Genomic DNA, 231,466 nt, shown 5'->3' with positions numbered 1-231,466 from the left:
GTGCTCTAAGGTGGTAGGCCACCATTTACTTTATGGGAGCAGTAGCATGTGACGTCACGCAGCTGCCCCTAAACTGTCCAGGCCCTTCCCCGTATGGCCTACCCCACTCACCCAATGCCGCGTCGCCACCCAGTGAATGCCCGTCGCTTTCAACCACATTGCAGCCGCATCTTTTAGGGATTTGGCTGCAATGTGTTAGTTTGCACAGCCAAGATGTGGCCCCTGCACATGCACAGTTTGCCTCCACTGGCAAACTGCGCTGTGGCCTGCATTAGTGGCCGGGTCTGAATAACTCTCTGTGTACTGTACATTTCATTGACATTTTCATGGGCAAAGGATGCAGTCAGCTCAATGCAAAAATACTTTTTTTTGTGCTGATACTTGTAGTTAAATGATCACAAGTGCCCAAGCACAAGCAGGGATGTTTCTACCCCTTGGCCAGGATGGCATTCCCCAGGGGCACTGATTGAAAGGGTGCACTGCCTGGCAGAGCCACCAGAAGCCAAGGGATAGAATAACATAGTCAGGGCCAGATTATAGGCAGGGCGGCAAGGGAGATTGGGGAGATAATGACAACTTGCGAGACTGTGCAGTGTGCCCACTGTGCAGCAGCAGCTCGTGGGACTCTGACTCAGTGCCAAACAGAGTGCCCATGGGAACATCTGATCACAGCAGCCCTAGCATGGATAACTACAAGCCTGGGGACAAGGACCTGCAGACCCTAAGGTACCTGGTCATCTGGCTTAGGATCCACTCCATCATGGCATCGTGAGCTTCAAACCCAGAATGAGTGTGAGGAGAAGCAGAGGAGAGTTGGAGCAGCATCTACCTTCTGGGGATAGAAGTAGCTGTAGCTGGTGCCCTACACATGGTGCTTCTGTGCTGAATTCCACAGCCAGCGACGTTAAGCGCTGCTCAGCCAGGGTGTTAATTAACTGCTAAAATATGCATCAAAGTTTAAGTTTCTGACCCCTTTTACTACCTTATATATATACTGTCTGTATACGTATGTATGTATGTATGTATGTATGTACTGTATGTATGTATGTATGTATGTATGTATGTATGTATGTATGTAGATACGTGTGTGTTACAGATTTCTGGCCTCTTTTTCCTGTTTAGCAGTGTAGTACATGTACATTCATGTGTGTAAACTGTATGTGTGTATGTGCTGTACATTAATGTCTGTTTATGTATATACAGTATATATACTGTATAAGAGCAATAGGGGTTTGGCTCCATAAGCGATTGTGAAAGCAAGATAAATAGTCCAAAAAATTGACAATTAAACACTCTCTTATCATTATAAGGTGTCAGCTAGCCCCCAAGTAGTCATCGTAAGATGCTGTTTAAGTAAAAATAATGGACAACTGTGTTTAATGTATATTTATCAGTATATCTGAAGAGAATGTAATCAATAAATATATGTATATATAAAAGAGGAGAATAAGGGTAAATCAGGCTCTTTGAATGAAAAGATATAACAATAAAGTTATTCCAAAATGACATTAAAAATATGACAACAATGTTTATTCTAAGATGAAAAAGAGGAGATACATCTAAAAAAAAGGAGATTTTAAGAAAACTATCTTTAAAAATTAGTAAAAAGCAGTATACAATGACTGTGGCTGAAATGACTGGTTTGTTTGGGCCCCCACCAAAAAAGAACCAATCAATCATCCAAATTGCCTTTTTTTCCTGCCAGTATACATACGGACTGTCTGACATGCCTATTTGGATGCTGTCACTCATATAATCCTCCACCATTCTTTCAATTGTGACAGAATCATATGCAGTGTCCGGACCAGATGTGGGTGAGCTAGGAAATCTATTACTTTTTCTCGCAGCACCAGTTGCAGGAGAAAATGAAGGAGGAGCTGTTGACGGGTCATGTTCCGCTGGAGATGACAATTTACTCACCAGCAGGTCTTTGAACCTCTGCAGACTTGTGTCTGCCGGAAAGAGAGATACAACGTAGGCTTTAAACCTAGGATCGAGCACGGTGGCCAAAATGTAGTTCTCTGATTTCAACAGATTGACCACCCTTGAATCCTGGCAAAGCGCATGAAGGGCTCCATCTACAAGTCCCACATACTTTGCAGAATCGCTCCGTCTTAGCTCCTCCTTCAATTTCTCCAGCTGCTTCTGCAAAAGCCTGATGAGGGGAATGACCTGACTCAACCTGGCAGTGTCTGAACTGACTTCATGTGTGGCAAGTTCGAAGGGTTGGAGAACCTTGCACAAGACGGAAATCATTCTCCACTGCGCTTGAGTCAGGTGCATTCCCCCTCCTTTGCCTATATCGTAGGTGGATGTATAGGCTTGAATGGCCTTTTGCTGCTCCTCCATCCCCTGAAGCATATTGAGTGTTAAATTCCACCTTGTTACCACCTCTTGCTTCAGATGATGGCAGGGCAGGTTCAGGAGTGTTTGCTGGCACTCCAGTCTTCAGCACGCAGTGGCTGAATGTCGAAAGTGGTCCGCAATTGTTTGGGCCACCGACAGCATCTCCTGCACGCCCCTGTCATTTAAAAAAAAATTCTGCACCACCAAATTAATTTTATGTGCAAAACATGGGATGTGTAATGCATGCACAATATTGGTGGCGTTGTCCGCTATCACAAATCCCCAGGAGAATCTAATTGGGGTAAGCCATTGTGCGATGATGTCTCTCAGTTTCCAAAAGAGGTTGTCAGTGGTGTGCCTCTTAAGGAAAGTGGTGATACATAGTGTAGCCTGACTAGGAACAAGTTTGCGTTTGCGAGATGCTGCTACTGGTGCCACTGCTGTTGTTGCTGCGGGAGGCCATACATCTACCCAGTGGGCTGTCACAGTCATATAGTCCTTAGTCTGCCCTGCTCCACTTGTCCACATGTCCGTGGTTAAGTGGACAGTGGGTACAACTGCATTTTTTAGGAAACTGAGGAAACTTATTCTGACGTCTCTGTACATTCTCGGTATCACCTGCCTAGTGAAGTGGAACCTAGATGGGATTTGGTACCGGGGGGACACTACCTCCATCAATTCTCTAAGTCCCACTGAACTAATGGCAGATACTGGATGCACGTCTAACACCAACATAGCTGTCAAGGCCTCAGTTATCCACTTTGTAAAAAGATGACTGCTGTCATATTTCATCTTCCTCACAAAGGACTGTTGGACAGTCAATTGCTTACTGGAAGTAGTACAAGTGGTCTTCCGACTCCCCCTCTGGGATGACGATTGACTCCCAGTAGCAACATCAGCAACAGCAGCAGTAGGCGTACCGCTCAAGGATCCTACGAAGGAATCCCGGTTAGGAGATGACTCCTCAGTCTTGCCAGTGACATGGCCTGCAGGACTACTGACATTCCTGACTGAGGAGGAATTTGACGTTGAGGGAGTTGGTGGTGTGGCTTGCAGGAGCTTGGGTACAAGAGATAGAAGGGATTTAGGTGTCAGTGTCAGTGGACTGCTTACGCACTTATCCAAAGTTTCAGTATTTGACACTGACTTCTGATGAATGCACAGCAGGTGACGTATAAGGGAGGATGTTCCTAGGTGGTTAACGTCCTTACCCCTACTTATTACAGATTGACAGAGGCAACAGATGGCTTGACAACTATTTGTGGAGAAATAATTTCACACCGAAGAGGTGGCTTTTTTGGTATTTGCCCAAGCATCACAATGGGCTTATTCATCCCACAGACAACAGGTGTCTCCCCAGTGCCTGATTTAAACAAACCACCTCACCATCAGAATCCTCATCGTCAACTTCCTCCTCAGCGCCAGCAACATCCATATCCTCATCCTGGTGTACTTCAACAGTGACATCTTCAATTTGAATATCAGAAACTGGACTGAGGGTGCTACTTACAGCACTTGCAGAGGGCGTGCAAATGGTGGAAGGAGCCACCTCTTCCCGTCTAGTTGGGGTCATTCCGAGTTGATCGCTCGCTAGCTAGTTTTAACAGCTGTGCAAACGCTATGCCGCCGCCCACTGGGGAATGTATTTTTGCTTAGCAGAATTGCGAACGCTTGTGCAGCCGAGTTCTGCAAAAACAGTTAGTGCAGTTTCAGAGTAGCTCTGAACTACTCAGCGCTTGCGATCACTTCAGCCTATTCATGTCCGGATTTGACATCATACACCCGCCCAGCGAACGCCCATCCATGCCTGCGTTTTTTCAGACACGCCTGCATTTTTGTAACCACTCCCTGAAAACGGTCAGTTGACACCCAGTAACGCCCCCTTCCTGTCAATCTTCTTGCGGCCGTCAGTGCGAAGACACCTGTGCACAACCACAACTGGCTTTGTACCCGTACAACGCGCATGCGCACTGCAGCCCATATGCATGCGCATAAATGCCATTTTTTCACCTGATTGCTGCGCTGCAAAAATCGGCAGTGAGCAATCAACTCGGAATGACCTCCAGTGTTGGGAAAGTCAGGCATCGAAACCACCGACACACTTGGACTCTCCTTGTGGGTTTGTGATATCATCTTAGAACGCACAGTTCTTTGCTGTGCTTTTGCCATCTTAACTCTTATCATTTTTCTAGCGGGAGGATGAGGTCTTCCATTGTCATGTGAAGCTGAACCACTAGTCATGAACATAGGCCAGGGCCTTAGCCGTTCCTTGCCACTCCATGTCGTAAATGGCATATTGGCAAGTTTACATTTCTCCTCAGACCATTTAGATTTATTTTTTGGGGTCTTTTTACTTAACTTTGGCTTTTTGGATTTTACATGCCCTCTACTATCACATTGGGCATCGGCCTTGGCAGACAACGTTGATGGCATTTCATCATCTATGTCATGACTAGTGGCAGCAGCTTCATCACTAGGAGGAAGTGGTTCTTGATCTTTCCCTATTTTATCCTCCAAATTTTTGTTCTCCATAATTTTTCTGGAGTTATATAACAGTATGTGGTACAGGAGAGGGTACCTCTACACCACACAGGGCAAACCCTGTGAAAATTATTTGGATTAAATATTAATAACCCCTTTATTTGGCGTAAATAATATACAGCACAGGACAGCACCACTGAACTATATGGCAGCACCACTGGACTGGATTTAAAAGGCAGTACCACTGGAATTATATGGCCGTATCATTGGAATTATACGGCAGTATCACTGGAATTACACGGCAGTATCACTGGATTTATACGGCAGTACCACTGGACTGGATTTATACGGCAGTATCACTGGATTTATACACCAGTACCACTGGAATTATACGCCAGTATCACTGGAATTATACGGCAGTATCAATGGGATTATACGGCAGTACCACTGGATTTATACAGCAGTACCACTGGACTGGATTTTAAGGCATTATCACTAGATTTATATGCCAGTACCACCGGATTTATAAGGCAGTATCACTGGAATTATATGGCAGTATCACTGGAACTATACAGCAGTACCACTGGACTTATACGCCAGTACCATTGGAGTGGAGTTATACGGCAGTATCAATGGATTTATAGGCCAGTACCACTGGAATTATACAGCAGTATCACTGGAATTATACGGCAGTATCACTGCAATTATACGGCAGTACCACTGGACTGGATTTATATGGAAGTATCACTGGACTTATACGCTGGTACCACTGGAATTATACAGCAGTACCACTGGGCATATATGCCAGTATCACTGGACTAGATTTATACGCCAGTACCACTGGAATTATATGGCAGCACCACTGGACATATATGGCAGTATCACTGAATTTATACGGAAGTACCACTGGACATATACGGCAGTATCACTGGACTGGATTTATACGGCAGTACCACTGGATTTATATGGCAGTACCACTGGACATATACAGCAGTATCACTGGACATATATGGCATTATCACTGGACATATATTGCAGTATCGCTGGAACTATATGGCAGAACTGCTGGACATATATGGCAGTATCACTGGACATATACTGTACGGCAGTATCACTGGACTGGATTTATATGCCAGTACGACTGGATTTATACGCCAGTACCACTGGAATTATACGGCAGTACCACTGGATATATATGGAAGTATACAAACAATTGGGAAGCTGCTCAATCATACCTGGAGGTAATTATATATCAGGTTCTGGAAGGGGGAGGGGTCACAGACAAACAACAGACAAAGAGGAAGGGGGGTGCAAATCCCCAACCCCCAAATTCCCTTCCGCACACTGAGAATTACCTGTAACAATCCCTGAACCTATCTGGTAATAAAATTCAGAGAATTCGTCACAAATGTTTGCAAACACATGTTTAGCTGCTGGCCACTTCACGGCTTCTCTGATACAGCAGTCCTAACCTACATAATAGCAGTGCCCACATAGAGCCATGTAATTTGTCACAGTACGCCTCATGATAAAGGCTTTTACTAAAACACTTCCAAACAGAGAGCTAACTTACCCGGGAGCCACCCCCAGGATCTCCCATTGGCACTACAAGGAACAGCATGCCTTCCAAATGCTGCTCCCATTCAATGCCTCATGCACGCAAGCAGACAAACAATTGGGAAGCTGCTCAATCATACCTGGAGGTAATTATATATCAGGTGCTGGAAGGGGGAGGGGTCACAGACAAACAACAGACAAAGAGGAAGGGGGGTGCAAATCCCCAACCCCCAAATTCCCTTCCGCACACTGAGAATTACCTGTAACAATCCCTGAACCTATCTGGTAATAAAATTCAGAGAATTCGTCACAAATGTTTGCAAACACATGTTTAGCTGCTGGCCACTTCACGGCTTCTCTGATACAGCAGTCCTAACCTACATAATAGCAGTGCCCACATAGAGCCATGTAATTTGTCACAGTACGCCTCATGATAAAGGCTTTTACTAAAACACTTCCAAACAGAGAGCTAACTTACCCGGGAGCCACCCCCAGGATCTCCCATTGGCACTACAAGGAACAGCATGCCTTCCAAATGCTGCTCCCATTCAATGCCTCATGCACGCAAGCAGACAAACAATTGGGAAGCTGCTCAATCATACCTGGAGGTAATTATATATCAGGTGCTGGAAGGGGGAGGGGTCACAGACAAACAACAGACAAAGAGGAAGGGGGGTGCAAATCCCCAACCCCCAAATTCCCTTCCGCACACTGAGAATTACCTGTAACAATCCCTGAACCTATCTGGTAATAAAATTCAGAGAATTCATCACAAATGTTTGCAAACACATGTTTAGCTGCTGGCCACTTCACGGCTTCTCTGATACAGCAGTCCTAACCTACATAATAGCAGTGCCCACATAGAGCCATGTGATTTGTCACAGTACGCCTCATGATAAAGGCTTTTACTAAAACACTTCCAAACAGAGAGCTAACTTACCCGGGAGCCACCCCCAGGATCTCCCATTGGCACTACAAGGAACAGCATGCCTTCCAAATGCTGCTCCCATTCAATGCCTCATGCACGCAAGCAGACAAACAATTGGGAAGCTGCTCAATCATACCTGGAGGTAATTATATATCAGGTGCTGGAAGGGGGAGGGGTCACAGACAAAAAACAGACAAAGAGGAAGGGGGGTGCAAATCCCCAACCCCCAAATTCCCTTCCGCACACTGAGAATTACCTGTAACAATCCCTGAACCTATCTGGTAATAAAATTCAGAGAATTCGTCACAAATGTTTGCAAACACATGTTTAGCTGCTGGCCACTTCACGGCTTCTCTGATACAGCAGTCCTAACCTACATAATAGCAGTGCCCACATAGAGCCATGTAATTTGTCACAGTACGCCTCATGATAAAGGCTTTTACTAAAACACTTCCAAACAGAGAGCTAACTTACCCGGGAGCCACCCCCAGGATCTCCCATTGGCACTACAAGGAACAGCATGCCTTCCAAATGCTGCTCCCATTCAATGCCTCATGCATGCAAGCAGACAAACAATTGGGAAGCTGCTCAATCATACCTGGAGGTAATTATATATCAGGTGCTGGAAGGGGGAGGGGTCACAGACAAACAACAGACAAAGAGGAAGGGGGGTGCAAATCCCCAACCCCCAAATTCCCTTCCGCACACTGAGAATTACCTGTAACAATCCCTGAACCTATCTGGTAATAAAATTCAGAGAATTCGTCACAAATGTTTGCAAACACATGTTTAGCTGCTGGCCACTTCACGGCTTCTCTGATACAGCAGTCCTAACCTACATAATAGCAGTGCCCACATAGAGCCATGTAATTTGTCACAGTACGCCTCATGATAAAGGCTTTTACTAAAACACTTCCAAACAGAGAGCTAACTTACCCGGGAGCCACCCCCAGGATCTCCCATTGGCACTACAAGGAACAGCATGCCTTCCAAATGCTGCTCCCATTCAATGCCTCATGCACGCAAGCAGACAAACAATTGGGAAGCTGCTCAATCATACCTGGAGGTAATTATATATCAGGTGCTGGAAGGGGGAGGGGTCACAGACAAACAACAGACAAAGAGGAAGGGGGGTGCAAATCCCCAACCCCCAAATTCCCTTCCGCACACTGAGAATTACCTGTAACAATCCCTGAACCTATCTGGTAATAAAATTCAGAGAATTCGTCACAAATGTTTGCAAACACATGTTTAGCTGCTGGCCACTTCACGGCTTCTCTGATACAGCAGTCCTAACCTACATAATAGCAGTGCCCACATAGAGCCATGTAATTTGTCACAGTACGCCTCATGATAAAGGCTTTTACTAAAACACTTCCAAACAGAGAGCTAACTTACCCGGGAGCCACCCCCAGGATCTCCCATTGGCACTACAAGGAACAGCATGCCTTCCAAATGCTGCTCCCATTCAATGCCTCATGCACGCAAGCAGACAAACAATTGGGAAGCTGCTCAATCATACCTGGAGGTAATTATATATCAGGTGCTGGAAGGGGGAGGGGTCACAGACAAACAACAGACAAAGAGGAAGGGGGGTGCAAATCCCCAACCCCCAAATTCCCTTCCGCACACTGAGAATTGCCTGTAACAATCCCTGAACCTATCTGGTAATAAAATTCAGAGAATTCGTCACAAATGTTTGCAAACACATGTTTAGCTGCTGGCCACTTCATGGCTTCTCTGATACAGCAGTCCTAACCTACATAATAGCAGTGCCCACATAGAGCCATGTAATTTGTCACAGTACGCCTCATGATAAAGGCTTTTACTAAAACACTTCCAAACAGAGAGCTAACTTACCCGGGAGCCACCCCCAGGATCTCCCATTGGCACTACAAGGAACAGCATGCCTTCCAAATGCTGCTCCCATTCAATGCCTCATGCACGCAAGCAGACAAACAATTGGGAAGCTGCTCAATCATACCTGGAGGTAATTATATATCAGGTGCTGGAAGGGGGAGGGGTCACAGACAAACAACAGACAAAGAGGAAGGGGGGTGCAAATCCCCAACCCCCAAATTCCCTTCCGCACACTGAGAATTACCTGTAACAATCCCTGAACCTATCTGGTAATAAAATTCAGAGAATTCGTCACAAATGTTTGCAAACACATGTTTAGCTGCTGGCCACTTCACGGCTTCTCTGATACAGCAGTCCTAACCTACATAATAGCAGTGCCCACATAGAGCCATGTAATTTGTCACAGTACGCCTCATGATAAAGGCTTTTACTAAAACACTTCCAAACAGAGAGCTAACTTACCCGGGAGCCACCCCCAGGATCTCCCATTGGCACTACAAGGAACAGCATGCCTTCCAAATGCTGCTCCCATTCAATGCCTCATGCACGCAAGCAGACAAACAATTGGGAAGCTGCTCAATCATACCTGGAGGTAATTATATATCAGGTGCTGGAAGGGGGAGGGGTCACAGACAAACAACAGACAAAGAGGAAGGGGGGTGCAAATCCCCAACCCCCAAATTCCCTTCCGCACACTGTGAATTACCTGTAACAATCCCTGAACCTATCTGGTAATAAAATTCAGAGAATTCGTCACAAATGTTTGCAAACACATGTTTAGCTGCTGGCCACTTCACGGCTTCTCTGATACAGCAGTCCTAACCTACATAATAGCAGTGCCCACATAGAGCCATGTAATTTGTCACAGTACGCCTCATGATAAAGGCTTTTACTAAAACACTTCCAAACAGAGAGCTAACTTACCCGGGAGCCACCCCCAGGATCTCCCATTGGCACTACAAGGAACAGCATGCCTTCCAAATGCTGCTCCCATTCAATGCCTCATGCACGCAAGCAGACAAACAATTGGGAAGCTGCTCAATCATACCTGGAGGTAATTATATATCAGGTGCTGGAAGGGGGAGGGGTCACAGACAAACAACAGACAAAGAGGAAGGGGGGTGCAAATCCCCAACCCCCAAATTCCCTTCCGCACACTGAGAATTACCTGTAACAATCCCTGAACCTATCTGGTAATAAAATTCAGAGAATTCGTCACAAATGTTTGCAAACACATGTTTAGCTGCTGGCCACTTCACGGCTTCTCTGATACAGCAGTCCTAACCTACATAATAGCAGTGCCCACATAGAGCCATGTAATTTGTCACAGTACGCCTCATGATAAAGGCTTTTACTAAAACACTTCCAAACAGAGAGCTAACTTACCCGGGAGCCACCCCCAGGATCTCCCATTGGCACTACAAGGAACAGCATGCCTTCCAAATGCTGCTCCCATTCAATGCCTCATGCACGCAAGCAGACAAACAATTGGGAAGCTGCTCAATCATACCTGGAGGTAATTATATATCAGGTGCTGGAAGGGGGAGGGGTCACAGACAAACAACAGACAAAGAGGAAGGGGGGTGCAAATCCCCAACCCCCAAATTCCCTTCCGCACACTGAGAATTACCTGTAACAATCCCTGAACCTATCTGGTAATAAAATTCAGAGAATTCGTCACAAATGTTTGCAAACACATGTTTAGCTGCTGGCCACTTCACGGCTTCTCTGATACAGCAGTCCTAACCTACATAATAGCAGTGCCCACATAGAGCCATGTAATTTGTCACAGTACGCCTCATGATAAAGGCTTTTACTAAAACACTTCCAAACAGAGAGCTAACTTACCCGGGAGCCACCCCCAGGATCTCCCATTGGCACTACAAGGAACAGCATGCCTTCCAAATGCTGCTCCCATTCAATGCCTCATGCACGCAAGCAGACAAACAATTGGGAAGCTGCTCAATCATACCTGGAGGTAATTATATATCAGGTGCTGGAAGGGGGAGGGGTCACAGACAAACAACAGACAAAGAGGAAGGGGGGTGCAAATCCCCAACCCCCAAATTCCCTTCCGCACACTGAGAATTACCTGTAACAATCCCTGAACCTATCTGGTAATAAAATTCAGAGAATTCGTCACAAATGTTTGCAAACACATGTTTAGCTGCTGGCCACTTCACGGCTTCTCTGATACAGCAGTCCTAACCTACATAATAGCAGTGCCCACATAGAGCCATGTAATTTGTCACAGTACGCCTCATGATAAAGGCTTTTACTAAAACACTTCCAAACAGAGAGCTAACTTACCCGGGAGCCACCCCCAGGATCTCCCATTGGCACTACAAGGAACAGCATGCCTTCCAAATGCTGCTCCCATTCAATGCCTCATGCACGCAAGCAGACAAAGAATTGGGAAGCTGCTCAATCATACCTGGAGGTAATTATAATTCTCAGTGTGCGGAAGGGAATTTGGGGGTTGGGGATTTGCACCCCCCTTCCTCTTTGTCTGTTGTTTGTCTGTGACCCCTGCCCCTTCCAGCACCTGATATATAATTACCTCCAGGTATGATTGAGCAGCTTCCCAATTGTTTGTCTGCTTGCGTGCATGAGGCATTGAATGGGAGCAGCATTTGGAAGGCATGCTGTTCCTTGTAGTGCCAATGGGAGATCCTGGGGGTGGCTCCCGGGTAAGTTAGCTCTCTGTTTGGAAGTGTTTTAGTAAAAGCCTTTATCATGAGGCGTACTGTGACAAATTACATGGCTCTATGTGGGCACTGCTATTATGTAGGTTAGGACTGCTGTATCAGAGAAGCCGTGAAGTGGCCAGCAGCTAAACATGTGTTTGCAAACATTTGTGACGAATTCTCTGAATTTTATTACCAGATAGGTTCAGGGATTGTTACAGGTAATTCTCAGTGTGCGGAAGGGAATTTGGGGGTTGGGGATTTGCACCCCCCTTCCTCTTTGTCTGTTGTTTGTCTGTGACCCCTCCCCCTTCCAGCACCTGATATATAATTACCTCCAGGTATGATTGAGCAGCTTCCCAATTGTTTGTCTGCTTGCGTGCATGAGGCATTGAATGGGAGCAGCATTTGGAAGGCATGCTGTTCCTTGTAGTGCCAATGGGAGATCCTGGGGGTGGCTCCCGGGTAAGTTAGCTCTCTGTTTGGAAGTGTTTTAGTAAAAGCCTTTATCATGAGGCGTACTGTGACAAATTACATGGCTCTATGTGGGCACTGCTATTATGTAGGTTAGGACTGCTGTATCAGAGAAGCCGTGAAGTGGCCAGCAGCTAAACATGTGTTTGCAAACATTTGTGACGAATTCTCTGAATTTTATTACCAGATAGGTTCAGGGATTGTTACAGGTAATTCTCAGTGTGCGGAAGGGAATTTGGGGGTTGGGGATTTGCACCCCCCTTCCTCTTTGTCTGTTGTTTGTCTGTGACCCCTCCCCCTTCCAGCACCTGATATATAATTACCTCCAGGTATGATTGAGCAGCTTCCCAATTGTTTGTCTGCTTGCGTGCATGAGGCATTGAATGGGAGCAGCATTTGGAAGGCATGCTGTTCCTTGTAGTGCCAATGGGAGATCCTGGGGGTGGCTCCCGGGTAAGTTAGCTCTCTGTTTGGAAGTGTTTTAGTAAAAGCCTTTATCATGAGGCGTACTGTGACAAATTACATGGCTCTATGTGGGCACTGCTATTATGTAGGTTAGGACTGCTGTATCAGAGAAGCCGTGAAGTGGCCAGCAGCTAAACATGTGTTTGCAAACATTTGTGACGAATTCTCTGAATTTTATTACCAGATAGGTTCAGGGATTGTTACAGGTAATTCTCAGTGTGCGGAAGGGAATTTGGGGGTTGGGGATTTGCACCCCCCTTCCTCTTTGTCTGTTGTTTGTCTGTGACCCCTCCCCCTTCCAGCACCTGATATATAATTACCTCCAGGTATGATTGAGCAGCTTCCCAATTGTTTGTCTGCTTGCGTGCATGAGGCATTGAATGGGAGCAGCATTTGGAAGGCATGCTGTTCCTTGTAGTGCCAATGGGAGATCCTGGGGGTGGCTCCCGGGTAAGTTAGCTCTCTGTTTGGAAGTGTTTTAGTAAAAGCCTTTATCATGAGGCGTACTGTGACAAATTACATGGCTCTATGTGGGCACTGCTATTATGTAGGTTAGGACTGCTGTATCAGAGAAGCCGTGAAGTGGCCAGCAGCTAAACATGTGTTTGCAAACATTTGTGACGAATTCTCTGAATTTTATTACCAGATAGGTTCAGGGATTGTTACAGGTAATTCTCAGTGTGCGGAAGGGAATTTGGGGGTTGGGGATTTGCACCCCCCTTCCTCTTTGTCTGTTGTTTGTCTGTGACCCCTCCCCCTTCCAGCACCTGATATATAATTACCTCCAGGTATGATTGAGCAGCTTCCCAATTGTTTGTCTGCTTGCGTGCATGAGGCATTGAATGGGAGCAGCATTTGGAAGGCATGCTGTTCCTTGTAGTGCCAATGGGAGATCCTGGGGGTGGCTCCCGGGTAAGTTAGCTCTCTGTTTGGAAGTGTTTTAGTAAAAGCCTTTATCATGAGGCGTACTGTGACAAATTACATGGCTCTATGTGGGCACTGCTATTATGTAGGTTAGGACTGCTGTATCAGAGAAGCCGTGAAGTGGCCAGCAGCTAAACATGTGTTTGCAAACATTTGTGACGAATTCTCTGAATTTTATTACCAGATAGGTTCAGGGATTGTTACAGGTAATTCTCAGTGTGCGGAAGGGAATTTGGGGGTTGGGGATTTGCACCCCCCTTCCTCTTTGTCTGTTGTTTGTCTGTGACCCCTCCCCCTTCCAGCACCTGATATATAATTACCTCCAGGTATGATTGAGCAGCTTCCCAATTGTTTGTCTGCTTGCGTGCATGAGGCATTGAATGGGAGCAGCATTTGGAAGGCATGCTGTTCCTTGTAGTGCCAATGGGAGATCCTGGGGGTGGCTCCCGGGTAAGTTAGCTCTCTGTTTGGAAGTGTTTTAGTAAAAGCCTTTATCATGAGGCGTACTGTGACAAATTACATGGCTCTATGTGGGCACTGCTATTATGTAGGTTAGGACTGCTGTATCAGAGAAGCCGTGAAGTGGCCAGCAGCTAAACATGTGTTTGCAAACATTTGTGACGAATTCTCTGAATTTTATTACCAGATAGGTTCAGGGATTGTTACAGGTAATTCTCAGTGTGCGGAAGGGAATTTGGGGGTTGGGGATTTGCACCCCCCTTCCTCTTTGTCTGTTGTTTGTCTGTGACCCCTCCCCCTTCCAGCACCTGATATATAATTACCTCCAGGTATGATTGAGCAGCTTCCCAATTGTTTGTCTGCTTGCGTGCATGAGGCATTGAATGGGAGCAGCATTTGGAAGGCATGCTGTTCCTTGTAGTGCCAATGGGAGATCCTGGGGGTGGCTCCCGGGTAAGTTAGCTCTCTGTTTGGAAGTGTTTTAGTAAAAGCCTTTATCATGAGGCGTACTGTGACAAATTACATGGCTCTATGTGGGCACTGCTATTATGTAGGTTAGGACTGCTGTATCAGAGAAGCCGTGAAGTGGCCAGCAGCTAAACATGTGTTTGCAAACATTTGTGACGAATTCTCTGAATTTTATTACCAGATAGGTTCAGGGATTGTTACAGGTAATTCTCAGTGTGCGGAAGGGAATTTGGGGGTTGGGGATTTGCACCCCCCTTCCTCTTTGTCTGTTGTATATATGGAAGTATCACTGGACTGTTATTTATACACCAGTATGACTGGATTTATATGCCAGTATCACTGGAATCATATGGCAGTACCACTGGACATATACGGCAGTTTCACTGGTCTGGATTTATACGACAGTACCACTGGATTTATACGGCAGTACCACTGGACATATATACGGCAGTATCACTGGATTTATATGGCAGTACCACTGGAGATATACGGCAGTATCATTGGACTTGATTTATACGCCAGTACCACTGAAATTATATGGCAGTACCACTGGAATTATACAGCAGTATCACTGGAATTACAGTACCAACTGAATTATATGGCAGTACCACTGGACATATACAGCATTATAACTGGATTGGATATATATGACAGTACCGCTGGAATTATACGGCAGTACCACTGGACATATACGGCAGTATCACTGGCTTGGATTTATACGCCAGTACCGCTGGAATTATACGCCAGTACAACTTGAATTGTATGGCAGTATCACTGGAATTATACGGCAGTACCACTGGACATATACAGCAGTATCACTGGACTGGATTTATATGCCAGTACCACTGAAATTATATGGCAGTACCACTGGACATATACGGCAGTTTCACTGGATTTATCCGGCAGCACCGCTGGACATATGCGGCAGTATCACTGGACATATATGGCAGTATCACTGGACATATACAGCAGCACAGGGACACCCCCACTGGACTGATGCAGGATAAAACAGCACCACTGCAATGGACTGGACTTATACAGCAGCACTGGACATATGGCAGCAGAGGACACCACCACTGTGACTGATACTACCACTGGACTGATGCAGGACACTGAGGATGGAGACACGTCCTCTCTCTGCACTCTCCAATGCCGGAGTGAAAATGGCTCCTTATATGGAATTCGTACCCCGTGAGAATACAACAGCGGGATGATGACGTTTTGCCTCGTTCTGGTTTCCAAATTAGGCAGGAAAACCCGAGCGTGACTCGGATCCCGGCTTGGGTAGTGAAATTCGGGGGGGTCCGGTTCTCAGGGATCCAAACCTGCTCATCTCTAATGTATATATGTATATATATATATATATATTCATGTCATATACTGATAAACAGAGGAAATAAAAGTGCACAGAAGCAGTAGTGCAAGTAAGGCAGTACGGGGCAGTTCAGCGTACCCTTAAGAAATTAGTAGCGAGTATGCCATACTGGCCAACTACCATACTATGAGCGGGACACAGTTTGTTCCATTTTGAAATGTAAGACAAGGAAACTGGACATCTGACATGAAAAGGGGACAAACTGCAGGAAGGAGTGAGCATCCTGGTTGTGTGCAGGCAGCTCCGGAACATTTCCCAGTGAGGAGGGGGGATGGAGCGGGTAACAATGAGCAGCAAGCAGGAGCCAGAGTAAACATCATCTGTATGCTTTATATATACCCTGCCCTCTACCACTGGGTTTGCCACTCATCGTTTTGCGTGTTGCGTGCTCTGTGCCTTTATCTCACACATGTATGCATTGGCTGCATATAGTTTATGCATTGCACTGTATTCAGATTGTTTGCCTTTATATTGTGCCTGCTGAAATGTGTGTTATGTGCTGCACACTACTGCATTTAGCTATACATGTCCACAGTGGTTTTAGTTCAGATATGCATCAATTGACTGCGCCTATTGCACTAGGGTCTGTGCAGCGTAGCATGGATTTACCTGACAAAATGGTATCTTGAAATGGACCTGCAGTGAAACCACCATATAGATAAGGTGTATTTGGGAAAAAATAGAGAGGAATGCTCCCAGAGTGACAAGAAATGGGTGGCATGTTATGCTGACATGCCCCTGTTTCATGTGACCATGGGGGGTCATTCCGAGTTGATCACTAACTGCTTTCGTTCGCTGTGCAGTGATGAGGCAAAAAAACGTCACTTCTGCACATGTGTATGCGGTGCAATGCGCACGCGCAATGTACTATTACAACGAACAATGTAGTTTCACACCGGTTCTAGCGAACCTTTTCAGTCGCACTGCTGACCGCAGAGTGATTGACAGGAAGTGGGAGTTTCTGGGTATCAACTGACCGTTTTCAGGGAGTGTTTGGAAAAATGCAGGCGTGCCAAGAAAAAAGCAGGCGTGGCTGGGCGAACGCAGGACATGTTTGTGACGTCAAAACAGGAACTGAATAGTCTGAAGTGATCGCAAGCACTGAGTAGGTTTAGAGCTACTCAGAAACTGCACAAAAAAACTTTGTAGCCGCTCTGCGATACTTTTGGCCCTCATTCCGAGTTGATCGCTCGCAAGGCGAATTTAGCAGAGTTGCTCACGCTAAGCCTACGCCTACTGGGAGTGTATCTTAGCTTCTTAAAATTGCGACCGATGTATTCGCAATATTGCGATTACAAACTACTTAGCAGTTTCAGAGTAGCTTCAGACTTACTCGGCATCTGCGTTCAGTTCAGTGCTTGTCGTTCCTGGTTTGACGTCATAAACACACCCAGCGTTCGCCCAGACACTCCCCCGTTTCTCCGGCCACTCCTGCGTTTTTTCCGGAAACGGTAGCGTTTTTATCCACACGCCCATAAAACGGCCTGTTTCCGCCCAGTAACACCCATTTCCTGTCAATCACACTACGTTCGCCAGAGCGAAGAAAAAGCCGTGAGTAAAAATACTATCTTCATTGTAAAATTACTTGGCGCAGTCGCAGTGCGAATATTGCGCATGCGTACTAAGCGGAATTTCACTGCGATGCAAAGAAAATTACCGAGCGAACGACTCGGAATGAGGGCCTTTGTTCGCATTTCTGCTAAACTAAAATACACTCCCAGTGGGCGGGAGTTTGCACAGCTGCTAATAACTCTGCTAGCGCGCGATCAACTCGGAATAACCACCCATGCCCCTTGTGACAACTTTTTTTTTGCATACAGTATCGCTGGGAAATTTTCTCTACTTGCACCACTGCCCAGAAGTCTATAACACAAACATATATACAGTGTTCTCCTCAAACTATGGGCAAATGTAATGGGGTGCGAGTTTAGTGCTAAAATCACACATTTTGCAAACTCAACCAATGTAATGGGGTGCGGGAACTTGCAAACTCGCATGTTTCCTGCAGTCCCAAAACTCGCAATAGCAAAACTCACATCCAGATGTTTTGCCATTGCAAACATACAACTCGGGTAATGTAATAGGATGCACCTAAAACATAACCAAAATCTCTCTAATAAATAGACCAGCTTCTGGCTGGTGAGATTGACAGAAGCATGCACAGGTCAGTGAGATCCATGCATGCTTCTGTCTGTAAAAGTAACAAAATAGATAATAAAAAGTAAAAAAAAAAGATGTTCAGGTACCCCCAAAAAACATAAACAGCCCCAGGCTCTTCGAGCCGGTCCTGGTTGCTAAAATACAGGTGTTCCCCATATTTTAACAACCATGTAAATGCTGATTTACTTACAGGATTAAAAGCAATACTTTAATACAGTCAATACACGTAAATTCAAGCCGCTGCGGCCGCTGTATGCAATCCTTAACCAACGTACTTATTAATCAGTTAGCGTACAAAGTCCCGTACCATGTACGTACTTTGCGTACAAACGCTGCGACAGACGTACAAAGTACACACGGTGCATACACACACAACGACACACCGTGAGCACTATGCAGCTTCACATGTGTCTGAAATACACTTACAAATCTAGCAGGGAAAGAGACACGACACAATTTGTATTTCAAAAACTATGTTGGGGTGCAACCCACCAACAGTTATTTTACTTAGCAGGGGGTTACAATAATAACACAATACGATAAAAGATAAAGGCTACAGTCAATGGTACATACGTTTGTTCGCCTGCGCTTCCCGGTCCGGTCCTCAGTCATCAAGGTAGATGACCTTCAGAGATTGTGTATGACCAGGCCTGCAGCTGGCTTTTTATACATTTATCCAAAACCTAACACATTGGAAACTGTAATCTATTCATCTATTGGTCACTGAGATGGTCGTTTACAGTACAGGAGAGGTCATAGGTCAGTTTGAATAGGTGGGCGATGTCTGGTCCAGGTGCACTTGCAGATGTTCTCCACTGGGTTCCCGCCGAATATCAGGAGTACAGTAAATACAGTTAATATTAATATTCTGCTCCTGCGCATAACTATTCGCAGGAGCGTGCAATCTTCTGCAAACCAACACTGGAATATTGCTCTAAAATTACCCTACAGCTGGATTCCAAACACCATCTTATAACCTAGTTCTGTCCCCCCCTATCCTGTAAAGGTGAATCCCTTTGTTATTATACCCTTTAAGCAAGTGTAACTCGCTGGTAGACTATGTGTACATTGTGCACTATGTGGATTAAATCTGTAATGTGTTTTTATGGCTTTTTCATGCAATTACAATCACTACGGTAATTACTCATACCACGCGCTAATACGCAGGATTGCGGGAGCAGTCATACGCAACTTGCGAATATGTGCACGCACGGCAGAAAAAGTACGCTCACGGAGGCCATCTGTGTGTAGTTTGTACGTGACGTGTGTACTGCAATATTTTCGACTTTGACAGTCCACAGTTTGGCAGTCATCAATAACTGCCACACTTTACTACTAAACAGAAAATATTATCTACACAATATATTAGTGATGTGCACCGGAAATGTTTCGGGTTTTGTGTTTTGGTTTTGGATTCGGTTCCGCGGACGTGTTTTGGATTCGGACGCGTTTTGGCAAAACCTCCCTGAAAATGTTTTGTAGGATTCAGGTGTGTTTTGGATTCGGGTGTTTTTTTACAAGAAACCCTCAAAAACAGCTTAAATCATAGAATTTGGGGGTCATTTTGATCCCATAGTATTATTAACCTATATAACCATAATTTACACTCATTTTCAGTCTATTCTGAACACCTCACACCTCACAATATTATTTTTAGTCCTAAAATTTGCACCGAGGTCACTGGATGGCTAAGCTAAGCGACACAAGTGGCCGACACAAACACCTGGCCCATATAGGAGTGGCACTGCAGTGTCAGACAGGATGGCACTTCAAAAAAATAGTCCCCAAACAGCACATGATGCAAAGAAAAAAAGAGGCGCAATGAGGTAGCTGTGTGACTAAGCTAAGCGACGCAAGTGGCCGACACAAACACCTGGCCCATCTAGGAGTGGCACTGCAGTGTCAGACAGGATGGCACTTCAAACAAATTGTCCCCAAACAGCACATGATGCAAAGAAAAATAGAGGCGCACCAAGGTCGCTGTGTGACTAAGCTAAGCGACACAAGTGGCCGACACAAACACCTGGCCCATCTAGGAGTGGCACTGCAGTGTCAGGCAGGATGGCACTTCAAAAAAATTGTCCCCAAACAGCACATGATGCAAAGAAACAAAGAGGCGCACCAAGGTCGCTGTGTGACTAAGCTAAGCGACACAAGTGGCCGACACAAACACCTGGCCCATCTAGGAGTGGCACTGCAGTGTCAGACAGGATGGCACTTCAAAAAAATTGTCCCCAAACAGCACATGATGCAAAGAAAAAAAGATGCACACCAAGGTCGCTGTGTGACTAAGCTAAGCGACACAAGTGGCCGACACAAACACCTGGCCCATCTAGGAGTGGCACTACAGTGTCAGGCAGGATGGCACTTCAAAAAAATTGTCCCCAAACAGCACATGATGCAAAGAAAAAAAGAGGCGCACCAAGGTCGCTGTGTGACTAAGCTAAGCGACACAAGTGGCTGACACAAAAACCTGGCCCATCTAGTAGTTGGCACTGCAGTGTCAGACAGGATGGCACTTCAAAAAAATTGTCCCCAAACAGTACATGATGCAAAGAAAAAAAGAGGCGCACCAAGGTCGCTGTGTGACTAAGCTAAGCGACACAAGTGGCCGACACAAACACCTGGCCCATCTAGGAGTGGCACTGCAGTGTCAGGCAGGATGGCACTTCAAAAAAATTGTCCCCAAACAGCACATGATGCAAAGAAAAAAAGAGGCGCACCAAGGTCGCTGTGTGACTAAGCTAAGCGACACAAGTGGCCGACACAAACACCTGGCCCATCTAGGAGTGGCACTGCAGTGTCAGACAGGATGGCACTTCAAAAAAATTGTCCCCAAACAGCACATGATGCAAAGAAAAAAAGAGGCACACCAAGGTCGCTGTGTAACTAAGCTAAGCGACACAAGTGGCCGACACAAACACCTGGCCCATCTAGGAGTGGCACTGCAGTGTCAGGCAGGATGGCACTTGAAAAAAATTGTCCCCAAACAGCACATGATGCAAAGAAAAAAAGAGGCGCACCAAGGTCGCTGTGTGACTAAGCTAAGCGACACAAGTGGCCGACACAAACACCTGGCCCATCTAGGAGTGGCACTGCAGTGTCAGACAGGATGGCACTTCAAAAAAATAGTCCCCAAACAGCACATGATGCAAAGAAAAAAAGAGGTGCAATGAGGTAGCTGTGTGACTAAGCTAAGCGACGCAAGTGGCCGACACAAACACCTGGCCCATCTAGGAGTGGCACTGCAGTGTCAGACAGGATGGCACTTCAAACAAATTGTCCCCAAACAGCACATGATGCAAAGAAAAATAGAGGCGCACCAAGGTCGCTGTGTGACTAAGCTAAGCGACACAAGTGGCCGACACAAACACCTGGCCCATCTAGGAGTGGCACTGCAGTGTCAGGCAGGATGGCACTTCAAAAAAATTGTCCCCAAACAGCACATGATGCAAAGAAACAAAGAGGCGCACCAAGGTCGCTGTGTGACTAAGCTAAGCGACACAAGTGGCCGACACAAACACCTGGCCCATCTAGGAGTGGCACTGCAGTGTCAGACAGGATGGCACTTCAAAAAAATTGTCCCCAAACAGCACATGATGCAAAGAAAAAAAGATGCACACCAAGGTCGCTGTGTGACTAAGCTAAGCGACACAAGTGGCCGACACAAACACCTGGCCCATCTAGGAGTGGCACTGCAGTGTCAGGCAGGATGGCACTTCAAAAAAATTGTCCCCAAACAGCACATGATGCAAAGAAAAAAAGAGGCGCACTAAGGTCGCTGTGTGACTAAGCTAAGCGACACAAGTGGCCGACACAAACACCTGGCCCATCTAGGAGTGGCACTGCAGTGTCAGGCAGGATGGCACTTCAAAAAAATTGTCCCCAAACAGCACATGATGCAAAGAAAAAAAGAGGCGCACCAAGGTCGCTGTGTGACTAAGCTAAGCGACACAAGTGGCCGACACAAACACCTGGCCCATCTAGGAGTGGCACTGCAGTGTCAGACAGGATGCACTTCAAAAAAATTGTCCCCAAACAGCACATGATGCAAAGAAAAAAGATGCGCACCAAGGTCTCTGTGTGACTAAGCTAAGCGACACAAGTGGCCGACACAAACACCTGGCCCATCTAGGAGTGGCACTGCAGTGTCAGGCAGGATGGCACTTCAAAAAAATTGTCCCCAAACAGCACATGATGCAAAGAAAAAAAGAGGCGCACCAAGGTCGCTGTGTGACTAAGCTAAGCGACACAAGTGGCCGACACAAACACCTGGCCCATCTTGGAGTGGCACTGCAGTGTCAGACAGGATGGCACTTCAAAAAAATTGTCCCCAAACAGTACATGATGCAAAGAAAAAAAGAGGTGCACCAAGGTCGCTGTGTGACTAAGCTTAGCGACACAAGTGGCCGACACAAACACCTGGCCCATCTAGGATTGGCACTGCAGTGTCAGACAGGATGGCACTTCAAAAAAATTGTCCCCAAACAGCACATGATGCAAAGAAAAAAAAGAGACGCACCAAGGTTGCTGTGTGACTAAGCTAAGCGACACAAGTGGCCGACACAAACACCTGGCCCATCTAGGAGTGGCACTGCAGTGTCAGACAGGATGGCACTTCAAAAAAATTGTCCCCAAACAGCACATGATGCAAAGAAAAATGAAAGAAAAAAGAGGTGCAAGATGGAATTGTCCTTGGGCCCTCCCACCCACCCTTATGTTGTATAAACAGGACATGCACACTTTAACGAACCCATTATTTCAGCGACAGGGTCTGCCACACGACTGTGACTGAAATGACTGGTTGGTTTGGGCCCCCACCAAAAAAGAAGCAATCAATCTCTCCTTGCACAAACTGGCTCTACAGAGGCAAGATGTCCACCTCATCATCATCCTCCGATTCCTCACCACTTTCACTGTGTACATCCCCCTCCTCACAGATTATTAATTCGTCCCCACTGGAATCCACCATCTCAGATCCCTGTGTACTTTCTGGAGGCAATTGCTTGTGAATGTCTCCACGGAGGAATTGATTATAATTCATTTTGATGAACATCATCTTCTCCACATTTTCTGGAAGTAACCTCGTAAGCCGATTGCTGACAAGGTGACCGGCTGCACTAAACACTCTTTCAGAGTACACACTGGAGGGAGGGCAACTTAGGTAGAATAAAGCCAGTTTGTGCAAGTGCCTCCAAATTGCCTCTTTTTCCTGCCAGTATACGTACGGACTGTCTGACATGCCTACTTGGATGCGGTCACTCATATAATCCTCCACCATTCTTTCAATGGTGACAGAATCATATGCAGTGACAGTAGACGACATGTCAGTAATCGTTGGCAGGTCCTTCAGTCCGGACCAGATGTCAGCACTCGCTCCAGACTGCCCTGCATCACCGCCAGCGGGTGGGCTCGGAATTCTTAGCCTTTTCCTCGCATCCCCAGTTGCGGGAGAATGTGAAGGAGGAGCTGTTGACGGGTCACGTTCCGCTTGACTTGACAATTTCCTCACCAGCAGATCTTTGAACCTCTGCAGACTTGTGTCTGCCGGAAAGAGAGATACAACGTAGGTTTTAAATCTAGGATCGAGCACGGTGGCCAAAATGTAGTGCTCTGATTTCAACAGATTGACCACCCGTGAATCCTGGTTAAGCGAATTAAGAGCTCCATCCACAAGTCCCACATGCCTAGCGGAATCGCTCTGTTTTAGCTCCTCCTTCAATGTCTTCAGCTTCTTCTGCAAAAGCCTGATGAGGGGAATGACCTGACTCAGGCTGGCAGTGTCTGAACTGACTTCACGTGTGGCAAGTTCAAAGGGTTGCAGAACCTTGCACAATGTTGAAATCATTCTCCACTGCGCTTGAATCAGGTGCATTCCCCCTCCTTTGCCTATATCGTGGGCAAATGTATTGGCTTGAATGGCCTTTTGCTGCTCCTCCATCCTCTGAAGCATATAGAGGGTTGAATTCCACCTCGTTACCACCTCTTGCTTCAGATGATGGCAGGGCAGGTTCAGGACTGTTTGCTGGTGCTCCAGTCTTCGGCACGCGGTGGCTGAATGCCGAAAGTGGCCCGCAATTCTTCGGGCAACCGACAGCATCTCTTGCACGCCCCTGTCATTTTTTAAAATAATTCTGCACCACCAAATTCAATGTATGTGCAAAACATGGGACGTGCTGGAATTTGCCCAGATGTAATGTACGCACAATATTGGTGGCGTTGTCCGATGTCACAAATCCCCAGGAGAGTCCAATTGGGGTAAGCCATTCTGCGATGATGTTCCTCAGTTTCCGTAAGAGGTTGTCAGCTGTGTGCCTCTTATGGAAAGCGGTGATACAAAGCGTAGCCTGCCCAGGAACGAGTTGGCGTTTGCGAGATGCTGCTACTGGTGCCGCCGCTGCTGTTCTTGCTGCGGGAGGCAATACATCTACCCAGTGGGCTGTCACAGTCATATAGTCCTGAGTCTGCCCTGCTCCACTTGTCCACATGTCCGTGGTTAAGTGGACATTGGGTACAACTGCATTTTTTAGGACACTGGTGACTCTTTTTCTGACGTCTGTGTACATTTTCGGTATCGCCTGCCTAGAGAAATGGAACCTAGATGGTATTTGGTACCGGGGACACAGTACCTCAAACAAGTCTCTAGTTGCCTGTGAATTAACGGTGGATACCGGAACCACGTTTCTCACCACCCAGGCTGACAAGACCTGAGTTATCCGCTTTGCAGCAGGATGACTGCTGTAATATTTCATCTTCCTCGCAAAGGACTGTTGGACAGTCAATTACTTACTGGAAGTAGTACAAGTGGTCTTCCGACTTCCCCTCTGGGATTTCGATCGACTCCCAGCAGCAACAAAAGCAGCGCCAGCAGCAGTAGGCGTTACACTCAAGGATGCATCGGAGGAATCCCAGGCAGGAGAGGACTCGTCAGACTTGCCAGTGACATGGCCTGCAGGACTATTGGCTTTCCTGTGTAAGGTGGAAATTGACACTGAGGGAGTTGTTTGTGTGGTTTGCAGGAGCTTGGTTACAAGAGGAAGGGATTTAGTGGTCAGTGGACTGCTTCCGCTGTCATCCAATGTTTTTGAACTTGTCACTGACTTCTGATGAATGCGGACCAGGTGACGTATGAGGGAGGATGTTTCTAGGTGGTTAACATCCTTACCCCTACTTATTACAGCTTGACAAAGGCAACACACGGCTTGACACCTGTTGTCCGCATTTGTGTTTAAATAATTCCACACCGAAGAGGTAATTTTTTTTGTATTTTGACCAGGCATGTCAATGGCCATATTCGTCCCACGGACAACAGGTGTCTCCCCAGGTGCCTGACTTAAACAAACCACCTCACCATCAGAATCCTCCTTGTCAATTTCCTCCCCAGCGCCAGCAACACCCATATCCTCATCCTGGTGTACTTCAACAGTGACATCTTCAATTTGACTATCAGGAACTGGACTGCGGGTGCTCCTTCCAGCACTTGCAGGGGGCGTGCAAATGGTGGAAGGCGCAAGCTCTTCCCGTCCAGTGTTGGGAAAGTCAGGCATCGCAACCAACACAATTGGACTCTCCTTGGGGATTTGTGATTTAGAAGAACGCACAGTTCTTTGCTGTGCTTTTGCCAACTTAAGTCTTTTCATTTTTCTAGCGAGAGGATGAGTGCTTCCATCCTCAAGTGAATCTGAACCACTAGCAATGAACATAGGCCAGGGCCTCAGCCGTTCCTTGCCACTCCGTGTCGTAAATGGCATATTGGCAAGTTTACGCTTCTCATCAGACGCTTTCAATTTTGATTTTTGGGTCATTTTACTGAACTTTTGTTTTTTCGATTTTACATGCTCTCTACTCTGACATTGGGCATCGGCCTTGGCAGACGACGTTGATGGCATTTCATCGTCTCGGCCATGACTAGTGGCAGTAGCTTCAGCACGAGGTGGAAGTGGATCTTGATCTTTCCCTATTTTAACCTCCACATTTTTGTTCTCCATTTTTTAATGTGTGGAATTATATGCCAGTATCAATAGCAATGGCCTACTACTATATATACTGCGCACAACTGAAATGCACCACAGGTATGGATGGATAGTATACTTGACGACACAGAGGTAGGTAGAGCAGTGGCCTTCCGTACCATACTGCTATATATACTGGTGGTCACTGTCAGCAAACTGCAAAACTAAAATGCACCACAGGTATAGAATCTAGATGGATAGTATACTTGATGACACAGAGGTAGGTAGAGCAGTGGCCTTCCGTACCGTACTGCTATATATACTGGTGGTCACTGTCAGCAAACTGCAAAACTAAAATGCACCACAGGTATAGAATCTAGATGGATAGTGTACTTGACAACACAGAGGTAGGTAGAGCAGTGGCCTTCCGTACCGTACTGCTATATATACTGGTGGTCACTGTCAGCAAACTGCAAAACTAAAATGCACCACAGGTATAGAATCTAGATGGATAGTATACTTGACGACACAGAGGTAGGTAGAGCAGTGGCCTTCCGTACCGTACTGCTATATATACTGGTGGTCACTGTCAGCAAACTGCAAAACTAAAATGCACCACAGGTATAGAATCTAGATGGATAGTATACTTGACGACACAGAGGTAGGTAGAGCAGTGGCCTTCCGTACCGTACTGCTATATATACTGGTGGTCACTGTCAGCAAAACTCTGCACTGTACTCCTCCTATATAATACTGCTGCTCCTCAGTCCCCACAATTAAGCAGTGTGAGCACAGATAAATGCAGCACACTGAGCACAGATATGGAGTGTTTTTCAGGCAGGCAACGTATACTGGTGGTCACTGTCAGCAAAACTCTGCACTGTACTCCTCCTATATAATACAGCTGCTCCCCAGTCCCCACAATAAAGCAGTGTGAGCACAGATATATGCAGCACACTGAGCACAGATATGGAGTGTTTTTCAGGCAGACAATGTATACTGGTGGTCACTGTCAGCAAAACTCTGCACTGTACTCCTCTTATATAATACAGCTGCTCCCCAGTCCCCACAATTAAGCAGTGTGAGCACAGATATATGCAGCACACTGAGCACAGATATGGAGTGTTTTTCAGGCAGACAACGTATACTGGTGGTAACTGTCAGCAAAACTCTGCACTGTACTCCTCCTATATAATACAGCTGCTCCCCAGTCCCCACAATTAAGCAATAAGCACAAATATTTGCATCAACATTAATAAACGGAGAGGACGCCAGCCATGTCCTCTCCCTAACATTTCCAATGCACGAGTGAAAATGGCGGCGACGCGCGGCTGCTTATATAGAATCCGAATCTCGCGAGAATCCGACAGCGGGATGATGACGTTCGGACGCGCTCGGGATAACCGAGCCATACGGGACAATCTGAGTATGCCTCGGAGCCGTGTAAAATGGTTGAAGTTCGGGGGGGTTCGGTTTCCGAGGAACCGAACCCGCTCATCACTAGAAAAATGGTAAATGAAACAGGCCATGAAATTCATTTACAATCCTTATCATAATACTGTCTCTATGGATGGATCAAAAATCAAATCTGCTGCTGTAACAGCGCTCTCGCTCCTTAGACTCATTAAATTTGTGCTGTGCTTGCGCCGCAATAGAATTTGAACACAAATGAATATCAGACCAATAATTATGATGACTCCCAGGATACAAAGGAGAAACTTCCCCATACTCATAATAACATTCTGTGCCCACTCTCCTAACCCTGAGAACCATTTGCGTGGGTTCAACCATGAGACCCAGCCAGTCAGTTCATTACCCACAGTCGCTAAGGTAAAGTTGTGCTTCCTCCTGAACTCCCACTTCAACTGCAAGATCTCGTCCATCTTCTGATCGATGATCTCCGTGGGGTCGTCAGTGCTGTTTGTAATATACGTACAGCACTTCACACCATATTAAGTTGCCAGGATAACACAGTACCCACCTGTCACGGCTGTAACGTAATTAAGGACCATCCTGTGCTGGATCAGTTCCTTCTTGTAGGCTTGTAACTCCCTTCCCGTATACCTGAAGGTGTCATCATACATCTCGGTGATATTGTCTATCAAGTTCACTAGCGCATGGATGTACCTATACTTTATAGTTCCTCTGGCAGTACGGGTGATATCTAATGCGAGAAGGAACTGAATCCCGGTGGATTCATGGATCAAATCAGAGGCTGCGTGCTCTTCCCTATCTATGAGGTGTCTCTTGATGATTCATAGTGGGTATGAGTATAAGGAGTCTGAGCACTGCAGTGAACGTCTTTCATTTTATCGTGGGTTATGGTCATGACCTCTGGTAGTACTCTCCCAATATAACACAATCCCTCAGAGCTCAGAGTAAGCCACTTGTACGCTTTCCTCCCACATATGAAATAGGCATCACCTAGGAGTACATAGGGACAAAATGTAACAACACTTTATTGCAAACCTTCCAGGTAAAGAAACCAATCCCTAGTTCTCTCATTTGCTCAGTACAAGTATTGGGCTGGATGATATGGGCACAATACCCTGGCGATACTTTTCCAACCCACATGGTCTTGCTCCCACGTGTATACCTATACCGAAAATAACTTCCACTGTTGGCTATCTTGCGTACCAGTTCAGAGTCAATAGGAATCCTATCAGCTCTGTGTGAAAAGGTCATTGTCTGGTTATTCCAAGTCACTTCCCAATTTCCTGGTTTTTGGAAATTGGAAATATTAAAACACAACAGGGACCTATCTACGTTGTACTGGTGGAGCTAGAGGGTCTAGATATATTGAATTTCTTGTCCACCGGTCTCCCACCCCGTAATTCGAGTACTGGATCTATTGCTAAAGGGTACGGTACTAATCCTGACTTACTCTGTCCTTGAGGTACCTGTGAGCACACCCAACATTCTGTCTGGTTTAAGACCCTACCCACTAATGAGTGGTAATCACTCAACGGATGTCGGTCCATGTCGATATTAATGTTGGACTGACACCTCTGGATGCACCCATCTTCGACTATGTTCTCACAATTTCTACAAATACAATATTCATCAGACAATAACCCTTCACATTGCCTCTGAGCTCCATGACTACTAGAGCGCTTAATGATACCAGCCTTTACTCGAGTGATGTGCTGCTCCTGAGAGCCTACAAATTCGTACTCGCCATCAGAACCCATTCCTGATCCTTGCTCGACCTCTCTGGGACCCTCACCAAAACAAATTGTCCTGAGCAAAAACAATATTACTGGCAGAACCCGAAACGCAGTCTCTTGTGATAGATCCATTTCATTAGGGGAAAGAAGGAAAATAAGGAGGAGAAAAGAAAGGAAAATGCAGGGGGGGGGTGAAAAAAGAAAATGGTGCGACAACCGTCCTTGATCTTGTTGCTCTCCACGCTCAGGTGCCGTTCAACAGTCCTGCCTCTCAGCTTTCCCGGAATAGACTCTCTAGTGATTAGAGATGTGCACCGGAAATTTTTCGGGTTTTGTGTTTTGGTTTTGGATTCGGTTCCGCAGCCATGTTTTGGATTCGGACGCGTTTTGGCAAATCCTCCCTGAAATTTTTTTGTTGGATTCAGGTGTGTTTTGGATTTGGGTGTTTTTTTTCAAAAAACCCTCAGAAACAGCTTAAATCATAGAATTTGTGGGTAATTTTGATCCTATAGTATTATTAACCTCAATAACCACAATTTCCACTCATTTCCAGTCTATTCTGAACACCTCACAACTCACAATAGCCAGTATAAGTACGGACTGTCTGACATGCCTACTTGGATGCGGTCACTCATATAATCCTCCACCTTTCTTTCAATGGTGACAGAATCATATGCAGTGACAGTAGACGACATGTCAGTAATCGTTGGCAGGTCCTTCAGTCCGTACCAGATGTCAGCACTCGCTCCAGACTGCCCTGCATCACCGCCAGCGGGTGGGCTCGGAATTCTTAGCCTTTTCCTCGCATCCCCAGTTGCGGGAGAATGTGAAGGAGGAGCTGTTGACGGGTCACGTTCCGCTTGAATTGACAATTTCCTCACCAGCAGGTCTTTGCACCTCTGCACACTTGTGTCTGCCGGAAAGAGAGATACAACGTAGGCTTTAAACCTAGAATCGAGCATGGTGGCCAAAATGTAGTGCTCTGATTTCAACAGATTGACCACCCGTGAATCCTGGTTAAGCGAATTAAGGGCTCCATCCACAAGTCCCACATGCCTAGCAGAATCGCTCCATTTCAGATCCTCCTTCAATCTCTCCAGCTGCTTCTGCAAAAGCCTAATGAGGGGAATGACCTGACTCAGGCTGGCAGTGTCTGAACTGACTTCACGTGTGGCAAGTTCAAAGGGTTGCAGAACCTTGCACAACGTTGAAATCATTCTCCACTGCGCTTGAGTCAGGTGCATTCCCCCTCCTTTGCCTGTATCGTAGGCAGATGTATAGGCTTGAATGGCCTTTTGCTGCTCCTCCATCCTCTGAAGCATATAGAGGGTTGAATTCCACCTCGTTACCACCTCTTGCTTCAGATGATGGCGGGGCAGGTTCAGGAGTGTTCGCTGGTGCTCCAGTCTTCGGCACGTGGTGGCTGAATGCCGAAAGTGGCCCGAAATTCTTCAGGCCACCGACAGCATCTCTTGCACGCCCCTGTCGTTTTTTTTTTAATTCTGTACCACCAAATTCAATGTATGTGCAAAACATGGGACGTGCTGGAATTTGCCCATATGTAATGCACGCACAATATTGGTGGCATTGTCCGATGTCACAAATCCCCAGGAGAGTCCAATTGGGGTAAGCCATTCTGCGATGATGTTCCTCAGTTTCCGTAAGAGGTTGTCAGCTGTGTGCCTCTTATGGAAAGCGGTGATACAAAGCGTAGCCTGCCTAGGAACAAGTTGGCGTTTGCGAGATGCTGCTACTGGTGCCGCCGCTGCTGTTCTTGCTGCGGGAGGCAATACATCTACCCAGTGGGCTGTCACAGTCAAATAGTCCTGAGTCTACCCTGCTCCACTTGTCCACATGTCCGTGGTTAAGTGGACATTGGGTACAACTGCATTTTTTAGGACACTGGTGACTCTTTTTCTGACGTGTGTGTACATTCTCGGTATCGCCTGCCTGGAGAAGTGGAACCTAGATGGTATTTGGTACCGGGGACACACTACCTTAAGAAATTGTCTAATTTCCCTGTGAATTAACGGTGGATACCGGACACATGTTTAACACCACCACAGCTGCCAAGGCCTGAGTTATCTGCTTTGCAGCAGGATGACTGCTGTGATATTTCATCTTCCTCGCAAAGGACTGTTGGACAGTCAATTGCTTACTGGAGGTAGTACAAGTGGTCTTCCGACTTCCCCTCTGGGATGACAATTGACTCCTAGCAGCAACAACAGCAGCGCCAGCAGCAGTAGGCGTTACACTCAAGGATCCATCAGAGGAATCCCAGTTAGGAGAGGACTCGTCAGACTTGCCAGTGACATAGCCTGCAGGACTATTGGCGTTCCTGTCTAAGGAGGAAATTGACACTGAGGGAGTTGGTGGTGTGGTTTGCACTGGGAGCTTGGGTACAAGAGGAAGGGATTAGTTGTCAGTGGACTGCTTCCGCTGCCACCCAAAGTTTTTGAACTTGTCAATGATTTCTGATGAATGCGCTCCAGGTGACGTATAAGGGAGGATGTTCCTAGGTGGTTAACGTCCTTACCCCTACTTATTACAGCTTGACAAAGGCAACACGGCTTGACACTTGTTGTCCGCATTTCTGTTAAAATAATTCCACACAGAAGAGGTGATTTTTGGGGGAATTTGACCAGGCATGTCAATGGCCATATTCATCCCACGGACAACAGGTGTCTCCCCTGGTGCCTGACTTAAACAAACCACCTCACCATCAGAATACTCCTTGTCAATTTCCTCCTCAGCGCCAGCAACACCCATATACTCTTCCTGTTGTACTTCAACAGTGACATCTTCAATTTGACTATCAGGAACTGGACTGTGGGTGCTCATTCCAGCACTTGCAGGGGGCGTACAAATGGTGGAAGGCGCCACTTCTTCCCGTCCAGTATTGGGAAGTCAGGCATCGCAACCGACACAATTGGACTCTCCTTGGGGATTTGTGATTTAGAAGAACGCACAGTTCTTTGCTGTGCTTTTGCCATCTTAACTCTTTTCAGTTTTCTAGCGGGAGGATGAGTGCTTCCATCCTCATGTGAAGCTGAACCACTAGCCATGAACATAGGCCAGGGCCTCAGCCATTCCTTGCCACTCCGTGGCCAGTATTTACTAAGAATCCGAGTTTGTCCGATTTGTGGGAATTCACTAAGCACAAATCTCGGCAGTGTTTGGACTATTCGTAATGGTTTGAATGACAACGTTCACAAATACGAATGAATAGACCATCGGTCAAACGCAGCTGTTATTACATAGAATACGGGAATTCACTATTCATTCGTATTTGGGTGTTAGTCTCTGAGTGCTCAAATGCGATCATATTTTTTTGTGATTCGTTAAAAAAAGCGGCAAAAAAATAGACCTGCTTTTTTCAGTCGTGTTTACATGTGTTGCAAATAAAAAATCACTCACACCTGAATTAGGATGCCTATAAAAGGATGTTAGGCCCATTTCAATACACCTACACTCAGAAATGGCAGCAGGACTGTGGGCCAGTGATCTTTTGTGTGCTGTGGGATTCCTCAGACTCAGACATCAGCCTGTAAGTACCCAGGGCCAAGAAACTGAACATGGTCAGCAGGTTGTACAGGTTCCGCGGAGGCTGCGCAGGCCTCGTTTTTTTAGGGGGCGTTTAAACTTGAACGCATTGTCCAATGATAAGGTCATACAGATGTTCCGTCTAAATCATAACAACATTTTCCGTCTGTATGACCTTGTCAAACTGGGCCTAGACCCTGAGACTGCACGCTCTCGCTCTGTCTCAGGCCTGCACAAACTCCTGGCTGTGTTGCACTTTCTGGCTACTGGCAGCTTTCAGGCTGTGTCTGGGGATGTCATGGGAATCTCACAGCCCTCATTTTCCAGAATCTTAACACAGGTGATGTATACCTAACTGCCTCTTCTGTTTTGTGTTTGTTTTAATCTCTTGGTGGCCAGTTCTGTCCTAAAATCTCATGTTTATTGTTCTTTAAAATATACACACATGTGTTGGCTGTTTTGCAGCCCCACATCGAGGCCTCAATCTGCTTCCCTACACAGGAGTCTCAGTGGCATGCCGTCAGGGTAGATTTCTATGAGCTGGCTGGCAAGCCCAATGTGCTTGGAGCCATAGATTGCACAAACATTCAGCTGAGACCACCTAGGGGCAGGCAGCACATATATACAAACCGCCATTTCGAACACTCCACAAATGTGCAGGTGGTTTGTGATGCAAATCTCAAAATAATGAGTGTTGTTGCTGGTTACCCTGGGGGCTGCCATGACTCCTTCATCCTCAGTCACTCATCCCTCTTTGATAAGTTTGAGGACGGACAAATGCCAGATGGATGGCTGCTGGGTATGTAATTTGATATGTGTAGGCCTGCATATACTTTGTCCAAATACAGGTGCAGATGTATTAACCTGTAGAAGGCATAATGAAGTGAGAAACCAGTGATATGTGAAAGGTGATAAAGGCACCAGCCAATCAGCTCCAATATGTAAATGAACATTTAGGAACAGATTGTCTGCTGCCTTTATTACCTTGCACATATCACTGGTTTTTCACTTCCTTATGCCTTCTACAGGTTAATACATCTGCCCCACAGTGTGTTACTTATGTGTTGCTGTATCTTAACATGAATAACGTTACTATATCTGTCTTTTAGGTGATGGAGGATATGGCTGTTTCTCTTGGCTTCTAACTCCATTGTCCCGACCTGATACCCCTGCTGAACACAATTACAATCATGCACATAAGTCCACGCGGAATGTGATAGAAAGATGTTTTGGTGTGCTGAAATCTAGGTTTTGGTGTCTGGATAAGTCTGGTGGCCTTTTGTTGTATAGTCCCTCCAAGGTGACTCAAATTGTGTTTTGCTGCTGCTTTCTTCATAACATGTGTTTGCAACAACATCTGCCACATGTTGAGGAGGAGGAGGAGGAGGAGGAGGAGGAAGAAAGCAGCCAGCAAGCAGAGGAATTAGAGACATCTGGTGATACTTGGAGTACAGATGTAGGGAGGCAGGTAAGGCAAGAGATCATCAATCACTATTTCTAAGGTAAGTTTGGTTTGCTTATTTCATTTGTTGTGTAATCATAAATAGATGTTTTTTTCCCCCCAAAACCATTGCTCAGAATATGTCTGTCTCCTTGACACATACAAACATACCCTCGCTTTATGAAAAACAAATGTTGCATGTGTATTGTGTGTATTTTTATTCTCAAAACAACAGATTATGAGTGGCATGCATTAAGTCTGGATAAGTGATCGTAAACTTGCAGTGCTAATTTCTTACAAGCCCACATAATCCATTTAGTATTTCACTTTATCATTGTGTGTAACATGCTAATGCACAGGTACACAAACTCGGCCCTCAGGACCACACACAGTGCATGTTTTTCACGTAACCCAGTAGAAGCACAGGTGTATGAATTACTCACAGACATATGTTAAAAGGTTCACAGGTGGAGCTAATTATGTCACTTGTGATTCTGTGAGGAGACCTGCAAAACATGCACTGTGTGGGTTCCTGAGGGCCGAGTTTGTGAACCTGTGTTCCCAAAAAACACTCCTCAACATATAATATGTTAGCCTTGAGGAATACATGTGTCCCTATGTGTGATGCACCATCATATTTAAGACACACAAACTTACTGTAATCAGGAATAATTTATTTCCTAATGTTTGATGCTGTAAACTTGATGATGTGTAAGTAAATACACAGTTTGCCACACATATACATTATTATACACATTCTTTGATTTTTGTAGTAAAAGTACATATTTGTTTGTTTCAGCATCATGTGTAAAAACATTCTTACTAATTTTTAACACACACAAACATGTCCCAACAATACTGACAATCATTTTGACAATGTTTTTAAAACAAAACAAAGCCAACATATTGCAAGCTTTTTACGCAACTCAATTGTGTTTTTCTTGTAATGTTATATAGAGAAGAAAGTTAAAATATGTATCAATAACATTGTAATTTGGATTGTCTGCAGGAAAAGAGAATGATTGGAATCTAGAAAGAGTAATGATTAGAAAAAAATCAAGTGGTCAGTTTACTTCCTGCTAAAGACATACTGCCTGGCTGGCAATTATTGTGTCTGCAGGAAAAGAGAATGATTGGAATCTAGAAAGAGTAATGATTAGAAAAAAATCAGGTGGTCAGTTTACTTCCATCAACATTTCCCTCCTCCAATACCAAAAAAATGTTAAAGAATAAATGTGCGTACAAATTTTATGTTTTTGTTTGTACCACTTATAATTAATGATGTTGAAAAAAGTGTCAAGGAGCTAAGTGTTATATATTTTTTGACAAAAATACACTTACTAACTATTTTGAGTTACTTATCACAAATGTCTAACTTGTATTTTTTTTCAAAATTTTTTTGGTGGCTACTTGTCCTGCCCTTTCCTTTAGCACTGTCATGTTGTCGTGCTCTGGTGGAGCGTCTTGGTGGTGATGAGACTGGCGTGATATTTGGAGTAGTCATACCAGAACTGCTGCTTGTTTGCTGTTGGTGCATGCATCTGAGTGTTTCATTCAGGTTAGCGAGGGTGGCATTGAGTTCACGTGTAGCAGCATTTTGATTGTCTACTATTCGGAATAAACTTTCATTAATCTTTTGATTGTTTTGAAAAATGCTCATATAACTTTGCTGTTGTCTGTGCTGTTCTTCCATTATGCGCTGTAAGTTGCCCATGACCTGTGTAATGTCTGTACGCATGAGTTCCATGGTATTGCCTATTCTGGTTGTTTGTTCATTTTGTCTACTCAGATTTCTTGATATTCTTCTGAGGTGAGATGGTAGGCTTGCAAACATTTGTGTCTGCTTACACAGGCAATCTTCATTAGTGGCCTGCTGTCTAGCCCAAATAGACCAAAACACCTGATCAGGGCCTTGTGTTCCTGGTGTTGTTGGGCTGTGTTGTGGTGGTGGTGGTGGTGGTGGTCGTGGTGTGCTTTGCTGTGGTGGTGTACTCACAGGTGCTGGGGGGCTCATTCCTTGCATTAATGGCTGCATTTCTAAGATGTTTGTCTCCTCCATGTCACTGTGTTGCTGTTGTTGCGGAGGGATGCTGTTCCCTGGACTCAAAGCTGAAATGTTAAACAAATCTCCGTTAGGTATCCATATGTTTGAGAAATGTAAACAAATCACTACACATGGAACACATGTCATTCACTGTTGCTTTCAACTATTCTGCCTAGCAACATCATCACTCATAGCTTAAATACATACATATGACTGTTTGTGGCAAATGTGTCTGGTTACTTAATTGTGAAAGCAAACACTTTAGTTTTATTGTAGCTCACACATACTCCACCATAAAAACACATTGGAATACATAATGTGTTACCTTATAGCTTTGTTCAAACAAACATAGTAATGTTTTTATATGTATTTTGCAATGTTACCTCAAACACACATGTGAAATTTGGAAAAACAACCTTACTTTTTGCAAAAAAACCAACATGCTTTTTTGTTGCAGCATCTTACACACAATGTCATACTGTATGGCTCAAGTGGACATACATATCTTTACTGGATGTGGACAAGGCCATTTAGCTTGGATTCCATTTCAGCTTTTACTTACTGCGGTAAGTATTTAAGTTTTTGATGTGTTTTGACTTAATGCGGTTATGAAATATTTTGATTATGTTCTGAAATTTTACACATTTATTTCAGTTTGATACTCACAATCAAGATGAGGGGAGTGTGGATGACGTCTTGGAGGTGTGTCCAAAATTTGGAGTGGGGGGACAGAACATACGCACAATAATCTTCGTGGCGGGGTAGCCTGCTGTGTTTGTGCCAGGACATACGACCTTGCTTTCTTTTCGGCCACAGGTTTTTTGTGGTGATGTCTTACAGAAGTGCCACTTCTGCTGCTCCATACTTCTTTTGATGGACCTTTTAATGAAAGTGCAATTTTGTTATGGCCATTCCTTTACAAGCATACCCTATACTACAATGGACACTTTACCTGCTTCCACAGCGTCATCATCATCAGATATGAGAGGAGTTACTGGCCGACGAGTAGTACTGCTTTTTTCTAACACTGTATAAAATTAATTTAAAAAAAAATGTCATGCTATTGTGTATACATCCACCCATTATGCTTATAAACATTTATTCTTTTAGAAATGCTTGGTTTTTATTTATAAAAAACATAAGGACCAGAAATACAAAAATAAAAAACAAAAAAATAAAAACATTGACCAAAACACATATGCACTATGGCAACATCAACACAGGAAAACATGTACAGGACATTGACATAGGCCACAAGTTAAAGAAAAACAAAACAAAAAGAAAAACACACACAACTTCATTTTGTATTGAAAGGATAAATATTACAGATGCAATATATAAATTGCTCTGTGATGTGGCACTACAAGGACACATTACCACTATATGAGCCAAAACAAAATGTAGCATTTTTAAAAAAAATTACACTGCAGTGTGGTGTCACGGTACCAATACAAGCAAAAAAATAACAACAAAATAGTGTTATTTTAATTAAATAATTAACATTATCTAATAATGACATTACACATGTAAATGGTTTCCAAACCACTTTCCAGTACTCCAGCCTCTAACATGACAACCACTGTTTTTAAAACATTGCACATGGATCACTTAAATATAAAACATAGTCACAATTTTAAATTAAAAAACGGCCTAAAGGAAAACATTATTGCAGGACAATTCAGAGACACACCAAGTCCAAACTACACATGCAAAATATCTGTCAGAAAAACACATAACATACAATAAAGTAAGATGTTACATTGGCTTTTGTATAAAACATTAAACAAAACAATGTATTTGCTGACACACACTTGAAGATGGGAGTAATATGCAACGTCACATGACACACATTTAAAAAAAACAAAAAAACATAGAATGTAAATGCAAATACACATGCTCACCATTCTTTCTGGGCCTATCTGAATCCCGGACATGGGTTGCAGAGACAACTTCTGGAGGGATTACACTCCGCATGGGCTCCTCATACTCCAGATATCTTGCAATATATGGCTGCCCACCACCGGTTTTCCGAGCCTCCTTGGCCTCCTTGGCCATTTTGGACTTGACACGTCGCTTTATGTCATAGTACCGTTTGCGGCACGTGTCCTCCGTCCGCTTGACCACCCCCTCACTATTGACAGCAGCAACAACTTTCGCCCACAACACCGTCTTCCTCCGCGTTGGCACCTTGGCGGACTCAGGGCCAAATAGCTGCCTCTGATACTTCATCAGCTCACGCACCAATGCCACATTTTCAGCAAAACTAAACTTTACATTCCGCCCAGTCTTAGTAGTGGTGTGTGGCTGCGGAGCACTCTGACTGTCACTATCACTTGAGGCTGCTGCAGCAACCTCACCCACCTCCTCCGCCTCACTAACACTCACCTCCTCCACCTGACCAACCTCCTCCCCCTCACTCACACCCTCCACCTCACCCACCTCTGAGTCACACATAATTATATGTCTAAACAGTTAACACAGGGAAAAAAAAGACAAACAACACACTCCTCCACTACCACTACACAACTCACACACACCCACACACACACACACACACACACACACACACAAACACTGACATGGGACTATAAAGAAAAATAACTTCGACTAAAAATGAGACAAAACCACAAAATACAAGACAACAAGAATGACAAGACGACTTTCAAACACAATACCACACTCAGAAATCACTACCAACATTCCTCACCAAACCACAAATTCACCTACCTCCACAGCACAACCTCCCTCCTCCTCACCACTAACTAAACCCACGAGGTGCGGACGGTTTGGGGCGTATTTATATGGTTGCGCACAGACACTCCTACCATCTGAAACACAACCAATCACGAACGGGGATGAAAATCGAAACTGAAAGTGAAAATGCTGCCGCTGGAAAAAAAAAACCCTGGCGCGTTTAACTTAGGGAAAAAAACAGCAAATACAACAAAAACACGTACGCAAACCACAATGACGGGCGTAAATGTGGCAAAAAAAAACGACTGCCATCGACATTGGAAAACACGACAACCATAAAGTCGACTGCTTCGTAACTTTGCGTATATGGATTCAAAAAGTTGCATGAAAATGCACCCGATGTAAAACGAGTTTAAACACTACACAAACCGACTCAAACACGAATATTAGTAAATATTGGCCCGTGTCGTAAATGGCATATTGGCAAGTTTACGCTTCTCCTCAGACACTTTTAATTTAGATTTTTGGGTCATTTTACTGAACTTTAGTTTTTTGGATTTTACATGCTCTCTACTATGACATTGGGTATCGGCCTTGGCAGACGACGTTGATGGCATTTCATCATCTGGGCCATGACTAGTGGCAGCAGCTTCAGCCTGGGTTGGAAGTGGATCTTGATCTTTCCCTATTTTACCCTCCACATTTGTGTTCTCCATTTTTTAATGTGTGGAATTATATGCCAGTAATAATATATCAATATGGCCTACTGTACTGTACTATATATGTATACTGTTGGTCACCAAAATGCTGCACTGTAATACTATATATACTGCTCACAAAAATGCAGCACAGATATGGAATGGATACTTGCAGTGACACAGAGCTGCAAGATACAGCAATGGCCTACTGTACACAACTATATACTGTTGGGTCACCAAAATGCTGCACTGTAATACTATATATACTGCTCACAAAAATGCAGCACAGATATGGAATAGATACTTGCAGTGACACAGAGCTGCAAGATACAGCAATGGCCTACTGTACACAACTATATACTGTTGGGTCACCAAAAAGCTGCACTGTAATACTATATATACTGCTCACAAAAATGCAGCACAGATATGGAATGGATACTTGCAGTGACACAGAGCTGCAAGATACAGCAATGGCCTACTGTACACAACTATATACTGTTGGGTCACCAAAATGCTGCACTGTAATACTATATATACTGCTCACAAAAATGCAGCACAGATATGGAATGGATACTTGCAGTGACACAGAGCTGCAAGATACAGCAATGGTCTACTGTACTGTACTACTATAAGTATAATTATATACTGGTTGTCCCCAGTCCCCACAATAAAGCACACTGAGCACAGATATTTGTAGCACACTGAGCACAGATATGGAGCGTTTTCAGGCAGAGAACGTAGATATTTTCAGCACACTGAGCACAGATATTTGCAGCAAACTGAGCACAGATATTTGCAGCACACTGAGTACAGATTACGGAGCTCTGCAGGGAGAGAACGCAGCCATGTCCTCTCCATTCAATCTCCAATGCACGAGTGAAAATGGCGGTGATGCGCAGCTCTTTATATAGAATACGAATCTCACGAGAATCCGACAGCGGGATGATGACGTTCGGGCACGTTCGGGTTAACCGAGCAAGGCGGGAAGATCCGAGGCTGCCTCGGACCCGTGTAAAATGGGTGAAGTTCGGGGGGGTTCATATCTCGGAGAACCGAACCCGCTCATCTCTTCTAGTGATATGAGGTTCTCTTCACCTTGATCTTTGTCACGAGTTTTGTCCGGGTCAGCTACCTTCTTGCAGTGGGACGAGTGGACCCAAGTCTCTCTTTCGGTGACCTTTAATGCTGTCGTGCTGGTTAACAAGACTTGATACGGTCCTTCCCACCTGTCAATGAGGCAACCTGAGCGTAGAAAATTTTGTATCATCACATAATCTTCAGGCTCAATGTTATGACAATTACTGTTCGGTAGGTCAGGAATCACCAGCTTTAGATTTCTTTGTTGATTTCTCAGCTGCCGGCTCATCCTAACCAAATATTTCACAGTTATATCATTATTGCACTTCAAATCATCCTGGGAGTCTATCATCACATGTGGTTGTCGACCAAAAAGAATTTCAAAGGGTGATAAGTTAAGCGGTGACCTGGGAGTGGTTCTGATGCTGTACAACACTAGTGGCAAAGCTTCTGGCCACAGCAATCCAGTTTCAGCCATCACTTTGCTCAGCTTATTCTTAATAGTGCTGTTCACTCTCTCTACCTTCGCACTCGCCTGTGGTCGGTACGGAGTGTGTAGCTTGCTATTAATTCCCATCAGTTTACACATTATCTGAAAGACTTCACCTGTAAAATGGGTACCCCTATCACTTTCGGTCATTCTAGGGATACCATATCTGCTCACAAATTCCTGCACATTTTTCTTTGCAGTGAACGTAGCGGTATTGTGGCAGCAGGGAATGCTTCTACCCAGTTGGAAAACACATCAGTACATACTAACACATATTTCAAATTCCTACAGGGTGGTAACTGTATGAAGTCGATTTGTATTACCTGAAAAAGTCCGTCTGTAGGAGGGATATGGGATGGCTCTTTTGGTATTGTCTTACCAATATTCTTCCTCAAGCAAGTAAGGCATGTCATTGCTCCCTTACCTGCATGGGAAGATAATCCTGGCGCACTCCAGTTGGCTCTTACCAGCTTGCACATACCCTCTTTGCCCAGATGAGTCAGACTGTGTGTCGCCTCAGCTAGACTTGGAAGATATGCTCTGGGGGCCACCGGCTTACTGTGTCCATCTGTCCAAAGTCCTGAGGACTCCTGACCATACCCCTTCGCCTTCCAGACCGCCTTTTCCTGTAGGGAACACAAATTTTGCATTTCGATTTACTGTTGTGTGTTATCAGTTGTGTGAAGTAGAACATCTGTGGAAAGCGAAAAGAGGGGAAATGTTAAAAAAAATTAAAATGTCAGGTTTGCGTTCACCATCAGGCTGTCACACCATCATGCATATCGGTGTCTGTACACAGTCTTCCTTCACCAGTATTCTCATTCTCCACCCTTTGTGCATGACCAGGCACACTGCAGTAATACTGGTGTCATTGTGCTGGTGAGATATACTGGGTTTGGGCAGCACTCTGAAGGACCGAGTAGGCATGTGGTGCTTGAACTGTAATCGGGTCCATGTATTGTACCTTCCTGTAGGTGCACATAAGAGATGAAGAGGAAACTTTGAAGAAAAATCACATAGAGGTTAGTAACAGATAAGTTTGTAGAGGCAAAGAGGATTTTATAAAATTTGACAACTGGATTGGGCACTATGGGGAATGACTTTTCTACTTGGTCTATTCCCCTTAAAAAAAATTCTATGTTTGTTGTATCTCTACTGGGACTATCCCAGCCATCAATCCAGTGTCCTGTCCATCCTAAGTTCATAGGGAACCCGGTATCTTTGAGATAATTTCCTCTACCTGTGATGGACATGAATCTAGAACAGTGAAATGCAACATTAGTCTTTGTGGGTGACTAACATACTTTGTACTTCATGAGCGGGAGCACATCATATGTATTTCATATCTAACAAAGCTCCTGTTAAGTTAATCAGGGGCCATTTATTCTAGAGAGAAGCAAAAGTTTAGAGGCCCCATCTTAACCCCAGCAAGTTTTGACAAATGGTAATGTTGCATATATTCCGTTCTTCCCATTAACCGAATCTGTTTTTTCTACATGGCTCGTTATTCCTTACTATATGTCCCTTGGTCCCGTCTATGTGTTTAATAATGTGGCTTGTGTTTTCTGTCTAGGGGTCTATATTGACTATGTGTCCTACTACTCCTACAGCTCCTTGCAAAATGTCCTTCCTTATTACAATAGGAACATACTATTGACCGTGACTTAGCATCAGGGGTCTGGGGTTTTTTGGCTGATAGGACTTTCCTGTAAGAGACTGTATACTCACTGTCAAAGTCATAAAATATTGTAATGCATGCCTAACGTACTAACCCAATGCACATGCACGGCAGACTGCGTGCACTCAGTCTGCCGTGCGTGCGCATATCCGCAATTTGCGTAACGGACCTTTTCACGGCCATGCGCCTTAGCGGTGGTATGCGCACTTACGGTAGAGTTTGTGAATGCATAGAGGGTTATTAGAACATTACATATTTAACCCAAATAGTGTACATTTTAGATATAGTTCCCCTAGACCATGTCAGCAAGTATTAACAGGTTAAACAGTTCCTGGACAGAGAGATTCGCCTTTGCATGATAGGAAGGGTCAGAAAAAGGTTGGAAGGTGATGTCTAGTATCCAGCTATAGGGTATTTTGAGGGTAACATTCCGGTGTTGGTTAGAGAAAGATCGCTTGTTCCTGCGTATAGTTATGTACAAAAGTAGAATATGAACATTAACTGTATTTACTGTATTTTATGTATGTGGCGGGAATACAGAGGATACCACCCACAAGAGCAGTTGGGGAAAGACATCGCCCACCCTTTCAAATCCACCTATGACCTTTGCTGTAATGTAGAGACACATCCCTGTGTCCAATGGACAATGAGATTACAGTGACCATTGTATTGTGTATGCTTGTTGTGTATAAAAAGACCATTGTTGCCTGGCCGGTCAGAAGACTCTGAACGCTATCTGTATGACCAGCGGAGGATCGGCCGGGTTGCGCTTGCGAACATTCTCACGTATGTACATTCTCTGTGGCCATTATTCTGTTTAGATTTACTTGTTAGCCTGTAGTGTATGATTTGTATTATTTTACATTTTGGAATTAATCCACTTAGGCCTTAGAACCCTGTGGTTGCAACTACAAATCAGTGTTGTGTTTTCACTTTCCTGCATGGGCTTTATAGTATATTAATCTGTATAAGGTGTATAAGCATTGATAAGGTGTACGCACTGCGGGTACTTTGTATCGCCAGCGCTACTTAAGGTTTAAAGGTATTACATCATTGCAGTACTTTGCTGTTAAGGGTTTAAAGTGTAAGTATATCATTACATTGTATCATTAACAAGGTTCAAAGGTTATCCATTGTGTGTGCGCACGCTGAGCGTACTCTGTACACTCAGCGCGGCGTGTGTATGCCAAGTACGTACCACGTGCGGGACTCTGTACGCAAATAGCGTACAAAGTGCGTAGCATGTGTATTCAGTCCAGCGGCCAAAACGGCTCCACGGTAAAAGTGTATTTAGAGATATAGCATTGCGGTCTAAGATAATATCAACATTCCTTCTCATACCCGCAGCCTAGCAGAGTTTTCGCAGACTTTATCTATCAGCAAAGGGCGGAAAGGTATCCCCTGTAAACCTTCTCTTGGTCGGGGGATACAATAAGTGCTGATTAGATAAGCGTCTGCCCTGCATGGTTTGAAGGGATGCTGGAGGGATCCGTAAGGTAAGAACGCAAGAGCTATTTTTCCTTTTAAAATTTGTGAATTTCTGTTTTGGCGCCAAATGCGCACGCAACAAACGCACACACCTGTATTTTGTACTTTGCATATCTGCTCGCATTATTGCCATAAACATTGATTACTAGATTCATTTTGACCTGTACTGAGAAAAAATTGTTGCTATTTAGTTAAAATATAGAGTTAATAGTTAAAGAAGTAAGTGTAAGACGCACACGCAGCCTGGCCTAGTTGTAAAGGTTCATACAGTAGAAACTGTGTGTGTGTTAAGTAAGTGATTATAGTTAAATATCGCTTACATTTATAGAAGTGTGGAATTTGTAGTACTGCGGGCATACGGCCTTGGTACACGTGTCTCGGACAACGTTCGGGACTGCAAACGCAACGTAAAGGCTTACACACGTGGCGTGTTAACGCAACGTGCGTACAGGTACGCCCACTAAATACAAATCACACAATAGCATTGTTTTAGATTAGGCGCAAAACGGTAGCCACGCGATAATAGCACAAATTGATCAGTGTCCAATATTTAGTTTAAATACCTTTTTTACTGTATCACCTCTGGAATTGGGGCTGTTTTCCTGAATGAAAGTTAATTTTCTGTACAGAAAAACCAAAGTGTATATGAGTGAACGAGCGTGAGTGTGCAAACAATAAAGGTTTTGTGGACCCAGAGAATTCGGGATCCCGTCGGAGACCACATCAGGTGAGTGGACACTTGGTGACGTGGGAGTGGCTTGCTCACGTTAACATTGATTTAGGTATAAAGGAGCAATTAGTATAACAGCAGACCAAGAAGTCAGCGAAGTCAGAAAACCGCTGACAAAGTCAAGCGAAGCTCTGAATACCTCGGCCTAAGAGGTCAGCGAGGTTTTGTGTAGAGAGCGCAGCCCAGGTGGTTGGCGTAGTACCCATATAGGCCCGTTCAGATACGCTCCGGCTGAGGTTTCGCAGCCTGAAAAACGATTCCATTGGTCGCACGGCGGATAAGTAACAGTTACCTATACGCTGTGCGATTGTAACGCGCGTTTGTGAGTGCAATACTTAGCCCACCGCGATACCCTTTTACGAGTTGTGCGTAAAAATCGCGGGCTCATTGGCGCTAAGTGTAGTACATGCAACGTGATTTGTGTAACAATTTTTTTTGTTTTAAGGGAGTTTCGCTGGTCACTCAGGAAATCTCCAACGACCAATATTTACTGGGAAGGGTAAGTCGCTCCCACACACTCTCAGTAAATAGAGGTTACACAGGTGCCCGAGGTTGGGTACGACCGGCGCTGACGACAGTGTTTAGGTGTATTGGCCAACGTGGGCGTGAGTGGGTGAAAGCGCTCGGAGAACTTTCACCGTTGCCTTACCACTGAGTATTTTGGTTTTTTGTAGGAATTTGCTGAGAAGGCAATACCTGCAAAAGATGGGGGCCAGTTGCTCAAGTAGGGGACGATCAACCAGGGTTCAGGTTGATATTCCGCGGCCCAAGGGGTCGGCGAGGTACATAATGTGTGAGAAATATGGCTCACACACAGAGGTTTTATGCAATGAATGGGAACGTATGACTGCGGAAGATAGGGAACCGTTCCCTAAGGTAGGCAGTTTTAATCCAGAGGTGTTGCAGAATTTAAGGATTAGAATATGTCTGTAAAAATCCCGAAAAGAAAGGATCAGACACTCAAACTGTTTACATTTATGGCAACAAGAGAGTGATATGCAGAGGGGATTAGCTCACACAGCTGGTTCCAAGCCTAGCAGGAAACTGATTGCAACTGCACCACCACCACCGTATATTACAGGGGAGAAAGTGGCTACAGAGAATGGCATACTAATATATGATAAGAGTGAACTTGATAAATGTATTAATGCTAACCCGTGCAAGTTGTATCCCATCTTAAACTTCCCTCAGGACTGCGACCAAGAAGATGAGCCCAGCATGATATCGGCACTCTCTCTGGCAGCCACCATACAAGACACACAAGTGGGCACGGCACAACCAGTAAGAACAGTAGCAAAGGCCCCTAGCGGAGGGACAGGTGAGGTCGTGTCCACAGGTAAGTAGGGTACAGTACATTATGCAGAGACAATTGCACCTCACATTGTAGAAGCAACCCAGAATGATATAATTGAACTAAATCCTGTCAGGGTGATCGCAGTCCCCAATGGGAAGACTGACGCTCAGGGAATCACTCCCGTCAGGAACATTGCTATGCATTGTCCCTGGTCCCGGACAGAATTGAGGACAATTATGTCTGAATTTCCCAATCCCAGAAAAGATCTAGCCGCATGTCAGAGGTTTATTAGAGAACTAGGTAACGCCACCGAACCCACAAACAAAGATTGGCGGACAGTGCTACGGGCATGTTTGCCCTCCAATATTGACCCTGTGAAATTCATTGCTGATTGTAAACTAGACGCAGAGGTACCTCTCACTGATGAATACACTCAGGAGAATGTACGACAGATCAATCTGCAATTAGGAGTATATTTCCCAACTGTTGTCAAGTGGAATAAAATCTTCTCCATTAGACAAAAAGAAGGTGAAGCTGCTTCTGAATATTTCCATCGAGCACTGCAGGAAATGGCTAGATACACTGGGGTCGAGGACATTAAGGAAAATGTACACCATAGAGAGGTAGCTGTGTCCGTATTAATGGACAGCTTCAAAGAAACGTTGAGAACAAGGGTACAGACCACTCAACCTAACTGGAGAGGTATTTCGGTGGCTGCATTAAGAGAGTCCGCTATCGCGCATGATCGGAACATCATTAAGCACAGGGAGTCACAGGGGGATAAGCTGATGACCGTAAGTATCAAAGCCCTGACAACGAAGCCACATCAGCCTAAACCCCAGACCCCTGATGGTAAGTCGTATGTAGTAAAATGTTATAATTGCCAGAGGACATTACTCACGGAACTGTAATTATAAAAGCAATGTATATCGACCCCTTAGACCAGAACATGACTCACAACATAACACACGTAATTGGGATCAGGGACCGCATAGGAGGAATTATGAGCCACATGCAGGGGAAACAAGGAGGTACCCACGTAGGAAGGACTGGCAGACCTCTGGAAATTCTCAGCTACCCCCCTCACATATTGTAGCTGCCAGCGCGCTGCGGGAGGGTCACAACATACAATAGGGGTTAGGCCACACCTGTAGTTTGCAGCCAGTGAAGTTGATTGCTAGCCTTGGAAGTGAACCCGAGGTTACAGTTGACGTAGCTGGTAGATTACTACCTTTCCTTGTAGATACAGGGGCAGCCAGGTCAGTGTTAAATTCAACGGTAGGCATGAAAACAACGGGTAAAACAATTTCAGCAATGGGGGTAACAGGAGTAGTGCAACACTATCCCTTAAGTAGACCAGCAGAGATTACGATAGGGCCTTTGCAGACCAAGCACTCCTTTTTGCTAGCTGCATCGGCTCCGACTAATCTACTTGGGAGAGATTTATTGTGCAAGATGAGGTGTGTCATATATTGTACTCCTGAGGGTGTCTTCTTAGATATACCCGAGAATCGCGTTCAGGAAGTGCAGGATATGTTAGACACCCAACAAAGGTTAATGTCACACTCTGCTGTTATAGACAGGTGTCCATCCAAGGTAGAGGAAATATCTCCCAGATACCGGAATCCCTCTGGACCAAAGATGGACAAGACACTGGATTGATGGCAAATGTAGCTCCTGTAGTGGTGCAAGTAAAAGATGGTAGGATAGCTCCAAAAATCCCACAGTATCCTCTGAAGCCAGAGGTGGAATTAGGAGTGTACCCAGTCATAGAGCGCTTGCTACAACAGGGCATCCTAGTTAGGACGTCCAGCACTGCCAATAGTCCCATCTTCCCTGTGAAAAAGAGTGGGTGGAGGGGTTACAGGCTAGTGCCGGATCTAAGGGGGATAAACAAGATAGTTGAGAGCCAATTCCCCGTAGTGCCAAATCCAGCTGTCATCCTCATGCAAATTCCCCCTACTGAGAAATTTTTCACTGTCATTGACCTCTGTTCCGCTTTCTTTTCGGTCCCTCTGCACCCTGACAGCCAATATCTGTTTGTATTTACATACAGAGGAATACAGTACACCTGGACTCGTCTTCCCCAAGGTTTCATTGACAGCCCAAGTATTTTCTCCCAGGCTTTGCATGACTGTTTACAATCCTTTCAACCTGAGAGCGGATCAGTATTAATACAGTATGTAGATGACCTACTGCTGTGTTCAATTCACTCGAAGCATCCTTGAAAGACACGAAACAGCTTCTGTTTCACCTTTCTAATACGGGACACAAGGTTTCAAAGGATAAGTTACAGTTGTGCCAGACCAAGGTGAAATATTTGGGACATTGCTTGACACAAGGACTGAGACACCTCACCGCTGATAGAATACAGGCGATTCGCGACATGACTCTGCCACAAACCCAGAAGCAGATCCGCACTTTCCTTGGAATGTGTGGGTACTGCCGAAACTGGATCCCAGGGTTCTCCATACTGGCTTTACCTTTGCAAAAGATGTTCTCGTCAAACAAACCAGATCGGATTTCGCACACAGATGAGTCCGAGCTGGCATTTGAGAGACTCAAACAGTGCCTATCACAGGCATCTGAATTAGGTATGCCAGATTATGGGAAACCTTTTGAGTTGTACGGTACGGAAAGTGCTGGGTGTGCAGCAGGTGTCCTAACCCAGAGACATGGTGATGCCAGCAGGCCGGTAGCTTACTACAGTGCACAGTTGGACACCGTAGCGCGGTCTCTCCCCACATGCTTGCGAAGTGTTGCAGCGATAGCATTGCTAGTGAGTAAAAGTGAAGATGTAGTGTTGGGACACAACCTGACCATCCATACACCTCATGCAGTATCAGCCTTACTGAACTCTGCCCAAACCAGACATGTCTCATCAGCACGGTTTACAAGGTGGGAATTAGCACTAATGGCACCTGTAAACATCACCATAAGGTGATGCAGCGCACTAAATCCTGCTACTTATCTCCCGGGTGTGCCTGGGCAGGCACAAAGGGTGGAGGATGAGAGTGATGGTGAAGGAGGATTTAGTACAGACACTGACACACATAATTGTATGGACTATCCGAACCAAACTTTCACTGCAAGACCCGACATTAGTGACAAGCCACTGGAAGGCGTAGATTTTACTTTTTACACTGACGGTAGTTGCCACAGACAGACGGACTCGGGAGACTTGTGTACTGGATACGCAGTCGTAGATGACAAAGGTATCATAGTAGCTGAACCCCTGGGCCCACCGCACTCAGCACAAGTTGCTGAGCTGGTCGCCCTAACCAGAGCGTGTGAATTGGCTAAGGGTAAGTCAGCCAATATATATACAGATTCTAGGTATGCCTTTGGAGTAGTGCATGATTTCGGGGCCCTATGGCGCCTCAGAAATTTCATGATGGCAGCTGGCACACCGGTAGCGCATGCATCCCATATAAAAAGGCTTCTAACAGCGATACAGGAACCTGACAGAGTGGCTGTTATCAAGTGCAAAGCCCACACTTACAGTCAAGACCCAGTGTCACTTGGTAACAGCCGGGCAGACGAAGCTGCTAAATCAGCAGCCAGCACCCCCATACAGACAGATATCACACAACTGATGGTATTTAATACCGTCAACACACAAAAATTAAGTGAAATGCAAAATTTGTGTTCCCCACAGGAAAAGGCAGTCTGGAGGTCAAAAGGATATGGCCAAGAGTCCTCAGGACTCTGGACAGATGGACAGGGTAAGTCAGTAGCCCCCAGAGCATATCTTCCAAGCTTAGCTGAGGCGGCACATGGTCTGACTCATCTGGGCAAAGAGGGTATGTGTAAGCTGGTGAGAGCCTACTGGTGTGCGCCCGGATTCTCTTCTCATGCGGGTAAGAGAGCAATGACATGTCTTACCTGCTTGAGGAAGAATATTGGAAAGTCAATACCAACAGAACCATCCCATATCCCGCCAACAGACGGCCCTTTTCAGGTAATACAAATTGATTTCATACAGTTGCCACCCTGCAGAAATTTAAAGTATGTGTTAGTTTGTATTGACGTGTTTTCAAATTGGGTAGAAGTGTTCCCCGCTGCCACAAATACTGCTACGTTCACTGCAAAGAAAATCGTTCAGGAATTTGTGTGCAGATATGGTATCCCTAGGATAATTGAAAGCGATAGGGGTACCCATTTTACAGGTGAAGTATTTCAGGTTATGTGCAAACTGATGGGAATTAATAGTAAGCTGCATACTCTGTACCGCCCACAGGCGAGTGCGAAAGTGGAAAGAGTAAACAGCACTATTAAGAACAAGCTGAGCAAAGTGATGGCTGAAACTGGATTGTTATGGCCAGAAGCTTTGCCACTTGTATTGTACAGCATCAGAACCACTCCCAGGTCCCCCCTTAACCTATCACCCTTTGAGATTCTATTTGGTCGACAACCCCATGTAATGATTGACCCCCAGGATGATTTGAAATGCAATAATGAGGTGACTGTAAAATATATGGTTAAGATGAGCCAACAGTTGAGGAATCAAAACAGAAATCTAAAGCTGGTGATTCCTGACCTAACAAACAGTAATTGTCATGACATTGAACCTGGGGATTATGTAATGATTCGAAATTTTCTACGCTCAAGTTGCCTTATTGACCGGCGGGAAGGACCGTACCAAGTCTTACTAACCAGCACAACAGCATTGAAGGTTGCCGAGAGAGAGACTTGGGTCCACTCGTCCCACTGTAAGAAGGTCACTGACCCAGAGAAAGCCCGTGACAAAGAGCAGAGTGTAGAGGAAATCATATCACTGGAGTGCCTGTTCCGGGAAGGTTGAGAGGCAGGACTGTTGTCTCGGCACCTGAGCACAGAGAACTACAAGACCAGAGGCGGTTGTCGCACCAAATTTCCTTTTCCTTTTTATTATTTTCTCCATCTCCCATTACCCTCCTTTCCCCCCTTCCTTGCTCCTTTTTCTCTCCCCTTAGCAAGATGGACTTACCCCAAGAGACTGCATTCCGGGTTTTCCTGTTGACCCTGTTGTTGACCAGAGCAGTCTGTTTCGGTGAGAGTACCAGAGAGGTCGAGAAAGGATATGGAATGGGTTCTGATGGCAAGGATGGATTTGTAGAACTCCAAGAGCAACACATTCACCGAGCAAAGGCGAGTATCAGAAAATGATCTGGTAGTCAAGAAACTAGGAGACACTGTGAAGGGTTATTGGCTGAGGAAAATTGTATATGTAGAAACTTTGAAAACATAGTTGAGGACGGGTGCATCCAGAGATGTCAGTCCAGCCTTAATATCAACATGGACCGTCATCCATTGAGTGATTATTACTCATTAGTGGGTAAGGTTTTAAACCAAACAGAATGCTGGGTGTGCTCACAAGTACCTCAAGGTCAGAGCAAGTCAGGACTAGTACCGTACCCTTTAACAATAGATGAGGTACTTGAATTAAGGGGTGGGAGACCGGTGGACAAGAAATTTAATATTTCTAAGCCCCCTAGTTTGAAGCTCCACCAATATCATGTGGATAGATCTTTAGTATGTTTCAACATTTCCAATTCCGGAAAGCCGGGAAATTGGAAAGTGACATGGAATAACCAAACCATGGCATTTTCACACAGAGCCAACAGAATGCCCGTAGACTCAGAACTTATACGCCAAATAGCCGACGGTGGAAGGTATTTTCGGTACAGGTATACGCTAGGAAGTAGGACCATGCGGGTTGGAGAAGTATCACCAGGGTACTGTGCGCATATCATACAGCCTGATACGTGTACTGAACAGATGAGAGAGTTAGGGATAGGATTTTTCACTGGGAAGGTTTGCAATATGGTAATGTCATATTCTGTTCCATATGTTCTCCCCGATGATGCATATTTCATATGCGGGAGGAAGGCGTATAAGTGGCTTGCCCCAAACTCAGAGTGATTGTGTTATATTGGAAGAGTGTTGCCAGAAGTTATGACCATAACCCATAATAAGATGAAAGACGTCCACCGCAATGCTCAAGCTCCTTACACTCACACTCACTATGAACACATCGTTAAGAGACACCTTATAGATAGGACAGAGCACGCAGCCTCTAATTTGATCCACGAATCCACCGGGATTCAATTCCTACTCGCGTTAGATATCACCCGTACCGCCAGAGGAATTATAAAATATAGGTATATTCATGCGCTAGCGAACCTGATAGATAATATCACCGAGATGTATGATGACACCTTCAGGTATACAGGGAGGGAATTGCAAGCTTACAAAACGGAACTGATCCAGCACAGGATGGTTCTAAATTATATCACAGCGGTGACAGGCGGGTACTGTATCACCTTAGCAACTCAGTATGGTGTAAAGTGCTGCACGTACATTACAAACAGCACTGATGACCCAACCGAGGTTATAGATCAAAAGATGGACGATATCTTGCAATTTAAGTGGGAGTTCCAGAGGAGACACAACCTTACCCTCACTGCTGTGAGTAATGAACTGACCGGCTGGGTCTCATGGTTGAACCCACGCAATTGGTTCTCAGGTTTAGGAGAATGGGCTCAAAATGTTATCGTGAGTGGAGGAAAGTTTCTCCTTTGTATCCTGGGAGTTGTCATAATGATTGGTTTGATATTTAGATGTGTTCGATTTTTAACGCGGCGCAAGCGCAGTACCAAAGTGATGAGTTTGAGGAGCGGGGGCATTGTTACAACAACTGGTTTAATTTATGACCCATCAATTGAGACAATGTTGTGATAAGACGTGATTCCACGGTCCGTTTCTTTCACCTGTTTCTCCTTTGTTTTCCCTCAAGCAAAAATACATCCATTCGGAAGAGACGTTGATGAATTATACATCCATTCAGAAAAGACTCTTTGATGGACACTCTAATGACTTTTATGGACACTCTAAAGACTTTGATGGACATTCTAAAGACTTTGATTAACACTTTCAGCAAAGATACATCCATCCGGACAAGACTTCAACCAACACCCAAGAATGATTGCACGAATGTTATGTGAATGTAGTTGTGATACATGTCTTATCTTCATCTCTACAACCTCCAGGTAGTGACACACATAGTCGACAGGTGATATAGATACATATATTAGCATTCACATGTGTTTCCCCCTCCATGTATCATCAACTAAATGTGCACCCCATTTGTTGGAACAAGAATCCGAAAAGAGCTCGGTAGTGTTTGTTGGCCCACTTACAGACCCTTAATACGGGATGAGAAGGATTTAATGTATACTTCGCAATACCTCGAAGCTTATCTAGAGCATGTACGGTATGATGATACATGCCCCACAGACATGGATTTCATACATACATGCTTTTACTATCCCACTAGGCCATACATTTCCCGCCTACTCCTCTCCTCCTACCATCCAATTATTTTATAGATATTGTATTGTATATTTTTCTGTTTAATGTTTAGATAGTGGCAGTTATTGTTGACTGCCAAAGGGTGGACTGTCAAAGTCGAAAAATATTGTAATGCATGCCTAACGTACTAACCCAATGCACATGCCCGCTGCGCGTGCACTCAGTCTGCCGTGCGTGCGCATATCCGCAATTTGCGTAACGGACCTTTTCACGGCCATGCGCCTTAGCGGTGTTATGCGCATTTACGGTAGAGTTTGTGAATGCATAGAGGGTTATTAGAACATTACATATTTAACCCAAATAGTGTACATTTTAGATATAGTTCCCCTAGACCATGTCAGTGAGTATTAATAGTTTAAACAGTTCCTGGACAGAGAGATTCGCCTTTGCATGATAGGAAGGGTCAGATAAAGGTTGGAAGGTGATGTCTAGTATCCAGCTGTAGGGTATTTTGAGGGTAACATTCCGGTGTTGGTTAGAAAAAGATCGCTTGTTCCTGCGTATAGTTATGTACAAAAGTAGAATATGAACATTAAGTGTATTTACTGTATTTTATGTATGCAGCGGGAATCCAGAGGATACCACCCACAAGAGCAGTTGGGGAAAGACATCGCCCACCCTTTTAAATCCACCTAAGACCTTTGCTGTAATGTAGAGACACATCCCTGTGTCCAATGGACAATGAGATTACAGTGACCATTGTATTGTGTATGCATGTTGTGTATAAAAAGACCATTGTTGCCTGGCCGGTCAGAAGACTCTGAACGCTATCTGTATGACCAGCGGAGGATCGGCCGGGTTGCGCTTGCGAACATTCTCACGTATGTACATTCTCTGTGGCCATTATTCTGTTTAGATTTACTTGTTAGCCTGTAGTGTATGATTTGTATTATTTTACATTTTGGAATTAATCCACTTAGGCCTTAGAACCCTGTGGTTGCAACTACAAATCAGTGTTGTGTTTTCACTTTCCTGCATGGGCTTTATAGTATATTAATCTGTATAAGGTGTATAAGCATTAATAAGGTGTACGCACTGCGGGTACTTTGTATCGCCAGCGCTACTTAAGGTTTAAAGGTATTACATCATTGCAGTACTTTGCTGTTAAGGGTTTAAAGTGTAAGTATATCATTACATTGTATCATTAATAAGGTTCAAAGGTTATCCATTGTGTGTGCGCACGCTGAGCGTACTCTGTACACTCAGCGTGGCGTGTGTATGCCAAGTACGTACCACGTGCGAGACTCTGTACGCAAATAGCGTACAAAGTGCGTAGCATGTGTATTCAGTCCAGCGGCCATAACGGCTCCACGGTAAAAGTGTATTTAGAGATATAGCATTGCGGTCTAAGATAATATCAACATTATCATCACCGTCATCAGCTTATCACTTTGCGACTCCCTGTGTTTACTGATGTTCCGATCGTGCTCGACAGCGGACTCTCTCAACGCAGCCACCGAAATACCCCTCCAGTTAGTTAGAGAGGTTTGCACCCTTGTCCTCAGTGCCTCCTTTAACCCGTCCATTAACACAGAGACAGCTACCTCCCTGTGATGTGCATTATCCTTAATATCCTCAATCCCAGTGTATCTAGTTATTTCCTGCAGTGCTCGATGGAAATATTCTGATGCCATTTCACCTTCCTTTTGTCTTATGGAAAAGATTTTATTCCATTTAACAACAGTAGGGAAATACACTCCTAATTGCAGGTTGATTTGCCGTACATTCTCCTGATTGTATTCATCAGTGAGAGGTACCTCTGCGTCTAATTTACAATCCGTGATGAATTTCGTGATGTCAATATTTGAGGGTAAACACACCCGTAGCACTGTTCGCTAATCTTTATTTGTGGGCGTTACCTAACTCTTTAATGAACCTCTGGCATCCAACTAGATCTTTTCTGGGATCAGGGAATTCGGATATAATTGACCTTAACTCTGCTCGGGACCAAGGACAATGCATGACAATGTTCCTGATGGGAGTCACTCCCTGACTGTCAGTTTTCCCAATGGGGACTGCAATCACCCTGAAAGGATTTAGTTCAACAATATCATTTTGACTTGATTCTATAATGTGTGGAGCTATTGTCTCTGCATAGTGTGTGGTACCGTACTTACCAGTGGACACAACCTCACTCACCCCTCCACTGGGGGGCATCGCTACTACTCTTGGTGGTTGGGCCGTGCCCACCCTGGTGTCCTGTGTGGTGGCTGCTAGAGAGAGTGCTGATATCGTGCTAGGCTCATCTTCCTGCTCACAATCCTGGGGAAAATTTAAAATGGGATACAGCTGGCAAGGGTTAGGGTTAGGGTTAACACATTTATCTATCACTTTGCTATCTTTTACTGATGCACCATTGCTTTTAGCCAATTTCTCCCCATCAATATATGGTGGTGGTGGTGTGCTCACAATCGCTTTCCCGCTAGATTTGGAACCTGCCGTGCAAGCCAGTTCCTTCTCCACCTCCCCCTCTTGCTGCCACAGGTTTAAACAATTTGTATGTCTGACCCTTTGTTTTCTGGATTTAATCAGACATATTTTAATCCTTATGTTCTGTAACACCTCTGATTCAAAGCTACCCACCTTTGGGAATGAGGCCCTATCTTCCGCAGTCATACATACCCACTCATTGCAAAAAGCCTCCCTGTGTGAACCATATTTCTCACACATAATAAACCTCGCTGACCCTCTTGGCCGCAATTCTGACCTTCTCGATCCCAATTCTGACCTTCTCAGTCCCAACTCTTCAGCCTGAACCCTAGCTACCAAACGCCCACTGCTTGTGCAATTGGATCCCATCGCGGACTTTTTGCCTATAAACGCAATCCCCAAATGCACAACACAAATAGATGGTGAAAGACACCTAGCGCTTTCACTCGCTCCTTCTCCGCTGACATACCACGACTCACTCCAATAGTGACCACCGCGTACCCAATGAGGCCCTAACTGGCTTCTATTCACTGGAAGTTTTAGGAGTAACTTACCTTTTCCAGTGAATATCTACCGTTGAAGATTTTCCTGAGAGAGACCAGCGAAAACTTCCCTTTTTGACTTACACAAATCACGCTTGCGTATGCTCAACACAGCGCTAATGATACCGCAATTTTACGCAAAAGCTCGTAAAGAGGTATCAAGTTGCGCTACGTATTGCACCCACAAACATGCGGTCCAATCGCACAGCGTATAGGTACTTGTTACCTATCCGCTCTACGACCACTGGAATCGAATATACAAGCTGCGATCCTCATCCGAAGCGTAATACAAAACCTTTAAACTTCAATTTACAATTTCTATACTTCTGCACAATGCACAATTCTATATCATGCTCCTCTACAAATCTCCTCACGATTTGCGTATTATCTCTATCTATATTAACGTAAGTCAGCCGCCTCACGCCACCAAGCCTCCACTTACTTGGTGTACCACGGGACCCAAATTTCCGGGGGTTCAAATCCTCTCACTCCACTTTCACTCACTCAAATACACCTTGTTTTTCTTTTCTGTACAGAAAATTTTGACTCCCTTAGGTTGGCCGCTTTACCCCAGAGTTTTTTTTTAAACTAAATTTTTAAGGTAACCTGTTTTTGAAATCGGATAGTTATGAGCTATTGTATTAAATGTATACTATCCCGCCTTTAACTGAACAAATATCGTGTGCTTTGTACTTAGCATCCGTATTCCAACGCAACCTTGCGTAAACACACGACCAGCGTGCCTTTTATGCCACTAGCGCTCTCCTGTACTTTTTCCGGACCACGTGTACAAACGTGCATCCGCAATAAAACAAATCACACAATCTCTATAAATGTGAGCAATACCAACTATAATCGCTCACAAACACAACCCACACTTGTTCTGTATAACCCTTTACGACTGGGCCAGAACTGCGTTTTGTGTTTTTATAATTACTCCCTTAAATACATTTATTTCAAATTTCTCTGTATAGCAAACAATTGTATCCGATTTCACACAGGTTTAGAAATGACTAATAACCTATGGCAACACTATGTGGGGGGAGTATGCAAAATATTGGTACGCTTTGTTATGCTTTTGGAGCCAAAGAAAATGACAGATTTTTAAATAGCTTTTTTCCTGTTTACCTACGAGTTCTTTCAGCACCTCTGCAGACCAGACAGAGCAGACGCAATCTAACAGCACAAAAAAAGAGTTTTAAAACATCCAAGCAACCAGAAAAAGGTTTAACTTAAAGATGTATTTCCACCCTTTGCTGATAGATTAAAGTCTGCTGTGATCTGCTAGCCTGTGAGCATGTGAAAACCGGATCGAGCCCCCAATTGTAAATGCTGATTTACTTACAGGATTAAAAGCAATACTTCAATACATTCAATACACGTAAATTCAAGCCGCTGCAGCAGCTGTATGCAATCCATAACCTACGTACTTTTTACTCAGTTAGCGTACAAAGTCCCGTACCGTGTACGCACTTTGCGTACAAACACTACGACGGACGTACAAAGTACACGCGGTGCATACAGACACAACGACATGCTGTGAGCACTATGCAGCTTCACGTGTGTCTGAAATACACTTACAAATCTAGCAGGGAAAGAGACACAACACCATTTGTATTTCAAAAACTATGTTGGGGTCCAACCCACCAACGGTTATTTTACTTAGCAGCGGGTTACAATAATAACACAATACAATAAAAGATAAAGGCTACAGTCAATGGTAAATACGTTTGTTTGCCTGCACTTCCCGGTCTGGTCCTCAGTCATCAAGGTAGATGGACCTTCAAAGATTGTGTATGACCGGGCCTGCAGCTGGCTTTTTATACATTTGTCCAAAACCTAACACAATGGAAACTGTAATCTATTCATCTATTGGTCACTGAGATGGTCCTTTACAGTACAGGAGAGGTCATAGGTCGGTTTGAATAGGTGGGCGATGTCTGGTCCAAGTGCACTTCCAGATGTTCTCCACTGAGTTCCTGCAGAATATCAGGATTACAGTAAATACAGTTAATATTAATATTCTGCTCCTGAGCATAACTATTCTTAGGAGCATGCGATCTTCTGCAAATCAACACCGGAATATTGCTCTAAAAATACCCTACAGCTGGATACCAAACACCACCTTATAACCTAGTTCTGTCCCCTCCTATCCTGTAAAGGTGAATCCCTTTGTTATTATACCCTGTAAGCAAGTGTAACTCGCTGGTGTGGTGCATGTAGACTATGTGTACATTGTGCACTATGTGGATTAAATCTGTAATGTGTTTTTATGGCTTTTTCATGCAATTACAATCACTACGGTAATTACTCATACCACGCGCTAATACGCAGGATTGCGGGAGCAGTCATATGCAACTTGCGAATAAGTGCACGCACGGCAGAAAAAGTACGTGCACGGAAGCCATCTGTGTGTACTTTGTAAGTGACGTGTGTACTGCAATATTTTCGACTTCGACAACCAGCACCGGGCTCTTGGACCAGTCCTGGTTCCAAAAATATGGGGGGGGGGGGAGTAGTAGGGATCCCCCTATTTTGGAACCAGCTCCAGGCTCCACTAGCCAGGGAGGTAATGCAGAAGCTGGGGGACATGTTTATACAGGTCCCTGTGGCCGAAGCATCACCCCACCGCCAACAACTAGTCACCCCCGGCCAGAGTTCCCTTGGGGAGTGAAGACCCACCCAATAAAGAGGCCCCCCCTCCAGGCATGCAAGGGCCAGGGATGAAGTTTGTAGCTAAGGCCGCCACCCCTGGGCTGTGGGTGGTGACTTCATAGCTTTTTGTGTTTAAAAAAACAAATATTGTCTTTTGTTGTCGAACTACAAGTCCCAGCAAGCCTCCATCGCATGCTGGTACTTGGAGAACCACAAGTACCAGCATGTGGGGCATTAAAGGAACCACTGGTACCTGTAGTTCCATAACAAAATAAATACTCAAATAAAGACAATACACACACACACACACACTGTAACAGTATAACTTTAATAAATCACACTTTAACAATCACATTCATACACACACTTACAGATACAGATGAAGCCGCGCTCATCTGAGGCAGCTCCATCACAGGCGTGCACTCCCAGCGTGACTAGGCAATACATCCACCTAGTCACGTCGGGAGTGCACAGAGACACTCCCATTCAGAGCATCATTCTAGTGAATGGGGCGCATCTCAGTCTCGGGCACATGCACCCGGCCGGAGATGCTCTCGGCTTTAGGCGCAACCATGCGGGCGCGCCAGGTACAGGTGGAGCCACAACTAGCACGGCTCCATCTGTACTTACCTACTGTACATCTCACTCACATACATACACACACTTACACATACAGATGGAGCTGCACTCATCTGACTCCATCGCAGGCATGCACTCCCAGCATTACTAGGTGATCCGTCCGCCTAGTCACGCTGGGAGTGCACAGAGATGCTCCTATTCGGAGCGTCTGCATCCGGGCGTGCAATGGAGAAGCTCTCCCATTCTAGTGAATGGGGCGCATCTCTGTCATGGGCGCGTGCGCCCAGCCATATGGAGACGCATTCATCTTTAGGCTCGCCTATGCGGGCACGCTCAAGCGCGGATGGAGTCATGACTAGTACATCCCACGCCACCATGCATGTCCACTTGTCCCCGTAGAATCCATTAGGGTACCTGTAAAAAATCCTATTCTCTCCTACTCCAGTGTAGACCAGTCCTCTTCAGTCCATGTAGGGATTCACATGGTTAAAAAAAAAACGCAAAAAACCCAGTCCACCGCACTAAAAGGGATCCATTTGTTCACATGAATCCCCTTTCCCTGAATACCGGGACTCCTCGTGACTACTATCACTTGGGGACACGCCAGCCAATCAGGGCATGCTGCATCATAGCACTCTCCTGATTGGCTGTGCGCTTCCAGCCTGCCAATCAAGCAGAGTGCATAGGCAATAATGGGGAAAGAAATTCCCACTGCCGTCTATGCTGGGTACCTGCGGTCTACCGCAGACCGCAAGGTTAATTGAGGTCACTCTTGTAGGTCTGCTGACCACCGGGATACCGACAGTCAGGATATCAAACTGTTTCCATGTGGTTTAACGTGTATAAGGAGCGCTACTGTGTGGCATAACATGTATAAGGAGCGCTGCTGTGTGGCGTAACATGTATAATGAGTAGAGATGTGCACTTGAAATTTTTCGGGTTTTGTGTTTTGGTTTTGGGTTCGGTTCCGCGGCCGTGTTTTGGGTTCGACCGCGTTTTGGCAAAACCTCACCGAATTTTTTTTGTCGGATTCGGGTGTGTTTTGGATTCGAGTGTTTTTTTAAAAAAACACTAAAAAACAGCTTAAATCATAGAATTTGGGGGTCATTTTGATCCCAAAGTATTATTAACCTCAAAAACCATAATTTCCACTCATTTTCAGTCTATTCTGAATACCTCACACCTCACAATATTATTTTTAGTCCTAAAATTTGCACCTAGGTCGCTGGATGACTAAGCTAAGTGACCCTAGTGGCCGACACAAACACCGTGCCCATCTAGGAGTGGCACTGCAGTGTCACGCAGGATGGCCCTTCCAAAAAACACTCCCCAAACAGCACATGACGCAAAGAAAAAAAGAGGCGCAATGAGGTAGCTGTGTGAGTAAGATAAGCGACCCTAGTGGCCGACACAAACACCGGGCCCATCTAGGAGTGGCACTGCAGTGTCACGCAGGATGTCCCTTCCAAAAAACCCTCCCCAAACAGCACATGACGCAAAGAAAAAAAGAGGCGCAATGAGGTAGCTGTGTGAGTAAGATAAGCGACCCTAGTGGCCGACACAAACACCGGGCCCATCTAGGAGTGGCACTGCAGTGTCACGCAGGATGGCCCTTCCAAAAAACCCTCCCCAAACAGCACATGACGCAAAGAAAAAAAGAGGCGCAATGAGGTAGCTGTGTGAGTAAGATAAGCGACCCTAGTGGCCGACACAAACACCGGGCCCATCTAGGAGTGGCACTGCAGTGTCACGCAGGATGGCCCTTCCAAAAAACCCTCCCCAAACAGCACATGACGCAAAGAAAAAAAGAGGCGCAATGAGGTAGCTGTGTGAGTAAGATAAGCGACCCTAGTGGCCGACACAAACACCGTGCCCATCTAGGAGTGGCACTGCAGTGTCACGCAGGATGGCCCTTCCAAAAAACCCTCCCCAAACAGCACATGACGCAAAGAAAAAAAGAGGCGCAATGAGGTAGCTGTGTGAGTAAGATAAGCGACCCTAGTGGCCGACACAAACACCGGGCCCATCTAGGAGTGGCACTGCAGTGTCACGCAGGATGGCCCTTCCAAAAAACCCTCCCCAAACAGCACATGACGCAAAGAAAAAAAGAGGCGCAATGAGGTAGCTGTGTGAGTAAGATAAGCGACCCTAGTGGCCGACACAAACACCGGGCCCATCTAGGAGTGGCACTGCAGTGTCACACAGGATGGCCCTTCCAAAAAATCCTCCACAAACAGCACATGACGCAAAGAAAAAAAGAGGCGCAATGAGGTAGCTGTGTGAGTAAGATAAGCGACCCTAGTGGCCGACACAAACACCGGGCCCATCTAGGAGTGGCACTGCAGTGTCACGCAGGATGGCCCTTCCAAAAAACCCTCCCCAAACAGCACATGACGCAAAGAAAAAAAGAGGCGCAATGAGGTAGCTGTGTGAGTAAGATAAGCGACCCTAGTCGCCGACACAAACACCGGGCCCATCTAGGAGTGGCACTGCAGTGTCACGCAGGATGGCCCTTCCAAAAAATATTCCACAAACAGCACATGACGCAAAGAAAAATTAAAGAAAAAAGAGGTGCAAGATGGAATTGTCCTTGGGCCCTCCCACCCACCCTTATGTTGTATAAACAGGACATGCACACTTTAACCAACCCATCATTTCAGTGACAGGGTCTGCCACACGACTGTGACTGAAATGACGGGTTGGTTTGGACCCCCACCAAAAAAGAAGCAATTAATCTCTCCTTGCACAAACTGGCTCTACAGAGGCAAGATGTCCACCTCATCATCATCCTCCGATATATCACCGTGTACATCCCCCTCCTCACAGATTATCAATTCGTCCCCACTGGAATCCACCATCTCAGCTCCCTGTGTACTTTGTGGAGGCAATTGCTGCTGGTCAATGTCTCCACGGAGGAATTGATTATAATTCATTTTAATGAACATCATCTTCTCCACATTTTCTGGATGTAACCTCGTACGCCGATTGCTGACAAGGTGAGCGGCGGCACTAAACACTCTTTCGGAGTACACACTTGTGGGAGGGCAACTTAGGTAGAATAAAGCCAGTTTGTGCAAGGGCCTCCAAATTGCCTCTTTTTCCTGCCAGTATAAGTACGGACTGTGTGACGTGCCTACTTGGATGCGGTCACTCATATAATCCTCCACCATTCTTTCAATGGTGAGAGAATCATATGCAGTGACAGTAGACGACATGTCCGTAATCGTTGTCAGGTCCTTCAGTCCGGACCAGATGTCAGCATCAGCAGTCGCTCCAGACTGCCCTGCATCACCGCCAGCGGGTGGGCTCGGAATTCTGAGCCTTTTCCTCGCACCCCCAGTTGCGGGAGAATGTGAAGGAGGAGATGTTGACAGGTCGCGTTCCGCTTGACTTGACAATTTTCTCACCAGCAGGTCTTTCAACCCCAGCAGACTTGTGTCTGCCGGAAAGAGAGATCCAAGGTAGGCTTTAAATCTAGGATCGAGCACGGTGGCCAAAATGTAGTGCTCTGATTTCAACAGATTGACCACCCGTGAATCCTTGTTAAGCGAATTAAGGGCTCCATCCACAAGTCCCACATGCCTAGCGGAATCGCTCCATGTTAGCTCCTCCTTCAATGTCTCCAGCTTCTTCTGCAAAAGCCTGATGAGGGGAATGACCTGACTCAGGCTGGCAGTGTCTGAACTGACTTCACGTGTGGCAAGTTCAAAGGGCATCAGAACCTTGCACAACGTTGAAATCATTCTCCACTGCGCTTGAGACAGGTGCATTCCACCTCCTATATCGTGCTCAATTGTATAGGCTTGAATGGCCTTTTGCTGCTCCTCCAACCTCTGAAGCATATAGAGGGTTGAATTCCACCTCGTTACCACTTCTTGCTTCAGATGATGGCAGGGCAGGTTCAGTAGTTTTTGGTGGTGCTCCAGTCTTCTGTACGTGGTGCCTGTACGCCGAAAGTGTCCCGCAATTCTTCTGGCCACCGACAGCATCTCTTGCACGCCCCTGTCGTTTTTTTAAAAATTCTGCACCACCAAATTCAAGGTATGTGCAAAACATGGGACGTGCTGGAATTTGCCCATATTTAATGCACACACAATATTGCTGGCGTTGTCCGATGCCACAAATCCACAGGAGAGTCCAATTGGGGTAAGCCATTCCGCGATGATCTTCCTCAGTTGCCGTAAGAGGTTTTCAGCTGTGTGCGTATTCTGGAAAGCGGTGATACAAAGCGTAGCCTGCCTAGGAAAGAGTTGGCGTTTGCGAGATGCTGCTACTGGTGCCGCCGCTGCTGTTCTTGCGGCGGGAGTCCATACATCCCAGTGGGCTGTCACAGTCATATAGTCCTGACTCTGCCCTGCTCCACTTGTCCACATGTCCGTGGTTAAGTTGACATTGGGTACAGCTGCATTTTTTAGGACACTGGTGAGTCTTTTTCTGAGGTCTGTGTACATTTTCAGTATCGCCTGCCTAGAGAAGTGGAACCTAGATGGTATTTGGTAACGGGGGCACACTACCTCAAGAAATTGTGTAGTTCCCTGTGAACTAACGGCGGATACTGGACGCACGTCTAACACCAACATAGTTGTCAAGGCCTCAGTTATCCGCTTTGCAGCAGGATGACTGCTGTGATATTTCATCTTCCTCGCAAAGGACTGTTGGACAGTCAATTGCTTACTGGAAGTAGTACAAGTGGTCTTCCGACTTCCCCTCTGGGATGACCATCGACTCCCAGCAGCAACAACAGCAGCGCCAGCAGCAGTAGGCGTTACACGCAAGGATGCATCGGAGGAATCCCAGGCAGGAGAGGAATCATCAGAATTGCCAGTGACATGGCCTGCAGGACTATTGGCATTCCTGGGGAAGGAGGAAATTGACACTGAGGGAGTTGGTGGGGTTGTTTGCGTGAGCTTGGTTACAAGAGGAAGGGATTTACTGGTCAGTGGACTGCTTCCGCTGTCACCCAAAGTTTTTGAACTTGTCACTGACTTATTATGAATGCGCTGCAGGTGACGTATAAGGGAGGATGTTCCGAGGTGGTTAACGTCCTTACCCCTACTTATTACAGCTTGACAAAGGCAACACACGGCTTGACACCTGTTGTCCGCTTTTCTGTTGAAATACCTCCACACTGAAGAGCTGATTTTTTTGGTATTTTCACCAGGCATGTCAACGGCCATATTCCTCCCACGGACAACAGGTGTCTCCCCGGGTGCCTGACTTAAACAAACCACCTCACCATCAGAATCCTCCTGGTCAATTTCCTCCCCAGCGCCAGCAACACCCATATCCTCCTCATCCTGGTGTACTTCAACACTGACATCTTCAATCTGACTATCAGGAACTGGACTGCGGGTGCTCCTTCCAGCACTTGCAGGGGGCGTGCAAATGGTGGAAGGTGCATGCTCTTCACGTCCAGTGTTGGGAAGGTCAGGCATCGCAACCGACACAATTGGACTCTCCTTGTGGATTTGGGATTTCGAAGAACGCACAGTTCTTTGCGGTGCTTTTGCCAGCTTGAGTCTTTTCAGTTTTCTAGCGAGAGGCTGAGTGCTTCCATCCTCATGTGAATCTGAACCACTAGCCATGAACATAGGCCAGGGCCTCAGCCATTCCTTGCCACTCCGTGTGGTAAATGGCATATTGGCAAGTTTACGCTTCTCCTCCGACAATTTTATTTTAGGTTTTGGAGTCCTTTTTTTACTGATATTTGGTGTTTTGGATTTGACATGCTCTGTACTATGACATTGGGCATCGGCCTTGGCAGACGACGTTGCTGGCATTTCATCGTTTCGGCCATGACTAGTGGCAGCAGCTTCAGCACGAGGTGGAAGTGGATCTTGATCTTTCCCTAATTTTGGAACCTCCACATTTTTGTTCTCCATATTTTAATAGGCACAACTAAAAGGCACCTCAGGTAAACAATGGAGATGGATGGATACTAGTATACTTATGGATGGACTGCCGAGTGCTGACACAGAGGTAGCTACAGCCGTGGACTACCGTACTGTGTCTGCTGCTAATATAGACTGGATGATAATGAGATGAAATCAATATATATATATGTATGTATATATAATATCACTAGTACTGCAGCCGGACAGGTAGATAATTTATTTATTAGGTAATGATGACTGATGACGGACCTGCTGGACACTGTCAGCTCAGCAGCACCGCAGACTGCTACAGTAAGCTACTATACTATAGTAGTATGTACAAAGAAGAAAGAAAAAAAAAAAACCACGGGTAGGTGGTATACAATTATGGATGGACTGCCGAGTGCCGACACAGAGGTAGCTACAGCCGTGGACTACCGTACTGTGTCTGCTGCTAATATAGACTGGATGATTGATAATGAGATGAAATCAATATATATATATGTATGTATATATAATATCACTAGTACTGCAGCCGGACAGGTAGATAATATATTTATTAGGTAATGATGACTGATGACGGACCTGCTGGACACTGTCAGCTCAGCAGCACCGCAGACTGCTACAGTAAGCTACTATACTATAGTAGTATGTACAAAGAAGAAAGAAAAAAAAAACCACGGGTAGGTGGTATACAATTATGGATGGACTGCCGAGTGCCGACACAGAGGTAGCTACAGCCGTGGACTACCGTACTGTGTCTGCTGCTAATATAGACTGGATGATTGATAATGAGATGAAATCAATATATATATATGTATGTATATATAATATCACTAGTACTGCAGCCGGACAGGTAGATAATATATTTATTAGGTAATGATGACTGATGACGGACCTGCTGGACACTGTCAGCTCAGCAGCACCGCAGACTGATACAGTAAGCTACTATACTATAGTAGTATGTACAAAGAAGAAAGAAAAAAAAAAACCACGGGTAGGTGGTATACAATTATGGATGGACTGCCGAGTGCCGACACAGAGGTAGCTACAGCCGTGGACTAACGTACTGTGTCTGCTGCTAATATAGACTGGATGATTGATAATGAGATGAAATCAATATATATATGTATGTATATATAATATCACTAGTACTGCAGCCGGACAGGTAGATAATATATTTATTAGGTAATGATGACTGATGACGGACCTGCTGGACACTGTCAGCTCAGCAGCACCGCAGACTGCTACAGTAAGCTACTATACTATAGTAGTATGTACAAAGAAGAAAGAAAAAAGAAAAACCACGGGTAGGTGGTATACAATTATGGATGGACTGCCGAGTGCCGACACAGAGGTAGCTACAGCCGTGGACTAACGTACTGTGTCTGCTGCTAATATAGACTGGATGATTGATAATGAGATGAAATCAATATATATATGTATGTATATATAATATCACTAGTACTGCAGCCGGACAGGTAGATAATATATTTATTAGGTAATGATGACTGATGACGGACCTGCTGGACACTGTCAGCTCAGCAGCACCGCAGACTGCTACAGTAAGCTACTATACTATAGTAGTATGTACAAAGAAGAAAGAAAAAGAAAAAACCACGGGTAGGTGGTATACAATTATGGATGGACTGCCGAGTGCCGACACAGAGGTAGCTACAGCCGTGGACTAACGTACTGTGTCTGCTGCTAATATAGAGTCTATACTGGATGATAAATTATTGATAATGAGATGAAATCAATATAATATCACTAGTACTGCAGCCGGACAGGTACTATATATATTTATTATGTAATGACTGATGACGGACCTGCTGGACACTGTCAGGTCAGCACAGCACCGCAGACTGCTACAGTAAGCTACTATAGTAGTATGTATAAAGAAGAATGAAAAAAAAAAAACCACGGGTAGGTGGTATACAATATTATATATATATATATATATATATATATATATTATATACAATTTTATATATATATATATATATATATATATATATATATATTAAACTGGTGGTGATTGATTATTAAACTGGTGGTCACTTCAGGTCACGTTGCAACTTGCAACTAGTACTCCGAGGCCTAAGCAGACAATCACAAAATATATTATTATACTTGTGGTCAGTGTGGTCACAACAATGGCAGTGTGGCACTGACTCTGGCAGCAAAAGTGTGCACTGTACGTTATATGTACTCCTGAGTCCTGCTCTCAGACTCTAACTGCTCCCCACTGTCAGTGTCTCCCCCACAAGTCAGATAATACACTTACAGTCACACTATCTAATCTATAAATATCACTTCAGCAAGTAGTATAGTAGTATACAGTATAGTAGTACTCCTCCTAATAATGCTCCCCAAAATACTGTGTCTCTCTCTTCTCTAAACGGAGAGGACGCCAGCCACGTCCTCTCCCTATGACTCTCAATGCACGTGTGAAAATGGCGGCGACGCGCGGCTCCTTATATAGAATCCGAGTCTCGCGATAGAATCCGAGCCTCGCGAGAATCCGACAGCGTGATGATGACGTTTGGGCGCGCTCGGGTTAGCCGAGCAAGGCGGGAAGATCCGAGCCTGCTCGGACCCGTGTAAAAAAACCTGAAGTTCGGGCGGGTTCGGATTCAGAGGAACCGAACCCGCTCATCTCTAATAATGAGTAGAGATGTGCGGCGCACACTTTTCGGGTTTTGTGGTTTAGTTTTGGATCTGGATCCTTGCTCGTGTTTTGGATCTGGATTGGTTTTGCCAAAAACACCCTTTCTGGTTTTAGTTTTGGTTTTGGATCAAGATGATTTTTGAAAAACACATAAAAACAGCTGAAATCACATACTTTGGGGTTAATTTTGATCCGATGGAATTATTAACCTCAATAACATTTGTTACAGGTTCAACCGGTAGGGATGTGGTTGCAGGTATAGGTGTCAGTGGTCGTACCTGGATTCTTCACTAGGGATGACTTCTTAGACCGGATCGGCTGCTGGAACCCTAGGCAGAGGAACAAGGAACCCCAACCCTAGCAGACCCAACCACAGGTCACCACACGTTTGGACGGTGACAAAGATTTTTTTATTTGTCTGGAACCAGGAGAGTGGTCACCGCTGTTACTCTAAAAACTTTGAGTAAAAAGTATTAACAACTTTCACAATTACAGTACAAGGGTTAAATTCAGCTCACAGTGGTCATTAGCTGTAGAGAACAACATTTAAAAGACATTTACTGACATTTATCACCGGTGACACTAGAATGCCCTGATACTCAGGGTTAGTTCTAACTAAGGTGGCTCTAATAGGGAAGATAATCTCCTCAGAACGGATTTTACCCTATAGAACAGAATTGGGCTTACATTGACAGTCTTTCACTTAGTCAGTTTGATAGTTACTTTAGTTCAAGCGGTAGCTACACTTAGAGTGTCTTACAAGCAAAGTAATTTGTGCGTAGCAAAGCAGTGCCGTTTCTTGCGGCGGGCGAGCCGTGCAACCGCACGGGGCGCCCGCCGCGGCACTTCTTCATACTTTGAAACCCCCTTCTCCCTCCTCCCGAGTGCCCAGCTCGGGGGGGCGGGGTTTCGCAGAATGACGCGTTTGCGTCGTGACGTCACGACGCAAACGCGTCATTCCGCGAAACCCCGCCCCCCCGAGCTGGGCACTCGGGAGGAGGGAGAAGGGGGAGCCGTGCAGACAAGGAGGGAGAGGCGGCTGAAGAGCGGCGAGAACCGCTTCAAATGTAAGTCAGCCCCTCTCACTCTCTCTCCCTTTCTCCCTCCCCACCACCTGCAGTAATATGTAAAATGGGGACCTGTCTGCCTTAATGTGTAAAATGGGGACCTGTCTGCCTTAATGTGTAAAATGGGGACCTGTCTGCCTTAATGTGTAAAATGGGGACACCTGTCTGCCGCAGTGTGTAAAATGGGGACACTTGCCTGCGTACTATGTAAAATGGGGGCACGTGTCTGCCGCAATGTGTAAAATGGGGACACCTGTCTGCCGCAATGTGTAAAATGGGGACACCTGTCTGCCGCAATGTGTAAAATGGGGACACCTGTCTGCCGCAATGTGTAAAATGGGGACACCTGTCTGCCGCAATGTGTAAAATGGGGACACCTGTCTGCCGCAATGTGTAAATTGGGGATACCTGTCTACCGCAATGTGTAAAATGGGGGCACGTGTCTGCCGCAATGTGTAAAATGGGGACACCTGTCTGCCGCAATGTGTAAAATGGGGACACTTGCCTGTCGTACTGTGTAAAATGAGGACACTTTTTCCTGCCGCAATGTGTAAAATGGGGGCACGTGTCTGCCGCAATGTGTAAAATGGGGACACCTGTCTGCCGCAATGTGTAAAATGGGGACACCTGTCTGCCGCAATGTGTAAAATGGGGACACTTGCCTGTCATACTGTGTAAAATGGGGACACTTTTTCCTGCCGCAATGTGTAAAATGGGGGCACGTGCCTGTCGTACTGTGTAAAATGGGGACACTTGCCTGCCGTGCTGTGTAAAATGGGGTAGCGTGCCTGCTGTAATGTGTAAAATGAGGACTTTTTTTTTTTAATATCCTGTGGTGGCCGTGTTGATGAGATCAGATGAGGCCACGCCCAGCTTAACAAAGCCACGCCCATTTTAATGAGGTCACGCCCCCTTACCGGGAGCGCGCGCATGCTTTTCCTCTTTATATCTATGGGGGGGGGGGGCGCATTTTTAAATCTCGCACTGGGAGCCAAATTGGCTAGAAACGGCCCTGTAGCAAAGAAAAGGTTATAGTTCAAAGCAACCGGATTAGTGAAAGTTAAAGTATAACAGGAAAGTGCAGGAATATTTAACAAGAATTCTTTGGCACGCAGGTACAGTAGCAGGCGTTAGTTACAGTGCCCACGTAGAGTTATTACAGGCAAATGTCTTTTGGCGAACCAAGCAGAGAGAATTTGAAGAATAACAGGGGAAATACAGCTCTTAATCCCTGCCAAATTAAGGTATGCTCCGTACTTGTCAGTCTGCGCTTGCTAAGAATCAGAGAAAACTGTCTACATCTATACTGTCTCTCTCTTCCTCTCTGCACAGGATGATTACTTAAGACTAGTACCAACTTTCCTTCACTCTTTACTTCGGAGCTGTCATATACCGTACTAACGGTGAGGGGGATAGGGTATCTGGAGGCTGACAGTCCCTGAGGTGACTGACTATTAAGGCTGGCAAAAAGAATAATGACTGTTCCCTGACAGACAATGTGAGGAGATTTGGGTTACTCAGGTACCTGGATGCTACTTTTCTCCACTCTCTGGCAATCAAGGTGATCCCACTTGGCTCTACTCCCCACTTGCCCTTCCGATCAGCGGGCAGCGGTAATGGAGTTACTGGCTAATGTCTAGGTGCAGCTTAGGGCTCCCCGGTGTCTACAGGTGTGGTCTCCTCACAGCGGCTCCCCTTGCAGCGGTGCTCACCTCCCCACGGTTACCTCAGCGCCAATGTGCGGCCCCTGCTCCAATTACCTGTCAGAGGCTCCCATCTCAGCGGAAGCTCCGTCCCTTCAGCGCCCGACAGCTCCCTTCTCCTCCGAAGCAGCACCCGTTCCTCCGCGCTCGCTTCTCCTCTCTCAGTGGCAGCTGGCTCACCACAGTGTCCGGCTGCTCTTTCTCTTGTCGCTCTCCGTAGCTCTCTTCCGCGGCGGCTGGCGGGTCTCAGTAGCGGCGGGTAGCGGGTCTCAGTAGCGGCTGGCGGGTCTCGGTAGCAGCGGCTGGTGGGTCTCAGTAGCGGCGGCTGGCGGGTATCAACTGTCACTCCAGGCTCCCTGCTCTGCTCAGCTGTCTCTCCTTCTCTCAGTGGCGCTTCCGGCAGCGGTGCTCATCCCGGCTTCTCTCCCCTCAGTGGTGGCCCGTGTCTCCTGGCAGCAGCAGCTCTGTCTTCTTCCAATGTTTCCTTAGTACTCCTCCAATGGCTCCCCGTGGCCCCCTTAAAACAGCTCCTTTCAAATTCCTGGATGCTTCCCGCTCTGGGCAGCGGCGATAGATCTTACCCAGGTCCTTATGACCTCCGTGTTTTGGGGCTGCAGCTGATGTCATCCAGGGACTAGGGGGAAGGGGTATAAACTAGAGATAAGCGCCTGAAATTTTTCGGGTTTTGTGTTTTGGTTTTGGGTTCGGTTCCGCGGCCGTGTTTTGGGTTCGACCGCGTTTTGGCAAAACCTCACCGAATTTTTTTTGTCGGATTCGGGTGTGTTTTGGATTCGGGTGTTTTTTTCAAAAAACCCTAAAAAACAGCTTAAATCATAGAATTTGGGGGTCATTTTGATCCCATATTATTATTAACCTCAAAAACCATAATTTCCACTCATTTTCAGTCTATTCTGAATACCTCACACCTCACAATATTATTTTTAGTCCTAAAATTTGCACCAAGGTCGCTGGATGACTAAGCTAAGCGACCCTAGTGGCCGACACAAACACCTGGCCCATCTAGGAGTGGCACTGCAGTGTCACGCAGGATGTCCCTTCCAAAAAACCCTCCCCAAACAGCACATGACGCAAAGAAAAAAAGAGGCGCAATGAGGTAGCTGACTGTGTGAGTAAGATAAGCGACCCTAGTGGCCGACACAAACACCGGGCCCATTTAGGAGTGGCACTGCAGTGTCACGCAGGATGTCCCTTCCAAAAAACCCTCCCCAAACAGCACATGACGCAAAGAAAAAAAGAGGCGCAATGAGGTAGCTGACTGTGTGAGTAAGATAAGCGACCCTAGTGGCCGACACAAACACCGGGCCCATTTAGGAGTGGCACTGCAGTGTCACGCAGGATGTCCCTTCCAAAAAACCCTCCCCAATCAGCACATGACGCAAAGAAAAAAAGAGGCGCAATGAGGTAGCTGTGTGAGTAAGATTAGCGACCCTAGTGGCCGACACAAACACCGGGCCCATTTAGGAGTGGCACTGCAGTGTCACGCAGGATGTCCCTTCCAAAAAACCCTCCCCAATCAGCACATGACGCAAAGAAAAAAAGAGGCGCAATGAGGTAGCTGTGTGAGTAAGATTAGCGACCCTAGTGGCCGACACAAACACCGGGCCCATTTAGGAGTGGCACTGCAGTGTCACGCAGGATGTCCCTTCCAAAAAACCCTCCCCAATCAGCACATGACGCAAAGAAAAAAAGAGGCGCAATGAGGTAGCTGTGTGAGTAAGATTAGCGACCCTAGTGGCCGACACAAACACCGGGCCCATTTAGGAGTGGCACTGCAGTGTCACGCAGGATGTCCCTTCCAAAAAACCCTCCCCAATCAGCACATGACGCAAAGAAAAAAAGAGGCGCAATGAGGTAGCTGTGTGAGTAAGATTAGCGACCCTAGTGGCCGACACAAACACCGGGCCCATTTAGGAGTGGCACTGCAGTGTCACGCAGGATGTCCCTTCCAAAAAACCCTCCCCAATCAGCACATATAGACATATAGCTAATATAGACTGGTTGATAAAGAGATGTCGTAGTATGTATGTATAAAGAAGAAAGAAAAAAAAACCACGGTTAGGTGGTATACAATTATGGACGGACTGCCGAGTGCCGACACAGAGGTAGCCACAGCCGTGAACTACCGTACTGTACTGTGTCTGCTGCTAATATAGACTGGTTGATAAAGAGATGTCGTAGTATGTATGTATAAAGAAGAAAGAAAAAAAAACCACGGTTAGGTGGTATACAATTATGGACGGACTGCCGAGTGCCGACACAGAGGTAGCTACAGCCGTGAACTACCGTACTGTGTCTGCTGCGACTGGATGATAAATAATGATATAAAAAATATATATATATCACTACTGCAGCCGGACAGGTATATATATTATATAATGACGGACCTGCTGGACACTGTCTGTCAGCAGAATGATTTTTTTATAGAATAAAAAAAAAACACCACACAAGTGAAGTCACACGACGAGTGTTTATCTTTTTCAGGCAATCACAATATAGTATACTACTAACTATACTGGTGGTCAGTGTGGTCAGGTCACTGGTCAGTCACACTGGCAGTGGCACTCCTGCAGCAAAAGTGTGCACTGTTTAATTAATTTTAATATAATATGTACTCCTGGCTCCTGCTATAACCTATAACTGGCACTGCAGTGCTCCCCAGTCTCCCCCACAATTATAAGCTGTGTGAGCTGAGCACAGTCAGATATATAATATATACATAGATGATGCAGCACACTGGGCTGAGCAGTGCACACAGATATGGTATGTGACTGTCTTGTACTCCTGGCTCCTGCTATAACCTATAACTGGCACTGCAGTGCTCCCCAGTCTCCCCCACAATTATAAGCTGTGTGAGCTGAGCACAGTCAGATATATAATATATACATAGATGATGCAGCACACTGGGCTGAGCAGTGCACACAGATATGGTATGTGACTGAGTCACTGTGTGTATCGTTTTTTTCAGGCAGAGAACGGATATATTAAATAAAACTGCACTGTCTGGTGGTCACTGTGGTCAGTCACTAGTAAACTCTGCACTCTCTTCTACAGTACTCCTAAGCTCCAGTAAATCAGGTCAATCTCTCTCTCTCTCTCTCTCCTAATCTAAATCACTGTACTCCCTAACAGCTGCTCGCCGTCCCCAATCCTCCCCACAATTATAACTAAGTCACTCAGTCTTTACTCTTTTCTACTATAACGGAGAGGACGCCAGCCACGTCCTCTCCCTATCAATCTCAATGCACGTGTGAAAATGGCGGCGACGCGCGGCTCCTTATATAGAATCCGAGTCTCGCGAGAATCCGACAGCGTCATGATGACGTTCGGGCGCGCTCGGGTTAACCGAGCAAGGCGGGAAGATCCGAGTCGCTCGGACCCGTGAAAAAAAACATGAAGTTCGTGCGGGTTTGGATTCAGAGAAACCGAACCCGCTCATCTCTAGTATAAACCCTTGTGTGTTGCTGGGCTGGTCCAAGGAAAAGGGCTCATTAAGGGCAAATTGAGGGGTATATATATATCAGTGTCACACATTCATTTCCACTCATTTCCAGTCTATTCTGAACACCTCACACCTCACAATATTGTTTTTAGGCCAAAAGGTTGCACCAAGGTAGCTAGATGACTAAGCTAAGCAACACAAGGGAGCAGAACAAACACCTGGCCCATCTAGAAGTGGCACTGCAGTGGCAGGCAGGATGACCGTTTTAAAAACTAGGCCCCAAAGAGCACATAATGCAAATAAAAAAAAGAGGTGCAACGAGGTAGCTGGATGACTAAGCTAAGTGGCAGAAGTGGGCAGCACAAACACCTGTCCCATGTAGGAGTGGCACTGCAGTGGAGAGACAGGATGGCATTTTTAAAAACTGGACCTCAAAGAGCACATAATGCAAAGAAAAAAAGAGGTGCAAGATAATAAACCCATTATTTCAGCGACAGGTGGTCCCCTTGGAAAAAGCTTGCCAAGTTCTCCGAATCATAGTTAGCTATAAACATACCACCTCCATATTTGAAGACTTTTCACATTATGAGAAGAGGCAAGAGGAAGAGGACAGTGTCAAGAAGGTGATTAAAAATTAGAGAGGCACATACAATCAAGAACAACACACAGGCTTTCACCTCCACTCCTATATTGGTGTAGAACAGAAAGGACTTCAACCAAGCAAATATTTAATTATTAATTACCACAGTACTGGACAAACTGAAAAACTAGGGGCGAAAGACTCCTCCATTTTCAGTGATTAAGATAATCTCAGATTTAATGCTGGGATGCAAATAAACTGGTGTATACCACAGGATCAAGATTGGATATTTTCCCACCACGGAATCTGGAGACTTATTTTGTGAAAATCTTGTCGTGTTTTTTTTTTTTCCATTTTTATATTGCATTTTCATTTACCTATTTTGTGGCAGATTTTTGTTTTTTACAGCTCCCAGTTACACACATGTGAGCATACCTGTGTGTCCCAGTTACAAGCATGTGAGCATACCTCTGTGTCTTATTTATTTTATTAATTTTATGTACTAAGCATGACTATGCAGTATTTTTTTTTATTGAGCACCTGCCCTAGTGGAACTTACCACTCTACATTCCAAACTCATTTCATACTATAAGTAGGACTGTGGGAGGAAGCAATGCTAACCTCCGTGCCCACAGCATGCCTCAGCCGGGCAAACCAGACATCTTTCTGGCTGTAAGCCACCATGAGACTCCATACTGGGCCCTATTCAGTAACTCTTAATGCCTCACAGGAGCTCCTGGCCCATCTAGTGCTGCAGTGCAATGGAAAGCTGATGCACAGCAAGATCACTTAAACTCTGTTCTTCTAACACCACGAGGTCTTGTGATAACCCTACGCAGCCCTTAGTAAAAGAAGATCCCTGTACAACAAATGCGCATCTTATAAATAAATAATCCCAAAATGTGGAACATCAATAATAAATCAAAATTAAGGTTGACTAATTGGAGCCATTCATTTGAGTGAGTCCCTAACAGAAAATAATTGAAAAGAACCTCTCTCTAATGCTCCAGCAGAAAACATCACGTTTACTTCTCTGGCAGTTCTGCTAGATTATGATTCAGTCTCTTCTGAGTCACACTGACTTTGACCACAAATATGGTGTCTCCCCACTTTATTTAAAAACACTTTGGCAATTTCCATTTCCACCTTTGCGGCTAGTTTTCACAAATCTGTTTGTGATGTTGAAGCTTGTTTCATATCTGCTCTAAGCTTTCATTAAACCTAGGATCAAGTACAGCAGCACCCCTGGATTTATACAGCATAATCAGCGCCCCTGGAGAATTACACAGCACAGCAGACAGACAACATCATCCCTGGACTTAAACGGCAGTGGGGCAGGACCCCTGGACTGTTAGGGCAGAGGGGCAGCAACCCTTATAGGCCAGCACCCCTGGAGTGATGTGGCAAAGAAAAGACATGTAAGATGGAATTGTCCTTGGGCCCTCTCACCACCCATCCGTGCGCACCTGAGCTACAGCTCTGGTGTTCCCGCTAGACTCGGATCCCAGTGCAAGGTTGAATGTCATCGTCCCGTGTCTGATTCTCGTAAATCTTGGATTTTATAAAAGGTGCCACGGCTGGGACTCTGCACCATTTCCCGGAAACACACACTACTGCACGCTGCTGTATGCTGCACTAAACTCTGCTGATCTGTGTGGCACTGTACTGTCACCTAATAACAGTGTGACTGTCACTGTATATGGGGTACACTATAGGGGATACCCCATATGCTGTGCAAACATAACTGCTGTGTCCAGAGTCTCACAAGGGTCTGTGGCACTGTGTACGGTCACTGTGTAATAAGAGTGTGACTGTCACTGTATAGGGGATACACTAAACGTTGTGTAAACATAACTGCTGTGTCTAGAGTCTCACAAGGGGCTGTTTTGTCAGTGTGGAGGCACTAATAATAGTGTGTGTAACTGTATAAAGCATGCTGCTATTTGTTGTGTGTGGCGAGGTCCCTTCTTAATGAGACGAAACCCCATTTTTTGTGTGGCACTTGCTGTCATTATTTTGAATATGATAGGGGCAGGCGGGGGGCCCAATGCATATTTTTGCACCTGTACCCACCACTCTCTAGTTCTGCCACTGGTGTAGTTACACAACAGTTGGAGGGTCACATGCTCAGCACCCTTGCTCCTTTCAATGAATGTAATTGAGTCCCCTCTTGTCTGTATAGCTCCAACACCTGGGATCCGTGTGCACCTGAGCTACAGCTCGGGTGTTCCCGCCAGACTCGGATCCCAGAGCCATCGCCCCGGTGTCTGATTCTCGTGAAACTTGGATTCTATAAAAGGTGACGCACCCGGGTCTCTGCACCATTTCCCAGAAACACATACTACTGCACGCTGCTGTATGCTGCGCTTAACTCTGCTGATCTGTGTGGCACTGTACTGTCACCTAATAACATTGTGACTGTCACTGTATAGGGGATACACTATAGGGGATACCCCATATGCTGTGCAAACATAACTGCTGTGTCCAGAGTCTCACAAGGGTCTGCGGCACTGTGTACGGTCACTGTGTAATAAGAGTGTGACTGTCACTGTATAGGGGATACACTAAACGTTGTGTAAACATAACTGCTGTGTCCAGTCTCACAAGGGTCTGTGGCACTGTGTACCATCACTGTGTAATAAGAGTGTGACTGTTACTGTATAGGGGATACACTGCACGTTGTGCAAACATAACTGCTGTGTCCAGAGTCTCACAAGGGGCTGTTTTATCAGTGTGGATGCACTAATAATAGTGTGTGTAACTGTATAAAGCATGCTGCTGTTTGCTGTGTTGACTCTGCTATATATATATATTAATATTAACTGTGCTGTGTCCAGAGCCTCACGAGGGACTACGCTGAATAGCCAGTGTGTATAGGGGGCACCGTACTGTTTGCTGCATTATACGCTGCTGTATTTAACTGTGCTGTGCCCATACTCACAAGGAGCTGTGCTCTATAGTCACAGCGTATCAACTGGTGATTTGATGACAAGGATTTAATAGCATTCCGCTCTGAAGGAGTTAAACTTGGATGGTCCTTTTTACTATTCTTCAAACTAGATGTCACATCCTGAATAAGCATCCGCAAAAAAAAGGGGGTAATTCCAAGTTGATCGCAGCAGGAATTTTGTTAGCAGTTGGGCAAAACCATGTGCACTGCAGGGGAGGCAGATTTAACATGTGCAGAGAGAGTTAGATTTGGGTGTGGTGTGTTCAATCTGCAATCTAATTTGCACTATAAAAATAAAGCAGCCAGTATTTACCCTGCACAGAAACAAAATAACCCAACAAAATCTAACTCCACAATGAATAAAACATGTCATGGTGCCCTCAAAAAGCGATCACATGTATAGATAGAGGTGCGACACTCACAGACTGTTATGAATGAAACTCACAGACGCAGTATGCTGTATATAAATGTTTCAATCCTCACTGGGATTTTCGTCAGGAAGAATAACAATCCAAAAAAACATACATTACCTATAAAGCCCGAGAACCAACATGAAAACATCAGGATTGGCTGTAGCCTCCGGCGCGGGAACGCCAGTCCAGAGGCGAGTCGCAGTAACATGACATCAACACTTACCTAAGCGCCGCACGTCACACAATGAAAAATTACCATGGCAACAATCAAAGCACAAAATCTATATACTCAATAACAAATAAACAATATAAATACTCCAAGCCCATCATGCAACTCACCACAATGAATATATTTATATAATATATTTATATATTAAATCCAAAATCTGATCAGCATAAATATAGAGTATGCGGCATAAATATAGTGACGAAAAGAGCATATAAAAGATACTATGTATTAAATACCTATTAAACCAGCATGAGTAGCAAAAATATTATGCCGCCTATAATAAATATTAAAAAATACTATATATATATATTATGGTGAAGAACAATAGTCGACCATAGAAATGGCTACACATATAACCCAAAATTCAGCTGGGAGCATCAGTAAACAAACATGACAATATTTTGCTCATATATAAAAAGGAATAATAAAGTAACAAAAAAAGTACAGTAGCAATATTTAAAAAAACAATATTTATGAAAAGCCAGAAAAGATAGTATATCATTAAGACCTTTTGGAGCAATTACATTCAATCTATGAATCCACTCAGCTTCTCTTTAAAAAAGGAGTGAATTCCGATCACCTCCCCTCCGCAGCACTGGGATATGGCCAATTATTCCATATCTCAAACTATGTAACGGGTGTCGCGTCGTCACGAAGTGACGTGCCACCAGTTGATCAGAAATACCACTGGATAGTGCTAACCGTATCGAACAACGATGGGCAGTCATCCATTCCTGGAATTTTCTCTGCGTCTTTCCCACACAGGAGAGCCCGCAGGGACAAATTAACTGGTGCACCACATGAGTGCTTTCACATGTAAGGTGGTGCCGGATTTTAAACTTAGTACCCAAATGTGGATGATAGAAAGTATCTCCTGTAAGGAGATAATTGCAAGTTGTGCATGCACACCTAAAGCACCCTTTCCTTTTATTTGCTAAAAAGTTTTTATTACTTTTTGCAGTATGAGTCGAAATGTCAGTTCTAACCAATTAATCCATGAGGTTCTTTGAACGGGAGTAGCATGACATTAACGATGTGTCAGCTAGCCCTATGTCATTATCAGACTTAATTATTGGCCATAATGATTTAGAAATCCAATTAATTTTGGGTGACTGAGGATTGAATTTGTTCAACCAATGGAGTCTATTTGTGTTGTGGCTGTGATTATGCTTCAGAAGTAACGCCTCTCTATCAAAATCCATGATAAATCAGACATAGAGTAACCCCTATGGAAGAACTTATCAATTAACCCATCAATCTGTAGCGCTGCTATTTGTCTGTCAATATTGATCCTCCTAATTCGGATCATTTGGGAAAAAGGGAGACCTTTTTTAAGACTCATAGGGTGACACCTTTGAAAATGTAAAAGTGTATTATGATGGGTATCTTTAGAGAATAAAGTGGTAGTAATAATTCCATTAGAATTCCCAACCTTGACGTCAAGGAAGTGAACTTCCTGTTGACTCAATTCAAACGTCAATTTGATGGGAGAATTTGACAAATTATGTGCTGACATCAAAGAAACAAATTTCGATTTCGAACCTGACCAAATAAGAAACAAATTGTCTATAAAACGAATATAACATTTTTTTTTTGATGCAACAACAGAATTATCAAAAAACAGTATTTTTTCAATGCCAAACATATATATATCAGCATAACTGGGGGCCACAAAAAACCCAATGGCACATCCAGTTACTTGCAATTAAATCCTGTTGTTGAACAAAAATAATTTTTTGGTTAATACCAACTCAAGCATGTGTAATTAAATAACAACATGAGACATTTAAAAATTTCCTTGAGCACATAAAGAATGACGTACAGCAGTCAGCCCGTCACAGTGCGGAATCACCATGTAGAGGCTTGCTGTTTCTGCTGTAATGAGCCAAGCATCTGCAGAGATAGGACCCAAGGTTCTTACTTTGTTCAACAATGAAGTAGTATCCAAAAGAAAATATTGCTGTTGCTGTATCAAAGGCTGCAAAATACTGTCAAGAAAAATATTGGTCGGCTGCAAAAGGGATCCCCGTGCTGACACTATGGGGCATCCGGTTGGTGGTGTCAGCCCCTTAAGGATCTTAGGTAATGTATATAATACTGGCATAATAAGGAATTTAGGAAGTAGGATGTCCATAATTGTATCATTAATGATGTTAGCATCCAACTCTTCTGTACGTACCTCCCGTAATTCCTTAGTGTACTGTCCAGTCGGTTACCCATTCAGTTTGCAATAAACAGTAGTATCTTTTAACTGTCGGTCTATTTCAGAAATGTAGTCACACAAGTCTTGTAATACAATACCGCCCCCTTGTCGGCAGGGCGGATTATCAACTGGTGATTTGATGACAAGGATTTAATAGCATTCTGCTCTGAAGGAGTTAAATTTGAATGGTCCTTTTTACTATTCTTCAAACTAGATGTCACATCCTGAATAAGCACCCGCATAAAGGTTTTTATGGAAGCATTATTAGATAGTGGATCAAAATGTGATTTCTTCTGAGGAGATTTTAATTGAGCTGGAATTTTCAAAGGATCACTCTCCACAGATGGTATTTTCTTAAAGAAATATTCTTTAATTTTTAACTGTCTATGAAGATTATGCATCTCTGTTTGCCACTGAAAATCGTTAAATCGAGAAGAAGGCACAAAAGAAAGGCCCTTGGAAAGGAGGCTTGTTTCACTTGTACTTAAATCATAGGAGGATAAGTTAAAGATTATTTCATTCTTGTTTGCACTGGTGGCTTTGTGCTTAGTGGTTTGTCGCCTGTTTTGGCGCCCTCGCCTGTTCAATCTTCTTTGTTTGGACGGCCTTTGTTCCTGGTGGCCACCGCTAAAGGAATGAATTCCTTATTTTTACGGGTGGTCTTTGGTTTTTCAATATCACTTGCCATACTGTTACCATCTTGGGAAGACTCAGTCTCCAAATTGTTTCTGGAGTATTTATGTCTCCAAAAAAATGGCTGTCTCCGTTCCAGGCCCTTTGCACCTCTACTATGATCACCTGTAAGCCACCAATATACCTGGTGGTATTCATAATCTAGTTTAACTTTATTCAACTTCTCGTGTTTTAATTTCAGAAGATCACACTTGTACTGTAGATGGCAATTTTGGTGTTAAGCTTATTGATCCAATCATTATCAGGGTCTGTTTGTAGACAAGGCAGATGTTTAGACTCAAATTCAGTAATCTTATTTTGCACATTGAGCAATTCCTTTTTACATTGTTCAACCACTAATAACATAAGATTGAAGGAGCATTTATTAAGAATACTGATCGATTTCTTGCAAAAAGCGGGATCAAAAGGTCCGATGGTAGGACAGTTCTGTATTCTAAATTCTCTGGTAATCTGTTTGGCTCTAAAGAAATCACTAAGGGATACCCCATGAAGGTGGAATTCAATCTTCTTCTTTTTGATGTTACGTAATTCACAAAAAATAATGTCTTTAGGCATAGATTCTATCTGGTCAGTCATATATTCATGATTCAAAATCCCTTAAGTCTCTGACTCAGAATAACTGAAAATTTCATGCAATGGAACTGACAAATAAATTAAAGTGCTTGTCACTGTCACCTGCATATTCTGAAATTATGGAAAAAAACTCTGCCAATTCTCTTATTATAGTGCCAAGATTATGTGCAAATATTTTAATAAAAAAAAGTGCAAGTACAAACAAATAAAAAAGATTTAAAAAATGATAAAAAAAATCCCTTCCAACACCAGATGCATTAAAAAAAAAAATGAATCCATGTGTAGATACTCAACCAGACAGTCTAAAACCTATAAAGCCCGAGAACCCACATGAAAACATCAGGATTGGATGCAGCCTCCAGCGCGATAACGCCAGTCCGGAGGTGAGTTGCAGTAACATGACATCATCGCTGTCGAAGTCGAAAATATTATAGCCACACGCATCACGTACAAACACCACACAGATGGCCTCCGTGCGGGTGCTTGTTCTTCCGTGCGTCCGCATACTCGCAAGTTACATATATTCGCTCACGCGGACCTGCGTATTAGCGCGTGGTATGAGTAAATACAGTAGCATATACATTTGCATGGAAAAGCCACAAAGACATATCTCATATTTAATTCACATAGCACATAATTTACACATAGCCTACATGCACCACACCAGCGAGTTACATTTGCTTTAAAGGTATAACAACAGAGGGATTCGACTTTACAGGATATGAGGGGACAGAATTAGGTTAGGAGGTGGTGTTTGGTATACAGCTGTAGCAGTTTGCAGAAGATAGCACCCTCCTGCACATAGATATGTGCAGGAACAGAATATTAATATTAACTGTATTTACTGTACTCTTGATATTTGGCGGGAACCCAGAGGAGAACAACTGCAAGTGCACCTGGACCAGGCATCGCCCACCGATTCAAACCAACCTATGACCCCTCCTGTACTGTAAATGACCAGCCCTTTGACCTATAGGTGAAGAGATTACAGTTTCCATTGTTTCATGATTTGGACTAATGTATAAAAGCCAAGCCTCCTGGCCGGTCAGACACATTCTCTGAAGGTCATCTATCCAGATTGACTGAGGACCGGGACCGGGAAGCGCAGGTGAAACAAACGTATGTATCCATTGATTGTAGCCTTTTCTCTTATGTGATTGTAGTTCTTGATGTACCCCTTTTCTAAGTAAATAACTGTTGCTTGGTTGGATCTGCAACATTGAACATACAATTGGTGTCGCATCCCTTTTCCTGTTAGGGGTTATAGAGTGTATTCCGCCGCACGTGTAGCTACTCTGTGCTAACAGCGTGATGGCATTGTGCATGCAACGTGTATGCATTTGATAAGGGTTACACGGTCGCAGTGGCCTGAACATCTGTGTATTAAAGTATTGCTTTTCTTCCTGAAAGCTAATCAGACTTCACAACGCTTACCTAAATGCCGCACATCACACAATGAAACAATTACCATGGCAACAATCAAAGCATAAAATCTATATACTCAATAATAAACAAACAATATGAATACTCCGAGCCGATCACGCAACTCACCACAATGAATATATTTATATATTAAATCCAAAATCTGATCAGCAGAAATACTTTATTGTTGGATACTACTTCATTGTTTAACAAATTAAGAACCTTGGGTTCTATCCCTGTAGATGCTTGGCTCATTACAGCCAGGGCCGGTGCTAGGGTGTTCGGCGCCCTCCTGCAAACTATCAATTTTGCACCTTTCTACAAATACAAATGTGACCGATCTCATCCTCAGAGCTGTAAATAGACATTTTGTTGCCCCCTTCCCCAAGATCTACAACATGGACAGTGTGTGCCGCAGGCACGACAAAAAAATAATAAAATAATAAAAATAATAAAATAATTATGACACACAGTAATCTCCATTTTTCAAAATTACGCCCCTTATATACATTACGCAAGATAGAGACCTCTTTTACATATTGCACCATGTAGAGCCAGTCACACATTATTCCAGGTAGAGCCCCCTTTGACACATTGCACAGGGTATATTCTCCTTTTGCAATGCCAGGTAGAGTCCCTTTTACATATTGTGCCAGGTAGAGCCCACTTTTACATATTGCACCAGGTAGAGCCCACTTTTACACATTGTGCCAGGAAGAGCCCCTTTTACATTGCCAGGTAGAGTCAGTCACACATTATTCCAGGTAGAGCACCCTTTTACACATTGCGCAAGGCATATTCTCCTTTTGCAATGCCAGGTAGAGTCCCTTTTACATATTGTGCCAGGTAGAGCCCACTTTTACACATTGTGCCAAGAAGAGCCCCTTTTACAATGCCAGGTAGAGTCAGTCACACATTATTCCAGGTAGAGCACCCTTTTACACACTGAGCCAGGTAGAGATCCCTTTTACACTTTGCACCAGGTAGAGCACCCTTTTACACATTGCGCCAGGTAGAGTTCCCTTTTACTTAATGTGCCAGGTAGAGAACTTTTTATAGATGCCACTTTCCCCAGCACAGATTACTATGACCCCCCCTTCCCCAGCACATATTAATATGACCTCCCTCCCCAGCAGACATTAACATGACATCTCTCTCCCAAGCACACATTAATATGACATCCACCTCCCCAGCAGATATTAATATGACCCCCTTCCCCAGCATACACTAATAAGCACTCCTCCCCACCAGCACACATTGTTAATATGAAACTCCCCAGCACATTAATATGACACAACCCCCTAGCACAGACCCCCTCCCCAGCACACATTAATGACACTCTCCAGCACACATTAATGACATCCACCCTCCCTCGCCCACATTAATTACACCCCCCACCGCAGTACACATTAATTACACCCCCCAGCACAAATAAATGACACCCTTCCACCGCAGTACACATTAATTATACTCCCCAGCACAAATAAATTACACCCACCACCGCAGTACACATTAATTACAACCCCCAGTACACATTAATTATGCCCCCCAGCACAAATAAATTACATCTCCCCACCCCAGTACACATGAATGAAACCCCCCCAGCACACATGAATGACCACCCCAGCACACATGAATGACCCCCAGCACACATTAATGACCCCCAGCACACATTAATGACACCCCCCAGCACACATGAACAACACTTCCAGCACACACGAATGACACCCCCCCACACACACATGAAAGACACCCCAGCACACATTAATGACCCCCAGCACACATTAATGACACCCCCCAGCACACATGAACAACACTCCCAGCACACACGAATGACACCCCCCCACACACACATGAATGACACCCCAGCACACATTAATGACACCCCCCTGCACACATTAATGACACCCCCCGCACACATTAATGACACCCCCAGCACACATTAACTACACCCCTCCCTCCCCAGTACACATTAATATGACACTCCCCCATCACATGTTTATCTGCAGCAGTATTTACCAGAGTCTCTGCTCCAGTCCTCCCTCAGTGTGGCTTGCTGCTCCTCTCCTCATGTCCGCTCCACTGGCTCCTCCAATGAACATAATTTCCTGTGTATTGGAGGCAGTGCCCATACCTGACTCACAGGGGAGGGAGGTGTGACAATACTGCATGTCTTCCTGCTTGACATGTGCAGCAGGTGGAGCAAGGGGGAGAGGGAAGGGGGAGGGAAGGAGGGCCCTGACACAGATAGGTCCGAAGGATATCAGCAGACGGATGTTTCAGTAACAGTTCATGTTGCCGATACTGCTGCTGCCTGACTGCTAGTAACACTGTGACTGCACATCACCAAGGTAGCAGAGTAGGGAGAGCTCCTCTCTATCCCAGTGCCTCCCTGCTTTGCAGACCTTGCTGAGCAGGTAGCGCAGTGATTCCGCACTGTGAGGGGCTGACTGCTGTACGTCATTCTTTATGTGCTCAAGGAACTTTTTGATATGTCTCATGTTGCTATTTTATTACACATGCTTGAGTTGGTATTAACCAAAAATTTATTTTTGTTCAAAAACAGGATTTACTTGCAAGTAACTAGTGTGCGATGGGGTCTTCTGTGGCCCCCAGTTATGCTGATATATATATATATGTTTGGTATTGAAAAAATGCTGTTTTTTGATAATCCTGTTGTTGCATCAAAAAAATGTATACTCGCTTTATACACATTTTGTTTCTTATTTGGTCAGGTTCAAAATCAGAATTTGTTTCTTTGATGTCAGCACATAATTTGTCAAATTCTCCCATCAGATTGACGTTTGAAATGAGTCGACAGGAAGTTCACTTCCTTGACGTCAAGGTTTGGAATTCTAATGGAATTATTACTACTACTTTCTTCTCTAAAGATACCGATCATAATACATTTTACATTTTCAAAGCTGTCACCCTATGGGGGAGATTTAATTCTTTTCACCCCTTTCCACACTCATTCTGTTTCTGCCCTCAGGGACGTTGTATCATTATTTCAGCTCGCTACCCCTGGAGTAGCGAGGCACCCAACCCTTTACACAGTAAACCTGATTACTATGGGTGCAATATGCGCGATAACGGAGATCATTTTAGAAAGGAAATTGGGCGTGATATGTCATTTGAATCTCACCCTATGAGTCTTAAAAAAGGTCTCCCTTTTTCCCAAATGATCCGAATTAGGAGGATCAATAGTGACAGACAAATAGCAGCGCTGCAGATTGATGGGTTAATTGATATGTTCTTCCATAGGGGTTACTCTATGTCTGATTTATCATGGCTTTTGATAGAGAGCAGTTACTTCTGAAGCATAATCACAGCCACAACATGAAAAGACTCCATTGGGTGAACAAATTCAATCCTCAGTCACCCAAGATTAATTGGATTTCTAAATCATTATGGCCAATAATTATGTCTAATAATGACATAGGGCTAGCTGACACATCGTTACTGTCATGCTACTCCCGTTCCAAGAACCTCATGGATTAATTGGTTAGAACTGACATTTCGACTCATACTGCAAAAAGTAATAAAAACTTTTTAGCAAATAAAAGGAACGGGTGCTTTAGGTGTGCATGCACAACTTGCAATTATCTCCTTACAGGAGATACTTTCTATCATCCACATTTGGGTACTAAGTTTAAAATCCAGCACCACCTTACATGTGAAAGCACTCATGTGGTGTACCAATTAATTTGTCCCTGCGGGCTCTCCTGTGTGGGAAAGACGCAGAGAAAATTCCAGGAATGGATGACTGCCCATCGTTGTTCGATATGGTTAGCACTTTCCAGTGGTATTTCTGATCAACCGGTGGCACGTCACTTTGTGACGGCGCAACACCCATTACATAGTTTGAGATATAGAATGAATATCCCGGTGCTGCGGAGAGGAGGTGATCGTAATTCACTCCTTTTGAAAAAAGAAGCTGAGTGGATTCATAGATTGAATGTAATTGCTCCAAAAGGTCTTAATGATATGCTATCTTTTTCTGGCTTTTCATAAATATTGTTGCTATAAATATTGCTACTAGGGAGGCCAATCCTGGGCCGTTTTTTCAATCCCGGGATTCGGGATTGAAAAACGCTCAATCCCGGGATTCCCGGGATCCCGGGATTGCAGTAGGGAGCAGGGAGAGTGGGAGTGGAGGGCAGTGGAGAAGAGTGTAGGGAGCACGGAGGCTGTAGGGAGCAGCGCTGGAGGGTGGGTGTAGTGTAGGGAGCAGCGCTGGATAGTTGGTGCAGTGTAGGGAGCAGCGCTGGATAGTGGGTGTAGTGTAGGGAGCAGCACTGGATAGTTGGTGCAGTGTAGGGAGCAGCGCTGGATAGTAGGTGTAGTGTAGGGACTAGGGAGCAGCGCTGGAGGGTGTAGGAAGCGGAGCAGGAGAGAGGCTGCATGGAGCACTGCAGTGAGGGAGGGTGGGTGTAAGTAATACTACACTTACTATTAGGCAGGCGGCAGCCATGGACAAGACCCGCTGAATACACTGGAGGCCTTTCAAATTGTAGCGCTGGCCGTCAGCCAGTCCGAACGGGCAGTCCGGCAGCCAATCAGGAGCCGCTGCGGCCGCTTCCCTGATTCACGATCCACCTGCTGTGATTGGCTGGCGGCCGGCGCTACATTTGAAATGCCGCCGCTGTGGTCTGTGTTCATGGCTGCCACCCACCTAATACTACCGCCCGCCTAATAGTAAGTGTTACTTACACCCACCCTCCCTCACTGCACATGCGCAATGCAATCCCGTGAATCCCGGGATTGGAGGCTCCAATACCGGGATTCAAATCCCGGCATTTTTGGACCAGAATCCCGGGTTCCCGCAGATTCCGCAGATCCCGATACTGAGATTGGCCTCCCTAATTGCTACTGTACTATAACATATGGTTTATGGTTGTTATCAATTTGAGTAACATTATTTATTTATTTATTTATTTATTTATTGCAACTATGTTGTGCTGCATACATTTTTTTTGTTGCTTTATTATTCCCTTGTATATATGAGCAAGATATTGTCATGTTTATTTACTGATGCTCAGAGCTGAATTTTGGGTTATATGTGTAGCCATTTCTACGATCGACTATTGTTCTTCACCATAATGTATAGCATTTTTTTATATATATTTCTGTTACATCCTAGAGGATGCTGGGGTCCATTTAGTATCATGGGGTATAGATGGGTCCACTAGGAGCCACTGGCACTTTATAAGTTTAATAGTGTGGGCTGGCACCTCCCTCTATGCCCCTCCTACCAGACTCAGTTTAGAAAATGTGCCCGGAGGAGCCGGTCACAGCTAGGGGAGCTCCTAGGAGTTTTCTTAGTTTTATTGTTTTCTAGAGTGTGTGTATTTACAGGGAGGCTGCTGGCAACAGTCTCCCTGTTTTATGGGACTTAGGGGGGAAGTAGGAATAAACTTAATGAAGAGTTAATGGCTCTCTACTCCGCTGACAGTACACTTAGCTCCTGAGGGAAATGATCGCAAGCCCACGAGGCGACTCCTCACTCCTGCAGCTCAGGAGCCACCCCCTAAAAGAGCCAAAAGATAGAAGGTGGTGAGTACAGCACCGGCGTCCCGGTTAGCGGGTTGCCTGAGGGTATGGCGGCACAAGGGTAGGAGCGCAGCTCACACAAGGCTGCACTCCATGGAGGGCTCAGCAACATCTTGTATGTAGGCGCTAGAGGGCCGTCCTGAGCCAGCGTGCAAACCCTACACTGGCACGTAGCTAACAGGGGCTAATCCCACTGTTAGCACAAATTCCTCAGCCAGTATAAAACAGAAAGTGCGGGAGAGCCGCGCGCCATTGCGGGGGGCGGGGCTTCTCCTCAGAGCAGATCCAGCACTCACCAGCGCCATTTTCTCCCTGCATATCCGCAGACAGAATGCTGACAGGGAGCGCTGTCCTGCACAAAACTACACTGCGGTACCAGGGTGTTATAGACAGGGGGGGTGTGATTAGGTACTAGTTAACCTATTAAGATTATCTGGTCAGCGCTGGGTTTTTATAATAATAAAAGCCTGAGGAGGCGTGGGGTGGCTGGCTCCTTATACTCTGTGTCTCTCTGAAGGTACTCTGGGGGAAACTGTGTCTGACATTTTCCTGTGTGTTTGTGTGAGAGTGCATATCCCACATTACCACGTCTATGGACTCGGTGTCCTGTGCTGCAGAATGTTTATCATCCCCTGAGGAGTCTATTCCATGTACACAAGAATGCAATATACTTTCTCAGACTTCTGGATCCGAACCCGCATGGGTGTATTCTTTAAGGGGGATGATGTCCCAGATTTCAACTAGAATGTCACATGATGAAAGGGAGACGCAGTTTTTGAGAAAGTCTGTGGAGGATATGATGTATTCAGCCCCCACTTCCTTGTCTAAAGACCCACCTGCATACCCACAAAAATGTACGCTTGCCCAGATAATGCAATCTGACATGGATACCGACTCTGATACAGGGAACAGTGATGGGAATATGCAGGGAGGGGATGCAACCCTTGCTAAAGGGGTACAACTAATGATTGAAGCCATTAGGGATGTTTTACATATTACTGAGATGGTACCTGAACAGGAAGAGGAGTCTTATTTTATCTTAAATAAGAAATCCTCGCTTACCTATCCTGCTTCTAAGGAGTTAAACTCCTTGTTTGAAAAGTTCTGGGAAAACACAGAGAAAAAATTCCAGATCCCTAAAAGAATTCTCATTGCTTACCCTTTTTCTGATGAGGATAGAAAGAAGTGGGAAAACCCACCTATAGTGGACACTTTTGTGTCTAGGTTGTCGAAGAAGGTTGTTTTACCTGTCCCCGGCTCGACCTCCTTAAAAGAGCCGGCCGACCGCAAGATTGAGACTACGCTCAAATCATTATACACTGCTACAGGAGTGGCTATATTGCTTGTGCATGGATTTCTAGAGCCATAGTAAAATGGTCAGGCACTTTACTGGAGGAGTTAGATTCTATGGATAGGCGTGACATTGACTTGTTTTTACGTCACATACAGGATTCTGCAGGTTTCATGATATAGGCCATGAAGGACATTGGATTGTTTAATGCAAGGGCTACATCCATAGCAGTCTCGGCACGCAGAGGACTCTGGCTACACCGATGGACTGCAGATGCAGAATCAAAGAGAAGTGTGAAGAACCTACCCTTTAATGGCCTGGTTTGGGGAAGCCCTGGATGCGTGGATATCCACGGCAACTGCGGGTAAGTCCACCTTTCTTTCCTCCGCAGCTGCATCGGCTAGGAAATCTTATCCTACATCTACACTGCAGTCCTTTCGGACCACAAAATTTTAAAAATCCAAATGTTCCCCCACCTTCTTTAGAGGAGGTCTGAGAATATCTAGAAAACCAGCACCAACAGGTTCGCAGGAACAGAAACCAGGTTCTACATCCTCAAAATCTTCAGCATGACGGTGGACCTCCCAGCCTGGAGATCGGGAAGGTGGGAACGAGACTAAAAGATTTCAGTCACATCTGGGAGTCATCATGCCTAGACCCCTGGGTAAAAGATAATGTGGCCCAGGGGTACAGACTGAAGTTTCAGGAACTCCCGCCTCACAGATTATTGAAATCAGGTTTACCAGTTTCGCTGACAGAAAGTGCAATCCTGCAGAAAGCCATTCAAAAATTGGTACAAACAAATGTCATTGTTCCAGTTCCACCTCACCTAAAAAACAAGGGTTATTACTCAAACCTGTTTGTGTTACCGAAACCGGACGGTTCGGTAAGACCAATATTAAACCTAAAGTCATTGAACCCCTATTTGAAGGTATTCAAATTCAAGATGGATTCTCTGAGAGCGGTGATCTCAGGTCTGAAGTAGGGGGAATTCCTAATATCCCTGGATATCAAGGATGCGTACCTTCACAATCCGATCTGGCCGCCTCATCAGGCCTATCTAAGGTTTGCACTACAGGACTGTCACTATTAGTTCCAGACATTGCCATTTGGCCTCTCCACAGCACCGAGGGTGTTCACCAAGGTCATGGCAGAGATGATGCTCCTCCTACGCAAGCAGGGAGTGAACATAATTCCTTATATGGATGATCTACTGATAAGGGCATCTTCCAGGGAGAGGCTGTTGCAGAGTATTGCTCTTTCAACTCAACTACTCCGGGATTATGGGTGGATCCTGAATCTTCCAAAGTCACATTTGGAGCCAACAAGGAGACTGCCCTTCCTAGGGATGATACTCGACACGGAAGTGCAGAGGGTGTTTCTGCCAGTAGAGAAAGCGTTGGTGATCCAATCAATGATCTGGTATGTCCTAAAGCCAGCCCGGGTATCGGTTCATCAGTGCATTCACCTTCTGGGAAAGATGGTAGCCTCCTACGAGGAACTGCAATATGGACGATTCCATGCAAGGCTCTTCCTGCTGGATCTCTTGGACAAGTGGTCGGGATCACATCTTCACATACACCAGCGGATACGCCTGTCGCCGAAAGCCAGAATTTCACTCCTCTGGTGGCTACAAACTTGTCACCTACTTGAGGGCCGCAGGTTTGGGATTCAGAATTAGATTCTTCTAACTACGGATGCAAGTCTCAGAGGTTGGGGAGCAGTCACCCAGAGGGAAAACTTCCAACAAAAGTGGTCAAGTCAGGAGTCTATCCTTCCAATAAACATTCTGGAACTAAGGGCCATATACAACAGCCTTCTACAAGCGGCACATCTTCTGCAAGATCAAGACATTTAGATTCAGTCGGACAATGTCACTGCGGTGTCCTACATCAACAGACAGGGCGGAACGAAGAGCAGAGCCGCAGTTTCAGAGGTAACAAGAATCCTCCTTTGTGCAGAAAGGCACGTAGCGGCGCTGCCAGCGATCTTCCTTCCGGGAGTGGACAACTGGAAAGCGGATTTCCTCAGCAGACACGATCTCCATCCAGGAGAATGGGGCCTTCCCCCGGAGGTATTTGCAGAAATAAAAAGCCGATGGGGTGTACCTCAGGTAGACATGATGGCCTCTCACCTCAACAAGAAGCTTCGGATGTCACTGTTGAAGGTCACGAGGCCCACAAGCATTGGCGGTGGATGCCCTGGTAACTCCGTGGATGTTCCATTCAATGTATGTGTTCCCTCCTCTTCCACTCATCCAAAGGATTCTCAAACTGATAAAAAGAACAAGAGTTCAGGTGATCCTCATTGCTCCGCACTGGCAAAGACGGGCTTGGTATGCAGATCTTCTGGAATTACTGCTGGAGGATCCGAGGCCTCTTCCTCTACGCAAGGACCTTCTACAACAGGGACCATTCGCCTATCAAGACTTACCACGGCTACGTTTGATGGCATGGAGGTTGAATGCCAGATCCTAGCTCGGAAGGGCATTGCAAACAAGGGCATTCCTACTCTGATCCAAGCTAGGAAGGGAGTAACATATAAGCATTACCATCGGATTTGGAAGAAGTATGTGTCTTGGTGTGAATCCAAGAAGTTTCCTATGGTGGAGTTTCAACTGGGACGTTTTCTCCTGTTTCTGCAAGCAGGTGTGGATGTGGGCCTACGTTTGGCTCCATAAAGATCCAGATTTCGGCCTTGTCCAATTTTGTCCAGAAACAATTGGCTGCTCTCCCTGAGGTTCAGACATTCTTGAAATGAATTCTGCACATCCAGCCCCCTTTAGTGCATCCTACGGCACCTTGGGATCTTAATGTGGTGCTGCAGTTCCTACAATCGGATTGGTTCGAACCTTTACAGGAGGTGGATGTAAAGTTCTTTACTTGGAAGACTGTCACACTGCTGGCATTGGCATCTGCAAGACATGTGTCAGAATTGGGGGCATTGTCGCACAAGAGCCCCTACTTAATTTTCCATGAGGATAGAGCTGAGCTCAGAACACATCAGCAACTTCTTTCAAAGGTTGTATCGGCTTTTCATATCCACCAACATATTGTGGTGCCAGTGGCTACTGACACCTCTATTGCCTCAAAGTCCTTGGATGTGGTGAGGGCTTTGAAAATGTATGTGAAGCGAACTGCTCGTCACAGGAAGTCTGACACACTATTTGTCCTTTATGACTGTGGCCGGAGACCCGTCAGCCACATGGACAATGGCAGCCATGGCACGTAAGGGGTTAACCTTTCCGTGCCCGACGCCATTTTTAAATGGACAAATTGGTGCAAATGCATGTTTAATAATGTGTTTTCACCATGTTATATTTAATGCTCTAGGCATAGTTGTAGGATTGCACATTTATAATGCATGCAAATGCCAGAACTTAGAAGGAATGTGTAAGCTGTTTTGGTTTTAAAATGCATTTATGTTTGAGGACAAATGGCCTTGGAAGATTCTCACCTAGGAATTGAGATGCTGATGACCCTGGCACCTGGAAAGGGGTCTGTGGACAAGGTATTTCTTTGAGATTGAGATGTGTCTCTGTGTAACCGTTATAGACACATGCAGGTGAAAGGATTTGTTTGCTGTCTTCTCAGAATCTCCTATTGTGTGATAAGCCAAAACTAGGTTTGCATGGAGATGTTACAGAGACAGGAACATGTTAATCAGATTGGGTTTTACGAATGCAAACTAGTGAGTTTCCTGTAACAACAGTTTGATGTAAGATTTCCTAGGCTGCATTATCTAGGATGCAGATTTAGTTAAATTACAAAAACTTTGTGTGTGACAGGAAGAAGGAAATTGCTTTATTGCACTTACTGTATAGCCTTTTAAAATATAATTTATTTATATTTTGTAAGATATCCTGATTGGATGGAAAGGACTGTGGTTTGTGATTTTACTGTATAAAAAGAGGAGGCCTGTGAGCTCCAGAGTGCATTATACCAGTTTCATTCTGCTGTAACATCTGCTATATTGCTGAGTTATTTTCAGAACTATTTGTTGGCAAATAAAGATCTTCTGCCACAAGATGATCACTTCATCTTGTGACCTGCAGGTCTAGGCAAAACCTAGCTCCATTCACCGGCTGTCCAGGGTGAACCAGTGTCTCCAAGCTCCACCTTCGTCTTGCTATCGTGCTGTGCTTGGGCAAGCGACTAGTGGGGTTTCAGCAACACCACACAGGTGTGGTAAGATGGCGTGTCGACACATACAGAACAGAACCATGGTTCCAAATGCCACGGTAGGTTAGGAGTTTGGTGGTGACAGCGTAAACCCGCCCACTGCACAGTGGGTGGAGTCAGTAATAGGCGGATACTGACGGTAAGCGGGAATCCCCATGTTGTCAGGTCCGGCGTGACCTTAACATCCATTCTGTGTACTGGGGACGAGATGCGAAAGCGGTGAAGGCTTTCGTATGGGACCGTCCGGTAACAATGACCCCAACAGGGTCAGTTCTCGCTGGATCAGGCTTACTATCCAGCATGCTTATTCTATGGCAAGATTGCCAATTCCAAAATCGGTTCAGGCCCACTCTACCAATAAAGAGAATACTTCCTGGGTGGCTGCCCGGGGTGTCTCGGCTTTTCAGCTTTGCTGAGCAGCTACTTGGTCAGGGTCGAACACATTTGCTAAGTTCTACAAGTTCGATACTTTGGCCTCTGAGTACTTAAAGTTTGGTCAATCTGTTCTGCAGGAACCTCAGCACTCTCCCTCCCATACTGGGAGCTTTGGTACATTCCCATGGTACTAAATGGACCCCAGTTTCCTCTAGGATGAAAGAGAAAATAGGATTTTATATACCTACCGGTAAATCCTTTTCTCGTAGTCCGTAGAGGATGCTGGGTGCCCGCCCAGTGCTTCGAATTCCTGCATCGTTACTTGGTTCAGTATTGTTGGTTCAGCCATTGCTGAATCGTTTCACGTTGGTTAGCTTGGCTTTCCTTTTGTTATGTGTGAGCTGGTGTGAATCTCACCACAATCTGTGTGTTTCCTTCTCTCGAAGTATGTCCGTCTCCTCGGGCACAGTTTCCAGACTGAGTCTGGTAGAAGGGGCATAGAGGGAGGGGCCAGCCCATACTATTAAAACTTTGAAGTGCCAGTGGCTCCTAGTGCCCTATCTATACCCCATGGTACTAAATGGACCCAAGCATCCTCTACGGACTATGAGAAAAGGATTTACCGATAGGTATATAAAATTCTATTTTTAGGTGGCATAATAGTTTGCTACTCATGCTGGTTTAATAAGTATTTAATACATAGTATCTTTTATAGGCTCTTTTCATCGCTATATTTATGCCCCATACTCTATATTTATGCTGATCAGATTTTGGATTTAATATATAAATATATTTATTGTGGTAAGTTGCATGATCGGCTCGGAGTATTTATATTGTTTGTTTGTTATTGAGTATATAGATTTTGTGCTTTGATTGTTGCCATGGTAATTTTTCATTGTGTGACGTGCGGCACTTAGGTAAGTGTTGACATCATGTCACTGCGACTCGCCTCCGGAATGGCATTCCCACGGCGGAAGCTGCGGAATCCTGATATTTTCATGTGGGTTCTCGGGCTTTATAGGTATGTACGTTTCTATGTATTGTTATTTTTCCTGACAAAAATCCCAGTGAGGATTGAAACGTTGATATACAGCATACTGCATCTGTGAGTTTCATTCATAACAGTCTGTGAGTGCCACACCTCTATCTATCTATCTATCTATCTATCTATATATATATATATATATATATATAGTAAGTGCTACTGTTTATTTGTTTGTACTGTTTGCTGCACTTTATCCTATTGCACTGTGTTCAAATGTATCTATAAGACCCGTGATTCCACGCAGTGATCTGTGAACTGCAAGTTAAAAAAATCACAGAAAAATAATAATATAGTTAAGTTCTATTGTTTGTACTATTTGGTGTGCTTTACTCTAGTGCACTTTCTTTGTGTGCATCTATAAATTCTGTGATTCATGCAGTTTGAAAAGGAGCTGGAAGTTATAAAAAAACTATAAATAGTCAAGTTCTATTGTTTGTACCAGAGCCGTAACTACGTGTGTGCCAGGTGTGCCTGGCACACAGCGCAGTTGCCCTGAGGGCGCAACGGCCAGTGACTTGTAATGAGTCAAATTGACTCATTACAAGCTGCCTGTGCTGTGCTGTGTGCGTCGCGGCCGGAGGAGAAGAGGAGAGCAGCAGCGCCGGACTCAGGGTAGGAGGAGGAGGGAGGGGGACTGGAGCTGCAGCAGCGCTATGTAATTGGTAGTGGCGCTGCTGCAGCTGTCCCTCTCTCCTTCCTTGGCTGCCCGGCCTGTCTGCCGTAATGTCTAAAAAGGGGGACACTGACGTAATGTGTAAAAAAAGGACGCTGTCTGCCGTAATGTGTAAAAAGGGGGACGCTGTCTGCCGTAATGTGTAAAAAGGGCACGATGTCTGCCGTAATATGTAAAAAGGAGACGCTCTCTGCCGTAATGTGTAAAAAGGGGACGCTGTCTGCCGTAATGTGTAAAAAGGATGCTGTCTGCCGTAATGTGTAAAAAGGGGGACGCTGTCTGCCGTAATGTGTAAAAAGGGGGATGCTGTCTGCCGTAATGTGTAAAAGGGCACGCTGTCTGCCGTAATGTGTAAAAAGGGGGACTGGCTGCCGTAATGTGTAAAAGTGGGGACTGGCTGCCGTAATGTGTAAAAGTGGGGACTGGCTGCCGTAATGTGTAAAAGTGGGCTCTTACTGGTGTAGTGGCGCTACTGTGCGGCGTAATTTGAGTAATGGAGACTACTGTGCACCGTAGTATGAATTGGTATTATTTTGTGGCCACACCCCTTCCCCACGAAGCCACGCCCCTATAAAAAATTTGCGCGCAGTGACCCTGTCTTGCATAGCGGGGCGCCAAAGACGTTTCTTGCACACAGCGCTAAATAACCTAGTTACTGCACTGGTTTGTACTATTTGATGCGCTGTACCCTAGTGCGCTTTCTTCACATGCATCTATAAATTATGTGATTCACACAGTTAAAATGGATAACAATCAGTTTATAGAACACCAACCTGCTGCCAGCAGTCATGATGATGATGATAGTCTAGCATCTACTAAAGCCGATTCTCAGGGGCATAGCGTATCTTAGTCAGAGCATCTAAAACCAAAAACCCAATATACAGTGGTAAATTAAAAAAACACCTCTTATAAAGGGAAGGTTTGGTGCAGAAAAACATAAAATTGCCAACATTACCTTCATCACACGCAGTGGCAAGGACTTGGCCTTTATTTCTGAGTGGTGGTTGTGCCTGTCTGTGAGGCATCTTCTTCTGCCTCTCATGATGTCTCAGACTAGGAGTCTAGAAGGGGTGTAAAAAAACCTGAAAACCACTAAGGCAGTAGAACAAACTGTACAATCAGAAACAGAAATTTTACAAATACCCGAGGATAGTCTAAGTGTGTTCTCGGTGCTATGTGTGAGTCTGAACTTTTTGATACTGTACTCGCAGAGAAGTCACCTTCCAATATTTCTGCTGCCTCTGTATATGTGGGAATGAGCAGCATAAGTATTGCTGATGACATAGAAATTGAGGATGCCACCATGGAATTGTAAGAGGATGAAGGTGAAGTTTGTGTGGCTGACGCTGGCACTAATGATGTTGCAGATGAGTGGAAGCAGCTCTTGGTCATGATAAGAAGAAGTCCATTGTCATGCCTGGGCATAGGACCAACAAATCCACCTCTTATGTGTGTAATTATTTTTACCCAAATCCTGACAAGTTTTGTCAAGCCATCTATAGCCTTTGTGGAACAACAGTAAGTAGCGGTAGGGACATTAAGCATTTCGGATCCTCCACCTTATTATATTATCTGCAGTGAGTTCATGACAAGTATTTGATAACATCAATAACTGGTGCTAAAAAAATTACAACAAGCAGTTCATCATCAGCTAGCTCCCTTCTCTCTACTCCTGCAATCTTCACAACTAACACCTTCACCTTTAGCAGCAAAAGCAGTATATAACAAACAATGCAAGCTCATTCAGAGGCAGACCACTCTGTGTATCGCTGGCTTCACTAAGAGGCATACCAATGACAACATCTTAGAAAAACTGAGGAATGTCATAGCAACATGGTTTACCCCACTTGAACTCTCCTTAGGAGTTGTAGTTTCTTATAACGCCACAAATATCATGAAAGCATTACAGCTGGGTGAATTCCAACACACATGATCCACTTGATGGTACTGAGTTCTTTAAAAAAATTTACATGGGCATGCAGGACATGCTGTCTGTGGCCCAAAAGATTTCGAGACATTTTCAGCATTCAGCAGCAGCATGAAAAGATTGCAGCACCTGCAAAAACAGTTCAATTTGCAATTTCAATTGTCATCTACTGAAGCAAGAGGTGCTAACGATCTTTTATATGCTTCAGAGGATTTAGGAACAGAAAAACCATCCATAGCCATACAACAAGCCATGACTTTGGGAGAGGAGGGGGAATGTACCTTAGCCCTGTACAGTGGAGAGTACTTTCTGTCTTGTGCAAGGTGCTCAAACCCTTTGAAGTAGCCACCTGTGAAGCAAGTTCCGACACTACTAGCTTGAGCCATGGTATAGCTCTAATTAGGCTTTTGGAAATTCAGCTGGAGAAATTGAATGAGGAGATGAAACAAAGCTGATCCGAAAAGTATGCCGGACTTGTACATCAAGTTCTTGATTTGCTTCACCAGGATCTAATGGTTGCCAATATCTTTAAATCAGATCACTAAATTTTAGCAACCATGCTTGATCCTAGGTTTAAGTCACATGATGTGTCTTTCTTTCTAACTGATCCAGATTTTAAGAGATGCAAAGAGTTCCTGGTGAGCAAGTTAGCAGCTCAAATGACATGTGGCACTACAACTTCTTCTTCAGTTTCTTCAGTAACAAACAGGAAAACACTATCCTTTCCAAAAGACCTTGTGGTGATGCAGATAATCCAACACAGCCTTTTGACATCTGGTTGGGTCTAAATGAATTGCCCAGCATTTGTGACACATCTACTGTAACTCCATCTGATACGGTCACCAGCCAAAGAATGGTTGAGGATTATTTTCATGACACCATAAAAATATGGATGTCACAGAGTCCCTTCAAGTACTAGAAGAAAAAAAAAAAGCAATTTGGAGGACCTTGTACAAACTGTCTTTGCATTGCTTAAGTTTCCCACCATCCAGTGTGTACTCGGAAATAGTTTTCAGCACAACCAGGAACCTAGCCAGCAATCGATATAGGAGGCTACTTCCTCAAAATGTGGAAAAGATGATGTTCATCAAAATGAACTGAAAATTCCATGAGGAAGACCTTTCCCAGCATTTATGTCAAAGTACAGAGACTTCTGTAATGGTGGATTTCAGCGGGGACGAGTTAATATTGTGTAAGGAAGATGTACACACTGATGAGGGTAAGGATGGCAGTTACAATGACATTTGCGATGGTAGAGTTGTTGTCTTAAGCTGACTGGTAGCTTGTTTGGTGGGGGCCCAAACAAACCTAGAACTTCAGCCACAAAAGCTGCAGTCCCTGTCGCTGTAGGGCTTAGTTTGTTAAACTGTGCATGTCCTTTTTAATATCAAACATAAGGGTGGGTGGGAGGGCCCAAGGGCAATTCCATCTTGCACCATTGTTGATTTCTCCCACTGCTGTGTGTCAGTATTTCATACGCTGGAAACTGCCGTGTGTTTGTGCTGCTGTTCTGTCGCTTAGTAAACCAGCCAGACTTTGGCCTAAAGTGGATGAAAACAACATTGTGAGCTATAAGGTGGTCAAAATTTTCTGCAAATGACTGGAAATTAATGTTATTGAGGTTAGTAATACTCTACAGCAGTGGTTCTCAAACAGTGTGCCATGGCACCCTGGGGTGTCTTGGGACACTTGCAGAGGTGCCCTTGGTTGGTGGTTCAGGAACAATTCAAATTATTTATGGTCAATGTGACAGGCAAAGCAAGTGATAGTGCCTGCCAATCATAAAATATATGGATGAAGAGAAGCATATCCTGTCCACATAACTGAACTGAAAGATGACAACACAATTTAATTAATGTCATATTTTTATTCTAAGTTTCTCAATAAGAAACTTTTGGCCTAGGGGTGCCGTGAAAAAAAATCTGATACTCTAGGGCATCGTGATTCAAAAAAGTTTGGAAACCACTGGGCTAGGGACAAAAAAACAACAGCCCAAACTATGTGGTTTAAGCTTTTTTTGTCAACTTGAGAAAAAAATCCACAGCAGCCAGTCATAGTGGTTTGGTCTATCCAAATCCAAAGCCGACCGACGAATAAGAGCCAAATCCAGCAAAACTGGCCTTGCGCACATCCCTAGTATAGTCCCATATAACTTTACATACAGGTATATTCTCTTTCTGCACTCACACAGCCCACTTACCATGGCCAACATTGGCTTGGTATTGGGCTGGCTCATATAGCCCACCAAGAACCTCTGCAATCTTGCTGGGCAATTTGCAATATGTAGCATTTATCCTCATATATGAAACTCCTATATCCCTGTAGAGTGTAAGCTTGTGAGCAGGGCCCTCTAAACTTTTAGTCTGTCTGTTATTACTCATTTTATTACTGTTTTGTTCTCAACTGTAAAGCACAATGGAATATGCTGGTACTATATAATGAAATGTTAGGAAATATTATTATATTAATGCACACCAATACACACAGTAGTTTTCTAAAATGTATTCCCCTGACTTTTTGCTTCCACAAAGATACTCATGTTCAAACAAGTGATGCTGCACAAGTGGGCATGGCTCACTTATTGTGCAATTACACTGCTCAAAAAAATAAAGGGAACACTTAAACAAAACAATGTAACTCCAAGTCAATCACACTTCTGTGAAATCAAACCGTGCACTTAGGAAGCAACACTGATTGACAATCAATTTAACATGCTGTTGTGCAAATGGAATAGACAAGAGGTGGGAATTATAGGCAATTAGCAAGACACCCCCAATAAAGGAGTTGTTCTGCAGGTGGTGACCGCAGACCACTTCTCAGCTCCTATGCTTTCTGGCTGATGTTTTGGTCACTTTTGGAAACTGGCGGTGCTTTCACTCTAGTGGTAGCATGAGACAGAGTCTACAACCCACACAAGTGGCTCAGGTAGTGTAGCTCATCCAGGATGGCACATCAATGCGAGCTGTGGCAAGAAGGTTTGCTGTGTCTGTCAGTGTAGTGTCCAGAGCATGGAGGCGCTACCAGGAGACAGGCCAGTACATCAGGAGACGTGGAGGAGGCCGTAGGAGGGCAACAACCAAGCAGCAGGGCCACTACCTCTGCCTTTGTGCAAGGAGGAACAGGAGGAGCACTGTCAGAGCCCTGCAAAATGACCTCCAGCAAGCCACAAATGTGCATGTGTCTGCTCAAACAATCAGAAACAGACTCCATGAGGGTGGTATGAGGGCCCGATGTCCACAGGTGGGGGTTGAGCTTACAGCCCAACACCGTGCAGGACATTTGGCATTTGCCAGAGAAGACCAAGATTGGCAAATTAGCCACTGGCGCCCTGTGCTCTTCACAGATGAAAGCAGGTTCTCGCTGAGCACATGTGACAGACGTGACAGCGTCTGGAGATGCCAAGGAGAACGTTTTGCTGCCTGCAACATCCTCCAGCATGACCTGTTTGGCAGTGGGTCAGTAATGGTGTGGAGTGGCATTTCTTTGGGGGGCCACACAGCCCTCCATGTGCTCGCCTGAGGTAGCCTGACTGCCATTAGGTACCGAGATGAGATCCTCAGACCCCTTGTGAGACCATATGCTGGTGCGGTTGGCCCTGGGTTCCTCCTAATGCAAGACAATGCTAGACCTCATGTGGCTGGAGTGTGTCAGCAGTTCCTGCAAGACGAAGGCATTGATGCTATGGACTGGCCCACCCGTTCCCCAGACCTGAATCCAATTGAGCACATCTGGGACATCATGTCTCGCTCCATCCACCAACGCTATGTTGCACCACAGACTGTCCAGGAGTTGGCGGATGCTTTAGTTCAGGTCTGGGAGGAGATCCCTCAGAAGACCATTCGCCACCTCATCAGGAGCATGCCCAGGCATTGTAGGGAGGTCTTACAGGCACGTGGAGGCCACACACACTACTGAGCCTCATTTTGACTTGTTTTAAGGACATTACATCAAAGTTGGATCAGCCTGTAGTGTGTTTTTCCACTTTAATTTTGAGTGTGACTCCAAATCCAGACCTCCATGGGTTAATAAATTTGATTTCCATTGATAATTTTTGTGTGATTTTGTTGTCAGCACATTCAACTATGTAAAGAACAAAGTATTTAATAAGAATATTTCATTCATTCAGATCTAGGATGTGTTATTTTAGTGTTCCCTTTATTTTTTTGAGCAGTGTATAAGTGAATAGGTCTTTAACAAATACAGGTACACCACCTATTTTCTGGCAACCGATGATCCGGAACCTCTAAAAATCCAGACAATTTTGCTCTGTCTAGATTAAAGAGGGTTAGGGAAGTCTTTTATTCCGAAACATTTTCTGCGCATGGGCATAACACGCAATACGCAAAAGTGTCAGTGGGTACAGCTTCCGCAGACACTGCAGATGACAAAGGAAGCAGCGGTGGGGCTGTTATGGCATCCAAGGCCAAAGTAAGTACCGCACGAGCGGAATACACAGAGCGCACAATTGTCAGTGAGTACAGCTTCTGAGGTCACTGCAGGTGACACAGCAAGCATCATTGGGGCTGTTATGGCGTTCAAGGTCACAGCAAGTGCCACACATGGGCGGAGCACACAACATGAGCAAGTGTATGTGAGTACAGCTTCTGCAGACACTGCAGGTGACACAGCAAGCGTCAGTGGGGCTGTCATGGTGTCCACTGTAGCATATATTTTACTATTTATTGCTTTAGATATGTTCTGAAGGTGCAAAATTAATAAAAACGTTTCCACTCTTAATCCTGCAAAATCAATAATCCGGCACGGCACTGGAACCGAGAATGCCGGAAAATCGGTGGTGTACATGTACCAAAAATGTGGAGCACAGTAAAAATAATGTTTCTTGATTTTTGGTGATTTCAGGTTCTCAATTTACAGTACCACAGTTACCTGTTTTTATGAGCTTGGAAATAGGATAGTGAGTCAAAATAGTGGCAACTGCAGAAAGGCAGCCTCTAATAAGAGATACTAGGCAGACTGTACATGGTTGGATATATCTTGCTGAATGCCGCCATGTTCTGTAATGTGTTATATACTGTACTGGTCTAGATAGCATAACCTTTAACGTGAACACTCAAGAATTCTAGTGATTACAGAGTGTTTCTTCTATAGCCTGTTTGCCATAGTTATCTTAATTTTTATCCTCTACTATGTACCAGTGCTTCTCAAACTAGGTCCTCAAGACACAATAACAATCCAGGATTTATGGATATCCATGCTTTTGCACAGGAGACTAAATTAGCACCTCAGTCCTTTTGACTTAACCATCTCTGCCAGGGGTTCTCAACCACTATCCTCAAGTACCACTAACTGGTTATGTTTTGTGGATTTCTGTATGTGAAAAAGGAATGGATAATTGATGACATAGTTAAATAGATTAACTCACTTGTGCATGATTAAAGAAAATCCTCCTAATGTAACCTCTTGGTGGTACTTCACGATTATGTTTGAGAACCCCTGATCTATACCATTAGAATTACAGATGTGTAGCTCAGTTCTCTAGAAATCCGAATCCTCACGTACTTCATGAATCTGAACTGGACCGAGTGGTGGTTCTGATCTCCTAAGGAAATCCGAATAAATCCGACTCATGTTTCTGATCTTCCCATGGTTCAGAATTCAGATTTTAATCTGAATTTTTGGTTTTGGATTAATTTTGGATTGCAAAAACTACACGATTAAAAAAAAAATCCAGATGCAAAACCAAAATACCGGAGGGTAGTTTTTCAAAGCCAAAACGAAATCAAGAGGATGAATCCAGATCTAGAACCAAGACCAACACAAGGGGGTTGACGCACATCGCTAATTATAATAGGATAATTTAATCTTTTTTTTTTCTTTTTTTTTATAAATTTAGATAACTCTTCTAGGTATACAGTAGGTGAGACAGAAGAATGGACCAAACATTACTGGATGAAATGTTTAACTCAATCTTGTTCAAACATAAAGGAGTGTACTTACAGAGAGATTTATCTACACCTGAAAATGTGGACTCAATAGAACATATGGAAATTAGAGACAGTGATGTTTTTTTGGTCACCTATCCAAAATCTGGTAAGTGTGTAATTGTTAATGAATTATATTAGGCTACTTTAGGATTTTCTTATTAAGAATTAATATGGATACAAAGAACAAACATTCAAACCATTCAAAAACATTAACATTTGTCAATACAGGTTGAGTTTCCCTTATCCAAAATTCAAAATCACACATTTTTGGTTCCCCTACTGAGATAATGACACATATATATGTATATTATATTATATATCTATTTAATATATCTATATATACACATAAAATACTGTATAATATATATGTCATTATCTCAGTAGGGGACCCAAAAATGTGGGATTTTGAATTCTGGATAACGGATACTGAACCTGTAGTTTATTAACTTTGTATGCAGTTTACTTTATATAATAACTATGCTTAGGTATTTTAAAATATAATTACCTAATACTAAATTATGTACATAACAAAATAAATTCTAACAAGTATTTATTTTATAAATTTCTCCCACATTTAAATGTTGTATCTTCTTATTTTAGTACAAAATTATTGTTTTGCTGGATAAGATATTCTAATGAACGAGGGCAGAAGGTACATTAAGGGGGTTGTTCAGAATTGTTGGTAAACCAAAAAAGTTAGCAAATTGGGCAAAACCATTTTGCACTCCAGGTGGGACAGATTTAGCAATGAGATTTAGATTTGGGTTGGTTATATTGTTTCTGTGCATGGTAAATACTGTCTGCTTTATTTTTACATTGCAATTTAGATGTCAGTTTGAACACACCACAGCCAAATCTAACTCTCTCTGCACAAGTTACATCTGCCCCACCTACAGTCCAACATGGTTTTAACCAATTTCTAACTTTTTTGGTTTGCTAACAATTCTGAATACCCCCTATGTGAAGTGTTGTCAGTAAAAGGTGTCTGGATGTGTATTGATGGGAAAGGGTTTTGAATTTGCAGATGAGAGGTAATAGTGTTTATTACAATTTTTTACAATCTTGTGAATAAAACACAAAAAAAGGACTATTGACATTCTACTGCACCCCAAAATGCTGGGAAGACTTCAATTTGATGAAAAACCACTTTCTTGCTATATTTTTATCAACCATTAGTGAAAATCATCCATTTGACACCTTTTAAAAACCTCCTGTACTTTCCATATTGCCAATAACAGACTTCTATATGGTCCTGCTATATCAGTAGTTGCTGTGGAGTCCAGGATGGTTTCCCCACTTTTTCATGCACTTCTTCCTAGTCACATTTTGTTAAAGTTGTGCATAAATATAATAGCAAAAATGTCTGAGGAAGTCGCTGTTGATGACTGTTGATGTGTTGATTATTGCTGGGGTTTTACAAAGCCTGAGCATCTGCAGATGTTGCTATTATACTAACTGGATCAAATTTCCTCCTAATTGAGATGCATAATAGGGACAACTAGCAGCCAGGAGGTAAGTACACTTCTAATAATTCTACTCAGTTGGAGCTGGACTGGCATAAATTGCATGCAATCAATAAAAAAAGATTAAGTGCATATGGAAATCAATTGGATTTACCCCAAAACCAAATACATGTTTGGCCCCTAATGTTTATTGCCAATGAACTGCTTAGTAACTGTTCAAACTTTGGACTTAATAACCAGAGCTAACACTGTGGATTCATCTAAGTTTTCAAGTTTTTAATAGTATAATAACACATAGTAATAATACATATCTGGCCATTCAAGGATTTTAGCTATTATGTGATACAAATGGATTTTTTCACAACACTGACATGCTGCTTTACTTGAGATATATATTTGAATTTAGAGATATTTTATATATCCTTGCTTGTATCTATATACTGTATATAAAAGAGAAAATATGTATGTATATATGTATGTATATGTGTTCTTTATAGGCTCCTACAGTTCATGGCTTGATGGATCTGATGGATACTTGGTACACATACCCTTCTTTATCTAACTTAAAATACCAGCAAGGTTTAAACTAAAAAAAAAATCCATACCTTTAGTGGCCAGGGCCATATATCTGATATATATAAATTAATTGGTCTGTTTGTATGTTTGTCTGTCTGCTTGTGCATTCGGACACCCCTGCACCTATTGGGATGAAACCAACACAAAGTGGTCCAGTTGGATTCTAGACAAGTTTTAAGGGGGTTAGAGTCATGGACGGACCTCATGTAATGTGTCTGGCAGAACTTTTACCAAGGAAGCCTTTTCTGGGCCTTCCACTGAATGTAATTGGAAGAAAACGTCACATAGTGGTAAAATTGGATCACAGAAGACATACTAGGAGGTTGGGTTCAGTCAGACCTCACGGTGGTATGCGCCGGGCAGAACTTTGACCAACGGAGCCTGTTATGGGCCTTCCATTGAATGTATTTTGAAGAAAAAGTCCCAAAGCGGTAACATTGGATCCCAGAAGACATACTAGGGAGTTGGGGTCCCACTCAGACCTCCCGTTGCTGTATGATGAGAAGAACTTTGACACGGGGAGACTGTTCTGGGCCTTCCACTGGATGGATTTGGATGAAAACTTTAATGAACTGTAATAACTGACTGAAATAAATCAATAAACTAAAACTTTAACTCGGACTTGCAATGGAAAAGTGATTATTAATCTGAACAGATAAAAAGCTGGGGATCAGGGCTACTGGCAACACACCAAAAACAATAACAACATTGGGCAGTCACCTCATGGGTGTGTTGGAAGAGCTACTAAGCTACCAATTATTTTTAATATGCTGACAGTTACATCCAACTCATTGATAACTTAATAAATGGAAAATTTAAATCTAGGCAATGCTGGACACTTCAGGTAGTATATATATATATATATATATATATATATATATATATAAAGCATCGTTCACTTTCCTAAAAAAAGAAAATGTAGAAACCAGCATCCATGATTCAGATGCAAGCAGTAAAAGGATTTATTATTCAACAAAAATCCATTGTCAGGACATCCAACTGTGCCCCGACAGCTGTTTCAACGCATACATGTTTTCATCAGGGGCTGAGCCCCTGATGAAAACCTGTATGCATTGAAACAGCTGTCGGGCCATCTGAATCATGAGTGCTGGTTTATGCATTTTCTTTTTTTGGGAAAGTGAGTGATATTATTAATGTTTTCTTTTTACCTGGCACCACGTAAATATTTCTTTGATTAAATGGACTGAGTGCTGTCATTTTTTGTTTATAAGCTGTATGTAAAGGATAAGCCCGGCACTCCCAATGGGTACTGTAGGTTACTTGCTGTGGTGTCACATGCATGGCCTCATTGTAGTAGCAAAGGACGGCGGCACTCCACAGTCTGTAATAATTTTAAAAATTTCCTTTATTCATCCTACATCGTTTCAGGGACTAACCCTGTCATCAGGGACAAGCGTTTTGTGAAAAACACACACACATATATATATATATATATATATATATATATATATTAGTGATGTGCACCAGACATTTTTCGGGTTTTGTGTTTTGGTTTTGGATTCGGTTCCGCGGCCATGTTTTGGATTCGGACGCGTTTTGGCAAAACCTCACCGAAAATTTTTTGTCGGATTCGGGTGTGTTTTGGATTCGGGTGTTTTTTTCAAAAAACCCTAAAAAACAGCTTAAATCATAGAAATTGGGGGTCATTTTGATCCCATTGTATTATTAACCTCAATAACCATAATTTCCACTCATTTCCAGTCTATTCTGAACACCTCACACCTCACAATATTATTTTTAGTCCTAAAATTTGCACCGAGGTCGCTGGATGGCTAAGCTAAGCGACACAAGTGGCCGACACAAACACCTGGCCCATCTAGGAGTGGCACTGCAGTGTCAGGCAGGATGGCACTTCAAAAAAATAGTCCCCAAACAGCACGAGATGCAAAGAAAAAAAGAGGCGCACCAAGGTCGCTGTGTGACTAAGATAAGCGACACAAGTGGCCGACACAAACACCTGGCCCATCTAGGAGTGGCACTGCAGTGTCAGACAGGATGGCACTTCAAAAAAATAGTCCCCAAACAGCACATGATGTAAAGAAAAAAAGAGGCGCACCAAGGTCGCTGTGTGACTAAGCTAAGCGACACAAGTGGCCGACACAAACACCTGGCCCATCTAGGAGTGGCACTGCAGTGTCAGACAGGATGGCACTTCTAAAAAATAGTCCCCAAACAGCACATGATGCAAATAAAAAAAGAGACGCACCAAGGTCGCTGGGTGACTAAGCTAAGCGACACAAGTGGCCGACACAAACACCTGGCCCATCTAGGAGTGGCACTGCAGTGTCAGGCAGGATGGCACTTCAAAAAAATTGTCCCCAAACAGCACATGATGCAAAGAAAAATGAAAGAAAAAAGAGGTGCAAGATGGAATTGTCCTTGGGCCCTCCCACCCACCCTTATGTTGTATAAACAGGACATGCACACTTTAACGAACCCATCATTTCAGCGACAGGGTCTGCCACACGACTGTGACTGAAATGACTGGTTGGTTTGGGCCCTCACCAAAAAAGAAGCAATCAATCTCTCCTTGCACAAACTGGCTCTACAGAGGCAAGATGTCCACCTCATCATCATCCTCCGATTCCTCACCCGTTTCACTGTGTACATCCCTCTCCTCACAGATTATTAATTCGTCCTCACTGGAATCCACCATCTCAGATCCCTGTGTACTTTCTGGAGGCAATTGCTGGTGAATGTCTCCACGGAGGAATTGATTATAATTCATTTTGATGAACATCATCTTCTCCACATTTTCTGGAAGTAACCTCGTACGCCGATTGCTGACAAGGTGAGCGGTTGCACTAAACACTTTTTCGGAGTATACACTGGAGGGAGGGCAACTTAGGTAGAATAAAGCCAGTTTGTGCAAGGGCCTCCAAATTGTCTCTTTTTCCTGCCAGTATACGTACGGACTGTCTGACGTGCCTACTTGGATGCGGCCACTCATATAATCCTCCACCAGTCTTTCAATGGTGAGAGAATCATATGCAGTGACAGTATACGACATGTCAGTAATCATTGGCAGGTCCTTCAGTCAAGACCAGATGTCAGCACTCGCTCCAGACTGCCCTGCATCACCGCCAGCGGGTGGGCTCGGAATTCTAAGCCTTTTCCTCGCACCCCCAGTTGCGGGAGAATGTGAAGGAGGAGATGTTGACGGGTCACGTTCCGCTTGACTTGACAATTTTCTCACCAGCAGGTCTTTGAACCTCTGCAGACTTGTGTCTGCCGGAAAGAGAGATACAACATAGGTTTTAAATCTATGATCGAGCACGGTGGCCAAAATGTAGTGCTCTGATTTCAACAGATTGACCACCCGTGAATCCTGGTTAAGCGAATTAAGGGCTCCATCCACAAGTCCCACATGCCCAGCGGAATCGCTCTGTTTTAGCTCCTCCTTCAATGTCTCCAGCTTCTTCTGCAAAAGCCTGATGAGGGGAATGACCTGACTCAGGCTGGCAGTGTCTGAACTGACTTCATGTGTGGCAAGTTCAAAGGGTTGCAGAACCTTGCACAACGTTGAAATCATTCTCCACTGCGCTTGAGTCAGGTGTATTCCCCCTCCTTTGCCTATATCATGGGCAGATGTATAGGCTTGAATGGCCTTTTGCTGCTCCTCCATCTTCTGAAGCATATAGAGGGTTGAATTCCACCTCGTTACCACCTCTTGCTTCAGATGATGGCAGGGCAGGTTCAGGATTGTTTGGTGGTGCTCCAGTCTTCTGTACGCGGTGGCTGAATGCCGAAAGTGGCCCGCAATTCTTCGGGCAACCGACAGCATCTCTTACACGCCCCTGTCGTTTTTTAAATAATTCTGCACCACCAAATTCAATGTATGTGCAAAACATGGGACGTGCTGTTATTTGCCCAGATGTAATGCACGCACAATATTGCTGGCATTGTCCGATGTCACAAATCCCCAGGTGAGTCCAATTGGGATAAGCCATTCTGCGATGATCTTCCTCAGTTTCCGTAAGAGGTTGTCAGCTGTGTGCCTCTTCTGGAAAGTGGTGATACAAATCATAGCCTGCCTAGGAACGAGTTGGCGTTTGCGAGATGCTGCTACTGGTGCCGCCGCTGCTGTTCTTGCTGCGGGAGGCAATACATCTACCCAGTGGGCTGTCACAGTCATATAGTCCTGAGTCTGCCCTGCTCCACTTGTCCACATGTCCATGGTTAAGTGGACATTGGGTACAACTGCATTTTTTAGGACACTGGTGACTTTTTTTCTGACGTCTGTGTACATTTTCGGTATCACCTGCCTAGAGAAATGGAACCTAGATGGTATTTGGTACTGGGGACACAGTACCTCAATCAAGTCTCTAGTTGCCTCTGAATTAACGGTGGATACCGGAACCATGTTTCTCACCGCCCAGGCTGCCAAGGCCTGAGTTATCTGCTTTGCAGCAGGATGACTGCTGTAATATTTAATCTTCCTCGCAAAGGACTGTTGGACAGTCAATTGCTTACTGGAAGTAGTACAAGTGGTCTTCCGACTTCCCCTCTGGGATGACGATCGACTCCCAGCAGCTACAACAGCAGCGCCAGCAGCAGTAGGCGTTACACTCAAGGATGCATCGGAGGAATCCCAGGCAGGAGAGGACTCGTCAGACTTGCCAGTGACATGGAATGCAGGACTGTTGGCTTTCCTGGGTAAGGAGGAAATTGACACTGATGGAGTTGGTGGTGTGGTTTGCAGGAGCTTGGTTACAAGAGGAAGGGATTTAGTGGTCAGTGGACTGCTTCCACTGTCATCCAAAGTTTTTGAACTTGTCACTGACTTATGATGAATGCGCTGCAGGTGACGTATAAGGGAGGATGTTCCGAGGTGGTTAACGTCCTTACCTCTACTTATTACAGCTTGACAAAAGCAACACACGGCTTGACACCTGTTGTCCGCATTTGTGTTGAAATAATTCCACACCGAAGAGCTGATTTTTTTTGTATTTTGACCAGGCATGTCAATGGCCATATTCGTCCCACGGACAACAGGTGTCTCCCCGGGTGCCTGACTTAAACAAACCACCTCACCATCAGAATCCTCCTTGTCAATTTCCTCCCCAGCGCCAGCAACACCCATATCCTCATCCTGGTGTACTTCAACAGTGACATCTTCAATTTGACTATCAGGAACTGGACTGCGGGTGCTCCTTCCAGCACTTGCAGGGGGCGTGCAAATGGTGGAAGGCGCAAGCTTTTCCCGTCCAGTGTTGACACAGATTTGGTATCTGCACACTCACTATGTATTTGTTTATTGTATTTCTTGTGAGTGTATGTGATTCATCACCATACATTCACTTGGCGAACCCCTTTCCTATATCATATATTATTAATTGTACTCAGGGGGTGCTGTCAACTGCAGGGTATTGAAACTAGAATGTAAGAGGAAAGAAACAGAAGGAAATCTGTATTGTTGACGCACTGAGGAGATATGAATTTATTCTAAAATATAACCTTTATTTGATATGCATTAAAATAGAGTTGGATATCGTCCTGAACAGCAGTGAAACACAAGAGTTAAAATGACAGTACTAACAAATATGTGAAAAGACTGGAAAAATGTGAATAAAGAGTTAAAAACGTGTCCACATGTGTTTCACGTCTAATTCTTAGGAGTTGCTGAGATGACTTATATATCAATAGTCTTTATCCAATATCAAAAAGGCTGTCACAATCTATGATGTTGGAACCCGCTATATTACATCAGTGGTCTAAATGTTTACTCTTCATGTGTGTATCTTCTTCACTCCATGAAGATTACCATCTGACGGGTACTCCCCCTTGTGCAGTAGAAATATGTGGACTATAGATTCAAATAAATGCACATATATCACCCAGTTTCAGATAAAATTATCTTTGAGTATATGTGGTTGCTTTAGTCTTAATTTCCCTATTGCTGTAGATATAATTCTCTACTGAAATATGGATCTCCAAGCATCAGGAGTCCTACACACTTACTGTCTATATACCTTCAGAGGATCTATTATATGTGTGGGTTAAGTTGCTTCGGAGGTTATAATATTCCCCACTTGTTATGGGAAACGGCCTACGTGTATATTAATACACATCGGCTCTGTTTTAATCTGTCAGGAGTATGGCTAGAAATTGCTTATATTAGGGGTATAGCAGCCCCAATTTTTCTTAGAAAGCAATCCATTCGTAGACGCAACTCATTTCCTGTGCGTCTGTAGTATATTAACACTGAGGATTATTATGTGTATCCTCAATTAATTATAGTGTATTTCTCATTTACATAATGATTTCCCATTAGTCAATGAAAATCACTGTTATGCCATTAAAGGAATAAACCTTATTTGATTGGTTAACAGTAACAGTGAGGTTAATGGTGGGGTATAACAGTCCAAGCTTTAATATAAAGTGACCCACAAATATATTGGTTGTGGTAGCTTTAAGGAATAATTCCTATTTTTTGGCTACCAATATGTATAGAATAATAACTGAGAGGTATAGTACTTTTAATCCTTGTGTCACATAATTATTCTTAAATTGTTAGGCTTCAGGTATAGGGAAATTTATTTTTGTTTGTGTTAAATTTATTACATTCATCAAAAAACCTTAGTTTATAAAGCAGCCACTATATAGGGAGACCTGTTATAATTTTAGATCAGTGATAGTCCTAAAATAAAATTAAGTATAGATATTGCGGGTATCTCAAAAAGTGTGTGTCATGATGTCATATATCCTGGCTGTCATTTATGCCACAGTCATAAAATTATAACTTTTATTAATGAGAATCACAACTTTAACATAGACTCTTTTGCTGGTAGTTGCTTCAATAATATCTTAGGACACGTAACTGTCCTCTGGCTCCTGTATGTTGCCAGTTCAATTGCTACAGCGTGTTGTGTTCTGTGTATTGAATTGAGACATGCAGCTGCTACTGGCTTCTCAATGTTGCCAGTTTGTTACAATATTCCTGTCACCATATTTAAATACATAGATTTCTGGAGATTGGGCAATCAACGTCCCTTCATCTAATCTGTATATTCAGCCCTCTATGCTAAGATGTCCCTGTCACTCACGGCTAACAGCTAGTCTCCTATAATGATTCCTGTATTAGCATCATGACATTACACATAGTTTACAGCCCTCTGCAGTGAGTATCCTTATTGCTGCAGACTGCCAGCTAACATCCTATAATAATATCTTTGCATTGTAGCATTCACACACTAAACACATGTGGACACAGCGTTGAATGCTACAATGCAAAGATAGGGCTGAATATACAGATTAGATGAAGGGACATTGATTGCCCAATCTCCAGAAATCTATGTATTTAAATATGGTGACAATTAATAGTCCTCATTAACAGTCTTTAGGAAGAGGGAGACTGTATTAAGCTGCGGCTAAGTCTATACCAGCTGCTTAAACGGACCTACTTAATGATAGCTGGTAAAGTGTTACAAATCCTTGACACTGTGCTGGTAGCTACAGACATCAGTAGTGTTGTAATAGAGCATTGTTGCAACTGTGTATAATTGTAACACATTCAGATAGCTGAGACAGGAATATTGTAACAAACTGGCAACATTGAGAAGCCAGTAGCAGCTGCATGTCTCAATTCAATACACAGAACACAACACACTGTAGCAATTGAACTGGCAACATACAGGAGCCAGAGGACAGTTACGTGTCCTAAGATATTATTGAAGCAACTACCAGCAAAAGAGTCTATGTTAAAGTTGTGATTCTCATTAATAAAAGTTATAATTTTATGACTGTGGCATAAATGTCAGCCAGGATATATGACATCATGACACACACTTTTTGAGATACCCGCAATATCTATACATAATTTTATTTTAGGACTATCACTGATCTAAAATTATAACAGGTCTCCCTATATAGTGGTTGCTTTATAAACTAAGGTTTTTTGATGAATGTAATAAATTTAACACAAACAAAAATAAATTTCCCTATACCTGAAGCCTAACAATTTAAGAATAATTATGTGACACAAGGATTAAAAGTACTATACCTCTCAGTTATTATTCTATACATATTGGTAGCCAAAAAATAGGAATTATTCCTTAAAGCTACCACAACCAATATATTTGTGGGTCACTTTATATTAAAGCTTGGACTGTTATACCCCACCATTAACCTCACTGTTACTGTTAACCAATCAAATAAGGTTTATTCCTTTAATGGCATAACAGTGATTTACATTGACTAATGGGAAATCATTATGTAAATGAGAAATACACAATAATTAATTGAGGATACACATAATAATCCTCAGTGTTAATATACTACAGACGCACAGGAAATGAGTTGCGTCTGCAGGTGGATTGCTTTCTAAGAAAAATTGGGGCTGCTATACCCCTAATATAAGCAATTTCTAGCCATACTCCTGACAGATTAAAACAGAGCCGATGTGTATTAATATACACGTAGGCCGTTTCCCATAACAAGTGGGGAATATTATAACCTCCGAAGCAACTTAACCCACACATATATTATAGATCCTCTGAAGGTATATAGACAGTAAGTGTGTAGGACTCCTGATGCTTGGAGATCCATATTTCAGTAGAGAATTATATCTACAGCAATAGGGAAATTAAGACTAAAGCAACCACATATACTCAAAGATAATTTTATCTGAAACTGGGTGATATATGTGCATTTATTTGAATCTATAGTCCACATATTTCTACTGCACAAGGGGGAGTACCCGTCAGATGGTAATCTTCATGGAGTGAAGAAGATACACACATGAAGAGTAAACATTTAGACCACTGATGTAATATAGCGGGTTCCAACATCATAGATTGTGACAGCCTTTTTGATATTGGATAAAGACTATTGATATATAAGTCATCTCAGCAACTCCTAAGAATTAGACGTGAAACACATGTGGACACGTTTTTAACTCTTTATTCACATTTTTCCAGTCTTTTCACATATTTGTTAGTACTGTCATTTTAACTCTTATGTTTCACTGCTGTTCAGGACGATATCCAACTCTATTTTAATGCATATCAAATAAAGGTTATATTTTAGAATAAATTCATATCTCCTCAGTGCGTCAACAATACAGATTTCCTTCTGTTTCTTTCCTCTTACATTCCCGTCCAGTGTTGGGAAGGTCAGGCATCGCAACCGACACAATTGGACTCTCCTTGGGGATTTGTGATTTAGAAGAATGCACAGTTCTTTGCTGTGCTTTTGCCAGCTTAAGTCTTTTCATTTTTCTAGCAAGAGGATGAGTGCTTCCATCCTCATGTGAATCTGAACCACTAGCCATGAAAATAGGCCAGGGCCTCAGCCGTTCCTTGCCACTCCGTGTTATAAATGGCATATTGGCAAGTTTACGCTTCTCATCAGACGCTTTCAATTTAGATTTTTGGGTCATTTTACTGAACTTTTGTTTTTTTGGATTTTAAATGCTCTCTACTATGACATTGGGCATCGGCCTTGGCAGACGACGTTGATGGCATTTCATCATCTCGGCCATGACTAGTGGCAGCAGCTTCAGCACGAGGTGGAAGTGGATCTTGATCTTTCCCTATTTTAACCTCCACATTTTTGTTCTCCATTTTATAATGTGTGGAATTATATGCCAGTATCAATAGCAATGGCCTTCTACTATATATACTGCGCACAACTAAAATGCACCACAGGTATAGACTGTAGATGGATAGTATACTTGACGACACAGAGGTAGGTACAGCAGTGGCCTTCCGTACCGTACTGCTATATATACTGGTGGTCACTGTGTCAGCAAACTGCAAAACTAAAATGCACCACAGGTATAGAATGTAAATGGATAGTATACTTAATGATGACACAGAGGTAGGTACAGCAGTGGCCTTCCGTACCGTACTGCTATATATACTGGTGGTCACTGTGTCAGCAAACTGCAAAACTAAAATGCACCACAGGTATAGAATGTAGATGGATGGTATACTTAATGACGACACAGAGGTAGGTACAGCAGTGGCCTTCCGTACCGTACTGCTATATATACTGGTGGTCACTGTGTCAGCAAACTGCACAACTGAAATGCACCACAGGTATAGAATGTAGATGGATAGTATACTTAATGACAACACAGAGGTAGGTACAGCAGTGGCCTTCCATACCGTACTGCTATATATACTGGTGGTCACTGTGTCAGCAAACTGCACAACTGAAATGCACCACAGGTATAGAATGTAGATGGATAGTATACTTAATGATGACACAGAGGTAGGTACAGCAGTGGCCTTCCGTACCGTACTGCTATATATACTGGTGGTCACTGTGTCAGCAAACTGCAAAACTAAAATGCACTACAGGTATAGAATTAGAATGTAGATGGATAGTATACTTAATGATGACACAGAGGTAGGTACAGCAGTGGCCTTCCGTACCGTACTGCTATATATACTGGTGGTCACTGTGTCAGCAAAACTCTGCACTGTACTCCTCCTATATAATATTATACTGGTGGTCCCGACTCCCCAGTCCCCACAATAAAGCAGCACACAGAGCACAGATATGGAGTGTTTTTCAGGCAGACAACGTATACTGGTGGTCACTGTCAGCAAAACTCTGCACTGTACTCCTGCTATATAATACAGCTGCTCCCCAGTCCCCACAATTAAGCAGTGTGAGCACAGATATATGCAGCACACTGAGCACAGATATGGAGTGTTTTTCAGGCAGACAACGTATACTAGTGGTCACTGTCAGCAAAACTCTGCACTGTACTCCTCCTATATAATACAGCTGCTCCCCAGTCACCACAATTAAGCAGTGTGAGCACAGATATATGCAGCACACTGAGCACAGATATGGAGTGTTTTTTTCAGGCAGAGAACGGATAAAACTGGTGGTCACTGATCAGCAAAACTCTGCACTGTACTCCTCCTATATTAATATAAAGCTGCTCCCCAGTCCCCACAATGATATAAGCAGCACAAATATTTGCATCAACTCAACAATGAATAAACAGAGAGGACGCCAGCCACGTCCTCTCCCTAACATTTCCAATGCACGAGTGAAAATGGCGGCGACACGCGGCTGCTTATATAGAATCCGAATCTCGCGAGAATCCGACAGCGGGATGATGACGTTCGGGCTCGCTCGGGTTAACCGAGCCATACGGGAGAATCCGAGTATGGCTCGGACCCGTGTAAAAAGGGTGAAGTTCGGGGGGGTTCGGTTCCGAGAAACCGAACCCGCTCATCACTAATATATATATATAGTGTTGTCTGCTGCTTTATTGAGAGTCCCAGCAGTCCCTTACTACAGAAGCTGTAGTTTTTCCAGTTCGATTACTAAATTGCCAGGTAAGCTAAAATGCTCAGCTGTGTTAGTTTTTGTGGTAGGTTCCTACACATTTATAATTATTATTAGTGATACAGTTGCATTTATTCTATGCTCTGTTCTTCTGATTTATACAGGACAATTGAAGGCACACTCACTATGGTCATCTCCATTAAATCATAATCAATGCAATCTGAGCGCGATATTAGTACCTGGAATTGCATTGCAGTATGAGATTATTATACCTGTATGTAACGATTTGCACCCAAAGTAACAGGGACTCCAAGAGGCATAAGCCATAAATATTTAATGATAAATGGGCCCCTCAGTCTTCTTCATTGCAATAAAATGTTCTACAAGAGTTTGCTAGTTAGAAAGGTAGAATGTAGTATAATAACACCATAAAAAAAACAACATTTTGCACTCAATTTGCTTAAATATATATATTTTTAAACTGATAGTGTCCCTTTAAACCATAAGTATTGACAAATTAAATAATTGTTATTTTGTATACACCTGTTATACTTCTAATGTACACAGCAGCTGATAATACTTTTTCTTTACAAAGGAACAATTTGGACACAAAATATCCTCTGTCAGATACTCAAAGAAAAACAAGGCAAAGTAGAAGACAATGTTGACAACATGGCCAAAGCTCCATGGATTGAATGTAATTTGTACAACATTGATTTTGGCAGCTGCCTCTCTCCTCGCCTCTTCACATCACACCTGCCTTATTATCTGATGCCGAAGGATCTGAGGAACCAGAGAGGAAAAGTAGATACATTATATAAATGAAGCCATCTGTGTGTTGAATATGCTGGTATAGTGTGTTAGCTTCAGTAGATGTTTGTAGCCAGTGTTGGACTGTGATAATAGAGAAATCCACTGACCAGGAACACCACATCTTGTCCTGCACATACATGAGTGCAATGGGGTAGTCGGACTAATTTAAGCACTTGTCACCCCATAGGAGATGAGCTACATTATTTTCCCAACATTCCTCTTACTGTATATCCCATTGGCTATTAGCAATAAGGTAAGCTGGGAAAAGTGCAGACATGGAAATGTATTAGAGTGTGTGACCCTAGTGCTCAGATCCTACTGCACTGTCGGCTACAGAGGAGGGGGCCCGGACAGAACAGTCTGCACATGGGCCTCCTCCTCTATTACTACACATCTGCTTGATGCATCTTCCACTGTTTTTCACTTTTTTGTGCCTTTGCTTCTCACTTTCACTCAATAAGGACCTAGTGAAGAGTTTAATGTAAATGCATTTTGCAAAGTTTTTCATTCTTACATGCGCAATACATCCAAGCATGCATGAAGATTGAGAGGTTATCTCCCCATTGCACCTCTCTGTACTTACAGAGGCAGAACAGAGATGGGAAAGAGACAAACTGATATAACCTGAGTAGAGCAGTGGTGCTGTAACAGGGAAACATGGGGTCCCCCGAGCATAGTGTAAACCAGCCCTAGGCCAGTCTGCAAATCACTGTGATCCCTGAGGCAGTCAGACTAGGCCTCCAGGACACCAGGGAAAATTCCTGGTGTGCCCCACAGGCTAAGAATGCAGTCCTCTCTCCAGCATGTAAACTTGGTTTGATTTTGCTTTGATGTTCGCTGGAGCCACAACATTTTTCTGGGGGGCAGAGGGGATATGGACCGGTATCATCTATACCACCTAATTTACTGCCTGTCCCAGATCTCACCAACTCTTGTCCTCTAACGGTCTGTGGCACCTGTGGATACTCCGCACCCGACCCTCGCATACAGAATAAGGACTGAAGGCAAAGTACAGTAAATATGTATACACCTACCTGTCACTTTTCTATCACTTTCATCTTTCTATGCCAGCCTCTCTAAACTTTGCCTACGCCTGCCTCTCTGACCGCTTTCTGCTTTGGCCAACATCACTGCCTTTTTCCTACCAGTGCCAGCCTCTGTCTGTGCCAGCCTTTTTACACATTTTAGCCTGTGCCAGCCTCTCTGCCCTTCTGTTGTTTGTGTTAGCCATCCAACCATCTCTTGTTTACACCAGCATCTCTGTTGTGCTCCTGTCTGTGCTAGCCATTCTGCTCTTCTTGTCTTTGCTAGCCTCACAGCCTATATTTACTTCTCTACCCTTCCTCCAGCTGTGCCCACCTCTTTGCCCTTCTCTTGTCTGTGCCAGTCTCTTGCCCTGCCTCTGTCTGTGCTAGCCAATTTTACTCCAGGCTACACTATCCTCTCTACACATTTCTTTCAGCACCAGCTATCTGAACTTTGCCTGTCTGCACCTGCTCTTTTCCCTTCCCTTGTCTTTGTCCACCCTTTTCTTCCCTTGCCTGCATCAATCTCTCTGTCCATAAATCTTTATCCAATCCATTCTGCACCAGTCTCTTTGCCTGACCCTGTCTGTGCCATTCTTCTGCTCTTCTAGTGTTTATGGTAGCTTTTCTTCCTATCCCCTGTCAGAGCTGGTTGCTCTGTCCATCCCATTTGCAATAGCCAGTACTGGCAATGTTCTGTAGGTACCAACATCTCTGCCCTTCACATTTGTTCCCTTCACCTTCCTGTGCCTTCCCGAATGCCTTTCTCCTATCTGTGCCTGTTGCTCTCCCTTTTCTATCACTGTGTGTTTGTTTGTTTGTTTGTTTGTTTGTTTCTTTCTTTCTTTCTTTCTTTCCCTCTCTGGGTGTATTTGACTCACGTCTGTGTTCCCACCAATCTTTCCTTGCCCACCCCTTTTGGATTTGTGTTTCTCTGCATTGTTTGCATTTACTTTTTTTTCTCACATTTGTGTCCGTCTCCCTCCCTTTACCCCTCTTAATATATCTACCCCAACCATTTTCTGCCCTATTCCTCCACATACAAGTTTCCACTGTGCCCCTCACACTTTTTCTTTTGCCCATCACCATCTCCTGCATCCCCTAAATCGTCCACGTCTCTTCTCTTTGCCATTTGTTTATCTACTTCTTGTCACGATCCGGGTATCTGGACGCCATTACCTGCCTTTCAGATGTCTCCTGAGGCTCGCTCAGCGTTCCAAGCCCGGATCTCATCTGTGTCCACATACTGCACACCCCTCCTGTCACGCTGAGATGCTGTCACAGCGGCGCCATGTTTGAATCCTGCATGGCGTCTCCCGTTCTCCGCGGCCTCCGCCGCCGCTCCTGTGTTATAGGTGCAGGTTGTCAGTGTGGTGTTCCATGCCTGCCGCGGCCTCCGTTGTCATCCACGAGTATCAGCATACATTTCTCAGTCTGGCGTCTCCTGTCCTCTGCGGCCGGTGCCGCCATTGCAGTTATGTTTCCACATGGTTTCCTAAACCAGTTTTCCCTCCAAGTTCTAACATGGGCGCAGCCATGTTGGATTCAATCACATGCTTCAGTTCCTCCAATCCACTGCCTCTGGAAATCTGCATAATTGCCCAGACAATACCTGCATTGCTGCAGGTATAAGTATCCTGTGCCTGGGCCAGGAAATGGTCAGTGCTTTGTTTGTCATACCTTGTTCCAGTCTCTCTCCTGTGGTTGTGTTTCCAGGTTCCAGCTCCTGTCTCCAGCATCCACTAAAGAGACCCGCACCTGCCTACCATCCTGCGGTGCAGCCTGACTCTGCAGTCCTCCGTGGCTGATCCAGTTTCCAGCTTCCAGCTATTTCATCTGCTTCCAGCAGTATCCACTACCACCGGTAATCATCCTTCAACTCCTCTGTTTCCACGCTCCCTAGCATCTTATTATATTCACTCCGTGTTTCATCACCTGGCTGGTTCCACCCAGCATTCATTCAGTGACTTTATCATCTGGCTGATTCCATTCCGCATCCACTCCGTGTCTTACCACCTTGCTGGTTCTATCCAGCAATTACAACAGCTGATTCAAGTTACCAACTTCATCTGTTCCATCTACTGGCATGTTCCTTGGATATCTTCACTACTACAGCCAGGCCTGGTAAGGTTATTCCATCTAAGGACTGTAACAGCTGTTCTTACCTACCAGTGTCCTGTGTAACCATTTCATGGTCAGAGTGCTCCAGGAATCATATTATTTATCATTGCCATTTTTATTATTTGTTGTCTGTTGTTACACGGAATTTGTCAATAAACTTTTAATTTACTTTTACCTGGTTGTCATGGTCACACCTTCGGGTTTCCTTTTAACACTTACATGTCCAGGGGTCTGATTAAACTTCCCCGGTTTAAGTTCCTCTCAGCCCCTACAACTGAGGCTTCCTCCTGTCAGCTAAAACCCTCAGTTGTGACAGTAAGCACTGACCATATGAATCCAGCCGGAGACCAGGATCAAGCGGCCAGGCCGATGCAAGAACTGGCAGCCCGACTTGAACATCAGGAGGCTGCACAAGGCCACATCATCCGCTGTCTCCAGGATCTCTCTACGCGGCTGGACGGGATTCAAACGACCCTCCGTGGACCTGGCACGTCCGGTGCGTCCACAACAGTGACACCAGCTGTAACCCCACCCACCTTACCCATTTCCATTCCACGTCTTCATCTCCCAACGCCAGCGAAATTTGACGGCTCTCCTAGGTTCTGCAGGGGATTTCTTAACCAATGCGAAATCCACTTTGAGCTTCAGCCTGGCAATTTCCCCAGTGACCGTACTAAAATTGCCTATATCATTTCCCTTCTCAGCGGCTCAGCCCTTGACTGGGCATCACCTTTATGGGAGAAGTCTGATCCCCTGCTGTCCTCCTATACGGACTTTGTGGCAACATTCAGGCGCATCTTCGACGAGCCAGGCCGGGTAACCTCTGCTTCATCTGAGATTTTTCGTTTACGCCAGGGAACACGTACTGTGGGACAGTATCTCATACAGTTCAAAATCCTGGCATCTGAACTGGCATGGAACGACGAGGCCCTGTATGCTGCATTCTGGCATGGCTTATCAGAACGCATCAAGGATGAGTTAGCTACCAGAGACTTGCCCTCTAAGTTGGATGAGCTAATTTCTCTTTGCACGAAGGTTGATCTATGTTTCAGAGAGAGAGCAACCGAGCGAGGAAGATCGTCTGCTCCAAAATCTTCTGCTCCTCCTCTTCGTTAACCGTCTCCATCCAAGGATGAGCCCATGCAAATTGGCCGTTCCCGTCTATCTCCCGCTGAGCGCCGAAGACGTCTCTCTGAGTCTCTCTGTCTCTATTGTGCAGCTCCGTCTCACATTATCAATGCCTGTCCCAAACGTCCGGGAAACTCCAAATCCTAGCTCGCCAAGGAGAGGGCCGGCTAGGAGTAATGATCTCCTCTCCATCTCCTCATGATTGTAATCTCCCAGTCTCGCTCCAAATTGCTCAACGTTACAGGAACGTCATTGCCCTCCTTGATTCCGGAGCAGCTGGGAATTTCATAACCGAAGCTTATGTTAAACGGTGGTCCCTACCCACCGAGAGACTTCCTTCGTCCATCTCCTTAACTGCAGTAGATGGCAGCAAGATTTTTGACGCAGTTATTTCTCTAAGGACTGTACCAGTTCGTCTGAGAGTGGGAGTTCTTCATGCAGAATTTATTTCCTTTCTAGTGATTCCAAGAGCCACACATCCAGTGGTTTTGGGCCTTCCATGGCTCCGTCTCCACAATCCGTCGATTGACTGGACGACTACGCAAATACTAGCATGGGGTCCCTCCTGTGCAAAGACTTGTTTGTTCAAAGTGCTTCCTGTTTGTTCTTCTTTCCCCAGGTCGTCTGATGTTCCACCTCCTCCATATCAAGACTACACGGACGTGTTCAGTAAGGCTTCTGCTGATATCCTTCCTCCTCATAGAGAATGTGACTGCCCAATTGATCTCATTCCAGGGAAGGATCCACCTCGAGGCCGAACTTACCCGTTGTCTCTGCCTGAGACGCACTCCATGGAGGAGTACATCAAAGAGAACCTGGCGAAAGGTTTTATCTGACCTTCTTCTCCAGCTGGCGCAAGCTTCTTCTTCGTTAAGAAGAAAGACGGTGGTCTGCGACTGTGCATCGATTACAGAGGTCTGAACGACATTACCGTTAAGAACCGGTATCCTTTACCTTTGATTACAGAGCTCTTCGATAGAGTCAGCGGAGCAACCATCTTTACAAAGTTGGATTTGAGGGGTGCCCACAATCTCATCCGGATCCGTGAGGGTGACGAGTGGAAGACCACCTTTAACACCTGTGATGGACATTATGAGTACCTCGTCATGCCCTTCGGATTGAGCAATGCTCCAGCTGTCTTCCAGCATTTCGTGAATGAGATCTTCAGAGACATCTTATACTGCCATGTCGTGGTTTATTTAGATGATATCCTCATCTTTGCCAATAATCTAGAGGAACATCGTTTCTGGGTAAAGGAGGTTCTGTCCCATCTCCGTGTCAATCATCTCTATTGCAAATTGGAGAAATGTGTCTTTGAAGTTAAATCCATTCCGTTTCTAGGTTACATTGTGTCCGGTTCAGGACTAGAGATGGATCCTGAGAAACTACAAGCAATCCAGAATTGGCCGATACCCTTAACCCTCAAAGGGGTCCAGAGGTTCTTAGGGTTCGCCAATTATTACAGAAAGTTCATACGAGACTTTTCCACCATTGTGGCGCCTATCACTGCATTAACCAAGAAGGGTGCTAACCCGTCCAAGTGGTCTGAAGAAGCTACGCAAGCTTTTCATCTTCTAAAACAAAGTTTCATCTCTGCACCAGTTCTGAAACAGCCCGACACCGACTCTCCTTTCATCTTAGAGGTGGATGCCTCCTCTGTTGGAGTAGGAGCGGTGTTATCTCAGAGGGCTAAAGATGGCCATCTACATCCTTGCAGTTTCTTCTCCCGGAAGTTCTCCCCAGCTGAGCGCAACTATGCCATTGGCGACCAGGAGTTGCTAGCCATCAAGCTCGCTCTAGAGGAGTGGAGATATCTGTTGGAAGGAGCTTCTCATTCAATCACGATACTTACCGACCACAAGAATCTTTTATACCTGAAAGGCGCACAATGTCTTAACCCTCGTCAGGCCAGATGGGCACTTTTCTTTTCCAGGTTCGACTTTAAGCTCCAGTTCTGTCCGGGCTCTCAGAATCGCAAGGCCGATGCCCTTTTCCGCTCTTGGGAGCAAGAAAACGAGTCAGAGTCTTCAGACAAGCATCCTATTATTAATCCGTTGGCATTCTCCACGGTAGGGATGGACTCTACGCCCCCACCAGGGAAAAGTTTTGTGAAGCCGGTGTTGAGGAAGAAGCTCATGCATTGGGCCCATGCTTCCCGTTTTGCCGGACATACAGGCATTCAGAAAACCCTCGAGTTTATCTCTAGGTCCTACTGGTGGCCAACTCTGAAGAAGGACGTCAAGGAGTTTATTGCCTCTTGCCCAAAGTGTGCCCAACACAAAGTCCCCCGCCAGTCACCTGCGGGGCAACTGGTTCCATTATCTGTTCCCAGTCGACCGTGGACCCATTTGTCGATGGACTTTGTCACAGATCTGCCTATATGCAACAAGTTTAATACCATCTGGGTGGTAGTTGACCGGTTCACCAAGATGGCACATTTCATACCCCTTACCGGTCTTCCGTCAGCTTCCAAGTTGGCTCAAGTGTTTATCCAAGAGATCTTCCGACTTCACGGTCTCCCTGAAGAGATCATCTCCGATCGTGGAGTACAATTTGTAGCCAAATTTTGGCGAAGTTTGTGTCAAGCCCTCCAAGTCAAGTTAAAATTTTCTACAGCTTACCATCCTCAGACCAATGGTCAAACCGAGAGGGTGAATCAGGACTTGGAGGCCTTCCTCCGCATTTACGTGTCTTCCTCCCAAGATGACTGGGTTCAACTCCTTCCTTGGGCCGAGTTTAGCCACAACAATCAATACCATTGCTCATCCTCCTCAACACCATTCTTCATCAACTATGGATTTCACCCTAAGGTTCCAGAATTCCAACCGCTTCCAGCAACTTCTGTTCCAGCAGTGGATGTCACCTTGCGTCAGTTTTCAAACAACTGGAAGAATGTCCGCGTAGCCCTGATTAAAGCCTCATTTAGGTACAAGAAGTTTGCCGATAGGAAGCGTAGAGCGGTTCCTGCTCTTAAGGTGGGTGATCGAGTATGGTTGTCCACGAAGAATTTGAGGTTGAGAGTTCCCAGCATGAAATTTGCTCCTCGTTACATCGGTCCTTTTAAAATTGAACAAGTCATCAATCCTGTTGCTTACAGACTCCAGTTACCTCCCTTTTTGAAAATACCCAGGACATTCCATGTTTCCCTGTTGAAACCGCTGATCCTGAATCAGTTTCATTCTGCACTTCCTCCAACTCCTAAAGTTCAGACTCAACGGGGAATCGAATATGAGGTGGCCAAGATTCTGGACTCACGTTTCCGTTACGGTCAGTTGCAGTATCTTATTGACTGGAAGGGCTATGGTCCTGAAGAACGCTCTTGGACCAATGCGTCTGATGTCCATGCTCCTGCCTTGGTCTGGAATTTCCACTCAAAGTTTCCTCTAAAGCCTAAGAAGTGTCCTGGGGCCACTCCTAAAGGGGGGGGCGCTGTCACGATCCGGGTATCTGGACGCCATTACCTGCCTTTCAGATGTCTCCTGAGGCTCGCTCAGCATTCCAAGCCTGGATCTCATCTGTGTCCACATACTGCACACCCCTCCTGTCACGCTGAGATGCTGTCACAGCGGCGCCATGTTTGAATCCTGCATGGCATCTCCCGTTCACCACGGCCTCCGCCGCCGCTCCTGTGTTATAGGTGCAGGTTGTCAGTGTGGTGTTCCATGCCTGCCGCGGCCTCCGTTGTCATCCACGAGTATCAGCATACATTTCTCAGTCTGGAGTGCCTGGGCTAGGAAATCATCAGTGCTTTGTTTGTCATACCTTGTTCCAGTCTCTCTCCTGTGGTTGTGTTTCCAGGTTCCAGCTCCTGTCTCCAGCATCCACTAAAGAGACCCGCACCTGCCTACCATCCTGCGGTGCAGCCTGACTCTGCAGTCCTCCGTGGCTGATCCAGTTTCCAGCTTCCAGCTATTTCATCTGCTTCCAGCAGTATCCACTACCACCGGTAATCATCCTTCAACTCCTCTGTTTCCACGCTCCCTAGCATCTTATTATATTCACTCCGTGTTTCATCACCTGGCTGGTTCCACCCAGCATTCATTCAGTGACTTTATCATCTGGCTGATTCCATTCCACATCCACTCCGTGTCTTACCACCTTGCTGGTTCTATCCAGCAATTACAACAGCTGATTCAAGTTACCAACTTCATCTGTTCCATCTACTGGCATGTTCCTTGGATATCTTCACTACTACAGCCAGGCCTGGTAAGGTTATTCCATCTAAGGACTGTAACAGCTGTTCTTACCTACCAGTGTCCTGTGTAACCATTTCATGGTCAGAGTGCTCCAGGAATCATATTATTTATCATTGCCATTTTTATTATTTGCTGTCTGTTGTTACACGGAGTTTGTCAATAAACTTTTAATTTACTTTTACCTGGTTGTCATGGTCACACCTTCGGGTTTCCTTTTAACACTTACATGTCCAGGGGTCTGATTAAACTTCCCCGGTTTAAGTTCCTCTCAGCCCCTACAACTGAGGCTTCCTCCTGTCAGCTAAAACCCTCAGTTGTGACACTTCTCTTCTGCTGAAGTAGCTCAAGTCCTGAGGCAAGCAGAAGCAAAGTGAAAGAACCCCACATTGTGCCTACCTGTCATCTCTCAGGCACATTAATCTTATGACTTGTAAACTACAGGAGAGCTACATGTGCCGGCATGCTCTGGAATCCAGGGTACAATGTGTACTTTATGGAGTAGGGTTTAACCACTTAACTGGAATGGTCATATCACATGCGACTGCACTGCCCCACTGTGTCCCCAGCTTTTGACAAGGAGATCCATTCTGCGGCTGTGCATAATATAATATTTAAATATTTTTTTTTTTTAAAACTTTTTAAACTATGTTAAATAAAAAAATGGAAAAAAAAACCCAAACAATTTTATGAACAGTTTTGAAGGGTAAAATTGTCAGTTAAGTGGTTTTAAAGCATTGGGAAATATATAAGTGGAGAACACCTGCAAGATAACTGTGAACAAAGGAAATAAAATAGGATGCTGTCAGAAACCAAAATAATATGAGCACAAATTCTAGAAACACAAATCACAAATGTGCATGGGATATACATAAGTGGAATGTATACTCATTCTGGAATGATGTCCGAAGGCTTAACAGGGTAGTTCCTTTAATCAGTATGACTTCTCCAGACATTAAAAATTGGCTTGTATTAGTGATTCCACTTTTCCTCAGTCTAGTGGTGCTCCTGAAATGACTAATATAGTATGTGAAAGAAGCACAACAAATTCCTAGTCTATTACCTTTCGTACAAAGAGGGATTTTCTTGTGTTAGGTCTGTTAAGCTTTTGGACATTCATTCCATATACAGTATTCCAGACTTTTCATTTTCCCATATCTAGATTGTTTTCCTGGATTTTGTATTAATCTATGTATTTTCCAGCGCTTTAAGTCCTACTTCATATATTATATAGTGTTTTGTTTCAGCAGTTTAATATTTGCAATAGTTTGACTGAAGTAGCAAGGTTTAATTGCTTCATCTACTGGAAATATACTTTTCTGGCCACACCTGTAAAAAAATAATGTTAAGAATACCACCCATTCGATAAAATACTTTAAATAAAAACTCCCTCACATGTTCCCACATTTTACAATTTATTGCTTGTGTGAGAAGGCATTGAATGGGAGCAGCATTTGGAAGGCATGCTTTTCCTTATAGTGCTAATGGGAGATCCTGGGGGTGGCTCCCAGGTAAGCTAGCCCTCTGTCTGGATGCATTTTAGTATAAGCCTTTATCATGAGGCCTTACTGTAGACAAACCAGATGGCCCTATGTGGGCACTGCCATTATGTAGTGTTAGGACTGCTGATATCGGAGAACCCTTGATGCAGCCAGCAGCTAAACATGTCTTTGCAAACGCATGTGACCAATTTCTCTGAAATTCTATTACCATAGGTGATCTACAGTATTTGTGAGAATGTGCAGTTTGTCAGGTTCTGGCAGTTCATTAACTATGTGCCAGTGGCCATCTGTCTAGAATGCACCTTTTGCTCCAGAGTTTCACAGTGGGGTTAAGATCTGGGATCTGAGATGGGCAGGCAATCTGGTTACTGCAATTTCTGCATAGCAGTCCAGCATCGCCCTACAATGTGCAACCTACAATGATCCCCTATTCAAATTTGGCTAGCTCCTTCCGGGATGCCATTTCATTAGTAAATGATCTAATCAGTGCCCATCTACCCATTTTATACCGTCACAAACACATGTCTGTTGCAATAGCACACCATTTCACTTGTGGGAGGGGGTGTCCAATCACTTTTGTCTACATAATGTGTATGAACCAGCACAACCTGCACAGATCCCACACACAGACATAAATCTCCCTGCACAGATCTGCCTAGCTCATAAAATAAAATCCTACTGTACTTAGATCTCCCTCTAGCACAGAACAACTGAGAGGTGGAACTTCCATTGGGGCAGAAGGTGCATTGCATCAGGGCCTCTGGAGACTAAAGTGCCCACTGCTGCCCAAACCAGCAATGAGAATTCCCCTGGGCCACCACACAACCATTTTGAGCAAAGTCAGATGTATGAGGAACCTGCCCTTTACCTCAGGAAGGCGGGGTTGATCTTGTGTGATGCAGCCACATCAGTTTGCTATCTGAGTCGGACTGATAGGGAAGTCCTGCTGTCTTTCAGCGCTGATGATCACAGATGTGTAATGCCTCTAATTCACAGAGCTGTGAATTCAGCTGTCTGTGAATTAAAGGCAGCTCATGGCTGGTGTAATAGGTGCTGTCAAACCCTGCTTGACTGAGTGCCAAACTTAGGAAAGCACAGGAGATGGGGCCTCTCTCACAGACAGGGCAGTGTCCACTGTTTTCCCACTGTTGGGAATGATATATGTGCAGGTGTTGATATTGCAGAGTTATATAGGCACAACACCAGTGGATGACTCAAACTATGAAAGGCCCAGTTACTTAACCAGTTGTGTTTGCTTATTGATAGACAGCAGCTACAGCTAGTGATGGAGCAGAGCTGGAGAGGATCAGGGTTTCATGCAGCTCACCACTATACAGCAAATGGGTAGTTGTGCAGGGATGCTGGAACAGCTTTAAGGCAGGTGTTAACGAAATTTCTCTTAGGAGCTAAGTGGGAGACTGCTGTTTCCCACCGTGTCACTACATAGACTTGTACACTAAAGAAATAAAAAAAAATTAGCTGGCCCCTGCACATTCCCAATAGTGATCTTGGTGAAATTCTTGGGATATAGTATTAGGCCCACCTGGAGGACAGGAAACTGGAGTCTGTCACACTTCAACACCCACCACCATGAAGGTACATCCCCCCCAGGACTGTGTGATTGCATTCCTGTCACCCTCTCCCTGTTACCCATTGCCTCTCCCTGTCACTCTGCGCCTCTCTCGGCCACCCTCTACTTCTCTCTGTCATCCTCTGCCTCTCCCTGTCACCCACTGGCATGTGGCATATTATGAAGCTGTGGTGGGTCAGAGTAAAAGGGCCCACTCACAAGTACCACTACTGGCACAAACCCCCCTCACACAGATCTCCTCCTAGCACAGAAAATCCCCCTCATACAGATCTACCACTAGCATATAAATTCACAAAAGATTTCTCCCTACATAAATCTCCCCCTAGCAGAGAAGACCCCCACCCCTTACACAGAAGGGGTCAGGCCTGGATAGTAATGAGGTGCCAGCTACTGCAGTCTGCAGGGAAACCCCCTATACTGTTACACAATGGATTAGAAGCCCCCAGACAGTGTCCTGTTGACCACAGTGGACCCTCCTTAATTTGCTATCCTTCATATGGTTCCTCTGCATATTCATAGAAACGGGTTCAGTATGATTTATCGATGGATGAGATGCCGGCAGTCAGAATACAGACAGCGGCATCCCAGCCATCAGAATCACAACAAGCCCCTCTAAAGTACCCTAACCCTTCTCTGTCCCCTACCCTAACCCTAACCCTCCCTTGGTGCATAAACCTAACCCTCCTCGGTGGTGCCTAATTCTAACCCTGCCAGGTGGTGCCTAACCCCCCCTTCCCTGCTGCCTAAACCCAAACCTTCCCGCTTGATGCCTAACCCTAACCTCCCCTTCTATGTGCCTAAACCTAACCCTCCCTCCCCGATCCCTAACCCTAACCTTCCCGGCCCTGCAGCCTAACTCTAACACCTACCTTCTCCTGTCTGATCCTAACCTCCCCTCCCCCCAAAGGCATGCCGGTATCCTGAACGGCGTATGTATGTGGACACCGGGTTTGCATCCTCCTTCGGGATCCCGACATCGGTATATCGACCGCAGGGATCCCGTCTGTCTGGAAGCTAACTACTTCCCATAGATACATAGAATTTGATGGCAGATAAGAACCACTAGGCCTATCTCGTCTGCCCCCTTTTTTTTTTTACCATATGTTGACCTCAATTTACAATTATAAATATCTTCTTTATATTATTCTTATACTTTTTATAGCCAAAACTTTGGCGTCTGTAAGGAAGTATGACAGGCGTTGATCTGCAGCCACTGCCTACCCTGTCTGCACATTAATGTACCTAAGTTTAACTACCTTTTATAACACTAGGTGTATGGTCAGATTAATGGTTTCTGGATCTGCCAGGCAAGGCAAATACCCTTTGTCCAACTGTAATGCCTGAGGATATTATGTTTACTAATATAATCTTCATTGAGAAATGACCAATAATATTCAAACAATCTATTGTAGAAGATACAGTATATAATCTCTGATAATACATCATGTTGATGAATGTTGAAAAAAGACATATACTGTGTAATGGCATCAGTAGAAGAGACTTTTACATAAATTGTATAAACAAAAATTAGCTTCACTTGTATATTATCAGTACAAATAAACAGTACAATTACAAATGGCACTTTTAGTTTATTGACACAATGCCAAATTTAGATCCCGAAGGATCTGCTGCTCATGACTCAAAGCAAAGTACCCCATTGGTCACACAGCACTGGATCACATATATATGCAGGAGGAGTTTATTTATATCAGACGCCTCATGCTGCATTACCATAGTAGTGCAACACTGTTGCTACATCCAAGTAAGAAGCAACAATGCCACCTCCAACCACATCTGAATTATGGGCCTAATTCAGACCTGATCGCTGCAGTGGCAGTGATCGTAGCCTGAAGCCATTTGAGCAGTGCGCGTGCGCATCGACCGCACTGTGCGTTTGCACACAACCTGATTGACAGACAGAGACGGTCACGGGGCGGGAAGAGGAGTGCCAATGGCATTAGAATGCCATTGGTGGGGCGCAGTCCGGACAACGCAGTCATGTCCGGACCATTGCGTGGGCAGCCCGTGGCAGCTGCATGACGTCACACACAGCAGCTGTGACCCAGAACGTGGTGGATAGCAGCCTGCCAGTGCAGCTAGGCTTCGCAGGCAGGGAGCTACTTGGCGGGTGCAAAAGCATCGCCACCATGCAATGCTTTTGCATACATGCGGGGGAGAGGGGTAGGGCCTGACATGTGGTGCGGACTAGTTCTGTGCTGGGCGTAAACCTGCATGTAAGAGAATCTGGGCCTAATTCAGGCCTGATCATAGCAGCAAATTTGTTAGCAGTTGGGCAAAACCATGTGCACTGCAGGTGTGGCAGATATTACATTTGCAGAGAGAGTTAGATTTGGGTGGGTTATATTGTTTCTGGGCAGGGTAAATACTGGCTGCTTTATTTTTACACTGCAATTTAGATTTCAGTTTTAACACACCCTACCCAAATCTAACTCTCGCTGCACATGTTATATCTGCCCCCTCCCCTCCCCCTGCAGTGTACATGGTTTTGCCCATCTCCTAAAAAATTTGCTGCTACGATCAGGTCTGAATTAGGCCCTCTGATCGTAGATGTGCTAAACTTCCTGAAAGTCCACAGAAACTTACATTTTAATTGATAGTTTGGGTGTGTAATTTAAGCATACTTATACCTAGTGTCAGACTGGGACATGAAGGGCCCACCGGGGGAAGGCAGTGGTAGGGGCCCACATATAAGGGTGTGGCCAGTATCCAGAAGGGGTGTAGCCAGCCACCATATTGGTTTGGCTAACCATTAGAGAATTCATTGGCTGGGACCCTTGATAAATATATATAGTAAATACTGCTAGTACATACATGACAATGACCAGATTAATAATATCAATGCAATGTAGAAAATAGGCCACAGTACTGTGCAGTATAAGGTTACATATGTATATGTATATAAGTGCACAGTCTGGAACCTGATCCGGGGGGGGGGGGGCAGTGGGGCCCACCGGGGGTTTATCCTGTACCCCTGTGGGTAAGTCCATCCCTGCTTATACCTATCACTTGTAAGCATACTATAATGTTATCACAGTAATAAATTTTTAAACTCCAATAAAGCAACAGGAGGGGGAAAATATTTTTCTTAAATGAACCTCTCAATATAGGGAAACAAATTTCTAGATTTGTGTGCATTTCTGTGTGTAGCATTTAATGCCACAATTTATTCTACTGTTATGCGCATGTTGCAATGATACATATTGACATATTTGTTTTAAATAAATGTCAATATAACAGTTTGTTTTCTGTTTTAGGTTATTTATGTATCCAGAAATCCAAAAGATGTAGTGGTGTCATTTTATTACTTCCACAAACTTATCGTCAAATACCATAACACAGCAATCACTTGGGAAGCATTCTTTGACCGCTATGTGGCAGGAAAAGGTATCCTATCACCGACACCTTTACAATACATTTGAAGCTTTATTCTGTCAAATGATCATTAACTAAAACCACTTTAATGAATCTTACCAGAAACAATAATAATATTAAAAAAAATAGGGAAATTACAGTACATGAGCCTAAATGAAGTGTAGTCAGAAAGATGGGAATGGTGATTTGCAACCATTTAGGAAATAATGGCACAAACATTGCCATTGCTGGTTTACTAACATTGCTGGTTTACAACATTGCTGGTTTACTAACCAATATGGACAAATAGGTTCATCTAAATGATCACAAGAATCCTCTTTGTCTGTGATAAATCTATCTACTAGCCTATTTTACAAGCCATCAAAAGTAATAATCATTGCCTCTACATATTGTGGTGAGTTGAAATGTCTTTTTGGGCCAATTTATCATTAGTCAGACGTCTGAACATATTGTGCAAAAAGAGCCACCCTAGAGAAGGCTGAAAAAATAAACTGACAGCTTATACAAGCTTTCTGCTTCCAGGTCCCAAGTGACCAATGTATGTACAAGCACTGGTTAATTAAATGGAGCCTAAGGAACCCTCTACAATAGGTGGGGTACTGTAGCCTATAGGCCAAAGTGAGTAATGCCATCTAAAGCATCATCTAGTTTTACCAAGCTCCACAAAGCTATAGGGAATTTTTATTATTTATTATTATTATCCTTTATTTATATGGCGCCACAAGGGATCCGCAGCTCCCATTACACAGTACATAATAAAATGAGCAAACATGAAAACCGCACTTACAGTACAGGACAAAATAGGACAGGTATAGAAAACCCGGGGGTTAGGTGCCATCAAAGGGAGTATGGAGTATAAGATAGTGTAAGTAAGAAAAGGAAAGGCACATGAGGAAAGAAGTCCCTGCTCTTGCGAGCTTACAATCTAAAAGGTGAGGAGCTAACAGACCAGAGTGACACAGACGGGGTAGACAGTGAGCATAGACAAGAGGGTTAGGAGGAGAGTTGACTGGGTTTGGTGAAGAAGTCGGTCTTGAGAGCCCGTTTGAAGTTTTGTAGAGAGGTGGAGAGTCGGATGGGGAGAGGTAAAGCATTCCAGAGATAGGGAGCAGCACGTGCAAAATCTTGTAGGTAGGAGTGGGAGGAGGTAATTAGTTGGCAGGAGAGATGGCGTGCATGAGCAAAGAGAAGAGGACAGGTGGGAATGTAAAGAGAGATAAGGTCAGAGATGTAAGAGGGAGAAGAGTGGGTGAGGGCTTTGTAGGTGAGTGTGAGAAGCTTGAATTGGATTCTGAATGGGAAGGGGAGCCAGTGTAGGTCCTGCAAGAGAGGGGATGTGGATGTAGTACATTTGGTGCGAAAGATGAGACGGGCATTGAGGGAGGCCAGATAGGAGGAGATTGCAGTAGTCTAATCTGGAGATGACCAGTGAGTGAATGAGAGTCTTAGTAGCATCCTGGGTGAGAAAGGGTCTGATCCTGGAGATGTTTTTGAGGTGGAAATGGCAGGTTTTTGAGAGGTACTGAATGTGTGGTTTGAAGGAGAGGGAGGAGTCAAGGATTACTCCAAGACATCACACTTGGGGGCTAGAGGAGATAGTTGTGCCATCAATGGATAATGAAATTGTGGGAGGTGAGGTTATGTGGGAGGGAGGGAAGATGATCAGCTCAGTCTGAGACATGTTAAGTTTAAGAAAGCGCTGGGACATCCAGGAGGATATAGCAGAGACAGTTGGAGATACGAGTTAGGATAGAAAGGGAGAGGTCAGGGCAGGAAAGGTAGATTTGAGTATCATCAGCGTAGAGATGATATTTCAAGTCAAAAGAGCTAATGAGCTCACCTAAAGAGAATGTATAGAGAGAGAAAATGAGAGGCCCAAGAACAGAAACTTGGGGGACACCTACTGGTAGAGGAAGTGGGGGGGAGGTGGAGTCATGAGAAGAGACAGAGAAGGAACAGTCAGAAAGGTAGGAGGACAGTCAGGAGAGAGCAGTATCACGCAAACCAAGGGAGTAAAGGATTTGCAGGAGGAGAGGGTGGTCTACAGTGTCAAAAGCAGCAGAAAGGTCCTGGAGAATAATCAGAGAGTAGTGGCCCCTGGATTTCGCAGCAAGAAGGTCATTGCAGACTTTTTTGAGGGCAGTTTCAGTGGAGTCTATAAAAAACAGGTGATCTCAACTTGCGCTTACAATAGAACAGTGACTGCCAGTGATATCGATACAGAGCCTTCACCAAAGAGCCCAAAACACATACATAAATTAGGAAATGATATCACACGGCGCTACCATTCAGGATATGCATATAAATATACAACCATTTACATAAATATGATCGTATCTTTAAGACCTCCAGTGTCTGAAATTCAGAAGGAGAACAAATAATGGTGCAGTACAATAGACAGAATGAACAAATAATGGATTTTATTGGCCCCACTCACAATTGAGCAAATGGATTATTTGCATATCATCCTCATATGGCATAATATCTTCAATCTTTAAGTCGTCTTCTTTATAACTAAAACTTTAAATGAATATATATAGTGCAATACTGTTTTTTTAAAACCACGTATTTAATAACAAAATGCACTCACATAGATAAAAACAAAGTATGCATATCACCAATACTGGATAATCTCCCTATGGAGCACCATACGATCCAAATTGACACTAGATGTTTATGGTCAGAAGAAGGTCCCTCTAGGGCTCCGGAAACCATAGAAAGAAAGTCCCTCTAAATGCTGGATACCGCCGGTACTGCCACTGGATAAGTCCAAAAAGGAATCCCTGCTGCTTAACCGCGTTTTCGGACATCAATGTCCTTCCTCAGAAGCATAAGGGACATGCTGTGTGTGTCTCTATTTATACCCTGTCTCATTACTTTCAAAATTAGCGCCTCCTGACGCTTCCATCGGCATCGCCGTCATAACCGGAAGTGCGTCACCGGAAGTGACGTCTATGCGTTCCACACGTGATCATCTTCTTCCTGTTTGCGTTCCACTGCCTGTATCTCGGCGGTTCTCAATGAGACAATAATAGAAACATATTTAAAACATTACAAACATGATTTCTTTTATAATTAATTATTAGATAACAGTACCAAAAAGGGATAATGAGAGTATAGTGGAGAGAAAAATAAGAAAATGTCATATATATACACACAAGGAAAAGTTCATAAATGATTTCATTGGAGAAATGTAGAAGAGGCTTACAACAATTTACAGGAACCATTTTAGCTCAAAGTCGCTATTTAACCCCTGCGGCATCAAGGTTCCTAGATTGTGTATCCAGCGCATCTCTGACCTGGCTAGATGGGTATCCACATCCCTATCCCGCCAGGTAGGAGTTATACACTGGATACCCCAGAACGACTTGATGCCACAAGGGTCACATCCATGAACTTTTTTTAAATGCATAGATAGAGAGTGCGATTCTAGTCCCTTTCTAATATTGTACAGATGTTCAGAGAGCCTTACTTTGAGGCACCTAGTGGTTTTACCGATATATATCAGACCACAATGACACTCTATTCCATATATTATATTTTTAGAATTACACGTTATGAATTCATTGATTTTATACTTCACGTCCTTCACTGTAAATTCTTTAATTTTACTTGCACCTTTTGTAACTCTGCACATGTTACACATGGCACATCTATAGAACCCCTGGGAGCGTATACTGCTCCTTTTGGATGGTTCTATAGCACTATGCACCAGTTTATCTTTAAGTGTGTCAGATCTTCTATATATAAAAATCGGTTTCTCAGGTAGGGTCATACCAATACTAGGATCCTTTTTGATGACCTTCCAGTGTTTCTTAAAAGTTTGTTCTATTGCCTTGTGTTGTGCATTAAACTCTGATATGAAAGCCCATTGAATATTATATTTTTTCTTAATGGCCTTATCTTTACTTTTAACAACCAGACTATCCCTATCTACAAAATCATCTTTTTGACGAGCCTCTATAAGGAGCTTTTTATTATACCCTTTATCTTTGAAACGTTTAGTCATTTCCTCAATTTCTAAGTTGTATATTTCTTTTTCTGTACAATTACGTTTTGTTCTTAAGAACTGACTATAGGGTATACTATCAAGCCAATTTCTATGATATTTACTTGTATTTTAATGAAACTTTTGAATCTGTAGGTTTACGGTATAGTCAGATATGTACCTTATTATCCTTAATATAAATGCGTAGATACAGAAAAACTATATCATTATAACTTTTGGTAATGGTAAGACTAATGTTGAAATTATTTACCCCCAGAGAGTCACAAAAAGAGTTTAATTGATCCATATCTCCACTCCAGATAAACAATAAGTCATCAATGTACCGACGCCAGAGCACCAGGCCCGCCCCCATCTCGCCATCATGCCATACTGTAAGATCCTCCCAGTACGCCATGTTTACAGCGTCGGTACATTGATGACTTATTGTTTATCTGGAGTGGAGATATGGATCAATTAAACTCTTTTTGTGACTCTCTGGGGGTAAATAATTTCAACATTAGTCTTACCATTACCAAAAGTTATAATGATATAGTTTTTCTGGATCTACGCATTTATATTAAGGATAATAAGGTACATACCTGACTATACCGTAAACCTACAGATTCAGTTTCATTGAAAATACAAGTCAACATCATAGAAATTGGCTTGATAGTATACCCTATAGTCAGTTCTTAAGAACAAAACGTAATTGTATGGAAAAAGAGATATACGATTTAGAAATTGAGGAAATGACTAACCGTTGCAAAGATAAAGGGTATAATAAAAAACTCCTTATAGAGGCTCGTCAAAAAGTTGATCTTGTAGATAGGGATAGTCTGGTTGTTAAAAGTAAAGATAAGGCCATTAAGAAAAATGATAATATTCAATAGGCTTTCATATCAGAGTTTAATGCACAACACAAGGCAATAGAACAAACTTTTAAGAAACACTGGAAGGTTATCAAAAAGGATCCTATTATTGGTATGACCCTACCTGAGAAACCGATTTTTATAAATAGAAGATCTGAAACACTTAAAGATAAATTGGTGCATAGTGCTATAGAACCATCCAAAAGGAGCAGTATACGCTCCCAGAGGTTCTATAGATGTGCCATGTGTAACATGTGCAGAGTTACAAATGGTGCAAGTAAAATTAAAGAATTTACAGTGAAGGACGTGAAGTATAAAATCAATGAATTCATAACGTGTAATTCTAAAAATATAATATATGGAATAGAGTGTCATTGTGGTCTGATATATATCGGTAAAACCACTAGGTGCCTCAAAGTAAGGCTCTCTGAACATCTGTACAATATTAGAAAGGGACTAGAATCGCACTCTCTATCTATGCATTTAAAAAAGTACATGGATGTGACCCTTGTGGCATCAAGTCGTTCTGGGGTATCCAGTGTATAAGTCCTACCAGGAGGGATAGGGATGTGGATACCCGTCTAGCCAGGTCGGAGATGCGCTGGATACACAATCTAGGAACCTTGATGCCGCAGGGGTTAAATAGCGACTTTGAGCTAAAATGGTTCCTGTAAATTGTTGTAAGCCTCTTCTACATTTCTCCAATGAAATCATTTATGAACTTTTCCTTGTGTGTATATATATGACATTTTCTTATTTTTCTCTCCACTATACTCTCATTATCCCTTTTTGGTACTGTTATCAAATAATTAATTATAAAAGAAATCATGTTTGTAATGTTTTAAATATGTTTCTATTGATGTCTCATTGAGAACCGCCGAGATACAGGCGGTGGAACGCAAACAGGAAGAAGATGATCGCGTGTGGAACGCATAGACGTCACTTCCGGTGATGCACTTCCAGTTATGACGGCGATGCCGATGGAAGCGTCAGGAGGCGCTAATTTTGAAAGTAATGAGACAGGGTATAAATAGAGACACACACAGCATGTCCCTTATGCTTCTGAGGAAGGACATTGATGTCCGAAAACGCGGTTAAGCAGCAGGGATTCCTTTTTGGACTTATCCAGTGGCAGCACCGGCGGTATCCAGCATTTAGAGGGACTTTCTTTCTATGGTTTCCGGAGCCCTAGAAGGACCTTCTTCTGACCATAAACATCTAGTGTCAATTTGGATCGTATCGTGCTCCATGGGGAGATTATCCAATATTGGTGATATGCATACTTTGTTTTTATCTATGTGAGTGCATTTTGTTATTAAATACGTAGTTTTAAAAAACAGTATTGCACTATATATATTCATTTAAAGTTTTAGTTATAAAGAAGACGACTTAAAGATTGAAGATATTATGCCACATGAGGATGATATGCAAATAATCTATTTGCTCAATTGTGAGTGGGACCAATAAAATCCATTATTTGTTCATTCTGTCTATTGTACTGCACCATTATTTGTTCTCCTTCTGAATTTCAGACACTGGAGGTCTTAAAGATACGAACATATTTATGTAAATGGTTGTATATTTATATGCATATCCTGAATGGTAGCGCCGTGTGATATCATTTCCTAATTTATGTATGAGTTTCAGTGGAGTGCAGAGGATGGAAACCAGACTGGAAAGGGTCAAGCAGTGAGTGGGAAGAAAGAAAGACAGTGAGACGGTTGTAGACAATATGCTCAAGGAGTCTGGAGGCAAAAGGGAGAAGAGAGATGGGTCAGTAGTTGGAGAGATTGGTTGGATCAAGGGTAGGTTTTTTAAGAATAGGGGAGACCAGTGCATGCTTGAAGGCAGAAAGGACAGTGCCTGACGAGAGTGAGAGATTGAGTAGATGGGCAAGCTGGGAACAGGCAGAAGAAGAGAGGAAGCGGAGAAGGCGGGAGGGAATAGGGTCAAGTGGAGAGGTGGAGGGGGGGGTGAGGATCGGATGAGCACCATGACTTCCTCTCCAGATACAGGGAAGAAAGATGTCAGAGTTGGTAGGAGGGAAAGAGAGGGGGGGTTGATAAATGGAGGAGGGAGGTTGCTCAAGTTCTGGTGGGATGTTATGTCCTGACGAATTGAGTCAATTTTGGATGTGAAGTAGGTGGCAAAGTCAAGAGCAGAAAGCAAAGAGGGGAGTTAAGGCGGGGGTGGGCAGAGGAGTGAGTTGACAGTGGCAAAGAGGCGCCTGGGTTTTAGGATTGGGAGGAGATGAGGTTTTTGAAGTAAGATTGTTTTGAGAGTGTTAGTGCAGCAAAGTAGGATGAGAGCATAAATTTGTAGTGGAGGAATCGGCCTTTTTGCGCAATTTCCTCCACTGATGTTCATTGGTACGTGAGCATTTTTGCAGATATCTGGTGCATTTGGTGTGCCAGGGTTGAGGTGTCAATCTGCGAGGGTGAATAGTGGTTGGTGGGGTGACAGAGTCAAGAGCAGAGGTAAGGGATGCATTGTAAAGGGAAGTAGCTTGTTCAGGGCAGGAAAGAGAGAATAGGAGTGAGCAGCAAGTCAAACAGGGAAGGTATGGAAGTGATGTCAATAGCCTCAATGTTACACTTAGTGATGGTAGTCTTAGGTGGTAAAGAAGGAGAAGCAGATAGAGATTGGTTAAAAGTGAGCAGGTGATGGTCAGAGAAGGAACAGGGAGTTGGAGAAATCAGAAAGATCACAATGGTGAGTGAAAACTAGATCCAGTGAGCTTCAACTCACATGGGAGGGGGGAGGAGGTCCACTGGGAGAGACCAAGAGTAGAGGTGAGGTTAAGGAGTTTAGAGGCAGGTGATTTTGTGGGGTTAGCGATAGGGATGTTGAAATCACCTAGGATAATGGAGGGAATGTCAGAAGAGAGAAAGTGAGGCAACCAGGAAGCAAAGTTGTCAAGGAATTTGGAGGGCATGCCAGGGGGGCAGTAAATGACAGCTACTCGAAGATTAACAGGTTGGAAGAGGCGTATGGCATGGACCTCCAATGTAGAGAATGTAAGGGATGGTTTTGGTGTTATGAGTTGGTATAATTAGCTAGAGGGTAGTAGGAGCTCAACACCACCACCGTGGCAACCCCCAGGTCGGGGTGTGTGTGAGAATGTGAGGCTCCCAGCAGAGAGAGCAGCGGGAGAAACTGTGCCAGAGGGAGTAATCCAGGTTTCAGTGATGGCTAGGAGATGCAAGGAATTTGAGATGAAAAGGTCATGGGTAGGGACCAGTTTATTACAGACAGATCTGGCATTCCAGAGGGCACAGGAGAGAGGGAGAGAGTCTAAGGGAGTGATGTGAATGAGATTGAGATGGATTTAGAAGACGGGAATACAGAGGGTGTAGTGAGGGTGCTGACTCCTGGGCTAGGAAGGGACGCTGCAGCAGTTGAGCATGGAGGGAGTAAAGTGTGGTACAGAGTGGTATGAGGTGAGGTAGGTAGAGAAGGAAGGGAGCAGGGCAGAGTGGTGGACGATTGGGCGCAAGGTAGTGGAAGTGAGGCAGTGGAGTGGATGAAAGACAAAGGAGGGGAGAGAGGAGGAAATGTAAGAGACTAGGGGACAAGGATAGAGGTGGGAGCAGGGGACAGAGAAAAGGATAGGGCAGACAAGGATTATTGGGGGGTGACAGTGAACGGCTAGACATGCTGTAGTGTAGAGGAGGTAAATAGTATGATAAATTTGGAAATAGAAGTGGTGGATGTAAGATGAACAGAGCAGTAGGATAGCAGAAATACAGGTGAAAGTACACTGTTGGAAGTGTTTAGTGGCAGTAATTTGGTTACAGCAGAAAGATTTTGTGGTTGCAGAAATTGAAGTAGAAGGAGGTGTTAGAAATGAGAAGACATGAGAGGGTTAGCAAGAAGCAAAGGTAATTTGGTCTGGATTTGCAGGTGTGTAAAGATAAAATTATATAGGTTCAGCATGTACATGAACATGTTTGTGAATACTGCAAATAAGCATACAAGTAACTGAAGGAGAAATTAAAAGTTGTAAGTGTGTTATAAAAAACATGGACATACAGTGCTTATTGTCCAGGTTATACAAACAGGCGTTGTTAGGTGTGATAAGAAGATGAACTCACAATTGTCCCAAAGAAGATCTTTGTGGTCCTGATTATGGATGGAAACTTGATCTTACATATGATCCTCTCTGCAAACGGGTTGCATAGTGTTCACAGAGTAAAAGCTGGACGGTGATAAATTTGCATATACAGTTGATATTGATAAGTAGTTCATCTGTTTTTGTTTGTGTTGTTTGTGGTTTTCTCTCAGTGTTTTGTCCAGTTTAAATCCAGGCTTTGATATTAAAATTATATATATTCTCCCTTTGAGCCTACTCCCTTAGAGTCATACACCCTGTATCAATCAGCCAGGCTTAATCAGCCAACTATACTCTAATATGAACTAACATTAACATGTGTAAGGTATAGGTTCACTGATTAAAACCCCACCCATTGCCCAACACCCACTGGTGGGCAATAAAAGCTAAAACAAACACATAATGATATGGGAGGAGGACATCCCAAATTCCCCAAATATCTAACAATTAAACAACCTAAATTCTGCTTATAACAATAACTCCAGATTACCTAGGCAAAACAGACAGTACAATGCAATAGTATCCTAGTTCACTGTGCAGCTGGTGAGAGTTGTAGTAATTGTTTTGATTACCTGTAGGTGAGAGAATAAGATGTTAGGGTGAGATCGCAGTCCTTTGCCTACTTTTGTGTTTATTAAGAGGAGGAGCACCGCAGCAACTACCGCCTTGGTAAATGGCCCCAAGGCTAAAATGTGCAGCAACCCTCTGAAAATGGCAGTTTTGACAGGATTGACTTTAGTATAATATATAGGCCCCTTAGTATTATACAAGTTTGTCAGCTGCCACACTACTAGATATTCACTTATGAATAGAACTATATGTATACATATATATATATATATATATATATATATGTATATATATATAGTTTACAAGTGGTGCAAGTAGCGCTACAACCTAACAATCAATGAATACTCAAAATAAGTGACAAATAATATAACTGTTGGATGCCCAAATGCCGTGGCTGTCCAATGAAAGCACTCCAAAGTTGTATGGTGTGGCAGCAACCCGATCTCAAAATGTCCAGATTCCAAAAAGACAATATAGCTAATGTTCATAAATAGTAGATCAGTCGCACCTTCAGTGCTTCACAAATAAGGTGACGAGGTGGTGGAGAACAGAGGACACCATCTAGGGCCGTAAATCTGGGGACGCTCCTGCATCCTGCAAAGCATGCGCAACAGATTTACCTGAGGGGGAAATACTTGCAACAGGATGAAACGCGTTGAGTAGATGACCTCTGGGTCTCCATCCTGCTATGCAGTATGAAGATAAGAATTTCTATTTTTAAAAATTGTACAAGTCCAATTTACTGTTTTATCAAGCGCCTAAACCTGACTAAAGTAATGGGCGCGATCGTAAAGAGATCCGTTTAATCGCCTAAACGGGTCTCGTTACATACATTTCAGCTCGCTACTCTGGGGGTAGTGAGCTGAAATTAAGTTGTCGTGCCCATTGGCAGTAACATTAGAATACCGCCGGTGGGCACGATAGCGACCAGGAGGGGGGAGCTGACCTTTGAATCCTGCCCCTTATTTGGCCATTATTACAATATTTGGTGACTCGTAGTTTGATCATGTCAGGGGCTGGTACACCCACAAGGATGAATAGAATTGTTTTTATTATATGAAGCGATGATAAAGGTAATGAACTGTGTATTAAAACTATAATATTGGCCTTTATTACAGTATTTGTTGGCTCATGGTTTGATCATGTCAGGGGCTGGTACACCCACAAGGAGGAATTTAATTGTCTGCTTTTATCATATGAGGAAATGATCAAGGTAAGGAAGGGTGTATTAAATTATAATATAAATCAAACATATGTACTGGTGCACAAAGATTACAGGGTATGGAATTATAGTGGTTGAAGTAATTTTATTAGTATCCCTAGGACAATTGTATGTTTACATGGAATGTAAATTGTTCTGATTCTGATTCTAAGGGGGAAAATTCAATTGATCACCAAAAAAATTTGCACAAAAAAAATCATGTCGTGATTTATTGCCTGGTGGTGTTAAAATGCAATTAATTGCAGCCCATATTTTCAATTCAATTTTCTCATGAAAAGCATAGGGTACTGTATAAATTCCCTGGTCCATGTGTTTATGCGCTCAATAGTGCTGGCTTTCAGGGCTAATTGAATAAGCCTCCAGGGATCAAGTAGCTGTGATACTTTACTGTGGCTAATTGAATCCCCCCAAATATCTTTGTCCTTTTGTTAATAGAACATTTGACATTTTTACTAGCAATGTGGTGTTTTTCCCAAATCTACTTGTTTCATAAAAAATAATGCACAATTATTGGAAAGCATACAAGCATCACAGAATTGTTAAAATTCAGAACAACCACATTTGAATGTGATTCTAGCATAAAAAAAGACAAGTTTAGTCTACCATGCTCAATGTACACAAACTTTGTTTAATGCAAACAATTATTTAAAAAAGTGTATAAAATTACGGGGGGCGTGGCCTGACGAGTAATGGAGTAGGACGTGCTATCCTAGCTCCCCAGCCGACAACATCCTGAAAACATCCTGGCACCCCCTGTGAGACTGCATAAGTGGCCCTGTGCGGCTCCCTGTAACTCTGCTGCCCGATCTGGACCCCATTCCAAGTGGATCCTGTGATCACTGTACCTGCTGGGAACGAAAGAGGGGCTGAGCTGATCCTGTCCTGCACGAGGCCGGCGCCATCTTGGATCCTGCTGCAGGGGAGCTGTGATACTCGTCTCCCGCCCGGCTCTCCTAGCGTGCCCTGCGGCCGGCGAGGGGATACCGCGGGGGCCCCGTCACCCGCACAACACACCGCTCTGCTCCGCTTCTCTGCCGGACGACCAGGGCGCTTGTCGCGGCCCTGCAGAGCACGGGAGACCGCCGGGCGCCATCTTGCGGTTGGCGGGCCGCGCACACGGAGCTCCGCCACCCGCCCCTGACAGCCCTGTACAAAAAATGGAGCGGCCTATGAGCCGGACAGTAGATACCCCCTCTGCCTGCTACAAAAGCCCTTGTCCCCTGTGAGATACAACACAGGCTGGGCTGACTGTGGGCTTTTCCGGGCGCCATCTTGTGGTTGGCACCAGACTCGGCTCTGCTCCAGTCCACACCTCTCCTGCCAGAAGTTCATTATATGCAGCCTGGGCAGCCAGACCTGACTAGAGGCTGGCAAAGTACACTAAAGCAGATCTGCATTGCTCTGCCTCGTTTATGCAGGTGGGAAGTTGCTTGATCCCCTGATCCTGACCATAACTTCCAAATCTATAGTGCCACACTGTCAGGAACACTGGTCCTTTTATATATATATATCCATCCTGAGTCTATTGGCCCTCACATAGTGAGCCGCTGCCTGCACCCCCTCTCTTGCCTGCACTGCTTTGATTATAATCGGTCATACACGGTGGCATTGTGTTATCCAAAATGGTGAAAGGCCGTCAACAAAACGCGGCGGCAGGCGCAATGGAAAAGTTTATCCGCAACCCCGGTCCCCAACAACAGCGGAGGGAAACTACACAAGATGGGTCTTCGCCCCCTTCTCCTGCACACAGCTCTGCCTCATCAGAACCACCCGATGCTGCGTTACAAAAAGTGTTGGACGCCGTGACAGCAAGCGAGGCCAGCTTGGCTGACAAAATTGGGCAGGTGCAGTCTGATCTCTCCATTATACATCAGGACCTACAACGGGTGAGAGAGAGGGTGGGTGAGGCCGAAACCCGTATCTCCAATGTCGAGGATACTGTCACCCCGCTGGGGCGGCGTACTGACACTTTGGAGTCTCAAATGACTGATGTGCGCAAAAAACTAACGGATATGGAGGGACGCCTACGTCGCAACAATGTCCGTTTCATCGGTCTGCCCGAGAAGGAGGAGGGCTCATCTCCTGAGGAATTTCTAGAGGCGTGGCTTCGGAAGGCATTTGGACCCGATGAATTCTCGCCACATTTCACCATAGAACGAGCTCATAGAGTTCCGATGAGCCCGCTGCCTCCGGGGGCCCCGCCTCGTACCTTCATCGCCAAGTTCCTTCACTTCCGCGACCGGGACACTGTTCTGAAACTTGCTCGCACGAAAGGCCCCCTAAAATGGAACGGGTCGCCAATATCGGTCTTCCCAGACTTTGCGGTGGAGGTGCAGAAAGATAGAGCTCAGTTTCTGCCTGTCAAGCGGAGACTCCGGGAACTTGAACTGCCATACGCCATGCTCTTTCCATCACGATTACGAGTGGTAGCTGATGGTGAGACCAAGTTTTTAGAGGCTCCTCGAGAGGCGATGATGTGGCTGGATAGACGCTTCCCGGCGAGACGGGCCCTTGCTGATTAGTGATTAATTCCTGTGACTATGTGGCAAAAGATTTTATGTACAGGATAAGATTATCTGCATATCTACTGGAGTGATACAGGATGTGGGAAAATGTTTAACTATCTATGCTGTTCCCTGAGGATATGAGGGTAGTAGGGGGGTTAATTACTTACCTGATTTTCTGTCTTGTTATCCTTCTCATACAGGCAATTACTATATTAATAATGCTGGGATATGTCGGGTGGGGGGCCGGGGGAGAGGAGGGATATATCGGCAGTCCGAATATACCTGGTTATATTTGCTCTTAAGTCCCGGGGGGTGACTTTGTATATCTCGCCCCTTTTTCTATCCTATGGGGGCGAATTGGTCTACAGGCTGGGGAAGTTTTGTTTTGTTTGTGTTTTGTTTCCTCTTTCTTAGGGCCATTGTATTTCTGGCTCCACCCAGGGTATAACAAGGTGTGTGCTCTGGGATTGAGCCGGTGTTAGGTTCAGGGATCCAAGTATGCTGCAGGTTGGGAGTAGTATACAGGGTGGGGGGAGGGGGGAAGTTGTAGGCTATGGTTGTTTCTGGTATGGATGGTCGAAATTTGAGTGTGTGTGGCTTACGAATCTACTCATTGAGCGGTGGTGCATTGTTCTTGTATGCAGAGAAGATGGATCTGGCTGGCTGCTGGCTGTAGCCTCTCTTATTATCAAAACGACCCCTCATGGTTGGACTTAGGTTGGTGTCATGGAATGTAAGGGGACTCAATGACAAGATCAAGAGATCCCTTGTGCTTAGACAAATTAAGCAGTATGCCGCTGATGTGATATGTCTTATGGAGACCCACCTGGTGGGCAGCAAGACCCTTGCCCTTAAGAGACCTTGGGTAGGGTGGGCATTCCATTCCACACACACTTCTGCCTCTCGGGGGGTCTCTATCCTTATAAAGAAGACAGTTCCCTTTGTGCTGGAGTCAGTACAAACGGACCCATGGGGAAGATATGTGTTTTTAAAGTGTAAAATCCACTGTACCCCTCTGCTTTTGCTGTCCGTATATGTGCCCCCCCCGTACTCCTCCGATGTCCTGAAAAGGGTTGCAGGATTTATGGCCTTGTCACCGGGTACACCCGTGGTTTGTGTGGGGGATTTCAACAATGTTTTAGATAAAGCGATGAATAGATTCTCCACCAATCCCTCTGGTCCACACTCTGGTAGAAATGATTTCGCTGAGGTTGTGTCGGGACTGGGCCTGGTTGATCCCTGGAGACTGAGACATCCATCTGTTAAACAATATTCATGCTTCTCACATTCTCACTCTTCGTTCTCTAGGATTGACTTGGCCCTTCTCTCGAACGATCTGATTCCTAGGGTCCAGGATAGCAAATATGAGACTAGGGGTATATCGGACCACTCCCCTTTAACATTGACCCTGGACTTTGGCTGCTCTAGAGGCCAGGCAGTGTGGAAGTTTAACCCGTTTTGGCTAGTACATATGGGAGATGGTTCCGATTTGGTGACTGCGTGGCGGGAATTTTTCGAGATAAATAAGGCTGGGCAACCTATCTCTAATTTATGGGATGCGTTCAAGGCCTTTTTGCGGGGAACCCTAATTAAACGAGTGGCTAATTTAAAAACCTTTTTCAGGCACCGGGAGTCCGAGCTAGAGACCTTGAGTGTTGCTGCAGAGGTACAATACTTACAGGATTGCTTGGATAGCTCCAAATCTGCATGGTTGACAGCTCAGGGGGAATGGAAAGAATGTCTAATGGAAAAGACTCAGCATAGACTCCTCTTCTCCTCTCACACCTTCTACGCCTCCGGGGATAGGCCGGGATCATATTTAGCCTCTTTGGCACGAGGTGAGAGATCCGCTAATACCGCGGTTGAAATAGAGGCCTCAGACGGTACCACTGTAGTGCAGACCCCACAGATTGCGTCGGAATTCGTGTCGTACTATAGACGTTTATATAGCTCTAAACTGGACTATACCCCGATGCAATTAGACAATTATTTACAGACTATACAGCTTCCCTTGCTGACTGGTGAGGCGCATGACTTCCTCGAGGCACCTATTTCGCCGGAGGAGATTGTGGATGCGATCAGTGCTGCCCCCAATGGGAAGGCTTCAGGGCCCGATGGCATACCGTCTGAGCTATATGGGCGTCATTTAGATTTTTTTGTCCCCCAATTGCTTGAGCTATATAGTCAAATATTCACACAGGAATCCCTCCCATTATCTATGGCGGAGGCATTGATTATTGTCCTTCCGAAGCCCGATAAGGACCATAGGAAGGTTGATTCTTATAGACCTATCTCCCTTCTACCGACCGATGTCAAAATTCTGGCCAAAATCCTGGCATGTAGATTAAATAAGGTAATTACACAGATCATACACCCAGATCAGACGGGATTTATGCCCAATAAATCAACATCCATTAATCTCAGACGATTATTTACCCATCTCCAGGTCCCCCGTGAGGCACCCTCATCCATAGTAGTATCACTAGACGCCGCTAAGGCCTTTGACTCCGTGGAGTGGGAGTACTTGTGGAGGGTCATGCGCAAGTTCGGTATAGGCCCTAACTTTATCAAATTTGTCCGCCTGATATATTCCTCTCCCCTGGCTAGAGTGACGGTGAATGGCTTTGTATCACATTCCTTTCCGTTGTCCAGAGGCACTCGTCAGGGATGCCCATTGTCCCCTACCCTGTTTGCTATAGCCATTGAACCCCTTGCATGTCTTCTGCGAGCGAACCCTGAGATTATTGGATACACCGTGGGCACCAGGGAGGAGAAAATAGCTCTTTATGCCGATGATATCCTGCTATTTGTGGATCGCTATGCTGAGTCTATGCCTAAGATTTTAGATATCATTAATAAGTTCGGATGTTACTCAGGGCTCCTGATCAATTGGGAGAAATCCTCCATTATTCCGCTTCAAGGTGAGGTCCCTGCCTCCCCATTGGTTGCTCTCCCGCTAAGATGGGTGAATTCCTTTAAGTATCTGGGCATTTGGGTATCCAACGACCCTCATAAATTTACTTCCCTTAATATTACACCGCAAATATCTTATCTTCGCAATAAAGTGAAGGTCTGGGGGAAATTGCCCCTGACGGCTACAGGGAGGGTTAATCTGGTAAAAATGGTTTTTCAACCCAAACTCCTATACATACTCCAACAATCCCCAATATACATCCCCCAGAAAACTTTTAAACAGATAGATGGCTTGATGTCCTCTCTGGTTTGGGCTAGTAAACGGGCACGGTTGAAACTTAATACTCTGACTAGGCCCAAAACCTCAGGGGGGCTGGCTCTTCACAACTTTCGTCTTTATTATTTTGCAGCACAATTAGCACATCTATGGGAATGGGTTAATGAATCTGACACTTCAAGTTTGCATTCTCAGCTGGTATTGCAGGAATATCCAGGTGGTTCACCACTGAGACTGCTTCTCTGTGGAGGTGTCAAAGTGTCGGCACTACCACTCATCAAACAATATATTACTGTTTGGAGACTGGCGCATCGGATATTACAAGGACAGGGCATTGACCCTGACACTCCGCTGGACAATAAATATGGATTGCCAGAGTTGTGTCAGCTTCAAGTTAGGGAGGTGTGGGAACCATGGGGAGTGACTTCACTGGGACACTTATACATTGATGGGTTTTTTAGATCCTTCCAGCAGATTCAACAGGAATTTAACGTCCCCTCAGCGTATTTTTATCGCTTCCTTCAATTGAGACATGCGGTGTCTGCCCAATTCCCCGATGGCCCGCCGGCGCTTACTGATTCCCCGGTCAAATTGCTGTTGCAGACAGTGGGACCCGGCCACTTAGTATCCAAAATATATGGCCGGTTACTTCAAATGCATCATATAGACCCCCTTAGCTCCCTTAAGACCAAGTGGGAATCTGACCTAGGTCCAGTGTCGGATGAGATATGGGAGGGTGCCCTGGGATCGTGCCGGCTTTCAACATCATCTGTCCGATATCAACAAATTCAGTTGTTCGTGCTGCACAGGGTATATTTGTCACCTCTGCGATTGTCACATATAGGGGGATCCCACAGCTCAAAATGTCCCAAATGCGGCACTATGGGAGCAGACTTTTGGCATATGATATGGATATGCCCTCTGGTGTCGAAGTTTTGGGAGGAGGTTATACGTGCCATAGTTGTTACGGGTATCCCCTCTACCGTACTTACACCTATCTCTTGCATATTGGCAACTATAGATGAGGAAACTCTAGACCCGCCCAGTCGACGATATGTTATAAACCTCAGTGCTCTGGCCAAGGTTTGCATAGCCAGATTATGGATGGCTAATGAAGCCCCGGCGCCACAATCCTGGATTGCTCTGGTTAATACTACTGTTGCACATGAAAAATTCGTATATCTGGCCAGGAATGCGGAAAAAAAGTTTATTGCTATATGGGGAAGGTGGATGAGCTCTCGCTATTTCGCTTCAAGGATGAATACTGCTGAACCCTAGATCTATTTAACTGCCTGATATGAGTGGTCTTTGTGTGAGTTCTCTGGGGTGAGTGGCCCGTGGCCGGCCGGATCCAAAGGCACGTTGATATCGTGATAAAAGATAATACAATGTGGGTCTAATATATAGGAAATCTGGGTCACCACTGCTCTATTGCTATTTTTGACTCTGAATGAGATATTTAATACCACATCACACTATGCTCTCTCTGCAATACCGTAGCATGTTGTTGTTACTTGTTTAAGTGTTATAGTCTAGTTGATGTAAGTATGTTATGCTTGCCCTAGGCAAGGTTTAAATGTTAAAACATTGTAAAAACCAATAAAAAACTATTGAATTCAAAAAAAGTGTATAAAATTACCTTCAGGCTATATGAGTAAGGTGTATATGAAACATAAATGCATTATATGTTTAGATTTGAGTACCATCCCCAAGATATCATTACGGTATGCAAATAATCCAAAGTACAGAAAAATCTGATATCCAGAATTCTTCTGGTCCCAAGCATTTTGGATATGGGAGATTCAACCTCTACCTCAAACTCAAAGTCTGTAGACTTCATGCATTAATTTATGGACAGACCTGGAATAACGGGGTATGGATCACCAGATCTACATTACCAAGCTCTACAGTCATTAGGTCGACTATTGGTTGACATGCATTAGGTTGACAGGGTCAAAAGGTCAACACATGAAAATGTTGACACAAAAAAGGTTGACCCAACATTTTTATTTTTTTTGTGTAGTTTTCGCCATCAAAGCACGTGGAACCCTAATTAGTGTAATTCGTCCCCTCACATCGCTCCCTTCGCTCGCCATGCTAAGGGCAAGATGCCTTACTCTGCTACCGCTGCCATCGGCACAAGTTACTATTTCCAATCGATGGTAAAGTATGAAAAAGATGATTAAAATTATAAACCCCCAAAAAACTCTGTGTCGGCCATATGTGTGTCAACCATAAGCACCTGTCGACCATAAGCACTGTTGACCTTTTACATGTTGACCTATTGTCCATGTTGACCTTTTGACCATGGCGACCTATGGCATGTCGACCATTGATGGTTGACCTAATGACTGTCAACCTTTTTATTGTTGACCTAGAGCCCATATATCGATTAACTGAAAGATCTCAGAGGTGACAAGGGTATTAGACTCCAAAGGTGACAAAAGCATTTTATGTTATATTTTTGTTACATTTTAAAAGAACATAAGATCTGCCAGTTAAATCTTTAAGGATTTAAGATGATTAATTTATGTTAAGGGATTTATAATAATGTAGAGGTATAATAATAGGTGCCTTTATTATTATAAGTGTAGCATTACACCTTTTCTGCCTATTGTATTAACTTTCAATTATTTTTCTCTTTTAATACTTTACATGGACACAAATAAAACAACAATTTTAAAATATTATACTATTAATTTTAGAAGAAATCTTAAATAGAAAGTGTTTGATTAAGTAATATATCACAATTTTTTTTGTACAGCTCTAGTATATTCTGCTAATAGATGTCCTAGATGTCTTCCTCTAAGTTTCCCCAACCTGTCTTTCCTTCTATTGTTTTTATGGGATGTAGTTATGTGACCAGTTCCACCCACATCCTGCCCCCTCACTATCCCGACAGACAGTCATTATGCCGACCAAGAGGTACTATTCCCACTCGTGGGTGTCCACCCATAGAGTTAGAATATTGCAGCTCACCACCGAGCCTGCACAGTGGCAAGTGCAGCAAGCACGCAAGAGTCTTGTTGCTCTCTCCCCACCCCCCACCAGCATTCTGCGACTGGGATCCCAGCGTCGGGATGCTGACCTCCGGGATCCCGGCCGCCGGTAACGCATACCACACCCGTTTTTATATGATCATAACAATGTTCATTTAAACATTTTTTTGAATGCCCTAACATATTAAGCGTGGTATCCTATTACATGCGATGATTTACTGCATGGTAATAGTGGGATTTTTAGCCCAGTAACACTATCGGTCTATCCAATTACAGCCCATTTTTACCGTGCAATAAATCACCCATTATCGGGTGATAACACATGGGATCTGTGATAAGTTCATGGACTCATGTGTTACTGTCTAAAAACGGGCCTCCTAGGGCTGGTTATTGGGGATTCTGCATTGTAAGCCTGAGTATGTGACTCAGTTTGAATTGGTATCTGAGTTGCAATGGAATGAAGAGATCTTCCATCTATATTTCGGTAAATAATAAGGTGGCTCTCCGTTACAGAGAACATCAAGCAGAGAAGAATAAGGGAGACTAGTATAAATATTGCCCTCTGCCTCGTCATAGCACTCATCCTGCCACTCCTGATGATGAGCCTTTGCAGAACAACCACTCTTCTATAACACCAGAGGAGTGTCAAAGACACTGTTGAGAGAATCTTTGTATACTGTAGAGAGGCAACCCATTTAGTGGCATCCTGTCCCTGTAATCCAGGGAATGCTCAATTCTAATCAGTCCTGCAGAAGCTGGATTAGGAGTTATGATTTATTCTCCATGTAATTTGGAGTCAGCTATTCTGGTCTGTCTTGAGTATTTTTTTCAAACCTCAGAGTATTCTTGCCCTTTTAGATTCTGGTGCTGCAGGACATTTTATTACTACCAGATTAATTCAAAGATATCAACGTCCAGTACAGCCTTTGTCGCAGTTAATTTATCTGCAGTACATGGCAGTTGAGTTCCCAGTGGTTCCATAACCCATTCTACCTTGCCTTGAAAGCTTAGAGTGGGAGCTCTTCATCTAGAGAAAATATATTTTTTGGTTATACCTAAAGCCTCTTGTTTTGGGATTTCCATGGCTACAAAAACATGATCTGCAGATTGATTGATCTTTGCTGGAAATTACTTTCTAGGGGCCATCTGTTTTTCTTTTTTGTTTACAGCAGGTAATTCCTCTTCAAACCTCAGAGTCTTCCAAGACCATAGAGATACCAACACCTTATCCACAGTTCTCCAATGTCTTCAGTAAACAGGGACCAAACATACTTCCACCTTATCAGGAGTGGAACTGTCCCATTGATTTGGCCGCTGGGAAAACGTCGCCTCATGGCAGGATTTATCCACTTTTAGTTCCAGAAATTTAGGCAATGTCTGAATATATTAAAGATAATCTAGAAAAAGGCTTTATATGACCATCTTCCTCCCCAGCTGGTGCTGAGTTTTTCTTTGTTAAAAAGAAAGATGGAGGCCTTCATCCATGCATAAAAAAATCAATATCCTTTGCCACTGATCACAGAATTATTTGACAGAATAGAGGGACCTATGGTATTCACAAAGCTTGATCTAAGAGGAGCCTACAACTTAATTTGAATCTGCATTTAACACCAAGGGTAGCCATAATGAATATTTAGTCATGCCCTTCGGTCTGAGAAACGCTCTAGCTGTTTTCCACCATTTTGTGAATTATATCTTCTGAGACTTGCTGTATAAGTCAGTTGTAGTGTACCTTCACGATATTTGAATTTTCTCTCAAGATTTGAGCATTAATATAAAGCAGGTTAAAGAAGTATTGCTAAAACTATGGGCAAATCAACTCTACTGTAAACTCAAAAAATGTGTTTTCAAGGTACCATCCTTACCCTTCTTAGGTTATAACATATCTGAGTCTGGTCTTAAGATGGATCACAAAAAGGTTAAAGCGATTCACAACTGGACACATCCAACTACTTTAAGGCGGTCCAATTCTTTATTGGATTTGCAAATGATTACTGTTAATTCATTCAAGATTAGTAGCTCCAATCACAGCACTCACCAGGAAAAGAGCTGATCCATCCCAGTGGTCTCTGGAGGCCTGTGCTGCTTTCCAGGCTTTTGTTTCTGCTCCAGTTCTTAAACAATCTGATGTGACCAACCCTTTATTTTGTAGGTTCCTTGGATTGGGCTGCTCTCTATTGTTCTTATGTTCCTCAAAGAAAGCAAAAGAATATTTTTATGGTATAGACTGTTTTTACAGGAATTTTTCACCGCAAGTGGGAAAACACTTCACTCTCAGAAAGGATGTGTATACAGGGGTGTGGTTCATAAGCGTGACCACACTTAGGTTGACCGTGTTTAGGTCTTCCACTATTGGTCGACAGCAACTAAGTTGACACCCAAAATTGGTCAACAAAAGCATTGTGTTGACATGAACAAGGTCAACATGAGGTTGTTGTTTTTGTGTCATTTTCTTTGTAGAGTGACCGGGAACCCCAATTAGTCACCGTGTCCCCTCACATGGTGAGCGCGGGCAAGGTGCCTCGCTCCACTACCGCTGCGCACGGCACAGTTTACCATTCCCGATTGTAGTCCACGTGGATCATAAAGTATGAAAAAGTTAAAAAAATTGAAAAAAAATATGAAAAACTCATGTCGCCCTTTTGTCAAGTCGACCTAGTACATGTTGACCTAGTGTCCATGTCAACCTAGAAAGCATGTCGACCTACTGCATGACGTCCAATAGTGGTTGACCTAATTGTGGTCGACCTAGAGACCAGATACTGTATACAGGATAGCCTCCTTCAAATAATAATATGATACACACCTTTCTTAACACCCTTCAAGTATAAAGGTTACCTTATAGATTACCTCAATAGAGAGAGTATATCAGCCTGAAATCCTTTCCATACAAGTCAATCAGCACAATGTATTTTCCACAAGATGTTAATCTTTATTGAATCTCCTTAGACATAAGAGAATAAAAAAATAATCATAGCATAGTACTGCTATAACAATGTATTTAAAATGCATAAAAAACCTACTCTCCCAAGGTACAAGTGTGCGAGATGACAAGATGGTCTGAGTGAGTCAGACATGCACATAGATAAGAGTCCTGGATACTCTCCTACAGGCAAACAGCTCCCCAAGAACAGGAAGTGGTGTGCAACACTCCACGTCAAGTCTCACCAGTAATGCTTTTCTGTACTCCTTTCTCAGGCTGTGAATAATAAGTCTGTCCCAAAGTCCACTTTTTATACCATAAATTAATGAGATAAACATTTTCCTTTGTGCAGTGGAACGCAAATGCGCTCCAAACTGTGGCCACAGTGTCATGTCCGCCTCCTCTTTCTCGAATCACGTTCTATAGAGCAATGGAACACAAATGTATTACAACTGATGTTCTATCACTTCCGCTTCTGGTTGTGCGCCACTGATGGAACACACAATTCGCTCCTGCTCCCTGACTCCAAAGCAGTTGGACAAGTTTTCTTCAACAGAATCACGTGATGTTCATGGAATGCATCATGTGTTCCACTCGGCCTCCAGAGACAACAATGCATCTTTAAACAATGACATATAAGCCATTTGGCATTAAAGTTTTCAGATTGTATACCCACTTCATCTCAGTCTTAGGAAACCTATTATCTAGATCCCTATTTTTCCAGTTATTGGTCACTTGTTGCATTGCCCAAAAGTCTCTTTACAGTCATGCTTTTCCTTAAAAAGACATGATACAGAGTGGGTTATAAGACCGTTCTTAATATTTAAAATATGTTCTGATAAATGTATTTTCAGGGGCGTAGCCAGAACTTTGTGTGCCCCATAGCAACTCCGTAGGAGTTGTTAATTCATGCCCCAAAATAGTGCCCTAGTTAATTTTCTGAACCATAGTAGTGCCTTAGTTACTATTATGCCCAATAGTAGTGTCCTACTTTGTTTTATGAACCATCACAGTGCCCCTAGATTATATTATGTAATATTGTAGGACTGCCAGTACACATTATGCAACACAGTACCCCCAATTCACATTATGACATGCCGTGCCCCCAGTTCATATTATGCCACATTACAGTGCCCCACTTCATATTATGTAACATTACAATGCCTTCCAGCTCATTTTATACCACATTACAAGGTGGCATAATGTCCAGGTGTATTACTAGTTATAATCTAAGCACCAATGCTAAAGTGTATCATCCTATGTATCACCCAATTCTGAAAAATGCATATAATACATGTTACTTTGGCAGGGAAGGAGGGCCCCTCTCAGCTCTGGGCCCCATAGTAGCTGAACTCCCTGCACCTATGGTAGCTACGCTCTTGTGTATTTTTAAAGGTCTTCTAGTTTTTCCAATATAAATGAAACCGCATTCGCACTTCTGGGCATACACTAATTTTTTGGAATCACAAGTTAAAAATGATTATTTTTATATGTTACATCTATTGTGTCTAGCTTGCAGTACCTCTGTGCTGCCAGAGGTGCTGCTGTTCTGTGTCTGGCCTGTGCAATGTTGTTGATAGCCTTGCTGTGCGCCTCTTGTGAGCTCCTGTGAAGTCTATCCTAATCAGTGCAATTTAACATCTCCTTCACCCACTGGCTCCATCAGTTCTAGTCCAATAACTTTGACATCAGTTCCAGAAACTGATTCACAAAACACAACATGACAACTGCAGCATAACCTTAACTGCAGTCTAATTCTAACCCTACCCTAACCGCAACCTAATCCTACCTTAACACTACCTAGAGCCTAACCCTAACCATACCATACCATAACTACAGCCTAACCCTAATCACTATCCCTACAATAACACTAAATTTATGTGTCAACATTCTGGTTGTCAACAAAATTATGAACATGTTGACATCATGAATTTCAACATTCTAAATGTTAATATGAAGACTATGTTGCCTCCAGTGCTCTACATTTCTAAGATACAGTTACTGAACATTATTAATACATCATAAGTATAACATGTATAGTAAGTGACTTACCTTTTTAGTGGAAGAATATGATCAGACTGAGGCTGTGTTGATGTCTGGATAATTGGTGGACATTTTCTGCTGGAGATGAAGCTGTGTGAGGAAGGGGGGATAGGGGGTGCTGTGTAGATTGCTAATGTTTATGGGTTTTATAGCAGTGAGGGAAGAGACAGCAAGAAAAGATAACCAGTATGTGGGGGAAGGGTTGCTCAGGGATGCCACTGATGTGGGGAATTTGGTGCTGTCAGTGGAGAGAGAACAAGAAAGGGGAACCAGTGAAGGGAGGGGTGCCATGGATAGGGGAGCAGGAAAGGGTGTCTGAGTGTGGCGAGGAAGGAAAAGAAGAGGGTGGGGAGTAATAGGAAAGAGGCCACAGTGCCCAGACTCCCTCTGCCACCAAATAAATTAAATAGGAGGAGGGACGGGGGTGGGGTCGGGGTTGCAGCATGGAAGGGGTGGTGGTGTTTGGAATAGGGCAGGTCACTCAGGATACAGTGTGCCCTAGTGCACCGATTGCCTCTGCCATTGACCAAATTGAATATGAAAGGGGGGACTGCTTTTCCAGAGTCATGAGCTTTTGCTTTCAATAGTATTTACTTTTAAGGGGGGTACACATGAGAGATCTGTGCTTAATTTCTAAGCAATCTGACTATATTGCTTAGAAATTAAGCACGGATCTCTCCGTGTGTATGTCTCATAGCGATAGCGATGCGCGGCCCCACACGCCGCTATCGTCGGTACTAGATTGGCCTAGCACATCGCTCATTTCACCGCTGTGTGAAGTGAGAGTCTCCCCCAACCCACCCCCTCGCTCCGCACACATCGCGCTGTGTGCTGAGCGGTCTGTGCTAGATGGCTCCCCGTGTGTACCCCCATTTAGTCTCCAAGCATCTAATTTTGTTTTAGTTTTTTTTTTAAGCAGAAAGCCTTTTAATCAAATATAAATAAATCATTGTTCTAGGATCTACGATCTGCTGTTCTGAAAATATGCCAATTTGTGGACGTGAAGCTTGATGACCAAGCAGTAAAAAGAATTGTGGAGAAAGCAACATTTAAGAACATGAAACAAGATCCGCTAGCTAATTATACATTTATTTCAAAGGAAATTCTAGACTACAGTAAAGGAGATTTTCTTCGTAAAGGTGAAGTATAAATGAGACCAAAGATTAATAGACAGTATTAACATATGTAGTTTATTCTATTATTGGATTTGAAGTATATATTTCAGAATGATATGTAAATATCCTTAGCCAGCATGTGTGGTATACATCTACAGGTACTGTGTTTAAGTCTTTCTTTTTGTCAGAAAATTGACAATATAAAACTGGAAAACAGAATCATCAAATCCCTCTCTCTTACATAAACATTTATTTCCTTACTAATTGTAATTTGTTATCCATTATACTGTAGCCTATTAAGAGCATAAAGAGGCAATATTGAGATTTAGTAATTAAGTAGGAATATTTAGGCATTTATAAGATGAACAAAATAATTACAGTCAGAAGAAGTGATATTTTAAAAATGAGCAATTCGCTATCCAATAAAATGCAAAATGTAGGATCTGGGTGCTATGGGTCTAATTAATGTTTGTACGCAATGCCGATGTTCATGCAGCTAAGAGACTATCGGCAGACTGCGCATGTGCCGCAATCGCACTGTTCATGCACAAACAGTGAGATTTTATACGCAGAGTATTTGACAGAGAGGCATCATTTAGAGCAGTGATGGCTAACCTTGACACTTCAGCTGTTGTTGAACTACACATCCCAGCATGCCCTGCTACAGTTTTGCTATTTGGCCATGTTAAAACTGATGCAGGGCATGCTGGGATGTGTAGTTCAACAAAAGCTGGAGTGTCAAGGTTAGCCATCACTGATTTAGAGGATGTAATGGGGAGTGGCAGTAAAAATGCAGGTGTGTCTTGGCTATTTTAGGGGCATGTATCTACCTTCAGCTGTGATCATGTATGCAGAGAAATATGTCTGCAGCATTGCAAGTGCAGCGGCCAGTCTGCGTGACCATAGACACACTCCAGGAGTCGATGTTTCTGTTGGGGCCGCGTATGTGTTTACTTGTCATCCAATGTATCCACAATCTGAGGCTTTTTAGCATGCATTCAGCCATTTTAATACTGTTTCAATCATATTATTTCTCACTGATGTAAAATAAAGATTAATGAAGGCGTGGCCAAAGCAGGCATGGAGTAGCATGCAAGTGAGCTCTCCAGCATCAACGCTCAATATCTCTATATTGCTACTTGACTTGGGATATTTTACTCACACTGAGTGCCTGAGGGACAGGCCCAGGGGCGGATTTACCACTAGGCATCCAAGGCCGCAGGTCTCAGGGGGCCCTGTGCTGAATCACATTTCCTACAGTATTCACGTACATTGTGGTTTGTTCTACCAGCAGAGACTCCGCTGTTGGGGCACAGGCCTACCTCCCAACATATAGAATTTGCTAAGAGGGACCTTTCTGTGCAGAAAAGAGGGTGTGGATTTTTGTCACAGGGGAGGCATGGCCAGAGCTGTGTGAGATACTGGCCATGCCCCTAGTCCCTCTGTCTCATGAATAAACGCTGTGCGCATGCACACAGCATCTGTTCACCGCTGCTCTGCTAAGCAGGACAGTGAGTGCAGGAGACTCCCAAACCCCCCCTCACCCCACCGTGGGACACTGCGGCCCGTAGGTGGGACAGCAGCACAGTTTAAAAAAAAACAGGACTGTCCTGCGAAAATTGGGACAGTTGGGAGTTATGCGCAGGTATGGTTGCAGCAGTGCTGCTGGGAAAGAACTGCCTGTATGCACTTTACGCATCTCCCATGTGTTTTAACTTTGCAGCCTAGGTTGTAGGGAAGTGTTCCAAGTGCAGCCCGCAGAACTGCCGCTGAGAGCCAGGTTCAGGCACTGCAGGCAGCCTGGGGACAGGGGTAGGCTGTTGGAGCTGCTCTGTTTATGTATGGATTGCCTGTTAAAGCTCAATGCATAAAGGAGTGGGTGGGTACATGCCAGATTATAGGCAGGCCGGACAGCCAGGGCTCCCCACAAACTAGGAGCCCCCCACCCCAGAACACAGCTGCAGACAGTGCCCTGACTGCCGGCTCCAGGTATCAGCGCGTAGTGAGTTTTATTTATTGACCTACAGAGTGTAGTGTGCGTGACTGACAATCATAGCCCTGCCCCCTCAATGGCATAATGGTGCAAATTTGCAGGTGTATGTTGAAGGGACGGGGTCTATTGCCATGAACTTGAAGTGTCCGTTCACCTAAGAGACCTCATGCAGGAACAGGTAGTGCCCCCTCCTCTCTCTTGCTCCCATTCTACCACTCTATCTCTCTCCTCCAGGGACGTGCAGTCAGGGGAGGCAGGGCAGGGCCGAAACTAGGATTTTTGTCACCCGGGGCAAAGTAGTCATTTGACACCCCCCCCCCCCCCCCCCCTACCCCGGAAATTTTTTTTTTTTTTACAATAAATAAATAAAAATAATAATAAAAAAAAATTAAAATAAATAAATAAATGAATACAAATATTATATATATATATATATATATATATATATATATATATATATATATATATCTCTTTCAGAACTTTTTTACCTGAAAAATTGCCTTTGCCTTTTCTAACATAAATTTCATATCCAGGAAAAAGTGTCCCCATTTTACACAGTACGACAGGCAAGTGTCCCCATTCCCCATTTTACACATTGCGGCAGACAGGTGACCCCATTTTACACATTGCGGCAGACAGGTGTCCCCATTTTACACATTGCGGCAGGAAAAAGTGTCCCCATTTTACACATTGCGGCAGACAGGTGACCCCATTTTACACATTGCGGCAGACAGGTGTCCCCATTTTACACATTGCGGCAGGAAAAAGTGTCCCCATTTTACACATTGCGGCAGGCACGTGTCCCCATTTTACACAGTACGCTGGCAAGTGTCCCCATTTTACACATTGCGGCAGGAAAAAGTGTCACCATTTTACACATTGCGGCAGGAAAAAGTGTCCCCATTTTACACATTGCGGCAGGCACAGGTCCCCATTTTACATAGTACGCTGGCAAGTGTCCCCATTTTACACATTGCGGCAGGCACAGGTCCCCATTTTACACAGTACGCTGGCAAGTGTCCCCATTTTACACATTGCGGCAGGCACAGGTCCCCATTTTACACAGTACGCTGGCAAGTGTCCCCATTTTACACATTGCGGCAGGAAAAAGTGTCCCCATTTTACACATTGCGGCAGACAGGTGACCCCATTTTACACATTGCGGCAGACAGGTGTCCCCATTTTACACATTGCGGCAGGAAAATGTGTCCCCATTTTACACATTGCGGCAGGCACGTGTCCCCATTTTACACAGTACGCTGGCAAGTGTCCCCATTTTACACATTGCGGCAGGAAAAAGTGTCCCCATTTTACACATTGCGGCAGGCACGTGTCCCCATTTTACACAGTACGCTGGCAAGTGTCCCCATTTTACACATTGCGGCAGGAAAAAGTGTCCCCATTTTACACATTGCGGCAGGAAAAAGTGTCACCATTTTACACATTGCGGCAGGAAAAAGTGTCCCCATTTTACACATTGCGGCAGGCACAGGTCCCCATTTTACACAGTACACTGGCAAGTGTCCCCATTTTACACATTGCGGCAGGCACAGGTCCCCATTTTACACAGTACGCTGGCAAGTGTCCCCATTTTACACATTGCGGCAGGCACAGGTCCCCATTTTACACAGTACGCTGGCAAGTGTCCCCATTTTACACATTGCGGCAGGAAAAAGTGTCCCCATTTTACACATTGCGGCAGGCACAGGTCCCCATTTTACACATTGCGGCAGGTGGTCGAGGGAGAGAGAGAGAGAGAGAGAGGAAGGGAGAGGGGCTGACTTACATTTGAAGCGGTTCTCGCCGCTCTTCAGCCGCCTCTCCCTCCTCGTCTGCGTGGCTCCCCCTTCTCCCTCCTCCGGCGGGGTTTCGTGGAATGACGCGTTTGCGCCGTGACGTCACGACGCAATCGCGTCATTCCGCGAAACCCCGCCCCCCGAGCTGGGCACTCGGGAGAAGGGGGTTTCAAAGTCTAAAAGTGCCGCGGCGGGTGTTAGGGGGTCTCGGCGCCCCCTCCAATCCGGCGCCCAGGTCGCCTGCCCCCCTAGCCCCCCCCCTAGTTTCGGCCCTGGGCAGGGGAGGCAGTGCCTCACCTGTCATTAATGATTAAAATAATATTCTGTGTCATAAGTATCTCCTTTATATTAATTTAATAATTTTTGCTGTTAAAATGGGTTTGGGTAGCAACCTCCCATTGTCAATGGGAAAGGAGCAGTAACTGGGGGCAGGGCCATGCCACGGTCTGTAAAAGCCCATTGAAAATCTATTGTAAAGCAGCACCTACTAAAGTCCCGCCTTGATACAGGGACATGTTTTCAACCCATGAAACCACGCCCCTGTAATAGAGGCCAGATGTGATTGGCCAGCGGATCCATCACTGGATCCGCTGCCATCACTGTGGGTACAGGCAAATGTGGCAGGGGCGTGGTGAGAATGCGGCGGAGGTGCGGGTGGTGGGATGTGGTGGAGGTGATAGCATTAGTGGCAGGCAGGGATCCGAGATCCCTGCCTGCCATTCTGCAGAGTTTGGCAGCGGAGCGGTATCAGTTTCAAAAATGGTGCCCCAGCATAATTTTTGAAATTCAATATGGCCACAGTGAGCCAACCATGGCTTGCCGCGTCATCGCCCGCCCCCTCTGGCTGACTTATATAAGTCAGCGCGAGGCAGCGGCTGTCAGTCCGACGGCGGAGGAGGAGCAGTGAAGAGCTCCTGAAGACTGAAGAGCCAATGGAAGTTCTGGATGGGCGGCAGCCATGAAAAATAGATTAAAGGCCACCGCCCACCAGGTGAAGTCACCGGAGGAATACGCCGAAAGCCCTGGGAAGGCGGTGGCCGTGAAAAAGAGCTTAAAGGCCACCGCCCACAGTTGAAGACAATGTATAATAAAACTTTTTTTTAAAAGGGTGTGGTGTTTTTATTTTAATATTTTCTTTATAGGAAGACTGCAGGTGCCAGAGGGTCCTTTATGTCTGGGCATGCTGGCACTTATTGTTCTCTAAGTGCCAGCATGCTGGGGCAGGCTTGCTTGGACCTGTAGGCCGTCTGTAAAGAACAATATTAACATACAATGAACCCCGCACCCAGGGCTGCGGGGCATAGTACTGGGCTATCAGCCCAGTGCTGGTTGTTTCTCGGGAGAGGGGAACCCATTTTACCTTTTGGGGGCCCCACTTTCTGAGGAATTCCAGCCCTGGGCTGACTGGTTTGGGGGGTGTTTAATGTTATGGCAGGGGGGCCCCACACTGAGTGTCTGCCATTGGCATTATCCCCCCTGGCTGGTTCAGCCTGGTGCTGGTTTTAGTGATGTATGGGGGACTACACTTTTTTTTCCCGGGAAGGGGGGAGGAGGAGGAGGTGGACGGAGTGTCGGTTGGTTAGCAGCTAATGCCTTCCCTGACTCTAACCTCACCGAATGTCACTGCTCTCCTCCCTGTGTATATCTCTCTTTATCTCTCTGCCCCAGGGACATGCGGTGAGCTAAATGGCTCAGGAGGCACTGGTTAGCACCAGAGCCAGATTTACATGCAATATATGAGCCAAAGGGTACATCTGGACATTATACACAGGTACAGCAGTATAAACTCCTGGAAATTTGATGAGTTTTGATCAGAGATGTGCAGAAAAGATAGGCAGGGAGGCGATGCCTCACCTGCCATAGACTTTTTACTCCACAGTTTTGGCTATTGTTTATACTTTTGGTGACATATTTTTATGATTATTTTTTCTGTGTCATCATTGACTGTATACGTTGAAATGATCAACACCATGTCTCATTGTGTATTACACCTTTCTATCATTAATAAAAAATAGATTGCAGAAAAAAATGATTAAAATAATGCAAAGAAGATAGTTCAAGCATATATTTTGTATTTCTCATATACTTTATACAGTAAAAACTCTGGCACAAGCATTAGTATGACAGGAAAAGCTCTGCCTCACCTGCTTCACCCTGCCTCACGTCGCTGCTCTGCCCCTCTCTTTACCCGACACTCTGGACTGGCCCACAGGGGTACACAGAAAACCACCGGTGGGCCCCACTGCCGGGGGGCCCACCTCCTACTCTAAGGATCAGGTTCTAGACTGTGAACTTGAATTACACATTATACATATGTTACCTTATACTGGACTATGGTGTATTTTCTACCTTTGCCTTGCTGTTATCAATATGTTATTAGTCTGGTACATTGTCATGCATGCAGCAGCTGAATTTACTGTACATATTTATGAAGGGGCCCAGACGTTGCACTCTCTAATGGTTAGTCAAACCAATGAGGTTGCAGGCCACACCCCCTCAACAGACTTGCCACACCCCTAAACATGGGCCCCTACCACTGCATTCCCCAGGTGGGCCCTACATGCCCCAGTCCGACACTGGTCCCACCTCTCTCTCTGACACTCTCTCTCTCTCTCTCTCTCTCTATCTCTCTCTGTTCTCTTCTTCTCTCTCTCTCTGACTTATCTCTCCAGTATAACACAAATAAAACAGCATAGCTTGTTTGTTCCGTATATCTGCTGCTATATCTTATCTGTCCTGCTTGCAATTCACATGTGAGTGTTATTTGTACAAAAACTGAATATGTACAATTGGTCTGTTTGGATTTATATCACCCATAAACCTACATATTTGCTTAACCTTTGTATGGTTTTTGAGAAATACTCAGATATATATATACACTGTATATTAGAGACATACGGCGGGCACTTTTCGTGTTTTGTGTTTTCGTTATGGATCTGGATCCTCGCTCGTGTTTTGGATCTGGATTGGTTTTGCCAAAACTACCCTTTCAGGTTTTGATTTTGGATCTGGATGGTTTTTTTAAAAACCCACAAAAACAGCTAAAATCACAGAATTTGGGGGTAATTTTGATCCTATGTTATTGTTAACCTCAATGCCGTTCATTTCCACTAATTTCTAGCCTATTCTGAACACCTCAAACCTCACAATGTTGTTTTTAGGCCAAAAAGTTGCACCAAGGTAGCTGGATGACTTTTCTAAGCAACACAAGTGGGCGGCACAAACACCTGGCCCATCTAGGATTGGCACTGCAGTGGCAGACAGGATGGCACTTTTAAAAACTAGGACCCAAATAGCACATAATGCAAAGAAAAAAAAGAAGTGCAAGATGGAATTGTCCTTGGGCCCTCCCACCCAACCTTATGTTGTATAAACAGGACATGTACACTTTAATAAACCAATCATTTCAGTGACAGGGTCTGCCACATGACTGTGGCTGAAATGATTGGTTTGTTTGGGCCCCCACAAAAAAAGAAGCAATTATTCCCCCCACCGAAAAAGAAGCAATTAATCTCTCCTTGCACAAACTGGCTCTACAGAGACAAGATGTTGTCTTCCTCATCCTCAACCTCTGATTCCTCACCCCTTTCAATGTGTACATCCTCCTCCTCACAGAATATTAATTCATCCCTAGTGGAATCCACCATCACAGGTCTCTGTGTACTTTCTGGAGGCAATTGCTGGTAAAGGTCTTCCTGGAGGAATTTATAATTCATTTTGATGAACATCCTCTTCTCCACATTTTGTGGAAGTAACCTCCTATGCCGATCACTGACAAGGTTACCAGCTGCACTAAACACTTTTTCGGAGTACACACTGGAGGGGGGCAACTTAGGTAAAATAAAGCCAGTTTGTGCAAGGGCATCCAAATTGCCTCTTTTTCCTACCAGCATACATACTGTCTGACATGCCTACTTGGATGATATCACCCATATAATCCTCCACCATTCTTTCAATGGTGAAAGCATCATATACAGTGACATTAGACTTGTCCGTAGCCGTTGGCAGATCTTTCAGTCTGGACCAGATGTCAGCACTTGCTCCTGACTGCCCTGCATCACCGCCAGTGGGTGGGCTCGGAAATGTTATCCTTTCCCTCGCAGCCCCAGTTGCGGGAGAAAATGAAGGAGGAGCTGTTGACAGGTCACATTCCGCTTGAGTTGACAATTGTCTTACCAGCAGGTCTTTGAACCTCTGCAGACTTGTATATGCCGGAAAGAGAGATACACCATAGGCTTTAAACCTAGGATCGAGCACGGTGGTCAAAATGTAGTGCTCTGATTTCAACAGATTGACCACTCTTGAATCTTGGCAAAGAAAATGAAGGACTCCATCCACAAGTCCCACATACTTAGCGGAATCGCTCCATCTTAGCTCCTCCTTCAATTTCTCCAGCTGCTTCTGCAAAAGCCTGATGAGGGGAATGGCCTGACTCAGGCTGGCAGTGTCTGAACTGACTTGACGTGTGGCAAGTTCAAAGGGTTGGAGAACCTTGCACAACACAGAAATCATTCTCCACTGCGCTTGAGTCAGGTGCATTCCCCCTCCTTTGCCTATATTGTAGGTGGATGTATAGGCTTGAATGACCTTTTGCTGCTCCACCATCATCTGAAGCATATTGTGTTGAATTCCACCTCATTACCACCTCTTGCTTCAGGTGATGGCAGGGCAGGTTCAGGAGTGTTTTCTGGCGCTCCAGTCTTCAGCACGCAGTGGCTGAATGTCGAAAGTGGTCCGCAATTTTTCGGCCCACCGACAGCATCTCCTGCACACCCCTGTCATTTTAAAAAAAATTCTGCACCACCAAATTAATTGTATGTGCAAAACATGGGACGTGCTGGAATTTGCCCAGATGTAATGAACAGACAATATTGGTGGCATTGTCCGATATCACAAATCCCCAGGAGAGTCTAAATGGGGTAAGCCATTGTGCGATGATATTCCTCAGTTTCCGTAAGTGGTTGTCAGCTGTGTGCCTCTTACGGAAACCGGTGATACACAGCGTAGCCTGTCTAGGAATGAGCTGACATTTGCGAGATGCTGCTACTGGTGCTGCTGTTGTTGTTGCAGGAGGCAATACATCTACCCAGTGGGCTGTCACAGTCATGTAGAACTTAGTTTACCCTGCTCTACTTGTCCACATGTCCGTGGTTAAGTGGATACTGGTTACAACCGCAGTTTTCAGGACACTGAGGACACTTTTCTTAATGTCCCTGTATAATCCGGGAATCGCTTTCCTAGTGAAGTGGAATCTTGATGGAACTTGGTACCGGTGACACACTATCTCCATCAATTGTTTAAATCCCACTGCAGCAATGGCGGATACTGGATGCACCTCTAACACAAACATAGCTGTCAAGGCCTCAGTTATCCGCTTTGCAAAAGATGACTGCTGTCATATTTCATATTCCTTTCAAAGGACTGTTGGACAGTCAGTTGCTTAATTGAAGAAGTTCAAGTGGTCTTCCAACTTCCCCTCAGGGATGACGTTCGAATCCCAGCAACAACAGCAGCAGCAGCAGTAGGCGCACCACTCAAAGATCCTACGGAGGAATCCTGGTTAGGAGAAGACTCGTCAGTCATGCCAATGACATGGCCTACTGGCAGGACTACTGATGTTCCTGACTGAGAAAGAAATTGACGTTGAGGGAGTTGGTAGTGTGGCTTGCAGGAGCTTGGGTACCAAAGGAAGAAGGGATTTAGGTGTCAGTGGACTGCGTACGCTCTTACACAAAGTTTTGAACTTAACAATGATGAATGCGCTGCAGGTAACGCATAAGGGAGGATGTTCCTAGGTGGTTAACGTCCTTACCCCTACTTATTATGGATTGACAAAGGCAACATATCGCTTGACACCTGTTGTCCAGATTTGTGGAGAAATAATTCCACACCGAAGATGTGGCTTTTTTGGTATTTTGCCCATGCATGACAATGGGCATATTCATCCCACGGACAACAACTGCATCCCCCGATGCCTGATTTAAACAAACCACATCACAATCAGAATCCTCCTCGTCAACTTCCTCATCAGTGCCAGCAACACCCATATCCTCATCCTGGTGTACTTCAACAGTGACATCTTCAATTTGAATATCAGAAACTGGACTGTGGGTGCTCCTTCCAGCACTTGCAGGGGGCATGCAAATTGTGGAAGGAGCCACGTCTTCCCGTACGACACACTTGGACTCTCCTTGGGGATTTGTGATACCATCTTAAAACACACAGTTCTTTGATGTGCTTTTGTCAGCTTAACTCTTATCATTTTTCTAGCAGGAGGATGAGGACTTCCATCGTCATGTGAAGCTGAACCACTAGTCATGAACATAGGCCAGGTCCTTAGCCATTCCTTGCCACTCCATGTCGTAAATGGCATATTGGCAAGTTTACGTTTCTCCTCAGACCATTTAAATAATTTTTTTGGGGGTAATTTTGCTGAACTTTGGCTTTATGGATTTTGCATGCCCTTTACTATGACAGTGGGCATCGGCCTTGGCAGATGACGTTGATTGCATTTTATTGTCTATGTCATGACTAATGGCAGCAGCCTCAGCACTAGGAGGAAGTTGTTCTTGAACTTTCCCCATTTTATACTCCAAATTTTTGTTCTCCATTATTTTTTGGGAGTTATATAACACAATATGCGGCACAGGAGAGTGTACCCTACACCACACAGGGCAATCCCTGTAAAAATTATTTGGATTAAACACCTATTGAAAAAGTCACCGGAAGTGACGAAACACGTTTAGGACTCTGTACCATCATTTGGAAAACCGTTACTACAGCTGTGGACCCATTGCCGACATCAGTGATCACAGACTCCTGGCACAATGTGCACATCACCCCGAGATAGCAGCAGCGGGATTAGCGGCAATCGCGGAAGCCGGGGACGCCTGGCATGCAGCAATCAAACAAGGTACCGCTTACCGCAGGGGTCATACATGTGCATTCAGACTACCAAGTATTAGTTTTGCACTGCATGTGATTTGGACTCTCCACGATCCATATTGTCCATCAGCAGGATCACGTATGTGCTTGAACTGCACCATTACACACACGTGAGTCCAGTAAAAGCAGTAAAGCGCCGTCTGTACAATGAATAGCTGGCATATCCAACGGCTTACAGCTTTCAATCACTGACATTTAATTCTTCAAAGTGATCTTTGTGGAAAGACTGCTCATAATTGCAACAAGTATCCGGTAAACTCTCCAGTGTGGAGAGTCTGTCTATAACCGATACAAAGTATTTGCTATCATCTCGGGTCACAGCTTTGTTTTTTAGATTTGTTACCTTTTCAACTAAGCTACAATTTGCGGCACTCTGGAGAGTGTTTATTTTTAGTAATAATTGTTTTTATAATTATATGGTTATTATGTTTCCTCTTTTCTGTCTTTTAAACATAATTTTGATGATACAAACATAACCTTTTTTTATAATAACCACTGGCAATTCTTATTGTTATTTTTTTTGATATATAAACATTTGCGCTATCCTCTTCATTCTTGTTCTTATACGGCAGTACCACTGAACTTATACGGCAGTACCACTGGACTGGACTTATATGAGAATACCACTGGACTTATACAGCAGTACCATTGGACTGGACTTATACGGCAGTAGCAGGGGCAAATGCAGGATTTACAAAGGGGGATTTCATATATATATAAATCCATATCAGTGACGGCACTCGGAGTCGGAATGATGATGTGTATCAGACAAATGTTTTCAGAGCATGCGCCCCACCATCAGGACAAAACAAATATCAATTGTGTAGTCCTAATTACAGGGTGCATGCCCTGAAAACACTTATCTAATACACATCTTCTTATATTGGACTATTGAGGAGTGCCTACATACTGTGGACATTTAATTACAGATATAGTATATGTATATAATATGATATATAATATAATATATATAACAGGAGGGAGCTGGTAACCTGATTTCAGCACTGTTGCTGCAAGGGTCTCTCGATCCATGCAGCTGCCCTCAACTGAGACCGAGAGCCTCCCCCTGTCAAGCAGGGAATAGAGGGTAAAGCCAGCACAGCAGTGGACAGTCCAGATTGCAGTGCTGCTAAGTACCTGCTGCTCCTGCCGCCACCGCTGCTGCTGAGTGCTTGAAGCTCCCGTCTCCTGTCCACTTCAAAGCACAGAGAGATTTGTTGAACAGCGCTCTCTATCTAAGGAGCTGCTGACAGCTCCAATCAAGTCGCTGAGGAGACAGAGAGAGAGCCATCTCCGTCTCCCCCCAAAAAATATCGGTCCATCAGGGGGATTTCTGGGTACTAATAAACCCCCCCCCCCCCACTGCGTGCGCCACTGGACTTATACGGACTGAGTACCACTGGACTTATACGGCAGTACCAATGGTTTTATACAGCAGTAGCACTGGACTTATATGGCAGTACCACTCCACTGGACTCATACGGCAGTGCCACTGGACTTATACGGCAGTACCACTGGACTGGACTTATATGACAGTACCACTGGACTAATATGACAGTACCACTGGACTGGACTTATTTGGCAGTACCACTGGACTAATATGGCAGTACCGCTGGACTGGACTTATATGGAAGTACCACTGGACTTATACGGCAGTACAACTGGACTGGACTTATACGGCAGTACCACTGGACTTATATGGCAGTACAACTGGACTTATACAGCAGTACTACTGGAATGGACTTATACAGCAGTACCACTGGACTTATATGGCAGTACCACTATACTGGACTTATATGGCAGTGCCACTGGACTTATACGGCAGTACCCTTGAACTTATACATCTGCATCATTGGACTGGACTTATACAGCAGTACCCCTGGACATATACAGCAGTACCCCTGGACTTATGATAGCACAGGACACCATCACTGGACTTATGCAGCACAACACAACACCACTGCACTGGACTGGACTTATACAGGAGTACTGGACTTTTGGCAGCACAGGACACCACCACTGTGACTGGACTAATGCAGGACAAGACACCACCAATGGACTGATGCAGCACAAGACAGCACAACTGGGCTGGACTTACACAGCAACACTGGGCTTAAGGCAGCACAGGACACCACCACTGTAACTGGGCTAATGTAGCAAAAGACACCACCACTGGACTGATGCAGAACAAGACAGCGCTGGAATGACACATAAGAGCAGGTAGCCATGCCACTTTCCTGCAGAGACACTGAGGAGACAGGTCCTCTCGCAACACTCTCCAAGACTGAAGTGAAGATGGGTGTGAAGTGCGGCTACTTATATGGAATCCAAAACCTACGAGAATCCGACAGCAGAATTATGACGTTTTGCCTTATTCTGGTTTCCGAGTTGGAGGGAAGTCCCGAGCCAGGCTCGGATCTGGGCTCGGGACGTGATGTTTGGTAGAGTTCGGTTCTCATGGAACCAAACCAGCTCATCGCTAATTCTGATCATTGGTATTTTCCCAGAGACATGCAAAGAGAAAAATGCACATACAGTATAGCATAATATCATTTAAAAAACGCACATAAAACATTTAAAAAATACATGAATTACAACAAGTAGCAGTAAGCATTCATCTTATGCATGGAAATCCTTATATGGCTAAAAATGCAGTGGATATTCCTGGCTGCAGTTCCAGGTCTTGCCACAGGCTGTTAGCTCTGTTTCAGCATGCCCTTATTCAGTCCCACAAACAAGGATTCCAGCTGGTACTTTCTCCAGGTAAGCCTTAGATGCGAATGCCTCTATCAGTCCAAAGTTCTGTTTAAATTCACCTCTTTCTACTCCGATTGGTCCCAGTATGTTGCTCTCTATACACATTGCAAACTACAAGTTCTATGATTCCTCTTGCTAGGACCTTTTCCTGTCTCTAGCATCCTGTTGTAATGGAGCCTCCAAATGCGGCCCAACACTTCCGGTCTCTATCCTCGCAATGTGTTGACTGCTACTGTCACTGGGGAATCTATTCCAAAAATTCTCGTCCACTTACTTATTTCTTCCAGCAGTTCATCTATTATTCCCCAGATTTATGATATACTACTTCATTATGCAGCAATGATATTATTGTCAGTCTGGAGTCATCAGATTAGTGAGGGAGTTTCTTGATATAAATATAAATGCCAATTCATAGGATTCCAAAACACATGTAAAATAATTAGAGATGAGCGGTTTCGGTTCCTTGAGAACTGAACACCCCCAAACTTTACGCTCCGAGCCAGTATCCGAGCCTGGCTTGGGACTTCCTGCCAGATTGGATACCAGAACGAGGCAAAACGCCATCTTCCGCTGTCGTATTCCTGCAGTTTTGGATTCCATTTAAGGAGCCACATGTCACTGCCGTTTTCACTCCAGTCTTGTAGATTGAGGGAGACAGACCTCTGTATCTCTCTGTGGTTGGTGGTGTCGGGTGAGTTTAGTGTGTGCTCTGTAGAGGTGCTGCTGCAGTCACTGTGGTGTACCTGTGCTGTATTAGGGGTGCTGTCCCGGCTGTCACTGGTGTGTCATGTGCTGTTATGGCTGGATGCTGCAGGTGTACATGGGTGTTGCTGTCACTGTGTTGTACAGGGTGCAGGGGCACTGTGCTCCTCCTGTATACTGTAAAATATAGAGGTGCTGCTGTCCCTGTATGTTGTAAAGATTTAGGGGTGCAGTTGTTAAAAAATAAAAGCACACTGCTCCAGTATGCTGTATAGGGGTGCTGCTGCTGTTAAAATAACATTACACTGGCCCTGTATGCTATAAAATTCAGGGGTGCAGTTGTTAAAAATTAAAAGCACACTGCTCTTGTATGCTGTAAAATATAGGGGTGCTGCTGTTAAAATAACATTACACTGGCCATGTGTGTTGTAAAAATTCAGGGGTGCAGTTGTTAAAAATTAAAAGCACAATGCTCCTGTATGCTGTAAAATATAGGGGTGCTACTGGTAAAATAACATTACACTGGCCCTGCATGCTGTAATAATTCTAGGGTGCAGTTGTTAAAATCAATGTACACTAGCCCTGTCATGTATGCTGTAATAATTCTAGGGTGAAGTGAAAATAAATGTACACTGGCCCTGTATGCTGTAAAAATACAGAGGTGCAGTGAAAATAAATGTACACTGGCCTTGTCTTGTATGCTGTAAATTTACAGGGGTGCTGGCACTGTCCGCTGTTGTGATGTCTAGGTCTGACCTTCACAACACTGTATGGAAAGAAGAGGCTCCTACCACCATTTGCACGCCCCCTGCAAGTGTTGGGAGGAGCACCGCCAGTCCAGTTGCTGATATTGAGATTGAGGCTGTCACTGTAGAAGTACACCAGGATGAGGAGGATATGGGTGTAGCTTGCGTTGCGGAGAAAGTTAACAATAAAGATTCTGATGGTGATGCAGTTTGTTTGAATAAGGCATCAGTGGAGACAGTTGTTGGCCATGGGATGAAGAAGCCCATTGTCATGCCTGGGCAAAATACCAAAAAAGCCACCTCTTCGGTGTGGAATTATTTCTCTACAAATCCGGACAACAGGTGTCAAGCTGTTGCCTCTGTCAATCCATAATAAGTAGGGGTAAGGAAGTTAATCACCTATGAACATCCTCCTTTATACGTCACCTGCAGTACATTCATCATAAGTCATTATCAAGTTCAGAAACTTTGGGTTATACCATAAGCAATCCACCGACACCTAAATGATGTGGTTTTGTTTGAATATGATTTCTCTCTGAGGATGAGGATGTAAACACTGAAGTATGGGGGAATCTGAGGATGAGGACAACATCTTGCCACTGTAGAGCCAGTTTGTGCAAGGAGAGATTAATTGCTTTTTTTTTGGTGGGGGCCCAAATAAACCAATCATTTCAGCCAAAGTTTTGTAACAGAACCTGTCGCTGAAATGATTGGTTTGTTAAAGTGTGCATGTCCTGTTTATACAACATAGGGTGGGTGGGAGGGCCCTAAGACAATTCAATCTTGCACATCTTTTCTTTGCCACATCATTCCAGGGGTGCTGCCCTATATGGGGTGCTGCCCTTCTGACCTATCAGTCCAGGGGTGCTGCCCCACTGCCGTTTAAGTCCAGGGGTGCTGTTGTCTGTCTGCTGTGCTGTGTTATTCTCCAGGGGTGCTGCCTATTCTGTATAAGTCCAGAGGTGCTGTTGTACTTGATCCTATGTTTAAATGAAAGCCTACAGCATATATGAAACAAGCTTCAACATCACAAACAGATTTGTGAAAACTAACCGCAAAGGTGGAAATGGAAATTGCTGAAGTGTTTTTAAATAAAGTGGGGGAAAACCACACTTGTGGCCAAAGTCAGTGTGACTCAGAAGAGACTGAATCATAATCCACCGCAACGGCTGGTAAAAGTGAGATTTTCTGCCGAAGCATTAGAGAGAGGTTCTTCTAAATTATTTCATGTTATGGACTCACTCAAATGAATGGCTCCAAAAATGCTGATCTAATTAGAGACATCACACCCTTTGAGGGTATGTGTTCCCAATCATCAGCTAAAACCCATGTTATATCAGGTACAGTATTTATAAAATCCTAATACACGGTCATTTCCCCCGACATCCCATCCTTTTTTTAAGTCTTGGGATGCATCTCTTAATCCTCGAGGGATTTATATCAATTTGGGATAAACATTTTGAGGTTACTTATGGCGCGTTGTTTTATGAGTTTAGAGGTTGTAGAAACTCCATACAAACTTCTCAGTAGGTGGTATCTTTGTCCTTCTCTTTTGCATAGGTTTTTCCCTTCGGTATCTCCGCTATGTTGGTGCTGTGGCAGGGAAAGGGGTACTTTAATCCACATCTGGTGGGACTGCCCAATAATTGCTACCTTCTGGGTTAACATCTTTAAAACCTCTACTGCAATCCTGGGAATTCAAGCACCTACTGATCTAGATTTCTGGCTGCTCTCTCATTCCACTACTCTGCTCACTATATATAAACAATCTCTCATTAAACATCTTAATAACGCAGCGAGAGCTGTGACACTGGTACATTGGCGTTCCCAAGATCCACCTACGATTTGGGAATGGTTTCAAAGAATTTAGTTTTATAGGACCATGGAAGACATATATTACTCAGCCATGCAGAAGCAATCAGACTATGGGGGTAATTCTGAGTTGATCGCAGCAGGAACTTTGTTAGCAGTTGGGCAAAACCATGTGCACTGCAGGGGAGGCAGATATAACATGTGCAGAGAGAGTTAGATCTGGGTGGGTTATTTTGTTTCTGTGCAGGGTAAATACTGGCTGCTTTATTTTTACACTGCAATTTAGATTGCAGATTGAACACACCACACCCAAATCTAACTCTCTCTGCACATGTTATATCTGCCTTCTATGCAGTACACATGGTTTTTCCCAACTGCTAACAAAGTTCCTGCTGCAATCAACTCAGAATTACCCCCTATGTTGCTACATGGTTCTCCTGGTTGGAATTCAAAACTACCTCATCTTATAAGGACTTGATACCAATAAACGGTGCATAATGTTGATTATCTTCTTTTATTAAATAATGGACACTCGGAATTGCCCGTTACTCGATATTATTGGTCCGCCAACCTCCTTCCCTAACCTCCCTTCTTATCCTGCTTTTTCCTTCCCCCATCCCCTGTCTTGTCATGAGTCTTCTTTTCTTTTGCTCATATGTTTCATTTATTATTACTATATGTTATATCTGTATTTTTACTGACTACTCAAGTGAGTTGTTCCAGTGAAGATTCACTGGAACACTATATCATGATATGTCTTTCTATATATAATTGACTGCATACTGTCAGTTTGTAGAGATATTGTCACTATGACAAGCTATACTTCCATCTATTGCTTATATATTATTGTATCCTTAATGTGTGCCTGTAATAACCATAATTCTCTTTTTTTTTTTAAACCCTTATATATAAAAATTAATGGCTCCAATTAGTCAACCTTCATTTTGATTTATTATTGATGTTCCACATTTTGGGATTATTTATTCAGAAGATGCGCATTTGTTGTACTGGGATCTTTTTTCCCTAAGGGCTGCGTAGGGTTATCACAAGACCTCGTGGTGTTAGAAAAGCAGAGTTTCAGTGATCTTACATTGCATCAGCTTTCCATTGCACTGCAGCACGAGAGGTGCCAGGAGCTCCTGTGAGGCACAAACAGTTACTGAATAAGGCCCAGTATGGAGTCTCATGGTGGCTTACAGCCAGGAAGATGTCTGGTTTGCCAGGCTGAGGCAAGCTGTGGCACAGAGGTTAGCAGTGCTTCCTCCCACAGTCCTACTTATAGTATGACATTTTGGACTGTAAAGTGGTAAGCTCCACTAGGGTAGGGACACAACAACAAAAAAATGTACTGCACAATCGTGTTTAGTACTTTACCGAACCCACCCGAATTCAACTTGCCCCATCCGGGGCTGCTGTGGGGGATCAGGAGGGGCTGCTAAAACATCTGAGGTGCTGCTAAAAAATAAGGTATGAATAAAATAAACAAGACACACAGGTACGCTCACATGCATGTAACTGGGACATAGAGGTATGCTCACATGCGTGTAACGGGGAGCTGTGAAAAACAAAAAAAGGCATCTGCCACAAAATATGTGAATAAAAATGCAATAAAAAAATTGGGGGGGGGGGGGGGGGGAAGAAACCCACGAGATTTTCACAAAATAAGTCTCCAGACTCCATGGGAGGGGAAAATATCCAATCTTGAACCTGTGGTATACGCCAATTTATTTGCACCCCAGCATTAAAGCCGAGATTATCTTAATCCTTGAAAATGGAGAAGGTGGTCCAATTTTGAAGGCTTTGGCCTCTAGTTTTTCAGTTTGTCCAGTAATGTTGTAACTATATATTTGCTTGGTTAAAGTCCTTTCTGTTTCACACCAATATAGGAGTGGAGGTGAAAGCCTGTGTGTTGTTCCTTATTGTATGTGCCTCTAATTTGTAATCACCTTCTTGACACTGTCCTCTTCCTCTTGCCTCTTCTCATAATGTGAAAAGTCATCAAATATGGAGATGGTTTGTTTGTAGCTAGCTATGATTCGGAGAACTTGGCAAGCTTTTTCCAGTGAGACTACCTGTCGCAGAAATGATGGGTTTATTAAATTTTGCATGTCTTGTTTAAACAACATAAGGGTGGATGGGAGGGCCCAAGACAATTCCATCTTGCACCTCTTTTTTTCTTTGCATTATGTGCTCTTTGGGACCTAGTTTTTAAAACTGCCATCCTGTCTGCCACTGCAGTGCCACTTCTAGATGGGCCAGGTGTTTGTGTCGCCAGTTGTGTCACTTACCTTAGTCATCCAGCTACCTCGGTGAAACCTTTTTGCCTAAAAACAATATTGTGAGGTGTTCAGAATAGCCTGGAAATGAGTGGAAATGAATGTTATTGAGGTTAATAATACCGTCTGATCAAAATTACCCCCAAATTCTGTGATTTTAGCTGTTTTTATGTGGGGGGGGTTTCAAAAATCATCCAGATCGAAAACCAAAACCAAAACCCAAAAGGGTGGTTTTGTCAAAACCAATCCAGATCCAAAACACAAGCGGGGATCCAGATCCAAAACCAAAACGCAAAACCCGAAAAGTGTCCACCACACACCTCTAAAAATAATCATAAAACAGCGCATGTTATATATAATCAACATTGTAGCAGAGTTTTATTCCACCACCATGCAATCCCCTGTGTCTCTCTTCACAGAACTGCAATTCACAAAAACCGCTTCACCTCAAATTCAAAGTTTAAACCTCCTGGTTGTAATGTCCCTAGTTAATGAATGGATCTTATTTTGGTTTTAGCTAGTTGTTTTACTAATACCCCTTTCACATCGCACAAATAACCCGGTATCGACACGGCATATTGCCGTTTCGACCCGGGTCAGTGTGCGATGTGAAAGGTCCTTGGTCGTTTTAGCGGGTCGCCTGACCCGGTAATTCAACCCGGTAAAAAAGAAGGGTTTTACCCGGGTTGATTACCGGGTCAGGTGCGGTGTGAATGGGAGCCGTGTCGATGCGACACGGTTCCCATTCACAGCATAGGGAGAGGCGGCGCAGGAGATGAGCTCATCTCCCGGCGCCGCCTCCACCCCCGCCCCTGCTGCTGCTGATCCCTCCGCTGCTATGGCAACCGACCCGGTATATTGCCGGGTCGGAAAGCCAGCAGCGGAGCGCAAATGCCGGATCCCACCCGGTAAGTACACGTTTGTATTACCGTGTAGGATCCGGCATTTGCGGTCTGAAAGAAGCATCAACTACTCTTCAACTCTCTATGGCCTTTAACCCACTGGATACCCAAAAAGCATTTGATGTACCTTCTTAAAATGATTGGATAGCGCATGGCTCTCCAGTGTTTTATGGATATTTCTGAAATGCTATCCGATTTGAACTTTTAAAGGCCTTGAGGATCTCCCTATATAACAGGCTGCATAAACATTCTACAGTGTAAATTACATTTTTTTTGTGTTGCATGTAATGAACTCTTTAACCTCAAAGGTTTGCCATTTATCTCTATCTCACTGATTTTCATCTTGCCCTTCAATTTTATCTCTTTACAACTGACACATGAGCCATATTGGTAAAAACCCTTAGACTTTATACAAGATTGTGGCTTAGTAGGAGGAAGGGCACTTCTCACTAGTGTGGAGCTTATGTTCGGTGCTCGCCTGTAAATACATGCATGATATTCCTTCCAATGTCTCTGGATGGATTTCTCTATCAACTTGTGTTGGCTATAGAACATTGTAATAAAGGTCCACTCAAAAGATTTTGACTGGTTATCTTCACTCTCACATTTTCTAGAAGTTAGTATATTATTCCTGGGGACCTTAGATGTCTCTTCTACTGCTTTTTTTTTTTTTTTTTACATTTTAACATCAATATTTTTTATTGTGAAGAAAAAGATCACTTTTATGGGGTACAAAAGAAAAAAAAGGGGTTACAAAACAGCTCAATATACAAGTAGATATGAAAGGGGTATAATAGGGTAGGAAGGGGGGGAGGGGGGTGGGGAGCATCCAGTTTGGGTGAGGGGGTTAGTACATCAGAGTCAAACAAAAATAATACAACAGTTACTATGGTTTGTAGGATACATCCATACTTTGTGGCGGGGAGTTAGGTCTCAACCAGAGGGGGTTAGGGCGTATAAGCATAGATGTGGGTAGGCTTCCAATGAGGGTTTAGGTTAGAATTACCTTGAGGTGATTGGGGGGGGGCACATTTCCCTACCCTGTTGGTGGGAATTACTCTAACAGCCTATATCCTATAGCCTCAGGTAGAGTCTGGTAGCTCAGTTAAACTAAAGGGGCCGGGGGTGAGTGCGTCTGGTTTTTTAAAGTATTGGGAGCCTTCATCCGAGGATACATAGCGGTGCCATAGGGACCAGCTTGTTTTATGGGAAGTTACGCTGGTGGTAGGGGGAATGTATTCCGTTTCCATAAGGAAATTATGATTAATCTTATGGATAACTTTTACCAGGGTAGGGGGTGAGGATTGTTTCCACAGTTGAGCTAGGTTGGCACGGGCGGCTATTAGGATATGCCCCAGGACATATCTGGCAGAAGGGGGAACAGAGGGGGGGAAAATGTGAAATAACGCCAGGGTCGGGTCTTGTGTGATACGGATGGGCAAAACCTTGTTTATTAGGTCAAATACCTTTGACCAATAATCGGCAATCACTGGGCATGTCCAGAATATATATGGTATATATGGCCTAACGAGCCGCAAAGTCTCCAACATTTATTACTCTGGGAGGGCCAAAATTTGTGGAGTCGCTCTGGGGTCAAGTACAGTCTGTTTATTAATTTTATATGCATTTCAGTGTGGTTGAGACACTTGGACATGGAATAGGAGGTCAGAAATATTAGACGCCAATCATTTGGGGTTAGGGTTCTTCCTAGGTCTTGTTCCCATTTCAATTGCGCATTGGTTTTGGGATGGGATGTAGGGGTTATCAGTAGCTTATACCAGTATGTGATGTCGCCTTTAGATTCAGTTAAGGAGAGGCGGGAGAAGAGGGTGAAAGAGGTTGAGTGTAGCGATGAATACTTAGGTGGGATAGATCTCCACCAGTGTGCAATTTGCATATAGTGGAAGATCTCTGTGGCTGGTAGATGGAACTTTGACTGGATAGTTGGGAAAGATGTCAGAGTTAATCCATCGAGTAGATCGCCCAGGCGTAAAATACCTGCACGTCTCCACTTGGACAGACTAAGGTGGGGTATCATTAATGCCAATGTCGTAATGGAGATCTGAGAGATATGAGAGATAGGGGATGGAAGGGAGGTGGATAATTTGTCCCAGGCTCGTAGTGCAGCCTGTGTGGAGGGAAGGAGAATTATAGAGGTGGGTCGGAGCGATTTTGGAATATGGAAAAGATCAGCTAGGGGGATTGGGTTTGCTCGTAATTGTTCCAGTTCCACCCAGCTCAGATGGGGGTAGGTTCCAAAATAATATTTAACAGAGGCTAAAAGAGAGGCTTCATGGTATAGGGGAATATTAGGTAGATTAAAACCTCCGAACGGTCGTGGTAGGACCATTCTGGAGAGAGCCAACGAGGGTGGTTTTGAGGCCCAAATATATTTGGACATGATAGAAGTGCAGGTTTGTAAGGTCTTTTTTGGGAAGGAGTATGGAATTGTACGGAAAAGGTACATTAGTTTGGGTAATAGTGACATTTTAAATGCTGCCATACGTCCCAGCCATGAGACCTCATAAGATGACCAAGATTTTGTAAGAGTTTCCAACGTCTCTATCAGGGGAGAGAGGTTTGCAGAGAAAGTATCGGAAGTGGAAACAGGTATATTGATGCCTAAGTATTTCAGTGTGTGCTTCCGCCAGTTGTATGGGAAGGAGGCTTGGAGTGTCTGGAGAGAATGGGATAGGTTGAAGGGGAGGGCGTCTGTTTTGTTTGTGTTAAGTTTATAATAAGATGCTTTGCTATAGGCATTTAGGGTTGAGTGCAAGACTGGTAGGGTTGTAGCGGGATTAGAGATGAAAAGAAGAACGTCGTCTGCAAAGAGGCTTAGTTTGTGGGTAGTCGGGCCAAGTTGTAACGCCGGGATATGTGGGTTATCTCGTATAGTAATAGCAAGGGGTTCGATTGATAGGACAAATATAAGAGGGGATAGTGGGCAACCTTGTCTAGTACCATTTGTGATAGGGAAAGGGTCAGACAGGAAGCCACCGCTGAACACCCGGGCCGTTGGAGAGCTATATAGCGCCAGGATAGAGGTTAGGATACGGTCTCTAAAACCGAATTTAAGAAGGGCTTCTCGCATGAAATTCCAATTTAATCTGTCAAAGGCCTTCTCCGCATCCAAGGACAGCAAGAGAAGGCCCTGGTCTCCGGATAGGGAGTCTATTAGGTTGAAGACCCTTCGCGTGTTATCAGACGCTTGTCTTCCAGGGACGAAACCAGTTTGGTCCGGGTGTATCAGCAGTGGAAGGAATTTGTTAACGCGTGTTGCAATCATTTTGGCATAGAGTTTGATGTCACAATTTAGTAATGCGATGGGTCGGTAGTTATGTACATAGGCGGGGTCCTTACCGGGTTTAGGGATGGTGATAATACGTGCTTCTAGGAGTTCTGAGGGAAGTGAGCCGTGGTCTGAAACTGTGTTGAAGAGGGCAGTCAGGAGGGGAGAGAGAGCGTCATGAAAGGTGGCATAAAACTCAGAGACAAATCCGTCTGGGCCAGGGGCTTTGTTTCTAGGGGTGGATTTAATAGCTGCGGACGTTTCCTCTGTCGACCATGGGGTATTGAGTGAAGATATTTGGTCCTGGGTGAGAGTAGGGAAAGAGAGGTTATCTAAGAAAGAAGAAATAGAAGGCGGGGTGGGTTGAGGAGTAGAGGGATCGGTCGCTAGGTTATATAGTTTGGTGTAATACTGAGCAAATTGGTCCGTTATGTCTTTGGGGTTTAATATCTTTTGTTTGGTGGGGGAGTATATACACTTAACCTTGTTCCTGGCTTGTTGGACTCTTAGTTTACGCGCTAGCATTTTGCCAGCTTTATTGCCAAGGAGGTAGAATTTGTGGCGCAGTTTATTCAGAGCCGCTTGGGTGCGGGCAAGTAATATTTTTTGGAGTTGGCCTCGAATGGTAGATATTTCATTTTTAAGGGTTCTAGAAGGGTGGGCTATATTCCGAGATTCGAGGACTGACAATTCAGTTTCTAGTTTCATTTGCAGTTGGCGGGCCTGTTTTTTGAGAGTTGCTCCTGCTTGGATGGCAGCTCCACGGGTAACGGCTTTAAAGGAACACCAGTGGTTGATAGGAGAGGTGTCCTGGGGAGAATTAGTGTCTAGATAGGAGTCAATAGAGTCAGAGATAATTTTTTTAGACACTGGATTATTTAGGAGATATGGGTATAGGCGCCATTGTTGGGGAGGGTTGCGGTGGTCGTGCAGATTCCACTTCCAGAGAACTGGGGCGTGATCCGACCAGGTAATTGGTAGAATATCTACGTCTTTTGTTCTCTGGAGGGACCATTTGTCACATAGAATCAAGTCTATTCTGGAGTAGGTATTGTGGACAAGAGAGTGGAATGTGTAACCTCGCCCCGAGGGGTTGAGGGTCCTCCATACATCGTAAAGGTCGAATTCTGCGAGGAGGATGCGGAAGGCTAAGGAGGGGCCGGCATGGGCAGAGGGAATAGGTTGGGAGAATTGACGGGATTTGTCTATTTTTGGGTCTAGGACTAGGTTATAATCACCCAGAACTACCAGGGAGCCCTTTAATGAATTACGTATGGTAAGGAATAGTTTACGTAGGAATGGGACTTGGTTAGAGTTAGGAGCATACAAGGATACTAACGTGACTGGTTTGTCATCTAATAGGCCAGTGAGTATGAGGTATCGGCCACTCTTGTCTGAAATTTGGGAGTGGAGGGTAAAGGAGACATTTTTGCTAAAGAGGATAGCCACTCCGTTTCTTTTAAACGGACCGTTAGCATAGTATCCCATAGGGAAGTTACTGTTCTTAAAGAGGGGAGGGTTAGCAGAGGAGAAGTGGGTTTCCTGCAGGGCCACGACATCCGCTTTTTGTTGGTGGAAGAATGAGAGGGCCAGTCTATGTTTGTTAGGCGAGTTCAATCCTTTGACATTGAGGGATATAAGGTTTAACATTGGGTATTTATTATAGAGACGGTAAGTAAGGATCTATAGTGAACCATGTTGATGTACTTGTATCGGGTACTAGGATGTAACCGTGGGTGGATATGTAGGTCAAGTCTGGAGCTCAGGAGGGAGGGGGGTATGCGGGGGTAACATGGGGGTGGATCAACTCGGGAGAGTAAAAGGTAAAGAACAAAAAGAAAAGGTCCGGTATATTGGACCTGCATGACTACTGCATAGGGGGGAAACGGGGTTCAGGGGTTTGCAGTAGTACAGAAAAAGGTGGAGGCGGGCCGGAGGAACGTGCACCGCCACCCAAATATAACTTCTAAGAGGGTAGATCTAATATAGGTACATATAGCATGAACCTCACTAATTAGCAGGTGAGTGTACAGGGGCAATGACATACATCAACAGGTAGGAATGACAGAGCAAACTGTAGCCCCATGTTAGATAATATCAATTAAACAGTTAGTGACAGAGTAAACCTGTAACTTGCAGACCTAGGGTAGAAGTATGTAGTTAAGCATATAATAACATTAGAAAATGAAAAACGAGGTAAAAAAGAAGAAACTTTCAAGAAAAAATCATCTCCCCTTTAAGAGGGGAGAGGAGGTCTGCAGTTCCGTAAACCGGGGATACCGGTATGGAAATATGAAAGGACCCGAAATATTATTCCGGAGGCTCAGGTGGTCGACCAGTCCTGGCGGACGGCTGTCGCTCGGGACGATGTAGGAGGCTTCTGGATGGATATGTCCCAATCTAGCAGTAACTTCACTCCCGCATCTAGGGAGGAAATTATATAGGTCGAGTCGTCGTGTGTAATTATCAATTTCACTGGAAATCCCCAGCGGTAATGAATGTCGTGGGACCTTAAGGCGAGAGTGATAGGGGTAAGGGCACGCCTCTTTGCTATTGTGACAGCCGAGAAATCCTGGAAGATTTGAAGTCCTCCCAAGATGTCGGAGTTCTTGGATTCCCTGGCGGCCCTCATGATATGCTCCTTGACTGGGAAGAAATGAACCCTAAGTAGGGTGTCTCTGGGTAGATCAGATGAGACGGTACGTGGTCTAGGGAGTCGGTGAATGCGGTCGATCAGGAGTTCTGAGGTGTCCGCAGTTGGGAGGAGTTTCTTAAATAACGCGGTGGCGTAGGACTCCAGTTCAGAGTTGGAGACTGAATCTGGAATGCCCCTGATCTTGACGTTGTTCCGTCGTGATCTGTCCTCCATATCTGCCAGTTTGGACTTAAATTGGTCCATATCTTGTTGTTGACGGTCATGGGATGTTAGTAGGTCATTGTCGGAAGCAACCAGTTCCTCCATCTTGCGTTCTAAGTGATCTGTGCGGTCTCCCAGTGCTCCCAGTTCAACCTTGACCTCACGGACGGCTGAAGTTAGGTCCTTGGAGAGTTCAGACTTAAAGGCGGATAGTATCTGGCATAGGGTTCTCACAGTCAGGGGGGCGTCTGAATCACAATCCACTCCTGATATTGAAAGAGCGGAGGTCAGGACATTTGTTCCCATGGGGTCCAACTTGGCCGGGGAGGAGGAGACACTTTGTAAGGGAGAGATTTGGAGGGGCTTCTGGGGGGGGAAGGAGACCTTAGGGGGCATTATGTCTTTGGCCTTTTTGGGGGCCATCTCTCGACACTAGAAACGTACGTAGAGGGCACGAGGAGGTTCACCTCGAGGTTGGGTCCAATCAACGGAAGTAATGAAACAGGAGAGCTCAGTCACATTTGATCTATGTATGTGTTATTCATGCAAACATGGGTGGCGGTGAACGGTTGTAAGAGCGTTTACATTTCAGAGAGTTCGTGGATATATAGCATCATGGTCATAAAGCAGGCAGTTGGGAATTTAGGGTGTGGGCGGAGGGGGGTGAATTGGTCCCCAAGTCGTAGGTTTAGGATGTAACCCCTGCGCTGCTGGAATTTGTAGGAGAGCTGTGTAGGTGGCAGGGGATCTCCACAGAGAGGGATATCTGATAGGGGAGAAGGGGGGGTAGGTAACAACTACTTTTCCTTTGCAGGCGGCACCGGTTGCCGCGTACCCCCGCTTAGGCGTCTCGGCTTCTTAGGTTTTGAAGGGTCACCTGGTGAGTAGGGTCCAAGGCACTCCCCTGGATGTCGTGACCCGCAGGGGTCAAGAGAGGTGGACGGAGCTAGAGTCCTGTAGCCGCACGACGGGTCGCCTGCCCTCGGCGTTGAGTGCTTGGTATGCGGGTCTTGGGGGACGAGAGGGCCCAGGCCTGGGTCCGGAGGAAACTGCACGGAGGTCAGGTGGAATGAGAGGTGCCGGGGGCCAGGAGCCGTACAGCTGCCCGATGTGTGGGTCCCGGATATCGGGGCGCCCAGGAATGTGTGTTGTTGCGGAGGGAGGGTAATAGGAGCAGGGTGTAGCGGGACCGCGGTCAGTGTCAGCCCTCACCTCAAGATGGCCGCCGGCACCGGGGCGGGTCGAAGGGTCTGCACGGCTCTCTCTTTCTTCGCGGCTCGGCAGCGGCGTAGTCGCGGTGATGTGGCAGCCGGCGGTCAGGTACAGGCAGTGAGAAGTGCGGGTGATTTTCAATTGGGAGAGTCGTCTTCTCGGGTCTCCTTTAACAGGAGCTCTAGCAGTGGCACAACTTCTCCCTTCTGCGTCCAGGCCACGTCCCGGAGCTGGTGTATTTTATAAAGAAAAATGCTGGTCAGAGGCAGAACTGCAGTACTGGCTATTTGCCAGTATTCAAGATGGCGCCTCTAGCTTCCAGTTACAGGCCTTTTATAGCTCAGAGCCCAGGGTGTCCTGTGAACATTGGAGGTGCCTGCATGTGTGGTCCGAGGGTACTGGGGTCCCCCTCTCCTCCTCCTCCTTCCTCTGGACTCTCAGCAGTAAACTCGGCTGTCTTCTGGGGAGGCTCACAGGGACTCAGCCCAAGACTCCCAGATTCCAAGATGGCCGCCGGCCAGTGCACAAGTGAGGTAAGTGCACTTTAAATGTATATTCCGAGGTCTGGCTGTTGAAATATGTCGTCCTGCAGACGGCCGGGGGTCTGGGGCAGGCTGGGGAGCGATGTGGGGAAAGTCAGGCGGAGTCCAGCGGTGCCACGGGTCCCGTTTCGTCCGCGAAGCGGGCCCGGAGCTCAAAATCGGGACGGCGTCAAACTCGAGGCCCCGGTCTCTGGAGCTCGAGTAGGCCGTGATCTCCAAAACGTTGCTGCGGCCTCCCGGCGGGTTCCTCTCGTTCAGGGAGACGTCCACAGCCGTGGACAAGGTCAGAGAGGGTGGACCCGAGTGCTGGGGATAATTGTTATTGCGGATTTACACCATAGAAATGCAGGAGCCCCTGCAAAACACTTCCTCTCCTAACAGCGTCCAAGCCACGCCCCTCTTCTACTGCTTTTTCAACCAAACTTGGAGCATAGCCACAAGACAGGAATTTCTTATACATCTGACCATCTGGTTCTTGATAAACAGCCTTCTCAATTGGCCATTGGGTATTGAGTTCAACCAATTTGGATGGTTAAAACTGTCCCTCCTAATATAACAATGAGAATCTGTTGGGTTTGTAAAATTCTTGTTTGGAGGATCATTTTCCACATCTAAAAAATTAACTTCTGTTTTGCTACTATGAAAAGTAAATTCAATATTCAGAGTGTCATTGAGATAAGTAAAAAATACATTTGTAAAGATTCCTCTCCCCCAATCCAAATAAAAAAACACATCATATATGTATCAGGACCAGGACACCAGGTTCACTCCATGGGGTTGTTCACCCCAAATATAGTTGTTGTCACATGCGCCTATAAAAATGTTGGTGTAACTTGGAGTGAACCTGGTCCCCATCATGATCCTGATCTTCTATAGATAAAAATCATAATTAATTAAAAATAAATGTTAGTGAGGATAAAATAGGAAACAATGCCTAGTCCAGCATTTAAAGTAAGGATAAGCTACACCTCTGAAAGAACCCCCAGTTAGTATGGGTTCCAAAAGTGAAAATGGATAAGCAGAATCTGAGAACGCTAACAGATAAAAAGTATGTTTTACCACCTGAAACACATGAACTGTATACAATGATCAACCTTAAAATTAGGTTATTTTAATTTAAAACAGGTTTACCCGATGCGGGCCATAAAAAAATGCACAATTACAAACAATCAATACATAAAATTTGGATATAAATTCCAGTTACAATAGTTTTACAAAGTATTGTCCACTTGTGGTTGGCTAAATGGCCTCCAATACATCTGGTGGCGTTCTGGACTGTGCGATGGTCTCTGGGGAGGTTTACCATTGGTGATATGCCTATTTTCATTTTTTCTATGTGAGCACCTTTTGGTATTAAAATATGTGTTTTTAAGAAAACGGTATAGCACTATATATGTTCATTTAAAGTTTTAGTGATAAAGAAGGAGACCCAAAGATTGAAGACGCCAAATCCATGTTTGGATGATATGCAAATAACCCATTTGCTTGATTGTGAGTGGGACCAATACAAAATTAACATCTGCTTTACTCTATCTATTGTACTGCACCATTATTTGTTCTCCCTCTGAATTTCTGATTTGGGAGGCCCTTTAAAATACGATCCACGTAAATGGTTGTATTAAGTATATTATAAATAGTAGCGCCGTGTGATATCATCTTTTTCATTCTGTGTTTATGTTTTGGGCGTTTTTGGTGAAGGCTCTATATTGACATCACTGGCTGTCACTATTTTATTGTAAGCGCAAGTTGAGATCACCTGTTTTTAGAATTGTGTTCTTTTCACCTTGTTCTCAGCCGCTGCTGCAATGTTTGCATTTAAAGAGAATAGAAGAGAATTTTTGGATGATATTTTCTCTGCTAAAGACAATATTTGTGTAACTAAAGATGAGGATCTTTCATCAATTCTCCATAAACTAGAAATAGCGGTATTAAAAGAAAACCGCATGTGGTGGAAGGTTAGTACTCTTGAGAGGTATCAAGCTGATAACCTAATCCCGAAAGGGTTAAAACTGGTTAAAACTCCTTCCTTTCCTTCAAATGAAGATTTCATTAAGGAATGGGATCTAATATTGTATCAGTGCTCACATCGCCTAATTGATCTCATTTTGAAGGAAAGGAAAAAAGAATTATATAAACTAGGTGAGGAAATTTCAAATTTACAGACCTTAGTTGAACCTGTGAAGGAGTTAGATGATTTTTTTGAAGCCGAAATAGAAATAGTAAGAAAATTAAACAAAGAAACAAGAGAATTAAGAGAAAAGAAGAAAAAGAAATATCAAAGAGATGTAGATAATTTAAAGAGTAATAAGAAGACAAATGAAGATAATTCTGGAGGTAAAATAAAGGATACATCAGTAATTAACCCCACAAAAAAGATAAACATATCAAGATATAGGAGGGAAAATCAGGGTCAACAAGATGAGGGTTGGCAGTTACAACAGAGAAAGCAGAACGGGGACTTCACCTTTGGACTCATCCAGCGGCAGACCTTGCAGTATCCAGTGCTTTGAAAGACTTTCTTTCCATGGTTTCCGGAGCCTTGGAGGGACTTTCTCTTTACCACAAAGACAACTGGTGGCGTTCTGGACTGTGCGATGGTCTCTGGGGAGGTTTACCATTGGTGATATGCCTATTTTCATTTTATCTATGTGAGCACCTTTTGGTATTAAAATATGTGTTTTTAAGAAAACGGTATTGCACTATATATGTTCATTTAAAGTTTTAGTGATAAAGAAGGAGACCCAAAGATTGAAGACACCAAATCCATGTTTGGATGATATGCAAATAACCCATTTGCTTGATTGTGAGTGGGACCAATAAAAATTTAACATCTGCTTTACTCTATCTATTGTACTGCACCATTATTTGTTCTCCCTCTGAATTTCAGATTTGGGAGGCCCTTTAAAATACGATCCAGGTAAATGGTTGTATTAAGTATATTATAAATAGTAGCGCCGTGTGATATCATCTTTTTCATTCTGTGTTTATGTTTTGGGCTTTTTTGTGAAGGCTCTATATTGACATCACTGGCTGTCACTATTTTATTGTAAGCGCAAGTTGAGATCACCTGTTTTTAGAATTGTGTTCTTTTCACCTTGTTCTCAGCCGCTGCTGCAATGTTTGCATTTAAAGAGAATAGAAGAGAATTTTTGGATGATATTTTCTCTGCTAAAGACAATATTTGTGTAACTAAAGATGAGGATCTTTCATCAATTCTCCATAAACTAGAAATAGCGGTATTAAAAGAAAACCGCATGTGGTGGGAGGTTAGTACTCTTGAGAGGTATCAAGCTGATAACCTAATCCCGAAAGGGTTAAAACTGGTTAAAACTCCTTCCTTTCCTTCAAATGAAGATTTCATTAAGGAATGGGATCTAATATTGGATCAGTGCTCACATCGCCTGATTGATCTCATTTTGAAGGAAAGGAAAAAAGAATTATATAAACTAGGTGAGGAAATTTCAAATTTACAGACCTTAGTTGAACCTGTGAAGGAGTTAGATGATTTTGTTGAAGCCGAAATAGAAATAGTAAGAAAATTAAACAAAGAAACAAGAGAATTAAGAGAAAAGAAGAAAAAGAAATATCCAAGAGATGTAGATAATTTAAAGAGTAATAAGAAGACAAATGAAGATAATTCTGGAGGTAAAATAAAGGATACATCAGTAATTAACCCCACAAAAAAGATAAACATACCAAGATATAGGAGGGAAAATCAGGGTCAACAAGATGAGGGTTGGCAGTTACAACAGAGAAAGCAGAACGGGGACTTCACCTTTGGACTCATCCAGCGGCAGACCTTGCAGTATCCAGTGCTTTGAAAGACTTTCTTTCCGTGGTTTCCGGAGCCTTGGAGGGACTTTCTCTTTACCACAAAGACATCTGGTGGCGTTCTGGACTGTGCGATGGTCTCTGGGGAGGTTTACCATTGGTGATATGCCTATTTTCATTTTATCTATGTGAGCACCTTTTGGTATTAAAATATGTGTTTTTAAAAAAACGGTATTGCACTATATATGTTCATTTAAAGTTTTAGTGATAAAGATGGAGACCCAAAGATTGAAGACGCCAAATCCATGTTTGGATGATATGCAAATAACCCATTTGCTTGATTGTGAGTGGGACCAATAAAAAATTAACATCTGCTTTACTCTATCTATTGTACTGCACCATTATTTGTTCTCCCTCTGAATTTCAGATTTGGGAGGCCCTTTAAAATACGATCCACGTAAATGGTTGTATTAAGTATATTATAAATAGTAGCGCCGTGTGATATCATCTTTTTCATTCTCCAATATGATGATGCAGAAAGAAAAAAAAATAGATGGTTGGAATAAAACTATAATTATGAGACCATAGTGAAAACTTATCTGAGGATCATATATATACCAATCCCCCAAAAATGGTATTTATAGAAAAAAATTAGCAGTAGAAGAATCCAAATTTAAGCTGGAACTCCTATTGATAATACACAAGGTATAGCAAGAATCCTATAGAGGTTAGAAAAAAAGGGGGTGGGGAATTGACTCTGCTAAATGTCAATTACATTTATATTAAACAAACAGGTCTGAGATGTCAGATTTAATAAGAGGTTAGGAACTGTGAAGCATAATTAGATAAAGTGAAGGCATAAAAAAAGAGACCTCAGCCCAATTAGACTGAAGGTTTGAACATCTAAAGCCTTAACAATGTTGATAAAGTAGGGAAGAAAAGCCTAGTTACATTGAAGCTTGTTAATGAACTCATGAGATCATAATATAACAAACACTAGTTGGCCGTTAACATAATCCCCAATAAAATGGTCAAATTTGAGTTCAAAGCTGAATACAATGTAAGACTAAACATCTTGGTATATGCTATTGATGTTTGGTCTTACACTGTATTCAGCTTTGCAGTTTATTTTGCTTTGATACATTACTTTTACTAATTTGACTATGTATGGAAGTGACATACTATATGGTCCTTATTCTACCCTGTTGCTTTCTCTGAATTCATTTTTTTATATTACCCATTGTATGCTTTCAACTCAAATTTGACCTAAAGCAAAACCGCCTTCTCCACCCCGGGGGACTTGTTTCAGTACAAAGTGTTGCCTTTTGGTTTATATGGAGCCCCAGAAACTTTCCAGAGGGATATGAACAAATTGCTTCTGCCCCACAGGGATTATGCGGCTGCATATTTAGATGACATTGTCATCTTTAGTTCTGACTGAGATCACACCTTCCAAGGATAGAGGCAGCATTTCAGTCTTTATGGGCACACAGGTTTACCACTAATCCTGAGAAATGAGCCATTGTAATGGTGGAGGTGAAACACTTAGGATATATTGTAGGAAGAGGACAGGTTAAACCTCAGCCCAGCAAGGTGGAGGCAGTCCTCACATGGCCTAAACCAAGTGTAAATCTCAGCTCAGAACATTCCTTGGTCTGGTGGGTTACTACCGCAGGATCATACATGATTTTGTCACTAGAGAGGCAACACTAACTGAGTGCCTTAAGAAACAATCCCCAGAGCAGATGTGGACTAGGAAGCAAAGACTGCTTGGCAGGATTTTTAGACAAGCTTTGTGTGTAGAGCCTGTGTTGCAAGCTCCTGACTTAAAGAAGCAGTTTGTGACACAAACTGATGCCTCAGGTACAGGATTGGGGGCAATCCTTTACCAGGAGGTAGATGGGGAGGAGAAACCTATTCTTTACCTTAGATGGAAAATGCTGCCCAGAGAGTGCAGGTACTCTACTGTGGAAGAAGAGTGCCTGACGAATAAATGGGCAGTAGTGTCATTAAGATATTATTTATTGGGATGTGAATTCCATCTAGTCACAGATCATGCTCCCTTACAGTGGATGCATAAAACAAAGATGTAAATGCCCAGGTGATGCACTGGTTTTTGGTTTTACAGCAGTTCAAATTTGAGGTGCAACACTGACCAGGGAAACAGAACCTCAATGATGACGTCCTTTCCAGAAGGTGTGTGGGTCCCAAACCTCAAAGCCACTGTGTTGTGAAGGGAGAATATGAGGAACACAGGGAGGAAGTAGAAATATGTAAAGTGTTAGAGGAGGGTGTTGCCGGTCGGACGGCACAAATAGAGATGGGTGAGACAGGAGTTCACCTGGGAAAAGTTTTAGCTTCACCAGAGTGGTTGAAGTTAGGGAGGAAGGCGTTTGACAGATACAGCATACTTTCACATGAGGTTAAAGTGGAGCAGCAGGTGTGTGCATAAAAAAAAGTAATAAACAGCATGGTGTAATGATATACAGTCCAGCTTTTCCTAGGACCAGTGGAAAGCCATGAACAAGGCTAATTATCAACACCTGACATCTGTCTTTAAAGTTGTGTCAATGCAGACATATGGTAAACCAATCACTTGGACAATAGGTTGGGGGTGTTGGGTTATTATAGGAAGTCATGCTGTGAAGTGTATGCTGTCTGAAGCTAACCTTATGCTGTTTACCTGCCTGAGAATAAAGGAACTTCTTGAACCTTTTAACCAAGCGTATCTACTCCCTCGCCTCTTCCCTCGCCCTAAACTGTGGTGACACACCTCCGTTTTCACAAACAGAGGCTGTTGCTGCCACCTGTCCACCCACAAAACAGCATCAGACTGTCAATCACTGAAAGTCTGATGCCTGTCTGCTTCTTACATCGCAGAACCCATTAATGCACTTCCAGTATGGTTCCTGTGCATGTGCATAGTACTGAAAATCGGAAGTTGCACATCAAGAAGCAGATAAAACAGGATCTGAATCAGGGCCATATTGAAGTCTGTTTAAGGAAGAACCAATCAATACAAAATTCAGCCATGTGCTTAAGTTTAGATCAGCACATGTGCAGTATGAACAAATGGTAAGGACCATTCACACTGCAACGTCCATCTGAATTTGCTCCATTATGGGTAAAACCAAGCACTGGCATATTTTGAATTTGTGCCACAACTTTGCTTAATATTGTTCTGGCTGATTACAGTCAAGGCTATAGAAGTCTCTTTGCTGCAGCTCACAAGCCAGCCTTTGCCTGGGATTACTGTGCTAGATTCACCAGCAAACTCGCCTGACCTGAACCCCATAGAGAATCTATGGGACAATGCCAAGAAAAAGATGAAAGACATGACACTGAAAAATGCAGAAGAGCTGAAGTCCGCTATTGAATCATCCTGGTCTTTCATAACACCTCAGCAGTGCCACAGGCTGATAGAACCCATGCCTCACCGCATTGAGGCAGTAATTCATGCAAAAGGGGCCCAAATCAAGTACTGAGTACATATGCATGATTATACTTTTCAGAGGGATGACATTTCTGTATTTAAAATCCTTTTTTTATGTAATATTCATATTTTCTGAGATTTTGGACTTGGGGTTTTATTAAGCTGTAAGCCGCACTCATCAAAATTATAACAAATAAAGGCTTGAAATATCTCACTTTGCATGTAATGAGTCTACAGATGGAGCCTCCTTTGTCTTTGCTCTGTGTGTGACTCAGGCGCGTCCGCTCGGGCACACCTAGTCACTGTGAGCGTCTCAGTCTGGAAGGATGGAGACACGCCCCATTCACTTGAATGGAGAGCGTCTCCGTCCACGCGCCTGGACAGAGACACTCTGAATGGAAGCGTCTCTGTGCACTAGGTGGACTGATCACCTAGTCACGCCGGGAATGCACTAGGCAAGCAAAGATAACGGAGAATCCATCTGTATATAATATATTAGTTTCACCTTTTAAGTTGAATTACTGAAATAAATGAACTTTTGCACGATATTCTAATTTTCTGAGTTTCACCTGTATCTGTTTATGTTGTTATGTGCCATTGAATTCAGTATCAAAAGCAATTGATATAGAAACAAAGAGTAGGATTAAAGCTGGGAGAATGGGAGAAAAAAGTAATCCCCAATATACGCTTTAAATATGTAACTATTGGGTCTATTTAATAAGCCTTGGATGGAGATAAAGTGCACAGAGATAAAGTACCAGCCAATCAGCTGCTAAATGTAATTTTTCAAACCCAGCTTGTGACATGGCGGTTAGACACTGATTAGTTGGTACTTTATCTCCGTGCACTTTATCTCCATCCAAGGCTTAGTAAATAGACCCCTAAGTGAGAAAGTGCAATTCTGCCAATTTATCCCAAGTCCAAGATTGTATCACTAATGCTACTGGGCTTTGTATTATGTATCCAGCTCCTTAGTTAATAAAGCACTGAGCTGCAACCGGCATTCGGGATCCTGACAGTCTAAATACCGACACCAGAATCCCGACTTACCCGACCCCTGTCTGTATTCTCTGCATTAGGATGTCATTATTGGTCAAATGATCACCGGCATCCTTTCTGCCAGCATATCATATGTATTCCCAGCAACCTGCCTCTGTATCCTAATTGCACATCTAAAAGTTTAATCCAACAAGTGAATATACAGTATTACTGTATGTAATAGGTATGTGTCTCGTTCTGCAGGTATTATTGGGGACTGGAAAAATATGATGACTGTGGCACAAAGTGAGAGGATGGATGAGGTACTTAAAGAGAAGTTGGGGGATCTGCCAATCACATTTATCTGGGACATGAATGAGGAAACAGAATCCTAACCAGATCCAGGATGACAAATGACAATTATGATCATGATCTAGTTCTTGTATTTTTGGATAACAAATAAATGTGAATAAATAGGCATATTTTACTAATTTTCTTTTGTTGCAATATTAAATGGAAATTAAAAACAGATTCTAAATAAATATATGGCAAACAAAAGTATGTACTTAATTTCATATTATACAGGTGATTGTACTGCACATAACACAATTCATATATAGAACTGATGGTACTTTGTTATTAAAGAAACAACCTTTAATAACTATTATTTTGTCTGATTTTTATCATCATGCTATTAACTGTGTTTCAAAAACATCTTATTAATAAAAACCATAATATTTTGGTTTGTATCATTTAAATTTGTATTTAATCAAATACTAAAAGTAGGGATGAGCAGTTCCGATTCTATGGAATCTGAACCACTCCATCGCTGGGGATCCGAGCACACCCGAGCTGCAGCTCGGTTGTTCCCACCAGACTCCGATCCCGGTGCGAGGCCGAAAGTCATTATTCTGGCGTCGGATTCTTGTGAGTCCTGCGACCAATTTGTCAACGCTAGGTGATTCCTCTTCTTTTTCCAGGATTCCTCAGAAGAATCCTTGAGTGCTAGGCCTGCTGCTGTGGTTGGATCTTCATCCCAGAAGTGGACCAAGAAAAATGCTAGTAGTTGTTTCACAAAATCATTGACTGTTAAACAATCCTTTGCCAGGGAAAGTAAGTATGACAGTTCTTACCCAGTAGCACAGCGGATCACTGACGCCATGACTGCTATGCTTGTATAAGATCTGCGTCTAATAGCCGCTATTAATGCAGTGAGTTTTACACAGTTAATTGAGGTCCTGTGTCCCCAATAGCAAATTCCATCTCAGTTCCATCTTACCCAAAAAGCCATTCCTCGGCTGTACCAGGACGTTAAATAAAATCTAATTATTGCCCTACAAGATGTCATTGTACCCACTGTCCACTTAATCACAGATATGTGGACAAGCGGTAGTGGGCAAATGAAAGATTACATGACTGTGACAGCCACTGGGTGGGTGATTTGCCTTCATCAGTAGAAGCAGTATCTAACCAACAACCCCAGCTCATTCAGAGGCAGGCTACGCTGTGTATCACTGGCTTCACTAAGAGGCATACCGCTGGCAACCTCTTAGAAAAACTGAGGGATGTCATAACAACATGGCTTACCCCACTTGGACTCTCCTCAGGATTTGTGGTTTCTGATAATGCCACATATATCATGAAAGCATTACAGCTGAGTGACTTCCAACACATCCCCTGTTTTGCTCATTTGATCAACTTGGTGGTACAGGTTTTTTTTATTAAATGACAGGCACATGCAAGAGATGTGGCCCAAAAGATTTTGGGACATTTTTAGCATTCAGCAGCAGCATGCAGGAGATTGCAGCACCTGCAAGGACAGTTCAATTTGCCCTGTCATCAACTGAAGCAAGAGGTGGTAACAAGGTGGAACTCCATCTTTTATATGCTTCAGTAGATGGAGGAACAGCAAAACTCCATCCATGTCTATACAACAAGCCAAGACTTTGGGAAAGGAGGGGGAATGTACTTTAGCTCCCAGGCCAGTGGAGAGTAATTTTTGTTTTGTGCAAGGTGCTGAAACCCTTTGGAGTAGCCACTTATGAAGAAAATGCTGACACTGCCAGGTGATCCCCCTTATTAGACTTTTGAAAAATCAGCTGGTGAAGTCCTTGATTAGTTTTGCCAGGATACACAGGTTGCCTAAAATCTTGAATCAGATCACTACATTTTTGCAACTGTACTTGATCCTAGGTTTAAGTCCTATGCTGTGTCTTTCTTTCCAACTAACCCAGATCTTAAGAGATGCAAAAAGCTCCTGGTGAGCAAGTTGGCAGCTGAAGTGACAAGTGGCAATACTGCGTCTCCTTCAGTTTCTTCGGCAGCAGCCAGGAAAAAAACTCACCTTTCTCAAAAGACCTAGTGGTGATGCAGATAAGTCAACACAATATTTTGACATCTGTTTGGGTCTAAATGACTTGGCCAGCATTTGTGACACCTCTACCGTAACTCCATCTGATACGGTCACCATCCAAAGAATGGTGGAGTATTATTTTCATGACACTGTAAAAATAGGCATGTCACAGAGTCCCTTCAATTACTGGAAGGGAAAAAAGGCAATTTAGAGGCCCTTTTACAAACTGACTTTGCATTACTTAAGCTGCTTATCCTCCAGTGTGTACTCGGAGAGAGTTTTCAGCACAGCTGGGAACCTTGTCAGCGATCAGCGTAGGAGGCTACTTACTCAAAATGTGGAAAAGATGATGTTTATCAAAATGAACTGGAAATTCCATGAGGAAGACCTTTCCCAGCAATTAAGTCAAAGTACGGAGACTTCTGTAATGGTGGATTTCAGCGAAGATGAATTTATATTGTGTGAGGATGCACACACTGATTAGGGTGAGGATGGCAATGACATCTAACCACTGTAAAGCTTTTGCCTTAAGTTGATTAGTAGCTTCTTTTCTTCAGTCCTTATCCAACATAAGGTTGAGTGTGAGGGCCCAAGGACAATTGCATCTTGCACCACAGTTCATTTCTCCCACTGCTGTGTGTCAGTGTTTCATAGATATGCTATAAACTGCTGTGCGTTTGTGCTGGTGCTCTGTCACTTAATAACAAACAGCCAGCTCGCTGCAGACTTTGGCCTAAAGTGGATGAAAAGAACTTTGTAAGCTGTACGGTGGTCAAAATTGTCTGCAAATCACTAGAAATTAATGTTATTGAGGTTAATAATACTCTAGGGACAAGAAAGGGCCCAAATTATGCGATTTTAGTTTTTTTTGGTCAATTTAAAAAAAAAAATTCCAAATTCAAAGCTAGTCACGGTGGTTTAGCAAATCCAAGTCCAAAGTCGGCCGACAAATCAGAACAAAATCCAAATCCAGCAAAAATGGCGCGGCGCACATCCCTAACTAAAAGTAGTGCTTAGTATAACTTGGCCGCAGAGGTTTGGTGCACATCCTGATGCTTCTGAAAATGAACTTCTGCTGGGGAAATGCCACAGCCATAAGATTGTGATGTCAGATCAACCCAAGACACATTGCAAGTGTTGATCATTCATTCTTTGAAACATTGTCAATAAACACTAATTGTTACTTATTTTGCAGATGCAGTGCCAGCTATTTCTTCATATATATATATATATATATATATATATATATATATACAAACAGAGAACCCAGCACTCACCAAAGTAAACTCACTTATCCTCAACAATTCAATAAATAAATGATGGGGGTTTAGTTGGTGGATTGGCCAATGCACGGAAGCCTGCACACCGATTTTCAAGGTACCCCACCTTCATGCAGGTCCTACACTATCACAGAGTCTTAAAACCTGACTACCACACTGCTGCATCATCTGCCTGCTAGATGTAATGTGTACCTGCCACAGACTTCATGGCTTTTAAAGGCACACTAGTCACCTATTGCACTGGCTCAAAGATGATTGCTAAAGAACAGCTGAGACAGGTTCAGGATAATAAAGTCCACACAGGGGTGCATGAGAAATCTAGTGGCCACGGTTAATAAGAGCTAACCATAGATTAACCCCTTCATATACACACAGAGGAAAAACCACAGCACTCACCACACCAGAAGCGGGGCACAGCTATGCACTTACCACTCACAGGGTGGGGTGCATGTAACACTGCACTCTCCACCACAGAAGCGGGGTACACAGCTGTACTTACCACTCACAGGGTGGGGTGCATGTAGCCCATGACCACATCGCTCTAATAAATACAAGCAGAGAACCCAGCACTCACCAAAGTAAACTCACTTATCCTCAACAATTCAATAAATAAATGATGGGGGTTTAGTTGGTGGATTGGCCAATGCACGGAAGCCTGCACACCGATTTTCAAGGTACCCCACCTTCATGCAGGTCCTACACTATCACAGAGTCTTAAAACCTGACTACCACACTGCTGCATCATCTGCCTGCTAGATGTAATGTGTACCTGCCACAGACTTCATGGCTTTTAAAGGCACACTAGTCACCTATTGCACTGGCTCAAAGATGATTGCTAAAGAACAGCTGAGACAGGTTCAGGATAATAAAGTCCACACAGGGGTGCATGAGAAAGCTAGTGGCCACGGTTAATAAGAGCTAACCATAGATTAACCCCTTCATATACACACAGAGGAAAAACCACAGCACTCACCACACCAGAAGCGGGGCACAGCTATGCACTTACCACTCACAGGGTGGGGTGCATGTAACACTGCACTCTCCACCACAGAAGCGGGGTACACAGCTGTACTTACCACTCACAGGGCGGGGTGCATGTAGCCCATGACCACATCGCTCTAATAAATACAAACAGAGAACCCAGCACTCACCAAAGTAAACTCACTTATCCTCAACAATTCAATAAATAAATGATGGGGGTTTAGTTGGTGGATTGGCCAATGCACGGAAGCCTGCACACCGATTTTCAAGGTACCCCACCTTCATGCAGGTCCTACACTATCACAGAGTCTTAAAACCTGACTACCACACTGCTGCATCATCTGCCTGCTAGATGTAATGTGTACCTGCCACAGACTTCATGGCTTTTAAAGGCACACTAGTCACCTATTGCACTGGCTCAAAGATGATTGCTAAAGAACAGCTGAGACAGGTTCAGGATAATAAAGTCCACACAGGGGTGCATGAGAAAGCTAGTGGCCACGGTTAATAAGAGCTAACCATAGATTAACCCCTTCATATACACACAGAGGAAAAACCACAGCACTCACCACACCAGAAGCGGGGCACAGCTATGCACTTACCACTCACAGGGTGGGGTGCATGTAACACTGCACTCTCCACCACAGAAGTGGGGTACACAGCTGTACTTACCACTCACAGGGCGGGGTGCATGTAGCCCATGACCACATCGCTCTAATAAATACAAACAGAGAACCCAGCACTCACCAAAGTAAACTCACTTATCCTCAACAATTATTATCCTGAACCTGTCTCAGCTGTTCTTTAGCAATCATATTTGAGCCAGTGCAATAGGTGACTAGTGTGCCTTTAAAAGCCATGAAGTCTGTGGCAGGTACACATTACATCTAGCAGGCAGATGATGCAGCAGTGTGGTAGTCAGGTTTTAAGACTCTGTGATAGTGTAGGACCTGCATGAAGGTGGGGTACCTTGAAAATCGGTGTGCAGGCTTCCGTGCATTGGCCAATCCACCAACTAAACCCCCATCATTTATTTATTGAATTGTTGAGGATAAGTGAGTTTACTTTGGTGAGTGCTGGGTTCTCTGTTTGTATTTATTAGAGCGATGTGGTCATCTAGCAGGCAGATGATGCAGCAGTGTGGTAGTCAGGTTTTAAGACTCTGTGATAGTGTAGGACCTGCATGAAGGTGGGGTACCTTGAAAATCGGTGTGCAGGCTTCCGTGCATTGGCCAATCCACCAACTAAACCCCCATCATTTATTTATTGAATTGTTGAGGATAAGTGAGTTTACTATGGTGAGTGCTGGGTTCTCTGTTTGTATTTATTAGAGCGATGTGGTCATGGGCTACATGCACCCCGCCCTGTGAGTGGTAAGTACAGCTGTGTACCCCGCTTCTGTGGTGGAGAGTGCAGTGTTACATGCACCCCACCCTGTGAGTGGTAAGTGCATAGCTGTGCCCCGCTTCTGGTGTGGTGAGTGCTGTGGTTTTTCCTCTGTGTGTATATGAAGGGGTTAATCTATGGTTAGCTCTTATTAACCGTGGCCACTAGCTTTCTCATGCACCCCTGTGTGGACTTTATTATCCTGAACCTGTCTCAGCTGTTCTTTAGCAATCATCTTTGAGCCAGTGCAATAGGTGACTAGTGTGCCTTTAAAAGCCATGAAGTCTGTGGCAGGTACACATTACATCTAGCAGGCAGATGATGCAGCAGTGTGGTAGTCAGGTTTTAAGACTCTGTGATAGTGTAGGACCCGCATGAAGGTGGGGTACCTTGAAAATCGGTGTGCAGGCTTCCGTGCATTGGCCAATCCACCAACTAAACCCCCATCATTTATTTATTGAATTGTTGAGGATAAGTGAGTTTACTTTGGTGAGTGCTGGGTTCTCTGTTTGTATTTATTAGAGCGATGTGGTCATGGGCTACATGCACCCCGCCCTGTGAGTGGTAAGTACAGCTGTGTACCCCGCTTCTGTGGTGGAGAGTGCAGTGTTACATGCACCCCACCCTGTGAGTGGTAAGTGCATAGCTGTGCCCCGCTTCTGGTGTGGTGAGTGCTGTGGTTTTTCCTCTGTGTGTATATGAAGGGGTTAATCTATGGTTAGCTCTTATTAACCGTGGCCACTAGCTTTCTCATGCACCCCTGTATGGACTTTATTATCCTGAACCTGTCTCAGCTGTTCTTTAGCAATCATCTTTGAGCCAGTGCAATAGGTGACTAGTGTGCCTTTAAAAGCCATGAAGTCTGTGGCAGGTACACATTACATCTAGCAGGCAGATGATGCAGCAGTGTGGTAGTCAGGTTTTAAGACTCTGTGATAGTGTAGGACCCGCATGAAGGTGGGGTACCTTGAAAATCGGTGTGCAGGCTTCCGTGCATTGGCCAATCCACCAACTAAACCCCCATCATTTATTTATTGAATTGTTGAGGATAAGTGAGTTTACTTTGGTGAGTGCTGGGTTCTCTGTTTGTATTTATTAGAGCGATGTGGTCATGGGCTACATGCACCCCGCCCTGTGAGTGGTAAGTACAGCTGTGTACCCCGCTTCTGTGGTGGAGAGTGCAGTGTTACATGCACCCCACCCTGTGAGTGGTAAGTGCATAGCTGTGCCCCGCTTCTGGTGTGGTGAGTGCTGTGGTTTTTCCTCTGTGTGTATATGAAGGGGTTAATCTATGGTTAGCTCTTATTAACCGTGGCCACTAGCTTTCTCATGCACCCCTGTATGGACTTTATTATCCTGAACCTGTCTCAGCTGTTCTTTAGCAATCATCTTTGAGCCAGTGCAATAGGTGACTAGTGTGCCTTTAAAAGCCATGAAGTCTGTGGCAGGTACACATTACATCTAGCAGGCAGATGATGCAGCAGTGTGGTAGTCAGGTTTTAAGACTCTGTGATAGTGTAGGACCTGCATGAAGGTGGGGTACCTCTAAAATCGGTGTGCAGGCTTCCGTGCATTGGCCAATCCACCAACTAAACCCCCATCATTTATTTATTGAATTGTTGAGGATAAGTGAGTTTACTTTGGTGAGTGCTGGGTTCTCTGTTTGTATTTATTAGAGCGATGTGGTCATGGGCTACATGCACCCCGCCCTGTGAGTGGTAAGTACAGCTGTGTACCCCGCTTCTGTGGTGGAGAGTGCAGTGTTACATGCACCCCACCCTGTGAGTGGTAAGTGCATAGCTGTGCCCCGCTTCTGGTGTGGTGAGTGCTGTGGTTTTTCCTCTGTGTGTATATGAAGGGGTTAATCTATGGTTAGCTCTTATTAACCGTGGCCACTAGCTTTCTCATGCACCCCTGTGTGGACTTTATTATCCTGAACCTGTCTCAGCTGTTCTTTAGCAATCATCTTTGAGCCAGTGCAATAGGTGACTAGTGTGCATTTAAAAGCCATGAAGTCTGTGGCAGGTACACATTACATCTAGCAGGCAGATGATGCAGCAGTGTGGTAGTCAGGTTTTAAGACTCTGTGATAGTGTAGGACCCGCATGAAGGTGGGGTACCTTGAAAATCGGTGTGCAGGCTTCCGTGCATTGGCCAATCCACCAACTAAACCCCCATCATTTATTTATTGAATTGTTGAGGATAAGTGAGTTTACTTTGGTGAGTGCTGGGTTCTCTGTTTGTATTTATTAGAGCGATGTGGTCATGGGCTACATGCACCCCGCCCTGTGAGTGGTAAGTACAGCTGTGTACCCCGCTTCTGTGGTGGAGAGTGCAGTGTTACATGCACCCCACCCTGTGAGTGGTAAGTGCATAGCTGTGCCCCGCTTCTGGTGTGGTGAGTGCTGTGGTTTTTCCTCTATGTGTATATGAAGGGGTTAATCTATGGTTAGCTCTTATTAACCGTGGCCACTAGCTTTCTCATGCACCCCTGTGTGGACTTTATTATCCTGAACCTGTCTCAGCTGTTCTTTAGCAATCATCTTTGAGCCAGTGCAATAGGTGACTAGTGTGCCTTTAAAAGCCATGAAGTCTGTGGCAGGTACACATTACATCTAGCAGGCAGATGATGCAGCAGTGTGGTAGTCAGGTTTTAAGACTCTGTGATAGTGTAGGACCTGCATGAAGGTGGGGTACCTTGAAAATCGGTGTGCAGGCTTCCGTGCATTGGCCAATCCACCAACTAAACCCCCATCATTTATTTATTGAATTGTTGAGGATAAGTGAGTTTACTTTGGTGAGTGCTGGGTTCTCTGTTTGTATTTATTAGAGCGATGTGGTCATGAGCTACATGCACCCCGCCCTGTGAGTGGTAAGTACAGCTGTGTACCCCGCTTCTGTGGTGGAGAGTGCAGTGTTACATGCACCCCACCCTGTGAGTGGTAAGTGCACAGCTGTGCCCCGCTTCTGGTGTGGTGAGTGCTGTGGTTTTTCCTCTGTGTGTATATGAAGGGGTTAATCTATGGTTAGCTCTTATTAACCGTGGCCACTAGCTTTCTCATGCACCCCTGTGTGGACTTTATTATCCTGAACCTGTCTCAGCTGTTCTTTAGCAATCATCTTTGAGCCAGTGCAATAGGTGACTAGTGTGCCTTTAAAAGCCATGAAGTCTGTGGCAGGTACACATTACATCTAGCAAGCAGATGATGCAGCAGTGTGGTAGTCAGGTTTTAAGACTCTGTGATAGTGTAGGACCTGCATGAAGGTGGGGTACCTGTAAAATCGGTGTGCAGGCTTCCGTGCATTGGCCAATCCACCAACTAAACCCCCATCATTTATTTATTGAATTGTTGAGGATAAGTGAGTTTACTTTGGTGAGTGCTGGGTTTTCTGTTTGTATTTATTAGAGCGATGTGGTCATGGGCTACATGCACCCCGCCCTGTGAGTGGTAAGTACAGCTGTGTACCCCGCTTCTGTGGCGGAGAGTGCAGTGTTACATGCACCCCACCCTGTGAGTGATAAGTGCATAGCTGTGCCCCGCTTCTGGTGTGGTGAGTGCTGTGGTTTTTCCTCTGTGTGTATATGAAGGGGTTAATCTATGGTTAGCTCTTATTAACCGTGGCCACTAGCTTTCTCATGCACCCCTGTGTGGACTTTATTATCCTGAACCTGTCTCAGCTGTTCTTTAGCAATCATCTTTGAGCCAGTGCAATAGGTGACTAGTGTGCCTTTAAAAGCCATGAAGTCTGTGGCAGGTACACATTACATCTAGCAGGCAGATGATGCAGCAGTGTGGTAGTCAGGTTTTAAGACTCTGTGATAGTGTAGGACCTGCATGAAGGTGGGGTACCTTGAAAATCGGTGTGCAGGCTTCCGTGCATTGGCCAATCCACCAACTAAACCCCCATCATTTATTTATTGAATTGTTGAGGATAAGTGAGTTTACTTTGGTGAGTGCTGGGTTCTCTGTTTGTATTTATTAGAGCGATGTGGTCATGGGCTACATGCACCCCGCCCTGTGAGTGGTAAGTACAGCTGTGTACCCCGCTTCTGTGGTGGAGAGTGCAGTGTTACATGCACCCCACCCTGTGAGTGGTAAGTGCATAGCTGTGCCCCGCTTCTGGTGTGGTGAGTGCTGTGGTTTTTCCTCTGTGTGTATATATATATATATATATATATATATATTAGAGATGAGCTGGTTCGGTTCCTCGAGATCTGAACCCCCCCCGAACTTCACCCATTTTACATGGTTCCGAGGCAGCCTCGGATCTTCCCGCCTTGCTTGGTTAACCAGAACGCGCCCGAACGTCATCATCCCGCTGTCGGATTCTCACGAGATTCATATTCTATATAAAGAGCCGTGCGTCGCCGCCATTTTCACTCGTGCATTGGAGATTGAACGGAGAGGACGTGGCTGCATTCTCTCCCTGAAAAGCTCCGTAATCTGTGCTCAGTGTGCTGCAAATATCTTTGCTCAGTGTGCTGAAAATATCTACGTTCTCTGCCTGAAAACGCTCCATATCTGTGCTCAGTGTGCTGCAAATATCTGTGCTCCGTGTGCTTTATTGTGGGGACTGGGGACCACCAGTAAATAATTATACTTATAGTAGTACAGTATAGTAGGCCATTGCTGTAACTTGCAGCTCTGTGTCACTGCAAATATCCATTCCATATCTGTGGAGCATTTTTGTGAGCAGTATATATAGTATTACAGTGCAGCATTTTGGTGACCCAATAGTATATAGTTGTGTACAATAGGCCATTGCTGTATCTTGCAGCTCTGTGTCACTGCAAGTATCCATTCCATATCTGTGCTGCATTTTTGTGAGCAGTATATATAGTATTACAGTGCAGCATTTTGGTGACCCAACAGTATATAGTTGTGTACAGTAGGCCATTGCTGTATCTTGCAGCTCTGTGTCACTTCTAGTATCCTGATCAGTGCTCAATATCTGCTGCATTGTTGTGACCAGTATGTATACTGTACTGTGCGACGTGTGTTATACACCTGGTGATTATACATCCTGTAATCTGTACACAGCGATGTGTGAGATACACCTGGGGATTATACACCCTATATACTGTACTGTGTGATGTGTCAGATACACCTGGGGATTATACACCCTATATTATTATTATCCTTTATTTATATGGCGCCACAAGGGTTCTGCAGCGCCCAATTACAGAGTACATAAATAATCAAACAGGAAAACAGCAACTTACAGTTGATGACAGTATAGGACAAGTACAGGGTAAATACACACAGTTACATCAGCAGATGACACTGGAATAAGTATCAGGTGGCAGAAGACTGCTGAGTGTGGTACAGTTGAAGTTTATTAAAGTAAGACAAAGGATAAGCACATGAGGGAAGAGGGCCCTGCTCGTGAGAGCTTACAATCTAAAGGGGAGGGGTAGACAGACATGGGTGACACAGATGGGGTACATAGAGAACGTGGAACAGAGGGTTAGGATGAGATTTGGCTGGGTTTGGTGAATAAGTGGACCTCCAGAAGGCACCTTACTACAAAATGGATATCCTGGAGCTAGAAAAGGTTCAAAGGCGGGCGACCAAACTAATTAAGGCTATGGAGTGTCAAAGTCGAAAAATATCATAATGCATATGCCTTGTAATAACCCCATGCACATGCCCGCTGCTCGTGCACTCAGTCCGCCGTGCGTGCACATATCCGCAATTTGCGTAGGATCGCTCTGGCAATCGTGCGCATGATATGGGTATTTACGGCGGAGTTTGTGAGCGCTTAGCGTGTTATTAGAACATTGCATATTTAACCCATATAGCGTACATTTTAGATATAGTTCCCCTAGACCATGTCAGCGAGTATTATTAGTGTAAACAGTTCCTGGACAGAGAGATTCGCCTTTGCATGATAGGAAGGGTCAGATAAAGGTTGGAAGGTGATGTCTAGTATCCAGCTGTAGGGTATTTTAAGGGAAACATACTGGTATTGGTTAGAGGAAAATCGCATGTTCCTGCGTATAGTTATATGCAGAAGTAGAATATAGATATAAATTGTATTTAAAATATATTAAGAATGTGGAGGGAATGAGAATGGAACCCAGTCACACATAAATTAAATCTCCCACAGACTGAGATACAATGGCCTTATTTACACTAAACTTTGAGATTCTATGAAGAGGGCATACACCTTTGTTTACTAAGATGGCCAGGTTTCTCTTCAGAATAATGAGTGCTGAGTTGTCATTGTCTCACCTGAAAGTAAGGGAAAAACAAGGGTGAACAATGCCCAGGAGCCGAGTATGTTTGGAAGATCAGAAACAATAGCTAACCACAACAAAACCAGACAGATAGTAATTTAGGATACTAACATTCCAAGTCCAAAATCCATGGAGATAGAGGTATTCATTTATATATATTATATATGTATATATATATATATATATATATAAATGAATAAACATATAATTCCTAACAAATTGTAATAGCAGGAGTGTGTGTATGTGTGTGTATGTGTGTGTATATATATATATATATATATATATATGTGTGTGTATGTGTGTATATGTGCGGTTACTAGGCAACGACGCAAGGGGCATGAGTTCACGCCACAGCTGCGGCTCACGTGACCGGAACTTAGTGCAGCCGCGGCTTCCGGCCTCGGGACGCCGGCCGGCGGGAGCGCACGGGGAGGACCTCGCATGTATTCAGGTATTTATACCCCTATGGAAAGTTGTTGTAGACATGTTTGATATTGCTGTTTGTCACGCTGCACTTTAGAAGCATAGCACCTTGAAAAAAACGCCGGATGGGCGTTGAAACGTCGGTGGCTTGCACTATGCTGTACTAATTTATTTGCACTGTCACTTTAATACAAAGATTTTTTGTTTGCACCAAATCCTTGGAGTGCCGCCTGGTTTCCTTTTCTATGGACAATAATTGAAGGTACCCCCTGTTGTTCTATAGCGTTCGGAGGAGGGCACCCAGGTGGATGACAGTATGAATGGGAGTGCCATAAAAATATAAGGATATTTATTGGGCTGTGCTTTGGCCCTAAAGATTATTGGCACCCCTCTACCTTTGACTGTATAAAATTGGATTGCCTTTGGATGTACCATTATTGAGAAGCAATCATCAACAGTCTGCAAGAACTTTCCGTGTTACTGAGACACTACTGGGCACCAGGAGCACTGAATTCTCCACCCAGTCACAGAATGGATATACCAGCAGCCCTTGAGAAAACGCTGGCGTACACAGAAGAACAAGCAGCGGGCATACTATTCAAAGAAGATTTCCTGTCTAATCATGATAACACCACAGCAGAGGAGATTAGCCACACACTACTGCGTTTGAGAAAAAAAGAGGTAGATTATCTCCTGCATGGGACGTCCCTTTCAGACTACTATCGGGCCAAAAGGATCCCACGTGGGTTTAGGGTCAGGAACACCCCGACAATAGGCCGAAATAGTCCAGACTTCTGCTACAAATGGATAGCCATCCTGAACAAGTGCAGCATGGACCTCATGCTCCTTGTCATAGAAGAGGCTGGAAAGGAATTAAAGAAATATAGAGAGAAAATCCAAGAGTGTACCACTGAGTACCGTACCACCTTGGAGGATAGCACACATCAGGCCAGGTGGGAGAAGTTGGAGCAACAAATAAAAAAATATAAATACGACCTGATTAACTTTAAGAAGAGTAAATTACATACAGTTAATCTGGACTATGAGGAGAATAGGGTGTACCGCTGGATGTATGGCCTGGAGAGGGACTATCAGCAACCGAGTAGAGGCAGAAGCAGCTGGAGAGATAAACGAGGAAGAAACTTTAGAAACCCCAATTCCTCTAACAGTGATAGCGACTTCAATATGGTGGAATCAGATGAGGCTACCACTACCCCAGGTCGTGGCCCTTTAGGAGTGGCGGCACGGGACCAGGCAGCAGGAAGAAACCCCACCAAACCAGGCGAGGGAGACAAGGGGAAAGGATCCGCAAAGCCACCAGCCAGGGCATCCAGAAGGAAGAACTGATCTTCAATCTCTCAAAACGTCAGCTGACGGAGGCAGAAACAAGAATTTTAAGCAAGGGTCTATCTTTTATACCCACTAATCTCCATGACCCATTCAAATGGAAGGTGGAAGAATACCGTTTTGGTAGATCTCTGCGACTAAAAGAACACTTCTCCAGACAGCCACCGACTACCAAAGATCCCTTTCTCCTCTCTGAAGCCAATAACAAATCTTCATTTGACCCCCCGTCCTCTACTGATTCAGTAAAAACCTTTACACGTCTCCTAGAAGGTTCAATAAAGAAGTATGCTGAAGCTCAACCTGTAGTTCACAGGAATATATCTAGGGAAGAGGACAAAGCAATCAAAGACCTGTCAACATATATGGACATAGTCATACGCCCCGCAGATAAGGGCGGGGCTATAGTAATCTTGGATAAGATCCAGTACATAGAGGAGATTGACAATCAGCTAAAGGACCAGGGTACATATAAAAGATTGCCCGGAGACCCGACTAACGTCTATAAAAAGAAACTAGATGCCCTCCTGAAGGAAGCGGCCATGAAGAACCTCATAGACCAGAAAGCGGTGAAGGCCCTCACGCAACCTTTTCCTATCACTCCGATATTCTATACGGTCCCCAAGGTCCACAAAGATAAAGAAAACCCACCGGGTAGGCCAATAATCTCCGCAAGAGGTTCCCTGACCCAACCAGTATCGCAATAACTGGACGCACTTCTACAACCTTTGGTAACAACCCAGCCCACGTACCTCAAGGACACGACACATCTACTAAACTGCTTGAAAGATCTGGGGTACCTACCTCCAGATATAATCCTGGCCACACTGGATGTCAAAAGCCTCTATACGATCATCCCTCATGCCAGGGGGATGGAGGCTATGGAGAGATTCTTGGTCCAAAATAAATTTGATTCCTTGGATATACAGCTGTTTCTTCAGTTGCTGCACTTTACCCTCACACATAATTATTTTATCCACAACGGTGGGTATTATCTCCAGCTGACCGGTTGTGCTATAGGATCGAATGTAGCGCCAATGTATGCCAACGTGTACATGTTTGATATAGAAAGAGACCTGTTTTTGACCCATACATCTATTAGCAGTAACATCCTGCTGTACAAACGCTACATAGATGACCTTCTATTGCTCTGGCGAGGGGAACAAGCAACCTTGGATGAGTTGGTGGATGGTAATAACAAGAGTGATTCACCAGTGAAATTGTCTTTGACCTGTAGTAGCCAGACAATTAACTTCCTGGACGTCAGCATCAGTGTCACAGGGGGTGTAATAACTACAGAGGTCTTTAACAAACCAACGGACCGGAATACCTTGCTTTTGCATAGCAGCTTCCACCCGCCGGCCCTTAAGAATGGACTACCCAAGTCACAACTCATGAGGGCGGCTAGAATAACAAGTGAAAGACATAAATTAGAACCAGCGTTGGATGCTGTAGTCAATAAGTTCCAAGCCAGAGGCTATCACAAGGGCCCGCTATTGTCCTTGAAGGAAGAGGTATTGAACATGCCCAGAGAGGAGTTACTTAGGCCGACACCTAGAAAGAATGAGGAGAAGAGGATTCCACTTATAACGGAATTCACAACGGCTAGTTCAGTACTCCCCAGGGCAACGAGGGCGCTGTGGCCACTGGTGTCTTCAGATCCAGCAGTACCATGCTTCAAGGGTAGCACAATCATGCCTAGCTACAAGAGGGGCCGCAATCTGAAGGACAGAGTGGTGAAATTAGACGTTACCAAGAGAGCTTTGGGCCCGAGTCGCAGAGGCTGCTTCAAGTGCCCAAAATGTGAGACCTGCAACTATATGCTGACCGGGAGTAGTTTTAGACACCCTAAAACCAACAAGGAATATGATATTAGACACCACCTTTCCTGTACATCCCAGTTTGTCATTTATGCAATTGTATGTCCCTGTGGAAATATATATGTGGGTCAAACCATAAGAACATTCCGAGAGCGCATGGCGCTACATAGGTCCGCTATCAGAGCAGTACTGGAGGGAAGAGGCAATGACCAACCGGTAGCGCGGCATTTTAAAGCAGCCAACCATACGCTGCCACAGTTGAGACATATGATACTTGACCATGTGCCGAAACCGGCCAGGGGTGGCAATCGAGCCAGGATGCTGTCGCAGAAAGAAGCCAAGTGGATCCATATGCTGGACTCCCTGGCCCCCGGTGGACTAAATGAACAAGCAATGTGGAATGCTTTCTTGTGATGATTAACCTTACTTTGCTCTTTTGAGATTAAGTCAGTCTTTTGATAGCCCTGTAGTGTTTAACCGCCCCGTAGGATATATATATATATAACAGTAAGCCCGTCCCCTAATATGCAGCTTGTACTTCAGTGAGTAGTATTTAACCCTGCCTTTTCCTTAATTGATTATGCAAAAAACTATAAGATATAATGATAAGATAGCCCAGTAGTTGTCTCAGCATTTTAATTCTTAGATTCCTCTATTCCTTTAAATTTTAATGTTTCTTGCAATCATAATTGATTGCCCACACAAGTAGTAGTTTTTGTCACACAATGCACTTTATGTTTTGCACAGATGTCACCCCCGTGTTGGCTCCGTCTGGCAGGTCCGGTCTCCTTGGTTACGGTGTATCGCGGTTACTAGGCAACGACGCAAGGGGCATGAGTTCACGCCACAGCTGCGGCTCACGTGACCGGAACTTAGTGCAGCCGCGGCTTCCGGCCTCGGGACGCCGGCCGGCGGGAGCGCACGGGGAGGACCTCGCATGTATTCAGGTATTTATACCCCTATGGAAAGTTGTTGTAGACATGTTTGATATTGCTGTTTGTCACGCTGCACTTTAGAAGCATAGCACCTTGAAAAAAACGCCGGATGGGCGTTGAAACGTCGGTGGCTTGCACTATGCTGTACTAATTTATTTGCACTGTCACTTTAATACAAAGATTTTTTGTTTGCACCAAATCCTTGGAGTGCCGCCTGGTTTCCTTCTCTATGGACAATAATTGAAGGTACCCCCTGTTGTTCTATAGCGTTCGGAGGAGGGCACCCAGGTGGATGACAGTATGAATGGGAGTGCCATAAAAATATAAGGATATATATGTGTGTATATATATATATATATATATATATGTGGATATATGAATATCTTGAAGATTGAAATAGATAGTAATATCATGTGTGGGATCATATTGTTCAGAGTCACGTGAACATTAATCTGGTGGGAATAAGAATATTGTTAAAACTTACCTCATTAAGATATTAATAATACCAGATTTATGTTTAATGTGATGGGTTTAACTGATCGTGGGGCGGGAACTCAGATGTAAACAACAGAAACCACATCCCAAGTCCTAGCCATCGCCCACTTCTTGAACTAACCAATGGTCCCCGTTGCAGGACATGTCCCACCCCCTAACCAATGGAAGAAGAGCACGCAGTGTCTGTTGTATTATGCCTTGATCTACTGAATAAAGAGCGAGCTGCAGGCCAGGTCACTATCAAAGACTCTGAACGCTATCTACCTGATGAGCGGAGGACCAGATACGGGAAGCGCTTGCGAATATTCTCGCGTACGTACATTCTCTGTAGCCGTTATTCTGTTTAGATTTACTTGTTAGCCTGTAGTGTATAAATTGTATTGTTTTTACCTTTTTGGAACAAATCCACGGAGGCCTTAGAACCCTGTGGTTTCAACTACAAAACAGTGTTGTGTTTTCACTTTCCTACCTGGGCTTTAAAGTAGTTTAACCTGTTTAAGGTGTATAAGCATTGTTAAGGTGTACGCACTGCGGATACTTTGTATCGCCAGTGCTACTTAAGGTTGAAAGGTATTACATCATTACAGTACTTTGCTGTTAAGGGTTTAAAGTATAAGCATATCATTACATTATATCGTTAACAAGGTTTAAAGGTTATTAATTGTGTGCGCGCTCGCTGTGTGTTCTCTGTACACTCAGCGCGGGCTGTATGCGCCAAGTGCGTACCACGTGGAGGACTCTGTACGCAAATAGCGTACAAAGTGCGTAGCACGTGCACGTATTCTAGCGGCCATAGCGGCTCAACGGTAATAGTGTACAAAGGGGTATAGCTTTGCGGTCTAAGATAATACCGACATTATCAATTGAGGGCTCGTCCGGTTCCTTCTCATACCCGCAGCCTAGCAGAGTTTTCGCAGACTTTATCTATCAGCAAAGGGCGGAGTATCCCCTGTGAACCTTCTCTTGGTCAGGGGATATATAAGTGCTGATTAGATAAGCGTCTGCCCTGCAGGGTTTGAAGGGATGCTGGAGGGATCCGTAAGGTAAGAACGCAAAAGCTATTTATTTTTTAAAAATCTGTAAATTTCTGTTTTGGCGCCAAATGCACACACATCATACGCACACACCTGTATTTTGTACTTTGCATATCTGTTCACACCGTTGCCATAATCACTGATTACTAGGTTTATTTTGACCTGTACTGGAAAATTTGTTGGTATTTAGTTAACATATAGAGTTAATATTTAAGGGAGTAAGTGTAAGACGCACACGCAGCCTGGCCTAGTTGTAAAGGTTGATACAGTAGAAACTGTGTGTGTGTTAAGTAAGTGATTATAGTTAAATATCGCTTACATTTATAGAAGTGTGGGATTTGTAGTACTGCGGACGTACGGCCTTTGTACACGTGTCTCGGACAGCGTTCGGGACTGTGTACGCAACGTAAAGGCGTACACACGTGGCGTGTTTACGCAACGTGCGTACAGGTACGCCCACTAAATACAAATCACACAATAGCATTGTTTCAGTTTAGGCGATACGGTAGCCACGCGATAATAGCACAAATTTGTTCAGTTTCCAATATTTAGTTTAAAAGAACCTTCTCTTACTGTGTCTCCTCTGGGACTAGGCTGTTTTATCTGAATGAAAGTTAATTTTCTGTACAGAAAAAAAAAATCAAAGTGTATATGAGTGAACGAGCGTGAGTGTGCAAATAAAGGTTTTGTGAACCCAGAATTCGGGATCCCGTAGCAGACCACATCAAGTGAGTGGACACTTGGTGGCGTGGGAGTGGCTTTCTCGCGTTAACATTGATTAAGGTATAAAGGAGCAATTAGTATAACAGCAGACCAAGAGGTCAGCGAAGTCAGAAATCCGCTGACTAAGTCAAGCGAAGCTCTGAATACCGTGGCCTGAAAAAGGTCAGTGCTGAGAGCGCAGCCCCGGGGGTTTGCGTAGTACCCATATAGGCCTGTTCAGATACGCTCCAGCTGAGGTTTCGCAGCCTGAAAAACGATTCCATTGGTTGTACAGCGGATAAGTAACAGTTACTTATACGCCGTGCGATTGTACCGCGCGTTAGTTTGTGCAATAGTTAGTTCAACTTGATACCCATTACGCCATTTGCGTAAAATCGCGGGATCATAGACGCTAATTGTACACGCAACATGATTTGTGTAACAGTTTTTTTATTTTAAGGGAGTTTCGCTGGTCACTCAGGAAATCTCCAACGACTGATATTTACTGGGAAGGGTAAGTCACTCCCACACACTCTCAGTAAATAGAGGTTACATAGGGCCCTAGGTTGGGTACGACCAGCGCAGAGGACAGTGTGTAGGTGTATTGGCCAACGTGGGCGTGAGTGGGTGAGAGCGCTCTGAGAACTTTCACCGTCGCCTTACCACTGACTAATTTGTTTTTTGTAGGAATTAGCTGAGAAGGCAATACCTGCAAAGAATGGGGGCCAGTTGCTCAAGTAAGGGACGATCAACCAGGGTTCAGGTTGATGTTCCGCAGCCCAAAGGGTCGGTGAGGTACATAATGTGTGAGAAATATGGATCACACGCAGAGGTTTTATGCAATGAATGGGAACGTATGACTTGGGAAGATAGGGAACCGTTCCCTAGGGCAGGCAGTTTTAGTCCTGAGGTGTTGCAAAATTTAAGGAGAAGGATATGTCTAATAAGATCCAGAAAACAAAGGATTAGACATTATGATTGTTTACATTTATGGCAACAGGAGGGTGATATGCAAAGGGGATTAGCTCAAGCGGCTGGTTCCAACCCTAGCAGGAAACTGATAGCAACTGCACCACCACCACCGTACATTACAGGAGAGAAAGTGGCTACAGAGAATGGCATACTAATATATGATAAGAGTGAACTTAATAAATGTATTAATACTAACCCGTGCAAGTTGTATCCCATCCTAAACTTCCCTCAGGACTGCGACCAAGAAGATGAGCCCACCACGATATCGGCACTCTCTCTAGCAGCCACCATACAAGACACACAAGTGGGCACGGCCCAACCAGTAACAGCAGTAGCAAAGGCCCCTAGCGGAGGGACAGGTGAGGTCGTGTCCACAGGTAAGTACGGTACAGTACATTATGCAGAGACAATTGCACCTCACATTGTAGAAGCAACCCAGAATTATATAATTGAACTAAATCCTGTCAGGGTGATCGCAGTCCCCAATGGGAAGACTGATGCTCAGGGAATCACTCCCGTCAGGAACATTGCTATGCATTGCCCCTGGTCCCGGACAGAATTGAGGACAATTATGTCTGAATTTCCCGATCCCAGGAAAGATCTAGCCGCATGTCAGAGGTTTATTAGAGAACTAGGTAACGCCACCGAACCCAATAACAAAGATTGGCGGACAGTGCTACGGGCATGTTTGCCCTCTAATATTGACCCTGTGAAATTCATTGCTGACTGTAAATAAGATGCAGAGGTACCTCTCACTGATGAATACAATCAGGAGAACGTAAAACAGATCAATCTGCAGTTAGGAGTATATTTCCCAACTGTTGTCAAGTGGAATAAAATCTTCTCCATTAGATAAAAAGAAGGTGAAACTGCTTCTGACTATTTCCATCGAGCACTGCAGGAAATGGCTAGATACACTGGGGTCGCGGACATTAAGGAAAATGTGCATCATAGGGAGGTAGCGGTGTCCGTATTAATGGACGGCTTAAAGGAAACGTTGATAACAGGGGTACAAACCACTCAACCAAGTTGGAGAGGTATCTCGGTGGCTGCATTAAGAGAGTCCGCTATTGAGCATGATCGGAACATCATTAGGCACAGGGAGTCACAGGGGGATAAGCTGATGACAGTAAGTATAAAAGCCCTGACAACGAAGCCACATCAGCCTAAACCCCAGACCCCTGATGGTAAGTCGTATGTGGTAAAATGTTTTAAATGTCAGAGGGAAGGACATTACGCACAAAACTGTAATTTTAAAGACCCACATAAGGTATATCGACCCCCTAGACCAGAACATGACTCACAGTATGACACACCTAATTGGGATCTGGGATCGCAGAGGAGGAATTACGAGCCACATGCAGGGGAAACAAGGAGGTACCCACCTAGGAAGGACTGGCAGACCTCTGGAAATTTTCAGCTACCCCCCTCACATATTGTAGCTGCCACCGTGCTGCGGGAGGGTCACAACTTACAATAGGGGTTAGGCCACACCTGTAGTTTGCAGCCAGTAAAGTTGATTGCTAGCCTTGGAAATGAACCCGAGGTTACAGTTGATGTAGCTGGTAGATCACTACCTTTCCTTGTAGATACAGGGGTGGCCAGGTCAGTGTTAAATTAAACGGTAGGTATGAAAACAACGTGTAAAACAATTTCAGCAATGGGGGTAACAGGAGTAGTGCAACACTATCCTTTAAGTAGACCAGCAGAGATTACGATAGGGCCTTTGCAGACCAAGCACTCCTTTTTGCTAGCTGCATCGGCTCCGACTAATCTACTTGGGAGAGATTTATTGTGCAAGATGAGGTGTGTCATATATTGTACTCCTGAGGGTGTCTTCTTAGATATACCCGAGAATCACGTTCAGGAAGTGCAGGATATGTTAGACACCCCACAAAGGTTAATGTCACACTCTGCTGTTATATACAGGTGTCCATCCAAGGTAGAGGAAATGATCTCCCAGATACCGGAGTCCCTCTGGACCAAAGATGGACAAGACACTGGATTGATGGCAAATGTAGCTCCTGTAGTGGTGCAAGTAAAAGATGGTAGGATAGCTCCAAAAATCCCACAGTATCCTCTGAAGCCAGAGGTGGAATTAGGAGTGTACCCAGTCATAGAGCGCTTGCTACAACAGGGCATCCTAGTTAGGACATCCAGCACTGCCAATAGTCCCATCTTCCCTGTGAAACAGAGTGGGGGGAGGGGTTACAGGCTAGTGCAGGATCTAAGGGGGATTGTTACGCACACCAGTGCTAACAGGAGTATACCGGTGTATGAACAGAGAGGGATGCGAGGCAAAACGAACTCACAGACAGTATAACACAACATACACAGGAGGTGATGGAATAACTAATAAACACAAAATGAACGGGGAAACCTAAAGGCTCAGGAATTGGGTGTCTCCCTAGTGTCAGGAATGCTCAGATGGAATAGAGCGGACAATGAAGCGAGATGTAGTGATTTAACATGTGGAGCACCCAAAATGATGTTGCTAAGAGCAACAGGAAAAACCCCAAAGGGTTACCAACGGGTGTGGGAATAAACTCCTTGGTCAGAGATAGAAATATAGACACAAGGAGAGTATCCACAATCCTAACCCCCACTTGCAGGGCACAGGTTCAGCTTACTGCCACTAAACTGACACCTGGACGCCCTGCACAGTAAGGGAGGATTAAGCAAGCAGGTCTGAGAGTACAGCCGCAAACCTGCTGGGTTCACAGAATAGCAAAAGAACCCCAGCAGGTTAAACAACTGACTCCAGTCTTACTGCTAGGTCCGGATTGGCAGAATGAAGTACCGAATCCCAAGGCCTATTCGCAGTAAGCAACAAGTAAATGCAAAGTCACACAGTACTAGCTAACTCTCTGGAACTGACTAACAAACAAAGATTCAGCAGCATTTGCCTAGCCTGAGAGGATGGTTTATATAGCAGGTGCTGTCCACGCCCCACTCAGACCTCACCAGCGCCGGATTCCCTGCCGTGCACAGAGCCTGTAACCACTACACAGTAAAAACCCGGACCGGAGTATCAGCTGCGCTCAGGTTACTTCGCTAACACTTGCCTCCCGGTTGCCATGGCGACGTGGCAGTACAGAACAGGAGATCCTAACAGGGATAAACAAGATAGTTGAGAGCCAATTCCCCGTAGTGCCAAATCCAGCTGTCATCCTCATGCAAATTCCTCCTACTGCAAAGTTTTTCACTGTCATTGACCTCTGTTCTGCTTTCTTTTCGGTCCCTCTGCACCCTGACAGCCAATACTTGTTTGCATTAACATACAGAGGAGTACAGTACACCTGGACTCGCTTACCCCAAGGTTTCATTGACAGCCCAAGTATTTTCTCCCAGGCTTTGCATGACTGTTTACAATCCTTTCAACCTGAGAGCGGATCAGTATTAATACAGTATGTAAATGACTTACTGCTGTGTTCTGATTCACTCGAATCGTCCTTGAAGACACGAAACAGCTTCTGTTTCACCTTTCTAATACGGGACACAAGGTTTCAAAGGATAAGTTGCAGTTGTGCCAGACCAAAGTGAAATACTTGGGACATTGCTTAACACAAGGACTGAGACACCTCACCGCTGATAGAATACAGGCGATTCGCGACATGACTCTGCCACAAACCCAGCAGCAGATCCGCACCTTCCTAGGAATGTGTGGGTACTGCCAAAACTGGATCCCAGGGTTCTCCATACTAGCCTTACCTTTGCAAGAGATGGTCTCGTCAAACAAACCAGATCGGATTTCGCACACAGATGAGTCCGAACTGGCATTTGAGAGACTCAAACAGTGCCTATCACAGGCACCTGCATTAGGTATGCCAGATTATGGGAAACCCTTTGAATTATACGGCACGGAGAGTGCTGGGTGTGCGGCAGGTGTTTTAACCCAGAAACATGGTGATGCCAGCAGGCCGGTAGCTTACTACAGTGCACAATTGGACACCATAGCAGGTCTCTCCCCACATGCTTGCAAAGTGTTGCAGCGATAGCTTTGTTAGTGAGTAAAAGCGAAGATGTAGTGTTAGGACACAACCTGACCATCCATACACCTCATGCAGTGTCAGCCTTACTGAATTCTGCCCAAACCAGACACGTCTCATCAGCACGGTTTACAAGGTGGGAATTAGCACTAATGGCCCCTGTAAACATCACCATAAGGAGATGCAGCGCACTAAATCCTGCAACGTATCTCCCAGGTGTGCCTGGACAGGCACAAAGGGTGGGGGATGAGAGTGATGGTGAAGGAGGATTTAGTACAGACACTGACACACATGATTGTATGGAATATTTGAACCAAACTTTCACTGCAAGGCCCGACATTAGTGACAACCCACTGGAAGGCGTAGATTTTACTTTTTACACTGACGGTAGTTGCCACAGACAGACGGACTCGGGAGACTTGTGTACTGGATACGCAGTCGTAGATGACAAAGGTATCATAGAAGCGGAACCCCTGGGCCCACCTCACTCAGCACAAGTTGCTGAGCTGGTCACCCTAACCAGAGCGTGTGAATTGGCTAAGGGTAAGTCAGCCAATATCTACACGGATTCTAGGTATGCCTTTGGAGTAGTGCATGATTTCGGGGCCCTATGGCGCCTCAGAAATTTCATGACGGCAGCTGGCACACCCGTGGCGCATGCGACCCACATCAAAAGACTTCTAGCAGTGATACAGGAACCTGACAGAGTGGCTGTTATCAAGTGCAAAGCCCACACGTACAGCCAAGACCCAGTGTCACTTGGTAACAGCCGGGCAGATGAAGCTGCTAAATCAGCAGCCAGCACCACCATACAGACAGACATCACACAACTGATGATATTCAATACCATCAACATACAAAAATTAAGTGAAATGCAAAATTTGTGTTCTCCACAGGAAAAGGCAGTCTGGAGGTCAAAAGGGTATGGCCAGGTGTCCTCAGGAATCTGGACAGATGGACAGGGTAAGCCAGTAGCTCCCAGAGCATACCTTCCAAGTTTAGCTGAGGCGGCACATGGTCTGACTCATCTGGGCAAAGAGGGTATGTGTAAGTTGGTAAGAGCCTACTGGTGCGCGCCAGGATTCTCTTCTCATGCGGGTAAGAGAGCAATGACATGTCTTATCTGCTTGAGGAAGAATATTGGAAAGTCAATACCAACAGAACCATCCCATATCCCGCCAACAGATGGCCCTTTTCAGTTAATACAAATTGATTTCATACAGTTGCCACCCTGCAGAAATTTAAAGTATGTGTTGGTTTGTATTGATGTGTTTTCAAATTGGGTAGAAGCATTCCCCGCTGCCACAAATACTGCTACGTTCACTGCAAAGAAGATCGTGCAGGAATTTGTGTGCAGATATGGTATCCCTAGGATAATTGAAAGTGATAGGGGTACCCATTTTACAGGTGAAGTCTTTCAGGTTATGTGCAAATTAATGGGAATTAATAGTAAGCTGCATACTCCGTACCGCCCACAGGCGAGTGTGAAAGTGGAAAGAGTAAACAGCACTATTAAGAACAAGCTGAGCAAGGTGATGGCTGAAACTGGATTGTTGTGGCCAGAAGCTTTGCCACTTGTATTGTACAGCATCAGAACCAGTCCCAGGTCCCCCCTTAACCTATCACCTTTTGAGATTCTTTTTGGTCGACAACCCCATGTAATGATTGACCCCCAGGATGATTTGAAATGCAATAATGAAGTAACTGTAAAATATTTGGTTAAGATGAGCAAGCAGTTGAGGAATCAAAACAGCAATCTAAAGCTGGTGATTCCTGACCTGCCAGACAGTAATTGTCATGACATTGAACCTGCGGATTATGTAATGATTCAAAATTTTCTACGCTCAGGTTGCCTTATTGACCGGTGGGAAGAACCGTACCAAGTCTTACTAACCAGCACGACAGCATTGAAGGTTGCTGAGAGAGAGACTTGGGTCCACTCGTCCCACTGAAAGAAGGTCGCTGACCCAGAGAAAGCCTGTGACAAAGAGCAGAGTGTGGAGGAAATCATATCACTGGAGTGCTTGTTCCGGGAAGGTTGAGAGGCAGGACTGTTGTCACGGCACCTGAGCACAGAGAACTACAAGACCAGAGGCGGTTGTCGCACCAAATTTCTTTTTCCTTTTTATTATTTTCTCCATCTCCCATTACCCTCTTTTCCCCCCTTCCTTGCTCCTTTTTCCCCCCTTTTGCAAGATGGACTTACCCCAAGAGACTGCATTCCGGGTTTTCATGTTGACCCTGTTGTTGACCAGAGCAGTCTGTTTCGGTGAGAGTACCAGAGAGGTCGAGAAAGGATCTGGAATGGGTTCTGATGGCAAAGACAGATTTGTAGAATTCCAAGAGCAACACATTCACCGAGCAAAGGCGAGTATCAGAAAACGATCTGGTAGTCATGAAACTAGGAGGCACTGTGAAGGGTTATTGGCTGAGGAAAATTGTATTTGTAGAAACTGTGAAAACATAGTTGAGGACGGGTGCATCCAGAGATGTCAGTCCAGCCTTAATATCAACAAGGACCGTCATCCATTGAGTGACTATTACTCATTAGTGGGTAAGGTTTTAAACCAAACAGAATGCTGGGTGTGCTGACAAGTACCTCAAGGTCAGAGCAAGTCAGGACTAGTTCCGTATCCCTTAACAATAGATTAGGTAGTTGAATTAAGGGGTGGGAGACCGGTGGACAAGAAATTTAATATTTCTAGGCCTCCTAGTTTGAAGCTCCACCAATATCATGTGGATAGATCCTTAGTATGTTTCAACATTTCCAATCCCCGAAAGCCGGGAAATTGGGAAGTGACATGGAATAACCAAACCATGGCATTTTCACACAGAGCCGATAGGATGCCCGTAAACTCAGAACTTATACGCCAAATAGCCGACGGTGGGAGGTATTTTCGGTACAGGTATACTCTAGGAAGTAGGACCATGCGGGTTGGAGAAGTATCTCCAGGGTACTGTGCACATATCATACAGCCTGATACGTGTACTGAACAGATGAGAGAGTTAGGGATAGGATTTTTCACCTGGAAGGTTTGCAATATGGTAATGTCATATTCTGTCCCATATGTTCTCCCCGATGATGCATACTTCATATGCGGGAGAAAGGCGTATAAGTGGCTTGCCCCAAAACTCAGAGGGATTGTGTTACATTGGAAGAGTGTTGCCAGAAGTAATGACCATAACCCATAATAAGATGAAAGACGTTCACCGCAATGCTCAAGCTCCTTACACTCACACTCATTATGAACACATCGTTAAGAGACACCTTATAGATAGGACAGAGCACGCAGCCTCTAATTTGATCCACGAATCCACCGGGATTCAATTCCTACTCGCGTTAGATATCACCCGTACCAACAGAGGAATTATACATTTTAGGTATATTCATGCGCTAGCGAACCTGATAGACAATATCACCGAGCTGTATGATGACACCTTCAGGTATACTGGGAGGGAATTGCAAGCATACAAAACGGAACTGATCCAGCACAGGATGGTTCTCAATTACATCACAGCGGTGACAGGCGGGTACTGTGTCACCCTAGCAACTCAGTATGGTGTGAAGTGCTGCACGTATATTACAAACAGCACTGATGACCCAACCGAGGTCATACAGCAAAAGATGGACGATATCTTGCAGTTGAAATGGGAGTTCCGAAGGAGACACAACCTTACCCTTACTACTGTGAGTAATGAACTGACCGGCTGGGTCTCATGGTTGAACCCACGCAATTGGTTCTCTGGTTTAGGAGAATGGGCTCAAAATGTTATCGTGAGTGTAGGAAAGTTTCTCTTTTGTATCCTGGGAGTCGTCGTAATGATTGGTTTGATATTTAGATGTGTTCGGATTTTAATGCAGTGCAAGCGCAGTACCAAAGTGATGAGTTTGAGGGGTGGGGGCATTGTTACAACAACTGATTTAATTTATGACCCTTCAATTGAGACAATGTTGTGATAAGATGTGATTCCACGGTCCGTTTCTTTCACCCGTTTCTCCTTTGTTTTTCTCCCAAGCAAAAATACATCCATTCGGAACAAGACTACAGACTTTGATGGACATTTCTACAGACTTTGATGGACATTTCCACAGACTTTGATGGACATTCTAAAGACTTTGATAGACACTTTAAAGACTTTTAAAGACTTTTTATGGACATTTGAAAGACTTTGATTACCACCCACAGCAAGGATACACCCATCCGGACAAGACTTCAATCAACACCCAAGGATAATTGCACAATTGTTATGTGAATGTATTTGTGATATGTTTCTTATCTTCATCTCTACAACCTTCAGGTAGTGACACACATAGTCGACAGGTGATATATATATATCCACATATTAGCATTCACGTGTTTTTCCCCCTCCATGTATCATCAACTAAATGTGCACCCCATTTGTTGGAACAAGAAGCCGAAAAGAGCTCGGTAGTGTTTGTTGGCCCACTTACAGACCCTTAATACAGGATAAGAAGGATTTAATGTATACTTCGCAATACCTCGAAGCTTATCTAGAACATGTATGGCACGATGATACATGCCCCTCAGACATGAAGTTCATACAAACATGCTTTTACTATCCCACTAGGTCATACATTTCCTGCCTACTCCTCTCCTCCTACCACCCAATTACATTATAGATATTGTATTGTATATTTTTCTGCTTAATGTTTAGATAGTGGCAGTTATTGTTGACTGCCAAAGGGTGGACTGTCAAAGTCGAAAAATATCATAATGCATATGCCTTGTACTAACCCCATGCACATGCCCGCAGCTCGTGCACTCAGTCCGCCGTGCGTGCACATATCCGCAATTTGCGTAGGAGCGCTCCGGCAATCGTGCGCATGATATGGGTATTTACGGTGGAGTTTGTGAGCGCGTAGCGTGTTATTAGAACATTGCATATTTAACCCATATAGCGTACATTTTAGATATAGTTCCCCTAGACCATGTCAGCGAGTATTATTAGTGTAAACAGTTCCTGGACAGAGAGATTCACCTTTGCATGATAGGAAGGGTCAGATAAAGGTTGGAAGGTGATGTCTAGTATCCAGCTGTAGGGTATTTTAAGGGAAACATACTGGTGTTGGTTAGAGGAAAATCACATGTTCCTGCGTATAGTTATGTGCAGAAGTAGAATATAGATATAAATTGTATTTAAAATATATTAAGAATGTGAAGGGAACGAGAATGGAACCCAGTCACACATAAATTAAATCTCCCACAAACTGAGATACAATGGCCTTATTTACACTAAACTTTGAGATTCTATGAAGAGGGCATACACCTTTGTTTACTAAGATGGCCAGGTTTCTCTTCAAAATAATGAGTGCTGAGTTGTCATTGTCTCACCTGAAAGTAAGGGACAAATAAGAGTGAACAATGCCCAAGAGCCGAGTATGTTTGGAAGATCAGAAACAATAGCTAACCACAACAAAACCAGACAGATAGGAATTTAGGATACTAACATTCCTAGTCCAAAATCCATGGAGATAGAGGTATTCATTTATGTATATTATATATGTATATATATATATATATATATAAATGAATAAACATATAATTCCTAACAAATTGTAATAGCAGGAGTGAGTGTGTGTGTATATATATATATATATATATATATATATATATGTGGATATATGAATATCTTGAAGATTGAAATAGATAGTAATATCATGTGTGGGATCATACTGTTCAGAGTCACGTGAACATTAATCTGGTGGGAATAAGAACATTGTTAAAACTTACCTCATTAAGATATTAATAATACCAGATTTATGTTTAATGTGATGGGTTTAACTGATCGTGGGGCGGGAAATCAGATGTAAACAACAGAAACCACATCCCAAGTCCTAGCCATCGCCCACTTCTTGAACTAACCAATGGTCCCCGGTGCAGGACATGTCCTACCCCCTAACCAATGGAAGAAGAAAACACAGTGTCTGTTGTATTATGCCTTGCGAGCTGCAGGCCAGGTCACTATTAAAGACTCTGAACGCTATCTACCTGATGAGCGGAGGACCGGATCCGGGAAGCGCTTGCGAATATTCTCACGTACGTACATTCTCTGTAGCCATTATTCTGTTTAGATTTACTTGTTAGCCTGTAGTGTATAAATTGTATTGTTTTTACCTTTTTGGAACAAATCCACGGAGGCCTTAGAACCCTGTGGTTTCAACTACAAAACAGTGTTGTGTTTTCACTTTCCTACCTGGGCTTTAAAGTAGTTTAACCTGTTTAAGGTGTATAAGCATTGTTAAGGTGTACGCACTGCGGATACTTTGTATCGCCAGTGCTACTTAAGGTTGAAAGGTATTACATCATTACAGTACTTTGCTGTTAAGGGTTTAAAGTATAAGCATATCATTACATTATATCGTTAACAAGGTTTAAAGGTTATTAATTGTGTGTGCGCTCGCTGTGTGTTCTCTGTACACTCAGCGCGGCCTGTATGCGCCAAGTGCGTACCACGTGGAGGACTCTGTACGCAAATAGCGTACAAAGTGCGTAGCACGTGCACGTAGTCTAGCGGCCATAGCGGCTCAACGGTAATAGTGTACAAAGGGGTATAGCTTTGTGGTCTAAGATAATACCGACATTATCAGGAGACGCTGGAATACGAGGAAAGGCTTGCAAGACTAGGCATGTTTTCACTGGAAAAGAGGAGATTAAGAGGGGACATGATCAACATTTACAAATATATAAGGGGACAATATACAGATCTTGCGCAGGACCTGTTTTTGGTTATATCAACACAGAGAACTCGTGGACACTCGCTCAGGTTAGAGGAAAGAAGATTCCACACAATCTGGCGTAAAGGCTTTTTTACGGTAAGGACGATACGTGTTTGGAATTCCCTGCCTGAGGGAGTTGTAATGGCCAACTCAGTCAACACCTTTAAGAATGGGTTAGATAAATTCCTAATGGATAAGGATATCCAGGGTTACGGGGCATAGTCACGCACTATGGTTATTATAAAAAAGAGGGGTTAATCGGAACAGCAGTCAGCAACTTCAGTCAAAATTTTATACAAAATAATCATGCATAGGAGACCACAAATAGGTAGAACCCGATGGACAATTGTCTTTTTTCAACCTTAGATATGTATTGCAACATTTTACTGGGCTATGCAGGAGAAAATTTAAAATAGGGGAAAATAAAAATAAAAAAAAAGAATCGATAACTTCTACCGCTCTCAAAAAGGTCAATGGAAGCTGAAATAATGGACAACTACCTCATGGAAGCCAGATACAGTATACCAAACAGTACTTAGCAGAGTTAGGAATGAGTGTTTATGAAATATAGTAACATTTTGTCATAATATTTCAGAAACTGCATGGCTGGTCTCTTGCACTCTTTTGCTCTAATACACCACCTGCTTTAGGATTTATATTCAAAAACATTGTCTCCATAATCCCAAAAACGTCAGTCTTCTTGGAAAGTGGTTTGTTCCTTTGTAAGGGAAAGAGAACAAATGTTCTCAAACAATGGTTTCTCAATTTCTTTTTCCTCTGGGAAGGGTTTGTGGATTCGCAGGAATATCTGAGCATTTCTGTAATCAGAAAGCAGCGACTTTCTACAAATGTTTACGAATAATTCCAGTGATTTTGTCATTTTCTTCCAGTAATTTGGACCAATAATACCATTGATTAGAACGAATAATTCCAGTGATTTTGTCATTTTCTTCCAGTGATTTGGACCAATAATACCATTGATTAGAACAAATAAATTCCTGTGATATTGAGGTGTTTGTGTCGCTTAGCTTAGCCGTCCAGCGATCACAGTGCACCTCTTTTTCTCTTTTCTTTGCATCATGTGCTGTTTGGGGCCAATTTTGTTAAGTGCCATCCTGTCTGACACTTCCGTATATGTCCAGTGGTACTGCCATTTGATATAATTCCTGACATTACTGCCATTTAATTCCAGTGATTTTGTCATTTTCTTCCAGTGATTTGGACCAATTACACCATTGATTGGAACAAATTATTCCAGTGATTTTGTCATTTTCTTCCAGTGATGTGGACCAATAATACCATTGATTAGAACAAATAATTCCAGTGATTTTGTCATTTTCTTCCAGTGATTTGGACCAATAATACCATTGACTAGAAAGAATAATTCCTGTGATATTGAGGTGTTTGTGTCGCTTAGCTTAGCCATCCAGCGACCACAGTGCACCTCTTTTTCTCTTTTCTTTGCATCATGTGCTGTTTGGGGCCAATTTTTTTAAGTGCCATCCTGTCTGACACTGCAGTGCCACTCCTAGATGGGACAGGTGTTTGTGCCGCCCTCTTGGGTCGCTTTGCTTAGTCATCCAGCGACTTCGGTGCAAATTTTAGGACTAAAAATAGTATTGTGAAGTGTAAGGGTGTTCATGTTCAGAATAGACTGGAAATGAGTGGAAATTGTGGTTATTGAGGTTAATAATACTATAGGATCAAAATTACCCCCAAATTCTTTGATTTTGTTAGGCGCCGGGGTCCGCTCGTCGGTGCAGCCCGGCGCCTAGCAACCAGGGACGCCGTGCGTGTACAGCCGCCGGCTCCCTGGCAACGCTAGACGCCGGGCGCACGGAGCCGCACGGACCCTAGCAACGGGGACGCCACTGGCGGACCGCGTTCCCCGTTGCTGGGTCCATTTAAATTAATAAGGGCACCTGTTTCCTGGCCGTGCAGCAAGGCAGCTGCACGGCATTTAGTCCAATCAGCCTCTAAACAGCTGATTGGAGGACTCCCTGTTAAGTACACTCCCAGGGCTTCTCACAGACGCCGGTAATAGCTTCCTGTATGCTGTATCTGTTTGCTGAGAGTGTTTCCAGTCCTGCTGTACCCGGTCGTTCCTGTCCTCAGTTGTCCTGTACTCGGAAGTTGTCATCTGTTCCTGGAGTCCTGACTGAGCACCTTTAAACATCCAGTGGTGTTCGTGAGTCACGGCGTAGCCGTGTGTTGCGGCTTGGCCGCTTTATTACTTATTATTTATTATTTGTGTTTCGGAGCTTTTGCGGAGGATTCCGCTCCCACAGATCCACTCTGGTATCCAGCGGTGCTGGGTAGGAGTAACGGACTAGTGGATTTTGGTTGTCCTTTTATCTGGCGGTTTTTCCGCACATACTTCTGGTTTGGTTAGTTAGCTTGTTGCCCCTGGCCTGTTGTCAGTCAGAGGTCCTCTTGTCATCATCCTGCCTCGGATTTCCCTTTGTCTCTCACTAAGACCGGGGGGCACCGGAGTTGGGCAGACATAATCCGCCTTTCAAACGTGGCTGCCAGGGGCTCAAGAAACCATAGTCTCGCAAGGGATTTCCGATAGCACGGGTGAGACAATAGAGTTAGGGCGCCAGGGGCAACTAGTCTTTCCAGCTCCCGTAACCAGCATTCCCTTCCAGTACTCTGGCCATTGCCATGAGATCTCCTCCGGTCAGGAGTACTGGAATCATAACATTATTACCGGCCAAACCAAAACTTAAAATTAAACAGGGTTTAATTTTTTACTTATTCAGTTTTGTAAGAGTTATCGGCCTCATGAATCCCACAGGTTTAGGGCCAAATCCTGGTCAGCTCCTAGTCAGCCAGATTCAAGAACTTACTCAGATGGTTCAGGATCTTTCCCTTCGGGTGAAGTCGCAGGAAGATCTTTTACGAACTTCCCCGAGGGTTGTCCCTGAACCAAAAATGCACTTGCCTGACCGTTTTTCTGGTGATAGGAAGGAGTTTTTTAATTTTAAAGAATCCTGTAAACTTTATTTTTGTTTAAGACCGATCTCCTCAGGTACTGAATCTCAGCGGGTCGGAATTATTATTTCTTTGCTCCAGCGGGATCCTCAGACCTGGGCATTCGGTTTAAAAGCAGAGGATCCGGCGTTGTTGTCAGTAGACGCCTTTTTTGGGTCTTTAGGGCTTTTGTTGACAGTGGAGCTGCAGGGAACTTTATGGACTTAACGTGGGCCAAGGCCTTAGGTATTCCTCAGTTAGCCTTGGGTAGGTGTATCACCATGCATGGTTTAGATGGTAGTCCCTTGTCCAATGGGGTTATTTCCCTCTGTACACCCCCTGTACTACTTACGGTAGGAGCTCTTCATTCCGAAAAGATCGAGTTTTTCCTTACCCATTGCCCAGCAGTTCCAGTGGTTCTGGGTCACCCTTGGCTGGCCTTTCATAATCCCATCATTGATTGGCAGTCGGGGGAGATTTCACAATGGGGTACCATCTGTAATAAGGAATGTATTACGTTTCCCGTCAGAATAGCTGCTGCCATTCCCGAACTCATTCCCGTGGAATACCAGGACTTTGTTGATGTGTTTTCCAAGGGCAATGCGGACATTCTGCCTTCCCAACGGCCTTATGATTGTGCTATTGAGCTAATTCCTGGTGCCACATTGCCAAAGGAAAGGTTATATGCATTATCCGGGCCAGAAACTGCGGCCATGAATGAGTATGTTAAGGAGAGCCTAGGGAAAGGATTTATCAGGCCATCTAAATCCCCTTTAAGTGCAGGCTTCTTCTTTGTGGAGAAAAAAGATGGATCACTCAGACCTTGCATTGACTTTAGAGCCCTGAATAAGATCTCAGTTAAAAATACTTACCCTCTGCCGCTGATTTCTGTCCTCTTTGATCAGCTGCGTTCGGCTGTGATTTTTTTCTAAAATTGACCTGAGGGGAGCGTATAACCTCATTCGAATCAAGTCGGGAGATGAGTGGAAGACGGCTTTCAGTACTCAGTCGGGTCACTACGAGTATCTGGTGATGCCGTTCGGCTTGTCTAACGCTCCGGCAGTTTTCCAGGATCTCATTAACGATGTGCTCCGTGATTTTCTAGGAAGATTCGTGGTCGTTTACTTAGACGACATCCTGATCTATTCTGATTCAATTGAACAACATGTTACCCAGGTGCGTCAGGTTCTTCAGAAATTACGTGAAAATCATCTATATGCCAAGCTGGAGAAGTGTGAGTTTCATGTCACGGAGGTATCCTTTTTAGGGTACATTATTTCCCCTCGGGGATTCTGTATGGAACCTAAGAAGCTCCAAGCCATCCTTAGTTGGGCGCAACCCACCAACTTAAAAGCAATTCAGCGCTTTTTAGGGTTTGCGAATTATTATAGAAGATTTATTCATTCTTTTTCCGACCTGGTTGCTCCCATTGTGGCACTGACTAAGAAGGGAGCGGATCCTACCAACTGGTCACGTGAAGCTGAGTTATCCTTTCAGGCCTTGAAACAAGCTTTTGTCTCAGCTCCAGTCCTCAGACATCCCAACCCAGAATTGCCCTTCATTGTTGAGGTTGATGCCTCGGAGGTTGGAGTGGGGGCTATCCTATCTCAGAAGGATCCGGACTCTCTGGAACTACATCCTTGTGCCTTTATGTCCAGGAAATTCTCATCCGCTGAATCCAACTACGATGTTGGTAACCGGGAGTTACTGGCTATTAAATGGGCTTTCGAGGAGTGGAGGCATTGGCTTGAGGGAGCAACACATACCATTTCAGTATTGACTGACCACAAAAATCTTCAGTACATCGAATCAGCTAAGCGGCTGAATGCCCGGCAGGCTCGTTGGGCTTTATTTTTTTCTCGTTTCAAGTTTATTATCACTTTTAGGCCAGGTTCCAAGAATACCAAGGCGGATGCCCTGTCACGCAGTTTTCTTCCAGTTCATAATAACAGTCCTGTTACTCCCATACTTCCATCTTCAGTCATTTGGGCAGGCCTCACACAAGATTTATTTACCCAGTTAAAGCAGCTTCAACATCAAGCTCCTGGAAATACTCCTGCTGGTCGTCTTTACGTCCCTGAGTTTTTGAGAGCTACTGTTTTGACTGAGTTTCATAATAGCAAAGTTGCCGGGCATCCGGGGATCTCTAAGACTTTGGAATTAGTCTCCCGCTCAGTATGGTGGCCTGGTCTTTCTAAAGACATTAAGAAGTTTGTTTTTTCTTGTCAGGTCTGTGCACAGCATAAGGTTCCCCGTTCCTTGCCTATCGGGCAACTTATGCCCTTAAATGTTCCTCTCAGGCCATGGTC

General features: G+C 44.3%; 1 protein-coding gene across 3 annotated transcripts; it reads left to right on the top strand.

Annotated features, from left to right (window-relative positions):
• Positions 1-70,805: 70,805 nt before the first annotated feature.
• LOC134909857 (amine sulfotransferase-like) lies at positions 70,806-196,048 on the top strand. 3 transcript variants are annotated; one of them, XM_063917185.1, is made up of 8 exons: positions 70,811-70,894; positions 86,612-86,721; positions 104,776-104,972; positions 118,772-118,980; positions 133,825-133,954; positions 144,599-144,693; positions 159,323-159,503; positions 195,755-196,048. In XM_063917185.1, the coding sequence occupies exons 3-8, from the start codon at positions 104,813-104,815 to the stop codon at positions 195,883-195,885; spliced, it is 906 nt and encodes a 301-aa protein (XP_063773255.1). In that variant the 5' UTR covers positions 70,811-70,894; positions 86,612-86,721; positions 104,776-104,812; the 3' UTR covers positions 195,886-196,048. The 3 variants fall into 3 exon arrangements, with proteins under 3 accessions (XP_063773254.1, XP_063773255.1, XP_063773256.1); XM_063917184.1 differs by lacking the exon at positions 86,612-86,721 and having other exon boundaries at positions 70,806-70,894; XM_063917186.1 differs by lacking the exons at positions 70,811-70,894; positions 86,612-86,721 and adding an exon at positions 96,054-96,077.
• Positions 196,049-231,466: the final 35,418 nt, after the last annotated feature.

The sequence above is a fragment of the Pseudophryne corroboree genome, chromosome 4 (assembly GCF_028390025.1).
Source record: "Pseudophryne corroboree isolate aPseCor3 chromosome 4, aPseCor3.hap2, whole genome shotgun sequence".
Classification (NCBI taxonomy): Eukaryota; Metazoa; Chordata; class Amphibia; order Anura; family Myobatrachidae; genus Pseudophryne; species Pseudophryne corroboree.
This window is presented reverse-complemented; position numbering and strand designations above follow the sequence as displayed.

Bases quoted from the DNA above. Each gene is read 5' to 3' on its own strand.
- LOC134909857 (XM_063917184.1), top strand. From the start codon at position 104,813: ATGGACCAAACATTACTGGATGAAATGTTTAACTCAATCTTGTTCAAA. The intron at 133,955-144,598 runs GTATCCTATCAC...CCTTTATTACAG, and splicing joins CCGCTATGTGGCAGGAAAAG to TATTTGTTGGCTCATGGTTT. The intron at 144,694-159,322 runs GTAAGGAAGGGT...TCATTGTTCTAG, and splicing joins CATATGAGGAAATGATCAAG to GATCTACGATCTGCTGTTCT.